This window comes from Leptopilina boulardi, unplaced genomic scaffold, assembly GCF_019393585.1.
Source record: "Leptopilina boulardi isolate dan_hultmark-lab unplaced genomic scaffold, ZJU_Lbou_2.1 LbouV2_144, whole genome shotgun sequence".
Taxonomy (NCBI): Eukaryota; Metazoa; Arthropoda; class Insecta; order Hymenoptera; family Figitidae; genus Leptopilina; species Leptopilina boulardi.
Window position 1 is genome coordinate 1,217,795 of NW_026137690.1, and position 259,889 is coordinate 1,477,683.

The window sequence follows — 259,889 nt, forward strand, 5'->3', positions numbered from 1 at the left end:
CAATTAATGTCAAAGATGATATTATAATGGATATTTTTTATGCAGGACCAACAAGTATTCGTTATAAAAGAAAAGTTGTCTTCAATAGACTCTATTTGTTAGGTAAGTAATTTATTAACTAAATCATTTAATTGTTTTATTTTTTTAATTATTATTATTATTATTCTTGTATATATTTCTATTTAATTTATATAATAAATAATAAATTCACTATTAATAATAATAATATTAATAATATATTAATAATAAATTAATTTTTATTTATTAATAATAAATTTTATAAATTGAAATTCGCTTTATTTTTAAAATTTGTAGGTTTTTGAAACAAAAATTTTTATTTACTCATAAACTTTTATTAATTTTTTTTTTAGTCTATATTGGTGGAATTTTTGGACTATTTGTCGGTGGTTCAATAATCAGCGTATTTGAATTAATATACATATTTATAATTAAAATGGTAAAAAAATATTATCAATTAAAAAATAAAAAAGCCAACGAAAAAAGAATAAGAAAATTGTCAAATTTAAAAAAATGTACAAAAATAAATCCATTGATAAAAGTTACTGTCAGTAAGATTCAAAAAAAATAAAAATAATTTATAATAATATTATAATAAAACCTATACAAAAAAAAATTTTTTTTATCTTTTAGACTAAATAATTTAGAAATTTTTAAAAAATTAAAAAAAATTTTTTTTTTGTAATTTAATTGTTGAAATATATTTTATCAAAATACTGAGTTATAAATAATAAAAATAATAATTATAATTGTATTATAAAATATGTTTTTAGAAATAAATAAATAAATAAATATTTATATATATATATATATATATATATATATATATATACATTTGAAATTGTGTGAAAAAATGGAAGTTATTTACCAAAACGAACAGTCGGTAACTGTTTCTTTTTTTCATTTAATTACCATTGGATACCATCCTTATCGACTGTTTACTCCCTCGATAAATAGTAGATAACTTATCATATATATGAGAACAAAAATATTTTACCAACAGTTTGAGAATTTAGTTTTTTATTCGAATCTTTCCTAAAATTGCCACTGCAAAAAAAAAAAAAAAAAAAATTCAAATATTTCACAAAACTTTATATTATATATTAACTATTTTTAATAAAGAAAAAAAATTATTTCCATTTTTAATTTCAAATTAAATTAATTCAAATAAAGTAGACGGATTAAAATTTTTTCAAAAAAAAAAATTTACTTTTTTTTCGTTTCCTTTTTTTAATTTTTAATTACCTTGCTCTTGAAATGTCCATATCACAGGTATAGGTATATATGGTTAATTTTATTTTTTATTTGCTTTTAGAAATACTAGAGGAAAACTGGTTTGTAACTTAACATTTGAGAGGCGAAACTCTTTATAAAAGAATCTTTATTTCTCACTATATACAACTCGACGATCTCGAAAGTTGTCGATGCGTTCTTGACATTTTTTTTCCTCATTTATTTGCAATATTTTTATGTTTTTAAAATTACAATTTTTTTGTTGATTAATAGTTTTTTTTTTTATTTTTTTTTCTATCGGAAATAATTAATATTTGTATTTTTAAAAAATTTATCAAATTAAAATTTAACAGTCAAAATCAAAATTTTCTTTGTGACAACTTACCCCAACGTAGTTAATTAATGTATAAAATTTCCCTTGAATTGAAATTTTTTCCAAGCACTACCCCATAGTAAATTCTTGTAAAACTTTTTTTAAAATAAACTCTTTTTGTAAAAATTTACCTCATTAAAATTGGGGTAAATTGTCATAAAGAAAAGTTTATTATCCCATAAAATTCGGGGTAACTTGGCATAAAGAAAAGCGAGTATTTGTACAAAGAATTTACTTTGGGGTAAGTTGTACCTAGGAAAATTTCATGTCGAGGTGAATTTACGAATGAATTAACTAAATTGGGGTAAGTTGTCACAAAAAAAAGAAAATTAATTTCATCTAGATTTTGTGTCAAAACGTAAGATTTTTTCCAAAAGAAAATTTTATTCAAAAGTTTGGGGTAATTTTGTACCTAGAATAGTCTCAAAAGAATAAACAAAATTATTCTGGGGTAAGTTGTCCCTAGGAGAAATTTTTTTTCTACCGTATTTTGGCAAAAATTAACTACTTTGCGATAAGTTATCTAAAAATATATAATAACGAAAAAATTTATTTAAATTCACAATTTTGGGGTAAGTTGTACAACGGAAAATTTGATTTTATGGCAATAATTTATGTAATAATTGCGACTTTGGTATAAGTTGCCTTAAAAATAATCTTATTAAGAGTAGATTTTATGAAAGAAATTAAATAGTTTTGGGGTAAGTTGTCACACAGGAAATTTTATTGCAAAAGGATTTTTGCAAAAAATGAACTTGTTATAAATTGCTTTTAAGAAAATCTTATTTAAATGAGATTTTATGCAAGGAATTAACATAGTTTGGGGTAAGTTGTACATAGGAAAATTTGATTTTATGGCAATTTTTGCAATAATTGACTTTTGTATAAAAAAAAAAATCTGTAAAAGATTTACAAAAAATCTTATTTAGAGTAGATTTTATGAAAGAATTAACTAGTTTGAGGTAAGTTGTCACACAGAAAATTATAATTGCGAAAGGAATTTTTGTAAGGAATAAACTTGTTATATAATTTGCTTTTAAGAAAATCATATTTAAAGGAGTTTTTGTGCACAAATTACTTAGTTTGGGGTAAGTTGTCATATATAGAATTTTTATCAATGGGGGTGTTTTTTGGAAAAATTGACTTTGTTATAATTTGCCCCATCGAGAATTTCAATTGAAGTGGATTTTAGGCAAATATTGGGGTAAATTTAACTTTGGGGTAAGTTGTCTCATTGGAAAATTTAATTACAAAAAGATTTTGTCCAATTATTACCCTACTATGGGGTAAGTTGTACAAAATATAAATTTATTTTTAGAGGATTTTTTTTTCAAAAATTTCCATTCTTTTGGGATCAGTTGTGACAAACAATTTTTTTCCATAATGAAAAAATTATTTCCGATATTTGAAAATAAGGATTTTTCGTGCGAATTGAAACTTTAATACTCTACTTGGCACATATTTTCAGTTCCCGCTATAACACTCTCTATTAATACTTCCGGTTGTCTACGATCAGTATATTGATATCCGTAACGTCAACGCTATAAGCGGGATATAGTAATTAGAGCTTTCATCGAAAGGGAAGGAGACAATTAATGAGAAATAATAATTAGCGTGACACACCTCATCCATATACCATATATATGTATATATACCGTTAACTAATTAACCTTTCCAATTAATAAACAGTAAGAAAATTTTATAATTTATAACATTAATATTCTGGTTCAATATTATATTAAGAACTCTTGTTTTAATTTTTAATTCTTTTTTTTTTTAAATTAACATCACTGGGGTAAGTTGTCCCAAAATGGATATATTTAGTTTTTAGAGAATTTTTCTGAAATTAATTTTTTTTTTTTAATCACTTGTTGGGAAGATTTTTCTTTCTGTCTGGGGAATTTTTGCAAAAAGATAACTTTATCTGGGGTAAGTTGTCACAAGGGAAAATTGGTTATATGGAACAATTTTTGGATACTCCAATTTTTTATGCCTCGTCATGGTAATTATTTATCCGCTGTAAATTACCTTAGAGAGAACTTTATTTTGAGGCAATTTTACCCTGAAATTTACCTAATCGGGGGTAAGTTGTCATATAACATTATGTTACGAGGTTATTTTTGACACAATATATTTTATTTAAGAGAAAGTTGTCGTAAAGAAAATTCTACTGTCGAGTAAAATTTATTTTTTGGAAAATATTTTCAAAAGTAATCCTCCTTCGGGGTATGTTGTCCCAAAAAAAAAAAAAAAATTCTCAGGAGTAATATGTCCCACATGTATTAGCTTTAAAAAAGAAAAAAATCATCATTTATTAAATTTTTGTTGCAAAAGAAAAAAAAGTACATACCTTTAAATTTACCTTCAAACTAATGTCAATATTACCCCAACATTGAATATTGTCATAGAAAAAATGGGGGGTAAAATGGCATATCGTAAATTATTTCATGTAGTATTTTTGTACATAGAATTTCGTCTCATGCAAATAAAAATGAAATCACACATGGCTTTTAATGATGTTTACTTTTTTTGGGGTAAATTGTCACACAATAATTTTTTCATATATTAACTTATATATAATTAGTATAATGAATTGGAAAATAATGTTTTTCCAACTATTTTGTTTTTATCAATTATTATTTTTCAATAAAAATCCAAATTTCAATATTACCCCATAATTGAACATTTTCATAGAAAAAATAGGGGTAAAATTGAGTGTCGTAACCTTTAATGCTCATTGAAGTAAAATATTTATTAATGATATTTTTGCAAAAAAAAAAAAATCTGAATGTCAATATTACCCCATCATTGAATATTGTTATATAAAAAATAGGGGTACAATTGAATACCCTAAAATTTGATATTTTTATGTAAATAAAAAGGCTCTTATTAATTATTGTTTTACAAATAGAAAACCAATGTCAATATTACCCCACCATTTAATATTGTATCATTAAAAATAGGGATAATATGGAATACAGTAATATTTGATGTAGTATTTTGTACATATAGAATTTCATCTTACAAGTTTTGAAAATAAAGTGTCATCATCAGTTATCATTTATTACTTTTTTGCCGAAAATAGTAGCGCCAAATTTATATTCAATACGATGTCAATATTACCCCAACATTGTATGCTATCATAGAAAAAATAGGAATAAAATTGCCTATCGTAATTTTTTGATTTTTTTCGAACTAAAATATCATTTATCAATGTTTATTTTGCAATAAAAATCCCAATGTTAACATTACCCCATGATTGAATATTGTTATAAAAAAAAATTAGAGGCACAATTGAATATCCTAAAATTTGATATTTTTATTAAAATAAGAAATCTCTTATTAATGTTTGTTCTGGAAATATAAAACCAATGTCAATGTTACCCCATCATTCAATACTGTCCCATTAAAAATAGGTGTAAAATTGTCTATCGTAATATTTGATATATAGTATTTTGTACGTAGAATATCGTCTTACAAGTTTTGAAAATAAAGTACGTGTTATCAGTTATTAATTATAATTTTTTTAAACAAAAAAATAGTAGCGCCAAACTTATATTCAGTACAATGTCAATATTACCCCACCATTGAATACCATCATTGAAAAAATAGGGGTAAAATTGCCCAATGTAATATTTGTTGTTTTTTGCGAAATTAAATATAATTTATCAATGATTATATTGCAAAAAAAAAAATTCGAATGTCAATATTACCCCAACATTGAATGTCATCATTGAAAAAATAGGAGTAAAATTGCCCAACGTAATATTTTTTTTTGCAAACTAAAATATAATTTATCAATGATTATATTGCAAAAAAAAAATTCGAATGTCAATATTACCCCAACATTGAATGCCATCATTGAAAAAATAGGGGTAAAATTGCCCAACGTAATATTTGTTGTTTTTTGCGAACTAAAATATAATATTTATCAATGATTAAATTGCAAAAAAAAATTCGAATGTCAATATTACCCCAACATTGAATGTCATCATTGAAAAAATAGGAGTAAAATTGCCCAACGTAATATTTTTTTTTGCAAACTAAAATATAATTTATCAATGATTATATTGCAAAAAAAAAATTCGAATGTCAATATTACCCCAACATTGAATGCCATCATTGAAAAAATAGGGGTAAAATTGCCCAACGTAATATTTGTTGTTTTTTGCGACCTAAAATATAATATTTATCAATGATTAAATTGCAAAAAAAAATTCGAATGTCAATATTACCCCAACGTTGAATACCTACGTTGAAAAAACAGGGGTAAAATTGACTATCGTAATATTTGTTGTTTTTTGCGAAATAAAATATAATTTATCAATGATTATATTGCAAAAAAAAAAATTCGAATGTCAATATTACCCCAACATTGAATGTCATCATTGAAAAAATAGGGGTAAAATTGCCCAACGTAATATTTGTTGTTTTTTGCGAACTAAAATATAATATATATCAATGATTAAATTGCAAAAAAAAAATTCGAATGTCAATATTACCCCAACATTGAATACCTACATTGAAAAAATAGGTGTAAAATTGCCTATCGTAATATTTGTTGTTTTTTGCGAACTAAAATATAATATTTATCAATGATTATTTTGCAAAAAAAAACAACCCAATGACAATATTACCCCATCAGCGAAGAATATCATAGAAAAATTAGGAGTAAAATTGAATATCGTAACATTTAATTTTTTAAAAAAAATATATTTATTAATTATTTTGTCAAAAAAAAAAAAAAAATCGAATGTCAATATTACCCCATCATTGAATATTGTTGTTGAAAAAAATTAGGGGGTAAAATGGAATATCGCATAATATTTATATGGAAAGTTTTTTTTTCTGCAAATAAAATTTCATGTGTATAACATTGGATCGAAATGACGTCATACTCAGTCACACACAGAGCGGCTTCTCGGCAACGATTTTTTTCACGACAGGTCTCGACTTGATTGAAAAGGGTAAGTGCAATCATTTGCCGTTCGGTGGCGCGCGGGTGAGAGTGGTGTGAGTTTTGTGTGCTGCAGCGACGACCGGCGGCTCCACCACAACTCCACTCTCTCGACGTTCTCTCTCTCTCTCTCTCTCTCTCTCTGGTTTCTGGTAGCGTTTCGTTTGGTTTTGTCGTGGACAGCGAGTGGGTGGGGGGGGGGGGCAAGGGACGTTCAAAAAACGTGTATCTGCGCGCGCAACCGCTTTGTCTGTGCGCGCGTGGTGGTGGGACAACGTTGAACCACGAGGGGGCCACCAGGGGTCCAGGAGAGCGAACCATGGCGGACAAACGGCAACTGCATCCTTTCAGTCGGCCGCTGAACCCGCGTGCCGTTCGGTCGGCTTTCTTCTTGCACGCGTTTTTTTTCTATTTTCATTAAGAGAGAGAGAGAGAAAACAAAAAAATTTTTTTTCAAAAAATTAATCTACTTCTGTGTGTTTGTGTTTTTGCAAAAATTACAGTGTAATTTTTTTTTTTTTTAATTAAATATTCATTCACTCATATTTTTTTTTTCATGTGCAAAAAAAAAAGGATTAGAGTGACAATTTTAATTAAATTTTCACGTGTTGTGTGAATTTTTTTTCTCTTTTATTACAATAATAATTCAAAAAAAACAAAAAGGATAACAAAAAAAAAAAAAAAAGTTTTTTTTCTTCTGAAAAAGAAAAAATTTCTTTTTGTTATTATTTGTTAATGTTGCTATTGTTTTAGTAGTAGAAGTTGTTGTGTTGTTACAAAAAAAAAAAAAAAAAATTTTAACCGGAGAGCTACCGGTTAAGACATCGTTTAACAAACCAGGATTTCTTTGGGAGTATTTGTTGTTTCTCGTGCATACAGTGAATCCGCGTGCGGGCGTCGCACACGAAACCCCTTCCTGCATGGTGAGTCTATTTTTAAACTTATTCCATTAATAATATTTTACTGCTTTTAAATAGAATTCTTCGGATTTTTTTTTTTTTTTTTTATTCATTAACGATTACATTCAAGATGAAGAAACAGAAATTATTTTTTCCAACAATGGAGAGATTTAAAAAAATAAGTGTGACAATTTACCCCGTATGGGGTAAAATTTTAACTTCTGACTGAGAAGACAATAGTCTACGGGGTAATATTGTCTCACTCTTTAGTGGAAAAATTTAGTGGCACTATATTATACCCATTAATTTTTAGTGTCAATATTACCCCAAACTTTTAGGGTAATAATAGATTAAAATCTACGAGGTTTACTTTTTGGAGTAGAATTATTTGGTTGTACTATATTACCCCTTAGTTTTACGTGTCTTAATAACTATATTATTACCCTTTAAGTTTACTTGTCAATATTACCCCAAACTTGCGGGGTAATAACAGATTAAAATCCACGAGGTTTACTTTTTGGAGTAGAATTATTTGGTTGTACTATATTACCCCTTAGTTTCACGTGTCTTAATAACTATATTATTACCCTTTAAGTTTACTTGTCAATATTACCCCGAACTTGTGGGTTAATTATGTAAGATTTAAAGTTTAAAGTCCCACAAGGTAATATTGCCTTACTTTTTGGAGTAGAACTAATTTTTTGTACAATATTACCCCGCGTCAATAATAGCTCCAAAACTCGCGGGGTAATTGTATAGAATAAGACAATTTAAAGTCCACGGGGTAATATTACCTCAATTTTTGAAGTAAAACTATTTTTGCCGTACCATATTACCCCATAAGTTTTCAGGTCAATAATATTCACAAATTAGCGGGGTAATTGTGTAGAATAAGACAATTTAAAATCCACGGGGTAATATTACCTCAATTTTTAAAGTAGAACTATTTTTGTTGTACTATTTTTGTACCATATTACCCCTTAAGTTTTCGTGTCAATATTACCCCGAACTTGTGGGTTAATTATGTAAGATTTAAAGTTTAAAGTCCTACAAGGTAATATTACCTTACTTTTTTGGAGTAGAACTAATTTTTCGTACCATATTACCCCGTGTCAATAGTAGCCCCAAAAACTTGCGGGGTAATTGTATAGAATAAGACAATTTAAAGTCCACGGTGTAATATTACCTCAATTTTTGAAGTAGAACTATTTTTGCCGTACTATTTTTCTACCATATTACCCCTTAAGTTTTCGTGTCAATAATACCCCCAAATTTGCGGGGTCATTGTATATATATAGGATAAGACAGATTAAAAGTCTGTGGGGTAATAATGCCTCAATTTTTAGAGAACAATTTAGTGGTACTATATTACCCCTTAAATTTACGTGTCAATAATACCCCAAACTTGCGGGGTAATTGTATTTTTTTTTACCTATTAATAGAATAAAGAATTATTTTCGTTATACATTTTTCATATACTTTTTATGATACGAATTTTACTGGTTTGTGACAACTTACCCCAATTTTCGGGGTAAATTCTTGAATTTTAATTTACCCAACTATGGGGGTAAAATATCGTATATTTCTGTTAGAAATTTTTTTTTTTAGAATTTATCATTTTTTTTCTTAAATGTAACAAATCTTTTGACAATTTTTTCTTCTGTAAATTTTACAAAAAAAAATTTTTTTTCATTAGTTTTTTTTAATTATATTAGAAAAAAAATTACAAAATTGAAAAAAATTTTAAATTAGAAAAAAAATTATTTTCAATTTAATTAAATAATAAAAATATTAAATGAATAAATATTTTTTTTAAAAAAATAAATTTTTCTCAACATTATTATTTTGATATAATAGTAGTAATAATGATAATAAATTGAGAATCGTTTAACAGAGAAATTTTCATGAGTCAATGATTCAAGGCTTCGAGGAAGTAAATCGTGCGAAAGTAAACTGTCCTCACGAAACTCGAGACTGACATCCGCAAAATTAGTGATGCAATGTAAATACTCTCTTTCTCTCTCTAAAAACCTGACAGAGAATTCCCTTGAATTATAAAAAAAAAAAATAAAATTAACATTATATCATTCATTTGTAGAATTTTAAATTGTTTACTTATTTTTCTCTATTATTTCATTTATGTGAATGGAATTATTTATTTAAATTAATTACTTTTTTTTTATTAATTCGATTTTCTAATAAAAGTTTGATCAAAAAAAAAATTAATTGAAATTTCAATTCAAAGTTGTTACGATATATCGATTAATGTAGTTCGATATATCGATTCAAAAAAAATCGATATGTCGACCGAAAATTCGATATATCGATTCCAAAATAAAAATCGATATGTCGATTAATATTTCGATATATCGATCAATGAAGTTTAATATATCGATGAATAATAAACGATACGATGTATCGATTAATATAGTTCGATATATCGATCCAAAACTTACGATGTATCGATCAATAAAGTACGATGTATCGATAAAAAATCTACCATGTAACGATCCATACTTTACAATATATCGATTAATAAAGAATGATCTAATAAATCGATCCATTTTTCGATATATCGATCAATAAAGCACGATATAACGATAAAAATTTTATGATATATCGATTGATAAAGTACAATATATAGAGTAATAAAGTATATATATACGATATATCGATCATTAAAGAACGTTTTAATAAATCGACGAGTCGATAAATTTTTCACTATATCGATCAATAACGTACGATGTATCGATCAATAAATTTCGACATATCGATTTATAACATACAATATGTCGATCGATAAAGTTCAATAAATCTATCAATAAATATCGATCTAATAAATCGATATATCGATCAATAAAGTTCGATATATCGATCAATAAATGGACGCTTTATTAAATCGACACGTCCATTAATTATTCGATGTATCGATCAATAAAATTCTATATATCGATCGATATACAGTTCGATATATCGATTTATAATCTACAATATATCGATCCATAAAGGTCGCTTTATCAAATCGATACATCGATCCATAAAGGTCGCTTTATCAAATCGATACATCGATCAATATTATTCGATGTATCGATCGATAAAGTGCGATATATCAATCAAGGAATATCGATACATCGATCAATATTATTCGATGTATCGATCGATAAAGTGCGATATATCAATCAAGGAATATCGATACATCGATCAATATTATTCGATGTATCGATCGATAAAGTGCGATATATCAATCAAGGAATATCGATACATCGATCAATTATTCGATGTATCGATCGATAAAGTGCGATATATCGATCAAAGAATATCGATATATCGATCCATAGATCGAAATAAATATTTTTAAAAATTTTTGAAATCATTTTTCTTGGAATAAATTTGACAATAAATTTAAAAAAAAAATTTTAAAAAACATTAATTTTCCCGAAATTTTTGTTTTTATGGAATTATAAAAAAAATCGATGTTATTTTGAGTTTGAGATTGTATAATAATAAATATATATATATATATATATATATATATATATATATATAATATATGGTATATCTGAAGAGTTAGCGCGATGCTTGGACTCATGCAGCCTCGGTTTGCAGTGAAGGCAACCGCTAGTCGGGGTGGTGTTTCTTATGACCTTTCTTTCTCGCCTTTTATTTTTATTTCAACCAGTGAATCCGATGCAGGAGAGATGATAATTGCCGGCCAACTGTATAGAAACTTTGCGGATCCATTCTCGCGACGAAAAGTCTTCTCTCTCTCTCTCTCTCTCTCTCTCTCTCTCTCTCTCGATTTCTGTCGACTTTAAACAACACCATAACCAAAAGAACGGATGTGTATCTCGAAAAATTGTATATGGCTTCGGAAAAGAATCGAATGACTTTAAACATTTTTTTTTCCATCATCCTTGCGGTTTCCTTTCATTCTATATAGACAATAGTTTTCATGCTTTTGAAGCACTCATTTCTCTTGATACGCAAGAACTTCCGATTTCTTTATTAAAAAAAAAAAAAAAAAATTCTGTTTTTCACTTTTTTTTTTGCTTCGATTATTTTCCCATATATTGTATATTTATATACATATATATACACTAATTTTTAACCGCAATTTCGATACCGTAATATTTGGCTTCTTTTTTTTTTTTTGCTCGATCGTTGAAGTCAATTTCCTTTTTTTTAAATAGGGTGTGACAAAAACTATATAAGATATAGATATAAGTGTAAATATATGTAGATTTTTATTTAAATTGTTAAAACTAAAATTATTCAGTTATTATTATTTTTTGTTTGAGCAATAATTATTAGTTTCTAAACAATATTTTAATAATAATAATAATAATAATAATAATAATAATAATAATAATAATAATAATAATAATATAACAATAATAATAATAATAATAATAATAATAATAATAATAATAACCAAAAAACAAACAAAAAATAATTTCTTAGTTTTTAAACAATTAATTCCAAACAATAATTATTAGTTTTAAAACAATTTGTTTAAACAACATTTTATAAATTTTGTTGATTTTTTTTTAGTTTTGCATTATTTTTAATTAATAATATATTTGGCAAAATTTATGGGGAAAAAAAAAAATAATATTTGTTTTGAATTGTTTTTTTTTACGAGGGGAAAAAAAAAGAAAAAAAAATTAATTTCAATTGTTTAAAAAAATAATTAATGTTTAATCAAATTTATTTTAAAACAATAAGAATTTAATTTTCAAAACAATAATAATAGTAATAATTATAATTTTTTTGTTTACTCCTTATATAAAGATTAAAAGTCTATGGGGTAATTATCATTACCCCATATAGTTGATTTATATATAATTTTTATAAAAATATGTTTATATTTTTATAAAAAAATTAATTGGAAATATAAATTTTGTTTCAATCTTATAACCAAATTATAATTGTTATTTGTTTATCTATTTTTTTTTTTTAATTTCTACAGATCAGTGTAATATTTTGTTTAAACAAAAATTTTTTAAATAATAATAGCACTAATATTATTATTGCTCGAATTTTTAAATTCATTAAAATACGACATTTAATAATGTTAATAATGATAACAATAATAATAATAATAATAATAATAATAATAATAATAATTATTATTATTATTATATTTCTCTTCTATATTTTTATTATTCTTTTCTTATATTTTTATGTAACTAGAATGTTGAAATTAATTAGATTACGATAATTAATAATAATAATAATAATTAATATTATTATATTTTTATTACTTGAATATTGAAATTCATTAGATTACAATATTTTTTGCTTCGATTCATTCAGATGGAATTTTTCTTATCGATTTATATTAACTATCGATTTCGTAAAAAATCGTTTATATTTAATTATTATTTTTTTTTCTGCAAATTGATTTTTCTATATATAAATGTAATGAACGATATATATATATATATATATATATATATATATATATATATATAAAATAGAATATTTTAATGAAGGAGAGAAGAGTTTTTATCTCGGAATTTACTTCGGGAGTATACATATATATATATATATATATAGATAATTTATAATTGAATCAAATTAATGTGAAAATGAGCGTAACTTGTGTGAGTGTACATATATATATATATATATATATATATATATATATATTTATTACACTTTTCTGTCCGTGAGAAACTTAAGATATATAAAGAAAACAAGGCAGCAGACTCACAGTATATATATGCATAATGGGAGGCTGGGCTCGAAGTTATGAAGTCGAGAATTATGATATGTACAAATTGTTCGCACAAATGCAGCATCCGCGCGCTGAGTTTCGAGTGCGACTTCACTTTTTCTTTCTTTCATATTATTTCTGTCTGTCTGTTTGTCTGTGGCGTTTTTTTCTCTCTCTTTCTTTTACTTTCCTACTCTCATTTCCTCTCTCTCTCTCTCTCTCTCTCTCTCTCTCTCTCTCTCTCTCTCTCTCTCTCTCTCTCTCTCTCTCTCTCTCTCTCTCTCTCTCTCTCTCTCTCTCTCTCTCTCTCTCTCTCTCTCTCTCTCTCTCTCTCTCTCTCTCTTTCTTTCTCTCTCTCTCTCTCTCTCTCATTTTTTTCTTTGTCTTCTTACAAGCTATTAATCCAGTAGCTGACAAAAATGAGAGAAATAAACGGCAACTGTAACGACCATATTTTGTAAAATGTAGATTGGAAAAAAATTTTTAATACTTTGACCCGGTCAATGGACAGTCATAATTCTCTCCTCTCTTTCTCTCTCTCTCTCTCTTTTCGCTTTCGAGATATTAGACTTCTTCTCTCTGCGTGACTAAATAAATACCTGAGCTCCTCACTCAAATCTTCTTCAACGCCAGAAGAGAGAGAGAGAGAGAGAGAGAGAGAGAGAATTTTCTACCTTCTGACTCATCCCAAAATTAGAGAGACAAGTTTATCTCTGCTCCTGATAATATTTTGCTCCCCATAAATTGTATATTCATGTGATTAGAAAAATTCCTTATTTTTCCCGCCCCCCCCAAAAAATAATAATAGACTAAAAATATTATAATAATTATTTAAATTTAGAATTTTCAAATTTTTTTTTTTTTCAAATAAATTTGATTATATAACCGTTATTTCTTTGTATCCAACCTATCCCCTTTTTTCCTAATAACGAAAAAAAGATTTTTTAATTTTTTTTCTATTTTGAAATTCCATTTGCCAAAAATCTTTCCACATAAGAAAATATTTTTAAAAAAGAATATCCGCCATTTTTCATTTTTTTCCGTCTTTTTTTTATTGTTAATAAAAAAGAAAACCGTTTTTTTATTTTCAGTAATAATAATAATAATAATAATAATAATAAAATAAAGAATCTTTTTTTTTATTTTCAATAATAATAATAATAATGAAATAAATTAAAAGAACCGTTTTTTTTAATTTTCAAAAAATAATAATCAAATTTCAAAAAAAAAATAAATTTTCATAAATTCTATTTCTTTACTTTTAAAAATTTGTAAATTTGAATTATTAATAAACGAACATTTTTTTTTTTATTAATTAAATAAACACCAACGTTTTGAAAGCGTAATATATTTTTTTGGCAAATATTTGCCAAACTCAATTTTTTTTCTATACCTACACATATATGTGTATAGGAAAATTGGATTTCATATGAAGTCTCTCAATTAAATTAAGAAACTCTCTCTATATATCTCTGCCAAAAGGGGACTATCTTAAAAATTATTTGTCGGAAGTTGAAAGGCAGTGGCTAAAAAGGAGGGGCACACCACCACCCCCTCAGAAAGTCAATTCAACATCCAACTTGCAATGTCGCAATACGACAATCGATATCGTTCGACTCATAAAAAGAAAATTGTTTTCCTGTTTTTTTTTGTATTTATTTTTACACCTTTCTTCGTTTATCAAAAAAAAATTTTTTTTTGTTTTACAAATTTTAATTTTTTTATTTTTAATTTATCCGTAAAGCAATTTTTACCTACTTTCCCTTAAAAATCGATATATAGATACAAAATTCGAGAAATCGATAAAATAAATTGAAATATCGATACACAATTCGATATATTGGTACAAAAATCGATATATCGGTACAAAAATCGATATATCGATCAAAAAATCAGTGTTAATTGATAATTCGATATGTCGATCAATAACGTACCATATATCGATTTACATTGCATGATATATCGATCTAATAAATCGATATTGCGATCTATATTTCGATATATCGGTCAAAAAATCAAAGTCTCAATCGATAATTCGATATATCAATTGAAATATTTCGATATATCGACCAATAATGTATGGTATAACGATCCATATCGTAATATATATTGATCAATATAAATATCTATCTAAAACTAGATTCGTCGATCAATAATTTGATATAGTGATCGAAAAAGTTCGATATATCGATCAAGAATTTACGATATTACAATATATATCGTAAGATATATCGATCATTAAAAATCGATACGTCGATCAAAAAATAGAAGTGTCAATCAATAATTCGATATATCGAGCGATAAAATTCGATATATTGATCAATAACGGACGATGTTGTTCGATATATCGATCAATAACGTACGATAAAGTTCGATATATCGAACAATAACGTACGATAAAGTTCGATATATCGAACAATAACGTACGATATAGTTCAATATATCGATCAATAACGTACGATATAGTTCGATATATCGATCAATAATATACGATAGAGTTCGATATATTGATCAATAACGTACGATATATCGATTTATATCGTACGATATATCGATCCAATAAATCAATATACCGATCAATACTTCGATATAGCGATATATATATCATTCGATGTATCGATCAAAAAAATTGATTTCTATATATCGATCAATTAAATTCCATATAACAATGAATAATAATTCTTATTTTTATATTTATTTATCGTTTTTTTTTTCAATTGAAAATCATTTAAAAATACAGAAACGTAAAATTTTCCAGGTTAAGCAAAACGATCAAAGTTACTTAAATGTTGGGTGTTCATGAAAGCGTTACCTAATTTTTTTTTCTTTTTTCTTTACTTTTCATCAATTTTCTAAATATATCTTTCATTTATTTAAAAAAAAAATTGTTTAAATTTACTTAGAAATATGATTGAAAGATTTTGTAATCATTTTCTTTTTTGTTTCTTATAAATATAGCTCACTCTTTCTAAAAATATAAGTTTTTAACTCTCTTGCATATATATATATATATATTGTGATTTAAATAAAACACATGGAACGTGCGCCTTAATTGACCTCCTTAAGATCCGTATGCACAATTTCCCTCCCCTCCTATCCCCCTGAACTCCCTCACCATGCTTGACTGTGAAAAGATAAGCGTTCCTTTTGCCATTCAGTTGCACTTAACTTTAACCCAGATCGGACACGCTCAAAATTAAACTCTCAACGCATAATCGAAGGAGAACTCTCACTTTCTGAAGCAAGAGAAACACACGTGGTTTTCATATGGCATCCGTTTTATATATTAAAATGTGTGTTTGTGTACTAATCGAGTTTTATATTTGCCAATATGCATATAGTATTATTATACCTATATATATATATATATATATTTATGCCTTGAGAAAACTCGAGAAAATTTATAATTTCTTTGTTTCATGTTCTTTTTAATTTAGCCTTGAAATTAAATTCAAGATATTTTCCATATTATTATTTCCACATAATAGCAAACAGAGAGAAAAAGAGAGAGAGAGAGAGAGAGAGAGAAAAAATTTTTTTTTCTAAATTTAATGTACTTTAATAATTTTACCCTACTTTTTGAAAAATCTCGATATCATTCTATTTTTTTTTGTTCTACAATTTATAATTATATTTGAAAATTGTGCCAACTTACCCCATAATCAAACAAATTGATTTTTTTCGGAGGAAAATAAATTCCAGTAGGGGACAACTTACCCCATTATTACAAAATAAAGACGTTTCAAAAGTGACAACTTACCCCATAGTTGAATTATATACGGTCAGAAATTAAACAATTTTTAATAATGTGACAACTTCTACCGATAGTAGAAATAGGAAAACGTACAAAAGGCAAATTTTTAAAAATGTGACAACTTACCCCATAATCAAATAAATTGATTATTTTAGAAAAAAAAAACTCCAGTAGGGGCCAACTTACCCCATTATTACAAAATAAAGACGTTTCAAAAGTGACAACTTACCCCATAGTTGAATTATATACGGTCAGAAATTAAACAATTTTTAATAATGTGACAACTTCTACCGATAGTATAGAAATAAGAAAACGTAAAAAAGGCAAATTTTTTAAAATGTGACAACTTACCCCATAATCAAATAAATTAATTATTTTAGAGAAAAATAAATTCCAGTAGGGGCCAACTTATCCTATTATTATAAAATAAAAGGGCCTTTTAAAAGTGCCAACTTACCCCATAATCAAAATAAACTGATTATTTCTGAGGAAAATAAATTTCATTACAGTGGCAACTTACCCCATAATCAAGTAATGTAATTATTTCTGAGAAAAATAAAATCCAGTAGGTGCAACTTACCCCATTTATTATAAAATAAAAAGGCTTCAAAAGTGAAGATGCTTAAAAAATGACAATTTACCCCGTAGTGAAAATACGATGAGAAATTACACACAATTTTTAATAATATATGACAACTTTTACCAGTAGTAGAAATAAAAAATTATAAAGATGATAAATCTTTGAAAATATGACAACTTACCCCATCATTGAAAATAAGCCCGTGGGGTAAGTTTTATTACAAAAAGAAATATATATTAATGTAACAATTTACCCCGTATTCAAAGTAAATTACATTTTCTAACTAAAAGAAAGATTTTGTAAATATGACAACTTACCCCTACGATAAAATAAATAAGAAAAAAATAAGTAAAATTTATCCAATAGTTGAAATAAGTCAAATAAATTTTGTCTTATTTTTAAAAATTTGGCAATTTTTCACAAAAATCAAAATTAGTTAGTCAAAAATGTGACAATTTACCCCATTGTCAAAAAAAAAATATCACAAAAGAATAATTTACATTGTTTTCAATGCAGAAAAATGACAGCGTCATTATGATTTGTCAATAAGGTTGATTTCAATAAATTAGATCACATGCAAGATGCAATCAAAGTCTTTTTCTCTCTCTCTTTCTCTAACGTTCTTTGTGCGACAAATACGCATATACACCACTTGTGTATCGGCCAATAATAATCCATTCCTCTGATGTAGGTTTAAGGGTCAATCGATAACTGACCTAAAGTATTTTCTATATATAATAAATAATTTTTTTTTATTTATTTATAAAAAAAAAATTGTTCCGTCACTCGCATTTTCAAATACTTTTCTGTTTCACTTCTTAGTTTCTTTCAACTGAGGCATGAAATATTTGGAAAGAAAATTTTTTTTACAAAAAAAAATATTGTACACAATTTTAAATACGGTATTCCTGTTTTAATTTATTTTCTGTTTTTTTAATTTAAATATACGTAATTTCGCCTCTAATTAACATATTATATTTCTATACAAAGAAAAAAAGGGAATCTTCTGTTAATTGTCTTCAAACATCTGTAAATGGTTGCGAAATTAATTGTTATTAGTTAGTTGAATTAGTTTTAGGCGAAATAAATAAATTTTCCTAAATTTATACTCCATATTGGATCCTACATTTTGAATTTTGAAAAAATAACTTCGGATTCGTGTTCAGCGACCCGAAAAACCCCCGAGTAGCAAAATTCAGGTGAATTTAGTGAATTTTAAATTTTTTCGTCCGCCATATTGAGTCCGCCATTTTGTATTTTTAAAATCTGATGCCAAATTCGTGTTCAGCGACCCCAAAAACCCCCAAGTAGTAAGATTCAGGCGAATTTAGTGAATTTTAACTTTTTCGCACCGCCATCTTGGATCCGCCATTTTGAATTTTAAAAATCTAACATCGGATTCGTGTTAAGTGACCACGAAAACCCCCGAGTGACAAGTTTCAAGTGATTTGATTAAAGTTTAAAAATCGGACGCCATTTTGATTTATGAAGATCCATCAATCGATAATTATATTCGTGTGTTTCCGGAATAGCCGAATACAAATCGATTAATAGATCTTTAAAATTTAAAAAGGCGAAAAACTTTTACAAACTTTATTCAATTCGCCTGAATCTTGTTACTCGGGGGTTTTTGGGGTCGCTGATTACGAATCTGACATCGGATTTTAAAAATTCAAAATGGCGGATCCAATATGGCCCTAGAAAAAATGTAGTATTCATTAAATTCGCTTAAAAATTGTCACTCGGGGGTTTTTGAGGTCGCTGATTACGAATCTGACATCGGATTTTCAAAATTCAAAATGCCGGATCCAATATGGCGGAAGAATTTTTTCAAAATTGATTAAATTCACCTAAAACTTACTACTCGGGGGTTTTTGTGGTCGCTGATTACGAATCTGACATTAAATTTCAATTTAACAAATATCTATTAATTTCTAAGTAAGAAGTTGTAAGCGAAATAAATAAATTTTTAAAGAATTTCTCGCAATTTTGAAATTAAAAAAAAAAATGAAAATCCCTCAATTCTTTTTTGGGGCGAAATAGATATACTTTTTAACAGCTCTTTAAAGAAAATATAAACGTGTGTATATACATATGTATATATAGTGACATGATGAGTGTCAAATTTTATTATTATTGTTATTATTTAAATCTAACTGTCTAGTGCTCATAAAAGACTAATTAATCTACCCTGGCAAGTGTATCGAACCGGTAACGATGTGGCAGCATTAACGTTATAATAATTGCTTAGACGAGAAAATGTATGTGTGTGATAAATGATCAAGAGGAGACGTTTTCAGTGTTATATTTATAAATATTTGTTTTTTTTCATTTCACGACAAAGTCATCACACTTCACGCAATATTTATATTGTTTTAATTATTATTATTATTATTATTATTATTATTATTTTATTATTATTTTATTATAATTATTACTATTATTATTATTATTATTATTATTATTATTATTATTATTATTATTATTATTATTATTATTATTATTATTATTATTATTATTATTATTATTATTATTATTATTATTATTATTATTATTATTATTATTATTATTATTATTATTATTATTATTATTATTATTATTATTATTATTATTATTATTATTATTATTATTATTATTATTATTATTATTATTATTATTATTATTATTATTATTATTATTATTATTATTATTATTATTATTATTATTATTATTATTATTATTATTATTATTATTATTATTATTATTATTATTATTATTATTATTATTATTATTATTATTATTATTATTATTATTATTATTATTATTATTATTATTATTATTATTATTATTATTATTATTATTATTATTATTATTATTATTATTATTATTATTATTATTATTATTATTATTATTATTATTATTATTATTATTATTATTATTATTATTAAGAATTTACCAAAAAAGCAATAAAATTGTGCAGGTTAAGCAAAAAATGATGAGTTAGTAAAATAGATGGGTGGCCATGAACGCGTCACATATTTTTTTTTCTTCTCAAAAAGAAAGTTATAATATTTTTCACATACTTTTCTTAAAAAAAAATTACTTTTTAATTGAATTAATTTTTTAAATTACTTTTTTTGCAGTAAATTATTATTTAAAAAAAAAAAAATACAAATCGCTGCTATATTAGAAAAATGAAACTATATAATTTGAATTATATAATTTTGAAAAAAAGTGAGAAAAAAAAGAAATATTGTCTCCAATAGAATTGGCGAGATCATATAATGAAAAAATAAAAAAAAAATTAACTTTTGGGTGCGGGTTTTAATTGACCATATTTTTTCCATGGAGCCTCCAACGTGGATCGATAAATTTTTCGACCCCATGACGCACGAAAGACTTGGTTCTCGAGTATATATATATATGTATATACCTGCTTCTCTACACCTTTACCTGTTTATTTATAAACGTACATAATACCTGCTCTGCTTGCGAGTCTGAACCTGTTGCACTTTTAATTTTTGAGAAATCCATTGGAGACTTTGATTATTATTATTATTATTATTATTATTTTCAAAAATAAATAAAATAAAAAAATATTTTCCTTTCAAGAAAATTCAGTGATTTATGAAACTGAGAAGTCTAATTAAAGGATTTGATCCTTATCTATCTTAAAAATCTGTTTCCAATATAATAATATAGAAAAAAAGAAAATAAAGATTCGAATCTCATTTTTTTTTTTTTTTGAGTTAATATATCTTATTTAGATTTATGAACATATAATTATTCATGTTCTATATAAAAATATGTTTTAATGACTTTTTTTCTTTCTTCTAAAAAATTGAAAATAAATTTTTCATTAAAAAAAAAACTATTCAAAGTCCAGAAAATATTAATTCCGGGGTAAGTTGTCATATTATTAATTCGGTTTCTTTTTGAATATTTTGGAATCTTGGGGCTAGTTATTCAATTATGACAAAAAACAATTATTGCAGTGTAATTATCTGATTATTCTTTTTTTGCGGGGTAAGTTGTCACATTATTCATTTTTTTTTTGGACGGGAAAAATTACAGAAAGAATAATTTCTCACTCTTCTATAATGTTGAAAATGGACAACGAATTTAAAAAAAAAAATTATACTAAGTAAAGAAATTACTAAATCTGGGGTAAATTGTCATATTATTAATTCGATTTCTTTTTATTGATAAATTTGGATCCTTGGGACTAGTTATTCAATTATGATAAGAAGCAATTTTATAGTAATGTAATTAATTATTATATGATTATTCTTTTTACGGGGTAAGTTGTCACATTATTTCCTCCCTTTTTGGCACGGGAATATAATAATAGAAATAATAATTTTTCACTTTTCTATAATATTGAAAACGAACAACGAATTTGAAAAAAAAATTATACAAAGTATAGAAAATATTAATTCTGGGGTAAGTTGTCATATTATTAATTCTTTTTTTTCAAGAAACTAATTTGAATTCATTGTGCTATAGTATAGGAGCTAATTGTTTAATTACAAGAAATAATTATTTTTAATATATATATATATTCATGTGATTATTTTTTTTGCGGGGTAAGTTGTCTCACTATTCCTTTTCTTCTCGATACAAAAAAATTGGATTTTTTTACAACCAAGTTGTCAAATTAATAACAAGATAAAAAATTCAAGAAAAAAAGAAAAATTCTAATATCAATTTGCATATTTAATATTTTTTGCGGGGTATATTGTCACAATTTTTTTTTTAAGTAAGCTTTCTAACACTATGGGGGCAAGTTGTCCCAATTAAAACAAGAAACCATTTGTAATGTCAATTTGTGTACTTATTCTTTTTATCGGGGCAATTTGACACATTAACACTTCATTGGGGTCAGTTGTCCGCTATTTGGGGCAAGTTGTACCACAATAATATTTCCCTTCAAAAATTGAATTTTCTTTTTTAATTAAAATTTTTTTTTTATATTAAATTTTTTTTTTTTGTATAATATTATGAAAAAATTATATATATATTTATATTAAATGAAGAATAATATTTTCACATTAAGAGAATTTTCTTTAAAAAAAAAAAAACAAAATTGAAATTTTAAAAAATTTATTATCATAATATTAACGATATTATGTATTACTGCGCGTGAAAAATAATAATATAATTGACAATGGTCTGTGATGTAATTGCTCTGAATCAATTCGATACACACTGACAGGTCTATGTTACAAAAGTCAGACCGAGAGAGAGAGAGAGAGAGAGAGAGAGAGAGAGAGAGAGAGAGAGAGAGAGAGAGAGAGAGAGAGAGAGAGACTCGAAGGAATATTATTACAGTGATTCTCGAACACTCTCAACAAATCCCGTATGAAGCGAAGATGGAGAAAGACGAGGGAGGCTGGAAAAAGGAGAGAAGGAGAAGAGATATTGTCGACATGGAGCAGATCTGAGTGAAAGTAGAGGCTATAACTGAAGTCCAAGTACATTTGGAAGCATCCAGAATTATAAAACTTGATTTTGATTCTTCTTGGCTCCCATTTTCATTGTTTTTGTTCGATTAGAATCAAAAATTAATTTTTTTTTTTATTTCAATTTTTATAGTTGCTCCAAACAATAGATGTTCCAGCCAAAAAAAAAATGTTTCCAACAATAATAACAGTAGTTTCAGTCAAAAACATGTTCCAAACAATAATAATAGTAGTTCCAGTCAAACAAATATTTAGTCAATAATGATAGTTGTTCCAGTCAATAGTTGCTCCAAACAATAGTTGTTCCAGTCGAAATCTTTTTCATACAATAAAATTTCTAATATAGTCAATAGTTTTGTTCCCGTAAATTGTTTTTCCTAGATTAATAGTTGTTCGAGTCGAAATCACTGGAAGTTAATAGTTGTTCTAGTCAGTAGTTGTTCAAATAAATAGTATTTCTAGATAATAGTTGTTTTAGTCAATAGAATTTGTAGTTAATAGTTGTTCCAATTAATAGCGTTTCTAGTTAATAGTTGCTCCAGACAATAGTGTTACTAGTTAATAGTTGCTCCACGCAATAGTGTTTCTATTTAACAGTTGCTCCTGTCAATAGTTGTTCAGTACAATAATTGTTTAAGACAATAGTTCTAAGAGTAAATAGTTAATAGTTGATTGAGACAATGTTTGACCCTGTGAATAGTTGCTCTAGTCAAAAATTGTTTCAGTCAATAGTTGCTCTAAACAATAGTTGTTTCAGTCAATAGTATTGCTAGTTAATAATTGTTCCAATCAATAGTGACTCTAAACAATAGTTGTTCTAGTCAGAGTAGTAGTTGATAGGTAATAGTTGTTTAAATCAATGGTATTACTAGTTAATAGTTGTTCCAGTCAATAGTATTTGCTAGTTAATAGTTGTTTCCGTCAACAGTTGCTCTAGACAATAGTTGTTCCAGTCAATATTATTCTTAGTTAATAGTTGTTTCCATCAATAATTGCTCTAAACAATAGTTGTTCCAAACAATAGTTGTTCCAAGCAGTAGTTGTTCCAAACAATAATTGTTCCAAGCAACAGTTGTTTCAATCAATAGTTGTTCCAAGCAGTAGTCGTTACAAACAATAATTGTTCCAAGTAATATTTTTGTTCCAAGCAATAGTCGTTTCAAACAATAATTGTTCCAATCAATAGTTGTTCGAAGCAATAGTTGTTCCAAACGAAAATTATTCCAATCAATAGTTGTTACAGTCGAAAATGTTCCAGTCAAAAATATTCCACTCAATAGCTAATTTGGTTGATAGTTTTCCAAATTAATAGTTTTTTCAGTCAAAACTGTTCCAGTCAAATATGTTCCAGTCAATAGCATTGAAAAAAAAATGAATTTTCTCAAATAACAATAGCTATATTTTTTTTCCCCTTTATGAAAGTGACAAAAAGAAGTTACTTTAGTGAAGAGTATTATGTACGACGTTAAGTGAAGAGATATCACAGGCATCAGGATTCGCGGACGAGTAAAAATAGACTTCGAAACACGAAGAAGCACCCTTTCGCCGATGGCCGAGCCAAGTACGTAAGTGGTCTTTGCGTTGAGTGGTTGACCAGCTGGTTGTAAGTGCTGCACGGCGCTCTCTTCTACTATATATACCTATATATATGCTATATACGATTCGTTCGAACGCTTCAAGAAACAGTCGAGAAACAGAAAGAATATCAACTCTTGAATAGAAGCTACAAGCTGCAACGGGTGTTCCCTTCGAAACCATGTTGATATAATAATATATATATTCGTCTTTGAACTTTTTATTTTTTCTCAAACAAAACAATCAATAAGTAAAATATATTTTTTTTTTCACACACAAAAGATATTAACAAGAAAAGGGGCAAAAAAAATAATTATAAAAAAAATATAACTGTCAATTAATATAGAGTAAATTTTGAATTATTAAATAGCTATATATTGTTATATTAATCCAAAAGTACCAACAGCTGTTGTACATATATATATATATATATATATATATATATATATATATATATATATATATATATACAATTTACCGTTTTAAAATGAAGCTTCACTTATAAGAGCCAACTAAACTGTTCTCAGGTACTGTTTAAAGTAAACTTTATGGAGCGAATGGTTGGTGCAGCGAAGAAATTAAAATTTTACTTGACCGAGACCTCTTCTTCTCTGTGTCTTTTTTCTCTCTCTCTCTCTCTCCCATGACGCTAATAACCGCGGAAGAAAACGCGTTTGAAAATTACAGTATTAGAAAATCTTACTCCTATTTTATTTTTGTTTTCATTTTATTTTCGTTCTTTTTATTTGAAAAAGGTTTCAATAATCACCAGGTTAAAGTATATATTTCTCGTATTAGTTTACATTCCTTGGAAAGATTTTCAATTTATTTCAATTATTAATAGTAACTATAAAAAATAGTTACAGAATTTATTATTATTATTATTATTATTATTATTATTATTATTATTATTATTATTATTATTATTATTATTATTATTATTATTATTATTGATTCGAATTAAAAGTGATTCTAAAATTAATTAATAGTACCATTTTTTTGAAATTCCAATTAATAGTGTTCCAAATAATAGTTGTTCCAGACAATATAGTTGTTCCAGTCTAAATTTATTTCCATCAATAATGTTAACAGTAGTTAATAGTTGTACCAGTAAACAGTAAACATACCAACTAAAAGTTTTTATAGGTCAATAGTTGCTCCAAACAATAATTTGTCCCCCTCAATAGTTGTTCCAGTCAATAGTATTGCTAGTACATAATTGTTCCAGTGAAGAGTAACGCTATAGGTAATAGTTGTTCCAGTCAATATTATTATTGGTTAATAGTTGTTTCCGTTAATAGTTGCTCGGTCAATAGTTGTTTTATAGACAATAGTTTTTCAAATCAATATTATTGCTCGTTAATAGTTTAACCGTCAATAGTTGTTCCCAGCAATAATCGTTCCAGTCAATAGTTGTTCCAAACAATAATTGTTCCAAGCAACAGTTGTTCCAATCAATAGTTGTTCCAAGCAATAGTCGTTTCAAACAATAATTGTTCCAATCAATATTTGTTCCAGGCAATAGTCGTTCCAAGTAATAGTTGTTCCAAGCAATAATTGTTTTCATCAATAATTGTTCGAAGCAATAGTTGTTCCAAGCAGTAATCGCTCCAAACAATAGTTGTTCCAATCAATAATCGTTTTTTATAAAAATTGTTCCAATCAATAGTTGTTCCAAGCAGTAATCGTTCCAAACAATAATTGTTTCAAGTAATAGTTGTTCCAATCATTAATCGTTTTTAATAAAAATTGTTCCAATCAATAGCTGTTCCCAGCAGTAATCGTTCCAAGCAATAGTTGTTTCAATCAAATAGTTCCAATCAAATAGTTGTTCCAATCAAATAGTTGTTCCAATCAATTAGTTGTTCCAATCAAATAGTTGTTTGAAGCAATAGTCGTTCTAAACAGAACTTATTCTAATCAAGAGTTGTTTCAGTCAAAATTGTTCCAATCAGTAGTTCTTCCAAATAAATAGTTGTTCCAATCAATAGTTGTTCTATGAAATTCCATTGAGTTATATAGAAACAAAATCTTCTGTTTTGTGTATAGAACAAAAACGACTGGTTTCTCTCTATTTCTCTCCTGGAATTATTGAAAACAATGCCCTTTGCTTCTAAGTCATGCGAATAAAGCGAGCAGCATAGAGAAACAATGACCGGTATTCTTCCTGTTGTTTGCATAAGTTGTCAAGTGCTAGAAGCAAGGCAAATATTTCAAAGTTCTCTCAGATGAGTGAAAACGGGCTACTTTTACATTCTTACCTAACGGATTGGAAAATCGGAAATAAATCTTATACTAAACATATTCTACATATATAATGCATAAATAATATTCATAAATAGTTAACATTTTTCTCTGTCTATTTCATTACAAATGTAAAATGTTTAAAACAATTTCAGTTTCCATTTTGGTTTTGCATTCTAAAATCCAGATTTAATTTAATTAAAATTCTACTGTATTAATAGAAGTTGCTCCAAGTAACTAGTTGATCCGAACAAAATTATTGTTTCAATTAACAATAGATCGCATAACAATAATAGTTGTTTCGAACCAAAAAAAAAAAATTCATTAGTTGTTTGAGTCTATAGTGTTTTTAGTTAATAGTTGATCCAGTTAATAGTTGCTCCAGTCAATAGTTGCTAATAAATAGTTGTTTCAGTCAATAGTTGTTCCAGTCAATAGTATTTCAAGTGCATACTTGTTTCAGTCAATAGTGTAAATAGTTGTAGTAAATAGTTGCTCCTGTTAATAATGTTTCAAGTAAATATTTGTTCCAGTCACGAATGTTTCAAGTCAGTATAGTTGATGGAGTCAATATTTTTCTAATCAATAGTTGTTCGAAATAATGTTTATATATTTTACCGTAGTTTGTTTCAAGCTATATAGTTGTTCCAGTCAATAGAGTTTCTAGTTGTCCCAGTCAATAGTTATACTCAAGGCAATAGTGTTTCTATATTTAATAGTTGTTCCAATCAATACTTGTAAGAGTCAATAGTGTTTCTAGTTAATATATAGCTGTTCGAATCAATAGTGTTTCAAGGTATTAATTGGTCGAATCAATAGTTTTTTAACTTATTAGTTGTTTCAGTCAATAGTATTTCTAGGTAATAGTTGTTCCAGACAATAATTCTTCGAAGTAATAGTGTTTTTAGTTACAAGTTGTTCCAATCAAATTTGTTTCTAAATAATAGTCGTTTGAATAATAGTGTTTCTATTTAATAGTTGTTCGAGTCAATAGTACTCCAGTTAGTAGTGGTTGAAGTCAATTGTTCTCTAATTAATAGTTGTTTCAGTCAATTGTTCTCTAATTAATAGTTGTTCCAGTCAATAGTGCCCTAGTTTATAGTTGTTCCAATCAATAGTTCTCCAGTTAATAGTTGTTCTAAACAATAGTTTTCAACTTAATAGTTACTCCAAAGAATAGTTTTCAACTTAATAGTTGTTCCAATCAATAGTTTTCCAGTTAATTGTTGTTCCAGTCAATAGTGCTCTAGTTAATATTTGTTCCAATAAATAGTTCTCCAGTTAATAGTTGTTCCAGTCAATAGTGTTCTAGTCAATAGTTGTTTAAGTCAATAGTTCTTTAATTAATAGTTGTTTCAGCCAATTGCGCTGTAGTTTATAGTTGTTCCAATCAATAGTGCTCTAGTTTATAGTTGTTCCAATCAATAGTTCTCCAGTAAATAGTTGTTACAATCAATAGTTTTTAACTTAATAGTTGCTTCAATCAATAGTTTTCCAGTTAATTGTTGTTCCAGTTAATAGTGCTCTAGTTAATAGTTGTTCGAATAAATAGTTGTTCCAGTCAATAGTGCTGTAGTCAATAGTTGTTTAAGTAAATAGTTCTCTAATTAATAGTTGTTTCAGCCAATTGCGCTGCAGTTAATAGTTGTTTCAGTCAATAGCGCTCTAGTCAATAGTTGTTCCAGTCAATAATGTTTCTACGCAATCTAATATAATATTTGCTCCAAGCAATAGTTATACCACTTAATAGTACTTTATTAATCACAAAAATTTTTTTCATAATTTATATTAGTTGTTTTAGTAAAAATAATTATTTTTTTTTTATTAAATGTGATAGTTAATAGTTGTTCCAGTCGAACAATATTTATTAGATTAAAACCCACATCTGTGAATTCTATTTTAAACTCTTTCTATCGTGTTTCTAATTTTTTATGCTCTTTTAATTTTAAGTCATGCAAGCGTATATTTTATATATACATATATATATAATCTCTTTCTCTCTCGCCCTATGCGAAACAAGTCAACTTGGTACTTTTGTTGCATACATTTATTTAAATCATGGAGAGTTGAATGTGTGTGGCTTGACTATATATCCATAGGAACTTCAAAAACAGCTCCGTTCAAGTTAAATTTATCCGAGTGAGAGTTACCCTCGCCACTTTTTGAATGCTTGAGCAATTCGACACAAATTTTGCTTATATTATATGTTGCCTTCAAAAAATTATTTAGAGAATTTTTATTTAGAAAAAAATTCAAATTCAAATTAAAAATAAAAAATTTGAAAATTTTTAATTAAAAAATATAATTGTAAAGTAATTGTAATTCTAATTTTGGCAAAGACTGTCTATAAATATCTTTCTTTCACTATCTTTCTCTCTCTCTCTATTTTTCTATCTCAAATAGAGAGATTAGTGAAAAGCTGATGAATGGAAGTGGAAAGTGGACAGCCAGTGGGTGTTCCGCAATATGTGGGAAGAAAGAAACCCAGCGGGAAAGTGTAAGGTGTTTGCGTAATTTAAAAGCCCAAGGCTACACCTTCATACTAATTTTTTTTTGTTTTTTTTTTTTTAATAAAATCATCAAAAAAAATGTTATTATGCTTTTTGTGCAAAAATTACAAAAAAAATTTTTTTTTTAAATTAATTTAGAAAAAAGAATCTAGTTAAAAATTAATTTATTTACCCAAAAAAAATATTGGTAAAATTTATCTATTTTTTTTAAATTTTAATATTTAATTAAAATTAAAAAAAAATATTTTTTTCTCGATAAAAAATAGTAAATTTTACCTCGAATTTTTTTCAAAAAAAAGAATACAAAAATTTTTTTTGAAGAAAAAAAGAAATTATTGCCAAGATCGTATCATATAAACACAAATTCACACACTCGCATATATCTTTCCGGGAAGCAAATTTATTCGACTTTAGTGATTTATAGTTTGCGGAACAGTGAGGCGTATCACGTGATATACTCGCCTTTTCGTTTCCATTTGGTATCACCCACTCAATAAATATATATGTATATAAAAGAACCATTTCTTTAGTCACTTTAAATAAATAAAAAAAGAAAAAAAAATTCCCTAATTTTCTTATTTTGAAAACAATTTATATATATTTTTTCTGCACAAAGTCAAAATATTACAAAATAAAAGATTAAATATTTAATGCAACATAATTTTATTGAAAAAACATGACAGGAATGATACAAAGACTCTTAATAAAATGTTATATATATTTTTTTGAGGGTTTTTTTTTTTTTTTTTTTTTTTATCCCAGAATGCTGTTTGCAATTGAGGTTTTGCACGAGAAAAGAGCGCAGATGTTCCACGTGTATTTCTTGGAATGGAAGCACGCGTGTGATATTGACGATAAATTTTTCCGAGCGCGCAGGAAATGAAAATGAAAAATTTCACTTACCAACGTGTGTGTGTGTGTGTGTGTCTGGTGTCACGCGATGGTAACCAAAAAAAAACTCACGACATAATTTTTACAGAAAAAAAAACTTGACCCGAAAAAAATTTAAACCAAAAAAAAAAAAAATTAGAAAACAAAAATTAAAACTAGTTTTACGTATACATGGAAAATTGCCACAGTTATAATTATATTTAATTGTATAATTATTTAAATATATAGATTGAATAGTAATGAAAATAATAACATATATAGTCAAAATACAGCTTCGCATGTGTAAAAATAATAATTTTTCATTTTTACGCATTGTGTAAATTGTTTTTTTACACTAAAAGTTGCTGAAAAAAATAGTGCGCATGTGAAAATTGTATTTCACACTACTGCGCAGCGAAAAAATACAGAATACACTACTGCGCATGCGTAACCTTCATTTCACACTACTGCGCAACTGAAACTTGCTGGAGAAACTACTGCGCAGCTGCAAGATACAAAATACACTACTGCGCATGCGTAAATTACAATCCACACTAATGCGCAGCTAAAAAAGAGAGAAAAAACTTGTGCGCATGTGAAATATGTATTTCAAACTACTGCGCAGATAAAAGTTGCAAAAATAAACTACTACGCATGTTTAAAGTGTATTACAAACTACTATGCAACCGGAAACCAACAAAATACTGTACTGCGCATGCATAAACTACATTTTGCACTACTGCGCAACTGAAACTTGCTGGAGAAACTACTGCGCATGCGTAAATTGCAATTCACACTACTGCGCATGTAAAAGTTCCGAAATAAACTATTGCGCAGATAAAACTAGTTATAAAAATTACTGCGCATTCGTAAATTGTAATCCGCACTACTGCGCAGCTGGAAATTACAAAAAAAATTTACTGCCCATCTTCTATAAACTATTATTAAATTTGAATTATTATTATTTTATTATTTTTATTATTACACAAAATTAAGCGCATATGTCCAATATTTATAAATATTTAAATAAAAAAAATTTTTTGAACAATTTAATATGAAACGTTTATAAAAAATTTAAAATTTAAATTGTCTCATAAATCAAATTTAATATGCGCGTTTCGAACAATTATGAGAAAACGATTGTTTACATTTAAAAAAAAAATAAAGAATGGGAAAGAAAAAAATTCGCAACATGTTTAGTTTTGGAACCTGCGCTTAATTTGGTCTTTTCCTGTCAGGTGCTTTTTAATTCCAGACAGGTTCTTTTTTTCTCTATCTCTCTTCATTTTATTTGAATAAATTGAATAAATTCGAAAACCTATATATATATATATATACTTGGTCTATTGTCAGAAAATATATATATTCCCAGAACCTGTGGGATTTATGAGTTCGCGTCCAAGACTTCTTCTTTAACTTCTTCTTTGTTGGCTCGGTCAAGGTCCTTTAAGTATTTATTATATATATATATCTAAAAGACAGATAGTCACAATAGCTCGGTATGAGAATTTCCTGTTTTAATTTATTTTCTGTTTTTTTAATTTAAATATACGTAATTTCGCCTCTAATTAACATATTATATTTCTATACAAAGAAAAAAAGGGAATCTTCTGTTAATTGTCTTCAAACATCTGTAAATGGTTGCGAAATTAATTGTTATTAGTTAGTTGAATTAGTTTTAGGCGAAATAAATAAATTTTCCTAAATTTATACTCCATATTGGATCCTACATTTTGAATTTTGAAAAAATAACTTCGGATTCGTGTTCAGCGACCCGAAAAACCCCCGAGTAGCAAAATTCAGGTGAATTTAGTGAATTTTAAATTTTTTCGTCCGCCATATTGAGTCCGCCATTTTGTATTTTTAAAATCTGATGCCAAATTCGTGTTCAGCGACCCCAAAAACCCCCAAGTAGTAAGATTCAGGCGAATTTAGTGAATTTTAACTTTTTCGCACCGCCATCTTGGATCCGCCATTTTGAATTTTAAAAATCTAACATCGGATTCGTGTTCAGCGACCTCGAAAACCCCCGAGTGACAAGTTTCAAGTGATTTGATTCAAGTTTAAAAATCGGACGCCATTTTGATTTATGAAGATCCATCAATCGATAATTATATTCGTGTGTTTCCGGAATAGCCGAATACAAATCGATTAATAGATCTTTAAAATTTAAAAAGGCGAAAAACTTTTACAAACTTTATTCAATTCGCCTGAATCTTGTTACTCGGGGGTTTTTGGGGTCGCTGAACACGAATTTGGTATTAGATTTTAAAAATACAAAATGGCAAACACAATATAGCAGACGAAGTAATTTAAAATTCACTAAATTTACCTGATTTATGTTACTCGGGGGGTTTTTGGAGTCGCTGAACACGAATTTAATGCTTGATTTTCAAAATTCATAATGGCGGATCCAATATGGCGGACGGAAAAATTTAAAATTCGCTAAATTCGACTGAATCTTGTTACTTGGGGGTTTTTCGATACGCTGAACACGAATTCGATGTTAGATTTTCAAAATTCAAAATGCCAGTCTCAATACAGCGAAAATTTTTCAAAAAATTTGCAAAATTGAAAATTGCTACTTGAATTTTGTTTTATTTATTTAATATAAATCGCATGGCATTGGATTTAAAATTACAATTTTATTCTTTCTTTTAGAAACAAGTTATCATCGTCTTTAATGATTCATCCCCCTTTGAAAAATTTTTACGTTAAATCGTGCGAGACAAGGATTAGTGTCCAATCTCTTGCTCCCCCATTTTTTTTTTTTTTTTTTTTGCTCTTTAAATCGCTTTTTCGGTGACTTACACTAATTGGCTTCCGTACTCTGGTTTCAGCTTATCCGCGCCTTTTTTTTCAACCCAGAAAAAAAACCACGTGCGTATATTAACGTCGAACAATTCGTTACGGACTGTGTTCATCATGAATTTACTTTTTTTTTTATCTTTCCTTCTCAAAGAGGATATCAATCAATGATTTTATCTTTTCTGGCAAGAATTTTTTGACGCTCTGTTTGGAATTTATTAACCCCTTTGGGAAATATTGTTTAATTATATATAGGTTTTGAAAGGGTCAAGAAACTTGATTAGAGGCGCCTCTTTAATATACATATGTACATACATGAGGGGAATCGATGCTTGAGGAATTACCAAAGGGGGACTTATTTAATGGAGACTATATCATCTGATGTCATCTCTCTCTCTCTCTCTCGTGGGAAATTAGGCGCATCTAATTATAGTTTGTCGACCATCGCAACACTGTTTAAAAAACACTATTACGTAACACGTGCCAGTATTTATTCGAAATTTCGAACAATTAGGATTGAATTCTAATCAGAAATTGATGGTATTTTGTTATCATAAGAATTGGAATTCTAATTTTAATAATTTTAGCAAGAAAATTAATTTTTTTGGATGAATTAGAATTCTTGGGTAATATAGACACTGCAAGGAAAGAAAAAAAAAACATTTGAAGAAGATGAAATGGAGGCTAAAAACATTGCTCCGAATTCCAGAGTGTCCCGGTTTTATCTTCTTGGTGGATTTATTTGTTGGCACGTGGTGGAGAACATGTATTGTACGCGACGAGGGAGTTTATGGATGCAATATGGTGTGTTAGTGCATCGGCCTGAGAATGAGAATATTTGACTTCTGCCCCCACAGGTATAGACGGACGGACGAACGAACAGACACATAATGATTGAGGGCATTACGTCAGCTCTCCTTTACTAACACATATGTCTAATAATTCCAAAACTGTGAGAGTTATTCCCAACTCATCTTGAGGTATATACGAATCTCTTTCTCGTTTTACGAATTTGTATGTGTGTGGGGGGGTTGACTTATGTGTGCAGCAGCTGCAACGCTGTAGTGTCATTGACATCCCGACACCAGTTCAGGACGTGCGCTCACTCACCACACCGAAACCAACTGAACCAACCAACCAACCACCGGCTCTCTTGGTGTACGCGTCCTCCTGCCGATCGCATATTACACGCGAGAACGATTATAGCACGCTCACTTCGCTTCACTTGAAGGCGACAGTGGCTTTTGATTATGCGCGAGGCTTACTCCACCCAGAATTCTCCGATTTTTCTAATTTGCATTTTTGCTGATCACCGAAATTTTCATCTATGTCCAGAAGTTTTATTCTATTTTTGCTGATCTCCGAATTTTTCATCTATGTCCAGAAGTTGTAATCCACGTTTTTTCTGATCACCGAAATTTTCATCTGTGTCCAGAAGTTCTAATCCGCCTTTTTGCTGATCACCGAAATTTTTATCTATGTCCGGAAGTCCTAATCTGCATTTTTGCTGATCTCCGAAATTTTCATCTAATATATGTCCGGAAATCCGCTAATATGCATTTTTGCTGATCTCCGAAAGTGTCAATTTCCATCTACGTCCGGAAGTACAAAATCCATTTATCATATTCTGATAACGATTACGATGATCTGTTTTACAAAACTAGCAAAATTATTTTTTGGGGTAAATTTAGTTAACGTGATAATTGATAATGACGAATTTGATACCAGGGAATACTATATATATATATATATATACAGATTTTGATGATAATCTTTGGTATTCTAATTCTTGTCAATTGCTCCGAAACCTATTGTTATTCTGTTCCCTTGCAATGAGAATTAATTTCCCTCTTCCTCAACTTGGGAATCTTCCAAATTCTTTGTCTTTTAGCTTCTGGAATTTCCTTTGTATCCAACTTGGTGTCTTCAGTATACCAAAAATTTAATTTCCTTTACCAAAATATTTATCATTGTTTCCTCTAATCTTTGGAACTAATAATTTTCGCTAAATTTCCCGTTCTGGAAATTAATTTCCTACCTGAAGGCTTTGTCTAAAATTAATACTAGCAATCTGTTAACAAATCTTTTTCTTCTTTTTTCTGCCTTGTAATTTCCTAAATCTTTCCGAATCGCGAAGAGAACGAATTCGGTATTACTTACTTTTTCCTTTCATCTATTTCCTAATTTCCTAAATATTTGTTAATTCTTGCTTCCTTTCCTCGAGTTTAAAATCATTCCCTACAATTCAATTTTTCTACTACTTGTAAAATTTTGTCCTTTTCTCCTCTTCCTTCTTTAAGTAATCATTGTTTCCTAACATATGGATGTTTAGAAATTAAATTCCTTCTCTTTAAATATATTTTTTTAAACTTTTTTTTCATCCTTTTCTTCATATCTTTAACTCCTTCCATACCACTATCCAGTTCTGGAAACCAAGTTTTTTTTTTTTTTAAAAAAAAGTACTCTTTCCCTTTTCACCACCTTCTGAATTCTCTAGAAATCTTACCTAAGTCTACTTTTGCTATCCAATTCTGGAAATTAATTTCCCACTCCCTGTAGTCTATTTCAAGACTTATCCACATTCTTCTGTACTTCCAACCTGCAACACTTTTTTTTCACCTTACTCCAATGCCAATTAACCAGTTTCTTCAAATTGATTTTCCTCTTCCTAGTCTTTTTCAAACTATATGTATTAATTCTTTCCTCTAATTTTTAATTTTCAAGGATATTTTTTTTCCTTCTTTTGATATTTTATCTATAATCCTTAAAGATTTATGAATCCTTCATAGCTCGCAGAAAATTCATTTTTCGTTTATTTCCTTCTAATTTTTTCTAATTCTTTCATATCCTTTCTATTTCATTCGAATTCCTTTTAATTTCTTTTAATTCCTTTTTAATTGCAATTAATTTCATATAATCGTTTCAATTCGAACTTATTCTTTTTTTATTCCTTCTGATTTCTTCTAATTTTCTCAAAATCCTCCTTATTCTAGTAGGATAATTCCTTCTAATTTTGTCCGCTTTTTTTATTTTCCTAATTTTTACTATAGTTCTTTCTAATTCCTACTAATACCTTCTAATTATTTCCATTTCCAACTAATTCCTACTACTTCTTCCCAATTCCACCCAACTCCTACTAACTACTTCTAATTCCTACTATTTCTTTTTAATTGCTACTAATTCATACTATTTCATCTAATTCCTACTAATTCATTCTAATTCTCCCCAATTTCATCTAATTCTTTCGAATTTAATTTAATTCCTTCTAATTTTTCGTATTCCTACTAATTCCTACTAATTCTTTCTAATTCCTACTAATTCTTTCATATTGTTACCAATTTTATTCAATTCCTACTAATTTCTTCTAATTCTTTTCAATTTTATCTAATTCTTTCGAATATCATCCAATTCCTGATAATTCTTTTTAATTGCTACTAATTTTTACTATTCCATATGATTTCTTCTAATTCGTCCCAATTCCCTCCAATTTCATCTAATTCTGTCGAATTCCTACTAATGTCTACTAATAGTTTCCAATTCTTTCTAATTTCTACTATTCCATTTAATTCCTACTAATTCGTTTTAATTCTCTCCAATTCCATCTAATTCCTACTATTTTTTTCTAATTCCTTCTAACTCCTCCTAATTCATACTAATTCCTTCTAATTTTTTTCCAATTTCATTCAATTCCTTATAATTCCGTCTAATTCCTTATAATTCCTTATAATTCCTTTTAATTCTTTCTAATTCCTCCTAGTTCTTTTTAATTTCTTCTATTTCCTATAGTAAAACTTTTTTATTCTTTCTAATTGCTTTTAAATGTAATGCCTAAAAAACTTTTCGAACTATATTCTGTTATTTCCGCACTTTTAAGTCACTAATTCTTATTCTAAACTCCAACTTCTAATTCTTATACTATATTAATTCCACAAAATTTGCCCAATTTTCCTCTTTAATTATTATTCAACTTATATCCTCTCAATATTCAATTTTGAATATTTATTTTTTCCTACCTATAGACTTAAAAATTTTTTTTCATTACTTTTCTAAAAATCTCTCTTATACTTATCTGCGTATTAGGAAAAAATTTTCTTTATCCTATAATCATCCTTTCCTTTAGTTTTTAAAGAGGAAAATATCTAAAATTCTTTGATGATTAGATTATGAATTAGAAAGTAAAAGAAGATAAGTATATTCTTGCAATATGATTTTGAAAAGAGGGTTTAAATTACTCTAATAGGTATATTTTTAAGGTTAAAAAATAGGAGCATCCACAGTACATATATGCGTATATATATATATATATATATATATATATATGTTTAGACCAATAGGAAATTTAATACAATCAGAAGACCTTTCCAAATATGGAAAATTAGATATATATCATCCAAAAGTTTTGCAAGATTCATATCTATTATATATAGCAAAAATCCCAGTATATATTCCATTATCTTTAATCTAATACAAAAACGATCAGCATAAAAATTTTATCTCCCGCGATTTTCTTGTCTTCTTCTTCTATATATATATATATATATATATATATATATTTTTTTTTTTTTTTTTGATTCCGTTAAACATTATTTTCAAGGAATTACTTTCTATATAGAGATGATTCCATGTGAAATTTATGTATGATATTTTAAATTTGGAAAACATTTTTTTTCTTTGCAATCTTTGCAGAAAAAAAATGTGACTTTTTAGATTATAATTAAAAATTTATAATTATAAATGTTTAAAGCTAATTTATTCTTTTGTATCGAATTAGTTGTATCAAAAAACTTAGAAAATTACTAAGAATATGTCAAACTAATATATATTAAAATATAAAAAATATTCAAATTCAATTAATTTGATCTCGAAAAAAATGCTCGGGTCTACTGGTCCCATGGTGCCAGTTAAGGGTTAAAAAAAATCTTAAAAAAAAATAATAAAAGCTAGTCTCAATATTAGTATACTAAAAGTAAAAAAAAAAGTTTCAAAAAAAATTGGAAATTGTAAATACAAAATAGTGTATAATTTGGCGTAGAATACATCATATATTGAGATGTTGCTGGCAAATAAAAAAAAAATCAGAAGAGAAGAGAAAGAGAAAAACGTTTCAAGAGAGTCTTGAGAAAGAATGGCAATAGTACAGTCATCCCTTACGTCAATCGATTTACAAAGAAGATCTCATGTGTCCGTTTCGTTATCTGATACAGCAAAGTTATTACTCTCTGTCTTTTCCGATGGCTATGATGTCATGCGAGATGAATATAAACCAGATGAACAAAAAAAAAAATTTTATAGTTGTTATGTATAGACATATAGAAGTGCTTTAGATTGAATATATATATATATATATATATATATATATATATATATATATGGCAATTTGCGAAAAACAGCTGCCTTCAAGGCAGGTGAAAGTCACCGCGCGCACTTATAGTTTTATATAGAACCAGCAATTCTTGATAGATTATCCAATAATGCAGGTGAAGTTATCCTCCATTTATATATATATATATATCGAACTCTTGATAGCCATCTGATTATTAGTAACATTAATCATTCTGTGATTCAAGACACACGATATCTCATGCGATTCTAAATTGATTGCAAACTTGAGACGTTTGGAACAATGGCAATGGGCATAAGAAACTTGAATAATTTTTTTTTCTTTTTATGAGCAATATTCCTCTTTTGTCCCTTAGAGTTTAGTTCATTTATCGATATACAATATACTTGCGGAGTCAATTGAGATATATTGACAAGAAGGAAACGTTGCATGCTTTTTCTTTTGTTCTCTCTTTCTTTATAAAGATAAATATTGTTGACTCTTCTTTTCAGTAGTCATAGATCGTGTCATATATTATTATGATTAATTTTTTTTGTAAAATTTTCGTCATAGTGAGACTGTAATTTTGTATTTTTTAAATCTGATGTTAAATTCGTGTTCAGCGACCCCGAAAACCCCCAAGTGACAAGATTCAGTCGAATTTAGAGAATTTTAAATTTTTCCGACCTTCATATTGGGTCCGCCATTTTGTATTTTTAAAATCCGATTGCATATTCGTGTTCGGCGACCCCGAAAACCCCCGAGTAGTAAGATTCAGGCAAATTTAGTAAATTTTAAATATTTCCGACCGCCATATTGGATCCGCCATTTTGAATTTTGAAAAACTAACATCGGATTCGTGTTCAGCGACCCCAAAAACCCCCGAGTGACAAGTTTCAAGTGAATTGGCTGCATTTTGTAAAAATTGTTCAACATTTTAATTTTTAATGATCCATCAATCGATATTGTCTTCGGGTGTTCTCGGAATCGCCGAATAGAAATCGATCGATCGATCATTAAAAATCAAAATGGCGTCCGATTTTTAAACTTCAATCAAATCACTTGAGACGTGTCACTCGGGGGTTTTCGAGGTCGCTGAACACGAATCAAATGTTAATTTTTCAAAATTCAAAATGGCGGATCCAATATGTCGGTCGGAAATATTTAAAATTTACTAAATTTGCCTGAATCTTATTACTCGAAGGTTTTTGGGGTCGCTGAACACGAATCCGATGTTAGTTTTTCAAAATTCAAAATGGCGGATCCAATATGGCGGTCGGAAATATTTAAAATTTACTAAATTTGCCTGAATCTTACCACTCGGGGGTTTTCGGGGTCGCTGAATACGAATTTACAATCGGATTTTAAAAATACAAAATGGTTGACCCAATATGGTTTGTCGGAAAATTTAAAATTCTCCATATTCGACTAAATCTTGTCATTCGGGGGTTTTCGGGGTTGCTGAATACGAATCCGATGTTAGATTTTCAAAATTCAAAATGGTGGATCCAATATGGCACTCAAAAATATTTTTAAAAAAATTTTCGCAATAAAGAAATAATTTTAAATTGACCAAATACATATATGTATATATTATATCGAGATATGTCATTTCATTAAAGACATTAATGAAAGTGTCATCTCTCTTTCTCTCTGGATCGTTTGGTCCTTGAGCAAGGTTTGGTGCTTAATGAGTGCAACCAATGTACATGCTCGCGTCATTCCAACTTTTATCTGTAGTGAAAATCAGTTGCACGTGTGCGCGTCTCTTTATTCATACAGCATCATCGCTCATTCTCTCGTGCAATATAAAACCGAGATTCGCCACCACTAATTGGTTATTGAATTATAATTTTTTTTCTTTATTTCCTAATATTTCACACAATTATATATATATGAGAGATTCTTTTTCAATCGCCCCAGCCCAAAAAGTCAATGTTCTGGGATTGGCTTCATACTTTGGTAAATTGTTGTCCTATATGATAGTAATAAATCCCTAAAATATAAACTCATTAAAAAAATATTTGTAGAAAGTAGAGGGGGTTGAAGTTTTGACGTTAAGGGTAACATTGTCATTTTCAAATCCGTATAACTATGACAAAAGTTAATGGATTTTAATTTATCTATAAAGAATTTTAATGCATTTTTCACGTACTTTTCAAAAATGTATATGAAATTTAAAAAAAAAAATTTTTGACCCCTTTTTTTTCAAAATCAACCCTTATTTTTCGATTTTCACCCCTTCGGGAATTTTTTTTTAAATTTTTTTTAGTTTCATTGGAAAGCTGAGGTTTTTTCCCATGAGCTATGTAAATACGAAAGTGGGACAACAATAATTTTGCGAGAAACATAATATTAAATTAGACGGTGCCTACCTTAATCCTCAAATATGGTCTCCAGGTACACCCCTTATCGGCACCGCCTACTTTAATATTCTGTTACTCACAAAATTATTGTTGTCCCATTTTCATATTTACATAGCTCATCGGAAAAAACCTCAGCTTTCCAATGAAAATAAAATAAAAAAAAAAAAAAATACCCGAAGGGGTGAAAATCGAAAAATAAGGGTTGATTTTGGAAAAAAAGGGGTCAAATTTTTTTTTTTTTAAATTTCATATACATTTTTGAAAAGTACGTGAAAAATGCATTAAAATTCTTTATAGATAAATTAAAATCCATTAACTTTTGTCATAGTTATACGGATTTGAAAATGACAATGTTACCCTTAACGTCAAAACTTCAACCCCCTCTACTTTCTACAAATATTTTTTTAATGAGTTTATATTTTAGGGATTTATTACTATCATATAGGACAACAATTTACCAAAGTATGAAGCCAATCCCAGAACATTGACTTTTTGGGCTGGGGCGATTGAAAAAGAATCTCTCATATATATATTCTTCTTTTCTTTTTATATATAATATTGTATTATAATATTATACATATATAATTATGTATTGTCGAGATTATAATTTTACAAAAAAAATTCTTTTTCCATATCTAATTTTGCCTAATCCTATAAAATCTATAAAATAAAATTGCAATTTTCTAAATGTCAAATTTGGAATTTTCAAACTTTTGATTTTAAAATTCGGTTTTCTGTGGGAAATTTTTATATATATATATATATATATATATATATATATATATATATATATATATATATATATATTGCTCTTCATTTAAGTGCAACAGTTTTTCCAGTTGACTTGGCATAGTATAATGTACATTCTTCTTCAAAAGGGAGATTTTATTGTTGTTTTTCATCTCTTTCTCCCTTCCTACCCTTTCTCTTTCCTTCTTGATTTATTCGATCGTGTTTCCAGGAAGAAAGCCTAGTATAGGGTTTTCCTTCGCAGAGTTCTTCGCATGAATTAGAGAACTGCTATACCAATTCATTTTAATTCGTCGGTTGAGAAAGAGAGAGATAAAGAAAAAAAGAACGTTTTCTATCTTTGCGTGGCCTCAAGTCACGTACGGTATATAGTGTATAGTTGAGGGGTTCAAAGACGGTGGTCCACCCGGTTTTCTTGTTCCTTTTCATCCACACATAACCCGGCTCCATCGTCAAGGAGTTAGTCACGTCTAGTCACCTTCATCTTGGCATAATGCACTCTTCTGATCTGGTTTTCTATTTTTCTTCCTCTCTTCTATATATATATATGCTTACGTTTTGCACCCTTTTCAAGAAAATATGATCAAAAAATTAAAAAAAAAATTTTTTTAAATATTGGCACTGTCTTTTTGTATTTTTCAAATCTAATAACAAATTCATTATCATCATACTCAAAAACCCCCGGGAGACAAGTTTCATGCGAATTTAAACGATTTTTCAAAATTTATCCTCCATATTGGGTCCGCCATTTTGAATTTTCTAAATCTAGTGTCAAATTCATATTCAGCAATTTCGAATACTTCCTAAGTAATTTAATTCTTTCTCAATGTTGTTAAATCCTTCTACTTGTTTTTTAATTATTTTTAATTGCTTCTAATGCCAACTAATTCCTTCTAATTCGTTCTAATTCCTCCTAATTTTTAACTAATTATTTATATTTTTTCCTAATTCCTTCTAATTTAATCTAATTATTTCTAATTATTTCTAATTCCTTCTAATTCCTACTATTTCGTAATAATTCCTACTAATTCTTTTTAATTTCTACTAATTTCAACTAAATATTTTTTATTTCTCCTAATTCCTTTTTCTAACTCCTTCCTTTTCCATCAAACTAATATTAATTACTTCTAATTCTTATTAATAGCTTCTAATTCCTACTAATTCCTTTTAATTCTTTCTAATTTCTACAATTTATTCTAATTATTTCTAATTCCTTTTATTTTCTTCTAAACTCTTTCGTTTTCCAACCAATTCCTATTGATTCTACCTAATTCTTTCTATTTTCAACTAAATATTTCTAATTTCTCCTAATTCCTTTTTTTCTAACTCTTTCCTTTTCCATCCAACTAATATTGATTACTTCTAATTCTTATTAATAGCTTCTACTTTCTACTAATTCCTTTTAATTCTTTCTAATTCCCACTAATTTGTATTCTTTCCTACTAATTCTTTCTAACTTTAACTAATTATTTAAATTTTTTTACTAATTCCTTTTAATTTCTTTTAATTCTTTCTAATTTCTACTTTTTACTTTAATTATTTCTAATTCCTTTTATTTTCCTTCAAACTCTTTCCTTTTCTAATCAATTCCTACTGATTCTACCTAATTCTTTCTATTTTCCAACTAATTTCAACTAAATATTTTGTATTTCTCCTAATTCCTTTTTTTCTAACTCTTTCTTTTTCCAACCAATTCCTACTGATTCCACCTAATTCTTTCTGTTTCCAATTAATTTAAACTGATTCTTTCTAATTCCTCCTAATTCTTTCACATTCCTCCTAATTCGTACTAATTCTTTCTAATTTCAATTAATTCTTTCTAATTCTTCTTAATTCCTCTTAATTTCTTCTAATTCTTAATAATTTTCTCTAATTATTACTCAATTCTACTAACTTCTCCTAATTCTTCTGAATTTCTTCTAATTCCCAGTTATTCTTTTCCTAATTTTTTGTTAACCCCTAAATTCCAGGTTTAATATGAATTTCCCTCCACACTCAATTTAATTTTGTTTTACCTAATCTGTGCCGGAATCGAATCTTTAACCCGGTCCTGTAAGCTGAAAACATAAACTCAGCTGCTGCTCCACGAGTAGACACTGTTGCCAGACACATATTTCTTTAGCAATGAAAGCGATATCCTTTTTTCAGTATTATTATTATTATTTTTTTTAATATTATTATTATTTTCATTATTATTTTTAATTTTTTTTTTTGTTTAGCGACTTTTGAGAAATCTGCATACAGATAAACCTTGGCTTCCGCATGTGGGGTTCATAAAGAAAAATAAAACAGATTTAAGTTCCTGAGAAAATTTGTTTAAAAAAAAAAAATTACATCAAAAAATTGATAACATTTTACAGTATGGAAAAAAATCTTTACCTGCGAAATAGAGATAAGTTTCATTGTAACAGCTATATGTTTCTCTATAGAATAGCGAAAACTTTCTTTGTTTTAATGAAACATATCGCTGTTCCAAAGATTTTTTTCCGTGAGCTATATATTGATTAACAAAGTGCAAGAGTTGTCAAAAAATTTTCACCAAATGATCTTGAAAAATACTGAACTACACGCAGTAAAATTTGTTGGTTTTTTTTTTCTTCTCAAAACTATATTGTATACTCCTGACAAAAATTAATGACTAATTAAAAAAATATTCCGAACTGTTATTTTTCTCTTAAGCTTCACTTTCGATTGACATGATTTTCATTTTTTTTTTTTTTTTTTTCATTTATCAATGTATACCATAGGTCATAAATGAAAACTTTTGAGGCGTAATGGTTCTTCTCCAAAGGAAAGTAATTCTCCGAGATGAGAAACTTATGTTGATCAGATTATATAAGTGCATTTTATATATATATATATATATATATATATATATATATATATATATATATATATATATATATATATATATATTGTATTTTACAACCGCACTTAACGCTTCTTCGGTTCTTTTTGAAAGAGTGCCTGGTGAGTCAATTGCCCGGGGAGTGAGCCACCATGAGGAGAAACTCGTTTCGAATATAACCAACACCGAAAAATCTGCGCCAGTCGACGGGGAGCAAGTTTTTAGCTTAATGGCGACATGGATATTTCACGGGGATATATATATATATATATATATATATATATACATACTCCAACGCTCTCTTTCTCTCTCTAAAAATTATGATACGCCAGTATTTTAACATTGATTAATAATAATCACTTATAACTGAAGTGTTCTTAAAAAAGGAGGGAAAAGTGTTTTTAAGCATTAAGACAATTTGATTTTTACAATGGTCGTGACGTCTCCGTGAGTGGCACTTGTTATTTTTTTTTTTAGAATAATTTTTGGTAAAATCCGTATTTAATTCAAATAGAAAACAATTTTCTGCCCCCCCCCCCTCTCTCTCTCTCTCTCTCTCTCTCTCTCTCTCTCTGCGGTTTTGAGTGGCTTTTGCGTCTTTGACGAGATCGGATCGAAGCGCGCTATCCCCACTACCAAACGGTTGCGCGCGCAGCGCACTGAGAGCACAAGGACCAATCGAAGCGTGTTATCTCCACTTTCACGGCGGTTGCGCGCGCGCTACATTGAAAACCTTTTCAATTTCAAAAATTAATTAAAATGGGATCATTTTTGCTCTCTTTACTATTTAGTCGTAATTTCTAAACTAATAATATCAAAAATTAGTTTTATTTTATTATTATATTCACAGAAAATTAAAAGGCATTAAAATATGCTGCAACGCTACTTATTTTAATCCAATTTTGCTTATTTTAATCCATTTTGGTATTAAAATAAGCAAAATGGGCTTAAAATAAGAAGCGTTGCAGCTTATTTTAATGCCTTTTAATTTTCTGTGTTATAATACTATTTCCCCTAATTATAAACAACAAATTTTCTATTAAGTTCTAATCAAATAATATATTGTTAGTACAGAAAAAAAAATTCATGAAATAAATAAAAATTCCATAAAATTAATTTTCTGCTTTTCAAGATTATTTTTAGCGAATTTGAACAGTTGAGTTTGTTTCGGATGTTAAAAAAAAAAAAAAATTTTAAACACGTACAGTATATATAATATATTTATATCGAGAAACGATTATTTAAATGATATATTAATGAGCTCCCAAGTATTTACTATCGGCTTCTTTTGAAGGATTTTGCGAATTAAAGAGAATATATATATATTGTTGGGCAAAAAAAAAATAGAATTTTTTTGCGTTAATTGATTTCTTCCGTTTGTTGGGGAATAGGCTCACTTTCCCTAGAATGAGTCTCGCCATGCGAAACAGGATTCTTGGGACGACCCTTTATATATATATATATATATTTATAAAACTTGTCTATAATGTATTAAGCTACGTGCGCGCCTTAACTAAAAACGACGCGACCTTCGTCAAAGAGAAAACCCCCACTAAAGGAGATGGTAACGTTTCAAGTTTCATCTCTCTCTTTGTCTTTAAAAAAAAATTAATAAGTAGAAAAAATAGTAATAAATAAATTTATCTGACTATTTTTTGTGTTTTTAACTCGATTTAGGAACATAATCTTAAAATTCAGAAGTCATTAGTCAAGAGGTCGATGGGTTTTGAGGTTAAATCTGGAAAACATAACCTTATAATACAAACATAACCTAAAAATTATGTTAAAATACGAATATTATCTCACAATTATGTCAAAATACGAATATAACCTAAAAATTATGATGCCATACGATAACATAACTTCACAATTATGCCAAAATACGAACGTAACCTAAAAATTATGTTGGCATACGATAATATAACCTAAAAATTATGCAAAAATACACATATAACCTAACAATTATATTGGAATACGATAACATAACTTTACAATTATGCCAAAATATGATCTGAACCTAAAAATTATGGCAAAATACGAACGTAACCTAAAAATTATGTTGGCTTACAATAACATAACCTAAAAATTATGCAAAAATACGAATATAACCTAAAAATTATGTTTGCATACAAAGGCAGTCTCATAATAATGCCAAAATATGAACCTAACTTAAAAATTATGCAAAAATACAAATATACCCTAAAAATTATGTTTGCATACAAACATAGCCTCATAATAATGTCAAAATATGAATTTAACCTCAAAATCAAGTCAAAATACATAACATAACCTTAAAATTGTTTCGAGATGCGAATATAACCTCAAAATTATTCTAAAATACAAACATAACCTTTAAAATTATGTCAAAATAAAAGCATAACTTAAAAATTCACAGTAATATATATTAAATATATTATTTTTATGGGAGAAAAATACAAAAGTGTAAAATAAATTCATAAAAGAGAAGTAAATTTTTTCTTTATTTTGTAAACAGTGTCTTGTTATTGTCTCTCAATTATTTTCGGTTTTTGCGAGAGAGAGAGAGAAAGAGAGAGAGAGAGAGAGAGAGAGAGAGAGAGAGAGAGAGAGAGAGAGAGAGAGAGAGAGAGAGAGAGAGAGAGAGAGAAGTAAACGAATCCTTTTGTTCACTACAAGTATATTGCATATATATATGTATATGGAAACGAAGAGAGCAATCTCACCTGAGGCAATATTGAAGCCAACCAGATTCACTGTTGTCCGTCTCGTAATTCTTGACCACCTGCTCCCGAAATTTGACCATATAGCAAACACACACGCTTTCTATGAAACCTCTTCTCACTCCCCCTTTACCTTCGACTCTTTTTTTTATTATTTTATTTTTTTTTGTTTCGTTTTCATGGGTCGTGTGCACCTGATGCAGGACGTGTGTATACCGTCGATGAAATGAGGTATATATATATATATATATATATATACTTTATACACACGAGACACAAATCTGGCACATTTTTGCGAAATCTGTGTCTCGTGAGAAAATCGAGCAGGTTGCAGACATGGTTCATCTCATATATATAAATGAGATACACTCACACAATTTATTTTTATATATAATGAATAGGCGACAAAATAAATCGTTGTCCAAAAATTTCCCCGTCTAATTATATTATATTTATTATAATTATAATTATATATTATTTTTTTTTTTATGTATATATTATAAATTTAATTGAGAAGGAATAGCTTATTTTTATCATTATACCATATTGTAACTCCATTTCCATTCCCAGTTCCATTCTCAGTTCCACTTCCATTTTTTTATTTTCATTCCTATTTCCACTTCCATTTTTTCTAATTTTCATTTCCACTTTCATTTACGCTTTTTCTAATTTTCATTTCCACTTTCATTTCAATTATTTTATTTTTATTCATATTTACTTCCACATTCTTTACTTTTCCCAATGGAAGTGGTAATGAAAATTAGAAAAAGTGGAAGTGGGAATGAAAATAAAAAAAGTGAAAATGGAAATGGAAAAGAGAATGAAAATTAAAACAGTGAAAGTGGAAATGGAAATAAGAATGAAAATTAAAAAAAGTGAAAATGGAAATGGAAATTAGGAAAAGTGGAAATGGAAATGCAAATGGAAATAAAAATTAGAAAAAGTCGAAATTGAAAATGAAAATTAGAAAAAGTGGAAGTGGAAATTAGAAAAAGTGAAAATGGAAATGGAAATGGAAGATAGAATGAAAATTAGAAAAATAGGAAATGAAAATGCAAATGGAAATGAAAATTAGAGAAAGTCGAAATAAAAATGTGAGTAAAAGTGAAAATTAGAAAAATAGAAAATGGAAATTAGAAAAAGTGGAAATGGAAATGGAATATAGAATGAAAATTAGAAAAATAGGAAATGGAAATGAAAATTGGAAAAAGTGGAAGTGGAAATGGAAATTAGAAAAAGTGGAAATCGAAATGCAAATGGAAATGGAAATTAGAAAAAGTCGAAATTGAAAATGCGAAAATTAGAAAAAGTGGAAGTGGAAATTAGAAAAAGTGAAAATGGAAATGGAAATGGAAATTATAAAAAGTGGAAATGGAAATGGAAGATATAATGAAAATTATAAAAATAGGAAATGGAAATGAAAATTGGAAAAAGTGGAAGTGGAAATCAGAAAAAGTGGAAATGGAAATGGAAGATAGTATGAAAATTAGAAAAATAGCAAATGGAAATGAAAATTAGAAAAAGTGGAAGTGGAAATGGAAATTAGAAAAAGTGGAAATGGAAATGCAAATGGAAATGGAAATTAGAAAAAGTGGAAATGGAGGATATAATGAAAATTAGAAAAATAGGAAATGGAAATGAAAATGAGAAAAATGTGAAAATGGAAATTAGAAAAAAAATGGAAATCTTTTAATTTAACTAATTAATCAATTAATTTAAAAAATATTTGGAACGTTCCAAAAAATGGAATGAAATATTCAAGAGAACTTTTTGCAAAACGTAATTCTTCTAACTAAAAACATTATTTCTACTGCCAGCAGATCTATATATATTTAAAATAAATTTTTAAAATAATTTAAGAAATTGATTCAAAAATCGGAAATAAAATTTTCTCTCTCTCTCTCTCTCTCTCTCTTTGTTTATCCGTGACCTTCCCCACAGATATATATAAAGTACGATTTGTGAGAATGAGACGAGTCTCGCGCGTGCACGTTTTTGATGAGGAATGGAAGAATCGCAGCAATAAGAAATCACATTTTATTACAAGCGCGTGTATCTTATATATGTTTCATTTTCGCTTGCTCGCACTTTAGGTATATATATATATATATATATATATATTTATAATGAAGGTGGCATTTCATTTTGTCACTTAAATTTACCTACACACACATATATATATGTATATATGGACCCACGCACATAGAATTGACTTAATTGACTACTTCGAGTTTGTACAATTAATAAAGTTGAAAATCTCGTCTTACACGAGCACATAGGCCGATAATCGGCGAATATGATCCAATGCTCAAGGACACATGATCACAAGAAAGAAAAAGAGAGAAGGACGATAATAATAATCGACTACCGCGATGTCTCATCCCTCGCGCTCTGAAAAACTCGTAAAATTGTCACTTTCAAATTATTTCATTCAAGAAATATTCGAAATATCCATTTACAAAGTGTTTCATAAATTTCTGATTATTATTTTTATTTTTCTTTTATTAATATTTTTTTTATTATATTATTATTATTATTATTATTATTATTATTATTATTATTATTATTATTATTATTATCACTATTATCAAAATTATTATTATTTTTAAATACTTCAATCTCTTTAAATTTCGATTATTAAAAATTTTAACTAATTTGAATTAGTGACTTATTTTTTGCTTTTGAACTAGTTAAATTTTATTAATTCGATAATGAAATTTTTTTTTTTTACTATTATGTTTGTTTGTGGGTGGAAGGTATTTCCTGACAAAATTTGAGCTAAGTTTGAGGTTATGTTCGTTTCTTGATTAGGGGGAATTTCCCGCCAAAATTTGAGCTAAGTTTGAGGTTATGTTTGTTTCTTGATTAGGGGGAATTTCCCGCTAAAATTTAAGCTAAGTTTGAGGTTATGTTCGTATTTTGGTTAGGTGGCATTGCCCGACAAAATTTGAGCTAAATTTGAGGTTATGTTCTTTTTTGGTTAGGAAGGAATTCCCGCCAAAATTTGACCTAAAAAGGTCTAAAAGGCCTAAAGGATTTTTCATGGTCATAGATCATACATAACCTCAAAATTTAAAAGCATATATAGGTTTTCAGGACTCAAGGCCTTAGTTCAAATATAACCTCAAAATTCAAGGTCATATGTCAAGAATATGTTCGACAAACATATATAATATCTTCAATTCCCTTAACCAAGAAATGAACAACAATTTCAAAATTTAGATAAAATTTGAATAATTTCAATATTTATAAGCCTTTAAAAATTTAAACCCTTAAAGTGGAAAATCATCAGGGGGACACGGTCCCCCTAGTATTATACAAAGTAAGTTTATATTATATATACATAATAATTAAATTATAATTAAATTAAAGCTTAGGGAATTTATTCTATATTTGTCTGATATAAAAAAAACCAAAGAAAACAAATATTTTTAGGTTATGTTTTTTTTATTATTGTGTGTCTAATTTTCGAACATAACCTCAAAAAAAAAAAATAATTAAATTATGTTATTAAAATAGAAGCAATTTTAAGTGGTAATATTTTTTTGTAATCTCAAAAGTTAATTTCAAAAATCTAACATAACCTCAAACGTGACGTTATATTAATCCTTCATTGGCATAGTTCGAACGTAAATGGCACAACGGGTCTGCTGGACCCCTAGGTGCCAATTAAGGATTAATTAGTTAGTTTTTATTAATATTCAAAAGCAAAAAATGAGTAATTAACTTAAAAATAGTAGTTAAAATTTTTACTATTTTAGATTTAAAAAGTTAGGTAATTACACACATTTGTAAAAAAAAAAAAAAATTATTTTATCTAAATAAACGGTTACTTGACTATTATCAAATAAATATTTATTTGTATGAAATAAATATTTTTCAGTGCGTGTATCTAATATAAGAAAATAAAATAAAGTAAAATAATTATAATAATAATATCAATAATCAGTTTAATAATAATAATAATAATAATAATAATAATAATAATAGTAATAATAATAATAATGATAATAATAGTAATAATAATAATAATAGTAATAATAATAATAATGATAATAATAGTAATATAATAATAATAATAATAATAATAATAATAATAATAATAAAACAATTTCAAGAAAATAAATTAATTACTTGCTTTAACAGTAGTGAAGGAATATTTGAATTTTTCATGTCTATTTTTTTATTCTATATATATATATAAACGATAAAAAATACACTTGTATACATTGATATTAATATCATAATATAAAGAAGAACGGAGGGCATTTGTGAATTGACTCTTGCGGAAATCGATAGAAACTTTTTTGAAGAAAAGAAATATATATATATATATATTAAAGAAAGAAGAAGAGAAGGAAGTCAGGTTTCATGGTTAATACATATCCGATACCATAAGTTTACGATCACTTAATGCTAAGCTATGCTAATAAAATGCAGCTTCGAGCTTCCTACACATTTTCTTCTATTGTGTATTATATATATATATACACGTCACAGAAACAATCGAGAGTAGCATTTCTTGGGACATTATAAGTGCAAGTTGAAATATCGCTGACGGGGGCGATACAATATTGAAGAAGCGCATAAATTATAAAAAAAAAAAAAAAAAAAAAGGAAAAAAAAGAAGCAGAATCGAAAAAGTCACCTCGACCTTTTCAAGGACAAAAGGAAGCATTTAATATATTTTCTCTATAATATCTATTATCAGCGTATTCAAATTTACAAATTTTTAATTGTTTAAAATTTTTCCTTTTTCTCTATTCACTCGACTTTTTTTTTGTTGTTGGCCTGTTTGTCTGTCTGTCTTTCTGTCTATACATATACGTCTCGTTTGAATTTTTGTTTGTAAATCTGTCTGTCTGACCGTACCATTTGGAAAGATTCCCCGGAAAGTGCCACCTAGAGGTTCTATCAGAATTCCGCCGGAACTTCCAACGTAATTCCGTCGGAATTCCATCTGGAGTTCCAAAGAATTTCCGATGGGATTCCGACGGAATTCCGACGGAATTCCGATTAATTTTTTTTTTCAAAAATTTTAGAGTCCTAATTCCGTCGGAATTCCGTCGAAATACCATTGGAAATTCTTTAAAACTCCGATGGAATTCTGACGGAATTACGTTAGGAATTTCCGGCGGAATTCTGATAGAACCTCCAGGGGGCACTTTCCGGGGAGTCTTTCAATGTGGGGTCTTCTATGTTTTATCAGAATTCCGCCGGAACTTCCAACGTAATTCCGTTGGAATTCCATCTGGAGTTCCAAAGAATTTCCGATGGCATTCCGATTAATTTTTTCCAGCATTTTTAGAGTCCTAATTCCGTCAGAATTCTGTCGGAATCCCATCGGAATTCCGTCGGAATCTCATCGGAAATTCTTTGGAACTCCGATGGAATTCCGACGGAATTACGTTGGAAGTTCCGGCGGAATTCTGATAGAACATAGAAGACCACACATAGAAAGATTCCCTGGAAAGTGCCCCCTGGAGGTTCTAACAGAATTCCGTCGGAACTTCCAACGTAATTCCGTCGGAATTCCATCGGAGTTCCAAAGAATTTCCGATGGGATTCCGACGGAATTCCGATTAATTTTTTTTTTCAAAAATTTTAGAGTCCTAATTCCGTCGGAATTCCGTCGAAATACCATTGGAAATTCTTTAAAACTCCGATGGAATTCTGACGGAATTACGTTAGGAATTTCCGGCGGAATTCTGATAGAACCTCCAGGGGACAATTACCGGGGATTGTTTCTAAGTGGGGTCTTTATTGTTAGTATTTCTGTTGCTATAAGTCTGTCTGTCTGTCGGTCTTATTCTTAAATAGTATTTCTTTCTTTATAAGTCTTTCTGTCTGTTTGTCGGTCTCTCTTATTATTTAAATTTTTGTCTGTCTTTCTGTTTGTCAGTTTCATTATTTCTATATATATATATATATATATATATATATATTTCTGTCGCCGGTTTATTTGGTTTTATATAGAAAATTATTATTATCTTAGATTTTTGACAAAATTTAATTTTGTTTTATTTTTATTTATTTATTTATTTTTTATTTTTTTACTAAATTCAACCTTAGACAATGAAATAAAAAGAAAAAAAATATTGCGCGCATGAAATGAAATTTTATATATTTATGTGTAAAAACGAAAACATGTATATATAGGTTTACAATATGTATAGTAAATTAGAATTGATCAACAAATTTTTTTTTTTTTTTTTAAGAATCGATTTAAATTTCGCTATGTTGACAAATTTCTTTATAATTATTTTATAATTTTACACGCTTCTTTTTTTCGTTCATTTGCTATTCAAATACAATTGGTATATCACCTTTCTTAAACTTGCACAATATATATATGTATATTGGGACATATATAATATATACTATATACAATATATTATAATGTATAAACTATAAATATAATTAAACCCAAGACTGCTAAGAAATATAGTTCCAAAGTAAATTTTTATATTTTATTCGCGAAAAATTTTTTAGAAACAGTTTCAAAAAAAAACATGATTATAGAAATAATTTCAAAATGATAATAATTTAGAAAAAGTATCAAAAACGCTTTAAGAAGTAGTTTCAAAAAAAAAAAAAAAAAAAATTTAAAGTAGTTCCAAAAAATAATTTTAAAAATAGTTCTAAAAAATATTTTTAGAACTAGTTCCAATAATAATAATAATAATAATAATGATAATAATAATAATAATAATAATAGTAAATTTCCGACCAGATTTCTGACCAAAAAAAAAAAATCTTTTGGAAAATGACAAACTTACACCCAGTATAAGTACTTGAACGATGTTACCAAGTACGAATATACTTTCTTGTGAATGTAGAAATATAAGTAAAACCCACACATATTTGGAAAAGCCGATACAAACGTAAACCATATGTGTGTATATATATATATACATACATATATATAAAAGAAGACTTGGAGAGTCTCGGATGACGGCAATGACCCACGCCTGGCCTTGCCTTTCTTTCTTTCACGCACATCTTTTGCCGCATATAGATTTTTTTTTAAATTCTAAATTTGCCAAAAAAAAAAAAAACTATTAAGTAAAAAAAAACGAAATTTTCCCTTTAAAAAGAATTTCATCCCTTATGGTAAATTTGTCTCATAAAATATTTCCAAATAATAAGAAACCAGTATAATATTAATTTTTTTTTTTTTGTAAATTCGTTTTCGTATTTATGAAATAAAAAATTTTTTTCTTCCAAAAAAAGATTCTCATCTAGTTTTTTTTTTTTTTTTTTATCTTCTTTCTTTTTTCTGCAAAAGCCGGAGGCGTGAAACGCGTCTGTCTTGATAGTATAAAAGGCAATAAACGAGCTCGTTTGAAGAGCTTGCAATTACACTCGAAATATATAGTAAAACTTTGCTCTTTGCGATTCATAGGTATATCTTTATAAACTGTGAATGAACCGTTAGGCGTGGGGTCGTTGGGTCGAGGAAATACCAATTGCATTTTGCCTATGGTTATATATATATATATATATATATATATATATATATATAAATATACTAAAAACAAAAATAAAATTAAATTTCCTTTTTTTGCCATTAATTATTATTTTCTGCCGCATATAAACATAGGGAAAATTTATTTTCAAAATTTTTCGTTGAAACAAAAATTGTTTACGGACAGAAAATTCTAATAGTTCCAAATTTTATCATGGCGCTAGTGGAAGAGGTGTAATTTTTTTAATTTCTGCATTGTCAATTCTATTTTTAATCAACAATGTTTGTTCAATTCGTTTTGAAACGCAGATAGACGGAAAGACAGAAAAATAGATGAAAAGACAGAAACATGGACGGAAAGACAGAAAAATAGAGGGACAGACTGACAAATATGGTTAGACACAATGCAAGGCACAGACAGATGGACAGATAAATAGACGGAAAACCAATCACAGAAAGACGGAAATACAGAAAGACGGAAATACAGACAGACGGACAGAAAGACGGAAATACAGGCAGACGGACAGAAAGACGGAAAAATAATTTGACAGAAAATCAAACACAGGCAGATGAATAGACAGAAAAACAGAAACAGATGGACGGACATACAGAAGGTTGAATAAAAAACAAATAAACAGAAAGACGATACAAATGGTTTGAAAGAGAACCATAAATATAGATAGACGATTAGACAAAAAAACAGAAATAGGCAGGATGACGGACAAATTGTTTGACATAAAATCAGACACAGACAGACGGACAGATAGTTGGACAGAAAAACAGAAACCGACAGATAGATAGACGAACGGACAGACGGATGTGCGGACGAATGATTAGACAGAAAACAACATATTGACAAACGGACAGACAGTTGGACAAATGGTTAGACAGAAAAATAGAAATAGACACGACAGACGAAAAAAATGGTTTGACAGAAAGTCAGACACAGACAGATGGTTGGGTATAGAAAAACAGAAATAGACGGACAGATAGACAGTTAGACAGAATAACAAAAGCAGACGGACGGACAGACAGACGTTTAGACCGAAAAACAGAAATAGAGACGACAGACCGAAAAATGGTTTGTCAGAAAGTGGTTGGTTATAGAAAACAGAAACAGACGGACAGACAGACAGTTAGACAGAATAACAAAAGCAGACGGACAGACAGACAGACGTTTAGAGAGAGAAACAGAAATAGACATGACAGACGGAAAAATAGTTTGACAGAAAACCACATATAGACATACAGACAGACAGACGGAAAATTGTAAACAACCGGACAAATAGACAGACGGATAAAAGATTTAACAGAAAGTCAGACGGACAGATGATTGGACAGAAAATCAGAAACAGACGGACGGACAGATATTGCATTATATATATATATGATAATAAAACGGTATTTGAAAAATTATTTTTATTTTTTAGTGCAAAATTTTTGAATGAAAATAAATTTCTTTATAATTATATTCTGTACGTTTAAAAAAGCAAAATATATTTTTTTTTTTTTGTTTAACTGATCGCGCAGAGATCTAGATTTCTGATGTTATCGCGATTAGAGAAAAAGGACAATTTATATATATTTACTTATTACGGAAATGCGGGTCTGTCCTGTGTGCGGGTTCATGTGTGACCCTCTCTGCGGTATATATACTGTTCTTTTAAATATATCGTTTGACAAACCCGCACCGATAAAATATCGATGTCAACACGTTTGCACTTTTTTTTTTGTGTGTGTGTATATTATACTAAAATCCATTAGAATTGTGTGCGTTTAATTTATGTAATCATGTTTCCCTTTTTTGTTAAAAAAAGGGATAAAAAGAAAAAAAAGTGAGACAGAATCGCCCTTTCGTTTATTATATAATATGATTCATGTGCTTTTATAGCCACAACATATGTTTTTTTAATTATACTTTGAAATTATATTTTTTTCTTCCTTTTTTGACGTATACTTTGAAAAATTATAATTTCTTTTTTCCTTCTTTTTGAAGCAAAAGCTATTTCCCTCTCTATATATATATATATATATGTATATACATACTTAGATGCGATATTACAGACGCGGAGACACGCACAATGCGTTTGCCGGATCTAACGAGCTCTAGGTTCTTATATATATATATATATATATATATATATATATATATACGAATCTCGTATCTGATCATTTCTATACGTGTGCCTTCTTGTCTCGTGTCTCTCGGACTTTATCCCCGTGGCACGAACAGAGCGCAAAATCATTCGACCAATCACTGCGTTCCGCATCGTGAATCGAAAATCTCCAATCTGCTTGCTTCACTGTAGAGGGGAACAGAAAGCAACACACAACAACGAAAAAAAAAAGAAAAAAAAACACATTCAGCACGTTCTTGTTTTATCAAAATTGCCCCGCTTTTGCTTTTCTAGATATTTGCGATTCGCACGCGCGTTAATTTATATTGTATATAAATATACATATATTGAACGCGTGTAAAGATGCAGCGCTCTCCAAAACTTTCCCTTATTTCCGCTTGAGAGAGAGAGAAATGAGATTATTAATTAATCTTGATCTTGAATCAATTTTACAAAAAAAAAAAAATAAAAAAATAAAGAAAAAGAACAAAAAATACAGTTTAACAGTGGAATTAGAAATCCCACACAGCGTGCAATATCTATAGAATAAGGATCGATTTACAGAAAGACATAGACAGAGAAACAGACGGTAGGTCCATTTTTTTGCATCTTGTTTTTCTGTCTAACCAGCTGTCCGTCTGTTTGTTTCTCGTTTTTTCAATCAAACTATTCTGTCTGTCTGTCTGTCCGTCTGTTTCTAATTTTCTGTCCTACTATCTGTCCGTCAGTCTGTGTTTGGTTTTCTGTCAAACTATTCGTTTGTCTGTCTGTCCGTCTATTTCTGTATTTCTGTTTAACCATCTGCCTGTCTTTATCTGTATCAGATTTTTCTGCGTCTTAATTTTTGTCTGTACCTGTTTTTCTGTCCAACCATTTGAGTGACTGTTTCTATTTTTCTGTCCCAACTATCCGTCTTTCTCTATTTTTCTGTCCAAATATCTGTCCGTCAGTCTATGTCTGATTATCTGTCAAACTATATTCATCCGTAAGTCTGTCCGTCTGTTTCTGTATTACCGTCTAATCATCTGCCTGTCTTTCTATATTTGCTTTTTCTGTCTATAACCTCTTCTGTCCTTCTGTCTGTACCTATTTTTCTGTCCAATCAACTGTCGGTATATTAATGTCTAGTTTTCTGTCACGTCTGTTTCTATTTTTCTGTCTAACCATATAAATCTGCGCCTATCTTTCTATTTTTGGTCTTTCTGTCTAACTATCTGTCCACCTGTCTGTGTCTATTTTTTGTCTAACCATACGTATGTCAACCTGTCTGCTCGTCTTTCTGTCTATAACCATCTGTCCGTCTGTCTATGTCTGGTTTTCTAACAAACCATATACGTCAGTGTGTCTGTCCGTCTGTTTTTCTGTCTAACTATCTGTACGTCCGTCTTTCTGTCTAACCAAATGTCTGTCTGTGTCTGTTTTTCTGTCGAACCATATATCTGTCTGTGTATTTTTTCTTTAACCATCTGTCTGTGATTGGTTTTCTGTCTAACAATTTGTTCGTCTGACTGTCCGTCTGTTTTTTTGTTTTTCTGTCTAACCGTCTGTCCGTCTGACTATGTGTCTGTTTTTCTGTCTAACCATATATCTGTCTGGCTGTGTTTATTTTTCTGTCTAACCACGTGTCTGTGTTAATTTTTTATCTCTAACCATCTGTCTGTCTGCCTGTCTGTCGTTTTTTCGTCTAACCATCTATCGGTTTGTCTGTGATTAATTTTCTGTCTTACAATTTGTCCCTCAATTTCTTTTTTCTGTTTTACCATCTGTCTGTCTTACTGTATCTGCTTTTCTGCCTAATCAAACTGTCCGTCTGTCAGTGTCTGTTTTTTCTGTCTAACCAACTGTCCGTCTGTCTGTGTCTGTTTTTCTGTCTCACCATCTGTCTGTCTGTCTCTTGTTTTTTGTCCAACAATTGTTTTCGGCTATCTGTCAGTCTGTTTTTCTGTCTAACCATGAACCTATTTTTGTCTCTTTATTTGTGTCAGTCTATAAGTCTCCATTAATCTTTCTATTTGCGTCTGTTCATCAACATTTTCGGCTGATTCTATTTAGAATAATTATAATTACGATTTATTTTCATAAAAATACACTTTTTTCCAATCGATGTCCATGAAGAAACTGCATCTGAAACAAAAAAGAAAAGAAGAAAATTAGTAAAACATTTATTAATTTTTTTGGGGGGGCTTTTCGTATTTTTTTTTTTTTTATAACGTTTTTATTGACTCTTATTGTTCTATAGAAATGAGTTATACATATATATATATGCCAATATAATGTGGCTTAATAATTGGTTGTTTTATATATGCTGTTCAATAATAATAATATTCCATGTAAAGTTTTTATAATTTGATTCCGATAAAATTTGTGGGAGTTGGCTTGAAGTTAGCTTCTCTCTCTCTCTCTGTTTCCCTCTTTTTCTTTCTTGAGAGTTGCTTCTCGAGCAGCCAGTAGTCATGGGTCAGTGAATCTTAGTTTCTTTTAGTCACGAATATCTGAATAGAACTCTGAACAGGTAGAAGCCGCGCAACACAACTATAAATATATAAATACATACATATCTGAAAATGTATTTACTTATATATATATATATATATACTTCAACTGACTTGCGTTTACATTAAGACTGTATGTGTATCCAAAGAGAGTGAATATATATATATATACAACAGAATGTTGCCAATGCAACAACAGCAACATTAATGGGGGTAAAGGTTTCATGTCGTTCTGACTTCTATATTCCCTTTTATCTTCTCTCGTTCAATAAGAGATTTATCGATAGCTCACTAGCTTTGACCTCCAAGGCGTGGTGGCGCGGTAGAGAGCAACTATACCAGTCACTCGATCTCGTTACCAACCCACAACACTTGGAGAAGTCAATTGTGTCTCTCTTTCTCTCTCTCTCTCTCTCTCTCTCTCTCACACTCTCGCTTTGACATTATATATACCAACCTGCTTCTGAAAATTATTACTCTACCTTTTCTTTATAGCAATTATTTGTCAAATGAATCTCTTATGCTAAAAACTAAATTTTTCTACTAAATGATATTGTAAATATATTCCAAAGATTTTTTTTTGAAATGCTTCCAGAAATGATTTTTAGAAGTTGCAGAACAGATTTTTAGAAGTTGTTTCAAAAAAAGCTTCTGTACAGACTTCAACAGCTTCTTTTATACAGGATGATTAGAAATAGTTCTCAATATATGTTTAGAATTAGTTCCAAACGGATGTTTGTAGAAATAGTTGAAAGGAAATATTTAGAAGACGTTGCAAGAATAATGATTGAAAGTAGTTCCAAAAAGAATTGTTGGAAGTGGTCCAAAAAAAGATTTTTAGAAGTGGTTCCAAGTAAGTTTTTTAGAAGTAGTTTTAAAAAGCTTTTGGAAACAGTTTCAAAGAACAAAACATCTTGTTTGGAACGTACTTAAGTATATATAGTTCCAAACAAGATTTTTTAATGTGGTTTCAAAAAGCTTTTAGAAACAGTTTTAAAAAAGGTATATGTATAGTAATAGTTGCAAATAGAATTTAGAACATAGTTCCAAAAAGCTTTTAGAAATATTTCCGTAACAGCTTTTAGAAGTAGTTCTATAACTTATTTTTGAACTAGTTCCATAACAGATTTTTGAAGTAGTTCCATAACAGATTTTAGAAACAGTTCCACAAAAGATTTTAGATCTATATAAAAGATTTTAGAAGCAATTTCATAATAGTTTTTGGAAACAGTTTCATAACAGATTTTAGAAGTAGTTCCAAAAGAAAGTTATTTATAAATAGTTGCAAAATTTATGTTTAGAAATAGTGTCCAAAAATTCTTCCAAAAGGTTTTAGAAACATTACCAAACATGCGCGCTTTTAGAAGCAATTCCAAAAAAGCAGATATTTGTTTCGAACATTTTAGAAAAGAAGATTATTAGAATTAGTACCAAATTCAGATTTTGAAAAGTAGTTTCAAAAGAAGATTGTTAGAATTAGTTCCAAAATCAGATTTTTAAAAGTAGTTCCAAAAGCAGCTTTTTTGTTGTACTTCCAAAAGAATTTTGTTAGAATAAGTTCCAAAAGAAGATTTTGTTAGAATTGGCTCTAAAAAAAGATTTTTCAGAACTAGTTCCAAAAGAAGATTATTAGAACAACTTTCAAAACAAAAATTTTTACAAGTACTTCCAAAAAACGTTATTTCTGTAAGTACAATTCCAAAAAGTACTTAAGAAGCATCTCCTAAAAAACACATATATTTAAAAATACTTTCAAAAAACAAGAATTCGATAACAATATATTTAGAATTTAGAATAATCCTAAAAATAAAAAATGTCATCCTTTTTAGTGAAACATCCTTCTGAGTGAATCAGCAATAATTTTCAAAAATCAACTATATTTACCACTGTCAAGAAAATTTTATGGCAAATTTTACCAGACCTTGTTGTTCTTAAAACCCCCGTGACGATGAGATGTTATAGGCATTAAAACTTGATGGGATTTCATTGGTGAATGTGACATAATTGCCCCCCTTAAACGACGAGGATGTATTACACTTGGTTGTGTTGTAGATATCCTCTTCATGAGGTTGTTTCAACTCACGCATATATATATATATATATATATATATATATATACGCATATAACCCTCTCCCCCATATATTCTTCAATTAAGGGCAATCTTTCTAGGCTCTCACAACTACCGTCGTTTATGACGTGACGCCACTCTCTTGAATTCTGACACGGAAAAGATACAAAAGAAAGAAAAAGAGAGAGAGAGAGAGAGAGAGAGAGAGAGAATATTCCCGGAGCGTCATCAAAAGACAAATACTGATTAGCTTTCTTTAAAAAAAGAGTCTATATATTAAAAAAAAAAGAAAAAATAATTTTCACGTTGAGAGAGTTGGCGGATGATAGAGTGGACAAGCACCTGTTTTAATTTCATGCGAGTATAATACCAACTTGTTCCTAGAGACTATACATATACATATATATATACACACACATACATTATATAATATACAAACTTGAATCCTGTCCAAAGTGTATAGTGTGGTCTCACAACGATTCTGTAATAGCGGTTTTGTATATATGGTGAGGTCTTGTCTTATAGCTATATAATTCCAACAGAGTCCAGCCAGATGGCCTCGCTAGTCGAGCGTGAGGATATAACGTATATAAAGGATGAAATTTTTTTTTCTTCCTGTGGCTATAATAGTATAATCTATAATACTTTTAAAAATTTGTGATTGCAGAGTGTGTGGTTTCGTCAAATATACAAAAAAAAAAAAATGTTTTCTTTCATTTTTCCATATATATTGGATAACATACCATTTTTTTTTTGTCAAGATACAGATTCTTTGTTTACAATTCACTTTATAAGTTTTTTTTTTCAATTTTTTTTTTGATTTTTATTATATTTGGTTAAAAATTTTTTGTTTGAATTTTTTGATACTTATTTGCATTAGTGAAAAGTTGTGCGCATCAATAGAGGCTATTTATTGGTACTGCGCATATGTAGACTATAATAAACCATACAGCGCATTTTTAGATTATGATAAACGCTACTGCGCATGCGTAAATGCTCAAAAAAATACTACTGCGCATACGCAGAAGTTCATAAGTCCTACTGCGCATACGTAGAAGCTCAAAAAATACTACAGCGCATACGCAGAGGATCATAAGTCTTACTGCGCATGCGTAAATGTTCTTAAAACACTACTGCGCAGGTACAAATGGTAATTGTATGTATTCAGAAGGTCATAAGCCTTACTGCGCATGAGTAAATGCTCATAAGCACTACTGCGCATGCGCAGAAGATCATAGGCCTTAGTGCGTATGTGTATATGATCATAATTACTACTGCGCATATGTGGAAGATCACAAGCCATAGTGCGCATGCGTAAATGCTCAAAAAATACTACTGCGCATACGCAGAAGTTTATAAGTCCTACTGCGCATGCGTATAAGCTCAAAAAATACTACTGCGCATACGCAGAAGATCATAAGTCTTACTGCGCATGCGTAAATGTTCTTAAAACGCTACTGTGCAGGTACAAATATTAATCGTATGTATTCAGAAGATCATAAGCCTTACTGCGCATGAGTAAATGCTTATAAGCACTACTGCGCATGCTCAGAAGATCATAGGCCTTAGTGCGCATGCGTAAATGTTCATAAATGCTACTGCGCAGGTTTAAATTCTAAAGATTCGTTCTGCGCAGATCTATTGCGCATTTAGTGATTTTTATCACAAAACACTACTGCGCATACCCAGAAGGTCATAAGCCATACTGCGCAGGCGTAAATGTTCATAAACGCTACTGCGCAGGTTTAAATGCTAAAGACTCGTTCTGCGCAGATCTATTGCGCATTTAGTGATTTTTATCCCATTTTCCCACAAAAAATGATTATTTTAACAGTTTTTTCAAACGATTTCTTTATTTTTTCTCTGATTTTAAATTATTTTTTTCTAATTTAGAAAACGTTAAATTTTTTTTTCTACTGCAAACTAATAATTATGATTGAATTTTTAAACATGACTAATATATGTTTTGTGGAAACGTATATATAATATGTCTCTCACGCAAAAGACGTAAAGTGAAAAAAATTTGTTATTTTTTTTTTTAATTTCTTTCTTTTTTAACTGCTTGTGGTCTTTGCCAAAAATATTATTTGAAGCAAAAAAAAAAAAAGAAATCATCCGTTGAAGCTCTCTTAAGGAGTTTTACGAAGTGTTTTATAGTTTCCAGCTCGTGCGGATAATGGCGCGCACATATGGACATGCGGATACAAACTATATAAATACATTTTTTTTTTTTTTTTTTGCGCCTTCAGAAAAGTTTGCGCACGGCATGGGGGCCCACCACCGCGAAAGTGGCAGCGTGAAAGAATTATGGACGAATAAATTTTCGGCCAAAGATCGAGACCTAGACACTTTCTTGTGTGTAAATAGAAAAAACATGTTTGTCCTTCTTTTTTTTCATTTTAAAGCACAAATGAGTGTGTCGCAACTTTATTTGTTGAGGAAATGAGAAAAAAAAAAGAAATGCAGCGTGAAGTGCATATACTGCATCTGTCATTAAAACCAACCCAAGACCATACACACGGTGCAACATGTCCATTTTTCAAAACATCACATCCTACCAAGAAACAAAGTATCTTGGGCCATTAAACACTTTTCTGGTATTCTTGAAGAATTACCTTCTTTTATGTCTCTGTGTGTGTGTATATATATATATAAGTAAACGTATAACCTTTCTTCTCTCTCACTCGATCCCATGGGATTAGATCTTGAAAGCGACGTAATTTTTTTTTTTTTTTTTAGAAACATCCTAACGGGTTCTAATTTATGTTCTAGTTTATCCTGCCTTGAATTAATACCACTCGATTTAAAGTTAATTGACTTTTATTTCAATTTCAGATGTTACATTAAAAGAGGGAATCGTTGAAAAGAGAGAGAGAGAGAAAGAGTGGCGCGTTCCGGAAGAAATGTGTGATTCTGATAGAGAATCATGTTTCAATTCCTTCTGAAACGAGTTGCAAACCAGATTTCTTAAAAATAAAAAGATAAGACCCGAGGGCCTTGCCCTTTGCTACGACACTGTGAGCACTGTATATGCAGAGCTTCGCACTTCCACACACACTCAAAAATGGTAGTTATTCACTACACTGACAAGATTCAGAAATATATATATAGAAACACACACACAGAGACATCGTATATGGAAACATGACTTTGAAGAAACTTTGTTGTCGAATATGCATCTGCATTTCTATTTTTGACACTAAAATTTAAATTAATCTTGTTTTACCAAAAAAAAAGAACGCCGATGTTTATCTTTTGCCACAAAAAAGTTTACTAACTTTTTGAAAAATTATGTAATTGTTAAGAAAATTGATAAAAACGACTTTAGAACGTTAATTAAAGAGTCTAAATCGTTGTGCACATCCACAAAATGCTTTAGAATACTTCTGCGCATTCGCAGAAGCTATAAATATCTTCTGCGCAACGATAAAATGGGGAAAAATACTTTTGCGCAGCTTTAAGATTCTAAAATTTGTTCTGCGCATCGATAAAAAGTAGAAAAATAATTCTGCGCATATTTAATATTCCGAAATTTGTTCTGCGCATCTTTAAAGGTTAAAAAACTGTTCTGCGCCTACCTGAAGGGTGGAAGTAACTTTTGCGCATTTGTAAAAGTGGTATAAATAGTTCTTAGTATTCGCAAAATGCTGTAAAACACTTCTGCGCATTCGTAGAAGGTGTAAATATCTTCTGCGCATCGATAGAAAGTGAAAAATACTTTTGCGCAGCTTTTAGATTCTAAAATTTGTTCTGCGCATCGATATAAAGTAGAAAAATAATTCTGCGCATATTTAATATTCTGAAATCTGTTCTGCGCAACGATAAAAGGTAGAAAAAGTGTTCTCCGCCTACCTAAAGGGTGAAAATAATTTTTGCGCATTCGTACAATTGGTATAAATAGTTTTTAGTATTCGCAAAATGCTGTAAAACACTTCTGCGCATTCGTAGAAGGTGTAAATATCTTCTGCGCATCGATAAAAAGTGAAAAAAGACTTTTGCGCAGCTTTAAGATTCTAAAATCTGTTCTGCGCATCGATAAAAAGTAGAAAAATAATTCTGCGCATATTTAAGATTCTGAAATCTGTTCTGCGCATCGATAAAAGGTAGAAAAATACTTCTGCGCATATTTAAGATTCTGAAATCTGTTCTGCGCCTACCTAAAGGGTGTAAATAACTTTTGCGCATTCTTAAAATTGGTATAAATAATTCTTAGTATTCGTAAAATACTGTAAAACACTTCTGCGCATTTGCAGAGGCTGTAAATATTTTCTGCGCATCGACAAATAGTTGTAAAATACTTTTGCGCATTTCTAACAGTTATAAAAAAGACTTTTGTGCGTTAATAAAATTTAAAAGAGGTAAAAAAAATATTTCAGTACATTTCTAAAAATCATTCTCAACTTGTTAGACAAAAAACAAACATTTTTCTGCGCATTCACAAGTATTGAAAAAATCTCATTACACAGTAGAAGACGCTGAAAAACACATTTGCATTTTTAAAAGAATTTATTCCATTTTAAATCAATGGGCAGCACTATTTTTCTAATTAATTCGATGCGCAATAGTGTTTTTTATAAACTTTAGACAATGCGCAGTTGATCTTTTTAGCCTGTATCAATGCGCAGTACTATTTGCAAGCTTTTTTATATGCGCAGTACTGTTTTTTCAGCCTTGGTCAATACGCAGAAGTATTTTTAATCTTCTACAAATGCGCAGAACTATTTTTCAGTATTAAATCATGCGCAGTAGTGTTTTTCGGCCTCTATAAATGCGCAGAACTACTTTTCAGCATCAAATCATGCGCAGTAGTGTTTTTCAACTTTATTCGATTCGCAATACTGTATTTTAGCCTTGAACAATGCGCAGTAGAACTGAGTGGTACTTACTATTGCGCAGTAGCACCAAATAGATCTAAAAGCTGCGCAGTAGTACATAGTGGTACTTACGCATGCGCAATATCTAAAAATGAACGTAAAACCTGCGCAGTAATGTTAAGTGGTTCCTAAACATGCGCAGTAGTACTAAACGGACCTAAAAGCTGCGCAGTAGTACTAATTGCAACTTACACATGCGCAATTGTACAAACTGACTAATTTACATGCGCACTAGTACTAAACGTACCTAAAAGCTGCGCAGTAGTTCTAATTGCAACTTACACATGCGCAATTGTACAAACTTACTAATATACGTGCGCAGTAGCTTTCAGCAACAAATTAAAGATGCGCAAAGAAATTTTCTCCTAAAAATAATTATTTTAAAACACAATTTTGAATTTTTACAATTGTATTTAATAATATTTCATGACTAAAATTAATAGTAAATATTCTTTGGCATAATTAGATGACCGAATTTTGTATACACACTGTAGAAAAAAAGTTGTTTGGCAAAAAAAAAAAAATTTCATGTGAATGATGATCGCAAGAGGATATATTGTATTGCTGCATAAGGCTCGCGGTGACTGAACCAAAGCGTGGGTGTTTAAAAGCGCTGTTTCGAACTCACCGCTATATCCTAAATACAACCTGTGATGTAGTTGTATATATATATATATATATATGAAAATGTCCAGCGCATTATCTACCTCGAAAGGTGCGATGTATAAACATTGTGAATCCTTCTCTTGTCCACAAGATGTCGCGTGGGTGGCTTTAATTTCGCCGGCATCCGGTAGGACGCGCGTGCGTTCATCGATATTTTATTTCTATTATTTTTATTATTATTATTATTATTGTTATTGCTTTTTTTATTTTTATTGTTATTATTATTAGTTTTTATTATTATTAATATTTATATACCAGTAAATATAAAAATTAATAAAAAAAATTCAATAATAATTTAAAATGTTAATTAATTAATTAAATAGTAATTAAATAAATAATTAATAAACTAAATTATAATTAGCAAAGAAAAACAAATATATCTATATATAATATAATAAAACATATAGACTATTATCAATTTAATGGTATATAATTAACGTTTCTTTATTCGCATTTGAAATGATCATAATAATTTCCTGTTTCGTGTGACGCAGTCGTTAGGGAAGGTATGGCAAAACTTTTATGAAAAATCAGTAGTAAATTAAAAAGAGAAACTGACAATTTCACTTCTATATGCGAGTATATAGAATTTTAATTGACAATATATGAAATCGTCTCTATTATGACATATATATATATATATAAAGCCATGGTCTTCAAGCACGAAGAGTATAGTATATATATATATTGATATAATTGCATTATCTTTGGAAAATAATTATATAATTACTTAGCCGCGCGTGCGGCTTTTTGGTATGTGTGTGCGAGAATTAATCCTTCAATTGGAACAAGTTTTAAATCTATATATAATTATATTTGATAATTGCAATTTTGATAATGATTGAAAACTGATTAATGAAATTATATATTCTATATATATGTAAAAGAAACACTAATGACCGAAACGAAATTTCGCCGATGCGTTATAGTAAATAACCATGAATAATGACTCTAATTTATAAAGTCACTAACAACTATTTATATATATATAACTATACGTAAAATCGTTAAAGTTCACGCTTTCTTTACGTCTGGCACGCGTATTCTATCGCCCACTCATTTGCCGTATTCGTGTGTACAGGTTCCTTCTAATTAGCCGCACAACACTCGTCTCTTTCTGAGCGTTAAAAAAAAATTTAATTAAATACAATTTCAGCGTGATTGAAATTGAGCGAGGATATATCTTTTTTTCAATTTAGTCGAGAACCTTTCAGAAGCCGTGTGAGTGTGTGTGTGAGAGAGAGAGAAATACAAAAAGAGACGAGAACTTTAGGGTGGAGAAGAAAATTTTTTTTTTACAGTGAAAAACCTTTGGCGTATTCGTAAAAGCTGTAGAAAATATTGGGAGATCATTAGAAAACGAGTAAAAATTTCGTGCATACCCAATAGATGAAAAAAAAATTTTTGCGCATTCGTAGAAGACGAAAAAAGCTTCTGCGCATTCATTGAAAGTGAAAAATAACTTTTGCGCATTCGTAAAAGGCGAAAAAAGGCTTCTGCGCATCTATAGCAAGTGAAAAATAACTTTTGCGCATTAGTAGAAGGAAGAAAACAACTTTTGCGTATTCGTAGAAGGCGAAAGAAGCTTCTGCGCATTCGTAGAGGGCGCAAAAAACTTCTGCGCATTGTTAAAATACGTGAAGAACGTTTGCGCATCCATACAAGGCAAAAAAAAACTTTTGCGCATTTGCAGAAGGCAAAGAAAGCTTCTGCGCATTCATAGAAGGCGAAAATAGGCTTCTGCGCATCTATAGCAAGTGAAAAATAACTTTTGCGCATTCGTAGAAGTCGAAAGAAGATTCTGCGCATTCGAAAAAGGCAAAGAAAGCTTCTGCGCATACACAGAAATTGAAAATTAACTTGTGCGCATTGTTAGAAGACATTAAAAATTTCTGCGCATCTACAGAAAGTGAAAAAAAACTTTTTCTCATTCGTAGAGGGATAAAAAAAAATTCTGCGCTTCCATAGAAGATGAAAAACTACTTTTGCGCATTCGTCGAAGGCGAAAGAAGTTTCTGCGCATCCATAGAAGGTAGAAAACAACTTTTGCGCATCCATAAAATGCGGCAAAAAACTTCTGCGCATTGTTAGAAGACATGAATAACTTTTGCGCCTCTATAGAAGGTGTTCCACAGCTATTAGGCATGCGCAGATGTATTCTACAACTGCTAAGCATGCGCAGTAGTGTCTAACAACTTTTAAAGATGCGCAAAAGTATTGTAGACCTACTAGGCATGCGCAGTAGTGTCTGACAACTCTGAGACATGCGTTGATGTATTCTACAGCTTCTAGGCATGCGCCATAGTGTCGAAAACAACGCTTTTATTACCTAAAATAGTGTTATAACAAATTTTTTATTAATTTTTTAATCGAAAAAAAAAATTGAAAACCACATTTTATTTTTTTCTATAAACTCCTAAAATCGAGGTATTGTGACTTGAATAAATTATCCAGTAAAACAAAAAAAACCAGCTAAATTTTTTTGTCAAACCACGCAAAGTCATTAAAAAAAAATTTTTTTTATTAAAAAGAAAACAGAAATTTAGAAAAACATGATGTAAAAAACCGTTGACGATTTAAAAAAGAAAACTCGAAAATCTTTAGTTGCACAAACTCATTAGTGTTAAGTGTGTCAAGCACTGAGTTCTAGTGTCATTCAGAGCGAAATTAAATGAGAATAGAACTTCTCCCAAGACTATATATATATATTTTTTTTCCGGAACAAAAATCATATTAGAATAAAACGATTGTGGATATAAAAAAATACTATTTTCTCAACAAAAAAAAAAAAAACATTACCAAATTGATCGAAAATTTCATCAATATTTTGGAAATGGAACACTATAAGCGCAATTATTTTTCTTTGTTCTCTTCTTTTTTTTTTTGTCGCATTGGAAAAAGGGATAATGAGAAAAATTCACACAGTATAGAATTATACGCGGATGTGAATAAGAAGAAGGTGTGAAGATGAAGAGAAACGATGGCGTAACGCGGTCCAGGAGTTTTTTTTTTTTTTCTTCAACCCGCTTACATGGGCGTGTTTCATAACTTGCGTTTGTCTTTTGTAACCAAACACCGTGCCTAACAAACCGCATTATATTATAATATATAAACTTGCCTCACAAGTATATATAAATATATATATATATATATATATATATATATATTGCACACGTGGATTTCTTGCACTGACATATTAATAACTGCGCCTCTAACAAAGCCAATAACATAATCTTTTTTTTCCCACTGAAATAGAGAAAAAAAATTTCAATCTGCAACAAGTTACCAAAAAAAAAAAATCGAAAAAATTGGTTTCACTACCGATAAGAATTCGATTTTTCATTATTATTAACCTAAAAGCTGCGCAGTAGTACTAAATGGACCTGAATACTGCGCAGTATTACTGAATGGTTCTTACGCATGCGCAAGATTACCAAATAGGCCAGAAAACTGCACAGTAGTACAGAGTGGTACTTACACATGCGCAGTAGCACTATTTATAACTTACACTTGCGCAGTAGTTTTTAGTGACATGTACGCATGCGCAGTAGTACTGAATGGTTCTTACGCATGCGCAAGAGTACCAAATAGGCCAAAAAACTGCGCAGTAGTACTGAGTGGTACTTACACATGCGCAGTAGCACTATTTATAACTTACACTTGCGCAGTAGCTTTTAGTAACATGTACGCATGCGCAGTAGCTCCAAATGGAAATTACAACTGCGCAGTAGTATTAAGTTGTACTTACGCATGCGCAGATGTGCTAAATTCTTCTTAAACATGCGCAGTAATACTCAGTGATTCTTAGCAATGCGCGCAGTAGTACCAAATAGAACTTAATGCTGCGTAATGACTCTGAGAGATATTTACGCATGCGCAGTAGTACTGAGTGGTACTTACTCTTGCGCAGTAGCAATAAATGAACCTGAAAGCTGCGCAGTAGTACTGAATAAAATTCATAGCTGCGCAATAGTACTGAGTAGTACTTACTCATGCGCAATAGCAATAAATAAACCAAAAAGCTGCGCAGTAATGTTTAGTGGTTTCTAAACATGCGCAGTAGTGTTAAATAGTACTTACGCATGCGCAGTCGTACAAAATAGACCTAAAAGCTGCGCAGTAGTACCAATTGCAACTTACACATGCGCAATTGTACGAAATGACGAATATACATGCGCAGTAATATTGTATATGATTTTTTCATGCGCAGTCATCTTCCAAATATCAAAAATGTTACAAATGAAAATAAATTTTCTCATTATCTATATAGAAAGAAATTTATTATTATTCAATAATTTTGAGACAATTTTACAGACTATCGTGTGAAATACAAATCAAAGCTATATATACATATTAACTTTAATTAAAAACTAAAATACGATGACCAAAATAAGAATAAGAACAAATTTATAGAACTGGTCTAATTGTATGCGCTCTGGATACTTAAGAGTCAGTCGGTTGATTTAATTAGCTTAAATTCTTGGCCGGAACTAATTACTCAACCCGATACGTTATAAACTATGACGGCATACAAAAAAAAAAAAAAAAAAAAACAACTAGTTTCATATCCCCCAAAATGAAGTTTGAAAGCTTCATTATACACATTGCGTGTTAGCAAAAACAACTTTTTGGCGAGAAATCAAAATTTGATTTGAAAAAAAAAATTTTTTTTTTCTTTTGCCACCTCCGATCACTGTCAACTTTTTTTTTCGTATCACAAAAGTTTCTTCAAGTCAATTAGAAATTTGTATATATATATGTTTCAAAAGGGGAATTACGTGCGTTGGAAAAGTGCAAGTAGAGCGAGACAATATTGCGAGAATCAATTTTTTTCTTTTAATATAGTTTGTGAAATAAACTTTAAATATAAGATAAACATTTGAAAAAAAAAAGTAATGGAAACAATATTTTTTATAAAGATTTGACAAAGTCACGTCAACTTTTAGAAATTCATAAGAATATTGTCAAATACGAAGGGGTAATTATATCCTTTTAGGAAGGGGCAATTATGAACGATAAAGATTCAACAAAAGATATAAATGTAGGTAGAAAAAAAGGTCAATTAGCAGAGCATGAAAAAAAAAAATTTTTTTCTTCTTCTTCTTCTATGTACGTATTTGAAATGTATAAAGAAAACTATGATTTGAAATATAAAAATCAAGTTAATGGCTAATTTTATTTAAGTTTCGAGTATTTTTTTTTTTTTAGAGTAGAAAATGGGAAGTATAAAATAAAAAAAAAAATTCATTGACGGAACAAGAACGACCATCGAGCGATGGGACCCGATATATTGTCTTCTTCTTCTTTTTTTCTTCAAAACGGTAGTCACGCAAACGTGAAATATTAAAATTTCGTGCCAGAGTGTGATATCGTTTGGTTTTGCGAAAGTATTTCAAAACTCGTACAAAATGCCATTCGTCTCATTGAAATCCGATATATACATTTAGGTCGTCATTTTCCTAATATTTATTACCACACAAAACTATGTTTTTCGTTTTTTTTTTAAATTCTATATAATAGAAGGTAAGAAAGTCAAAATTAAAAAAAAAAAATTAACGAATTTATAAAACTAAAAAATTAACCTAAAAAAAAAATTATAAAAAAAATTTAATATTAAAGTTAAAATTGAAATCAAAATTAAAATATAAAATTTAATTACTATAACAATAGAATTTATGTTAAAATAAGTAAAAAAATTGAAAAATAAAAATTATTTACTTCGAAAATAAAATTGTTTTAAATAAATAAATAATTAAATATATATATATATATTTATCGAGTGCAATAACCTTTTGATATCACGTGCAACCTCCCTTTCAATATGCAGGTAAACGTCCTCGACAAAAGAAGAAAAATAATTCGCATCGCTTGGGAATCGATATCGTCTCCATATATACATGTTTATCTATATACGATTCCAAAAAAAAGAGAGAGAGAGAGAGAGAAAAAAAAAGATCCTACACTCAATTCACGTTGAGAGAAGTTAGTTGTATATACAGTATTTTACAATTTTATTATATAAATTCTCGTATATCTGAAAATTATAAATCTCAACAGAGCAGAACTCCTTCGATTTATATATATATATATATATATATATATATATATTTTTTATACATTTTTTTAATACACAAATGAAACTTCTTTTTAATTAAAATTTTTTTTCTCTCTCTCTTCAACTAAGTACAAAATTCACTTTTAATTATTGCAAATCTAATTGCAGAAAATTTTTTTTTTCATTACATAAGTGTGCAAAAATTACGACAGACGAAAGTGAAAAAAAAAATTATATCGATGAATTTTCATTATAAAAACTTATGTAAAATAATTTCCCGTTAAAATTTTTTTTTAATCTCTTATATTGTATTTATATACAAATATTGCCAAATAGCTCATTAATCGAAAGAAAATTGTGCACAATTTCGAAAATTCCCTTCTTCTTTATGACGAACAATTTTAATCGCTCATAACTAACGCGCTTTCTCTAATAAATTAAAAAAAAAAAAAAAAAAAAAGATGTTAATACATCAGCCAATTAAAGCAGAACTGGCGCGAGCCGCGATTTAGAAATCCCCCGCTAAGCAGAGCGTATTAGCCGTTAGAAATTTTTTTTCCAGAGATACATATATATATATATTTATATATGTGTGCTGTGAGGAGGCAACCGTGAAAAAAAAGTATTCATGTGAGGCGCGCATACGAGAATCTAAATTTGTGAAAATAAATTATTTATGTGCTCGCAATTGATTGATAAAAAAAAATTGCTACATTTGTGTTTTATTTTTAAAATACATGTTTGGTGTTTTTTTTACTACTATTACGCATTAATAGCAGCTAAAAATCACTACTGCGCATAAAAGAAAGGGGGAAAATTCTACTGCGCACGTATAGAAGCTAAAAACCAATTATGCGCATTAGTAGAAGCTGTAAAACACTAGTGCGCATAAATAGAAGCTGAAAATTACTACTGCGCATCGATAGAAGCTAAAATAATCTACTGCGCATCGGTAGAAGGTGAAATAATCTACTGCTCATTGATAGAAGCTATAAAACACTAGTGCGCATAAATAACAGCTAAAAAGTATTTCTGCGCATCGATAAAAGATGAAAAATTCTACTGTGCATAGATATAAGCTAAAATAATCTACTGCGCATCGTTAGATGCTGTAAAAGACTAGTGCGCATAAATAGAAGTTACAAAAATCTATTGCGCAGCAGTAGAAGTAAAAAAGATCTACTGCACATAGGTAGAAGCTGTAAAACACTAGTGCGCATAAATAGCAGCTTCAAAAAATCTATTGCGCAACATTAGAAGTTAAAAAGATCTACTGCGCATTGGCAGAAACTGTAAAACACTAGTGTCTATAACTAGAAACTGAAAATAACTTTTGCGCATCAATTGAAGATAAATATTAGTAGAATATTTTTCGCATGCAAAAAATTGCAAAAATCATTGTTACATATATAATATTTTCGTTCTGCGCAGATCTATTGCGCATAATTAATTAAATAGTTTGATTTTTCGTTAATAATGAACACTCTATAAATACATAAATTCCGTAAACAATGCGTTTTATGTAGAAATACACTTATATAAAAACTATTTTCGCTCTTGCGCAGATCTACTGCGCATTGTTGATCTATTTTCGATTTTATTCCACATAATGTGACACAAAATTCTTAAATAATTAATTTTACACTTATTGCTCATAATTGAAAGCTGTAAAACACCATTACAAGCAGAAAATACACAATCTGCGCGATAGACCTGCGCAGAAGCTGTAAAAAGCAATTTTAGCTGCGCAGTACATTCTCTTAGCATAATAAAATGCGAAACAAGTCTCAAACAGTAAAAACACTCAATGAATTCGCTTTTTTCTTAAGAATTTCTTGCTGTCTGTGCGTTAGATCTGCGCAGAAGCACTCTAAAGCATTTTAAACTGCGTTGTAGCTCCTTTTAGCATAAATAAATTTTCTCTTAGCATAAATAAAATGCATATGAAGTCTCTAACAGTAAAAATATCTACTGAATTTGCTTTTTCCTAAGAATTTCTTGCTATCTGCGCAATAGATCTGCGTAGAAGTCGAAAAACTATTATCGCTGCGCAGTAGCTTTTCTTAGCATAAAAAAATGCGCAAAAAGTCTCTCGGTGTAAAATTACCTAATAAATTTGCTTTATCTTAAAAATGTCTTGCTATCTGCGCATTAGATCTGCGCAGAAGTACTATAAAGCAATTATAGCTGCGCAGTAGCTTCCATTAGCATAAAAAATGTCCAATAAATCTCTAACAGTATCATTAAACAATGCATTTGCTTTTTAATGAAAATTTCCTCTTATCTGCGCAATAGATCTGCGCAGAACTAGTCTAAAGAAATTATACCTGCGCAGTAGCTTCCTGTAGCATAAAAAAATGCGCAAAAAATCTCTAACAGTATAAAAATAAAAAAACGAAATTTAAATAAAATTGTCATATTTTTTTTCGTAGAGGGGAGTGAGTTAAGAAAAAATAATTGTGTTTTTCTTTTTTTTCTTACTTATATGAATGATATCGGATATAAAGAAGGCGTGGACACGGAACGTCGATGAATTTCACGTATATTATCATGATTGCCGGACACTTAACTGGTCTTTGAGGCATCGCACTTAAATACAGGGATTTTCGCCCCCGGCAGATTAGTACATATAGTCTCGATATCGGGCAGTATTTTTTTTTTTTTTTTTTTTTTTGAACCCTCACAACCATTCATCCAGAATATAATTATTTACGATTCCCAACCGATAAGGGTTATACTTATTATTTCCCTATATGTATAACCAAATGTAATTATCCCTCGCCTGCGCGAATAATTTCACGATTAATGCCTACGCCTCCCTTTGGAATTATTTCGCTACTTTTCGTTCCAAAAAGAAAAAAATTTTTTGAAAGAGACAAATTCTTTGATGGCGGAATGCGAAATTTTTTTTTTTTTTTTAATATTGAATAGGAATTGAATTTTTTGAGGTTGATTTGAAATCGTGATTGCTTTCTCATTTTATGGCAGCACCTGGTAAACCCGTCTAGTTCTTGTCTATATGTAGGTGCAAAATGGTAAAAGGTTTTCAAGGCAGATATAATACGTAAGTGACACCCACATACGTTATGTGTATACATATATATATATATATATATATATATATATATATATGTATATGCAAAAAGGCAAGGCCGTTCGCAGGCTTTAAAAGTTCACCTTATTATTGCGAAATCCATTGGGGCTTGTGCAACAATAACGACATGGTATATAATAATGAGGATAGGCCAATAAATTCGCCTTATAGGCAAATGGTTAATTTTTCAAAAACTCTGACCCGTTTATTCACATCTTTTTTTTTCATTCCATATTTCATTTTTAATTTTTAATAATGGAATTTAGAATTTTCGATACAGATTTAATTTTTCTCTAAAAGTGCTGGAGAACAAAAAAAAAAAATTTTTTTAACCTCATCGTGTCCCTCGTGTTCTGCACTGTTGACCTCCAGACAGTGCGGGCAGTTTGCTAATTTTAATTCATAATTAAAGTTAATTAGCGTCTAGACTCGGCCAATTAGAAAAGTGGATTTAAGCCGAGGTAAGTGTTTCGTGATATATATATTATTTCAAACAGTAGAACAACCTGTTTCTCATTTTGGTAGAAATATTTTTTTTTTTCAGTTTTAGCAAAACTCGTGCTTTTTTATCGTTAATTTTCTTTAGTTCATTATTTATCGATAGGCTTTTTTAATGTAGAAACGGAAAATTGCTTTTGCGCATCGATACAAGCTGATGTACGGTATTGCGCATGAGGTGCGCGATAGATCTGCGCAGAAATTGAAAACTATTATTGCTGCGCAGTAGGGCTCTTTAGGCTTTAAAGCTGCGCAGTAAAGTTTTTTCTCATCACTTACAATCTATAAACCAGCACTGTTTACCTTGGAGCCGTTTGGTTTCGTGTTTTTCAAAAAAGAAGGAACTAGTCCGATTTTATTTCGATTAATTTTGTTTTAAATCCCTCCCAAGCTTTTTAGGTAACTGCACTGATTCTCCGGGAGCTTTATCACAAAACTATCACAAGTATTTATCGTTGGGCTAAGTTTTCAGTATGCAAAAAAATTTTTTAAATTAGAACAGTATGTACGAAAGGGCTTATTTTATTTTTCTGCTCATTTGTCATAAAATAAATAAAGGCTACGTTTTTAGTATTCGAAAAGTACTGAAAGTAGAAAAAATTTATTTATTCAAACAGTAGAATACTTCTGTTTTTTGGTAGAACTATTTTTTTTCTTTAATAAAATTTCTCGTGTTTTTTTTGGTAATTTTCTTCAGTTCTTTATTTATCGAAAGGCATTTTCACTGTAGAAATTTAAAATCGCTTTTGCGCATCGTTACAAGCTGATCTACGGTACTGCGCATAAGATGCGCGATAGATCTGCGTAGAAGTCGAAAAACTATTATCGCTGCGCAGTAGCACTCTTTAGGCTTTAATGCTGCGCAGTTAATTTTTTTCATCACCACTCTCGATATATGAACCAGCACTGTTTAACCTTGAACCCGTTTAGTTTCGTGGTTTTCATAAAAAAAACACCAGAATTCTTTACTTTTTTTTCAATAAATTTTGTTTTAAATCCCTCCCAAGCTTTTTACGTAAATAATTTTTCAAGCGCTTTATCACAAGACTACCACAAAACTATCACAAGTATATATATATATATATATATTTATCATTATAGGCTAAGTTTTCAGCATTAAATTAATTTTTCTTAATGAATTTTTGATTTTTAAATTTTATTTTTAAGTCATTGTTTTTTATTTTTACGTTGCTAAGTCCCTATCCTTGTCCTTTCTTTATGTTACAGATCTTAGAGGCAGTTCTGAAGCTCTTAAAAAAATGTCTAGCAGAACAAGTTCAAAAGACGTACCGTTAAAGACTGAAGAGTCATTGCTATTTTGAATTTTAAAAAGAAGATTTTTAAAGAAGTAGATACATAAAAAAAGGAGACTTAAAAAGGTGAAAAATTTTCATCCTTTCAAAATGTTGGGTGTTAGTCAACCTAGTAATCCACCATCGAGCCTACGTCATTCGGCGAGTTTTTCCTGTTTACAAAGAGGTTCAAGTGAAAATCATCATCGTAATCGAACATCAACACTACCACAGCAACCATGTTTACAATTAAGTACACATCAATACAGTGGTTTGAGTTCATTACCTCATCATCAAACACAAATCACCTATTCCAATGATTCAAGAAATAATAGAGACGTCACCAATCATGTTAACGAACATCCCTATATTGATTCAAATGATTATGGATTTGTACGAATTAGGCCAAGATTACATAGTACAAATGCAATTCTTCTTCATGATGACGATCATAATCATCATCATCACCATCATCATCATCATCGTGATCGTGATCGACAAATTTCACCAAGTGAACGTGATTTAATCAATTCCGAAAGTTATCGTGATGAAAAAAATCGTGAATCATTATCATCATCGTCATCATCAAAAAATCATCAAAATCCATTGAAAGGTGCACTCGTTCTATTTACAGCGTCAACATCATCATGGTGGAAGACAAAACAACGTGAGGAACCAAATTTAACATCATCATCATCATCATCAGAAAGAAAATGGTCACAAAATAAAGAACGTAAATGGTCAGTGAATTCAGCAATAAATTCACCAGAGGCAAAATGGAATAATGGTTGTTCAAATCAAGATCGTAAATGGCGATCACTTGGCGCATTATTAAGAACACCAGCTGGTAATAATGATTCACAATCGCGTTCAAGTCAAACATTTTTCTATCACAATGCAAGTGCATCAATGATTGAGAATGGTGATTTAAATCGTGATTCATTAATGAGTACATCAACAATTGAAACTAATTCACGTTCAACTAGTAATAATAATCATAATCAACCAACATGTTATTCAGCGAGAGTTATTTCAAAATCACAATATCGTGAAAAAGGTGAATTTGCCCTATCAAATAATAGAAAATTAAAAGTTGGACGACGTTTATTTCAAGATGAAAAACGTAGTGGTGGTGGTGGTGATGATGATGATTGGATGATACGTCATCTTGATACAGAAACAAAAAATGATGGAATTTTAGAAACACGAACAAATAGTACACGTTCAAATAGAGCACAAAGTTTTTATCTTTTGGATGATTTTTTAAAACCACAACCACAACCAACATTAACCAAATGTTCATTAAATAATTGTCTTACATCGCCTTATTCACGAAATGATCAAACAACAACGAGATCAAGTGATAATGTTAAACAAACATCAACCAATAATAATAATAATAATAGTAATAATAATAGTAATAGTAGTAGTGGTAGTAATAATAATAATAATTCAAGTCAACGTAATCATACAAATATAACACCGCCAAGGAGGCATAATTCAAGTTCTGATAGTCTTGAAGTTGCAACAAGTCCACTACCACCACCAGTGCCACCACCACCACCGCCACAATTGACAAGTCGCGATAAAGAACGTGATAAGGATAAACATGAAAAAGAAGTTTGTCATTGTCGAAGATGTTGGGCTATACTACAGCAGAGATGGTATCACGAAGAGGTGAGTAAGAAAAAACAAAAATTATTTTTTTGATCATTGAGTAGAAATTTTAATATTATTAACTGTAATCCGTAAATCTAAAACACAGATAAGAAACTGAAAAAAGAATTTGAGAATTATTTATTAAATTACTTGTACCATTTAGAATTTTGTTAATCAAACCTCAAATTCGTGTTCAGCGACCCCAAAATACACCGAGTAACAAGTTCCAAACGAATTCGAGCAAGTTTTTACTTTTTTTATCCGCCATATTGGATCCGCCATTTTGAATTTTGAAATAAACATCAGATTCGTGTTCAGTGACCCCAAAAACCCATAAGTAACGAGTTCCAAACCAATCTGATCAATCAAAAATTTGTTTTCATCCGCCACATTGGATCCGCCATTTTGAATTTTTAAATAAGCATTAAATTCGTATTCAGCGACCGCAAAAACCCCGAGTAACGAGTTCCAAACGATTTCGAGCAATTTTTTTACTTTTTTTTATCCGCCATATTGGATCCGCCATTTTGAACTTTTTAAATAAACATTAAATTCGTATTCAGCGACCGCAAAAACCCCCAAGTAACGAGTTCCAAACGAATCCGAGTAATTTTTTACTTTTTTTTATCCGCCATATTGGAGCCGCCATTTTGAATTTTGAAATAAACATCAGATTCGTGTCCACCGACCCCAAAAACCCCTGAGTAACGAGTTCCAAACCAATCTGATCAATCAAAATTTTTTTTTCATTCGCCACATTGGATCTGCCATTTTGAACTTTTTTTAATAAGCAATGAATTCGTATTCCGCGACCGCAAAAACCCCCAAGTAACGAGTTCCAAACGAATCCGAGCAATTTTTTACTTTTTTTATCCGCCATATTGGATCCGCCATTTTGAATTTTGAAATAATCATCAGATTCGTATTCAGCGACCCCAAAAACCCCCGAGTAACAATTTTCAAACGATTCTAATGAATTTTTTTAGAAATTTGTCCCCCATATTGAATCCGCCATTTTGAATTTTTGAAAACAGATTTCAAATTCGTAATCAGCTACCCCAAAAACCCCCGAGTAACAAGTTTCAGGCGAATTTGGTTAATTCTAAATTTTTTCCTTCCGCCATATTGCATCCGCCATATTGAATTTTGAAAATCTAACATCGGATTCGTGTTCAGCGACTCCGAAAACCCCCGAGTAAAAAAATTCAGACGAATTGGATAAAGTTTGTAAAAGTTTTCGCCCCTTTTAATTTTTGAAGATCTATTTATCGATTTGTATTCGGGTAATTCCGGAAATACCCGAATACAATTATTATGAATTGATGGATCTTGAAAAATCAAAATGGCGACTGATTTTTACAAACTTCAGTCAATTTACTTGTAACTTGTCACTCGGGAGGTTTTTGGGGTCGCTGAATACGAATTTGACATCAGATTCTAATAATACAAAATGGCGGATACAATATGGCAGACGAAAAAATTTTAAATTCACCAGATTAACCTGAATTTTGCTACTCGGGGGTTTTCGGGGTCGCTGATTACGAATCTAATGGTAGATTTTCAAAATTCAAAATGGCGGATCCAATATGGCGACAAAAAATTTTTAAATTCACTACATTCACCTGAATTTTGTTACTCAGGGGTTTTTGGGGTTGCTGATTACGAATCCGATGTTAGATTTTCAAAAAACAAAATGGCGCATTCAATATGGCGGTCATAAATTTTAAAAATTCACAAAAATCACTTGAAACTTGTCACTCGGGGGTTTTTGGGGTCGCTAAATACGAATTTGGCATCAGATTTTAAAAATACAAAATGTCGAATTCAATATGGCGGTCGAAAATATTTAAAATTCACTAAATTTGGCTGAATCTTCTTACTCGGGGGTTTTTAGGGTCGCTAAATACGAATTTGGCATCAGATTTTAAAAATACAAAGTGGCGAACACAATATGGAGGAAAATTTTTCAAAAATTGATCGAATTCGCTTGAAAATTGTTACCCGGGAGTTTTTCAAGGTTGCTGATTACGAATTTAATATCAAATTCGTAGTTAGCAACTCTGAAAGGTCTCATATAAGTAAAAATTTCTTTCCAAATTGAATAATAATTTAAAACCGAAAATATGTATGTGTATTTTTAAATATTTGGAAAGTGAGTTTTAAAATTTTGTTTCTTTATACCTGCATCTCTGGAAATGTTTATTTACATATATACTTATACAAAGGATACCTTAGGTCGTCGAGGGTCATAAAAATAATTAGGGTTTTGTAAAATCTCAAAGATAATATCAAATCAGTTTTAAATTTGTGTATTGACCTGTTTAGACGTTTACCATGATGTGAGTGCAAAAATTTTAAAAATTGTTTTCTTTTTACAATAATTTTAGTAAATTTTTTTTTTATTCCGGAAAAGTTTGAATTTCTAAAAATCGCGCGAAGGATTAAATCTTCAGAAAGAAAATTATTTTGTTTCTTAATTTATTGATTTCCGGAGTGTTTGAATTTTTTTTTTTTTTTTTTTTTTTAACCGTCTGTGCTTCCGCTACATTTTTTGTGGTCCAAAATATGATTCATCGGTTGCAGACTAAGGTCAGAAATATAAATAATTTTTTTTTTTATTAACAGTAGTTACATGCACTTATTTTTCAAAAACATTTATTACTTTTATTTTTATTATTATTATTATTTTATTAATATTATTTTTTATTGTTTGCTATTATTATTGTTATTATTATATATTATTATTTTTATTTATTATTATTATTACCTATTATTATTATTATTTTCTTTTTTTTTTGAATTTAAATTTTTACATCGAGTGAAAGATACATGTACATCCAGAGAAATGATATATTTGTCTGAGAGACAAATAAATATTTATTTGATTTAAATAAATATTTATTTAATTTAATTAAAAAAAATATATTAACACCAAATAAATGGGCTAAAATTGGCTCTGAGAAAAATAGACGTTTATTTAACTCAAATATATATTATATTTAGTTCAATTGAACAATTTCTCTAGGTGTATAACGTAAAAATTTCCAGGTTAAGCAAAAATATTAAAGTTGGAGAATTGTTGGGTGTCCATGATAGCGTTACCTAAAATTTTTGCCCTTTTTTTTACTCTAAAATTGCATAATATAATTCTAAATTAAAAGAAAATTAAACACGCAACTTTCTTGTTAATACATATATATATATATATATAAAATATTAAATTGAATTTGCGGAAATTAATATGAGCAACTGTCTTTTTTTTTTAAGTTTTCGTTATTCGCGGATACCACACGATTTTATTTAGAACTATCAAATGCCGCCGTCGTTGTCCTCCTCGCACAGACAATGTCGTGCTAGGAAATAATTCGATTCGTTCTTTACGATCGTTGTTACTGTCGGCGACATTGCCGCGGCATAACGGGTTTTAGATTCACAGAAAGTGCGACAGTCAAAGTTGTCGGAAGTACGCTCAAAAATATCCGCGAGTATTTATGAAACGCGACAAGACATTTAAAGAAAAAAAAAAATTAGAAAGAATGAATGAAAAAAAAAACGAAACAGATTCTCCTATAACCACCCTTTCAAGGATTTCAACATTTCCGGTTATATCGTCATTTGCATATATTCATCAACTGTATATATATATATATTGAATTTCACGTCTTTTAAATTATATTTTATAATCTATTCTTCTCTAATTTTGGTGAATTTCAATTTATTTAAATTGTATACTAATTTTTTTTTTTTTTTTTTTTTTTTGAATTTAGACAATTCTAATATTTTCTAAATATTTTTCTTGTGTTTTAATATTCTGACAGTTATTTTTTTAATTTTTAAATTTTTGCCAATTAGCATATTTTTTTGAGTTAGATAAAATTTTTTTAAAAATTTTTTTGTTAAGACAAATTTTTTTTCTCATGGGAAGAAAATTGTGTATTCACATAAGTAATAGAATACAGCTATGAATTTATAAAATATTCTCAATATTGTCGTTTTAAAATAAAAAAAAAAAAAAACACTTTTGCGCATCCGTAGAAGTTGAAAAATACTATTGCGCATACGCAGAAATTAAAAAAAATATATTGCGCAGCCATATAAGTTAAAAAACACTAATGCGCATCCGTTGATCTTTAAAAAAAACACTATTGCGCAGACGCAGAAGTTGTAAAACATTATTGCTTAACCGTAGAAGTTGAAAAATACTATTGCGCAGTCGTAGAAATTAATAAACATTATTGCTCATTCGTACAATCCACTGATTACTTTTGCGCATAAATAAAAAGTTATTAGAAATTTTGCGCAGATCTATTGCGCACGTTTATCATTTTAAACAGATTTTCCTTCACAATTGACTAAAAATGTCAACTACTATTACTTCATTAAAAGAATTTTTAAATTATCCATTACGATTTTAAAATAACATCCATTTAAAGTACTCGATATGCGCAATAGATCTGCGCAGAAGCAGAAAAAACGATTTTTTTTGTCATTTTGCTTCCACAAGTGTTTCATAATATTACTGTTTCTTAATAAAAGTTTCGATACTCTATTGTACATGCGTAGAATTCACAAATGCCGTAGATCTGCGCGCAAAAAACAGAAGCATTCTGCGCAGATCTATTGCGCATGTTAGTGATTTTATTTCAATTTTCTGTAGAAAATAACTACTAAATACAATTTTTAAGTATTATTACAATTTTTCAACTTGGAAATTATGTTTAGAATGCAATATTCAGAAATATTCTATCTGTGCCGTAGATCTGCGCAGAAACTGTTTATAGTATTTTTACGTATTCTTTTGTTTTCGAAAGTGCTTAAAATCATTGATAAATAATTTTTTAAATTACATAGAAGCAAGTTTTGAACTAGTTTTTTCATTATATTTATAAGGCAAAAATTTAAAAAAAAACCTAATATGCGCAATAGATCTGCGCAGACGTTATTTTTTTGCAACCAGACGAGTTTTAGAATACAATTATGTATGCTAAGAAGCTATAAAAATAATGATTGTAATAAAATCTGTTTCGCATTTGTGAAATTATTTTTTGACAATTCTACGCAGATCTATTGCGCATCTGAATCAAGAATTTAAAATTTTATTTTCTATTATTTTTAATTTTTTAACTGAGCGTTATAATTTTTTTTTTTAATCTGACAATCATGGCTTTTACTTTAGAAGTCGGTGCACACGATCTTTATCAGTCGTGCATCGTACACTTTCGCTCTCTCCACCAGAGATCCAAAGGCGTGACGTAGATATATATATATAAACTTTAATATAATGTAACTCACTCAAATTACCAATTTAAAGAAGTGCATTTGACCAGTAGTGCGCAGTTAAAAGATTTTTCGCCATTTTTTTTTTTTTTTTTTTTTTTTTTTTTGCAAAAGACTCAATAGCTCTTGAGGGCGATTTTTATTCCTGACACATCCGTTTCTCGATATAAATAATTGCCCTTCTCCGCTTTTAGTTTCTTTTAATAATAATAAGAAGAAGGATGAGGAGGAAATTGCCAACAAAAAGAAAAGAAAAATGCTAATCCTTTCGAGAGATGTAGAAAAAAAATCCCACGATGTACTTTAACTCCATTTAACCATTAGGAGATTACTTTGTAAACTGTTTTATATATATATAGAGAGAGAGAGAACGCTATGGTAAAGTTTGAAAAACTCCCTATTACTTAAAAGTAATATATATATATATAATGCGAGAAGTTTAAAAAGATTTTTAACTATATTTTCATGTTTCCAATATTATTTAAAAGCTCATTAAAAATCAGTATCGAGTATATATTTATAGAAATTTTTTATTATTTTTATTATCTTTAATATAAAATTAGAAAAAAAAATTCAGCCATGAAAATCAGTGAAAAAATTTGAAAAGAAAATTAGTTTAAAGTCAAGGATGCGCAATCGATCTTACAATTTTCGAAAAAAAAGTTTCTGCACAGATCTACGGCGCAGATAGAATGTTTCTGAATATTGCATTCTAAATTTAATTTCCAAGTTGAAAAATCATAAAAATACTTTAAATTGTATTTAGTAGTTTTTTTTCTACAGAACATTGACATAAATCACTAACATGCGCAATAGATCTGCGCAAAATATTTCTTTTTTTTTACGCAAATCTATGACACTTATAAAATATTTTTTTGCATTATTTCCTTACAAATTTGACATTGAAGAAGCAGTTAAAAAATGCTTACAATTATATTTAATTATTGATTGTATCAGAAATTCTATTGGTTTCTACAGTCATGCGCAATAGATCTGCGTAGAACTATTTTAAATATTTCATGTAAACATATAAATGGAATTTCTGTGGATTTTATGTAGTGTAAAGAAATCTTTTTAAGTGATTTTGAACACTTTCGGAAACGAAAGAATACGAAAAAATACTTTAAACAGCTTCTGCGCAGATCTATGGCGCAGATAGAATGTTTCTGAGTATTGCATTCTAAACTCATTTTCCAAGTTGAATAGTAGTAAAAAAACTTAAAAATTGTATTTAGTAATTCTTTTCTACAGAAAATTGAAATAAAATCACAAACATGCGCAATAGATCTGCGCAGAATGTTTCTGATTTTTACGCAGATTTACGACGCATATCCAGTATTTCTTTGAATTAATACCTTACTAACATAAAAAAGTAGTTAAAAAATTATTACAGTTATATTTAATTATTCATTGTATCAGAAATTTCATTTGTTTCTACAATCATGCGCAACAGATCTGCGCAGAAGTATTGTAATCATTTCATACAAAACACAATAGAATTTAATAATTACCACACATTTGCAATCTTATCAAAACTTTTATTAAGACATAGTTCTATTATTTGAAACATTTGCGAATGCAAAATAACGGGAAAAAAAATCTTTTTATCTACTTCTGCGCAGATCTATGGCGCATATTGTGTACTTTAAAGGGGGTATGATTTTACAATCATAGTAGACAATTTAAAAATATTTTCGAAATTAATAATAGTTGATAATTATTTATCGCTTGTAAAAGTAAATTAACTTTTAAATGATTAACATGCACAATAGATCTGCGCAGAACCATTAAAAACGTTAAACATGTGCGCAGTAGTAATTAGTGGATTCTATTGATGCGCAATAGTAACTTATAGTTTTAAAAAGGTATTTTTCAGCCTTTACTCAATGCGCAGTAGCTTTTTTCAGTCTATGGTTATGCGCAACAGTATTTTACAACTTTTAACGATGCGCAGTAGTATTTTTTTAGCTTCGACTAATGAGCAATAGTATTTTTTTAGCTTCGATTTATGCGCAGTTGTAATTTTTTTCTTCGAATTATGCGCAGTAGTAATTTTCAGCTTCGATTAATGCGCAGTAGTACTTTCCAATGCGCAGTAGTATTTTTCAACATTTTTCGATGCAGATTTTTACCATTTTTAGCTTCGACTCATGCGCAGTAGGACTTTTTAGCTTCAACTTATGCGCAGTAGTGTTTTTTAGTTTCGACTCATGCGCAGTAGGACTTTTTAGCTTCAACTTATGCGCAGTAGTGTTTTTCAGCTTCTACTCATGCGCAATAGGACTTTTTAGCTTCAACTTATGCGCAGTGGTGTTTTTTAGCTTCTACTCATGCGCAGTAGTACTTTTTAGCTTTAACTATTGCGCACTGGTTTCCTTTTTACTCTCCTAATATTATTTTTCAAATATAAACCAAAAATCACCAAAAAAAAACCAGTGTAAAATAAATTTAATCACCATCTAACGTTACAAGGCAAAAAAAATAATTTTTTTTTAGAAAAACCTTCTTCGAAAAAAAAAATGATGTGAATGTGAGACACTTAGCGATCTGATAATATCGGGATCATCGACACATGAGAGAACATGAGGATTAGAGCGACAGGTGATTTGTTATATTATTATATATATAGAGAGAGAGGAACGATTTTTGTACTGTCATGCATACGTTGACAAAAGAATGATCCAGCATCCGTATCGTCGGAAGATCTGTACTTTACAGATTTATTATATCGTGACCGTTAGATTGCGGACCGCTTATTTCGTTCGGTCTTTGAAAACCATTGTATAATCATTTCTTCTTCTGGACAGCCCTTTTTTTCTTAATCCATTTTATCATCGCGTTGAAAGTGAGTAAGAGAGAGAGAGAGATGGAGAGAAAAAAAATCGAGAAGACCTCGATCTTATCTTAAACAACTGATACACACACACAATGCTTTCGTCAGCTTTTCTCAATGAGTCATTCTCAAGACAGTGGTAAATCTGGATAAAAGATAGATACATAATAATTTATTTCCCTAGAGGATTCCAATTTTTTTTCTCTCTTCTTCTTCTTTTTCTTCTTCTATCCTCTAGATCCTTTCAAATATATACTATTAATCTTTATCAATTCTGATATCACTATTAATCTTTATCTGATGTGGTGATCCATTTATCTAACCAATCTTCAAGTGTGTGATTTTTTCATTTTTTTTTTTAGTAATTTTATAAGAGACCTTGATTGTCATTTTTTTTAAAATTATTTTTCCCGATGTGTGATTAATGATTTTAGTTCTAATTAGACAGTACTTAATCAATGGAAAAAAAACTTAATCTTATTTAAATACATTTTTTTTTCTTAAGTAGGTTGAAACAATCTCATTTTCAAAAATGTTCTACCCTTCAGAAAAAGATGATGCATTTGACAAGGTGGAACCACGCCCACAATTGTCTTGACTCATAGATCCAGAAAATATGACAGAACGTAAAACAAGTTGCCTCTCCTTTATATCTATATGATTTTTTTTTCCTGTCATCGGCAATTTTACAAAACAATACAATTAACGTGAAATATCCACTCAAGCGAACAAATAAGAAAGTCCCTATAATAAAAATTATGAAAACTACTAAATTACTTGGAAGTCAAGGCTAATTTCTATTTGAGAGTTTTTAAAAAAGGATGTCCCATTGTCTTGGTAAAATATATTATACGTTCGTAGAAGATTGAGAAAAAAAAATGAAATTATATTGAATATTCGTGGAAGCTGCAAAACAAATTTGTATATATGCATTCGTAGAAGTTGGTAAAATTCCACTGAGCATTTTGTAGATACGAGAAAATATGATTTGCATTTTGTTTAGAATTTGTAAAATCACTTGTGCGCAGTCGAAAAAGCCGTAAAGTACTACTGCGCATGCTTAGAAACTGTGAAAAACTACTGCGCATGCTTAAAAGCTGTGAAAATACTTTTACGCATTCGAAAAAGTTGTAAAATGCTACTGCGCATGCTTAGAAGCTATGAAAAACTACTGCGCATTCACAAAACAAGCCGCGTAATTCTACTGCGAATGTTGAGAATTTGTAAAAACACTTTTACGCATTCGAAAAAGCTGTAAAGTGCTACTGCGCATGTTTAGAAGCTGTCAAATACTACTGCGCATACTTAGAAACTGTGAAATACTACTGCGCATGCTTAGAAACTATGAAAAAACTTGTGCGCATGTGAAAAAAAACCGAAACGCTACTGCGCATGCTTAAAAGCTGTAAAAAAAACTTGTGCGCTTTCCAAAAAGCTGTAAAAAAGCTCTTTGCGCACACGCAGATACTTACAGTGACGTTTTCCAAATAAACAATCGATATGCGCCATAGATCTGCGCCGAAACAATTTATAACTATTTTAGCAATTGTTTTATAAGTGTATTAAAGCTACGTTTAGAATATGTTTCAATGAAAATTGATCAATAATAATCCATAAAGATAGAAATAAATGCGCATAGTTTGTTTATGCGCAGATCTATGGCGCAGATTTAATATTTAATTAATATAATTTTCTTACAAAAAATAATTTACAAATAGCAATAAAAACACATACAATGGCAATAGTATCATATAAAAGTTGTGTTCCTTTTGGTTCTTAAGATTAGAAAATCATTATGAAATCGAAAATAAGCGCAGTAGATCTGCGCAGAAGTAATTTATGTTATACATGGGAAATGGTAATTCGAATATTCTACGTATGCGCAATAATATAATTAATTAGTATTAATTTTTTTCGAGAAAACTAATAAAAAAAACAAGTATAAGTATACGTTTTTCAAAGAAATTGAACATATGCGCAATAGATCTGCGCAGAATTAAATTATAGTGTTTCTTACTAAAATTTATCAATTTTTGCAAAAAAAAATATTAACTAATCAGCAAGGCAGGTTTTTTTCAAAAAAAATTTCTCCACGTTTCGAAGGTTATTAACGAATGAAATTATCAATCTGCGCTATAGATCTGCGCAGAACCAATTTTTTACATTTATCATTAAAATTATTAGAAAAAATATTGTACTTTACATTGTACTTTTTTAATACATTTAAAAAAATCTTTTTCAAATAGGTTTCTTGTTAAAATTATCAATCTGCGCTAAAGATTTGCGCATAACCGATTTTTTTATTCTTATTACTATAAAATCATCGTATTAGTTTAGTTCAATAAACTTTTTTTTTTAATCAAATATAGTATCTCTTAGTGAAGTTTTTCTTGTGTCTTTCGAGGAAATTATCCAACAAATATAACAGTAATAGATACGTTTTTTATAAAGAAATTGATAATATGCGCGGTAGATCTGCGCAGAAGCAAGTTTAATCGTTTATAGCTGCGCAGTAGCGTTGTACGGCATTTAAATATGCGCAGTATGATCCATGAAAATTAGTGACACCTCTACATTGAAAAAAAACAATGAAAAATGACATTAACAATTTGAAAAAATTCAAAATAACAAAATATTCTTCTTTTAACTAAATCTCTGGTATTCATTTTCAGATAAACGATCCCCTCCGTTTATTTTACTGATAAAAAAATCATTTTATCTAGATAATATATATATTTTTTTCAAAAATTCTCAAGTTTCAATGATTCCTTGGGGCCAAAATTATATTGTGTCTGTATGTATATATATATATATATGTTGAAAGGTTTTTTTGATTTGCATGCAGATGTGAGAGGCGCATCGATCGTGACTCCTTTAGGTTTGTTCTATGTTGGGATAAAAAAAGAGAGAGAGAGAGAGAAGGGGGAGAGCCGACGGTAGACTTTTGAAAAACGCAGAATAGAATCGTGAGGTGATGAGGCAGCAGAATAAAACCACAAAAAAGCTGTTTCTTTTTTAATCATCATGAAAAAAAAGTAAAAAAGAAAAATTGAAAAGAAACAAAGAAACTTCCCTAAAAATTACTTAATATTTTATTCAATTACCTTTTTCTATATTCTATCATAATTAATTAATTTCCCATACTATTAACAGTTATTAATGACAATGATTTTGCTATTTATTGTAATTAAATATTTCCTTAAAAGAGAAAAAAGAGAGACCTATAGGGAACTGATAGATATATATGTTCCTGAGCTTCAAGTAAATGTTTATTTGTTTTAAATAAATATTTATTTGTTTCAAGTAAATTTTTATTTGTTTCAAGTAAATTTTTTTATTTGTTTCAAGTAAATGTTTATTTGTTTCAAATAAATGTAAATTTGTTTCAAGTATATGATTATCAGTTTCAAATAAATATATTAATTCAAAACAAATAATTAAACATTAATTTGTTGCAAATAAATATCTACTTGTTACAAATAAATTTTTATTTAAGTAAGCTAACATTAATCTTAAAAAGTAGGCTCCAAATAGAGTTGAAGTAGGCTTAAAGTAGGCTTAAAGTAGTATCAAAAAAGGGTAACCTAGGCTAAAAAAGGTTCAAAGTAGGTTCAAAATAGGCTTAAAGTAGGCCTAAAGTCGTCTAAAAAAAGACTTTAAAGTAGGCTGAAAATAGGCTTAAAATAAGCTTAAAGTCTCAAAAAGGCTGGATGTAGGCTCAAAATAGGATTGAAGTAGGCTTAAAGTAGGCTCAAAGTAGACTCTAAATAGAGTTGAAGTAGGATTAAAGTAGGCTCAAAATAGGATTCAAGTAGGCTTAAACTAGGCTTAAAGTAGGCTCCAAATAGAATTGAAGTAGGCTTAAAGTAGGCTCAAAATAGAATTAAAGTAGGTTTAAAGTAGGCTCAAAGTAGACTCTAAAAGGAGTTGAAGTAGGCTTAAAGTAAGCTCAAAATAGGATTGAAGTAGGCTTAAACTAGGCTTAAAGTAGGCTCCAAATAGAAGTGAATTAGGCTTAAAGTAGGCTCAAAATAGAATTGAAGTAGGCTTAAAGTAGGCTCAAAATAGAATTGAAGTAGGCTTAAAGTAGGCTCAAAGTAGACTCTAAATAAGCTTAAAGTCTCAAAAAGGAGGAAGGAAGGCTCAAAATAGGATTGAAGTAGGCTTAAAATAGGCTTAAAGTAGTATGAAAAAGGGTTAAAGTAGGCTCAAAGTAGGCTAAAAAAAGGTTAAAAGTAGGCTTAAAGTAGACTGAAAATTTTTATTTTAAATAAATAAACATTTACTTAAAACAAATAAATATTTACCTGTTACAAATAAATTTTTACCATTATTTAAAAAAAAAAAAAAATTTACTTATTACAAATAAAATTTTTATTTACGCCAAATAAAAATCCAATAGTTAGTATCTGTGACAAATAAACGTTTATTCAATTCAAATATTTGATATATTTGATTCAAATAAAACATACATTTCTCTAAATGAAGAAGAAAGAGAAATGAATGATGCTTTTTACCGCATTGCTGCATATCGATTCTAATTTAATGCGTTCGACTTTGGTGAATAGTTTACAATTTCCAGCTGGCAAATGCAATTTTGCGAAATTGAAAACCGGAACAAGAATTTTACGACTTGTATATATATATATATATATATATATATGTCTGTGTATGTGTAAATTTTCACAAGATTGAAACGAATCATAACGATCGTAAGCATCTTCTAATTTGTATTCGAAGCATCATTTTCAAGTTCGTGCGGTTCCTGATTTTTTGAAGCAATGTTTGAATGTACATCTTGATGTACAGGGAAAAAAAGGAGAGAGAGAGAGAGAGAAGGAGGGAGGAAAAAAAGAGATGGAAGTTACGAGATAGACCTTCGACAATGATATCTCAAACTGAAATCTTCAGGATGGCCATGCCTGTCTCACAAGACGAAACAGAATGATTTATCGTTATTTAAGCACGGGCCGCATTTTAGCCCTTGTTACCAATTCTACACCACCAATACCATACCATCACTATATACTGCCAACATTCATCCATAACATGATCCAATATATATCATCATGCTGACCATCAAAAAATTCATTCATTGTGTCCAAATTCGTATAACAGAAGCTATTTTTGATTTAGTTTTATTAAATTTTTACGTTAAGAGGCAATAATAATAAAAAAAATAAATAAATAAATAAATAACAATCCAATAATGAAAATCCATCGTTCAAATTATGAATAAAGAAAAATTAAGGTGACTTGTTTTCTTTAGAGGATTTTGTGGCGCAGGGAAGAAAAAATTAGTATCAGATTTTGGAGACTATTTATCCATCCATCCGTATGTCCGTCCATAGCCGACTATTCCTAGGTCAAGATAAGGCTTAATGTAGGTTTAATATTATTGTAAATTTAAATTGTACGCTTGTTGTAAGCTCAAAACAAGTCGATTTAAAATCTACTGTTGGCTCAAAATAGGCTCAAAATAGGCTTCAAGAAGGGTAAATCGAGGGGTAAATATAGGCTTAATATTAGGCAAGGTAAGGCGAATTCAATTTAGGTTCAATGTAGGCTGAAAATAATCACGATATTGGCTCAAAGTAGGCTCAAAGTAGGTTCAATGTAGACCTACACTAGAATAAATATAGGCTTAGCCTATAGGACAATGTGTAGAATTTAATATAGACTCAATTTATGCTAACAGAAAGCTCAAAGTAGGCTTAAAGTAGTCTCAAAAAAAGCTTAAAGTAGGCTCAAAATAGGGTTAAATTAGGCTCAATAAAGGCCTAATGTAGGCTTAAGGTACGCTCAAAATAGGCTTAAGTAGCTTTAAGTATTAGGCGCAAAATAGGATTGACGTAGGCTTAAAGTAGACTTAAAAAAGTATCAAAAAAGGGTTAAAGTAGGCTTAAAATAGGATTAAAATAAGCATAAAGTAGCTTTAACTAGTCTCAAAAAGGCTTAAAGTAGGCTCAAAATAGGCATTAAGTAGCTTTAAGTAGGCTCAAAAAAGACCTAAAGTAGGCTTAAAGTACGCTCAAAATAGGCTTAAAACAGCTTTAAGTAGGCTCAAAAATAGAATTGAAGTAGGCTTAAAGTAGGCTTAAAGTATAGTATAAAAAAAGGGTAAAGTAGGCTTAAATTAGGGCTAAAGTAGGCTAACAAAAACTTAAAGTGTGCTTAAATTAGGCTTAAAGTAGGCTCAAAGTAGGATCAATATAGGGTTATAGTAGGCTTAAGGTATAGTATCAAAAAGGGTTAAAGTAGAATTAAAATAGGCTTTAAGTAGCTTTAAGTATGCTCAAAAAAGACCTAAAGTAGGCTCAAAGTACGCTCAAAATAGGCTTAAAACAGCTTTAAGTAGGCTCAAAAATAGAATTGAAGTAGGCTTAAAGTAGGCTTAAAGTATAGTATAAAAAAAGGGTAAAGTAGGCTTAAATTAGGGCTAAAGTAGGCTAACAAAAACTTAAAGTGTGCTTAAATTAGGCTTAAAGTAGGTTCAAAGTAGGCTCAATATAGGGTTATAGTAGGCTTAAGGTATAGTATCAAAAAGGGTTAAAGTAGAATTAAAATAGGCTTTAAGTAGCTTTAAGTATGCTCAAAAAAGACCTAAAGTAGGCTCAAAGTACGCTCAAAATAGGCTTAAAACAGCTTTAAGTAGGCTCAAAAATAGAATTGAAGTAGGCTTAAAGTAGGCTTAAAGTATAGTATAAAAAAAGGGTAAAGTAGGCTTAAATTAGGGCTAAAGTAGGCTAACAAAAACTTAAAGTGTGCTTAAATTAGGCTTAAAGTAGGCTCAAAGTAGGCTCAATATAGGGTTATAGTAGGCTTAAGGTATAGTATCAAAAAGGGTTAAAGTAGAATTAAAATAGGCTTTAAGTAGCTTTAAGTATGCTCAAAAAAGACCTAAAGTAGGCTCAAAGTACGCTCAAAATAGGCTTAAAACAGCTTTAAGTAGACTCAAAATAGAATTTAGTAGTCTCAAAGTAGGCTTAAAGCATAGTATCAAAAAAGGGTTAAAGTAGGCTTAAAATTGGCTTTAAGTAGCTTTAAATAGCTTTAAGCAGGCTCAAAATAGAATTGAAGTAGGCTTAAAGTAAGCTTAAAGTGAAGTATCAAAAAAGGATTAAAGTAGGCTTAAATTAGGCCTAAAGTAGTCTAACAATGACTTAAAGTAGGTTTAAATTAGGCTTAAAGTAGGCTCAATATAGGGTTATAGTAGGCTTAAAGTAATCTCAGAAAAGACATAAAGTAAGCTTAAAGTATAGGCTCAAAAAAGGCTTAAAGTAGGCTTAAAATAGAAGACAAGTATGCTTAAAGTAAGCTTAAAGTGAAGTATCAAAAAGGGTTAAAGTAGGCTTAATTTAGGCCTAAGGTAGTCTTACAAAGACTTAAAGTAGGTTTAAATTAGGCTTAAAGTAGGCTCAATATAGGGTTATAGTAGGCTTAAAGTAATCTCAGAAAAGACATAAAGTAAGCTTAAAGTATAGGCTCAAAAAAGGCTTAAAGTAGGCTTAAAATAGGGCTAAAGTAGGCTTTAAGTAGGTTTGAAAAAAGCATAAAGTAAACTTAAAGTAGGCTCTAAATGGTCTTTAAGTAGGCTCAAAGTAGGCTCAAATTATGCTTAATGGAGGCTAGAATATATCAATATCTTTAACTATCCCGAGGCGAAATTTTAATCGTCTTTAGCTTCCCTTAGAACCTAAATAGGCCCTCTTTACGATCTTGTAGACTCCCGTAGGCCCTCCTTTGAATCCAAACGTGGAAGAAAGGTAAATTTGCGACTGGTTGAGGAAGCTAAAGAGGGTCTACTTCGATTAAAGAAGTACAAAAAAATGCAAAAAAAAACTCTTTTAATTATTTTGATTAAAGCAAAATGAATTTTTTCTTCACACAATATTTCTTTAATTACCCTTTAAAAACTGGAATTAACATATTTTGAAGCGTTTTCAAAAAATTAATAGAATTAGAGCAATTTCAAAATTTTCAATATTTTAATCAATTTTTAGACCCTACTTTGAATCCAAACGTGGAAGAAAGGGAAATTTGCGACTAGTTGAGGAAGCTAAAGAGGGTCTGTTTAACTCTACTTTACTTCTTGTAAATTAGGGCTTAAATTTCGCCTCGGGATATAATTTTAATTGAATAATGTACAATAATATTTAAAAAAGAAAAAATAATTTTCTCTTATTTTTGACATATATTTGAAAAGGGGAGGAGATTTTTCTGTTTTTGAAAAAAAAAAAAAACATTCATATTGTTGTGACCTAGATGTCGAAACCTGTTAATTATAAAACAATTACGTTGTGAGTCCATTAGGATTTTTTTTCGGGATATTTTTTTTTCCTCTCTCTATCTCTTTCTCTCTCTCTCTCTCTCTACTCTGATTTTGTGAAGAAGAAAAAAGTCATTAGTCATCGTTAATAGTTTCCGATGCACTAAATTTTTTTTTGAAAATTCCTATTATATACATTTAGACACGGTTTTGAAAATATTTATTATCCTATATATTCAAAAATGGATTTAGATTTTAAAGGCAGCGCGCTCCACTCCCTTTACAATTTTATGGTACAAAGATAAACTGTGGACAAACAAACCATTTTGAATATATGTTATATTCACATTCCTTTGGCTTTGGGAAGATAAATATAGTTTTCTCGAGTGATTGTCTCACTTTGCACCCAAGAGAGAAGGAGAGAGAGAGAGAGAGAGAGAGAGAGAGAGAGAGAGAGAGAGAGAGAGAGAGAGAGAGAGAGAGAGAGAGAGTACTTTTATACTTAGGACCCTAGTAAATTTACATTTTTCGCGGTTAGTCCAAGTGATTTGTGTGCCAGAATCAAAATAAACCAACACAAGTTTTTTTTTTTTTTTTTTTTTTGCTATAGTTCAGTCATAGCATAAAGAGGGTCAAAGATCTTAAAAACAAATTTATTTTATTTTTTATTTTTAATCCCTTAATCCTTATTTAGTTGTGAGAATAGTAGATTTAAGTATTTTACATTTTTAAATATTGAATAATTGAAGAAAAAAAATTCATTTTTGAGGTTATGTTACGTAGAAAAAAATATGTATATTCTTGTTTTGAAAGAAAAATTCCTTTTCTCTAAATCCTTTTAAATTTTATAATTAAAACAAGAGTATATTATACTCTTGAACCTAAACTAACCAAACCTAACTTAACCTAACCTAACCTAACCTAACCTAACCTAACCTAACCTAACCTAACCTAACCTAACCTAACCTAACCTAACCTAACCTAACCTAACTAAACCTAACTTGACCTAACCTAACGTAACCTAACTTAACCTAACATAACCTAACATAACCTAACTTAACCTAACCTAACTAAACCTAACCTAACTTAACCTAATTTATCCTAATATAACCTAATCTAAGCTAACCTAACCTAATGTATCCTAACATAACCGAACCTAACATAATATAACCTAACTCAATATAACCTAACCAAATGTATCCTAACATACCCGAACCTAACCTAATATAACCTAAGGTATCCTAACATAACCAAAACTAACCTAACCTAATTTTTTACCTTAAACCTAATGTAACCTAACTTAACCTAACCTAACTTAACCTAATCTAACCTAATATAACCTAACATAATATAACCAAACCTAACCTAATATAATTAAACCTAACCTAATATAACATATCCTAACCTATGCGAACTTAACAATACCTAATATAACCTAATCAAACCTATCCTAACCTAACCTAATGAAACTTATCCTGACCTAACCTAATATAACCTAACTTAACTTAATATAATATAACTTACCTATCCTGACCTAACCTAATATATTCTAACCTAACTTTACCTAATATAACATAACCTAACCTATTCTAACCTAACCTTACCTAATGTAACTTAACCAAATCTATCCTAACCTAACCTTACCTAATATAACATAATCAAACCAAACCTAATCTAACCTAACCTTATGTAACCTAACCTAATATCAAAATGATAAAAGAATCCTCTAAAAACCAAATTTTTTTTCGGTGGTGTAGGATAACATTTTTTTTTAAATATTGTATAGTATTTAATTTTTTTTTTACTATTGAATAACTGAAAAAGAAATTTTGTTTTTGAGGTTATGTTATGTCGAAAAATATAAATTATATAATCCACAATGCTTGTCAACTTTCTTAGTTTGTGGAAATATTTTTTTTTAAAGCAATGAAATTGATTTTTTTTTCTTTCGTTTCGTTTTTTTTTTTTTTTTTTTTTTTTTTTTGAACAAAAACGTAACCTCAAAAACAAAATTCTTTCAATTTCCGTCCCTAAAACGTGTGTGCGTTGAATATAAATATACATATAGTTGTAAAAAAAAATAATAATAATAATAATAATAATTGAGGAATAAAAATATTTTATCTATGAAATTTTTCGAGTTTCAAAATAGAAATATAAAGAATGGAATATATTTTCCATTTTCCTATATATATATATATATATATATATATATATATATATATATATATATATATATATTTATACTTTGTAAGGCAATAGAGGGAGGAGGGTTAATGTATATATAAAAAATTTTAACATTTCTATAAAGATATTTTCAATAAACATATTCACACACAAAAATTTTACGATTCTATTGATGAATTTTTACGACTGCAATCGACAGAATATAACACCCGCACTATTGTCTGAAATTCTCACCTCGACCTTTTTTTTTTTTTTTTCTTTATTTTTTTTTCTCGCCCTTCCTTTTTTTTTGGTAAATCACAATGCCGTTATAGTAATGCTCATCAAATATTTGAAAAAAAAAAAAATTGTTACATATACCAAAAAATGAGAATAAAATAATTAAAAAAAAATAATAATAATAAAAATATTAATTAATAATAATAATAATATAATAATAATAATAATAATAATAATAATAATATTATTATTATTATTATAATATAATATAATTTTATTATAATTAGAAAAATATTATTATTAATAATAATAAATTTCTATTTTTGTAAATTATAGGAGAAATAAATAATAATTCAAAAAAAAATATATTTTTTTTCTCTCATAAAACTTTTGTTTCCTATGAAAAATGTAAAATAAATTTTATTTAAATTCATTTTTTTTTGGGGATGATTTATTAATTTTTCTTTTTTTTTGTGGTGGTAATAAGAAACTGAGATTCGCACGATTTAAGGCGCAACAGTTTCGCATTTGAAAACAGTAGTCCCACCAGATGTAATTGGCAAGTAATAAGAAGAGCCAGAAGCTTGAACTGTAAAACCGCAAAGGAGTTTTGTTTGAAGATCCAGTTCTCTACTCACACTAATAATACACACAGACACACACATACATAGAGAAAAAATAAAAGCATGCTCCCGTTCATTCTTTGTTGGCCATAAAATGTAGAGCCATCTCTCGGCAATAAAATAGAACAACTCAGGCAATTGTTGAAAAATTCCTCTCTCTCTCTTTATCTCTATTTCAAGCTGCTACCTACCTTACCAACACAATATTATCATTAGTCGAGGGTTTACATCGTGAAGATGACAGCACTGTTTGTATTTATTTTTGTATTTTTTTCTTCTTTTTTTATGTATTGAAATTTTTTTTTTTTTTAATTTTAATTTAAAAATCTACTTTTTTTTTATTTTTGAATTTGAAATTTCGGAAGTAGAAAAAAAAATTTTCTATTACAATTTTGAAAAAGGATTACTTTTTTCGAAATTAATTTTTTTTCAATTAATTTTTTTCAATTTAGTAATTATAATTTTTAATTAAACTAATAAAATTGATTATAAATTAAATTATTAACAAAATAATTAATTATATTAATTAAAAATATTATTTAAAAAATAATTAATTAACCAAATTAATAATTAAAGTAATTAACAATTAACTTATTAACGAAATAATTAAATACATTAATTTAAAAATAATTTATTAACCAAATTAATAATTAAAGTAATTAACAATTAAATTATTAACGAAATTAATAGGTAATTAAATTATTTTACAATTAAACTATTAATCTAAGTAATAATTAAATAAATTAACAGTAAATTTATTAACGAAATTAATAATTAAATTGATAATAAATTAAATTATCAACAAAATAGTTAATTACATATTAATTAAAAAATAATTTATTAACCAAATTAACAATTAAATTATTTTACAATTAAATTATTAATCTAAGTAATAATTAATTAAATTAACAGTTAATTTATTTAAAAAAAATTAATAATTAAATTGATAATAATAAATTAAATTATTAACGAAATAATTAATTACATTAATTAAAAAATAATTTATTAACCAAATTAATAATTAAATTAATTAAAAATTAACTTAATAATAAAATTAATTAAAAATTACCTTATTAATTTAATTAATTATTATATATATATATATATATTAAAAATTAACTTATTAATTAAATTACTTAAAAATTATATTAGTCACAAAATTTTTAATAACGCACTGTTACTTTCGAATCCGTATATAACTATATAAAAAAACTGTATTTTAATTTGTAATTTTTATTTTCAAAATTAACTCTTTTTGTTCATTTTTGACCCCATTGCAATACTTAAATTTTTTTTATTATTATTATTTTTATTAATAAGTTGAAACTTTTTTTTTTAACAAATTACGTAAATTCAAAAATGGGATAATAAAAAAAAAAAAGAAAATTTTGCCAGAAAATGTTAAAAACCGTACAATGGGATGAAAAAATGATGAATAAGGGTTAATTTTGAAAAAATGGGGTTAAAAATTTTTTTTTTTTTTGTAAAAACTATTGTTGAAATTGGAAGGTACACGAAAAATCCTTTAAAAAACCCTACTCATAAATAAAAAATTCATAAACTTATGTTAAAGATACATAGGTCGGAATATATGTAAATTGCATCTTAATTCGCTTTTATATTCTGACCTAGATATTTTGAACAAAAATATAGCGTTTTTAATTTATTAATAGGTTTTTTTAAAGGGTTTTATCATGTACTTTTCAACCCTATCGTTAAAATTTTAAAAAATTAGTGTTTTCCTCCAAAAAAAAAAAAAAAATAAAAAAAAGTATAATAAAACTATTTTTAAATTCGCTATATATCTTATTCCGACCTGTATATCTTTAACACAACTTTATGGATTTTTATTTACAAATAGTTTTTTTAAAGGGTTTTTCACGTACTTTTCAATGCATTTTGGTTAAAAATAAAAAAAAAAAATAAATGTTAATTTTAAATAAAAATGAGGTTAGAATTTTTTTTTTTTTTTCAAAAAAACATTTTTTCAGACATTGAAAACAACATGAAAATTGCTTCAATAAATAAACAAATTAAAATCAATTAAAATTTTATCAATATTTATATATAATAAAAGTAACAGTATAATTACATATATCGAAAAAAACACTTTATCTATAACAACGATATGTTTGACTAAAACAACAAAAGTTTTTCCCTATTCTAGAGAAACATATCGTTGTTCCAGATTAATTTTTTTTTTTTCCATTTACTTAAAATAAAATAATAACTATAAATATTACTACTAAAATAATAATAATAATAATAATAATAATAATAATAATAATAATAATAATATTTCTTTTCAAATAACCCAATATTTTTATAAATTTTTTTTGTACTCAATTAAAACAAGAATTTATCAAAGTATTTTAAGCCAATTTAATATAACTTTAAATATTTCGGGTAACCTTTTATCTCATATATTATATCAAATTGCCTCATATATTTCAATATATATATATATATATATATATATATATATATATATATACGTTGTCCCAGGTCAGAAATGGAGAACGACCTATTACACATGGATTAAAATTAAATATTCCTTGTGTATTTCCCCCCCCCTCCCCCTTTAATATATTTGATATCGAACGGCAAATCTGATGTCGAAATTTCTACATAAGGCAGAGAAAGACGTTTATACACATGTTGTTTATACTTTCTTGGGGGGGGGGTACACCTTCTTTTGGTTACAAAGAGAGAGAGAGAGAGGAGATAAGTCAACTGATTACCAGTCGGGTATGAAATTACAACGTAGAATATTCTATGCAACATGTGACATGTGGATTTATGTGGCATGCGTCTTGCTTTAGCTGTTTATATAGAAAGCATTCGAGGCAGTATATATATATACATATATATATTGCTGTATATATATATATATATATGCGGACAGTAAAAGCGTGTCTCCTTTGGATACAAAGGAAAATCCGCGAGCGTTTTGTTATTACGTAAGAATATATGTACTACCGGTTGGCCAAAGACCTGCCGCAATAATAAAAAATTTTTTTTTAAAAAACCCACATGCTAACGACAACTTTTCATATTCCCCCCCCCCCCTTCTCTTCTTCTATCTATAAATAAAGAGAGAGAGAGAGAGAGAGAGAGAGAGAGAGAGAGAGAGAGAGAGAGAGAGAGAGAGAGAGAGAGAGAGAGAGAGAGAGAGAGAGAGAGAGAGAGAGAGAGAGATATTTTATATTTGTACATAGAGAGAAAGAAAGAGATAAATAGATAGACAAATGTAAAGAGAAAGAAAGAGAGAGAGAGAGAGAGAGAGAGATTTTATATTTGTACAGAGAGAAAGAAAGAGGTAAATAGATAGACAAATGTAAAGAGAAAGAAAGAGAGAGAGAGAGAGAGAGAGAGAGAGAGAGAGAGAGAGAGAGAGAGAGAGAGAGAGAGAGAGAGAGAGAGAGAGAGAGAGAGAGAGAGAGAGAGAGAGAGAGAGAGAGAGAGAGAGAGAGAGAAACTCCTGAGGCATCTGGTGTCATTGCCGACACCATACAGTCCGTATGGTAATCATTAGAAAATACATCAAGGGATTTGTCGAAATTCTAATCTCACGTTTATAAACGTCCTGCGCGAAACGATCAAATTTTATATATATACACACGCACATGGTTTATCTCTTATTTCACAATTTTTCATTTTTTTTTCTTTTAATTTCTTCTTATCTAACGTAATTTTTTTTTTTTTTTTTTAAACAAAATACAAGGCGAGCAAACCGGATTTACTCTTAAAAATCAATAATACAATTTGAATTTGTAATAAAGTTCAACTACCGTTTGCAGCAGCAGCAGCAGCTGCTACTGCTTGTTTTTCTATTTAAGTCAATTCGTGTTATCTCGATCTTTGTTAAAGCGGTACTTGAGTTTCTCTATACAAGTTGGTGGACTCCTCTCTTAATTGATGATAGAAATTTTTTTTTTTGCCCCACCCTGTATTCTTTTTCTATTTTTATGAAAACCATCTTCTTTTTTTGAAAATGATTGACACGCCCATTTTTAATAACCACACCTTATTTTAATATATTTGATTAAAAACCAAATCCTTTGCAATCTCTAAATATGCCTATTTTAAAAAACCACGCCCACTAATTTTTTTTTAAAACCACGCCCTTTTTTTGTGTTAACAAATATCATTGGATTCAAAGTCTCATATTAAATGTCGTGTTTTTTTTGTATAAACTACGCCTATTTTCTAAAACCACGTTCATTTCTGTTTAAAAACGCCTACTCGTTAAAAAAACCACACCTACTTCTTCGATAACTCCGTTCACTACTATTGCTAAACGCTATTTGTCACGCCCCCTTTAAGCCTTGGTCTTTTAAATGTGTGTTCATTAATAGAAGCTGCGGTAGTAGGTGGAGAATTCAATACCTCGTGCTTACAATTTTTCAAAGGCGGATCATAAAAAGGGGGTGGTTAATTAAATTTAAGTCCCTACAACTGAGCGTGACAATTAGGGGCGAAATTATTCGAAGGCAGACTATGGAAATAGGCGGTACTATTAGGGGCGTGGTTAACCGAGGGCGGAGCTTGGAAATGAGCGGGACAATTAGGGGCGTGGTTAATCAAAGGCAGACTTTATACTAGGCGGGGCAAATAGGGGCGTTGTTAATCGAAGGCAAATCTTAAAACTGGTCAGGGCAATTAGAAACATGGTTAACCAAGGGCAGACTTTGAAAGTAGGCGGTACTATTAGTAGCGTGTTTAATCGAGGGCGGATCTTAAAAATGGGCGTTACAATTAGGGGCGTGGTTAATCAATGACGGACCTTTGAAATAGTCAGAACAATTAGGGGCGTTCTTAATTGAAGATGGGACAATTATGGACGTAATTAACATAAACTAAATCTTAAAAATGGGCGTTACAAAATTGTGGGCGTAGATAACCGAAGGTGGACCTTGAAAATAGGCGGGACAATTAGGGGCGTGATTAATCAAAGGCGGACCATGGAAGTAGACAATACAATTAGGGACGTGGGTAAGTGAACGCGGTTATTAAAAATGGGCGGAGCAATTAGGGGCGTAGGTAACCGAAGTTGGATCTTGAAAATAGGCGGGGCAATTAGGGGCGTGATTAATCAAAGACGGACCATGGAAATAGACTGTACAATTAGGGGCGTGGTTAATTGAACGCGGGTTATTAAAAATGGGCGGACCAATTAGGGGCGTGGTTAATTGAAGGAAAAATTTGGAAATGGGCGAGACATTTGGAGGCGTGGTTAATCAAAGGCGGCTACTAAAAATGGGCGGAGCAATTAAGGGCGTGGTTAATTGAAGACTGAGCTTAAAAATAAAAATTATACATATAAAATACATGGAGAATGTATCGCTCGAAAATGTGGAAAAAACATTTTTTTTTTAAATAAAACATTAATTTTTCTATCAATAAAACTTTACATTGATCTTTGTGAAAAAATTTACCTTTCATTGAACTAAAAAGTAAAAATACTATTCTATTACATTGAATTATTCATTTTTTTTTCTCCCAATTTTATCATCCAAATCAATGGATAAATTTTGTGTGTGATTCACTTGAGCGCTTCTCTTTCCTTTCTATATATTGATTCACTTGGTGAAAATAAATTTGCCCTTGGCATTGAATATATAAGGGTGAATCGTTCCAATAATGGATTTTTTCTTTTTTTTATCTTTCTCTCTCTCTCTCTCGCTCTATTTATACATATATATTTTTTCCATTTTGACAGATGTTATTGGACGATAGACTCCTATTCTGATAGTTTAGTATATATATATAGTATAAACTCTTTGAAAGCGGAAGTTGCCGATATATATATATATATATATAAGTCAGTTGACGAGCAATTATCGCTGGATCGTTATCTACAGGAAAAAGGAAAGGAAGGCTCTCGATATTGTGCAATAATAATTGATCAATAAAAGTGAAATGTTTAAAATGTTCAGCCCATATTTTTTTTTTTTTTGAGGGCCAATTTTTTTAGAGTGTGAATTGAATATTATAAATGAATTCTTGAAAGATATTTTTTTTTTACTAGCTTTCAATTACCAAAAAAAAAAAATTGTTCATTTGAAGAAAAAAAAGTCGAGAATTTGAAAATTGGATAATTTTTTTTATCTCAGACTTGCGGACAATTGGGCGCCATTTAGATTGAAATCATAAGAAAAAAAATATCAGTAAAGTAAAAAAAAAAGAAAATTGTATTTTCACGAGAAAAATAAATTTTTGAGATAGAATACAATTTTTTTTTGGGATAAAATTGAGAACATAATTTTATCTGGGAAATGGTTTTAATATACATATATATATATATATATATATATATATATATATATATATATATATATATATATATATATATATATATTTGTATGAGTTCAGTTATACCATAACTTTATTTCGCATCTCGTATTTCGTCCTCTTTCAATCAATACTGAGGGCCCGAGGGCAAAAAAAAGAAAGAAATCCGCAAAGTTGAATTTTTTCCTAATAACTCTAAACTCACTCTACCAAAATGGCAAGATTAAATTTATTACCTCGTAAGTTCAACTTGCGCGTCTCTGAAGAGAACCTTTTACATAACGTGCAGTCTACTTCAATTTTCTAGATTTCACATTAAAAAAAAAAAAAAAAAAAAAATTGAAATCAATTTTTTTCCCTCGCAAGCATAAATTATAAAATCTTTTTCCACAAATTCAAAATTAAATTCATTACCTTAATGTCAAAAAAAAATATATATATATATATGGAATTCACTGCAAAAAATCATTAATAAATTCCAAGAGTAATGTCTCAAGAGAAAAATTTTTCTCTTAAGTGATTACTATACGATCATCAAAGTTAATGAAATATACATCATTTTATATGATCAAGCATCGACCAGTTTGTGATTTTAAATTAGCCGCACTGTGAAAACTGGGCTGTCAGGTTTCCACTGTGTACTCGACAGAGAGAGAGAGAGAGAGAGAGAGACTCAATAAAGTTTCAGAGTACAGTAGAAGCACACTAGGCCGGAGACACTAGGTCAGGCGATCAAGTGCCAGACAGCTTATCACTCTTGATGAAGGAGCAAATCGATTGGGAGCGTTTCATAAGTATGTAACTAAATTTTGTCGAGAAAGAAAATTGACAAGTGGTTTGTCCTCAATCATAATCTATTTGAATTAGCTGTAGTTTAAAAATTATAAATTCTAACACAATATTATTAAATCAGATAGGAGAAATGATGTACAAAAAAAAGAAACATTTGCGACTTTATGTGATTAAAAATTCTCTAAATTAAGTTTTTTTTAAGTTTCTACTTCAAAAAACACATTATAATCATTTTCATCTTGTTCATTCTACCCTTTTTGGGCGTGTCTCAAAAACCCCGCCCACTTTATAAGAACTGCCCCTTTCCGTTGCCCCGCCCTCTTTTCCGTTGATTCGCCCTTGGTTAACGTAGTATTTCCGGCCTTTATTTACCCCGCCCACTTTATAAGAACCGCCCCCCTTTACGTTGCCCCGTCTTTTATTAAACTACTCTTTCCCGCCTTCTTTATTCACTCCGCCCATTTTATAAGAACCGCCCCCCTTTTTTTGCTTTGAAATAGGCAAAGCAATTGAGGGCGTGGTTAGTCAAAGGTTGATACTAAAAAAGTGGAATCAGTAAAGGGCGTGGATAATTGAAAGCAGTCTATAAAAATAGGCGTGGTTATCGAAAAGTGATACAAAAATGGGTGGAACAATTTGGGGCGTGGTTAATCGAAGGCAGACTTTATACTAGGCGGGGCAAATAGGGGCGTATTAATCTAAGGTAGACCGGTGGAAATAGGTGAGACAATTAGGGGTGTGTTTAATCGAAGGCGGGACACTATTAGGGGCGTTGTTAATCGAAGGAAAATCTTAAAACTGGTCAGGGCAATTAGAGACGTGGTTAACCAAAGGTGGACTTTAAAAAAAGGCAAACCTTAGAAATAGGCGGGGAAATTAGAGGCGCGTATAATTAAAGGTGGGCCTTTGAAGTAGGCGGGACCATTGAGGGTGTGGTTGATTAAAGGCGAAACTTGAAAATAGGCGGGGCAATAGGAGGCGTGTTTAATTGAAGGCGGACCGTAGAAGTTGGCGGGACAATTGGAGGCGTGTTTAATTAAAGGCGGACCGTAGAAGTAGACGTGACAATTGGAGGTGTGATTAATTAAAAGCAGTTAGTAAAAATGGGCGGAATAATTCTGGGCGTGATTAGTCAAAGGCGAACCACGGAAGTAGGCGGGACAATTATGGGCGTGGTTATTTAAAGGTGGTTTCTAAAAGCGGGCGTAACAATTCAGAGCGTGGATAACCGAAGGCAAACCTCGGAAATAGGAGGGGTAATTGGAAGCGTGATTAATAAAACGTGGGGCCTAAAAATGGTCGTGACCATTCAAGACATAGTTAAGCCAGGGGCGTATCAAAAAAATTATGTTTATCAAGGGGCGGATCTTAAAAATGGGCGGTACTTATCAAAGGTGGAGCTAAAAAATGGGCATGTGAATTAAAAAATAGTTAATCGAGGGGCGGATCTTAAAAATGGGCGGTACTAATCAAAGGTGGAGTCTAAAAAATGGGCGTGGTTTAAAAATAATTAAAAATACAACAAAATATAGATAATTTTTTTTCAAAAAGTCTGTTTTAAAAAGATGGCAAAGGAGTCAAAAGATTTGAAACACCCCTGTTTTTTGTAGATCTAGAGAAAAAAATTGCAGAAAAATTCCAAAATTAGAATGCGACCTTGCTATGTGAAATGGACCATATAAATAGATGATATTTCAAACATGACTTCACAGTTTTACTTGTTGCAATGTGCATACCAGAAAAAAGATGAAAACAGAATGGAAGAAAAAGAAAAAAATTTGTATTTGTATACGTATTTGTGGGTTTACTTTTTTTTCTTAGGGGGGTCTCGTTCGTAAGTGGAAAACGTGCTTCATTCTCAACACAGGGTGCGGAAACAGAGAGCCACTATATATATATATATATATATATATATATAAGAACAAGATTCAAAAAGGAGGGGCAAAAAGAATGTCAACCTTAGGGAAAAGGGAAAGGAGGTAAAGAGGAAAGGTGGTACAGTGTTGGAATTTGGTATCATAGTAGGAGGATAAGATGTGTTTACGTGTGTGTACATCTCATATGTATGTGAGAGGAGGGGGAGAATAATATGTTGAAGCGAGAAGAAGATAGATCAAGTTAGGGGTTGGAAGAAAGAGGAGAACAAAATCTCTCTCTTTTCTTCCTCTCTCTCTCCCTTATTTTTATCTCTCTCTCTCTCTCTCTCTCTCTCTCTCTCTCTCTCTCTCTCTCTCTCTCTCTCTCTCTCTCTCTCTCTCTCTCTCTCTCTCTCTCTCTCTCTTTCTCTCTGATAGTATAAGGAGGACCTGCGCGCGAATTTCCCGCGTTCAACCCAACCTCATATTGATCCCACCCCAGTGAGAGCAGAAACGGAACGAAACACCCCCCCCTCCACCCCCGTAACGGGTTCATCGTTGTCGCGGTGAATTTTCACAGAATCGCGGCGTCCGGGTGGTCCAGCGTGTGTTTCTGAAACAAGACGACGACGACGTGCTTTTAAAAATCTTGATAAAAAAAAAAATTTTTTTTGCCTCTTTCTAGAATTCAGAAAAAAAAATTTTGAAAAAAATAATTTCGTATTAATTATTAAAAAAATTTGGTTTTTTTTGGCAACAGTTGATATCAGCTGCAATTGTGTTTGTGTTTATTTACCTGTGTTTTATTTCTCTCTGTGTGTGTGTGTCTGTGTGAATGTGATATTCTCATAGCGCAAAATTGTCTCAAGATGCCAAAGGTTTGAGTTGGTCAATAGCTTTAAAAAATTTTTTGGCTCTTGACACGTGAAGAGGAAAAAAAAAGAAGAATAAAATTAGAAGAAGAAGAAGAAAAAAGAAAGAAGATTGATTAAAAAATGTGAAAAGGAGAGAAAATATTTCCTAAATTATAACAACGAGAAGAAAAAAAATTTTTTTTTTTTTTCCCAACGAAATTTATCAGGTGCGCTTTGAGGGGAAGAAAGTTGATGGTTTTAAGCCTTGGGAATTTTTTTTTTTTTGATCAATAAAAGAAAACATATTTTTAGGATAAATATATAAGTAAATTGAATAATTGTTCCTCACGGTTTTTTCCCCTCGTTTATTATTATAAATTTCGAGAATTTTTTTGGATGAATATACACAGAAAAAAATCTTTACCTGGAACAACGATAATTTCCTCTGGAATAGTGATATTTTTCTCTAGAATAGCGAAAATTTTTGCTGTTTTAGTGAAATATATCGCTGTTCCAGGTGAAGATTTATAAATAAAAACATATTTGAAAGTAAAATTACCCTTTTTGCAAACGAAAATTTATTTGAAAGAAAAATTGTCCTTTTCATAAACTAAAAACATATCTGTAGGAAAATTTAACATTTTTTTTTTCAAAAGCAAGTGAAAAACATAGGAAAAATCAAATTTCTTTTTTTTTTAGAAAATGAAAAACTTTTTTTGAAGGGAAAATTAACTTTCTTTGGAAAATTATTTTGTCATTATAAGGTTTGCGCACACAAAAGGCATTCATTACATATATTTGTAATAATAATTCACCCACATCTTGTAATCCCACTTAGGATTACAACCCATTTTTTTTATCTTGTGTGTATGCGTGTATTTGTGTTTATATATATATATATATAATCCCAAAGTGGAGGGTTCATTACTTCCATGAGAATTCTATTTACACACACATAAACACACACACACACACACACACACACACACACACACACACACACACACACATAGAGTAGCGCCAAGGATCTTTTCTCGCACAAAGAATGAAAAGTGCCTCGCCCCAATGAGAGGCCACGTTACGCAGGAATCGTATATATATATATATGCGATGCTGCACAAACTAGTTCCTTGAAAATATTGTTAATTTAAACGCTCTTCTCTTCTGTTTTACAATCACCTTGATAATTTTAAATACTTCCGCAAAATGTTACTGACCATACTCTTCATTTTCTTCTTCTTTTTTTTTACAAAATAGTATACAATTTACGTTTTGAAAATGATTTTGAGCTTTTTTTTTTTTGGTTTATTATCCTCTTCTTCCTAACACGATATAATTTATAATAATTATACATTTGAACACTGTACGTTTTTGATTTTTGTAAATATTTTCAATACGAAAGATTTTATGATTCAATTTTGATCAACAAGTTTTCAAAAGAGTTTGACCTCCAAACGTTTTTTTTTTTTTTGTATAAACTCTGTGAGCTAAAACAAAATTGAACTGGTTAACGATTCGGGAATTAGTAATTATGAATTATTTTTGAAATTTTGTTTATTCCCTGTGTTAGGTCTAACAAGTTCCGGTTTCCTCTAAATTTTCATTTATATAATATTTTTCCTAATTATTTATTATATGATTTTTTAAAATAATTTTTCAAACAGTTTTAAAAAAAATTTTCAATAATTTTTAAATATTTAAACACTTATAATAATAAATAATACCTTTTTAGCTCCCGCTTACTGTATACCACGCCTATTACTATGATCCGCCCTCTATAAACCACGCCTTATAGGTCCCACCTCTAATATATCACGCCTATAGTAGTACCGCCTTTTTAGGCTCCGCCCACTAAAAATCACGCCTTTTAGTTGCCGCCTGAAATAGTCCCGCCTCTTTTAGGCTATATTCCACGCCTACTATAGTCTCGCCTCATTTAAGGTTCCGCCCGCTATAAACCACGCCTCTTAGGACTCGCCTACTGTATGTCACGCCTGCCATAGAATCGCTTTTTTAGGCTCCGTCCACTAATAACCACGCCTTATTATGTTCCGCTTGCTATAGTCATTCCTCTTTTTAAACTCCGCCCTCTAATAACCACGCCTTTTTAGGTCCCGCCTACTGTATGTCACGCCTGTAATTGTTCTGCTTCTTTTTAGACTCCGCCCTCTATTAGTCCCGCCTACTGTAAGCCAGGCCTACAATAGTCTCTCTTCTTTTAAGTTCCTCCCTCTATAAACCACGCCTCTTAGGGTACGCCTATTACATGTCACGCCTTAAATAACTCTGCCCTCTTTAAACCACGCCTATTTTTCTCGTCTACTATATTATATTCCTACAATAGTCCCGCCTATTTTTAGGCTCCACCTTCTAAAAGCCACGCCCTGTAGGCACTGACTATTATATACCACGCCTACTATGGTCCCGCCTATTTTTAGACTACGCTCTCTATAAACCACGCCTATTTTAGGTCCCGCCTACTGTTGTTTATGCCTGCGTTATTTCTACCAGGTTTTTAGCTCCGCCTTCGAAAAACTAAGCTATTTTAGGTTTTTGCTGTTTATATATTTGGCTTTTAATTGTCACGCCTTTTTTTACAAACCGTCCTCTAATTTCAGTAAATTGAATAATTTTTAAATAAGAATTTTTAATGAATTAATTCTTATTGAATATTCTATCATTATTTAAATGAATGCAATATTTTTTTATTGTCAAAAATTTTTTCATTGCATATTGAGAAAAAAATAATTATTTTCGAAACTAGATGAGAGAAATTTTTTTTGAAATATTGGCAAACATTCAATGCCCGGAGCATGTTTATATATATATATGAGAGACAAAGGACGTTATCTCTTAAGGTGCATCGACACCTTCTTGGTTTTAAACGTCAACAAGGAATCCCTCTTCGCCCCAGTGTTGGATGGTTGAATTCTCAGAATTCCGTCTCCGGATTCTGTAGCGCTGTCAGGCAATGATTTTAATTTCAAACAAGATCTCTCTCAAGTCCTTTTCTTGAAATCGCTCAACAACAACAACAACAACAACAACGTATATGTACATACGTTTATATATCAATTTCTAGGTAGTGTGGGAGATTTATTTTTATATATCTAAAACTCAAAGGAATAAAAAATAAAATAATAAAAATGTATAAAAAATATTACCGATCAAAATTTTTAATACCAGACATGATTTTTTACTCTTTATAATAATTTTTATAATTTTTTTTTTGTAAATTTAGATTTTATTTTCTCACAAGAAAAAAAAAGGATAATAAATGCCAAAGAGTTAAATATTTATCTTCTTTTTGAATTTCTCGAGATGGAAAGTTAGGAGAGCAAGTCATTCGTAAATCCTGATTTCTGATTCGCAAGTAAGAGTAATGCTTTTCTAAATTAGTGGGTATCTCTCTCTCTCTCTCTCTCTCTCTCTCTCTCTCTCTCTCTCTCTCTCTCTCTCTCTCTCTCTCTCTCTCTCTCTCTCTCTCTCTCTCTCTCTCTCTCTCTCTCTCTCTCTCTCTCTCTCTCTCTCTCTCTCTCTCTCTCTCTCTCTCTCTCTCTCTCTTTTCTCTCTCTTGAGAGGAGAGAGAGAAAAGTTTCACTCTCGCGAGATATACGCAATTTACAATTATTATTTTTTTTTATTTTCCTCTTCTTAGAAAGAAGAGTTTTATATTAAAACAAGAACGTAATTAAATTTTTTTTTCCTTCTCAATATCTTATACATCTAATAATAATTAGTCATTTTTGCAATTAATCATCTATTTTAATTTTAAATTCCAAAAATTTAGAAGTTGAAGTTTTAATATTATTTTATTTTTATTATATCTATTATTAATTCTATATAATTTTATTATATATAATAAAAATAAAATTATATATATATATATATATATATACAGATATATAAATAAAACATTCATCAATTGGCACGTATAAATTGTGAAAGTGTCGCTACAATCGAGCACCGGAAACATATCTTTAACAAGATGAAAATTGCGTTACAATGGTCCTGGACGCGTGTAACTTGTGTCCAGAATGGCCTCGGTTAAATGGAGTGTTGCAATGATAAAAATCACCAGACTCAAGTCACGCAAAGACGTATTTCTTTCCGCGCTCATAATACTCGCAATTGCTCTCTTTAAACACACAATTATCCCCTCCGACTTCCCCTATCAAAAAAAAAAAAATAAAAACACAAAAAACCTTCCAGATAATTACACTATACTTCTCCCACCCCTTAAAAAAAACCTTCAAACACTTTTTAATCATCCACAAAATTTCTCGAAATTCAAAAAAAACAAAAAAAAACCCTGAGACTTAAAACCATCACTAACAAAAGAAAAATAAAAAAAAATAAAATGTTTTTTTTTTATTTTAAAATTAAAATAATCAATAATATACAGCCTAACAAGAAAGGAAGACAAAGAGAAAAAAAAATTTGTTTCAACCAACAAGACTTAAAACATGGATGCATTGGAGTTGCAAGCAGCCCTCGTGAAATTGGATCCAGCAACGACCGTGACCCCCATTGGATCAAGTGTAAAATTAATGGTACCCCATCCTAGAATTGCATTTACACGTGATATTGATGAAAGTGATCTCTCAACAATTTCACAAAATCAAATCACTACTAATACAACCAATATCATCGCCACTACTACCACCAGCAGCAGCAGCAACAACGTTAGCAGCATTTGCAATGAAAGAAAATCAACTATAGATACAATGAATTTGCGAAAATTAACAAATCAAAATCATCAAAATTCACAGAATCCGCAAATCACCAAGTGCAACGTGATTGAGGTCAGGTGACGCCAAGCATCGATCGGAGTAAATATGCTGTACCACACATACCCACCGCACAGGGGCGGCAAACATCATGGCAAGCATCACACCAAAGAAAAACGTCACCATCATCATCATACAATTCATCATCAACATCATAAAACGCATGTGGTGAGTATAGGAAGGACGATTAAAAAAAACACCCAACCCAATTTATGCTATTCTTTCTTTAATTTATTAAACAAAAATTCGCTCCGCCCATTGAAAACTACGCCCTTAATTGCTCCGCCCCTTTTTTCTACAGATTTTTCAAGAAACCACACCCCTATGTTATGTTAAAACCACGCCTTTTTAGGTCCCGCCTCTTTTTAGGCTCCGCCTTCTATAAACCACGCCTTTCAGGCCCCGCCTCTTTTTAGACTCCGCTCTTTTATAAGACACACCTTTTAGGTCCCGCTTACTATATAACACGCCTACAATAGTGTCGCCTTTTCAAGTTCCGCCCACTAATAACCGCGTATTCTTAGGTCCCGCCTGCAGTAGTTCCGCCTCTTTTCAGGCTTCGCTTTTTATAAGTCACGCCTTTTAATGTCCCGCCTATTATGTCACGCCTCTTTTAAGGCTCCGCCCAGTAAAAACCACGCCTCTTAAGGCTCGCCTACAATAGTACCGCCTTTTCAGGCTCCGCCCATTAATAACCTCGCCTTTTTGAGATCCCGCCTGCAGTAGTTCCGCCTCTTTTTAGGCTCCTCCCTCTATAATATACGCCTTTTAGTTCCCTTCCATTTTATGCTACGCCTATTATAGTCTCGCCTTAGAGTACCGCCTTTTCTAGGTTCCACTCTTTATAAGCTAAGCCTCATGGTACCCGCCTACTATAGTCTCGCCTCTTTTAGACTCCGCCATGTAATTGCGCCTCTTAGGGCCCTCCTACTGTATGTCACGTCTACAATAGTGCTGCCTTTTTAGGTTCCACCCTCTATAAGCCACGCCTCTTAGTACCCGCTCATTGTATACCACGCCTAGTATAGTCCCGCCTTTTTAGGCTCTACCCTATTAAACCACACTTCTTAGGGCTTGTCTACAATATGTCACGCCTAATATATTGCCGCCTTTTTTAGGATCCGCCCTCTATGAGCCACGCCTTTTGGTACCCGCGTATTTTATGCCACGCCTACAACAATTTTGGCTCTTTTTAGGCTCCGCCCTCTAAAACCACGCCTCTTAGGGCTCGCCTACAATAGTCTGTGTTTAAGCTCCGCCCTATATAAACCACGCCTATTTTTAAGATCCTCCATGATTTTGTGGTAGTATTATGTACTAAAAATTTTCAATATGACTATCAAATAAAAAGAAGCTAGTTAAATATAATGAAACAAATTACAAAAGCTGAAGTATATAAATTATACTAAATAACACATTAGAGAAGTTTATAACAACATTTTCAAATTGGAGTTTGCTATTAGCGATGATAATTAAAATCCATTAACAAGTTTTAGATGCATTAAATTTTGAAGTTTTGGAATTTGAAATATTTGCTCGCTATACACATACACACACATACACAGGTATATATGTATACCGAGACGGTTTATAATTCTCCATGTCTATTTATCTCGTTAAATCTTGTCTTTTTTACGTTGGAAATATATATAGTACTATACGTAAAACTTGGTAAGAACGTGACGCGAGGGAAATGCTGGCATTAAAGCCTCGTTGACACGATGACAGTTTTATACTTAGGAGTCACATCTCTCATGAAAGTGTTGCCTGAGGACACCAAGTGTATAAAAGAGAAAAGTGTATATGTGTATGTTTGATACAGAGAGAAAAAAAAAGAAAAAGCGAAAACCCAACTGCCGTTTGTCGACTCCTTTTGATCATTAAATTCCTATTTTTCCACTTTTATATATATATATATATATATATATATAAGAAAAAAGAAAATAATAATGATAATAAACTAATTTTTCATTCGATACAATCAGTCACACCATTGGGGACAAAGGTATCTTAAAAAGGATATTGAGACACAATGCCACCAAGCGTTTGGCTGGTTTTATATTTTTTCAATGTCATTTTCACGATCAACATGATTCATCGTTTATTATAAAATTGCTTTTGTTTTTTTTTATTACTCACTTTTTTGCAAAAAATTTTCAATTTTAATTTAAGAAAAAATTTTATTTTCTAATATTAGTATTGTTTCGAAAAAAAAAATTTTCAGAAATGTTTTTAATTTTTTTTCTAAAAAAAAAAAAATGTTCCAAAAAATCCTCTTTGAGAAAAAAAGGAATTTTTTGATTTTTTTTTTCAAACAATAACTAACCTAACAATACATTTGTTTGTTGTGTTAGCACGATATCCGTAAAAATTGCGAATTTCATTTGCCCTCACCTCCTCCCCTCAACCACGCTCTTTTTTTTTTTTTTACTTTTCGCGGTAATCATTATAATTAACCATAAACTCTTACAAAATCACGGTAACAATCATCATCCTTAAAAAAAAAAAAAAAATGCGGCAAAAACAAAAAAAAAAGCGTTGAAAATTGCTGTGCATTGAGAAAGAAGTATCTTGCCTCAGGTGATTTTAATCTCATTTGGAACGCCAGTTCTTATTGCTTCTTGCAATTTGAAATTAGTTATCATATTTCTCTTCCCAACAAACATTTTATAATAGACTTCCCGCGAGTTAAATAAGACTTTAAAAAGATATATATGAAGAAATTTTTTTTTCTTTAACCACCTGACTGTTTGTTTTTTCGGTACTCAATCATTTCTTCATCAAGTATAAAGAAAATGTGTATACATACATGTTCATTAATGACAAGTGGTATATATATCAATTACATTTTTCTATTTCTATATTTCAAATTTTTTTCGCTCATTTTCTCAGTAACATGACATATTTATTTGCTATATTCATTTATAATTTGAATTTATAAATACATTGCCAATATTTTTGTGAATAATTCTCATATTCTTAAAAATGGGCGGAACAATTAAGGGCGTGGTTAATCGAAGGCGGATCTTAAAAATGGGCGTAGCAATTAAGGGCGTGGTTACTTAAAGTGGTATCCTTAAACTGGGCGTGACAATTAGGGGCGCGGTTAATCGAAGGTGAAACTTGAAACTGGGCAGGGCAATTAGAGGCGTTATTAACCGTGGGTTGCCTTTGAAAATAGGCGGTACTATTAGGGGCGTTGTTATCCGAGGGTAAACTTTGGAAATAGGTGGGGAAAATAGGGGCATGGTTAACCCAAGGCAGAACTTGAAAATGGGCGGTACTATTAGGGGCGTGATTGCCAGAGGGCGGAACTTGGAAATGGGAGGTTATTATGGGCGTGGTTAACAGAGGTCGAACTTTTATAATAGGCGGGGCAAATAGGGGCGTGGTTAACCTAAGATTGACCGTTGAAAATAGATGAGACAATTAGGGGCGTGGTTAATTGAAGGCGAACTTTAAAATAGGCGGGACTATTAGGGGCGTGGTTAATCGAAGGCGAATCTTAAAACTGGGTAAGGCAATTAGAGTTGTTGTTAACCAAGGGCGGACTTTGGAAATAGGCGGAACTATTAGGGGCGTGGTTAACCAAGGGTGGATTTTGGAAATGAGTGGGACAATTAGGGGAGTGGTTTTATTTAAAGGCGGGTATTAAAATATAAGTAATGCAATTAAAGCCGTGGTTAATCGAAGGGGAATCTTAAAACTGGGCGTGTCAATTAGGGGAGTGGTTTAAAGAAGGCGAATCCTAAAACTAGGCGGAACAATTATGGGCGTGGTTAACAGAAGGTCAATCTTAAAAATGGGCGGGGAAAGTAGGGGCGTGTATAAGTGAAGGTGGACTTTTAAAATAAGCGGTACTATTTGGGGGCGTGATTAATCAAAAGCGGATCTAGGAAATGGGCGGGATAATTCGAGGCGTGGTTAATAAAAGGCGTGTTCTAAAATCTGTCTAAAAACGGGGAGTGGTCACCAAGGGGGAGGGATTAGAAAAATGTAAATATATTGAAAATTGTTAATAATGAAATGGAAGTGTAAAAAAGTGCAGTTATTTAAAAAAGAAAAATGTGCTTCTAGAACAATTATAAATTCATTTTTCTTTTTTTTTGCATGTAACTCACGTAATATGAAAACTGTAAATTTTATGAATGTCATTTTAAAAAAAATAAATTGTTTGAATTTTAATATTTGTTGTGAATCTCTAATGAGAATACAATTGCGTTCAAATTATTATTATTATTATTATTTATCATGTTCTCTAATAAAATTTTCAGAATACAATTCGCATTTTCATGAAAGTAACACTAATTAAATTGTGAATGTCAATCAAAATGGCGCCGTGGGCGAAAATTCGAAAATCGATGATAAAATATAATTGCATCTAGATTCATGTTGAAAATACAAATACAGGGTGATATATTGAGAGGTGGATGCTGGAGGAAGGCAACGACCGAGTTATACAGTTGTGATCGATCCGGTCACCTCGTGCTTGTATTGTATATATATATATATATATATATATATATGTGTGTGTTAGCGATATATACCTATGCAATCAACTCTACGTCGTTTGTCTCTCTGAAATACACGTTTTAGTTCTACATTCATTTCTCTCAGTCAATACACGTGCACCACAGGCTTTTTCATCGAATTTTATGCGCACATTTTGTGTGTATATATAAATGTATGTGTGAGTGCTTTTTTTTTGCCTGGGAAATGTTATAACTTTATCGTCATAATTTTTTTTTTTTTTTTTAATTATACAATTAATGTTTTAATTTTTTAAAAAAATATCTAATAAAAGCAGTTTTTAAATTGTCAAAAATTTAATTAAAAATTTTTTTTTTTTATTCTACTTTTTAAAGATGATGAATATAATAAAATTAAAAAAAAAAAAAAAAAAAATTAATATGTAAATTTTTTTTAATTTTGATGTTAATTTTTGCTTTCTTTTTTTTTTGTTTTAGGTAAGTGACTGACCAGCTGTTTTGCTATTAGTGTGGTAAGAGTTTGAAATTATTTTTTTTTCTCCTCTCTTTCATCCTCTTTTCGAGTCATTTTTTTCTATCGGCTTTTATCAACAAAATTTTAAAGTCTCTTCCTCTCTCTCTCTTTCCCTCTCACTTATAGTGACCTAGTGACCTGAAAATGCAACATTGGCAGAAACAGTGAAATTGAAATGTGTACCTCACGTTGCTCGAAATTATTATCGTCGTTCTAATATGGAGAAAGGGGAATTATTGCCTATATATATCGTACAAATTAATATTATCGATAAAATATTTTTCATTTTTTTTTTTAATTGTTTTTAATTTTATAAATAACAAAATTTAATTTTTTAGAATTATTATTATTTTTATTATTATTATTATTTTTATTATTATTTTTATTATTATTTTTATTATTATTTTTATTATTATTTTTATTATTATTTTTATTATTATTTTTATTATTATTTTTATTATTATTATTATTATTATTATTATTATTCTGAGTTTTAGGTCTTAAATTTTAGGGGGGAAAAATTGTAAAATAATTAACAAAAAAAAATTAATTAAAAAAATTTTATTTTGTTGATAAAATTCAATAGAAACAAATTATTATTGATATTATTTGTTTCGTTTTCGTTTTACGTCAATTTTATGATAAACAGGTGTTTCCAGTGGAATGGTCAGTTTTCAGCTTCTTAATTTAACATACGTAGTTTACGCACGTTGCTTTTCAGGATGTTCGTGATCATACTCCCCCCTCTCTGTTCTTTTTTTTGCTCTCTCTCTCTCTCTCTCTCTTGAATTTTGCAGCTACTCGTAAGGTCTCTCTCTCTCTCTTTTCTCCTTTAGATACAAAAACACGTTTAAGACGATGCAGTATTTATTGCGTCTGCCTGACATCCTCGACACGAGAAAATAGTCTTTTCAAAAGCCTCGAAGCTATTAAAGATTGTTATTTGGCCGCAACACCACTGAAATAGTTTACGATATCGTTAGTTATTAATCATTCTTCTATAATTTTAGATATTTCCAAAAAAAAATTTTTTTTTTTTTTACTAATTTAATTTCTTTTTTTCTTATTTTTCTACTACTTCAATCCTTGGTCTCTATTTCCTTTTTATTTTTCTCTAACCCACTTTCTTGCCTATCTTCTTTATTGACCTTCTCCTTTTTTTTCTTTTTCCTTCTTTTATACTTATTTACTCACCCTTTTATGTCCTCTCATCCTTTTTTAATACTGTCACTTCTTTTCTCCACAAGATGAAAAAAGGCGGATCTTAAAAGTAGGCGGCAAAAATTGAGGACGTGGTCAATTTAATCCGGATCCTAAAAGTAGGCGGGAAAATTAAAGGCATGGCATTAAAATAGACGAAACAAAACAGGGCGTGGTGAATTGAATGCAAATCTTTCAAATAGGCGGGGCAATTAGGGGCGTGGGTAATCAATGACTGGTGTTGGAAATGGGTGCGACATTTAGGGGCGTGGTTAACCGAGGGCGGATTTTAAAAATAGGAGGAACTATTAGGGGCGTGGTTAAATAAAGTCAAACTTTAGAAATAGGCGGGACTGTTAGGAGTATGGTTAACCGAAGGCGAATCTTGGAAATGGGCAAGGAAGTTATGAGCGTTGTTAATCAAAAGCGGATCTTGGAAATGGGTGTAACATTTAGGGGTGTGGTTGACCGAGGGCGGACTTTAAAAATAGGAGGGACTATTAGGGGCGTGGTTAACTAAAGTCGAACTTTAGAAATAGGCGGGACTGTTAGGAGCGTGGTTAACCGAAGGCGAATCTTGGAAATGGGCGGGGAAATTATGAGCGTTGTTAATTAAAGGCGGATCTTGAAAAGAGGCGTGGGTAACCTAGGGCGGACTGTAAAAATAGGAGGGACTATTGGAGGCGTGGTTAATTGAAGACAAATCTTAAAATTACGCGTATTAATTTTTTTCTGTTTTTCTTCAATTTCTTTCGCTTTAATAATTATATATATATGTGAAAATTTGAAAAAAAAGAATATGGTGAAGAAATTTTTATTTTTTATGAATGAAATTATCATAATGAAAATAAATGTAATTTTTCATTAAGAAATGAATATATACATATATATATATTTGTTAAGGTGATAAAATTAGCTAAAATGTAGTCTTTAATTGTTTTTGGCAATTTGTGACACCTGGTGCGTCACAGGCCAATGTGCCCGAGTTGGCCAAGTATCAATTTGACACTCGTCTTGATTCTATTTTTATAATAGCATCGCTCAATTTAGCAACGATTACAGAATTAAAAAAGAAAAAAAGTTATGTCACAAGATTATATATCTATATATACAAAAGATATGTGACACACACGTTGTGTCTCTCTAATTAAAATCCTCTCTCTATATATGCATATACGTACGGTATAATGACAAACAAAATGCATCTAAGAATAAATTTTTCCAAAAAAAAAAAAATTTTTTTTTTTTTTGCAATCCAAAAATAGTACATTATATTTCTTCAATAAATATCAAAACCCGTATCATTGTATCGTATATATGAGTGTATGTACGTATATAAAGGACAGAGAATTGAAATTTTTCGTCTTTAAACTACCCACGCGTAAATGTGTAAGTGACATTTCAGGGACGTTTCGAATGGTGTGTCGTCCTATAATGACCTTAAGCTAACCCTGAAGTAATTCAAAAGCGGTTTTTCAAAAAGAAAAAAAAAATTTGCAAAATTCAAGTTATTATCGACTTTAAATTGATAATAATACTGAGGTTGCAAATATTCAATTCAAGAAATTTTTTTTTTTTCAAAGTCAACACACAAAAGATTCTAAAAGTATAAAATTGGAAATAAATTTTTCATTCACAAAAAACGATAACGAAATTATTTATATTATTTGGAAAAGGGTAAGGGTAAAAAATAGAAGACGAGTAACCAAAATAAAGAAAATGATACAAGAATTTCAAAACTATTCTTCTTATACAGAAGAACGACAGACAAGAGAATACAATAAAAAAAAGAAAAATGTCAACAAAAAAAAATTGAGAACAGACAGTATACAAAAGAAGAAAATCAATAAAGAGGACAAGAGGAAAAAGAATGAAAAAAAAATGATGAAAAGAAAAGAAAAATGGTAGAAAAAATTTGCTACACAACTAATAAAGGAAGGATTAAAAAAAATTATATAAAAAAAACTGTCAAAATAGTGTTTACTTAAAGGAGGATCTTAAAAAAAATCGGTTAGCCAATTTAGGGCGTTTCTAATGAAAGGCGTGATAATTTAGAACGTAGTTAATTCAAAACAGGTTTTAAAAATAGTCGGCTTCTAAAATTGGGCGGAATAATTAAAGGCGGATCTTAAACATGGGAGGAGCAATTAGGGGCGTGGTTAATCTAAGGCGGATCTTGGAAATGGGCGGAACAATTAGGGGCGTGGTTAATTAAAACGGGTCTTAAAATAAGTAAGGCATTAAAAGGCGTGGGCAATTGAAAGCAAATCCTAATAATGGGCGTGGCAATTAGGGGAGTGGTTAATCGAAGGCAATCCTAAAACTAAGCAAAGCAATTAGGGCCGTGATTAATCAAAAGGAGGATCGTAGAAATAGGCGGGGCAATTAGGGGCGTGTCTAAAAGGCTGATCTTAATAGTGGGTCTTACAAATTAGGGCGTGGTTTATATAGGGTAGATCTAGAGGTAGGCGGAGAAATTATGGACGTGTTTAAACAAAGGCGATTCCTAATAGAAGGCGGGTCAATTATGGGTGTGTCTAATTAAAGGCGGTTCTTAACAGTGGGCGTGTTTGAACAAAGGCGGTTCCTAATAGTGGTCGTGTCTAATCAAATGCGGTTCTTAACTGTGGGCGTGGCAATTATGGGCGTGATTGAACAGAGGTGGATCTTAATAGTAGGCGGGAAAATTATAGGCGTGTCTAACCAAAGGAGGTTATTTAATATTGGGCATGGCAATTATGGGCGTGTTTAAACAGGAGCGGATCCTAATAGTAGGCGGGACAATTATGGGCGTGTCTAACCAAAGGAGGTTTTTAATAATTATGGGCGCGGCAATTATGTTTAATCAAAGGCGGATCTAAAAAATGGGCGGGAAAATTAAATTTTACAATAGAAAAGGAATAGATGAAGGAGGAGGAAAATAAATTTTATAATTAAAAAAAAAGAAGTGATAGAAATATAGAGGTAAATAAATATGAAAATTAAAAAAAATTAGTGAAAGGGAAAAATGAGAGCAATGATGCTGGGGAATTAAAAGGATAAATATATGATGAAAAAAAGAGAACTGAAAGGATCGGGTGTTATGAGAGAGAGATGCATGATTCTGGAATAATCTTGTAAAATGACCAACTTGTGGTTTAACGTTACTGTAAAGCAAGTTTATCATTACAAGATTTAATATCATCTACTACTGACCACCTCAGCAAGTCAACTTGATAATCGATTATACCACTCAATTGGATTTTCAGGTGCACTTACAAGAGCTACTTTACCGGCAATATTGTTTAAACGTTCTCTCCCTCTCTCTCTCTCTCCCTAATTAATTTATTTTATATTTTCAATTTAATTTAAATAAATTTAATTAAATCGATGCGTATAAAAAAAATTTCAATTCTGTTAGGAATAAAATAAAGAAATAAATTTAAAATAACATGGAAAAAAGGGATTTACTTGAAACAGCGAAAGATTTCACTAAAATAGCGAAATATATAACTGAAACAAGTAAAAAATTTTGCTTGCTTTTGCGAAACGTTTCGCTATTCCAGGTAAATTTTTTTTTCGTATAAATTTAAAAATATAATTTATCTAATTTTCGATTGAAATAATTTGTTGTAAAATTTTAATATTTAAAATTTGAAAAAAAATCTTGAAAAAAAAATGAAAAAATTTTATTTTATAATTAAATAATTGTAGAAAAAAAATTTTATTTTAACGAAGTTCATTGGCATTTGGACAATGGAAAAAAAAGAAAAGAATTCCAAAATGCGGAACAATAAAAACATGACCGTGGATTCAAACTATTTATTTACTATATAGTTGATGGAAGTCTCGAGCTTATATATATATATATATATAAATGAGTGAATATTTTTGTCCACGTGTGTCACACGGAAAATTCAAACACAGAAATACTTTTGTCAAAGAAGAAACATATATATAAATACACATATGCACTTACGAATTCGCGCACCGCGAAACCAAGACTGTGTATGAGAAAGTTCGAGCTTATATTAGCGCACACGCATCGCAATCAGTGACTGTCCAACCATCCTTGCTGTCGGACCTTCTCACAAAAAGGTGGTTTTTTTTCTTTTTTTTTTTTTTGATTCACTGTCAAGCCGCGGGTGTGTTATAAAATAGAAAAATTATTTTTAAGTACAGTGAATTTTTTTCTTTTGTTTCGCATTTTCCGTGTTTCACTGCGGATAGGCAATCAATATTTGTAATATTTAATTAAATTTTTTTCACATTATCAACGTGAGAAATGGGTAAATATTTCTTTTAAAACACCATTTTACCCCTATCCAATATGATCTATTTCTTGTTGTGGGTCACAAAAATTATTTTTTTTTTTTTTTATAAATAGGAAAAAAATTTATTTTATTTTATTTTTTTTTTTGAGTTTTATAAGTGGAAAATTGGTGAAAATTTTTTAAATTGGGGCCTAAGCAGAATTTCTATCCAGTGCCTGATTGGGCCCCGATGAGGATTTTTAAGATTATGTGGTGGAAATTTTTTTTTTTTTTTGTACATCAGCTTAATGTTTGTAAAATAGTTATTTTCTTACAAGAAATTAATTACTGATTTTTTTTTTTGCTATTCGTACATGGGCCAGGTTAGAGCCTAGATAGCGCCAGTTTTCGATTTTTAGTTTCTATTACCATACTGAAAAGAAATTTTCATTGTCAATTAATATTCCCGATGTTTTTTGAAAGAGATATGAAAATAGTGCCAAATCGGGGCCTAATGGGGGCCAGAATAGAATTCTTATCCAGCGCCTCATTAGCGCCAGTTTATTCGGTATTTCGATTAATTTTTCATTTTAAAAATTTAATAATAATATTAAATAAATAATAATCGTGAGAAAAATAATAATAATAATAATAATAATAATAATAGTAATAATAATAATAAAAAGAGAAAATCCTTTTTTGAAATTAAAAAAAAAAAATTTTTTCTAAATATTGGATTTTTTTTTTGAAATATGTAAAATAAAGTAATTATATTATGTTTGATGATCCGTCTCAATGAATTTCTATTTTTTTTTTTTTGTCACTTCCGGCAGTGACGACAGGATGAAATTATTGTCCGTGCCTGGCCCCCCTTCCCTTAGGCCATAGTGTCAAATTACCACTAAAGTGGCAAAAAGGGTCTTTTTACCCCCCAAAACATATGTGAAGCTCCACTCCATTTACCGTGAAACCGTGAGAATATAATCGGAAATATAATCATGTTGTGCTCACTTTCAAAAAAAAAAAAAAGAAAGAAAACACTAAACACACTTTTAACACATTCTTTTTTTTATAGTTTTCTAAAAATGAAACTCAATTTATTTTTTTTCTTGAAATCGAAATTTTTTTTCACAAAAATTGTCGTCAATTTTTTTTTTTTTTGTAAATTATATTTTTAAATAAAAAAATTATATTTCAAAAAAAAAACCTTAAAACCTGTTTTTTGAAAAAAAAATAATTTTTTAATTATTAAAATTTTTTAAAAATATTTTGAGGGTCAAATAATTAATTTTTTTTTCCCGGAAGGGAACAAGTTGAATGAAACACGATTTTGCCAATTGTTTCGTACAAAAATGATTCGCCTTGAATGTATTTTTTCTCAATACCTGTTTTTAATCTCCCAAGACGGTGGCAAATTAATGATACCTCAATGTCGTTGAGACAACTTTTATATTCCATTTCAAAGATAAAAAAAAAAGTTACGCTTTTTTTGTAATTTAAATCGAGAAGGCAAAATTTTGGAAGCAATTTTCTAGTTTCTTTGTTAAATACTTTGAAAATTTGAAAAAAAAATTCTCAATTGTCCTTTTCTGAGGTAGTTTTTTGTTTGCCTAACCAGAGCCCTGTTTGAGCCAGTTTAGACATTTCTAGCTAGAGGTTTTTTGAAGCTTTTCTAATTTTCCTAGACAGAGCCCTGATGACACCCTGATGGTGCCTAGACAGATTCTATATTAAAATAGAACTATCAAGGTTGCCTAGATAGAGCCTAGATAGAACCTGTCAAAATTTTCTAGATAAAGCTATTTTAAAGCTTGTTTAATTTACTTTTTTAAAAAACTATTTTTGACTGCCCAGAAAGAAACTAGTTAGAACCTAGTTGGAACCCGGTTAAAACCTAGTTATAACCTAGTTGAAACCCGGTTAAAACCTAGTTAGAACCTAGTTCGAATCTAGTTCTAACTTAGTTAGAACCTAGTTAGCACCTACTTAGAACCAACTTAGAACCTAGATAGAACCTAGTTAGAACCTAGTTAAAACCAAGATATCACCTAGTTAGAACCTAGTTAGCACCTACTTGGAACCTAGTTAGAACCCAGTTAGCACCTACTTAGAACCTAGTTAGAACCTACTTGGAACCTAGTTGTACCTACTTAGAACCTAGTTAGAACCTAAATAGAACCTAGTTAGAAACTTGTTAGAACCTAGTTAAAACCTAGTTAGAACCTAGTTAGAACCTAGTTAGAACCTAGTTAGAACCTAGTTAGAACCTAGTTAGAACCTAGTTAGAACCTAGTTAGAACCTAGTAAGAACCTAGTTAGAACCTAGTTAGAACCTAGTTAGCACCTACTTAGAACCTACTAGGCACCTACTTGGAACCTACTTGGAACCTAATTGGAACCTAGTTAGAACCTAGTTCGAACCTAGTTAGCACCTTCTTAGAACCTAGTTAGAACCTAGTTAGCACCTACTTCGAACCTAGTTAGCACCTTCTTAGAACCTAGTCCGCACCAGTTAAAGTTTCCAAGATAAAGCTACTTTACAGCTTGCTTAATTTGCCTAGCCAGAGCCTTCATAACGAATTTTTAGCCCCTGGGCAGATACTTAAAAAACCATTCTAGACTGTCTGGGTAGAGCCTAAGTGTAGCCTATCTACATTTCAACCAGTAATTAAATTGCTGAGACGAACCATATTAGATGGTATTGTGCTCTTTTGACAAAAATCTTATAAATCTAGTCTGACTAACCCCAGAGCCCTATTAAGATTAGTCTACGTTGCCTAGCTAGAACCTTATTAGAGCCTGATTTGCTGTTTCCTTTACCCTTAGTTTAACTGCTGGCATAAATGATTGAAAACAATAAGTTGAGTTTTGTTCTAAAAAACAAACTTCGCCTAAAGTGGGTTTCAGTCTAGTTTAGCCTAGCCAGGGCCCTGTCAAGTATTTACACTTTAAAAATTTTATAATTACTTTGAGTCCGGTTTTCGATTTATAAAGAAGTGTAACGGGAAAATTATGTTTCTAAACCCGTTTTTAAAGGAAGTTTCCGTCTTGGCGCAAACTAGGCTCAAACTAGTTCCGCTCCTGTAGACAAATATTTTCAATATTTGAGACCTATAATAAATAATTTGATATTGCATACCTCTTTTTGATAATTTGTTCAGTGTCTTAAAAAACCAAACCGGGCTCTAACTAGGCTCCGCCTAGTTTTTTTCATAAATCGACGAAAAAAAATTATTTTTCCACTATTTCTCTTTCGTTTAATTTCAGTAAATATTTTTTCTCTCTCTCTCTCTTTATTTCAAAACTAAAGATGTTAACAATACTTTTTTTATTAATTGGATTCGAGAAGGGCGGACACTCGTTAGAAAACTAATTTAATTTAACGAACCAACGGCTTTCCTAGAATAGGGACAACAGTCTTGATTTACACTGTCGGTTGTTAGCATTTCTTTTTTTAAATTGTAAATATTGTTTTCTCAAAAAAAAAAAAAAAAAATTGTGGTTAGTAAAAATTTATTTTTCTTTTTAAAAAAGAAAACAAATTTTACCTTAAATTAAAAATTTTAATTCTTTTTTTTTAATATTTTTGAAAATATATTTTATAATTTTATTTTTTGTGTACCCACAACAAGAAACGGATTTAAAAAAATTTTGATAGTGACAAACCTGAGTGATATGTGCTTTTTTTGAAAAAAAAAATTACAAAATAGAAAACAAAGGATCCCTGTGATTTTTTTCCTGTTGCTCATTGAGATTTGCAAACCTGTCCAAAAAAAAAAAAATTTTCGACGATCCAAGGAATGTCTACATGTTATTCCCTGATGCCGGTTTCCTTGCAAGATATTCTGGTAAATAATTTTATCAAAAAAAAAAAAAAAAAAAAAAATTTTTAAATTAACAACAAAAAACACTACTAACATTCGGAAAGAAAAAATATTTTCCCTTTTTTATTGCTTGTTATTTATTTTTAAAAATGAAAATTTTTATTTTTGTATTTTTGCGTTATTTGTGTGAAATCATATCATTTTATTTATTATCCTTGAAGATGGATATTCAGGACAAAAGAGACGTTTTTTTTTTTATGAAAAAAAGAGTTAAAAAAATACCTGGTAAAAATGTCTCTTGAAGGAGTAAACCTGCTAGGTACCCCGTTTATAGTACTTTCAATGATCCCGGTTACAAAACCGGTTTTCAACAGCAAAAAAAAAAAAAAAAAAAAAAAATGACAAAAAAAACGAAGAAGAAACATGAAGCCCAACTTTAGTGCGTGCTGCGAAAAATACTGTTTCCAATAATACAAAGAAACTGAAATTAGAGACTTTATTGTCCCGTTGTGAGGATATTTAATATTTTTGGCCATGTTTGAAATTTTACGAACAAAAATTGTAGGAAAGAAAAATAATTTTTTTTCTCTGAAAATTTGGAAAAAATGTTTTTTTCCTTTTTTGTAAAAATTCGAAATTTAAAAAAAAGATAGGAAATTTTGATTTTAAGGGAAAAATTGGCTCCCGACAGGGCGCCAGTAAGGAACTAGCCAGAGCCTAATTTGCTTATATTCCAGTAGTGGACAGTAAAAAATGATTTCTTTTTTAGGAATTCAAATTTTAATAAAACAAATCGAAAAATTAGTTCCAGGGAAGAAATAGGCTCTGTCAGGGCGCTAATAGGGAACTAGCCAGGGCCTAGTTTGATTATAAACTAGTAATGGAAGCCTAAAATCTAATTTCTTCTTCAGAAATTCGAATTTTAATTTTAAAAAATTTAATCTTGGGGGAAAATAGGCTCTAACTGGGCGCTAACAGGGAACTAGATAGAGCCAAGTTTGCTTATATTTCAATACTGGTAGGTAAAAATTTCTATTTTAGTAATTCGAATATTAATAAATGAAGGTAAAAATGTAATTCGGAGAGAAAAAGGCCCTGACAGGGCGCTATAAGGGAACTAGCCAGGGCCTAGTTTGATTATAAACCAGTAGTGGAAGCCTAAAATCTAATTTCTTTTTCAGAAATTCGAATTTTAATTTAAAAAATTAATTCCTGGGAGAAAATAGGCTCTAACAGGGCGCTAACAGGGAACTAGCCAGGGCCAAGTTTGATTATATTTCAATAATCGTAGGTGAAAATTTCTATTTTAGTAATTCGAATATTAATAAATGAAGGTAAAAATGTAATTCGGAGAGAAAAAAGGCTCTGACAGGGCGCTATAAGGGAATTAGCCAGGGCCTAGTTTGCTTAAATTCCTGGCGAGGAGGATCAAAATTATTTTCTTTTTTATTCGATAAATAATTCGAATTTTAGTAGAAGAAAGAAAAATGTAATTCAAGTGAAAATTCGGCTTTGACAGGGGTCTAGTAAGTGCCAGCTCAGGGCCTAGTTTGGTAATATTTCAAGAGAGAAAAATGCTAATTAATTTCTATTTAATTCTTAAAATTCTATTAAAAACGGTATAATTAAAAATAACAGATAAAATGGAGTATAACAGAGCCTAGTTTCAGCCAGGGTCGAGCCCAGTTTTGTAATGTTTCGGTAGTGGAAGATACTAATTAGTCATAAAAGCTAAAAAGTGTTAAAATAAATGCTAACGATGATCATTCCCAGCCCCAGTTGAAGCCTATTCCGGCCCTAGATTAAGCCCGGTCTAAACCAGGTCAGCACCTCTTTTACATTTTTTTCTATTAAAATAATTATTTTCTGATTTCTTTCGAAGAAAAAAAAACTAATATAATTAATTTTCAACTTCTTTACACATTCCCAAAAAAAAAAAAATGCAAAACTGGCTTAAACCTGGCAAGGTCATTTTCTCGTTAATTTTTGCTTAAATTTGAAAAAATCATAAAATGACGAATTGTGACGCAAATAATTGATATAACAATTTTACTATCTGTGGAAACGTGTTCTTTTCTTCTTTGCAATTTTTTTTTTTTTTTTTCTTTTTATTAAAAATAATCAGTTTTTACGTTTTCATCGTTCATACACGTGTTTTGACACGTACGGTTTCACAGTTTAAAACTATATGTGTCAAATCTGATATTTTGTTGAATTGGCGACCTCAACAAGGCGGAATTTTATATTCGGCGTAAAAAAAAAATACACGTGTGTTGGCTCAACGTCTCACCCTAATGCAATTATTAAAACTCCTACCATTGTCTATATACTTTTCTGAATTCGTACGGGTTCTTTTATTTATATACATTGGCAAAACAAACAAAAAAAATGCGACAATCCAATTTAATTGTCTGATAAAATATATATAGTTATTTGAATTAAAAAAAAAAAAGCTAAAATGCAATTGTCATTGTAAATCCAATTCGACAAAATTTAATAATCGCTAATTTAATTTTTTATGAAAATTTTTTTTTTTCAAATTAAAAATTTAATTTGAAATTTTTTTTTTTTTTTTTTGATAAATTAAAAATTTAATTTTAATTTCACACTTTTCTCGTAAATTAAAAATAGGTTTTGTAAATAATTTTCTTTTTTTATAAATCGAAATATATTAAATTTTTTTTTAAATTATAATTTTCTTTTTTGAAAAATTAAAATAATTTTTATTTATTTTATTTTTTTTTTAATTTTAGAAAAAGGAGAAAAAAAAATTTGTAAAAAAATTTCAACGAAACAAATATGGACATTTTTGATGATTTAATTGAAATTTTGGTCTGCTCGCGTCTATAAGCGAGCAAAATAAATTCCCCAATGGGATTGAGGATTGGGACAACGTTCATCGCTCTGGCAGTTTAGTTGGATATTTTGGTTTCTGGCACGTAGCTCGGACCTATATATTATGCTGGGTTGCATTTCTCATGTTCAGGTGTTATGCAACACTGTATGTATACACGCATCTCTCTCTCTCTCTACTCTATTGACACCGTCTAAAGCGATAAGGGCTCACATAGTATATATCGTTGCCATGACCTCAATTTTCACGTAAATATCACCGATTTTTCAAGATACCAAAATGGTACTTTGCTTTTTTTTTCCCCCGACTTTTTCTTTCTCTTTTTGTCAAAAATAATTTTTTTTTTTTTTGACGCAGGTATTAATAAATTTAAATAAGAAATTTAGGTTGTAAAAATACTAAAAAAAAATTTATAGCTTAGGGGAAAAAAATTAAATATTAATTAATTAATGATTAATTATTTTAAAAATTAATTTATTACTTATTATCCTTATATTTATCCTTATCGTTAATTGTAACTTTTCCCTTAATTCTAAATTATCCTTATCCATCCTCTAAAATTATCTTTATAACCTTATCCTTATATCCTCAAATCCTTATCCTCATCCTTATATTCCTATCATTATCCTCATCATTATATCCTTATATTTTTATCATTATTCTCATCCTTAAATCCTTATATTCTTATTGTTATCCTTGTATTATTATCCTTAAAATTTTATTCTTATACCAACATCCTTAAATCCTTATATCATTATATTCTTATCATTATCCTTATATACTAATCCTCACATTATTATCCTTAAATCCTCATATCCTTAGATCCTTATTATCTCTGCACCCTCACCCTTATACATTTATATCCTTAAATTCTTATATATTTATATCCTTATTCTTATATACTTATATCCTTAAATCTTCATATCCTTACACTTCTACCCTTATCATTATCCTTATATCCGTATCCTTAAATCCTTATATTCTTATTATTATCCCTGCATCCTTATACCTTTATATTCTTATATCCTTAAATTCTCCAATGTTTATATCATTATCCTTAGGTAATTAATCCTTATATCCTCATTACTATACTTGTATCCTTATTTGTCTATCCTTATATTCTTATATCCTTATATCCTTATATCCTTACATTCTTATATCCTTATATACCCATATACGAATATCCTTACATCCTTATATCCTTATATACCCATATACGAATATCCTTAAAAGATTTATTCTTTATATCCTTATCCGTATATTAGTATCCTTATATCCTCATATTCTTATCATTGAATCCTTACCCTTATATCCTTATATATACCTTTATGATTATTCTTATACCCTTAAATCTTTTTCCTTATCCTTATACCCTTACTCTTTACTTATTATTCTTTTCCTCCACCATATTTATCCTTATCCTTATCCTTAATATATCCTTTTTTTAATATTTTTTCCCATAATTATCAAACATAAAAATTTTTTGTGATCAATTTTGAAATTAGAAAAACAAAAAAAAAATTTTCTCAAAATTAATCAACAATTTCGATATATATTTTATGAAACAATGAAGGTTATAATATAGCAATCATTAAAATTTGTCATTATCGTTGTGGTCCTCGATTACTCTTCCTAGAAAGGCAATTGACACTTGAGACTCCCAGACGATTAAAGGGACGTGCCATGACTCGCATTTGGCCATGAACTCTTTTTTTTCTTTCCCTCCCAATAATAATTGCGATTAGAAAGAAAAAAAGAAATAACAATGGACACTTTTTTTATAAACCGTTTTTTTACAAATTTCAAATATATATATCCAGAGTTTAATTTATATATTGATACATCGATAATTGCGATTATCCGATATATTGACAGTTCGATGTATCGAGAGTTCAATATATCGATATATTGATAGTTCGATATATTAATAGTTCGAAATATTAATAGTTCGATATATCGATATGTTGATAGTTCGATATATTGATAGTTCAATATAGTTTGATTTACGATAGTTCGATACATCGATAGTTAGATACATCGATAGTTAGATATATCGATAGTTTGATACATTGATAGTTAGTTATATCGATAGGTCGATATATCAATATTTTAATAGTTCGATATGTTGATAGTTCGATATATTGATAGTTCAATATATCGATAGTTTGATTTATCGATAGTTCGATACATCGATAGTTCGATACATCGATAGTTAGATATATTGATAGTTCTATATATTGTTTGATTTATCGATAGTTCGATATATTGATAGTTCGATATATCCATAGTTCGATATATCAATATTTTGATATTTCGATTGTTCTATATATCGATAGTTAGATATATCGATATTTTGATATATCGATTGTTAGATATCCCAAAAGTTACATTTATCGATTACTTTATCAATCGAGAGTTTTAATATATCGATTGTTCGATAGTATCAATATATCGATAGTATCGATAAATCGATAGTTCGATTTGACGAATAATTAGTTTTTGTCATCATAAAACAGATTTTTGTTTTTTGTTAAACGTATACTCATTTCGCGAAAGTTTTTTTTTCTCTATATCAATATATATCGAAGATTATTATTTTTTTTTCTTTTTTTTGAAATTGCAATATCGCAAGAAAGATGCGCTCTTATCTTGATTTTTAATTGAGGTCAGAGGCATTGAATGTCTATTCTAAATCCATCGTAAACAATTTTTTTTTACACGAGACATTTAATAGGCTTTTGTTGTCGTGACCTAGTGACAAACTAGGAAAAAGGTGTCAACAGTCTTGACGATGGTGCTATTCCCGTGTATGTAACCTTTAGAAACATTTTCACAGAGAGAGAGAGAGAGAGAGAGAGAGAGAGAGAGAGAGAGAGAAAGAGAGACTGTTTGAAGAACAATTAAGTTGTCGACAAAAATTTACGATCTCTTTGGTAAAATATCGTAGATAGAAAAGCGACAAAGGGTGGGGTAGGGGGGGGGTAGTGGTGGTGACTAAAATTACTTGTCGTAAATTAAATTGTCCATGTAAAAATTAAATTTTTTTCACAAGATAGATTAGCAAAAAAAAAAAAGTTAATTGTCAAGGGTTTTTTTTTTTTTTGGTTTTGAAAGTGCAAATGTAAATGGCGCTGGTAATAACTTCTTTTTTTTGCTTCTTGTATAAACATAACCTCTAAATTTGTTTTAATTCAATTTTTACTTTAAAGCTCAGATATAAATTACGCTAGTAATAACCTTCTTTATTTCTTCATCTATAAACATAAGCTCTAAATTTGTTTTGGATGAGTTTTTAGTTTTGAAGGTGCAAATGTAGATGGCACTAGCAATAACTTCTCTTTTTCTTCTTCTATATAAACATAACCTCAAAATTTCTTTTCATTTAGTTTCTTAAAACTGTAATATTTAGACTAAGAAAATAATTGTTAAAATTATTTAATATATTATTATTATTATTATTATTATTATTATACAAAAATTTATTGAAAAATGAGAAAAAAAAAATTTATTTTATTTATTACAAAAAAAATTTATAATTTGAGAAAAACTGGTAATAATTTTCGATATTTAAAAAAAAATGATTAAATTAATTATAAAAAAAAGTAATTAAAAATTCTCGATAATGACGGTGAATGAATTCATATATAGTTTTAGTTGATGATTGCTGGCTATAGGTATTGGAATGTGGAACACTAGAATGCGTTCAACTATTATATAGACTTTACAAACATCGTCTTGATATTCTTGATTATAACATTATTATTCATACATAAATGTTGCGTTTACACACACTATATATATATAATGTTATTTGATGCCTCGAGCAACTCGGAAATTTATTATATTATTATTTATTTTCATTTTATTTATTTATTTTTTTTTTTTCTAACAAAACTGTTTGCGTAATCAACAATATTGCCTATTTAGCGCGAATCAAAATGTCTTAACTATTGTATAATCATTTTACTCGTGCACTGTTATAAATAGAATAATAAAAAAAATGTCATTGCTTTTAACCCTTTCCCAAAAAAAAAACGATTCATCATTTATTTTTTCATCTTAATTACCGCGAGAATGGGAATTAATTCGAATATCAAACACGCTTCTAATTGAAAATAATATCATATATATATATATATATATATATATATATATATATATATATATATATATATATAAGTTAATATTTTAATAGTAAATTTTCTTAATGAACAATTTTCAATATTTACATTATAATTTATTTTTTATTAAAAAAAATTTTTTTTTTATTTTTTAAATTATTTATTATTAGAAAAATTACAATCTGAGCCTAGTAGAAAATTTTTTAATTTGATCGCATTTGCTTGAAAATTGTATTCTGTGGTAATTAAGGGTTACTGATTTTGAATATAAAGTCAAATTTTCAAAATTCAAAAAAAACGAACTAAAAACTAATTTTTTTTCTTAATTTTCCTGATGAATTGAAAAAAAAATCCACCATATTGAATCTGATTTTTTTTGAATTTTGAAAATCCGATGTCAAATTCGTAATCAGCGACGTGGAAAACCCCCGAGTAGTGAGTTTCAATCCAATTCTATGGATTTTGAAAAATTCTTTTAACATACTGGAGCCGCCATTTTAAATTTTGAAAATCCGATGTCAAATTCGTAATCAGCGACCCCAAAAACCCCCGAGTAACAAGAATCAAGCGATTTTAATAAATTTTAAATTTTTTCTTGCGCCATATTGGATCCGCCATTTTGAATTTTGAAAATCCGATGCCAAATTCGTAATCAGCAACCCCAAAAAACCCCGAGTAACAAGTTTTAGGGAATTTAATGAATAAAAATTTTTTTCTTCCGCCATATTGGAGCCGCTATTTTGAATTTTGAAAATCTGATGCCAAATTCGTAATCAGCGACCCGGAAAACCCCCGAGTAACAAGAATCAAGCGAATTTAGTGATTTTTAAATATTTCCAACCGCCATATTGGGTCCGCCATTTTGTATTTTGAAAATCTGATGCCAAATTCGGAATCAGCGACCCCGAAAACCCACGAGTGATAAGTTTCAATAGAATTGACTCAAGTTTGTAAAAATCGATCGCCATTTTGATTTTTAAAGATCAATCAATCGATATTGTATTCGGGTGTTCTCGGAATCGCCGAATAGAAATCGTTAAAAATCAAAATGTCGGACAATTTTTACAAAGTTTAGTAAATTCACTTGAAACTTGTCACTCAGGGGGTTTTCGAGGTCGCTGAATACGAATTCGATGTTGGATTTTCAAAATTCAAAATGGTGGATTCAATATGGCGGTCGGAAATATTTAAAATTCGCTAAATTCGCCTGAAACATGTCACTCGGGGGTTTTTGGGGTCGCTGATTACGAATTTGGCAATGGATTTTTAAAATTCAAGATAGCGGATACAATATGGTGAACGAAAAAGTTTAAAATTCACTAAATTCGCCTAAAACTTATCACTCGGGGGTTTTTGGGGTCGCTGATTACGAATTTGACAATGGATTTTTAAAATTCAAGATGGCGGATACAATATGGTGGACGAAAAAGTTTAAAATTCACTAAATTCGCCTAAAACTTGTCACTCAAGGATTTTTGGGGTCGCTGATTACGAATTTGGTGTCGGATTTTAAAAATTAAAAATGGCGGATGCAATATGGCGGTGCTGAAAATTGAAAATTCATTAAATTCGCCTGAAACTTGTCACTCGGGGGTTTTTGAGGTCGCTGAATACGAATTTGACATCAGATTTAAAAAATACAAAATGGCGGCTCTAGTATGGCGGTCTAAAATTAAATTTTTTTTTAAATCTTTTAAAACTTGTTACTCGGGGGGTTTTTAAGATCGCTGATTACAAATTTGATATCAGATTTCAAAAATTCAAAAAACCTGAGCCAATACAATGAAATTTTTTTTTTTAAATTAATTTCTTCTAACTCGAACCTCGTTACTTGGAGTTTTTCTTATAAATTTGATTAATTGTATAATGTCGTACGTACTGTTGAATTAAAACACTTTTTTTTTATTCCAAATAATTTAAAAATATATGAAATTCATTAATGAAAAAAGAAAAAAAAATAATTGAATGATTCTCATGAAATTTTTCTTTTTTTTTGACATGTCTATTATAAATTATGCAATTAATCAGTTCCTAATCAATTGAATTGCATTGGATATATGACTTCTTGTTATGTTAAACTCGACACGTTGATTGGCATCGGAAGTTTAATATATATATATATATATATACATACACGAAGGAGAAATTTGAATCAAGGACGCAAAACGTAATGAAATTTCTGGTGTCGAACACATCGATCTCCTTGATGTCAAATTCAGTTTCAGTAAGAATATTATATATTATTATATCTGAAATTGATTCAGAGAAAAATACAATTAATTTTCATTTCATAAAAAGTCATTTTTTTGTTGTTGTTACTTTCTTTCTCTCTCTCTCTCTCTCTCTCTCTCTGTCGCGAGTTTTCGGTGAAAGAAAAATAAGTTGAAGTTTATTTTGAACTATTATTTGAGGCAATTATGTAATACATTATATATCCTCAAGGTTCGAACAAAAGGCTTCTTTGTCAGACGTGACATATTAAAAGTGAAATGAATCCATGTTTTATGTGATAATACCATATATATAATGTTTATGAAATAGAAATTTAGTTTTCCAATTCTTTTCGTTCTTAAAGTTTCCGGCTATCAAAATACATAATAAGTTATGAATTTTTTTTTCTTTTCATTTCTTTTCTTGAATGAAGATAAAATTGTTGAAATTTTATTTTAAAAAATTTAATTCAATTTTGTTAATTTTTTTTTTTAATTAAATAAAATAAAATTGTTTTACAATTAAATATTAAATTATTATTGTTAATAAAAGATTTTCTTTTCAATTTTAATAATTTTAACTGTAAATGTAAATAAATAAATTAGAATTTATTGTATTTTTAGTGGAAAAAAATTATTATTATTATTATTATTATTATTATTATTATGCATTTATTTATTTACATATATTCGGGCGTATAAAAAATTAATAATAATAATATAATATTATAATTAACTAACAATTATTATTTAATTATTAATTAAAAACTATTTATTAATTTTTTTAAAAATAAATATTAATTAATTAATTAATTAATCAACTTTTGATGAATAAATAAAATTTTTACTTTTATTTTATTGATATTTTATTTATTTAACAATAAAAATAATGGACAAAAATAGTTTTAAAAAAAAATTATTTTTTTTTTGTTTAAACTGAATATAAAAAAAAATAACTCGATAAATTTAAACAAAGATTCAATTTGAAATAATACATATATGTGTATATATATATATATATATATATATACATATATTGTACAAATATATGTAACGTCTTATCATATATATGGGAAAAAAAAGAGAGTGGAGAGAGAGAGAGAGAGTGGAGAGAGAGAGAAAGAGAGGGAGAGAGAGAGAGAGAGAGATATGAGAAAATGCATCGACCCTTTCACTGATAAAGTAACTTTGAAAGAACGTCATTATGTATTTCCCCCTTTCAAAAGTGTGAGAATCCCAATCTTATTTTATTTACAACCTCATAAATGTTACTGAGAATTCAGTTTTTATCGCAAACTTCATCCCTCCCTCCCTCCCTTCCTTACACTTTATTCCACCACTGTGTTAAGAAAATCGCATCTCTTTGGCATATTTGTAAATGAAGATGCGATGCTCTTAATTTATATAAGTTTTTCGATTAAAACCAACAGACACAGACACATAGAAAGAGAGAGAGAGAGAGAGAGAAAGCAATAAATCATAAATTTTCAAACAAGTTAATTTATATTGTCCGATTTTTTTCAAATAATTCAGATATATATTTTTTTTACCATAATTGAAAATTTTAAACAAAATTATTTATTTAATAATTTATTTAATTATTTATCTTTATTTATTTATTTAGTAATTTGTTTTTTTTTTCATTAATATTTATTTAATCAGTAATTTATTTACTTTTATATTTATTTATAATTTTTTTTTTTACACATAGATACAGAAAAAAAAGAAAAAAGTAAATAAATAAAAGAAAAATAACTCATAAATGATAATAAAAAAAAAAAAAAAGAAAAAAAAAAGTGAAATACGTTAAAAAAGACGAAGGCGATTATTTTGTATTTGTTGTGAAGGACAAGATTATTATACATAGTTTTTTCTTTGCGCCATATTGTAATATAAATGATAAAACAATAAAACTGTGAAATCAGTTTTGAAATTGAGTCGTAGACAGCGTGACTATGTCGTTGTCATCGTCGTCGTTGCATTCGGTTTCAATTTCCTTCGAGCATTATTGGAAATAAAAAAAATATCGTAACAATAAAAACAAGTGCTTATCGTGACCGAGAATTAGAAACATATAAAGAAAGTGGAAAAATGAGCCAGAATTTTTTTTTTTTTTATTAAAATTAATAGTTCCAATCTAGTTATATTCTAGTTACAATCTAATTATTTTATAGTTACATTCTAGTTTCCTTTTAGTTACATTATAGTTACCTTCTAGTTACAGTCAAGTTACATTCTAGTTACATTGTAGTTATATTTCAGTTACAATTAAGTTACAATTTAGTTACATTCTAGTAACATTATAATTACATTATAGTTACTTACAGTCTAGTTACATTATAGATACCTTCTAGTTACATTATAGTTATCTTCTAGTTACATTATAGTTACCTTCTAGTTACATTATAGTTACATTATAGTTACATTCTAGTTTCATTATAGTTACCTTTTAGTTACAATCTAGTTACATTATAGTTACCTTTTAGTTCTCTTATAGTTATATTCTAGTTACATTATAGTTATATTGTAGTTACCTTCTAGTTGCATTCTAGTTACATTATAGTTTCTTTCTAGATACAGTCTACTTACAGTCTAGTTACATTATAATTACCTTCTAGTTACATTGTAGTTATATTGTAGTTATGTTCTAGTTATATTTCAGGTACAATATAGTTACAATCTAGTTATATTCTAGTAACATTATAATTACATTATAGTTTTCCTTCTAGTTACTTTATAGTTACCTTCTAGTTACATTATAGTTATATTGCAGTTACCTTCTAGTTGCATTCTAGTTACATTGTAGTTACTTTCTAGATACAGTCTACTTACAGTCTAGTTACATTATAGTTACCTTCTAGTTACATTATAGTTACTTTTAGTTAAATTAAAAGTTACCGCCTAGTTACATTATAGTTAAATTCTAGTTTTGTTCTAGTTATATTTTACTTGTAATCTAGTTACATTCTAGTTATATGCAGTTATAATTTAGTTACATCTAGGTACATTCTAGTAACATTATAGAAACCTTCGTTACATTATAGTTATATTGTAGTTACGTTCTAATTACATTCTAGTTACATTATAGTTACCTTCTAGTTACAATCTAGTTACCTTCTAATTACATTCTAGTTACATTATAGTGACCTTCTAGTTACAAATTAGTTACAATCTAGTTAAAATCTAGTTACAATCTAGTTACAATCTAGTTACAATCTGGTTACAATCTGGTTACAATCTAGTTACAATCTGGTTACAATCTGGTTACAATCTAGTTACAATCTAGTTACAATCTAGTTACAATCTAGTTACAATCTAGTTACATTCAACATACATTATAATTACATTACAGTTACTTAACTGTAACATTGTGAAGTATATTTTTTCCCTTTTGTTCAAATAAATTTTCTTACAAAAAAATATAAACATGAGCAATTTAAACTTAAAGTGGCCATGAATATAAAGCATATAAATTCTATAGTGATTAAAGTCACAAAGATATGACATCAAAAAAAATTTTTCTTTTTTTAAAAAAATAATTAAGATAATTAAAGAAAAAAGAAAAAAAAATTTCTATTAAAAAAAACTACAAAAAAAAACTTGAAAACAAGCCAAAAATTTAAACGTCGAGACAAATAAATATAATAATAAGAATAATAATAACAATACTGACCTTTCGTAATGGAAAAATTGTTGTCAAAGAAAGAAAGTGACAGAGAGAGAGAGAGAAAGAGTTTGAAAATATATATATATATATATATATATATATATATATATAAAGACAAAATGCGACTCACGCGTTTTAAACAAAGAACGAACGCTGCAAACTAGTCGTAGAATGCCCTCCAGGGTCATTGTCGATGACTTGTATACTCGAATCGCGGATATAAAGTTCTTTCTTTCATGGGTTTCTCTCTCTCTCTCTTCCTCTTATTTTCGCCACAACGCGGAAGCAAGTCTCTCTCTCTCTCTCTCTCTCTCTCTCTCTCTCTCTCTCTCTCTCTCTCTCTCTATCTATCTCTCCCGGGGTCAATTGTCCATTTACTTTAAAACTCGTCGACAATCATTATTATATCGTTTCATTAATCCCAACACATGTATGTATATATGTATACCTACCCTTTAACAATAATTATATTTCAATGTATATTATACATGTAACAATAGGGAAAGTTAAATGCGAAAGTGAAACGAATTAAATTATAATTACCGGGTATATATATATATATTTTTTTTATTTCTTAATTGTAAAAATAGATGTAATTGTTGAAAAATGAAATATTTTTTTATATAATTATGTGGAATTCCAGAAGGAAAAATGAAAAAAAAAATTTCATTGCAAAATTAAAAGGAAAAAAAAAATTTTTCTATTTACAAAAATTCCTCTCAATTTTAGAGGAATTTATCGTAATTTAAGATGATTTACTCTTGCAGTTTGTTAACACTAAATTTTCTCATATATTTGAAAAAAAATCCTCTTAATTTGAGAGGATTTCTCTTCGTTTAAATGAATTTCCTCTCAATTTAAGAGTATCTTTATTTTCAATTTATACAAAAAATAATTTTTTTGTTAATAATTTTTTCTTTCATAATTTCATAAATAATTCCTCCTAGTTTAAATGACAATTACACTCAATTTAAGAGGATTTTGTCATTAATTTAAGATGATTTCCGCTCATTTTTAGAGGAATTTATCATAGTTTAAATTGTATTTACTCTCAGTTTATTGGAAAAAAAAATGTCATACTTTGCCAAAAAAAAAAATTCACGTAGTTTAAGAGAATTCCTCTCACTTTAAGTTATTTCCTCTCAATTTAAGAGGATCTTCTCTCAATTTGTAAACAAAAATTTCCTTATAATTTGACCAAAAAAAAAGAAAAGAAATCCTCTTAGTTTGAAACGATAACTCTCACTTTAAGTTATTTCCTCTCAATTTAAGAGGATTTTCTTTTAACTTAAATAGGATATTTTCTCAATTTAAGAGGATCTTCTCTCAATTTGTAAACAAAAATTTCCTTATAATTTGACCAAAAAAAAAAAAGAAAATAAATCCTCTTAGTTTGAAACGATAACTCTCACTTTAAGTTATTTCCTCTCAATTTAAGAGGATTTTCTTTTAACTTAAATAGGATATTTTCTCAATTTAAGAGGATTTTCTCTCAATTTGTAAACAAAAATTTCCTTGTAATTTGACCAAAACAAAAAAAATACATCCTCTTAGTTTGAAACGATAACTCTCACTTTAAGTTATTTCCTCTCAATTTAAGAGGAAATCCTCTTAATTTAAAAGATATTTTCTCAATTTAAGAGGATCTTTTCTCAATTTATACACAACAATTACCTTATAATTTAACAAAAAAAATCCTCTTAGTTTAAAACAACGAGTACTCTCACTTTTGAATTACTTCCTCTTAATTTAAGAGGATTTTATTTCAATTTAAGAATATTTTCTCTCAATTAAAGGGAATCCTCTATTCTTATTGGTACACACAAAAAATTTTCATTTAATTTGACAGAAAATCCTCTCAGTTTAAAGACGATTACTCTCGCTTTAAGAGGATTTCGTATTAATTTAAGACAATTTCCTCTCATTTAAAGAGGATATTTTCTTAATTTGTACATAAAAAAAATTCCTTTTAATTTGACAGAAAATCCTCTAAGTTTAAAACCATTACTCTCGCTTTAAGAGGATTTCGTATTAATTTAAGACAATTTCCTCTCAATTGAAGAGTATATTTTGTAGAGTAAGGATTTTCCCTTCCGGAATGTTTAATAAAAAGTTGAGAAAAATTAATTAATTTGTACATAAAAAAAATTCCTTTTAATTTGACAGAAAATCCTCTCAGTTTAAAACGTATACTCTTATTTTAAGAGAATTTTTATGTCAAACAAAGATGATTTTGCGCATAATTTAAGAGGATTTCTTTTTTCAATTTTTTGTACAATTTAGAGAAAAAATTTCCTCATAATTTTACGAATAAAATTCCTTTTACAATTATTATTAGTTTAAGAGAAAATTCTCTTTAGTTAAGAGGATTTTCTCTCGAGAGTTATATAAAGAGATTTCCTCTTTCTTTTGGATGAAAATTTTTCTCATACATGTTTATCATAAAAAATTCTCTCAATTTAAGAAGATTTTTTCTCTCATGTATAAAATGGGATTTCCTCTTCGTTTGTATGATAATAATTTTCCTCTTAATATGTGAAAAAATCCTCTCGGTTTGAGAGGAAAACTTTTTTTTTTTTTTCTGTAAAAATGTGTAAAAGAAAATTTTTTAAACTATAATTTCTGAATTGTGTTAAAAATAATAATTTTCATGTGTTCATTGACATTATCCAATTATAGATTCATGTATATATATATATGTATATATGTTTATTTATGCGGAATTTATTGAACGTTCGATTGGAGTAGATTTCTCGTAAATATAATATGTATATATATATATATATATATGTATACGATTAGTAATAATTGAGTAATTTTCAACAAACAGGGTTTCTAATAGAACGATGTAACTATTGTTTTTCAAACGCTTTCACTGTAACCTCAACTTTCGCATATGTCATATATATACGACTGACATTCTTTCCTAATCCCGTCACGATTTTAAATCACCTGATGTTTTTCTTCTCCCATATTCATCTTATAAAACATTATAACTGTGAATATCCTTTAAATAATTCAAAGATAAAAGAAAAAAAAATTTTTTTTTCTTAATTGCGCATTTTGTTTTTATTATCACGTTTATATACAGTATTACCCCGCGATACAACACGTTTTATTTCTCATTCTTAAAATAAGAAATTTTTATTTTCGCTTTTAATTTTTTAGCTTGTAAATATTTTTGGTTAATATTATATAAAATATTATGGGATTATAATTATGACAGTGAAATATTGGGGTAATATGGTAATTAATTAATTAATATGGCAATTAATTATTGGAGTAAATTTACACTAAAATATTGGGACAAATTGTACAATTTTTTTTAACTTTTAAAAATTGGGGTAATATTATGCACAATATTTTGGGGTAATATGACATTAAAATATTGGGGTAATTAGGTAATTAATTATATTGTAGTAGTCAATTTATACTAAAATATTGGGACGAATTGTACATTTTTTTAGCTACTAAAAATTAGGGCAATATCTAAAATTTGATAAATATATATAATTCACAATATTTTGGGGTAATATGACATTAAAATATTGGGGTAATTAGGTAATTAATTATATTGTAGTAGTCAATTTATACTAAAATATTGGGACGAATTGTACATTTTTTTAGCTACTAAAAATTAGGGCAATATCTAAAATTTGATAAATATATATAATTCACAATATTTTGGGGTAATATGACATTAAAATATTGGGGTAATTATAGGTAATTAATTATATTGTAGTAGTAAATTTATACTAAAATATTGGGACGAATTGTACATTTTTTTAGCTACTAAAAATTAGGGCAATATATTAGGGCAATATCTAAAATTTGATAAATATATATAATTCACAATATTTTGGGGTAATATGACATTAAAATATTAAGGTAATATGAAAATTAATTATTGCGGAGTAAATTTATACCCTAAAATATTGTGGTGAATTGCATAATTTTTTAAGTTCTAAAAATTGGCTCAATATTACACAATATTGTGGGGTAATATGACATTAGAATATTGGGGTAAAATTACATTGACATATTGAAATTAAGTTACAATTAATTTAATTTAAAGTAAAGTTACATTAAAATATTTAGGTAAAATTACTGTAAAGTCTAGGGGTAAAATTACATTAGAATATTTGGGATAATTTTGCACAACAGATTGGGGTAATAGTGATAATTAATAATAATAATAATAATAATAATAATGATATTTTTTCGTAATTTGTATAATTTATATTTTTTTATTAGAAAATTATTATTATTATTTTTATTATTCATTAAATTATAATAGGGGTAAAGTGGCATTTATATATTGGGGTAAAGTTACATTAGAATATTGGGGTAATATTATATTGATATATTTAAAAGTAAAGTTACATTAAAATATTTGGGTAAAATTACAGTATAGTCTGGGGGTAAAATTACAATAGATTATTTGGGGTAATTTTGCACATCTATTTCGGGTAATAGTGAAAATTATATTTTTTTACAATTTTTTTTTTTATTTTTATTATTTTTTCCCTTTCAATCTAATGAAATTTTTGATTAAGTAAATTTAATTTTGAGGTCTAAAATTTTTCAGTGTAAATAAAAAGCTGATTTTAATTTGCCTCCTTTACCCATGTTACACATACACACGTGGGATTTTCTCTCTCTCTCTCTCTCTCTCTCTCTCTCTCTCTCTCTCTCTCTCTCTCTCTCTCTCTCGCAGGGCTTTAATCCCTTTGACAGTGGTGAATATTTTTTTTTCGGCTTGGTAATTTCGTGTAACAATGTGACAAAGGGTAATATATATATATATATATAGTCAAGAAGCCCACAAAGGTCCAATGAACTTTACAAACCACAGGCCAAGGATATAAATGCATCTCGTTGCATGAATCGTTTGCGCCTCTGAACTGATTTAATTTCTTCAAAGAGAAGAAGAGATCGATGAAATGCAATGTGAATGGAACACACAAATGAATTAATGTCACTGACTCTGACGCTTGCATCTTTTCTTTTTTTTTTTTTTTATTCATTCAATTTCTCACTTGCATCTCATTTAACAATAAATATATATATATATGACAATGGAGAATGAGAGTTTTTATTTAATTTAATATAAGTTTAACTTCCTGTAAGTGTTCTTTTTTTTAAAGAGTCTAATATTTCTTCCAATGTATTATTGGCGTTAATATTGTTTTTTGTAATATTGGGGTAATGTTGACATGATATTGGGGTAATATTGTATATACCAAAAATTAAACGATCCACGATATTGGGGTAATATTTTGATATTAGAGGATAATATTGTCTTGATATTGGGGAAATATTGTAATAAAGGGATAATATTGTCTTAATATTGGGGTAATATTGTAATAAAAGGGATAATATTGTCTTAATATTGTGATAATATTGACATAATATTGGGGTAATATTGTATATACTAAAAATTAAAAGATTCACAATATATTGGGCTAATATTTTAAAACAGAGATAATGTTTTCTTAATACTGGGGTAATATTGTAATACCAGAATAGTGCTGTCTTAATATTGGGGTAATATTGTAATACCGGGATAATGTTACCTTAATATTGGAGAAGTATTGTATACTAATCAATTAGACATTGTCATGTTAACGGGGTAATGTTGTAATATTGAGGTAATATCGACCCATTTTAACGGGGTAATATTGTAACATTGTATGCTAAAAATTAAATGATCCACAATATATTGGGATAATATTGCTTCATGATAATGGGGGTAATATTGTATAATATTGGGGTAATTTTGCACCAAAATTACAGTCAATTAACTATTATTATTAATTTTCCATTTTTCTATTTTTGTTTCAGGTGAGTAGACGTATAAAAAAGCATCAAGCATCTTTCTACAAAGAAGTTCAATGGGTGATATTTTTTTTAAATTCCGTATATTTTTATTATTATTATTATTATTATTATTATTATTATTATTATTATTATTATTATTATGGAAAATCATTTATAGAAACAATCCCCATAAAGAAAGTCAAGTAATTTAGATCAATTTGTCGTTTTAAAAGATATGAAAATAATGATTGTCATAAAAAAAGGCCAGTGGTATAGTTGGTACCGATAGGATAATAAATTCTTGAAGACCATGGTAGAAAGTGCTTTATAATTTTTAGTACCTATTGCTTATTAGCATCATTTTTCAAATATTTTCTATGAATTACATTTGCAAAATAAAAAAAAGAGAGATAAAAATCAAATTTTTATATATCGTCAATTTTTTTTAATAATATATAATAATAATAATAATAATAATAATAATAATAATATATTACAGTAAATATATATTATAAATTATAATAATGTTTCAATATCAAAATTATGTGAAAAAATATAAATCTTACATTTATCCAATATACTACGTAACTTACGTAACTGTTACGCAAATTACGTAAATCATCCGTAAATAACGTAACTTGTAAATAAATTACTATACGAAATTTTCGAAAGTATTCTAAAAGTTACGTAATTTACACTACTATTACGTAACTTACGCTTCTATTATTAACTTACGTGACTATTACGTAACTTTCGTCACTATTACGTAGTTTACTTTCATATTTCGTAGTTTACGTTACTATTACGTAACTTACGTTTTTATTACTAACTACTACTAACTTACGTAATTATTACTAACAATTATTAACTAATGCAATTATTACGTAACTTACGTCATTATTACGTAATTTGCGTTATCATTACGTAACTACCGTTATCATTACGTAATTTACGTAATTATTTCGTATTTTACGTCACTATTACGTAATTTACGCTACTTTGGCATAACTTACGTTTTTACTTCGTATTTTACGTCACTATTACGTAATTTACGCTACTATGATATAACTTAAGTAATGTAACATTCGATATAATTTCGTAATTTTCTAGTATTATTTACTTGCTTTACCATTACAGTAATAAGGTTACTATTACATTATTTACGTAATTTGCGTTATCATTACGTAATTACCGTTATCATTACGTAATTTACGTAATTATTTCGTATTTTACGTCACTATTACGTAATTTACGCTACTTTGGCATAACTTACGTTTTTACTTCGTATTTTACGTCACTATTACGTATTTTAAGCTACAATGTCATAAGTTACGTTTCTACTTCGTATTTTACGTCACTATTACGTAATTTACGCTACTATTACGGAACTTACGTTATGCAACATTCGATATAATTTCGTAATTTTCTAGTATTATTTACGTACTTTACCATTACAGTAATAAGGTTACTATTACATTATTTACGTAACTTACGTTAGTGTTACGTAACTCACGTTAGTGTTACGTAACTCACGTTAGTATTAAGTAACTTTAGTTACTATTGATTAACTTACCTTACTATTAAGTAACATTCGTTACTTTAATGTAACTTACGTTACGTAACATACCATACAATTTCGTAATTTTTTAGTATTACGTTACGTACGTTTGTATAACGTTCCCTGTAAAAGAAATTCGTAACTTACATTACTACTAAAAAAGCTACGATTTAATTTGGTAACTTACGTTATAATTGCGTAACTTACGTTATAAATACGTTAGTTACGTTATAATTACGTAATTTTTGACATAATTTCGTAACTTATATAACTATTAAGTAACTTACGTTACTATTTTGTAAATTACATAAATAAAAAAATGAAAGTGAAAGAAAAATTGTAATACGTTACTTACGTTAGTATTACGTGACCTGTAAATGAAATTCGTAACTTACATTACTACTAATAAAACCTACGATATAATTTCGTAACTTACGTTATAATTGCGGAACTTACGTTTTAAATACGTAAGTTACGTTAAAATTACGTAATTTTTGATACAATTTCGTAATTTATATAACTATTAAGTAACTTACGTTACTATTTTGTAAATGACATAAATAAAAAAATGAAAGTGAATGAAAAATTGAATAAAATAGAAATTAGTTTTTTTTTTTTCTTTTGACGCATTCAAAATGATAAAATGATAATATACGTATATGTATATGTATATATGTACAGACATAAAATGCTTTTAATATATTTTCTGAGAACGATGGCAAGGAGAAATCATGAAATGATTCACGCGGAACATGAAACCATATTTTTTTAATAATCATTTTACAAAATGGGATGCTCTTTCCTGATAATATAAATATGTATATATATAGAGATGCATCTGGGTCTTTTTCTTCATTTTTTTTTCTATTCTCTCTTTTTTTTTTTTTTTTTGTTGATAAGACTGAATACATAAAATTTATCTCTTCCTCGCTTATTTCTTAATCTTTTCTAAATAGATAAACAAAGTAGATAACAATTATAAACATAGAGGAAGTCTAAACAAAATACTCTGTTTTGTAAACAAATAAAGAAATTTGGAAATTGTGTAAAAAATTTTTTTTTTTTTTTTTTTTTTTGAAAAAATAATGATAATTTTTAATATTTTTGAAAAAAAAACCTTTTTTTTTAATTTTGAAAATTTAATTTATTAATTTAAAAAGTCAAAAAGACTTAAAAATTAAATTTTAAAAGACTTAATTTTTTACTTATTGTTTGCTAAAAAAAAATTATTCTAAGCAATTTTTCAATTTTTTTTATTTTTTATTATTTTTTTTTTTTTTTTTTAATGAAATATAATGACACACTTAGTGACAAAACAAAATATAGAAAGAGAAATACATATACCTTAGTATATGTGTATGTATAACAAGAAAATTTCTTCTTTTCTATTTTTACGAGCTTTCCGAGTATAACGTAAAATATATACAATTTTGTTTTTACCAATGTATATATATATGTATATACAATTTACAACTAAATTGACTTTTTCCGTTCTTTGAAAAATTTTTTAACAGTCAAAAGCTGGAGCACGAAAAAAAATGAAATATTCCAATTTTTTTCTTTTGTTTTAGTTTTTTTTTTTTTTAAGAAATTTTTTTTATAAAAACAATTAACAAACGAAAAATAAATTAAAAATAGAATTATTATAGAAAATATATATTTTTTTATTAAAAAAAAAAAAAATTGTGAAATTATTATTATTATTTTTATTTGCAATGAATATATTATAAATTATTATGATGGTAATTTTAAATGGAAAACCAGATGCCAGTTGTTAAATCACGCATATAACACTATAAAACAAAATGCAGAGAGAATTTAACGTGAGGCAAACTTAGATTCCAACATCTCTCTCTCTCTCTCTCTCTCTCTCTCTCTCACTCTATTTCTTATACTCTCATGCATTTCAATGAGAATTCTTCAGCTAAGCACTGTACTTACTTTAATTACTCGAAAAACATTCAACTTAATGAATCAACTATTTTATTGCGACGTTTTTACTGCACACGAATTTTATTCGAACTTTGTATAATAATTACTAATTAATGTAAATTGTTTAATATTTATAATTACATATTAATATATATATATATATATTTATAATAAGCGTCAACTATTTTCTTCATTTAAATTCTGATTTATGAATTCTAAACGAAAAGTAAATTTCTTAATTTTTAATTTTCTATAAAAAAAAGAAATTAGAATTTTAGAAAAAAAAAATTTTTTTTTTTAATAAAAAACATTCATAATTTTTTAAAAATTTCTAAACTTCATACAATATTCAAAAAATGTTCTGAAACAAGTTTAAACTAGTTCAAAACAGATTTGAAACTTTCAACATGTTTTGAACCGAATCGAAACCGATTTTAAACTCACAACTAATTTTGAACAAGTTCTAACAAGTTTGAAATCGATTTTAATTGAACACATTAAGTATCTATAGTTAAAACCGATTTTGAACAATAAAATGCATTTGAATAAGTTTTAAATCAAGTTCGAACAGGTTTGAAGACGATTTTAAATTTAAAACTTATTCAAAACAAGTTCTGAAACGAATTAAAATCAATTTGAAACCAAATTTAATTGGACTAGTTTAAAAATTATTCAAAATTAATTTTGAACTCCAAACTGATTCGAAACTAGTTCTAAAATAAGTTCAAACAGGTTTGAAACCAAATTTAATTGGGCTAGTTTAAAAATTATTTAAAATTAATTTTGAACTCCAAAATGATTCCAAACTAGTTCCAAAATAAGTTCAAACAGTTTTGAAATTGATTTTAAACTTAAAACTTATTCAAAACAAGTTCTGAAACAAGTTTGAAACCAAATTTCATTGGGCTAGTTTAAAAATTAATCAAAATTAATTTTCAACTCCAAACTGATTCCAAAGTAGTACTAAAATAAGTTCGAACAGGTTTGAAACTGATTTTAAAGTTAAAACTTATTCAAAACAAGTTCTGAAACGAATTAGAACAAATTTGAAACCAATTTTAATTGGGCTAGTTTAAAAATTAATCAAAATTAATTTTGAACTCCAAACTGATTCCAAACTAGTTCTAAAATAAGTTCAAACAGGTTTGAAACCAAATTTAATTGGGCTAGTTTAAAAATTATTTAAAATTAATTTTGAACTTCAAAATGATTCCAAACTAGTTCCAAAATAAGTTCAAACAGTTTTGAAATTGATTTTAAACTTAAAACTTATTCAAAACAAGTTCTGAAACAAGTTTGAAACCAAATTTCATTGGGCTAGTTTAAAAATTAATCAAAATTAATTTTCAACTCCAAACTGATTCCAAAGTAGTACTAAAATAAGTTCGAACAGGTTTGAAACTGATTTTAAAGTTAAAACTTATTCAAAACAAGTTCTGAAACGAATTAGAACAAATTTGAAACCAATTTTAATTGGGCTAGTTTAAAAATTAATCAAAATTAATTTTGAACTCCAAACTGATTCCAAACTAGTTCTAAAATAAGTTCAAACAGGTTTGAAACCAAATTTAATTGGGCTAGTTTAAAAATTATTTAAAATTAATTTTGAACTTCAAAATGATTCCAAACTAGTTCCAAAATAAGTTCAAACAGGTTTGAAATTGTTGAAAAACTTAAAACTTATTCAAAACAAGTTCTGAAACGAATTAAAACAAATTTGAAACCAATTTTAATTGGACTAGTTTAAAAATTATTCAAAATTAATTGTGAACTCCAAACTGATTCCAAACTAGTTTTAAAATAAGTTCAAACAGGTTTGAAACCAAATTTAATTGGGCTAGTTTAAAAATCATTTAAAATTAATTTTGAACTTTAAAATGATTCCAAACTAGTTCCAAAATAAGTTTAAACAGGTTTGAAATTGTTGAAAAACTTAAAACTTATTCAAAACAAGTTCTGAAACGAATTAAAACAAATTTGAAACCAATTTTAATTGGACTAGTTTAAAAATTATTGAAAATTAATTTTGAACTCCAAACTGATTCCAAACTAGTTCTAAAATAAGTTCAAACAGGTTTGAAATTGATTTTAAAGTTAAAACTTATTCAAAACAAGTTCTGAAACAAGTTTGAAACCAAATTTAATTGGGCATGTTGAAAAATTAGGTAAAAATCAAACTTATTCAATGTAAAATTTCCGACGACTCCAAACAGGTTTGGAATTGATTTTGAACATAAAAATTTTTGAAAACAAGTTCAAATTGGTTTGACACCGTTTTAAATCGTTGTAACATGTTTGGAACTCCAATGAACAAGTTCTGAAACAAGTTCGAATTTGTTTGTAATTTTATGGACATGTCCCTTTTACTAATTTGAAACCAGTTTTTAATCTTAAAACTATAGTTCTGAACTAAACGTAACATGTCCAAAGTGGTTCTAAACAGGTTTTAAAGTAAAGAAACAAAAAAAAATCAATTTATTTTCACTTTAAAAATATATAATAAATTGTAAACAGTTAGAATCAGATATATTTAGAAATTTTATTCTCTGCAAATCTATCTCATTTGAATAATTCTATCTCTATTTATTAAAAAAAATAGAAAAAAAACCTTGATCATATATATATGTTCGTGACTATGTGGAGAGAGAGAGAGAGAGAGAGAGAGAGAGAGAGAGAGAGAGAGAGAGAGAGAGAGAGAGAGAGAGAGAGAGAGAGAGAGAGAGTTTGGATTTTGATAAGCAAAATTTTTTTTCCTTGAAGATTTAAACAATCTTAATTCTTTTATAAAGAAGCGCATAATCCCAGAGTTCATCTTATCTTTTCATAATAATACATATATAAGGTGGCTTACATAGAGGACACACCAAATATACTTTTAAAAACTTAAAAAATACCTTCTTTTCTTGACACTTCATTTTTTTTTTAATTTATTAAAAACAATTCGAATTTTAAATTTCAATGGAATTTTATTTTAATTCTTACGTAACTGACGTAAATTACGTAAATAAGTAAATATTTTGTTTCCAAACGTAACACATTAAACTAAAACCTGGTCAACACATTAGAAATAAATACGTTACGTATGTGTTACGTAACTTACATATATTACGTAAATTACGTTTCTACTACGTAACTAAAGTATATGTACCTTACAAAAATTACGTAACTCACAAACTTATTACTTAATTTACATTTTTCCTTCAAACCTTACATAAATATTACGTAAGTTACATTTCTTTACCGTAACTTACGTCAATAATTAAATAATAACTATTACATATCCTACATTTATACTACGTAACTCAAATATATATTACGTAAGTTACGTTTGTACTACGTAATTTACATATTTATATATTACGTAAGTTACATTTATACTACGTAACTTACCTATTTATATATTACGTAAGTTACGTATGTGCAACGTAACTTACACACATTTTACGTATGTTACGTTCGTACTAATAAAATTGCGTACCTATTACGTAATTTACGTTAGTACTACCTAACTTACATACATATTACGTAAGTTACGTGTGTACTACGTAACTTACTTAAATATTAATCATCCTACATTTTTACAACGTATTTTACGTAAATATTACAGAACTTACATAAATTTTACGTAACTAACATGTATGTTAGAATTTTATGTATATTTATTTGCAATAAAATATGTGCTAATTACAAAAAAATTGAACATTGTTGAAATTTTTTTTGAAAATTCTAATTTTAAAAACTCACCTTCTTTTATTATTGTAATTAAAGTAATTCAATGAACTATCTCAATTATGTTAATATATACATTTTGGAATAATTACTTTTTCATTAAAAAAAAAAAAAAGATAAAACTTTTCTCTTTTTAATTTAATTAAACACAGCTATTTTTTTCACTTTAATAAGAAATTTAATTATCTCATTTGTCTTTCATTATTGTATTTTAAATTTGAATATAAAATTTGGAATTTTTATTATTTATTAGGTACTAAAGAATAAAGAAATATTATGTTTTGAGTTGGAAAATTTTTTTTTTTTTAATTTATTCAATCGGAAAATTTTTTATAATAATAATTAATAACATATTTAAATATTAATTTAAATTATTATTATTATTTATTATTGTTATTATTATTATTTAAATTTATTATTAAAAGCTGTAATTTTTTTTCCCATTAATATTAACAAGAAAAATTTTCATTTTAGAATATATATATATATATATATATATAAAAAGAAAAAAAATTAAAATCAAATTTTTTTTTATTACAATTTTTTTAATTGACTCTTAATCAGTTTCTCAATACTTTTCTTTTTTTGACTTACAAAATTATTCTCTCCATCTATGGATTAAAATTAAAAAAAAAAAAAATTAAAAAAAAAAAAATTAAAAAAAAAAAATTATTACTTTGCGGAAATGAAATGCTGTTATGGTAATTTTGCGCTAGTCATACGATACTACGAATTGATTATAAAATAATATTTGTCGATAGTATATCGTAACGGTATGACTTATCAATGACTCTGACGTGTTTCAGATTCTCATTCACGATCATCAAATGATCAGTGAGATGATGCATCTTGACAATATAAACTTTTTTTTTCTTTTGAAAAAAATTAAAAAAATTTTTTATTCCACGAATTTTATGACTTTCAATTATTTTCTCCCAAAAATATTATATAATTAATAATTTATTATTATTATTATTATTATTATTATTATTATTAATATTATTATTTTTATTATTATTATTATTATTATTATTTTTATTATTATTATTATTACTATTATTATTATTATTATTATTATTATTATTATTTCTTTTATTAGTATTATTATTGTTATTTTTATTATTATTACTATTATTATTCAATATTTAAAAAAAATATTATTTTAAACAGAATATTTTTTAACACCCAATATTATGTGTTCCATAAACTTTGAGACCCTAAAACAATGAATTTCTCCACGCCTTATTTTATGCTCTAATAAAATAACGAGAGCCTTGCGTGAGAGTTAAAGACATATATACATATACCCAATATATATATATATTGTGGTGTGGATACTTAACGAAAATTTAAAGTACCCCCAAATGCCTCATGTATCGCGAGGTGTAAAAAACATATAATTCACACTTGTGTTGTTTATATATATATATTTAACGTTTAAATTTTTTTATAACTGTTTAGTATTGTTATTTTCTGTCTTCTTCGTTTGAGGTTATGTTTGCCTATATTTATCATTCAATTTTTCTCCAAACACTTTTAAGGTTATGTTTGCCCTTCTATTTTTTCTTAATTTTGTGGTTATAGTCTCCCCCTTGGGTCTATATTAACTTTGACCTTGAATTTTGAGTTTATGTGAGATAACATAAAAATTCTTTTTTTTTTTTAATTCTCTTGATTTGGACTTTTGAGGTTAAGTTTGGCAATTTTAATCATAAAACCTAGCGTCTTTTTAGATTATTTTTAGGTTATATTTGCTTTTGACCTATATAATATCGATATTTACCTTTGAATTTTGAAGTTATATTCTCTTTTCTATGGTATTGTGAATTTTGAGGTTATGTTCGTTTTTTTAACCAAACTTTTAACCTAATATTAAGATTATATTTATTGGCTATAAATTCAAACGAAGTTGCCTTTTAACTTAAATTGACGAATAAATTAATTAAATTTCATTTTATTTTAAGGTTATGTTTGTCTCTTTACACGCAGACATTAATGACTTAATTTTAAGATTATGTTTGCCGTTTTTAACTTAAAACCCAGCGGCAAATTAATCTCATAAGTTTTCTCCTAATTTTTGAGGTTATGTCTATCTATTGCCATTGACATTTAACCGAATTTGAAGGTTATGTTTGCTGGTCTTAACTTCAAAAGAATATTCAAAATATTCAAAATTAATTTAATTTAATTTTGAGGTTATGTTCGAAAATATTTCTATCTCAGTGGTGGCGACATCTTTTTATAACATATGTATTTATAAATAAAAAAAATTTATATATTCATAAATATCAGTTTACAATGATTTGGGTCACGTGTGCGCAAAGATGCACGGTTTCTGCTTATATATATATGCAGACGATCTCTTCTTCCTTGTTCTCGATTTTTTATGAAAGTCCTAACAAAGGACGTCTCGCGACACACTCGCAACCTTTTCCACTTGATGCGCGCGCCCGTTACACACCCACATCATATATATATATATATATATAATAACACAGTTTTTGCATCGACGTTCTTCCTTTCTTCAAATAAAATATTATATATTATTCTAAATGCTTTTTTGTGAATTATATATTTCAAAATTTAGTTACATTTGTTACCAAAAAACAAGTTTGAATTTGTTTGAAACTGATTTTAATTCTTTGGAAGCGAGTCCAAAACAATTTTTTAAAGTCCATAGGAATTAAAATCTCATTCTGAAACTAGTTCGAACAAGTTTGAAACATATTTTTAAACTTCAAACAAGTTCAAACAAGTTTGAAACATATTTTTAAACTTTAAACAAGTTCGAACAAGTTTGAAACCTATTTTTAAACTTCAAACAAGTTCGAACAAGTTTGAAACCTATTTTTAAACTTCAATCAAGTTCGAACAAGTTTGAAACCTATTTTTAAACTTCAAACAAGTTCAAACAAGTTTGAAACCGATTCTAATTGGACAAGTTCGACCTTAACTTAAAACCGAATTTGAATGACAAAAATACTCTTGAATAAGTTTTAAAACAAGTACGATCAGGTTTTGAATCGATTTTTAAAACATAAAAACTTATTCTAAACAAGTTATGAAACGAATCCAAAACAGGTTTGGAACTAATTTTAATTGAACAAGTTAAAAAAAAACTAGTCGCATAACTTATTTGGAACTTCAAAATGATTCCGAACAAGTTTTTTGAAACAAGTACGAAGTGGTTCGGAATCTTAAAACATGTCCAGTACTAATTTCAAACCGTTTTCTAAATCCAAATTCATTCCAAACAAGTTCTAAAACAAGTTTTAATTGGTTTAAAGCTAATTTTAATTCTCAGATCTGTTCGAAGCATAGTGTCGAAATCAATTTTTAAATCCAAACGTATTGAAATCAAGTTTAGAAACTTGAAACCTGTCTGAGACTAGTTCGAACAGGTTCTAAATCAGTTTTGAAACAAATTCAAACAGGTTTGAAACCAATTTAAATGGGCAAATTAAAAAAAAATGAACCAAAATTAATTTCAAACTCCAAACTCATTCCGAACAAGTTCTAAAACAAGTCCAAACAAGTCTGGAATCGATTTTGAATTGGAAACTTATTCCAAACAAGTGCTGAAACGAATTGAAACAAGTTTGAAACGAAATTTAAATGGACAAGTTCAAAAATTAATCAAAATCTATTTTGTACGCCATAAACTATGATTCTAAATAAGTTTTAAAACGAGGCCAAACTGGTTTGAAATCGATTTTAATTTTTAAAAAAACTTATTTTAAATAAGTTCTGAAACGAATTCAAACAGGTTTGAAACCGCAATTACGAACTAGTTCTGTAATAAGTTTAGAAATGGTTTTTTGTAATCTTTGGACATGTTCCGTAATAATTTTGAAGCTAGTAGCTATATATATATATATATATATATATATATATATATATATATATATATATATATATATATATATATATATATATATATATTGATAATTTGTGGCTTTTTACATTATTATTTGTTGTTATAATTTTGTGTCTATAGACAGAAATAAGAGATAATTTGTATACATAATTATCGGTATATAGATAATTTGTAATTATGCAGATAATTTGTTGGCATTTGGAAATATAGAATTAGTTTTTGTAACTTTATAGAAACAGTTTTTTCAGAATGTTTAGAAATACGGAAACAAGTTTTTGGAATGTTTAGAAATATGGAAACAATTTTTTGTAATGTTTAGAAATATGGAAACAATTTTTTGTAATGTTTAGAAATATGGAAATAGTTTTTGAAAATCAAAAACGATGATAATTAAGATAGGGGCTAGGGGAATTTGATGATAGGGGTGCGCCTTTAGATACTTTAAGAGGGGGTTTACTGCTAAGTTTTGTGTACCTTTCGAAAAGTGGAACAATATTTGATAAAGCATGTTTGATGTTCTTTATGGTTGTAATGACAATATTGGAATTAATGATGATGGATAGAAACAGTATATTGTATGAAATTTTAAGGATTGTGCAATATATATATGGTAGTTACGTTACATGAAATTTTAATGATGATGTATTCGGTTCGAATAATAGTGGTAATAGGGATTATGATATACGAAGCTTTAAGAATGCTGTAGAATGCATAAATTCCAAATTACTGTATGAATTTTTAATAAAGCTAAACAAATTTCTAAAAATGCTACTACATAAATTCCAAATTATATGTTACTGTAATTTCTAATAAAGCTATAAGCAAATTCCTAAAGAAGCTACTACACAAATTCCAAATAATATGCTCTTATAAAAATTTATAACAAAGCTAAACAAATTCCAAATGATGCTACTAGAGAAATTTTTAATAAAGCTTAAAAATTTTCTAATTCTGTAAAACATTCTAATTATCCTATACAAAAATTCTTAAAGATGCTGCAGAAAATTCTAATAATTCTTATGGCTTTTTAAATAAAAGTTTCTGCAATTCCTATAATTATGTTGCAAATTCTAAAAATTCTATATAAATTTTTAATAATAATGCTGTATAAGATCTTATTGATGGTGCTCAAAATTTTAATGATGCTGCATATCCTATAATGATGCTGTACAACATCTTATTAATGCTGTAAAAGATCTTATTGATGCTATACAACTATACAACTAGATCTTAGTGATGCTGTATATAAGATCCTAATGATGTTGTACAAAATTTTGATAATGCTGCACATCCTAATAATGCTGTAAAAAATTTAATGATGCTTTACAAAAATGCTAATGATGTTGTACATCCTAATGATGCTGTACAAAATTCTAATGATACTGAACAAAATCTTATAATAATACTGTGTACAACATTATATAATCATGCTATACAAATTCTTATAGTAATTCCAAGAAATTCAAATCAAATTTGAAATTTCACTGATACTAAACAAAATTCTAATAATTCTATTAGTTCTATAATCGACGTTCCAAAAATTCTTAATAATGCTACAAAAATTTCTAATGATGCCACAAATCCAACACAATATTCAAAATTAATAATAATTTGATCCAATCTAATTTTTAATCATCAAAAAATTCTTCAATAAAAGTTCTAATTCTTATATAATTTGAAATTAATTTTTTTTTTTTATTAATTTTTTTAAAAGTTTTTTTTTTAAGATTCTTTACATATTTTTCAAAGTTTTTGCATAGAAAAATTCCTAAATTCATAAAAAATAAAGCATTGTAAATATTCTCTTACAGATTTTCGAACATACGTATATATAACGTTATAGGTAACATATTCAAATATATATATGTGTTTCCTTTGAACTTAACAAATACAAAAATCCCCTAACCGCACCACTATATTATTTTCGAACTTAATATTTTTATTCTATATAATTTCTTATCTGGGCTTAAAATCTTCTGAACCCTCATCTCAATATCTTGTGTTAGTCATCATATAATATTTGAAAATTTTTTTCATCTGTCATCTATATATGTTTGAATTGACCAGCATCTTTTAAATTTTCTATTCATCACCTTTTTTTTTTAAAAAAAAAAAAACATTTATCGTCACCATCATCAAAAGCTTTATATATTAATACCCCTATTTTTAAAAACTCTTTTTCCTTTAATAATTGAAATCCAATTTTTTTCTTTTTTATTCTAAACTAAATCTTTAACATATAAATTCATTTCCGGGATTTTAATTATTATCACATGCGCGCACATAGTGAATTATTGTTAAACGACATCTGGAAATATTTTCATTCGCATTCTTGAATCGTTTTATTTATTTTTTTTTTTAGAAATTATCCAGATAATAAAATTTCAGGGAGTTAAAAAAATTTTAATTCTTTTCTTTCTGGTAAACAATGTACGAAATTATTTTTAAATATAATCAGACATTTCGCCAAGGTTCATAAACAGTTTCGAAACAGTTTGGACATGTTTCGAAATTTGTTTGGAATTCGAAGTTCAAACCCTAATAACAAAAGATATCTTGGGATATATTGATAATATCCCGCAGATATCCTAGGGATGTCCTATGGATATCAAAAGGATCTCTTAAGGATATCCAAAAAATCGGCGGTTTGGATATCTCATGGATATCCACAGGATATCTTCTGGATATCTCTATAGACTTTCATAAATGTTCTCCAGATATCCCATAGATATCGTCAGGATATCCCACAGATATCATCAGGATATCCCATAGATATCGTCAGGATATCCCAGAGATATTTTCAGGATATTCTCAGTATATCTTCTGGATGTCAAGAAGATATTCTCAGGATACTGTTTTTAAAGTCATTATGAGACTATACGAGTGAGAATATTCTGTGAATTAAATTTTACATAAATAAAATAAAATGCAACTTATTTTTCGAGAAAGTTGTTTAATTTGAAAAATTATTAACTAATTTTTTTCTCATTCGTGATTCATTCCTTTATTCATATATGCTTAATATTGTCAGAAAATAAATTGACTTTAAACAAATATAAATTCTTCCCCGCCAATAACGAATAACTATTAATATTAATTATACATTAAGTGCATGAGTTTATTTAAAATCATTGAAAAATGCGTTTCAAATCTTCATTTAAAATAAATTAGAAGCTCAAAAGATTTTTTGTTTTTATTATATTATTATTCATTATATTAGCATAACAATTTTAACCTTTAAAAATATATGTTGAGATATTAAATATCCCGTGAATATCCTAAGAATATCCCACGGACATCCATAGGATATCCCATGGATATCCTGCGATATAATATCCATTAGATATTTTCTGGATGTCTTAGGGATATCCTATGGATATCCTATGGATGTCCTGTTGATGTACCACAGACCGGCGGTTTTGATATCCTATGGATATCCTATGGATATACTATGGGTATCCTATGGATATCCTATGGATATACTATGGGTATCCTAGAGATATCCATAGGATATCCCAAGATATCCTGGGGACCATTCTAAGATATCGACCATTGACCATTGATACTAGCTTCAAAATTATTACGGAACATGTCCAAAGATTACAAAAAACCATTTCTAACTTATTACAGAACTAGTTCGTAATTGGTTTCAAAACTGTTTGAATTCGTTTCAGAACTTGTTTAAAATAAGTTTTTTAAGCTTAAAATCGATTCCAAACTATAGTTTGGACTCGTTTTAAAACTTATTTAGAATCATAGTTTATGGCGTACAAAATCGATTTTGATTAATTTTTGAACTTGTTCATTTAAATTTGATTTCAAACTTGTTTTAATTCGTTTCAGTACTTGATTGGAATAAGTTTCCAATTTTAAAATCGATTTCAGACTTGTTTTGACTTGTTTTAAAACTTGTTCCGGAATCAGTTTAGTGTTCAAAATTATAATTTTGGATCATTTTTTAACTTTTTCTAATTAAAATTGATTCCCAAACCTGTTTGAATTTATTTCAGAATTTTTTTTATGTTCAAAATCAATTCCAAAATCTGTTTGGACTTGTTTTAGAACTTGTTCGAAATGAGTTTGGAATTTGAAATTAATTTTGGATTCATTTTTTTTAATTTGCTTATTTAAATTGGTTATTCAAACCTGTTTGAATTTGTTTCAAAACTGATTTAGAACCTGTTCGAACTAGTTTCAGACAGGTTTCAAGTTTCTAAACTTGATTTCAATACGTTTGGATTTAAAAATTAATTTCGACACTATGCTTCAAACAGTTCTAAGAATTAAAATTAGCTTTAAACCAATTTAAACTTGTTTTAGAACTTGTTTGGAATCAATTTGGGATTTAGAAACCGGTTTCAAATTAGTACTGAACATGTTTTAAGATTCCGAACCATTTCGTACTTGTTTCAAAAAACTTGTTCAGAATCATTTTGAAGTTCCAAATAAGTTATGTGACTAGTTTTTTTTAACTTGTCCAAATAAAATTAGTTCCAAACCTGTTTTGGATTCTTTTTTATAACTTGTTTAGAATAAGTTTTTATGTTTTATAAATCGATTCGAAACCTGATCGTACTCATTTTAAAACTTATTCAAGAGCATTTTTGTCATTCAAATTCGGTTTTAACTTAAGGCTGAACTTGTCCAATTAGAATCGGTTTCAAACTTGTTCGAACTAGTTTAAGAATGAGATTTTAATTCCTATGGACTTTAAAAAATTGTTTTTGACTCGCTTCCAAAAAATTAATTATATTAATTATATATATATATATATATATGAAAAGCGCGTTTTGATTTCAATAGATTTTTCGTGGCCAAGTTTTATGATCTGGTGACTGTGGTAGACATGTAATTGCTACCTAGTAGTACACATACACAAATACACAAATGGAAGTAGTCAGCCAGACGCGTCGTCCCTTTGAGTGCACGTGTACTCATTCCTTTGTGTTGAACGCTACAGCTGTCTCTAATACACTTTTAGGGATTTGTGTGTGTATGTTTAGTTTTCAGATGCACTTCTCCAAGATACACGTTTGTGTGTGATCCTGTTGAACCACCACCACCACCAGAGGGAAAGGGGCTTGAATCAGTAAGAGAGAGAGAGAGAGAGACAGCTCTCCCCCTCTCCCAATCCTCTCTACTTCACAACAATTCCAACTCGGTTTCAAAGTGACTGCTACGAGTGAAAACCAGTCAGTCAGTCATTCGTTTCAAGTCGGGTACGACGAGGGCATTACGCTCTGCCAATCGTCACTCCACCTTGTGTATTTCTACTCTGTGTGTTTACATTTTGTGTGTTTTTTTTTTTTTTTTTTTTGTTTTCCGTTATGGAACTTTAATAATCCGTAATTTTTTTATTTTGGGGTCTCCCAAAAAAGAATTTTTTTTTACACGGAAGAATTAATTTTTATCTGTTCATACACTGCCAAACGTGAGACTGATTATTTTTTGTTATTTGCCTTTTTTGTGAGTGAAATTAACAAAAATCCAATGCTGTTCTGATTTGGAGATTTAATTTTTTTGCAAATATTAATTTTTTTTTTTTTCAATCATGCCAAGTCAGACGACAACTATTCTTTTGAAGTGTTCCATGGTTGATGTTCCTGCTCTCAATCATGTGAAACTGAAATCACTCTATGCGGTAAGTAGAGTTTTTTTTTTTTTTTTGTTCTTAATTACCCCATACAGTGGGGTAATACTGTTTATTTACAAAAATTACCCCTTTTTTCAATAATTGCACTAGGGGGGTATTAATTTTTCTTCAATAATTGCCACCGGGGTTGCATTTTTTTTACCCCATAGTGGGGTAATACTGTTTATACCTTCAATAATTACCCCTGGAGTATTAAAGGTTTTTTTTTTTTTTCTTTCAATAATTGCCCCCGGGGGATATTATAATTTTTCATCAATAATTGCCATCGGAGTAGCATTTTTTGTCCTTAATTACCCCATACTGTGGGGTATTACTGTTAATTTTCAATATTAATGTTTTTTGTTTAATAATTGCCCCCGGGGGTATTAATTTTTCATTAATAATTGCCCTCGGGGTAGAATTTTTCCTAATAATTGCCCCAGGAGTAGTATTTTTTCCCCCTAATTACCCCATACAGTGGGGTAATACTGTTTATACTTTCAATAATTATCCCTGGGCTATTAATTTTTTGCCTAATAATTGCCCCTGTGGTATTAATGATTTTTCTCAATAATTCCACTTGGGGTATTAAAATTTTTCTTCGATAATTACCCCATACACTGGGATATCAAGGTTATTTCCACAATTACCCCTTATAGTGGGGTATTAATGTTGTTTTTTGCCACAATTACCCCATACTGAGGGGATATAAATGTCTTTTTTTGGTCACAATTACCCCATACAAAGGGTTAAATTTCTCCAAAAGTAATTTTTGTATTCGATGTCAAATGATAATTTCCATTTGGCTTGAGGGAATTGATTCTGCGAAAAGGAGAGGAGAGGATTGAAGCAGATGATTCCGTCCAAGTGGGTCAAGCAAAACGACGCAACATGTGTTGGGTGGTAGAGAGAAAAAGAGATAAAGCTCCTTCAACTTCCGGAGATTCCATATCGGGCGATATTCCCGTCTTGTATATATATATATATCTGTTGTGTAGATTGTACAAATGTTTCTGGAACCCCCAGCGTCGGACAAAGAATAAAACCTTAAGATACCTGCTATGCTCTTTCTCTCTCTCTGTGTGTGTGTGTGAATATGAAGACCTTCATCACTAAAACTGGTATTTTTTATTCCAAGAAGTCCGAAGAAGAAGTGTCTCCCCAAAAAAAAATTGATACATACCTCTTGAATAGAATTTATTAAAAAAAAGGGGGATTGGTGTTCAAAATTCTTGTCATTGTTATTTTAATGTATTTTACGGATGGATTAGGGTAATTTTATAACTGTTGTGGTGGTGGTCATTTGGATTAGGGTCAATTCTGTCAATGGTCATTAGGATTAGGGTTTTATTATTTTTGTTGACGATCATTTGGATTATAGGAATGGATTTTAGTGGTGCTCGTTAGGATTTGGCTGGTGCTGTTGTTATACGAGGGGATTTGTTGGTTTGAAATAAGTATGGGTTTGTTTTGTGGATTTTTTGTTTTACGGATTTTTTGTTTTTATTGATGATGCTATTTATTTAATTATGTATGCTACAAAAAAATCATAGTAATTATATTCTAAACAATATTGTAATTATGCAACGGATCATAGTGATGCTGAAAAATAATTCTAATGTTGCTGGAAATAATGCTAATGTTGGTAGAAATAATTATGTTGCTATAAATTTTCTTAATGATTCTGATTAATATTCTATTTATGCAACACTTCTAAAAGGCTGCTGAAAAACTATAATTCTAATGTTGCTGAAAATTATACTATACTGATGCTGTACAATAGAAAAAAAAAACCATAGGGATGCTTACAAATAATTTTAGTAGTGCTACAAATGATTCTAGTGATGCTACAAATGATTTTAGTGCTACTGCCAAATCCTAGTAATGCTAAAAATAATTCTAGTAATGCTGCAAATAATTCTAGTAATGCTGCAAATAATTCTATAGTAACAAATAATTCTAGTGATGCTACAAATTATCCTAATACTTCTGCCCAACATTGTAATTCAGCAACACTTTCTGTTGATATTACAAATTATTCTAAGTACTGCTAAAAATAATCCTAGCTGTACAAAATTTTAATTCATAAACACTTTCTGGATCGATTCTAAAAATGATTTTATACTAATGCTACAAATGATTCTAGTGATGCTACAAATAATTTTGGACAACATTATCTAATTTGAACAACACTTTCTAATAATTCTGAAAATCGTTCTAATATGTTGTTAGAAATTATTCTAATTATTCTCTATAATATTCTGATTGTTCAACATATTCTAATAATACCACAAATCATTCTAGTGATTCTAGAAATTATGCTAATGATTCTGCTTTATTTCTTAATTCAGCAACACTTTTTTGTGATACACTACAAATGGTTTAAAACGATGCTACAAATGTTTCTAATGATGCTTAAAATCATTTTAATCTGCCCTGGATTCTAATTCAACATCACTTTCTGTTGATGCTACAAATGATTCTATAGTGATTCTAGAAATTATGCTAATGATTCTGCTTTACTTCTCAATGCAGCATCAAATTTTCTGTGACACCACAAATGTTTCTAACGATGCTACAAATGTTTCTATAATGATGCCAAAAACAATCCTAATGATTCTGTACAAGATTTTACTTTTGCAATATGTACTTTCAGTTGATGCTAAAAATGGTTCCAGTGATGCTACAAATCATCTCGATCATTTTATAATGATTCTGTTGCAAAATTTTAATTCATGAACAGTTTTCACTAATTCCAAAAATTGTTCCACTAATTCTATACAAGCATTCAAATATTTCGGTAACAAAATTTTAATTATCTAACACTTTCTAATGACAAAAAAATTCCACTGCACTTTCGGTATAACAAAAAAAAATCGTGCTAAACATATACACAGTACAAAAAAATAATTCTAATGATTCCATACATAATTAATTTCAGAATTATGAAATTGTTTCGGTTTATAGAACACGAGTATATTACATATATATATTATACATATATATATTGTATTTATATTGTTTCTCATTAAATGGTTTTGTTTCTGGTTTCGTCATAAGCTTTACATAACTATGGATGATGCTTAGCCAATGTGAACTTTCATGGTCTTCATTTTCCGATGGTTATATAGAAAAAGAGATAGAGATAGAGAGAGAGAGAGAGAGAGAGTGAAAAAGGAGCACGTAATCCAGTTACCAGTACATCATCTGACAAACATCTGCATAGTCAGACCTTTTCTCCCAGTGGCACTTCCGATGATGCGAGGGATATATAACCAAACTATTCCATCAAAACGCCCTTTATGTTTGTGTGGGATGATTCTATACATAATCAATAACAATGGATTCGTATCTTATATATATATATATATACCAGTTGCATTCATTCGAAAGCATATGTTCTGAAACTTGAAGCTTATAAAAATAGAATAATTTTTTTCCAATTTAGAAATCTTTTATAAATTGTAAAAAAAAAAAACGAATCGAGATAAAATTCTAAAGCCAACCTCTAAAAATGGTACAAAGAAAATATTGATTTTTGCGCGTACTAAAATTTTTACTTTCATAAAACGGGGAAAAAAAATTTATTTAAGTCAAATAATCTCGACTATTTCTACTTTGGTTACTTTAACGATTAGCAAATAAATATTTACTTGGGTTAAGTAAATTTTACTTTAAATTTAATAAGCTTTATTTGAAACAATAATTTTTGTATTTTATTTATTATTATTATTATTACTATTATTTATTATTATTATTTTCTGTATTTTATGTGATTCGAATTTTTTTAATTAAGAAATGCCAATTCACCGAATATCAAATTTGTCCGAAGTTTTAGTTGTCCAAAGTTATATTTTTTCAAAGTTATATTTATTCGAAGTTATATTTGTCCAAAGCTATATTTGTCCAAAATTTCATTTCTCCGAAGTTTTATTTGTCTAAAGTTTCATTTGTTCAAAGTTATATTTATCCGAAGTGTTATTTGTCCGAAAGTTACATTTATCCGAATTTTTATTTGTCCTAAATTATATTTGTCCGAAATTTTATTTGCCGAAAGTTATATTTGTCCGAAGTTATATTGTTACGAATTTTCATTTGTACGAATTTTTATTTGTCCTAAGTTTCATCTGTCCGAAGTTATATTTGTTCGATGTTTTATTTGTCCGAAGTTATAGTTGTCCGAAGTTTTAGTTATCCGAAGTTATATTTTTACGAATTTTTATTTATCCAGAGTTTCATTTGTCCGAAGTTATATTTGTTCGATGTTTCATTTGTCCGAAGTTATATTTCTCCGAATTTTTATTTGGCCGAAATTTTATATGCCCAAAGTTATATTTGTCCGAAGTTATATTGTTACGAATTTTCATTTGTACGAATTTTTATTTGTCCCAAGTTTCATTTGTCCAAAGTAATATTTGTTCGATGTTTTATTTGTCCGATGTTTTAGTTGTCCGAAGTTATATTTTTACGAATTTTTATTTGTCCAGAGTGTCATTTGTCCGAAGTTATATTTGTTCGATGTTTTATTTGTCCGAAGTTTTAGTTGTCCGAATTTATATTTGTTCAAAGTTATATTTATCCCAAGTATTATTTGTCCGAAGTTATATTTATCCGAATTTTTATTTGTCCTAAATTATAATTGTCCGAAATTTTATTTGTCCGAAGTTATATTTGTACGAATTTTTATTTGTTCGAATTTATATTTGTCCAAATTTTTATTTATACAATGTTTTTGAATTATTTAAATTTTTTAAAACGCCGAATTTTCATTTGTCCGAAATTACAAATAATCAAACAGTAAATTAAATTTCTCGGGAGGAGAAGAAGCAAAATACGTGGGAAAAAAAAATTTTTTTTTTGAGATTGAAAAGGAATATTGAAAAAAAAATTTTTTTTTTTTTTTTTGAAAAAATTATTAAGTTCTTGAGATTTTATTTCGTTTTAGAATGTAATAAAAAAAAAAAGAAGTCTGACAAGAAAGTGGTTTACGTTTCGTGAAGGAAAAGGAGATTTTAAAACTCCCCCGGGGGGGCAAGTCCGGGAGTCTGGGGCAAAACTTTCAAGTCGTAAATGAAAGTTTTTTAAATTCAGATTCGAACATTTCCAAAGAGAGGGATACTTTCAAGTAATAAAGACTTTCGTCTCTTTAATTTATATACATATATATATATATATAAATATATGTATATATTATATGCTTAATTCAAGAGTGTGTGATAAATAGCTGACAAACTGTCCAGTATAAACCGATAAGCGTGTCAGATGGTCAATGACCTCAATTCAATGATTTATCATTTGTCTAATATACGAGAAATCTTGCAAAATTATTTATTAATGAAAAATCCATTACTGCACGCCTACGTCTAAAGTGTATTTTAATAAATTAGAAATTTTTTTCCTAACTTTTACTCTTTAAATTTGAATTATATAGTTAAAAAAGTAACTAATTATTATTGTTTTAGCATAAAATCATGGCTCATTTTTTGCTTAAGGAATTAGTAAAAAATTACTAATTAATAATAAAAGAAAAACAACTAATTATTAGTAAAAATTAAATATTTATTAGTAAAAGATAACTAGTTATTAGTAAAAAAAAATAACTAGTTATTAGTACAAAAGTAACTAATTAATAGTACAATGATAACTAATTATTAGTAAAAAATAACTGATTATTAGTAAAAGATAACTAGTTTTTAGTACAAAAATAACTAATAATTAGTATAATAGTAACTAATTATTAGTAAAAAATAACTAGGTTTTAGTACAAAAATAACTAATTATTAGTATAATAGTAACTAATTATTAGTAAAAAATAACTAATTATTAGTAAAAAATAACTGATTATTAGTAAAAGATAACTAGTTTTTAGTACAAAAATAACTAATAATTAGTATAATAGTAACTAATTATTAGTAAAAAATAACTAGGTTTTAGTACAAAAATAACTAATTATTAGTATAATAGTAACTAATTATTAGTAAAAAATAACTAGGTTTTAGTACAAAAATAACTAATTATTAGTATAATAGTAACTAATTATTAGTAAAAAATAACTAATTATTAGTAAAAAATAACTGATTATTAGTAAAAGATAACTAGTTTTTAGTACAAAAATAACTAATAATTAGTATAATAGTAACTAATTATTAGTAAAAAATAACTAGGTTTTAGTACAAAAATAACTGATTATTAGTAAAAGATAACTAGTTTTTAGTACAAAAATAACTAATTATTAGTATAATAGTAACTCATTTTCAGTAAAAAATAACTGATTATTAGTAAAAAAAACTAGTTATTCTACAAGAACAACTAATTATTAGTGCAAAAGTAACTACTTATTAGTAAAAGATAACTACTTATTAGTAAAAAATAACTAGGTTTTAGTATAAAAATAACTAATAATTAGTACAATAGTACTAAGTTTTTATTTTTTTACTAAGTTTTTTAATAATAGTTTTATTAATACTAATAATTATTTATAATTTTATTAAAGTTTTTAGTACAAGAATAACTAATTATTAGTAAAGGAATAACTATCTAATTATTAGTAAAAAAAAAACTAATTATTAGTCAAAAAATAACTGAAAAATATATAATTAAATATCACTAATTGAATTAATTATATAATCAAAGTTTGACTAAAAATTTTATAGTTATATTTTTACATAACCTAAAAATGAATTTAACTAATAATTACTAGTTTTGTTTTAATTATAAATTATTTTTTTCTAGAAATACATTACTATTTGAATCAGTGACTATTTGCTTTTGAATTCGTTATTTTTTTTACTGATTCAAATTTAGTGGAAACAAATTTATATATATACATATATATATATAAATATAATATTAAAAACATTTATGTAAAATAATTCTAAAATTTTGTAGCAAAGAAATAATTTTTTTTTCTCACTTAGAATTTCTCATTTTATACATCTCGCATATGTGTTTTTTTTACATTTATAGAGAGAGAGAGAGAGAGAGAGAGAGAGAGAGAGAGAGAGAGAGAGAGAGAGAGAGAGAGAGAGAGAGAGAGAGAGAGAGAGAGAGAGAGAGAGAGAGAGAGAGAGAGAGAGAGAGAGAGAGAGAGAGAGAGAGAGAGAGAGAGAGAGAGAGAGAGAGAGAGAGAGAGAGAGAGAGAGAGAGAGAGAGAGAGAGAGAGAGAGAGAGAGAGAGAGAGAGAGAGAGAGAGAGAGAGAGAGAGAGAGAGAGAGAGAGAGAGAGAGAGAGAGAGAGAGAGAGAGAGAGAGAGAGAGAGAGAGAGAGAGAGAGAGAGAGAGAGAGAGAGAGAGAGAGAGAGAGAGAGAGAGAGAGAGAGAGAGAGAGAGAGAGAGAGAGAGAGAGAGAGAGAGAGAGAGAGAGAGAGAGAGAGAGAGAGAGAGAGAGAGAGAGAGGGGGGAAATCACCCTCTTAATGAGAACGTATTGATTAATAAAGAAAAAGGCAAGTGGAAATTTTCTCGGGTTATTCATATATATATATATATATATATATATATATGACAATAGATGAAACACGTGTATTGGATGGTACTTGAAATTGACAAACAGACAATGGACTTGGTTCGCATACACAGTAATTTATATATATATATATATGCAATTCGAATACATATATATGTACTATATATCCGACCCACGTTCCAGCTAAATATAAGCTTGTCGCGCGCGAAAATAGTGAGACGCACTCTCGTATCCATAGAAGAAAAAAACGAGAGAAAGAAAGAGAGAAACAGAGAGTAAAGAATAGAAATAAATGCAAAAAAAAAGAAAAAGAAATTCAACTCCAAGAGGGGTTGTTAATGCAGTGCAGTGTGTGGCACTTTAAAACTTTATAACGTCGACAAAATTTATATTTGGGGAGAATATAAAAATTTGTACGTTTGGAATTATAATTATACACTTGAATTTAAAAATTGTCAAATAATGTTTAAAAAAAAGTAAACTCATTTATGATCCAATTTTTTAACATTATGAACTGTTTTAAAATTTTTTTTTAAAAAAAAAATTCTTATATCACTCAACTTGTTCTAAACTGTTTTGAAAAAAAATTTCATCCGATTCCCACTTGGAAAAATTCCCTAGAAAGTGCCCCCTGGAGGTTCTATCAGAATTCCGCAGGAATTTCCAATGTAATTCCGTTGCAATTCCATCGGAGTTCCAAAGAATTTCCAATGGGATTCCGACGGAGTTCTGACGGAATTAGGACACTAAAAATTTCGAAAAAAAATTAATCGGAATTGCGTTGGAATTCCATCGGAGTTCCAAAGAATTTCCAATGGGATTCCGACGGAGTTCTGACGGAATTCCGACGGAATTAGGACTCTAAAATTTTTGAAAAAAATTAATCGGAATTCCATCGGAGTTTCAAAGAATTTCCGATGGGATTCCGATTAATTTTTTTTTCAAAATTTTTAGAGTCCTAATTCCGTTGGAATTCCGTCAGAACTCCGTCGGAATCCCATCGGAAATTCTTTGAAACTCCGATGGAATTCCGACGGAATTAGGTTGGAAGTTCTGGCGGAATTCTGATAGAACCTCCAGTTGGCACTTTCCGGGAAATCATTCCAAGTGGGTTTTGACTATTAAACCAGTTCGAAACTAATTTTGAACTGGTTTTAATAATATTAAACCAGTTTTAAACAGGTTTGAAACTGATTTTGTATGTATTTAATCGGTTTTAAATAGGTTTTGCAACGATTTTTAAAAATCATGTAACAGTTTTGAACAAGACGTTAAGTACAAAACTTCATTATCATAACTGGTTTCTTTTTTTTTTACAAGTTTCAAAAGTGTTTTGAACCGGTTCAGAACCGATTTTGAATAGTAAACTGGTTATGAACAAGTTTTGGACAAGTTTAAAACACATTTTGAACCCCAAACTGGTTTTGCACTGATTTGGAACTAGTTTGAAATCAGTTTTGTACCGGTTTACAAGAAATTGTAAATATAAAAATTGTTTTGGACCAGTTTTTGACTGGTGTTGAAATCGGATTTTAATATAAAACAGGTTTTCCACTTGTTTGAAATCAGTTTCGAACTGGTTCAGAACCAATTCAAACAAGTTGTGGATAAATTTAGAACCTATTTTAAAAATCAAAACAGTTATCAACAAGTTTAAAATTTGTTTCGGCACGTTTTATAACTAATTTTGAACATAAAACCTATTTTGGACAAGTTTGGAACCGATTATAAACATTCAATCAGTTATGAACAAGTTGGAAACAGTTTTTGAGCATAAAACCAGTTTATTTGGACAAATTCGAAATCAATTTTGAATTTCATACCTGTTCTAGACAAGTTTTGAACCAAAGATCAAACCTGTTTTGGAAAAGTTTGAAACTTATTATGGAAAACAATGAAACCAATTTTGAACATCATATAACTGTTTTGGACAAGTTTGAAACTCGTTTCGAATTGGTTTCTAACCAATTTTGAACATCAAACCGGTTTTTGGACACGTTGGAAGTGGTTTTGAACAGATTTGTAACTGATTTTTGAACGACAAATCTATTTTAGACTATAGTACAAAATCCGTTTTGAATGGGTTTTTTGCATTTTTGAAATCAATTTTGAACATTAAAACCTATTGTGGACAAGTTTGCAATTTGTTTTGAACCATTTTCTAACCAATTTTAAACATTCGACCATTTATGGACAAGTTGTAAACCGTTTTTTGAGCATAAAACCAGTTTTGGAAAAAATTTGTAACAAATTTTGAATATCATACCAATTCTAAACAGGTTTGAGACCAAAGATCAAACCTGTTCTGGACAAGTTTGAAATTTATTATTGACAAAATTGAAACCGATTTTTAGCATAAAAATCGTTATGGACAAGTTTAAAACTTGTTTAGGACCGATTTCTAACGAATTTTGAACATCAAATCAGTTTTGGACACGTTTGAACTGGTTATGGACAGTTTTTAATACCTATTACGGAATATTAGAAATTAATTTTTAGCTCAAAAATAAATTCTAAACACATTAAGAATCTGTTAAATATTAAACGTCAAAAAATAAGATTTAAAAATAAAAAAATCTCTCTCTCTCTCTGTACATATTCAAAACTGTAAATGGAGCATTGTATACAATATATATATATATATATATATATATATATATATATATATATATATATATATATAAATATATAAATATAGTGAAACTAAAAATGAGGATAAAGAAACTTTGACAAAGTATTCCAATTCCATAAGATTACCGTGGTTCATGCTCCAGTAACCGGATGCAGTAATTTACAGTTTACCATTGGATAATCAGCGAAAGTGACTCTCTTTTCCAAGTCTCGACTGGGAGATGAGATCAATTTATTCCTGTCGTCTTTGTCGTCATTGTTGAGATTCCGTGTTTATTTTTGTTTTACTTTTACCTCGACAAAATATATATTTTTTTTTATTTCTTATTCATAGGATAATTTAGTTTTAAAAAAATAATTTTTTTTTTCTTTGAAAAAATAAATCATCATCTACTTGAGATGAATTTTCAATTGAAACAGAAAAGAAAAAGAAGAGAGAAAAAAAAACAGAAAAAAGAGAGAGAGAGAGAGAGAGAGAGAGAGACTATGGTCGACGTCCTCGAAGAATAGAAGCGGGAGCAATGATCTACACGCACACGAAGAGAACGACCCTCGCATCGTTTGCCCCTGAACGCACAAGTGAAACACAACTTTCACGGCCACGGGCCCCCGACCTGGTCACCACTTGGTTTGCTCAGGTATATATATATATATATATATATATATAGAAGGAGGAATCGCCTATATAAGAAATGAAACGAGAGAAAAAAAAATTCAGAAAAAGAGATTCTGCACAGCCTCCGCGAGAGTGCGCCGCGGATCCATATACTCATAAAAAGGAAAACAGGTTATCGAATTAAACCGATTCTTTCCAACCTTTATATATATATATATACACTTGAAGCGTGTAATTTCTATCTATTTTATGTTGTTGATTTTTTTTCTCCATTTTCTCCTAAAACTATTTGCAACGTTGAGGTGATTACTATATCCAATATATAGTAAATTTAGTTTCTTTGTCTGAAAATTATATTTCCACGTGGAATCTTTCAATTTATATATATATGGGTTATGAATCAAGAATTTAATTTACTGTATATTTTTTTATGGGGAAAAAGGATATAAACATTTATTAATGTCTATAGAGATCTATATAGATAAGTATGTATATAAAATTTTATAAATGTCTATAAAGGTGGATCAAAGTTTGTATTTGTGTGTTGAAGAAGGTATCGAATTTTTCAAATTATTCTATTCAAGTTTCTATTTAACCCTTTAAATAGCACCGTGGGTCCAGTAGACCTGAGCATTTTTGCTCACTCAAATTAATTGAATGTGTAGGGTTAATTTTATACGTTTCTATTTTTAATTAATGCTTTTTCATTCAAGTCTATACGTTTTTATTCAAGTTTATACGATTCTATACGATTCTATTCAATTCTATTCAATTTTATACAAAACTATTCCATTCTATACGTTTCTATCCAATTCCATATGCTACTTTTCAATTCTATACAATTCTATCCAATTCTATAGGTTTCTATTCAATTCTATATGTTTCTATTCCATTTTAAACGTTTCTTTTTAATTCTACAAGTTTCAATTCAATTCTGTACGTCTCTAATTAAGTCTATACGTACCTATCAAAGTCTATACGTTTCTATCCAATTCTATAGGTTTCTTTTCAAGTCTTTTTCGTTTCTATTGAATTCTATATGTTTTGTTTTTAATTTTAAACGTTTCTATTCAATTCTATAAGTTTAAATTCAATTTTGTACGTTCCTATTTAAGTCTATAGGTTCCAATCCAAGTTTATACGTTTCTATTCAATTCAATGCAATTTTATACAGAACTATCCGATTCTATACGTTTTTATCAAATTCTATACGAAACTATTCCATTTTATACGTTTCTATCCAATCCCATACGTTACATTTCAATTATATACGATTTTATTTGTTTCTATTCAATTCTATATGTTTCTATTCACTTTTAAACGTTTCTATTTAATTCTATAAATTTCAATTCAATTCTGTACGTTCCTATTTAAGTCTATACGTTCCTATTTATGTCTATACGTTCCCATCCAAGTCTTTTTGTTTCTATTCAATTATATGTGTCTTTATTCAATTTTAAACGTTTCTATTCAATTCTATAAGTTTTAATTCAATTCTGTACGTTCCTAATTAAGTCTATATGCTCCTATTCAAGTCTATCCGATTTTATTCAAATGTTTACGTTCCTATTCCATTAAATACGAAACTATTTTAATACATGGCTATACGATCTTATCTAAGTCTATACGTTTCTATTAAAGTCTATATGTTTGCATTCGATTCTATACATTTCTATTCAATTCTATATGATTCTATCCAATTCTATATGTTCGTACTTAATTCTTTACATTCCTATTTAATTTTTTACCTTCTTATTAAGGCTTATATGATCCTATTCGAATTTATACGTTTCTATCCAAGTCTATTGGTGCCTATCCGCGTCTATACGTGTCTATCCAAATCTATACGTACCTATCGAAGTCTAAAAAATCCACTAGAAAGTTCTATACGTATCTATCCGAGTCTATTTGTGTCTATTGAAGTCTATATGTGTGTATCCAAGCCTATACGTTCCTATCAAAGTCTATACGTTTGTATTCGATTCTATACATTTCTATTCAATTCTATATGATGCTATCCAATTCTATATGTTTGTATTTAATTTTTTACATTCTTATTTAAATGTTTACGTTTTTATTAAGGTCTATACGATCCTATTCGAATTTATACGTTTTTATCCAAGTCTATTGGTGCCTATCCGCGTCTATACGTGTCTATCCAAATCTATACGTACCTATCGAAGTCTAAAAAATCCACTAGAAAGTTCTATACGTATCTATCCGAGTCTATTTGTGTCTATTGAAGTCTATATGTGTGTATCCAAGTCTATACGTTCCTCTCGAAGTCTATAAGTATCTATCCATGTTTATAAGTATCTTATACTACTATATACTTAAAGTATATATACTTAAAGTATCCAAGTTCATATTTGTCTATCTAAGTGTATACGTGTCTATTGAAGTCTATACGTACTTATAAATGTCAAAACAAGTCTATCGAAGTTTTTTAGGTGTTTTTAGGGGGTCTGGAACATAAAAATCACCTCCCGTATGTGTGTAAAGTATAAATTTAAGTTTTTTTTTCTGTCTGTTTTCCTTCAAGATAAATATAAATCTTACAACCGTGAAACATGGAACAAACTGTAAAAACCATTTTTTGACAGAGACACCAAATTACTGAACACTCTCAGGGAAAATAGGAGAAAAAAAAAATAACTCCAAACGAATATTCTCGTCATTTGTACTCGAGGATTAGACGCGGTTGGATTTTAAAATGAGGGGCGTGGATGAGTTACACGAGTGTGAAGAATCAGCTGCTTTAACTTTTCCGAGGACCCCCTAAGGGCTCCCCTTTCTCTGACTTTCCACCCCCCCCTCTCTCTCTCTCTCTCTCTCTCTCTCTCTCTCTCTCTCTCTCTCTCTCTCTCTCTATAGTTTCTGTTTCTCTCATCTCTCTTTCTGCACCTGTGATGACATTTTCTAAAAGTGAATTTAAAGACCTTTGAAACTCCATTTAATAATAAAAATAGAGAAATTCCTTTGTCACGATCTGTTAATGATCTCTCCTACCAGTACTACTACTACTATGGCAGTAGTACTCTATTAATTTTAATTCTTTTGTCTTTCAAAACATGATTCAAACTTGACTTTTCTATAGCAAATATATATATATATATATATATATATATATATATATATATATATATATATTGGAAAATTGGCGAATATCTCTTTTGTCTTGGACAAAATGAATCATAAATACAATCATTCTCCTGTCATGTCGACATTATATGTACTTTGTCATGAATCAAAAGTGAACAATTCTCTATAGTATAAATAAATATTTATATTGTAGATACAATATATTTGATCGCAATATCAATTTAGTTAATCTCACACATTCCACAAGTATGTGGAAATTTTCACTTTTATTTTGTCTCGCTCTTTCTATATATATTTATATATATTTAACGCACTTTCTATGCCAACTACTTTTACTCATCCAATGACTTTCCATATAGTAGTCGCAATTTAAAATCTATATATTTGAGAATGGAAGAAAAAAGGAATTTTCTATCATTTTTTTTTTTTTTTTTGTATGTGGCATACGGTATGTATGTATTTGATTAAATGGATATTGGCCTGAGCAAATGAAATCCTGACGGATATAATCATTGGCATACACTTTTTCGAAATAAAAAAAAAAAAAAAAAAAAAAAAAAATTTTTCATTGTATATTTCTAATATGCCTTATGTGAGGAGTTTGAAGGGAAAAAACAATGGTTATAGTTTGGAGAGAATAAAAGTAAGAGGGATAGAATATAAATTTCAAGTACCTTTGATTTGGATGCACTCTCATCGTGACTTTATATTATGTATACTGAGAAAACATCTGTTGTGTTTGCAGTAAGAATAAATTGAAAAATTTTAATGTAAAATTGTTGGCTAACAATTATAGTTATTTGTTACATTAAAGTAACGTTGCAGTTAAAAAAATTAGCTTAAAGTTACCTCAAATTAACTGAAGCTACATCAAAGTTACTAAAGTTATATTAAAGTTACTTTATAGTTTCTAAAGTTACCTAAATGTTATTTGTAAGGTACTAAAGTTACATTAAACTTATTTTACAGTTACTTTAAAATTACATCATATATACTAAAGTTAGTTTCAAGTCACTAAAGTTACTTTGCAGTTACTAGAGTTAGTTTAAAGTCACTAAAGTTACTTTAAAATTACTGCAGTTAGTTTAAAGTAGCTAAAGTTACTTTGCAGTAACTAAAGTTACTATAAAGTTACTTTTCAGTATCTAAAATTACTATGAAGTTACTTTATACCTTTATAGTTACTAAAGTTACTTTGTAGTTTCTAAAGTTACTTTATAGTTACTTTAAAGTTACATTATAGTTACTTTAAAGTTACTTTACCGTTACTACAGTTACTACTAAAGTTACATTGTAGTTACTAAAATGAATTTGTAGTTACTAAAGTTACTTTATAGTGACTTTAAAGTTACTTTACAGTCACTACAGTCACTTTAAAGTTACTGTGTAGTTACTAAAGTTGCTTTGAAGTTACTAAATTTACTTTATAGTTACTTTAAAGTTACTTTACAGTTACTGCAGTCACTTTAAAGTTACTGTGTAATTACTAAAGTTGCTTTGAAGTTACTAAAGTTACTTTAGAGTTACTACAGTCACTTTAAAGTTACTGTGTAGTTACTAAAGTGAATTTGTATTTAACAAAGTTATTTTAAAGTTACTTTAAAGTTACTTTAAATTTACTTACAGTTCTTACAGTCACTTTAAAGTTACTGTGTAGTTACTAAAGTGAATTTGTATTTACTAAAGTTACTTTATAGTTACATTAAAGTTACTTTACAGTTCATACAGTCACTTTAAAGTTACTGTGTAGTTACTAAAGTGAATTTGTATTTACTAAAGTTACTTTATATTTACTTTAAAGTTTCTTTACAGTTCATACAGTCACTTTAAAGTTACTGTGTAGTTACTAAAGTGAATTTGTATTTACTAAAGTTACTTTATAGTTACTTTAAAGTTACTACAGTCACTTTAAAATTACTTTGTAGTTACTAAATTTAATTTGTAATTACTAAAGTTACTTTAAACTCACTAGAGTTACTCTATAATTACTAAAGTTACGTTGAAATTACTTAAGTTAGTTTAAAGTCGCTAAAGTTACTTAGCAGTAACTAAAGTTACTATAAAGTTACTTTTCAGTCACTAAAGTTACTATGAAGTCACTAAAGTTACTATGAAGTTACTCTATAGTTACTAAAGTTACTTTGTAGTCACTAAAGTTACTTTACACTTACTACAGTTACTTTAAAGTTACTTTGTAGTTACTAAAATGAATTTGTTGTTACTAAAGTTACTTTAAAGTTACTACAGTCACTTTAAAATTACTTTGTATTTACTAAATTTAATTTGTAATTACTAAAGTTACTTTGTAGTTGATTTATAGTTACTACAGTCACTTTAAAGTTACTTTGAAATTACTAAAGTTACTTTGTAGTTACTAAAGTTGCTTTGTAATTACTAAAGTTACTTTGTTGTTACTTTAAAGTTACTAAAGTGGCTTTGAAGTTACTAAAGTTGCTGTGAAGTTACTAAAGTTACTTTATAGTTACTTTAAAGTTACTTTATAGTTACTTTAAAGTTACTTTATAGTTACTTTAATGTTACTTACTAATTTATACATTATATACATTTACGTGTGTATAACTTTAAAGTAACGTCTGAATTAATTTTCTGTAACTTTTCAAATAACTTGAAGCAACCCATAAGTAACTCATTATTTAATTTTTATGTAACTTGTGAGTAACATTTTTGTAACATATGTAAGTAATTTTTATATAACATTAAACCAAAAAAAAAAAGTAATTTTTCACCTACAAAGATTCAAAAAGAGAACAAAAATAAATTTTTTTTTTCTTACTTTCTGCAAAGTAAAATACTTTCGCATTGTTATATTATTGCAGCAAATGGATCACTCTGATTATTATTATTATTATTATTATTAATGTTGATTTTTTTCAACTGGAATGCGCACGCGTCTCAAGTAGGTTTATGATTTTGCCACAACTGAAATTGTAGAAAAGACAATTAACCAATGGCCTAGATCTCATAGACCATTACATTTTCTAAGACTTGTATTTTATAATATCCTTTAATTGTCATAAATAGTACACATATATATATATATATATATATTATATGTAATATTTAGAAAAATTTATGATAGATTTTGTTAAATCTCAAATATAAATATATATATATTTTTTTGTTTATTTCATCCGTTCCTCTGACCTTGTGTTAAAAAAAAAGAAGAAAAAAAATTATTTGCCCTCGTCTTTCTACTAAATATATTAGAGAGAAGTCTCACTCATTTTTTCACCTGCTCTTCTTTAGCCTTCTATCCAATTTTTTTTTTCGCTCCATGTGTATCCTAATCGCCTAAAATAAACCTGCCTTTTATAAAAAACTATTCACTGGATAAAAATTTATCTCTCTCTATTTCTCTTTCTCTCTCTCTCTCTCTCTCCTTATTTCTCTCCCTCTTACTCTCTAAATATTTGTATAAATATTATTATTCATTGTCTTTTTTTTACTATTATTATTATTATTATTTTATAATTTTTATTTATTTATACTCCAACGGGCCAAAATTGTATTATTTTATTAAAAAATATTATTAATAACTTAATTAATAGATTAATGTTTATTATTTTTAAAATTTTACTTTATAAATAATTATATAAAATCCAAAAGTAGAAAACATGATTCTTATGTAGCCCACCAGTATAATTATCAAAAAAAAAAAAAAGAAGAAGAAGAAAAAGAAGTCGTTTTTTGTATAAAAATATATATATATACTTCTTTGTATCAGAATTTTTTCGCGAAAACGCAGCTGCCGAGCTTGAAAATCTTTTGTATCGCGAAGTGAAGAGAAGCGAGAAGTGGGTTGGCAGGTGTCCGGGACCAGGTTTGTGAAGATGCATCTGGCAACCTGCACGCGTTCGAATCACATATATATATATATATATATAAAACAAGGAATCAGTGCTTGAAGCATCTCGAAGCACCTGGAATCGAAAAATTAAAGGGTATACATATATATATATATACTTAGGTAAAATATAATAGTATAGGTGAACTTTTGTCCTGTCTGCCTTTCGTGAAAGCGAGTGCAAATCCGATCACCTTGCAATGTGTCCAAGCTCGAACTCTTCAGAGAAAGAGAGAGAGAGAAGGAGAGAAAGAAAAAAATCGAGATAAACAAAATTACCGCCACTTTAATGATGGAAGATTTTTTTTTCTTTTTCTTAAAAGAGGCATATTGGATTGTTCAATTTTTTTACCTGAAGCAGCTGTTTCACCTCTACTGTTACCATCTGTCAAAAAAAAGAAGAAAAAGAATTAAAAAAATTTACGCAAATCAAGTTAACATAGAAACCTATACGTTTCTATTCATTTTACACGTTTCTATCTCACTCTATACTATACGCTTATTGCAGTTACTTTACAGTTACTAAAGTTACTTTACAATTACTTTAATGTTACTTTAATGTTACTTTAATGTTACTAAAGTTACTTCAATGTTACTTTACAGTTACTAAAGTTACTTCAATGTTACTTTACAGTTACTAAAGTTACTTCAACGTTACTTTACAGTTACTAAAGTTACTTCAATGTTACTTTACAGTTACTAAAGTTACTTCAATGTTACTTTACAGTTACTAAAGTTACTTCAATGTTACTTTACTGTTACTAAAGTTACTTGAATGTTATTTTACAGTTACTAAAGTTACTTCAACGTTACTTTACAGTTACTAAAGTTACTTCAATGTTACTTTACAGTTACTAAAGTTACTTCAATGTTACTTTACAGTTACTAAAGTTACTTCAATGTTACTTTACTGTTACTAAAGTTACTTAAATGTTATTTTACAGTTACTAAAGTTACTTTAATGTTACTTTACAGTTATTTTCAGTTACTAAAGTTACTTAAAAATTTTCAAAAGTTACTAAAGTTACTTTAATGTTAGTATAAAGATATTAAAGTTACTTTACAGTTTCTAAAACTAATTTATAACTGTAAAGTAACTTTACTAACTATAGAGCAACTTTAAATTAACTCTAGTAACTCTAAAGTAACTTTTGAAATTTTTTAACTAACTTTAGTAACTGAAAATAACTGTAAAGTAACATTAAATTAACTTTAGTAACTGTAAACTAACATTAAACTACCTTTAGTATCTATTAAGTAACTTTAAACTTTATTTATTAACTGCAAAGTAACGTAAAGTAAATTCAAAAGTATTTTTTGAAAATGTAAAGTAACTTTAGTACCATTATACTAAAATTAAAATAACTTTAGTACATTTATACTAACATTAAAGTAACTATAAAGTAACTGAAGTTACTTTAAAATGACTTAAGTTACTTCATAGTTACTTTAAAGTTACTAAAGTCACTTTGAAGTTACTTTAAAGTTACTGAAGTTACTTTGAAGTTACTTTAAAATTACTGAAGTTACATTAAACTTACTTAAGTTACTTCATAGTTACTTTAAAGTTACTAAAGTTACTTTAATAATAATTTACAGTTACTGATGTTAGTTTAAAGTCACTAAAGTTACTTTATCGTTACTATAAAGTTACTTTGCATTCACTAAAGTTACTATAAAGTTACTCTATAGTTACTGAAGTTACTTTTATTTCACTTTACAAGTACTGAAGTTAGTTTTATGTTATTTTACAGTTACTACAGTAACTTTAAAGTTACTTTAAAGTTACTAAATTCACTTTGTATTTACTTTAAAGTTACTGAAGTTACTTTGAAGTTACTTTAAAATTACTGAAGTTACATTGAAGTTACTTTAAAATTACTGAAGTTACATTAAACTTACTTAAGTTACTTCATAGTTACTTTAAAGTTACTAAAGTTACTTTAATAATAATTTACAGTTACTGATGTTAGTTTAAAGTCACTAAAGTTACTTTATCTTTACTATAAAGTTACTTTGCATTCACTAAAGTTACTATAAAGTTACTCTATAGTTACTGAAGTTACTTTTATTTCACTTTACAAGTACTGAAGTTAGTTTTATGTTATTTTACAGTTACTACAGTAACTTTAAAGTTACTTTAAAGTTACTAAATTCACTTTGTATTTACTTTAAAGTTACTGAAGTTACTTTGAAGTTACTTTAAAATTACTGAAGTTACATTGAAGTTACTTTAAAATTACTGAAGTTACATTAAACTTACTTAAGTTACTTCATAGTTACTTTAAAGTTACTAAAGTTACTTTAATAATAATTTACAGTTACTGATGTTAGTTTAAAGTCACTAAAGTTACTTTATCTTTACTATAAAGTTACTTTGCATTCACTAAAGTTACTATAAAGTTACTATAAAGTTACTATAAAGTTAACTTAAGTTACTTTAAAGATACTTAAGTTACTTTAAAGATACTTAAGTTACTTTAAAGATACTTAAGTTACTTTAAACTTACTTAAGTTACTTTATAGTTACTATAAAGTTACTAAAGTTACTTCGAAGTTACCTACGTTACTCTATAGTTATTTTACAGTTACAATATTATTAACTTTAATTTACTATAAAGTTATTTTACACTTAATCTAATCGTGCGTCTATATTTAAATGTATACGTCTCTCTAGTATAGAAGTTAATTCCAGTCTATTCGTACTTATCGCGAAGCCAATACCGTTTCTATCGGTGTCTAAGCGTTGCTATAGAAACCTATATAAGTATCTATTGAAGCGTTGTTTAAAAGTTTAATAAAAAAAAATATTTGTTTCCACTTTTTTTATGACTTTATTTAACTTCACTTAACCATTAAGATAACTTGTATCGTGTTCGAAGAAATAGACAAGGAATCAAAAAAAAAAAAAAAAAAAATAGAAGACTAGGAAATAATTATAATAGGGGGGTCCACAGAGTGAGTTGGTTAGTTTATAATAACGATTCTTAGTATATATATCTCTCTCTCTCTTTGTCAGTATTGGTATATATACAATAAATCTGTCGCTGTGTACCATTAATTTTATTATACCAGTAGGGAAGAGTACCGTTATCGGGAAGTAGACGCAAAAACCGATAAGCCAAAGCTACTTTAGAGAAATCAGTCTTTATCAAAATTTATATATATATATATATTTATATATTTATATAAAAGTGTATGAGATAATACTCTTTTAAACATCAATATTAACAATATATCACTTTAACTACCGTGTATTTAAAAAAAAAAAAAAAAAAAAAAAACCAAGGTAATTTTAATTCTAATCGAAAAAAAATGTTCAAAGCTGATTTACTAGGAAATTTTTTTTTCTCCCTCGAAAACGCGAAACTAATTCGACCCCTCTCTCTCTCTCTCTTTCTGTCGCTTCTCGTTGATATAGTTGAAGTGTCTCTTAAACACGCGCGCAAGTCACAGAAACTACTTATTGAGGTGTCGTTGAATAATGAAGAACTTGCTTCTACTACTATATATACCTTCCGTCAATTACTATTCGACTGTTTTCGAATTTAATGTCGTCAATTTATCTAGAGTAATTTATTTGTAAATTGTACATCTAAACATATATATATATATATAATTAATTGTCTCAATTTATACAATTTGTCGAATTTGTTTTGGAAAATAATTTTATAACATTCTTTCAAAATATATATATTTATCTAATCTTAATTATTATTTCTGATACAGTGTGTTTCTTGAATCTAAACATATATTTGTTTTTTTTTGATAAGATCAAATCAATTGCTTACTGTATGCAATTATTTTTTTATATTTAATTGTATATAATAATATTCTATTTTTGGTTTATTGTAAATTTATGTGTTATGTTTCTGTTACTTAAATTTTTTAACGGTTTAGACCAATGTTATTGTTGGGTTACTTTAAAGTTACTATTGTGTTACATTAGTGTTACCTTTTGTTACTTGAGAGTTACCTTTGTATTAATTTCGAGTAACATAAAGTAACATAACTTTAAGTAACATAAATGTAACTTTTAAGAAACTTTTAAGAAACTTTTAAGAAACTTTTAAGTAACATGTATGTAACATGCAAGTAACATTATGTAACCGTTAAGTAACGTATATGTAACTTTTAAGTAAAATGGATGTAACTAATAAGTAACTTTCAAGTAACATGTATGTAACTTTTAAAAAACTTGTAAGTAACATGTATGTAACTTTTAAGTAACATTATATAACATTAACGTAATATTACGTATTCTTTAAGTAAGATAAATGTAATATTACAGTAACATGTTTGTAAATTTTAAGTAACTTATAAGTAACTTTTTAGTAACTTTTAAATAACATGTATGTAACTTCTAAGTAGCTTTTAAGTAACATAAATGTAACTTTTAAATAACTTAAAAAAATAAATGTAACTTTTAAGTAACATATACGTAACAAGAATGTAAGTTGTACGTAACATTATGTTACCTGTAATTAACATAACTTTTATGTAACAAGTACGTAACAGTAATGTAACTTTTAAGTAAGATGTATGTAAGTTTTATGCAACTTTTAGGCAACAAGTATATAACAGAAATGTAACTTTTAAGTAACATAATTGTAATTCTAAATAATGTTTCTATTCCATTCTATACACACCTCTTCCATTCTATACGATCCTGTTCCATTCTATACAATTCTATCCAATTCTATAATATACAATAATTGATATTACTTTACAATTATTAAAGTTACTTTAATATTACATTACAGTTAGTAAAGGTAGTTTAGAATTACTTTAATATTACTTTACAGTTACTAAAGGTAGTTTAAAGTTACTAAAGTTACTTTAATATTACTTTACAGTTACTAAAGGTAGTTTAAAGTTACTTTAGTGTTACTTTACAAGTATTTACAGTTACTAAAGTTACTGTAACGTTACTAAAGTTACTTTACAGTTACTAAAGTTACTTTAACGTTACTAAAGTTACTTTACAGTTACTAAAGTTACTTTAACGTTACTAAAGTTACTTTACAATTACTAAAGTTACTTTAACGCTACTAAAGTTACTTTACAATTACTTTAATGTTACTGTACAGATACTTTAGTGTTACTTTACACTTACATTAATGTTACTTTACAGTTACTAAAGTTACTTTAATATTACTTTACAGTTACTAAAGGTAGTTTAAAGTTACTTTAATATTACTTTACAGTTAATAAAGGTAGTCTAAAGTTACTAAAGTTACTTTAATATTACTTTACAGTTACTAAAGGTAGTTTAAAGTTACTTTAGTGTTACTTTACAAGTATTTACAGTTACTAAAGTTACTTTAACGTTACCAAAGTTACTTTACAGTTACTAAAGTTACTTTAACGTTACTAAAGTTACTTTACAGTGACTTTAATGTTACTTTAATGTTACTTTACAGTTATTAAAGTTACTTTACAGTTACTTTAATGTTACTTTAATGTTACATCACAGTTACTTTAATGTTACTTTACAGTTACTAAAGTTACTTTAATGTTACTTTACAGTTCCTAAAGTTACTTTAATGTTACTTTACAGTTGCTAAATTTACGTTAATGTTACTTTAATAATACTTTACAATTATTTACAGTTACCAAAGGTAGTTTAAAGGTACTAAAGTTACTTTACAGTTAACAAAGTTACTTTAACGTTACTTTACAGTAACTAGTTATTTTACAGTTAATAATGACAACTTTTAAGCAACATGAACATAACAGAAATGTAACTTTTAACTTTTAAGTAACATATATGTAACTTTTGAGCACCGAATATCTTTTTTCCTCTTTTTTTCTCATTTTCCACTATTTTTTGTCTGGTTGTTTTTTTTTTTTTTTTTGTATTTTCCAACTTAACTTCATTGAGAGATTTATTCGGATTAAACACTAACAGTTTGTGTTTAGCTTTCTAGTGCAAGGGAAAGGGGGGAAATAAAAAAAAAATTTTATTGCGCAAGTCGTGTTCCGCACCAGATAGCAACGAGCCTCGCCATTCTATATGTATATGTATATAATACTGAACACAATGGCACATCTCTTGCGAGCAGAAAATTCATTCGATTTTCCATAATATTATATATATATATATATATATACTAATGCTAAATGAGACAATTTCTTCATCGAGAAATATATAAAGACGCAGTATAATGGTAATTTCAAAGATGCATTTTGTTTCGTTATAAAGTGAATAAAAAAATAAAAAATAAGCACATTCACACAATGGTTCTTGCGATATGTATTTGTGAACACGTGCAGACCTGTTTGATATATATTATTATAAGAAGGATCTTGTTCTTTGTACAGCATCAAAATCCACCCACGAAACAACGTCATCTCTTTATGTTTTCAATTTGGGAAATTCAATTATTAAAAATAAAATGAATTTTTCTTATTTTCACTATGTCATGATGAGTTTTCTTATTGTATATATTTATATACCTATATATATATATATATATATATATATATCAATTATTACATGATACTTTTGGTTGCGTCTAAAAGAAAAAGTGAAATTGTATTATTCTTTATTGAAACATAGATTTGTTAATGGCGCAGCATCCTTAAATTATTTATTATATTTTCTAAAACGATTTCTTTATGCAATCGATTACATATTTTTCTTTTTTTTTTTTTTTTTTTTTTGTTGTATTATTAATATATTAGAAAATCAATTATGATAATAAATTGTATATTATCAAATTTTCTAACCGAATTTACAAATTGGATAGCCGTAATTGAAACATTTTTAAAATTTCCATTGGCTTCAATTACGGTGGTTAAAGTATCTTCAAAATACACGTATAATTTTGGTCACCGTAATTGATACATCGAAACTGATACAAACGCACCGTAATAGAAAATTATGGTATTAGTTTTAATTTCTCATATTTGTTTAAATTAATTGATTTTCATCAAGTTAAATTTTTTTTTAATATCTAAATAACATAAGTTTTTAGTTTAATAAGTCTTAAATTGACTTTATATACAATTTAGAAATGTCGAATTTTCTATATTTCAAAGGTGTTTTAACTTGAATCGCGCCATAATTAGTGTATTTACCCTAGAAATTAATATTATATATTTTTTAATAATTATTATTAATTGGTTTTTGGGTAAATTTATTTTACAGAAATATTATGTAGATACCACATAAAGACCATATTTGTAGAATTTACAAACACAGCATATTTTTGATTCTTAAATTTTAGTACTAAGATATATTGTTGAACTATTTACACTTTTCCGTCGGAATTTCATCGGAGTTCCAAAGAATTTCCGATGGTATTCCGACGGAATTCCGATTAATTTTTTCAAAATTTTTAGACTCCTAATTCCGTTGGAATCCCATCGGAAATTCTTTGGAACGTCGGTGGAATTCCGATTAATTTTTTTCAAAATTTTTAGAGTCCTAATTCTGTCGGAAATTTGTCGGAATCCCATCGGAAATTCTTTGCAACTCCGGTGGAATTCCGACGGAATTCCGATTAATTTTTTCAAAATTTTTAGAGTCCTAATTCCGTTGGAATCCCATCGGAAATTCTTTGGAACGTCGGTGGAATTCCGATTAATTTTTTTCAAAATTTTGAGAGTACTAATTCTGTCGGAACTTTGTTGGAATCCCATCGGAAATTCTTTGGAACTCCGGTGGAATTCCAACGGAATTCCGATTAATTTTTTCAAAATTTTTAGAGTCCTAATTCCGTCGGAACTCCGTCGGAATCCCATTGGAAATTCTTTGGAACTCCGGTGGAATTCCGACGGAATTCCGATTAATTTTTTCAAAATTTTTAGAGTCCTAATTCCGTCGGAATCCCATCGGAAATTCTTTGGAACGTCGGTGGAATTCCGATTAATTTTTTCAAAATTTTTAGAGTCCTAATTCTGTCGGAACTTTGTTGGAATCCCATCGGTAATTCTTTGGAACTCCGGTGGAATTCCAACGGAATTCCGATTAATTTTTTCAAAATTTTTAGAGTCCTAATTCCGTCGGAACTCCGTCGGAATCCCATCAGAAATTCTTTGGAACTCCGGTGGAATTCCAACGGAATTCCGATCAATTTTTTCAAAATTTTTAGAGTCCTAATTCCGTCGGAATCCCATCGGAAATTCTTTGGAACGTCGGTGGAATTCCGATTAATTTTTTCAAAATTTTGAGAGTACTAATTCTGTCGGAACTTTGTTGGAATCCCATCGGAAATTCTTTGGAACTCCGGTGGAATTCCGACGGAATTCCGATTAATTTTTTCAAAATTTTTAGAGTCCTAATTCCAGCGGAATTTCATCAGAATTCCGTCGGAACTCCGTCGGAAATTCTTCGGAATTCCGATTAATTTTTTCAAAATTTTTAGAGTCCTAATTCCGTCGGATTTCCATCAGAATTCCGTCGGAACTCCGTTGGAATCCCATTGGAAATTCATTGGAACTCCGATGGAATTCCGACGGAATTACGTTGAAAGTTCCGGCGGAATTCTGATAGAACCTCCAAGGGATTAGAAAAATAGAGAAGTTCGCAATTCACTTGATGAAGAGAGGCAAAAGTTAAAGGTGGTTAATTCTTAGAGACGGGATAACTAACGGAACATATTTTATCATTCGCCAAATCGGGTATCGCGAGAGCCTTTGAGAAATGGGTAACGCGTGGCTGGCTAGAGGCTCATATATATATATATATATATATATACACATACAGTGAGAGTTACGTGATTGCGTGGGATCTCTTATGTCGGTGTCTCGACCTCGTTACAAAATCGTCGTATCCTGTTGTAATACACTAAATTGTTCACTCCCCTTATATATATATATATATATACATATATTATGTACATATATATATATATATTTTTTTCCTTTCTTTATCAATATTTTGAACCCACCTGGTCTATTAAATTTATAATTAATACAAATTTTTACTGGTTGTTTTTTTTTTGGGGAATTTTATATCACTTATATTCTGACAATATTTAACCCAAATTTTTTTTTTTTAAATTAAATTATAGTTAATAAAAATTTTTAAGAATTATTTTGTTTATAAATTTTGTGTCACTTGTTTTGAAAATATTTTAAGGAAAAATTATTGTTTATGTAATATTAATTATGTTATTTTTTTTTGTTTTTGTTTTTAGAGTCCTGCGACGCTGCACAAAAATGTCGGCGGTGGAGGGACGAAAGTTAGTGGCAAAGCTGTTGATGCTGTTGGCTCGGCGACACTCAGCTCACTGTCGTCGATTAACAATTCCACTAATACAAGCCGGAATAAGAACAATCCAGTGTCACATGAGGTAGGAATGAGAATTTTTTTCATTTTGTATATTGTTACTTAAAAGTTACTTATTTGTTACCAAAAAAAAAACTTACACAACAGTTACTTAAAACTGTTATGTAACTTTTAAGTAACAGTTATGTAACTTTTAAGTAACAGTTATGTTATTTTTAAGTAACAGTTATGTTACTTTTAAGTAACAGTTATGTTACTTTTAAGTAACAGTTATGTTACTTTTAAGTAACAGTTATGTTACTCTGTTGTAACGCACCTGTTACCTAAAAGTTACTTAAAAGTTACATATTTGTTACTTCAAAGTTACATAACTGTTACCCAAGAGTTACGTTACTGTTATCTTAATGTAACGTTGTAGTTGGTAAAATGTAACATCTAAATAAAAGATGGTAACTTTTGTGTAATATACAAGTAACTTTTAGGAATTAGAAAAGTAACATTTAGGTACAAATTTGGATAACAAACATTTAACTTTTAAGTAACTGTTTAGTAATCAGTATGTAACTTTTAAGTAACAGAAAGTAATTTTTAAATAACAAACAGGTTATTTTTAAGTTACAGAAAAGTTACTCTTAAGATATTAAAGGGTATAACATTTTGTTAGGTAACTTTTAAGTAACAAAAAATAACTTTTGGGTAACAAACATTTAACTTTTAAGTTACTTTTCACTAATCTTTATGTTACTTTTCACTAATCTTTATGTAACTTTCAAGTAACTGGAAGTAAATTTTTATATAACAAACTGGTAAATTTTAAGTAAAAAACAGGAAATTTTTAAGTAACAGAAAGGTAACTTTCGAGAAATAGATATAGGTAACATTTTATTAAGAAATAGGTAACTTTTAGGTGAGAAACATGTATATTTTTTGAGTAACAGAAAAGTAATGTTTTAGAAATAGATGGATAACATTTGATTAAAAAATAGATAACTTTTAAGTAACATAATGTTAACTTTCAAGTAACACAAAGGCAACTTCTAGGTAACAAATCTGTTACTTTTACGTAACAAATTGGTGATTTTAAAGTAACTTAAAGATAATTTTAAAGTAACTTAAAGATAATTTTAAAGTAACTTAAAGATAATTTTAAAGTAACTTAAAGATAATTTTAAAGTAACCTAAAAGTAACATAAAAGTAACATAGAAGTTACATAAAAGTAACTTTAAAGTAACATAAAAGTAACATAAAAATAACATAGAAGTAACATAAAAGTAACTTTAAAGTAACATATTTAGAAAAGAAATAGGTAACTTTTAAACCAAAAATATAGGTAAATTTTAAGTAACAATGTAATATTTAAAGTAAAAAATTTCGTTATACATTTAACTAAGAAAATAAATTCCAAATTTTCTTCGATTTTAAATTCTTTTGATTCTTGTCAAAAAAAAAAAAAAAAAAAAAAAAAAAAAAAACCGTTAAATATCAAAAAATCTAAAAATGAAATTGAATTTAGGTAAAATTTTTAATCTTAACACAAATTGACACGTCCTGTCTAGTATATCTACATATACATATTGTATATTTTATATCTAGATATCGCACACATTAGGAAAAAATTTTAACATATATGACTCACATCATTTCTATATGTATCTCGAAATCTACAGTGAATTCGAAAGAGAACCGGATTTTTTTTTTTTTTTTTTTTTTGTCGACAAAGAAATTGAAGGTTAAACATAAAATAACAAATCAGGTATAAATATTTTTTTGGGGTGAAATTTTTTTGGTACAACAATTAAAGAATTAAAATTTTTGTATAATATATTTTATAATATATATAATATATATTTTTAAAAAAAAATTTTTAAATATATTTTATAATATATATAATATATTTTACCTATATGTGAATTGTAAATATATATATATGTATATATAAAATTCACATATAGGTTTAAATTTATTTATATTGCGCCTTTGTTCGAAAACTTCTATTTCTTAAGATTTTACGTAACCCATATAGCACCTTGATCTATCGATGTTGCTGCAGGGAAACAAAAGGCGAGTGCACGTCAGATCGACCTGACATTTCAAGGAGATGGATTTCCGATTACAATTCTCACAGTGTTGACATATATATATACACTTGACTTCTCTTCGGCAATAGTCAATTCCTTTTCAGGTTCTATTTTTTTCTTTCAATTTCTCTTTATAAATTATTGAAATTTTTCAATTTTTTGTGTCCCTTAAAAAAAAAAATTACAATAGCAATAAAATAATAATAATAATAATAAATAATAATGATCATAATAATAATAAAAATAATAATAATAATAAATATTAACAATAATAATAATTATAATAAAAAATATTAACAATAATAATAATAATAATTAAAAAAGAATAAAACAACCATCGTGTTAAAAAAAAAAACACCAAAACATTTCCGGTTTTCTCGCGTCGAAGCAGCAATAATAGCTGAGAGATGAATTACGTAAAAAAAAGGAGTCAACAATTAGACGCAATACTCCATAGAGGAAAACTTTCTAAATTCACCTATGAATTAGTCGTGCCTTAAAACAAGTCTTACTTAAGTGCATTGGTCGCGTGCACAATATTCTAAGTGAACGTATATATATATATATATATATACACGATGCCCGCTCATATACATATACATACAAATAATACATTTAAGAATACCGGATGTGATTCAATCAGAAATTGGTGATTCATAACCAAGTGAAAGGAATTGAAAAATTATTTGCAAAAATTCTTTTATAATTAAAATGATTTAATCTTCTCGTTTATTTATTTAAACTTGATTTGTGTAAAAAGAAAGTAAAAAAAAACGACACTGATTTTTTTTTTTCCTTTCAATTCTAATGTATTTCAATTTCGATATAATTATCGATTTATTTCGATATGTTTCGATGTTATTATCGATTTATTTCGATATATTTCGATGTAAATATCGATTTATTTCGATATATTTCGATATAATTATAGATTTATATCGATATATTTGGATGTATTTCGATTTAATTATCGATATATTTCGATATATTCATCCATTTTATTTCTCTAATTATCGATAAACGATTTAATTCGATATAATTATCGATTTATTTCGATAACCATCGATATAATAATCGATTTAGTTCGATAAATTTCGATAATGGATTTATTTGCGATTTAATAATCGATTTAGTTAGATGTATTTCGATACATTGCGATAATCTATTTATTTCGATAAATATCAATATAAAAGTCGCTTTCTTTTGATACATTTCGATATAATTATAGATTTATTTCGATATATTTTGGATGTATTTCGATTTAATTACTTTTCAGTAAAATTCGATTTAATTATCGATATATTTCTATATATTTATCCATTTATTTCTCTATTCATCGATAAGAATTAATATGATTAAATATATTGCGATAAACGATTTAATTCGATATAATTATCGATTTATTTTGATAACCATCGATATAATAATCGATTTAGTTCGATAAATTTCGATAATGGATTTATTTGCGATTTAATAATCGATTTAGTTAGATGTATTTCGATACATTGCGATAATTTATTTATTTCAATAAATATCGATATAATAGTCGATTTATTTCGATAATTATCGATATATTTAGATATTTATCGATAAGTATCGACTTTTTCGATTTATTTTGATATGTTTCGATACATTAAAGTAATGGATTTATTTCGATATACGTAGATAAAATTCGATAATCGATAATTCGATATTAATCGATAAGTATCGATATCAATCGATAAGTATCGTTAGTAATCGATAAGTATCGATTTTTTTTCGATACATTGGAATAATCGATTTAATTTTGATATAATAATCGATTTAGTTAGATATATTTCGATACATTGCGATAATTTATTTATTTCAATAAATATCGATATAATAGTCGATTTATTTCGATAATTATCGATATATTTAGATATTTATCGATAAGTATCGACTTTTTCGATTTATTTTGATATGTTTCGATACATTAAAGTAATGGATTTATTTCGATATACGTAGATAAAATTCGATAATCGATAATTCGATATTAATCGATAAGTATCGATATCAATCGATAAGTATCGATATCAATCGATAAGTATCGTTAGTAATCGATAAGTATCGATTTTTTTCGATACATTGGAATAATCGATTTAATTTCGATATAATAATCGATTAAGTTTTGATATATTTCGATATATTGCAATAATCGATTTAATTCGATATTTAAATATCGATTTTGGTTTCGATACAAGTAATTGATATATTTATCGATTTTGTTTCGATACTAAAATTCACTATTTCTATCGAGATTATTTCAATAAAAAAAAAATCGACTTACCTATCGATCTTCTTCGTTATAAAAATTCGATAAATTTTTTGGGATAAAAAATTTATAATTTTTTTTTTTTACACACAACCTTCATTATATGCGCAGCAGTTGGCTAATTGCCATACACGCACTATATATATATATGAAGTCAGAGAAGAAGAGACTTGAGGGTAAGGTGACTTTAGTATGGAGAGCATGAAACAAACATAAGAGGTAACCTGATCAGACAGTATTGTATCTCAGATTTCGCGATAACATAAATATTCCAGTCTGTTGCGAGAACAAAGTGAGAGAGAGAGAGAGAGAGTTTATACCATCAAACAGAAACCTAACTCCAGATAATCATGAACGCGACAATGCCGTAAAATCTCCTTGAGGGAAGAAGAATCTCTTCAATATATATATATATATATATATACCTATACGTATATATATAAATATGTTCACATATTGTCAACCAACACGAGAAATATCATTATACCTCATCCAATTGTTTATTCATGTAATAAGCTCATTTTGCAAAGAATCGTGAAACCTTCACTGATGCTCGTACACTTTTGAACCGGGAAGTTGAAATTTTATTTTTCTTCAAGATATTGCAATAAATTTATCGTTTTACTTTGAAATATCGAATGATTTATCGATAAGTGTCGATTTATTTCGATACATTTCAATGTAATAGTCGATTTAATTCGATATATTTCGACACATTCGGATAATCGATTTATTTCGATACATTTCAATGTAATAGTCGATTTAATTCGATATATTTCAATACATTCCGATAATCGATTTATTTCGATATAATTCAATATAATAGTCGATTTAATACGATATATAATTATTTCGATACATTTCGATAATCGATTTATTTCGATAAATATCGATGTAACAATCGATTTTGATTGATATAATTCAATATAATAATCGATTCAATTCAATATATTGCAATAATCGATTTATATCGATATAATAATCGATTCAGATCAATATATTGAAATAATGGATTTCTTTCGATAAATATCGATGTAACAATCGATTTAGATCGATATATTTCGATATAATAATCGATTTAGTTTAATATATTGCAATAAGGCATTTATTTCGATATAATAATCGATTTAGTTTGGTATATTTCGACAAATTATGATAATGGATTTATTTTGATGTAACAATCGATTTATTTCAATACATTGCGATAATGAATTGATTTGCGATTTAATAATCAATTAAATTTTATACATTTCGATACATTGCGATGATCGATTTATTACGATAAATATCGATATAATAATCGATTTAATTCGATATATTGCGATAATGGATTTCTTTCGATAAATATCGATTTAATAATCGATTTAATTCAGTATATTGCGATAATGAATTTCTTTCGATAAATATCGATTTAATAATCGATTTAATTCAATATATTGCGATAATGGATTTCTTTTGATAAATATCGATATAATAATCGATTAAGTTCGATATATTGCGATAATGGATTAATTTCGATATATTTCGATAAGTTTCGATTATTTTCATGTCTTTCGTTATAATTTTGAAACATTTTATTGATTTCTTTCTATAATTTATGTATTTTCTTCATGAAAAAAATAGAATTAATATTCTCTCTCTCTCTCCCCTCTCTCTTTCGCTATCGTCTTCGGAGAAAAGCTTTATAGAAACACGTTGAAAATACCTTCACAGATCGATCAACGTGGCACGAATACAATTGAAAACTCTCGGAAAAATTAGCTCTCGTTGTTGAATTGTAATGCGACGCTTCGTTGACATATGTGAATGGCAAGGTCATGAGTAGGTCAGTGACCAGGGACAATTTTTTTTTCTTTTTTTTTTACATATATATATACTGAATTCTATAAGGCGAGGGGATATAATATTATATTGACACAACAGCTGACACTGACAATATTCTATATATATGCGATTGAATTTCGCTATTTCCTGCTTATTTATAAATTTGCTTTGCTATGTATTTAAAGTAAAATATTTACATATTTTGTAATATATTAAAAATATAATATAATTATTTATAAGAAAAATGTGTATGTAAATAAATAAATAGGTAAAAAATAAGAAAAAATAAGTAAAAATTAGTAAAAATTAGTAAAATAAGTATAAAAAATTATTTAAAGAAAAATAAGTTTTCAAGTATTGAAAAAAGGACCCTTATGTTTATTAACCTAAAAATTAATGTTAAAGGCAACCTAACCTAAAAATTCACTACTAATCTAACCTTAAAACTTTTTTGTTCAACTATGAATGAAGTTTTTATTACTAACTCGATAGATAGAAAAACTTTAGCGTTTGCTAACAAAACTAGAGAGTTTCCTAACCTCAATAACTAAGCTAACCTCATATTTAACAACTAACCTAACCTTAAAACTTTTCCTTTATCTATATATGCAGAAACTTTTTTTTCACCACTATTTCAATCGAATAAAACCTAATATATATGCTTTAATTTAATATATTATATAGGGAAATTAAATTTAAACCTAACCTCAAAATTTGTATTTTTTTTTTTTTTTTTTTGAAAAATTTTAGAAAATTAGAAATCTAAAATTTTTTTAAATTGCTATATGACAATTTTCTATAATGTATTTTGTATAATGACATATTAAGGAACTATTTTTAAGAGAGAAAGATCTTGTAGAAAACAAAAAAAGAAAAAGAAATGTGAGAACTTGTGCGTCTTCCAAAGTGTGTGGAAAACTTTCGCAAAATCGAAATTACAGTCACTTGACATTGACCAGTCAAGGCGTCTCCTATGTAGTTTGCCGCAGGGTCAGGCGCAAAAGTCACTGACCGCGAGCATATAACGCGAGTCACGAATCTTAATCCCTACGCCTATAATAATAATAATAATAATAATAACAACAAAATAATAATAATTATTATTATTATTATTATTATTATTATTATTATTATTATTATTATTACCCTGTCAACAAAAGGATATCCTAAACTAATGTAGGATATCCTGAAAACGTCCATATGATATCCTAGGATATCCTGAGGATATCCTCAGAACATCCAAACCGCCGTTACGTAGGATATTTTTGGGATATCCTGGGGATATACTGAGGATATTCTGGGATATCCTGAGGATATTTTAGGGATATCCTGAGGATATTTTAGGGATATCCTTGTGATATTCTAGGGATATCCTTGTGATATCGTGGGGATATTCTTGGGATAAACTTGGTATATCGTTAAAATATTTTAGAAATATCGCTAAGATCTGCCTAGGATATCATTATGATTCAAATTTTGACTATTTGAGATAGCGATTTTTTGATACAAATAGTTAGCGCGCTTGAGTTGGTTTCAAGAGATTTTTTAAAGAAAAATTAGAAAAAAGAATTCTTATAGACAAGGTAAATCATTTTTAGATATCTTGGAAATACATTATAAATACATCAAAAAAATATGTTTTCCATTTTTATTTAATTAATTTGTATGTTAGGGTCGTTTTATGAATATCTTAGGGACATTTTTAGAACGACTCAAGGATATTCTAACCCTTAAGATAACATAGACATACTGTGGATATTCTTAGGACGTCCTAAGGACATCCCTAATTATTCCAGGGATATCCTTGGGATATTCTTAGGACGTCCTGAGGATATTCTAATAATATCCGGGGAAATGATTAGGATATCCCTGGGACGTCCTAGGGACATTCTTAGATATCCCTGGGATATCCCTAAGATATCCTAATCGCCGCTACTTTGGATATCCTTAAAGTATCCTCAGGATATCCCTCGGGTATCCCTAGGATATCCAAGGGATGTTTTTGGAATATCCTAGGATATCTGGTGCTGTGAGGGTATTATTATTAATATTATTATTATTATTATTGTATATAGTAATATTATAATTATATATATATATATATATATATATCAATACTATGTTAATAATAATTATTAATTAATGATTAATAATATAATGACCCGGTGAAATTTTTTGGAACTTTATAATTTTGTAGCTTTTTACCTCCTGAAGAAAAAAACGTTAATGGGCAAAATTCAACAAAAATGGACAGATTTTTTGTTTATTAAGATTTAAGTTTGAAAAACCAGTGATAAAAGCCGAAACACTGTTTTTCTTTTTTTTTTTGAAAAACTTAAATCTTAATTAACAAAAAAATTTGTCAATTTTTTTTTAATTTTACCATTAACATTTTTTGTTCAGTAGGTCAAAAGCTATAAAATTACAAAGTTAGAAGAAATTTCACCGTATTCCAATTTCAAATCGTCGAAAAAAAAAAATTTTTTTTTAATTAAATATTATTTGCAAAAATTATTATTTTATGTTTTCTTATATAGTCTCTTTTTAAGTAACTATTAACTTTATCTGTTTTTTTTTTTAAATATTTTTCCCTTACAAAAAAAATTTAAAAATATTTTCACCTAAAAATTGTCTTTCAATTATAAATTTTTCATTTTTTCAAAACAATATTTTTATAATTTAATTACACGCGCAAGATATAGAGTTAAGTACATTTTTTTTTTTTTTTTTTTTTTTTTTTTGTAATTTATGGAGAATAATAAATCGTACGGAACGTTTAATGTTATATATACAGTATATATAGAAGGGAGCAAAAAAAAAAAAAAAAATGACGATAAAGGCTTCTTTGTTGCATATATGAACTCTGTAATTCTTTGCAGTAACGCGCGCGTCTTAATTACGAGACACTAATGACAGATCAGACAGAAGGCTAAGTGGTTTTCTTATGGCAGTCGCAAGTCTCTAGTGTATATATATATATATATATACTTATTGAAAAAAAGTCAAACGACCGATTGAAATGGACAAATGAAAATGCGTCTTGAAAAGAAACTGGAGCAAACGGATCTTTTCAAATACAGCAGCCAGAACCTAATTTTCTTCTCTATTGATATAGATACTGAAAAATAGAAAAGAATTTATTTTCCCCGCCATTTTTGCACTGAAAGAAAAAAAAAATTTTTTTTTTTTATTTAAATCAAATAAAATACATATTTGAATTAAATAAGAAAAAAATTTTTCTTTGATATTTCTTTGATAACAAAAAAAATTTATTTGTATCAAACAAATTATCTTTGTTTCAAAGAAATTTTTTAATTATTATTATTATTATTTTTATTTATTAATTATTCTAAAAACATTTAAAAAGTAAAAAAAAATTGTTTAAAAAAGTTTACAAAAAATTTGTAATGTTTTTTTTTATTTATTTATTATTATTATTATTATTTTGAATGACACGCATGGAACAATTTCTCACGCATGAAAGTGAAACGGCATTTTTATAGAAGCGCGAACTTGCGCAGACATTGCTGTATATATATATATATATATTTATATATATATATATCGAGTATAGAGTGGAGCAAACAATTTATCCGTTTGAGGATCCAGGCTCGTGACAGTAGGAAGTGAAGCTAACAATAACGTAAATAACGGTTCAAGTTAAATGCAATTTAGAAAGTAGCCTTTTGCGACTTATCACTTTTATTTATTGATATGGGAAATTATTATTATTTTTTTTTTATTATTTTTTTTTTTTTTATTTGTTTTTTCCTCTTTATTGTTCCATTATTTTGAACCACGAATATTCAAATCGTTTGTGACCTTAATAGAGAAAAAAGTGATAGTTTTCCAACAAATATATATATATATACATATAGGTATAATAGTAACATTTGTATTTGTAACGTTAAGGTAATAATTCTGTTACGGTATTCCTTTTTGGTGTTACTTTTACGTAACGATAACCTAACTATTACGGTAACATTATTGTATTTTTTATTACAGTAATTCTTTTAGTGTTACTTCTACGTAACGGTAACGTAACAGTAACTTTATAGTTTTCTGCTAGAGTAACTCTTATGCTGTTACTTCTACATAACGATAACGTAACGGTAACAGTAACGTTATTATTTTCTATTACAGTATAACTCTTTTAGTGTTACTTCTACGTAACGGTAACGTAACAGTAACGTTATAGTTTTCTGTTAGAGTAACTCTTATGCTGTTACTTCTACATAACGATAACGTAACGGTAACAGAAACGTTATTATTTTCTATTAAAGTAACTCTTTTAGTGTTATTTCGACGTAACGGTATCGTAACGTTCTTGTTTTTGTTACAGTAACCCTTTTAATGTTACTTATACGTAACGGTAACGTAACAGTAACGTTAACATTAAATTTTTCTGTTACAGTAACTTTTCTAGTGTTACTTTTACGTAACAGTAACGAAGCAGCATTAATTCTATATAACGTTCACCGCAAAGGTGTAAAAAAAAAAATTTTTTTTTCCTTTCACTCAAGCCTAATAATTTTCTACACCTTTTTTTCCATCTACATTTAACGAATGGGACAAGCAATAATCTATATATATATATATATATATGTGTACCGACGAAGAAGCAAGCCACTATAGTCGGACAATGAACTATACTGCGATGTACGATTATTTTGCGTTTTGTGATAACCGGTTTCTTCCTGGAAAAAATATACACGTGTCACATATATATGACATTATGTTGCGAATGAACCTTTCAGTAAGGACCCACAAATTGTATTTTTTACATATGACGAGTATTTAAATGTTCTATTTTTTCTATTCGAATATTCATTTTTTTTTGTATAATTTGAAAATAATCTTACTTTAACGTAACTTACGTAACAATTACGTAAGTCACGTAATTTACGCAAATGAGACGTAAAATACGCAAGTGTTACGTATGTACCGTTAAATTACCGTAAATTTTTTGTAACTGTAACATAACTTGCGTTAGAAATATAAGGTATCTAACGCTAACGTGACGTATTTAATGTTAATGTAACGTAACTAACGTTATTACAACGTAACTCGCGTTAATAAAGCGTAAAGTACCTATATATTTAAAATTAAAACATAATTCCCGTTATCATAAGGTAAACTACGTAATTATAACGTATATTTCGCTAATGTAACGAGTCTTACGTTAATATAACGTAAAATTTGTTATTGTAACGTAACTTGCGTTAATTTTACGTTAATTATGTGAAATTAATGTTGTTAAGCTCTAAACTTTTTGGTTATATTGTAAATATAAATTTTTTAAATATAAAAATAAATTTTTTTCTATTGCAATAATTTTTGAAAATATTTTTTTTTTTCATAATGAAAATTAAAAAAAAATTTCTACTTTAGTGATATATTTTTTTAAAATAATATGATTTTCATTTCGTCGACAATATTATATATATACATATAATGACATTTTGACGTGTGTATATTGACACTATACTTCCGGCAGGCCGTGCAACCATACCACGTGACTTCCGCTTTGTCCACGAACACGTAAAAGGGAACAATGCATTTTCCTATATATATATATATATATATATATATATATATATATATATATACGTCCAACACACGCGTCTCGTTAAGGTTTTTTTTTCTTTCTTTTTTCAATAAAATTCATAATTTGTAACAAAAAAATTCAAAAAACCAAAAAAAAAAGTTACAAATTAAAAAAATCCATTTTTTCTATTTTATAATAAGTAAATTTAATTTTTTTTATTAAAAAAAAAAATTTATTTGATATTTAAAAAATTGTTGTAAATTATTATTTTTTAAATAAATTATTTAAAAGCCGTTTATGTTCAAATACAATTTTAAAAAAATATTGTAAACTATTATTAGATGTAAAAATAGGAAGGTAATCTATAGTTATTTTGTTATCATAAACTGAAGTAACGTAAATATTCAAAGTTAGGTAGAAAAAAATTTCTAAGTCAAAATAGCTGTGTGGTCAGAGAACGTGATTCGCGTCCCAAAGGTCCTGGGTTCGATTCCCCATGGGTGAGAGATTTTTCAAAACCCTAATAACACAAGATATCTTGGGATATATTGATAATATCCCGGAGATATTCTAGGGATGTCCTATGGATATCAAAAGGATCTCTTAAGGATATCCAAAAAAATCGGCGGTTTGGATAACCACAGGATATCTGAGGATATCCACAGGATATCTTCTGGATATCTCTATAAACTTTCATAAATGTCCTCCAGATATCCCATAGATATCGTCAGGATATCCCACAGATATCATCAGGATATCCCATCTTCATTTAAAATAAATTAGAAGCTCATAAGATTTTTGTTTTTATTATATTTATTATTCATTATATATTAGCTTAACAATTTTAGCCTTTAAAAATATATGTTGAGATATTAAATATCCCGTAAATATCCTAAGAATATCCCACGGACATCCTGAGGATATCCCATGGATATTCTGCGATATAATATCCAATAGATATTTTGTGGATGTCTTAGGGATATCCTGTGGATATCCTGTGGATGTCCTGTTGATATCCCACAGACTGGCGGTTTGGATATCCTAGGGATATCCCAAGATATCCTGGGGACCATTCTAGGATATCGACCATTGATATGGATATCCTATGGATATCCTAGGGATATCCTTTTGTTATGAGGGAATTATTATTCAGTTAATAGATAATAATTCAGCGTAGAAACTGGAATCTTAAATTTAAAAAAAAAAAACATTTAAAAAGGGTTTATTGAAATAAAACTAAAATATGAACTAGTTCGGTGAAATATTATTTCTCTTTTTTTTGTAATAATTCACTGACTCAACACGTTCACTTTATTCATTTGACTCTCTTTTTTTTCATATATAGAAAAGATAATAAATTTAATATTCAGTTCAGCTGAGCGCGCCTTTAAAAGAAATAGCGGGAAATATTTTCTGCGTGGGTCACAATCGTCCTTGACTGACTATATAAATAATAATTATCAAGTTCGTTACACCTAAGTATGTAATTAGTTCTTGGTTGTAATAGAGTATAAAACTTTTGACGTTCTCTTTATATTTCCTTTCAGTACATATATTGTCTCAACTCTTTTATATATATATATGTATATTTATTTTTACATATAAAGAGTTGACCTTAAAAACGATAAATGTCAATCTCAAGTGCTTGTTAATCATATATTTGAAAATTGTTTATAATTAACGAGATTTTATTTATTTTCTATTTGTTTTTCATTTTCTTCACTGAATATTTTTTTTGTCTCTCAAAAAGGCGCGCGTGTATATCGCTTTAATAAAACATTTATAAATACTATATATGTGATCTTTGAATTTATATACAAAGATCATTATATATCATTCACAAAAGTTTATGAATAAGATATAGAAAATTGCAAAATGAGGAATTTTTTTTTGCATATTTTAAATTAATAATTAAAATTTTTACTGGATAATTATAATAGATTTCAATTTTTTTTTTTTTAATTCTGTTTAAAAATTTATTTTTATTTTCAATTTTTAGTTCTATGTCAAAAAAAAATAATTAATTTTTAACCATTAACTGGCACAATTCGAAAGTAAATAGCACAATGGGGTCTGCTGGACCCGACGTATTTAAACGTGTATTATACTGCATAGGTATTGAATATTTTTGCATTATATTTTTTTAATATCGTTCTTTTCCTTTTTAACCGACAGTCGGTAATGTAGATTTCTATGTCGGTAATTTTTATATTATCATTTTTTGAATTACCGACATAGAAATCTACATTGCCGACAGATGGTAAAAGAGAAAAATGACGATATAAAAAATTACCGACATTGAAATCTACATTTCCTTAAATAATAATTTATAAAAAAAAAATTTTTTTTTTTTGAAGTTATCTGAATAATAAACATTCTTTATGAAATATCCTCCTTCTTCAATTTGTGCTCGAAAAAATGTTCGGGTCTACTCGATCCATGGTGCTCGTTAAGGGTTAATTTTTGGTTTTTTATTTATTTTTATTTATATTTATTTATTATAATACACGTCCTCTAATATCCCATTTGTATTTCTAAAAAATATTTTTAATTTTAATTTAATTTCAAATTTTTTAAATTTCATATTGGAAAAAAAATTGAATTTCCATTTATAAAACGGTAAATATTGAAAATCGATAAAAACACACATATACAATAATAATCAATTCATTGTTTCGCAAAGATATTTATAGTGATGATATACAATTATTATTATATGTATATTTCTATATAAAACGCTTAAAAATCAGTTAGGCCTTTATGTATATGTACAGCTAAGAAAATTATTATTTCATCAACGATTTTTTAATATTGATGATAGGCTATTACTTTATTTTTATGATCGACCTTAATTCCTTGAATTAAAAAGCGAGTTTGAATTGAATCTGCCGGATATGATTTTCACTTTTTTTAAACTTTCATCTTTTTCCTAAAATCATCATCATCATCATCATAATCATCATCTTCGGGTATTATTAATGATAATAATATAAGTGAATAATAAAAAAAATTGAAAGGAAAAATATGTAAATTTGTAAATTTTCTAAATCCTAATTTGGTTATAAATTTATTATATTAAATATTATTCAAAATAATAATAATAATAATAATAATAATAATAATAATAATAATAATAATAATTCTGTTTATTAATACTCAATTCTATTTTATCATTTATCGGTAAAACAGAACACTCAAATCTGTATTATCGTTAATCGGTAAAACAGAACATTCAATTCTGCCTTATTATTAATCGGTAAAACAGAACAGTCAAATCTGCCTTATCATTAATCGATAAAACAGTACACTCAATTATGTTTTATTCTTTATTGGTAAAAACAGAACAGTCAAATCTGTATTATCATTAATCGGTAAAACAGATTTGGACTGTTTTAAGCATTATACCAATTTTTCATTAATAATAATTAAAAAATAATAATTTCAATAATAATAATAATAATAATAATAATAATATTAATAATAATATCCGGTTTTTGCGAGTTTATAGAGTAAGTTGATTTTTATTTTCACTAATTATCTATTTTCTACTCGAAGAATTTGATTTTTTCTTTTTGCCAACGTTTATTGCAATTATTATATATTAAGAGCGATGTAATATTGCATTTGTAATCGATTTGCTAAAATATTCTCGACATTTTCGAGAGATAGATAGATAGATAGATAGATAGATGCGCAGTGAATTCGCATCAATTAATTTCAATTAAACGCGCCGTTGTCGAGTGCAAATAAATCAACGAGCAACCCGTCCGAATACATTTGATTTGAATCGTTCATCTGATGCGTGATGCTGGTTTCATCCTGATTGATTGGGCGAACAATCGATTTGATATATGAATCCTGATCATTAACTGACAATTATTAAAATATTAAAATATATATACTTCAAAAAATTAATGATAAATATTATATTAAATTATATATTATATTGTATTTCATTATATTATATTATATTATATTACATTGTATTATATTATATTATATTATATTATATTATATTATATTATATTATATTATATTATATTATATTATATTATATTATATTATATTATATTATATTATATTATATTATATTATATTATATTATATTATATTATATTATATTATATTATATTATATTATATTATATTATATTATATTATATTATATTATATTATATTATATTATATTATATTATATTATATTATATTATATTTTATATTATATTTTATATTATTACATACAAGGTATTTAGTACACTTGAGAATAATTTTAAAAAATCTCCCACGCATGGGGGATCGAACCCAGGACCCTTGGGACACGAACCACGTATAATAACCACATAGCTACGCTGACATTTACCTAACGCTTCTTCCTTAATATTTAAACTAAACTACATTTTCTGTTTGTAATAACAAAATAAGAAAACAAAATAATTCATTATCTTTACATTTTTATATCTAATAGTTTATAATCCTTTGAAAAATAAAAAAAAAATCATAAAAAAAATCATAAAAATAAAAATCATCAAATAAATTTTTTTCAAAATTGTTAATAAATTAATTAAATAATTTCAAACAGTAGTTTCTATTTCCTGATGGCTGAAGATATTTGTTTTCAAAAAATGTATATAAACAAATTTCGAAATCTCTTTCTCTGCAAATTGTTAATAATCGAGATAATATATATTTTAATTTAATCGAAGAAAGTTTTCATTATAAATTACAAATCAATTGCAATCGAGGGAAAATTTGTGCAATAACTATACATATATATATATATATATATATATATAGCTTCCGTTTTGTGAAGAGTCCGCAATATCATCTTGATCGTCCCACTTTAATCCAAACAATTTCAATCAAGCTTCAACATATTCAGCTATAAGATGTATTCACCACTAAACATAGTATTATAATCTATCATCTTGTTGATTCTAGTAAACTTATCAATTACTAAAATAACTATATGAAATTTCCTTTTTAATCAAGTATGAAATAGAAGAGAGAATTCAATATGTGAAAAGTATCATGTCATTTTAGTTAATTACATGATAGAGAATTTATAATTATTTCCTCACATACGTTTCGGTCGTAGTAAATTGGTTAGCGTTGTTAGTTTGTGTGCGTTAAACCCGGGTTCGATCCCCATATACTGGCAAATAATTTTTTCACTTAAAAATATTTAACAAAAATATAAAAATAAATTGAATAAAAATAAATACTATTAATAAATCAAATAAAATAAATAATTTAAGTAAAATAATTAATTTTCACCGAAAATTCACATTAGTATATGTATATATAGAGATATGAGAGAAAGACTAAAAAAAACAAGTTGACTCTGTTCCGGTTTTCAATGTTTTCCAAGATCAACAACCAGATCCCTTAAATAGTCAGATCGACCTCTTATAAGATGTCAGGACGAGGCTATACGTATACATATATATATATATATATATATATATATATATATAAATGTGTGTTTAAAACTACCATTGAATTCAGCGACCAGGCCAAGAATCCTGTACGAAATGGTGTCGAGAATCTGTAGAAAAAAGAAACCTTGACTTCTCCAACTGGCAAATAATGTAAACAATTTCATTGGTAAAGAATTTTTTTACCGATATAATGTTTATTGCGGTAATTACTTTTGCGAATTCGATGACTTTGGAGAAGAATTAGAAAGTGGTTTGGAATTATTAATTTTTGTATTTGGGATATATAGATATGGCTAATAATACTTTTGAAGGTTTAGGTATATATAAATTGAGTAAATACTTTAAAATTATATTGAACCTAAATTGAACCTATATTGAACCTACTTTGAAGCTGTATAAGTCCTATATTGAAACTACGTTAGACCTAAACTGACACTACGTTGGACCTAATTTGAACCTATATTGAACCTACTTTGAAGCTGTATAAGTCCTATATTGAAACTACGTTGGACCTAAACTGACACTACGTTGGACCTAATTTGAACCTATATTGAACCTACTTTGAAGCTGTATAAGTCCTATATTGAAACTACGTTACACCTAAACTGACACTACGTTGGACCTAATTTGAACCTATATTGGACCTTCTTTGAATCTGTATAAGTCCTATATTAAAACAATGTTAGACCCACTTTGAACCTACATTAGACCTACTTTGAACCTAAATTTAACCTATTCTATACCTTACATTGGATCTAAAATAAACCTACGTTAGACGTTCTTTGAACCTATTAAGAACCTAAATTTGACCTTATAAACCCTATATTAAACTTAAATTAAAACTGATTGTGAGTTTTACATAAACCATAAATATACGTATAATTCTATAATAATAATAATATTAATAATGATAATAATAATATTATAAATACACACCTCTCTCTATATGTTTTCATGCACGCGAAAATACTTTTTTTTGTTAAACACCGTGCGCGATTGTTTATTCCGGGATATATAAGAGTGAATTCTTAACAGTTCGTGGGTGTATATAGTTTGCGAGTCTAGGTCGCCACGTGCAGTCTCTCTCTCTCTCTCTCTCCCTTCATCTCTGCTATTTTGCTTTCTAGTAAAAAAAAAAAATGAAAACAAGCGAAAAAAAAAAATTGGTTAACTTTGTTACACAAACAAATCCAATTAAAATCACATGCATTTCTAATTTTGAAAATTTGTTCACGTAACATAACATATTCATCTTGATTGATAGCTTAATTATTTATATACTAAAACTGGTTAAAAATTTTCTAATAAATGAATTTAAAGAACAAAATTATTTTTTTTGATTATTATTATTATTATTTTTATAATTATTATTAATACTACTGTTATTATTATTACTATTGTTAATAATGCTATTTTTATTGTTAATAAAGCTATTGATTATTCCTAATTAAAGGAATTGAAATTTTTGAAGTTATCTGAATAATAAGAATCCTTTTCATAGTTATTCCTATTTTCTAATTATTATTATTATTTATTATCATTGTTATTATTATTATTATTTTTTTTCATTTTTATTGTATATGTAAATTTCTTATCATATGAATTTACAACAACTCGTAAAATTTAATCGACCATTCATTTTATAAACAGTCAAATGTTAACGATCATCGAATTTTTATCCTGCCGCCCACTGTGTTTATTATATATATATATATATATATATATATATATATATATATATATATATATATATATATATATATATATGAAATTAGTCAATTTTCTTCGCGCTTCCTGGATTTGCGATTTGTTTTCTCAAATTGTCATTAGTTATTTAAACAAGAGAGAGAGAGAGAGAGAGAGAGAGAGAATAACGGTTTTTCAAAGATAGAATTTCCATTCGGAGAATCGAGCTATATGAGTTTTTTTATGTTCGGGGGAGGAGAGGAGAGAGAGAGAGAGAATGACGCTATACAAGCAGGAGATTAACTGTAAAGCTGCAAACTGCAATGAGAGATGAAATGGAGAAAAAAAGAAGGAGTGAGAGAGAGACAGAGAGAGTGAATGATAAAGAGAGGAGACCATTCCCTATGTGCAAAGCTTGAGGCGAAAATACTCGAGAAATTCCATCGGCACTCTTTATCCTTAACCTCTTTATCTTATTGTTTAACAGTTCTTTACTCCCATCCTTTCGGTGCGTATGTTACTTTATTCGTTTCTAAGAATCGTGTTTAAGAAAAAAAGAATTACTTCCTCTTTACTATCTATTAAACAGGTTACGCTAAATGTCACTATTCTTATAATACAAAACGCAATGCAAAGAATCCCACCGCTGGCGCCTAACATTTTTTTTTTATTTCTTCTTTTATTGTTTTTACTATTTTTCTTGTTATTTAAGTTTAATATCTTTATTTACGAATTTACATTACTTTATTATTAATTATTTATTAATATTTTATTATTATTATTATTATTATTATTATTTATTAATATTGCTTTATTATTATTATTCCTAATTAAAGGAATTTAAATTTTTGAAGTTATCTGAATAATAAGAATCCTTTTCACAATTCCTATTTCCTGATTATTATTATTATTATGACAATTTATCAGGATTTGTCACATTTTCGATTATTTCTAATTAACGGACTTGAAATTTTTGAAGTTATCTGAATAATAAGAATCCTTTTCGCAGTTACTATTTCCTTATTATTATTATTATGACAATTTACTAGGATTTGTCACATTTTCAGTTATTTCTAATTAAAGGAATTTAATTTTTTGAAGTTATCTGAATAATAAGAATCCTATTCACAATTCTTATTTTTTGATTATTATTATGACAATTTATCAGGATTTGTCATATTTTCAATTATTCCTAATTATAGGAATATAAATTTTGAAGTTATCTGAATAATAAGAATCCTTTTCACATATTAGTTACCTTTACCTTGATTTTTTCGATTGACCCTAGGATTGACCAAATCCTTATGATTCTCCTTCTCCATCTGTAACAAAAATCAATTCTTAAAAATTAGTAATAATTTCTAAATTTAATTAATTTATCAAAATAACTTTTTTTATTTAGTTCAACAATTTTTATTATAATTAACATATTACACGGAAAAAAATTGTTAAAAATTTAAGAATACTAAAAATTAATAAAATAAATAAAAAAAATGTACTAACTCGTGCGCACTCATTTGACCTAATACTTTTAAACAATTGAAATATTTTTAAAAAATTTTTTAATTTTAATTATTCGCTAATTTGATTTTGTATTTGGACCGGAAAATTTGTCGTTGCGTAAAATATTCTCTATATACCCCCACCCCCTCCTCCTCTGCCCAGCCAAATGCCACCGAGAGAGCGTTTTGCTACTTTTTCAATTGAATCTCCACGAGTGCGTGTGAAATATTAGTGAAACGGAAATTGCTGCTGCAATGCGAATCAATGGACTCGAAGATGATAACAAAGGCAGTGACAAAAGCACTTGCGCACGATTACAAAATTGAATTTCAATACGCTCAGAAACCATTGGGACAATAGAAAAGACCTCTGGTATATAGAAACTTGCTGCTCGATTGTCATATATATATATATATTACTATCAGAATTTCTATTGTCTTTGTACATGAATGCTACGAGCGAAAACAGAAAAATACTAATCTTCAAAAAATTGACAAAAAAAAATTAGATTTTTGTCATTATTATAAAAATTTAAACAATTCGCAAAATCTCAATTAAAATGAAAAAATAAATTTTCTATAAAGACATCAAGAAATATTTATATCGTTAATAATTCTTAAGTAATGTGGTTTGCCTTGTGACATCTTTTTCATTCCTCTCACCCATAGTCAGCCTTTCTAAACTCCTGTCTTATCATCGACTTGGCATTAAAAAAAAAGAAAAGAAAAAAAAGGAATCCAGTAGGCGTCGTCAGCCTCTCTCAGAAATGTCTAAATCTTTCTTTTTTTTCAAGATAAGGAGAAATTTTTAAATTAAAAAAAAAAATACATATCTCTTTTGACATATACAATAGAATAACATTTTAAAAATGACTTTCATTGTTTTTTTTTCTTGTCTCGCATATAAATATTTCTCCACATTATAAAATACCTCGATATTGAAAATGGTACTTAAAAGGGTGTATAATATCGTATGCGAGTGAATTTATAAGAGAAAGTTTCTTAAAAAAAAAATGAAAAAAACTCTTGTCTACAGCCTCATGTGTCTCACACGAGTGCACACTTTGTTTCGACGTCAAGTCACCATTACGATATCGGAAGGTTTAAGGTGTCCCTGGTGGCCTCGCCTTCTGCTATTATCCTACTATTCCAAGTAAGGAGTGGATCACGCTTTTGTGTATAAGGTCGGATAAGATAATTTATAATAAAGAAAGAGAAAAAAAAATTCCCCAACAACTTTTTTTAAAAGAGCTAATTTCCTTCTTCTCGAGGTCACAATTTCTTATTAATATATATATATATATATATATGATATTAATAAAAGATCATATTTTTTACTATCTTAAAAAATTGCGAATATGAAACTTTTTTTTACAAAGTTGATTTACGATTCTATTTTGTTAATTCATTTACGAATTTAAAAAAAAATTGAATTACCCTGATTATTATTATTGTTAATTAGGGTTCGAGTATAATTAAAGGAATTTGAATTTTTGAAGTTATCTGAATAATAAGAATCCTTTTTATATTTTATTTGCTGATTATTTTTTATCAGGCTTTGTCACATTTTCGGTTATTTCTAATTAAAGAAATTGAAATTTTTGAAGTTATCTGAATAATAAGAATCCTTTTTCTAATTTTATTCACTAAAGGATTGACGATATTCCAGTGATTCTTCTTCGGCATCTGAAACAAAAAGCAAATCTTTAAAATTAGTAATAATTTTTTAATACCTTTAATTAGAAATTGTTAGAAATTTATCAATCCCAAAGAACTATTAAAATTCTCAAATGTTACTAATTCCCAAAGAAAATTGTTTTTTTACTATCTTTATTCAACTGAAAAATATTCTCCACCCTATCACCATTAAAGAATCTTGTTATTCCATTGCAGAAATACTTTCAAATAAAATCCATAATGGTTGTATATGTACCGTTAGACTTAACCTCTCCCATAGCATATATATATAGATTCCAATTTGAAAAATCCAAACATGAAATGAATTTCAATACAAAGAAAATTTATAATTCTAATAACGTTTAGAAAAACTAGCATTTAATTTGAATTTCTAAATTTTTTGTTATTCTAATTTTTCCGCTCCATGAACGATAATTCCTGGTGCAAAATTTGAATATAAGATGATCTTGAATTCGTGACACGATGGAAAATAATTCTTTTCTTTAGCGAACAAGAAAGAGAGAGAGAGAGAGAGATGAACGCATAAATTTTCCTACTCTGTAAATAACTCTTTGCGCATATAGTGTCCATACGTTCTTTTGTACGCGTCCTTGCATATACATATATTCTAACCTAATAAGTACCATTGCGCACGTAATCATTGGCTGTAATAAGAAAGGATCGTCAAACATCGTCGTCACTATATAGTGCCATTGTTTGCGAAACATAAGAATATGCGTAAAGGGGTGTATTTCTCATTCAAATTATCCTCAACTCGAATGATTAGTTATGAAACGGAAATTTTCATTACGACTCTAAATATACTTTTAAACTTCCAAGAAATTTATTTCAAAACGTTTCCATGTAAACATCATTTTTAATCCTAACATATTCTCAAAATATTCCTATTCCTAAAATCCTAAACATCCCAGTAGTCCTAAAATGATTCCTCAATTTTTAAATCATATTTTTAGAACAAAAACATACTTCTGGCACTAACCTACAAAGGATATAAAATTTTAACCATAAAAATGTTCATAGAACGTTTTATATATATAAATTGTGACAAGAAGTCTTAAATGTTATTTAAAAAAGAAAAATTTCTCGTCCATTAAAAAGTCGTAAATTATCATTTAAACAGACATGTGTAAATACATTCTGCGAGAAAGTTCTTTAAACGAACGCGACGATTTTCTTTTTTTTTACAGTACATTAAAATCAAAAGCATTTAAAGTGATTTTATCAAAAAAAAATGTTCATCCTTTTATATTTATTTGAATTTTTCAATAATAGAACATAACCTGACCTCATTATAGGAGGTTATGAATGACAAAAGTTGTATAATAATAATTTATGTTCATATATATATATATGACATATTATATTATAAGCTTGCAATGTGCCGGAATCACGTGCTATATTTCTTACCACTTGAAAGAGCATGACCCACGAATCGTACAATTGCAATTTATAACTGCCCGCTGTCCCTCTCGTTATATGTCTCATGATTATATATTCGTTCGAATTTTATTTATATTAATGCGCATCCCCTGTCACCATATATATATATGCAAAAAATTGTCTATCCCCCAAGTCACGAAAAAAGAATATTTTTTTTCATTCGAATCCATTCCACGATGAAACGAATTGCAAAAATAACTTTTTTAATACGTGCATAAAAAAAGTCTCACTTTTGAAGCGTGGAAAAAGTGTAAAAAAAATCATATTTTATGGGAGACGATGTTACAAATACAAATAACTTTTAGTACTTTTATGAAACGCTAGTTACTTTTAGTGTTCTAAAGACAGTAAATTACGTCAAGAAGAGAAAGAAGATTACGGTAATTTACCGGTAAATTACCGGATCGTTTTTTCTCTGAGAATTTACGAGAATTTTTACTTGTACTTTTATCCTTGTCTGACACGTGCGTTGTCATGACAACGTGTATGACGAGGATAAAAGTACATACATATGTTCCTGACTGTATAATTATTATTATAATGAAAAATATCTTTGTTACAATATATAATATATATATTAATATATTAATATTGATATAATATTACATTATTATATTGAATCAGGTACATTTATATGCCTGCACTTTTATCCTTGTCTAACACACATGTTGCCATGACGACGCACGTGTTAGACAATGATAAAAGTGCAGGCATATATACCCGACTGTCATCTTGTCAGTAAGAACACAGAGAAAATTAGGGTGCAGTCCCATGGAGCAGATTAGCAGATTAGACGTTGACCAATAAAAAAACAGTCTCTAACGGAAATGCAAAATTTGCCGCGAGAGACTAACTTTTGATTGGCTGAAATCTATTCTGCTAATCTGCTCCATGGGACTGCACCCTTACAGTTTATTATATTCATGGTTCAAATTATTCATTTAATAACATGTCGGTCGTTTATTTATAACTTACATACTATAAAAATACATATTTAAATTAAAAAAAGGCAATTATCAATCACTTAAATGAATATTCTCATAAATTCTCTTTTTTTCGGTAATTTACCGCAATTTTCTTTCTTACATTCTCAGGTTTCAATTTTACCGAGAATTTTAAAACACTAGTTACTTTACTTCATACTAGTTTCTTTTTTGATAGGGTTATTTGACTAACGTGTAGTTATACAGTGCATCTGACATCTGTTAAGAGGTTATGTTTTCCATGCATCAAAAATGAGACTTTTTATTAAAACTTATTATGTAAAGTATGAAATGATACAAGTCGTTGAAAGTTGAATTTATAGAAAAGAGACGTCATTACGCCACTCATCTGTAAAACCCCACTTTCTCGAACTTGTATCATAAATTACTAATTATTTTTTATTAAAATGATCTAAACATGCAAAAAACTAAATCTACAACTATTACATGCGTCATGCAAATTTCCCTAATTAAAGAGAATGAAGTTATCTGAATAAAAAAAAATATTTTCGTAGTTTCTGTTCCCTGATTAATTATTATTATTGCTCTTCAGGGTTTGGTATATTTTCAGTTATTCCTAATTAAAGAAATTGAAATTTTTTGAAGTTATCTGAATAATAAAAATCCTTTTTATATTTTGTTTCCTGATTATTGTTTATCAGGCTTTGTCACATTTTCGCTTCTTCCTTCATAGAGGAATTACAAAATTTTTGAAGTTATCTGAATAATAAGAATCCTTTTTCTAATTTCCTTCTCTAGTTTGCGATTGGCCAAATCCCAATGATTCTCCTCCGGCATCTGAAACAAATCAAATCTCTAAAATTAATAATTTTAATTTAAAATAACATCAAAATAGAGTTAAACTATTTTTTTTCCTCCATATTTTCCGTCCTTCCCAATTCAAGAAATAGATTTTTTTTAAAGTTATATCTGAATATTAAGAATCCTTTTTTCCTTTACTGCACGTCATTGTCTTAAAAAAACAATATATAATGCTCAGTCGACATTTATTAAAATATTCAACGCTTTCTGCCTTTGAAAATAATACCCGATATCTTATATATCAGACAATTAGCGAGATTGTAATCTAACAAAGCAAAATCTATATTCTAATCTTGTCTGACTCATTCTTTGAAATGTCGTTTCTTCTTCTTCTTTAAAAGAACATTTTTAAGAACTGGAGAAAAATGTTAAATTATAAAAAAAAACTTTAGTTGTCGACAAAACTTTCTCTCTTGAATGCAATTACTTTTTTTTTGCAGTACTAATATTCCATGAGTACAAAAATATTATTGTTTCACAAAGATAATTTTTTCGCTAGGAAATTTTTCAAAACTTTTCTAATTTACGAAATGTTCTTGAAATATTTTCAAAACTAATTTTAAAACTTATTAACTTTCAAATCTAAAAATTTTAGTCCGAAAAAAATGTTTGTGATGTAAAAAAAATTTTCAAAAATTAATAGAATTTAAAGGAATGATTATTAATGAAATTAATTATTATTTACGGAATTGATTAATTATATCAACGATGTAAATTGTGAGACTTAAAAATTATTTTCGTAATTTTTTTCAGCGTCCTTACATATGAGTGACACGTTGAATAACAATATAACGTAATACAAAAACCCTTTCTAATGTTCTAATAATTTCCAATAAGTACCACGCGTTTAGTTTCTATAAAGAAAGATTACAATATTTCTATTCATGTGTATTTTTATTTATTTTTTTTCGATTTTGATTTCCAAGGCTACTGCAAGTGTGGGCAAAGAAATATTTTTTGTCATGAAAAAAATGTCCATATTTCAAAATATATAGAATTTATATGAAAGCACCTGAAAAAAAATGTTCGAACCATTTATTTGAATGCATCAATTAAGTAATCGCGTGTCAACGAATTCTTTATTGCTTTATGAAACAGAAGGGGGAAATATTCCACCTGATTATATGTCGCGTGGTGGTTCCAGTTTAAATTAAGACCTTCAATGACCCCTTTTTTTTGTTTCGTTCTGTCGCGCACTGCGGTCGTTGACATTCAATTATTTCTTAACATCAATCAGGAGGACTAAAATTTCCCCCTAGAAGCTTTTCAGAATTTTTTTTCTATTAAAAAAAATTTACGTATTCCAAAAGAATTTAAGAATTAATTAATTAGAATTTAGAAAAAAAATTTAGCAAATTGCGTCTATTATTAGTACAACAAAAAATTAATTATTTGATTTTATTTTTCCAGAAGTTGCCGTCACCAAGTGAGAGAGAATTTTGGAACATTAAAACAACAAGATTGGATCGAACGGACAACAATAATGCCAACAACTCTAATGCCAATACCATTCACAATCTTCCACTTCACGACTCTCTCAATTCTAGTTCCAACGTCGACGGTTACTGTAAGTGAAGTTGTTTTCTATTTTTTTTTTTTTTGGGGAAACGAGTGTTTTTGATGTCTTATCGATTTCAATTAACTTCTATTTAAAAAGTTTTCTTTTGCAAAACATTTGAGAAATTAATTTTTTATTATTTAAGGCGGAAGATTGCCAATGACACCCTCAGAGGCAATGAAGTACTTTGGCTCAAAGCTCACCGAATTTGAGCGAGCCGAAATTGAAAAATATTCCGAAATCTGGTATTTGGGACTTTCGGCCTGTAAAATTCATGGCGAAGAAGGTGCATCACAAAATGGCGGCTACGATGATGACAATGGCAGTTACAATAAAGTTCTACATGACCACATTTCATACAGGTATGGAAAAAATATCCAATCCAGAATGAAATATCAAAAAAGAAATACAAATTCAATTTAAAAAATGTTTAAAACTTCAAAATTTATCCCAACAGGTACGAGATTCTAGAAGTGATTGGAAAAGGAAGTTTTGGCCAAGTAATTCGCGCCTTGGATCACAAAACTGGACAGCATATTGCCATCAAGATAATTAGAAACAAAAAGAGATTCCATCATCAGGCTTTGATTGAAGTGAGAATACTTGATCATTTAAGAAAGAAGGACGCTGAATCAAATTCGCAACACAACGTTATTCATATGTTAGAATATTTTTACTTCCGTAATCATCTTTGCATTAGTTTTGAATTAATGAGGTAAGGAAATAAAGACCTAAATATATACTACAAACTTAAATGTAAAATTCTAATCTGTATTTTTCAATTACAGTCTAAACTTGTACGAGTTAATTAAAAAGAACAATTATCAAGGATTCAGTTTGAGTCTAATTCGTAGATTCGCCAATTCATTGATTAATTGTCTAAGGCTGTTGCATCGTGAAAATATCATTCATTGCGATTTAAAGCCGGTAAGTAATTATAATTTAGAAACAATATGTTTAATTATTGACTTTTGATAAAAAACGGAAAATAATTTTATAATTTTAACAGGAAAATGTTCTTCTAAAACAACGTGGCAGTAGTTCAATAAAAGTTATTGATTTTGGATCATCATGCTATAGTCATCAACGTGTTTACACTTATATACAATCGCGATTCTATAGAAGTCCAGAGGTGATTCTTGGCCTTCCTTATGGAACGCCAATAGATATGTGGAGTTTGGGTTGTATTTTAGCTGAACTTTACACGGGATATCCACTATTTCCGGGTGAAAATGAAGTTGAACAACTCGCATGCATCATGGAAGTTTTGGGAAGGCCACCAGAGCAACTTATCAATCATGCATCACGTCGTAGACTTTTCTTTGGTGAGAATTATAATGTTAATTTATAAACTATATATACTTTTGAAACTATAGACTTGGAATTTAATATATTCTCTAATTGTTGAAATTTCATCTAATTAGGAAACATTTTTTTTTTGTTCTACAGACTCGAAAGGAAGTCCTCGTTGTTTGACAAATAGCAGAGGAAGAAAACGAAGACCAGGTGGCAAAAGTGTGGCCATTGCTCTTCGTTGTCATTACACATTGTTCGTTGACTTTGTTAGCAGATGTCTCGAGTGAGTAGATGATTTTTTTTTATTAAGGGAAAATTAAATTTGACTATCAATTCTAAGGGTAACTGGGATTTTGAAAAAAAGAATGACAAAAGCTATAAAAATCCTATTTTTACGAAAAGAATCAAACTAAATATAAAATCTTCCTAACCTTATCATTACAATGATCGCAAGAAAACTTTTGGAAATCAAAAAAAATTCCGCCTTCTTTTAGTTTATGAAATTAAAAAAATTCCATTTCCTAAATCAAGTGCTTTTTAAAATTACTTCGATCCAAAGCTTCTAACCCTTTAAAAACTACAGAATCACGTCCTAAATCTAAAGCTTGTCACTTTGATTTCAGGAATAAATTCTACGTAATCTAAGTTCCTGCCTCTATTGTGAAACAAAAATCTAAGACTAGCGTGCAGAATTTTTTTAATTCCAATCTGTTTTAGATGAAACGAATTGCAAAAATCCATTCTTATTAGAATTAACATGCAAAAAACTAAAGCTACAATTACTACATGCGTCATGCAAATTTGTCTAATTCAAGAAAATAAAATTATCTGAATAATAAAAAAAAATTTCATAGGTTCTGTTCCTTTTAGGGTTTGTCATATTTTCGATTATTCCTAATTAAAGGAATTGGAAATTTTTTGAAGTTATCTGAATAATAAGAATCCTTTACTTTCTGTTTCATGATTATTACTCCAAGTGGAATAATTTTTTTCGGAACAAGAAACGTTTTTCTTTTTTAGTTTCGATTCCCTGATTAGTATTATTGTTCATCAGGATTTGTAGATTTTTTGGGTTTTTCCTAATTAAAGGAATTGAAATTTTTGAAGTTTTCTGAATAATAAGAATTCTTTTCATAATTTTCTTGACTGAATGTTTGCGATTGACCTAATTGCCAGTGATTATCCTCTCCTGCATCTGATACAAAGAAAATCTTTAAAATTAGTAATAATTTTAATTAATTTAATGTTGTTCATTAGGTTTTGTCATATTTCATGTTATTCGTAATTAAAAGAATTAAATTTTTTTGAAGTTATCTGAATAATAAAAATCCTTTGCGATGTTTTCTGTTCATAGAGATAGTGTAGAGTAGGCAAAGTATATGCGGTAGCCATAATGATTCTCCTTCTGCATTTGTAACATAAAAAAGCAAATCCTTATTAATACCAATGTTAATTTTTATATAACATGAAAAATAGAATTAGACTAATTTTCCCAAAACAAATTTAAATATTTCCCTTTTGTTCAATGAATTACATTTATTTTCAGATGGGACGCAAAGAAACGAATGACACCCGACGAGGCAATGAAACATGAATGGTTAAATTCCTCATCATCATCATCATCACATTTAAGTTCATCGAGCTCGACAATGACGTCTTCAGTTAGCGGCACAACAGCTGTGAGCGCTGTTGTTGATTCATCACAACAAAGTCATGCGCAAACTGTAACAGTGCAAAATGCGCCAAGACAACGTGCAACAACAATGGAAGATCCACAACAACTTTATTCACTCTATAGGCTTTATCGTGGACGTAAATGTGTTTCTAAAATAACAACACTTGACAATGCAGATTCTGGCAGCGGCGGAGGTGGTTTAGTAGTTAAAAGTAAACTCAATGGTAGCGCCAGCAGTCATGCACTCGCCGTTGGTACACAACCGGCAACATCAAGACACGCATCAACCGGTGACATTGTTTCCAGTCTCGATCCCAATCTAGATGATTCCGGCACTTTTTTACCTCCAATCTTATGAAGTCGGGTCTGCGCTAGCCACTTCTAAATATACAAAAAAAAGTATAATCTCGTTCTAAACTCGCTTTTGAATCATTTTTCGATAAAATCGAAAATTTCCCTGGAGGTAAAAAAAATATTCTAATGAAAAATCAATTTCCAAATTTTGCAACAAATCCAATTTACAAAAAAAAGCGAGTTTCGATCATTGAGATAAGAAAAAATCCCGAAGTGGTTAGAGCTATAGATGAATTTTATTATTCTCAAGCTGTTAGGCCAAAATCGACCTAAAGGAGACGCTAGACTGATATCGTGACTGGAACACTTTTAGACGATGAATATTTATAATAGACAAAAAAAAAAGCGGTATGATCTGATCTTGTTCCGTAATTCGTAAAAATATATATAAATGTGTTATTTCAACGCGACACTCTTTTGACGACGACTTTCACTAAACTTCAAAGAAATCAAAAACGCAATCTTCTCATCGAAATCAAAATCATTAGATTAATTAAAATCCGATGGAAAAAATTCAATCAAATCGGATCAAAAAAAAAATTAAGAAAGCGTTTTGTTTCACGAATAAAATTCGGTGAATATCGTCAAGAACAAAAAATTGAACGTAAAATGCTTTCCCTGTCATCGTGTAAGTGTATTTTTTTTGTTTTTGGTAAAAAAAAAAGCTACAAGCTGCCCTTGACTGAGTGCGCGTTTAATTTTAATTTTTCGATTCGATGTCCTGTGAACGATAATAATAATAATTAATAATAATAATAATAATAAATAGTCACAAGATATCGAAAGGAAATTTTTTGGAAGAGAATTCTCTTTGAATATGTGTGGGCAAGCCTTTGCCTCCCCTCCCTCTAATTTTTGAGGGCTGAGTAGTCTTATTGTGATATTAAACTACCACTGTCTTACTTAGATCTCTGATATAAATTAGGATTACTAATTAATAATTTCGTTACTATTAATTATTTTCTTATCTTATAAATATTTCTTAAATATATATATATATATAAATATACATAATATGTATATGCTTACAATAATGGCTACTGCCATTTTAATATCGATTGAGATCAATATAGCCGATAACACGGCATTAATTTGCAATTAATTAATCGATTGTGTACAGAATTTTTAATTAGACATCGAGATTTTTATCCCCCTTCTTTTTTTTCTCGTCTCGTGTCATGAGTTTTTTAGCTTGTAAAAAATATATAGAGAATATATACAATGTATTTTAAATTTGTTAATTTTAATTTTTAAATGTCCCGTTTGCAAAAAAAAAAAAATTATTAATCACTTTTTTTAAATTTGTTCCTCTTAAAATTATTTCTTAAACAGCAAAACAATTTTGCTAAGTTATTTTGTTATTAAAATTGAGAATAAAAAGAGATGAGGAATAAGCGCATCAATGTGAAATCATCGATTTCCGATTATGAATTTAAAGGAAGTTTTTGATATTCATTTGGAAAAATTGTTAAAAATCCAGTGGAGAAATTTTTGTTTTTTAAATTCTTCATTGGCTCAGTTGGTAAAGGCTCACGATTTTCTGAGTTTTTGTGCCGATGGTTCGATTCTTCGTAAAGGTAATTTTTTTTTTTCTATCGAATTCGACGATTTCACATTGCGCGCTAGATTATAAATGCAATTTTTAGGGAAAAAAAAGAAACGAAAGAAAACTGCTAAAATGTAAAAGAATAAGATTAAGTATTACAGTAGGCTAGCAATTTGGCGTGTTTTTTTTTAACCAATTTTTTTTTCCATGGGAACAAAAAAAAACTGGAGCAAAATTTGTCTTAACTATAAAAAAAACCTCAATAATTCCCCCCTAAAAAAGAAATTCAAAACAAAAAAATCAAAAATTTTTTTCGTTGATTCTCCGAATCGTGATTTCTTCTAAAAAGGGAAGAAAAGACAGTGGACTAGTCCTTATTTAGAAATGTATTTTACAGCAACTTAATCGTTTTCAAAAAAGGCACCCTGACAAAAAAAAACGATTTTCGTGATTTCGCTGTTAATATACATTTTGTTTATTTACAATTTTAGTCGAATTATTACGAACAAAAACAAAACTGCTCCTAACCTCAGGATAGTAAAAACAAAAAAGAAAAATATTATCTAGACAAGTGTGTGTGTGAGTAGTCCTAAATCACTTTCTAGAAAAAAAAAATTGCTCCAAACATGACAAAGAGCTGACACGATACGATTAAAAGTTTATTTGCCAAAACTTAATTTTTCTCTTATTTTTTCATATTATAAAAGAAAAAGAAGGTTCAGCTCGAGATTTCATAATTTTAGCCAACTAGCCTAGTAGGACAATCAACTTTTTTTTTTTTTTTTTTTAATTAAGTCCAGATCTTCCTTATCCTAATTGGAGATCTTCGTTAATTTTAATTTAAGATCTTTGTTTGTAATTTGAGATCATTTTTTTTTTCAAATCGAAATCCTCGTTTATATAATGGAAAAAAATTGTTTCGTCTCTATATTGTTAATTTAAAAATCTACAATTGAGAAATTGTAAGCAATTTTATTGCAAAAATAAATAAATAAATGTGTATGAAATCATTGTTTTCGCAACTATTTTGAATTTTTGCATGTGACAAAATAGAACAAAAAGAAAAAACGAACCGAGTATTCAATGCACGCGAGCTATAATAATATAGTGAGAAAGAATATAATAATAATTAAACTAAATATGAGACTCGTGAGAATGAATTTTTTTTTTTGTGATTCGTATATAAAATAATGTTTAAATACCGTTTTCCCCCCTTCTCTTCTCACCCCCCTCCACGAAACCCGAGTTATTATATACATATATATATAAAAAATGACGTCACGAGGTCGTCATAAAATTTCTGCCTGACTTTTTAGTGTATTACTATATATATATATTTATATATATACATATATATATAATTATATATTTATTTATATATATAAATATATACGCAAATGAAGAATTGATAACAATAAATAATAAGGTAACGAAAACAAGAAAAAAAAACAAAAAAAAATATTAGTGTAAAGGTAATCGACATTATATATATATTGCGAGAAAAAAAAATAAAGCCCAACCTAAGCATCATCACCTTTTGTATCATTTGTTCGTTTGTTTTTATCTTATAAAAATGCGTTTTGTCTTTCATTCTTAATGTAATAACTATATATATAAATATATTTATATATATAGTAACCAAGATGAGACTATCACTCCCATGATGATTATCTTGTGTGTAAATAAAAAAAACAACTAATAAAGATTATACATAATACGAATGTGAAATTTGTTATTTTTTTAAATGACGATTTTTATCCTATAACCAAATTCCTAAATATATTTAACGGATTTTTTTTTGAGCCTAAATTTTTTAAGATGGAAATATTTTTTTGAGATGAATTTTAAAATTAATTAAAATTTTATTTGATAAATTTTGTAAAATAGATAAAAAAAAATTAATTAAGATAAAACGACATTATGGGAGTTGCCGCTAACCTTATAAAATTAAAAAAATATATTATTGCATCTCCGATTTTTTAAAACGGCTGACGGGGAATTGTTCCAAATTCCAAATTTTCAAGATTTAAAATCCTAGCTGCTCTTTTTGTTCTACCCTTTTCGAGATTATAACGTGGAAGTTAAATAGGGGCGGTTCAAATACTACACAATTAAATTCTACATCGTTAAAACCCTACACGTCAAACTCTACACAGTTAAATTGCACACCGTTAAACCTTATACAATTTATTTTTTAAATTCTACACACTTAATGTGTACAATGTTAAACTCTACACAAATTTATTTTGTAGTGAAAAATTAATTTCTTTAAATTCAACACGGTTAAATACTACAACGTTAAACTCTACATATATTTCTTTTGTAATAAAAAATTAATTTTCTTAAATTTAACACAGTTAAATTCCACATCGTTAAATTCTACACATATTTATTTTGTAATGAAAAATTAATTGCATAAAATTCTACACAGTTAAATTGTTCACCGTTAAACTCTCCATAAATTTATTTTGTATTATAAAATAAAATTTGTTTAACTCTACACAGTTAAGTTGCATATTGTTAAACTCTACAAAAACTAATATTATAATATAAAATTAATTTTAATAAATTCTACACCGTTAAATTGCACACCGCCAAACTCTTCATAAATTGATTTTATAATAGAAAATAAAATTGATTAAATTCTACACAGTTAAATTGCTCACTGTTAAATACTAAAGAATTTATTTTTTAAATTCTGCACAGTTAAATTCCACCTCGTTAAATTCTACACAGATTTATTCTCTAATGAAAAATTAATTGCATAAAATTCTACACAGTTAAATTGTTCACCGTTAAACTGTCCACAAATTTATTTAATAATAGAAAATAAAATTTGTTGAACTCTTCACAGTTAAATTAAACACACTTAAACTCTACACACACTAATCTTATAATATAAAATTAATTTTATTAAATTCTACACAATTAAATTACACACCGTTAAACTCTTCACAAAATTTAATTTAAAAAAAATAAAAATTTATTAAACTGTACCCCGTTAAATTGCACATTGCTAAACTCTAAACGATTTAGTTTTTAAATTCTAAACAATTAAATGCTACAATGTAAAATTCTACACAAATATATTTCGCAATTAAAAATTAATTTCGTTAAATTCTACATAGTTAATTTCCACACTGTTAAACCATACACAAATTATTTTTTAATTGTACACAATTAAATTGTACAATGTTAAACTCTACGCAAATTTATTTCATAACAAAAAATAAGTTTTGTTTAATTCTGCACAGTTAAATTGCACACCGTTAAACCATATACAATGTATTTTTTAAATTCTATACATTTCAATTGTACAATGTTAAACTCTGCACCAATTTATTCTTTAGTGAAAAATTAATTTTGTTAAATTCTACTCTGTTTAACTCTAAACTGTTAAATTCTACACAAATTTATTTTGTAAATGAAAAATTAATTTTGTTGAATTCTACACAGATAAATTCCACACCGTTAAACTCTTCACAAAATTTAATTTTAAAAAAATATAAAATTTATTGAACTTTACACAGCTAAATTGCACATTGTTAAACTCTAAACAATTTAGTTTTTAAATTCTACATAATTAAATGCTACAATGTAAAATTCTACACAAATTTATTTCGCAATTAAAAATTAATTTTGTTAAATTCTACATAGTTAATATCCACGCAACGTTAAACATCAGACAAATTATTTCTTAAATTGTACACAATTAAATTGTACAATGTTAAACTCTACGCAAATTTATTTAAAAAAAAAAAAAAAATCCGCCATTTCGAATTTTGAAAAACTAACATTAGATTCGTAATCAGCAACCCCGAAAACCTCCCAATAATCAGGTTGCAAGAAAATGCATCCAAATTTTTAAATAATCATCCGCCATATTGGATCCGCCATTTTAAATATTGAAAATCTGATATCAGATTCGTAATCAGCGACCCAAAAAACCCCCGAGTAACAATTTTCTTGAAATGGCGGATTTTTTTTTTTTTAAATAAATTTGCGTAGAGTTTAACATTGTACAATTTAATTGTGTACAATTTAAGAAATAATTTGTCTGATGTTTAACGTTGCGTGGATATTAACTATGTAGAATTTAACAAAATTAATTTTTAATTGCGAAATAAATTTGTGTAGAATTTTACATTGTAGCATTTAATTATGTAGAATTTAAAAACTAAATTGTTTAGAGTTTAACAATGTGCAATTTAGCTGTGTAGAGTTCAATAAATTTTATATTTTTTTAAAATTAAATTTTGTGAAGAGTTTAACGGTGTGGAATTTATCTGTGTAGAATTCAACAAAATTAATTTTTCATTTACAAAATAAATTTGTGTAGAATTTAACAGTTTAGAGTTAAACAGAGTAGAATTTAACAAAATTAATTTTTCACTAAAGAATAAATTGGTGCAGAGTTTAACATTGTACAATTGAAATGTATAGAATTTAAAAAATACATTGTATATGGTTTAACGGTGTGCAATTTAACTGTGCAGAATTAAACAAAACTTATTTTTTGTTATGAAATAAATTTGCGTAGAGTTTAACATTGTACAATTTAATTGTGTACAATTAAAAAATAATTTGTGTATGGTTTAACAGTGTGGAAATTAACTATGTAGAATTTAACGAAATTAATTTTTAATTGCGAAATATATTTGTGTAGAATTTTACATTGTAGCATTTAATTGTTTAGAATTTAAAAACTAAATCGTTTAGAGTTTAGCAATGTGCAATTTAACGGGGTACAGTTTAATAAATTTTTATTTTTTTTAAATTAAATTTTGTGAAGAGTTTAACGGTGTGTAATTTAATTGTGTAGAATTTAATAAAATTAATTTTATATTATAAGATTAGTGTGTGTAGAGTTTAAGTGTGTTTAATTTAACTGTGAAGAGTTCAACAAATTTTATTTTCTATTATTAAATAAATTTGTGGACAGTTTAACGGTGAACAATTTAACTGTGTAGAATTTTATGCAATTAATTTTTCATTAGAGAATAAATCTGTGTAGAATTTAACGAGGTGGAATTTAACTGTGCAGAATTTAAAAAATAAATTCTTTAGTATTTAACAGTGAGCAATTTAACTGTGTAGAATTTAATCAATTTTATTTTCTATTATAAAATCAATTTATGAAGAGTTTGGCGGTGTGCAATTTAACGGTGTAGAATTTATTAAAATTAATTTTATATTATAATATTAGTTTTTGTAGAGTTTAACAATATGCAACTTAACTGTGTAGAATTAAACAAATTTTATTTTATAATACAAAATAAATTTATGGAGAGTTTAACGGTGAACAATTTAACTGTGTAGAATTTTATGCAATTAATTTTTCATTACAAAATAAATATGTGTAGAATTTAACGATGTGGAATTTAACTGTGTTAAATTTAAGAAAATTAATTTTTTATTACAAAAGAAATATATGTAGAGTTTAACGTTGTGGTATTTAACCGTGTTGAATTTAAAGAAATTAATTTTTCACTACAAAATAAATTTGTGTAGAGTTTAACATTGTACACATTAAGTGTGTAGAATTTAAAAAATAAATTGTATAAGGTTTAACGGTGTGCAATTTAACTGTGTAGAGTTTGACGTGTAGGGTTTTAACGATGTAGAATTTAATTGTGTAGTATTTGAACCGCCCCGTTAAATATTTGCCACGAAAACACTTAAGAGGCAACGAACTCAAGAAAATATCTAAATAAGACGATTATTATAACTGTAAATGTCAATATACTCGACTTTGTCAAAGGGGAAATTCAAAATTTAATTAATTTAATTTTCAATTAAAATTTTTTGCTCCAAATTAATTATTATCATTGACAAAATTCTTCGAAAATTTAATTATTGGAAAAATTACATATTAAAATAAATTTTAATTCAAAATTAACCAAAACAAAATAATTGTTAATAAAAATAGTCAATAATCCTCATTAATTTATATAATATATTAAATTCATTTCACTAATTTTGTAATGAGAATAATTCTATAAAAATATTATCAAGAAAATTTAATTTTAAATATTTCAGAATCGAACTAATTGTAAGACATATTTTCAAAATTTTATTTCAAGTAAAACAAATTTCTAAAAAAAATTTTTGAGTTCCATTTTTATAATTTTTTCAAGTCTGATTTAAGCAATTTATTCGAATTAAAAATTTTGTCATAGTTTTTAGTTTTGATGATCAAAAAAATTTCAGGCAATAGTTAATCAAATTTTACAGATTTTTAAATATAAATTTTTTTAAAAAAATCAATTTAAAAGAATTATAGTTAAAATTTTTAGAAATAATTGAATTTCAAAAGATTTTGTTAATTTTTAGACAATAATTAAATTTTACAGAACTAAAAATTATTTATCACGTAATTTTAGATAAAATTTTTTAAAAGTAATTGAATTTTCAAAGATTTACAATTTAGATTTTTGAAATTAATTGAACTTTAAGTGATTTTTAATTAAAAATTTTTGATGATTTTAGTAAAAAAATTATTAGAAATTGCAGAAAAAATACAATAATTGAAAATTTTGCAAATATTTAAATTTCAAGTGATTTTGAATTAAAATTTTTTTAGTAATTTTATTTGATAATTTTTTTTTAAATTATAAACAATTATTAAATTTCATTACTTGGAACGCAGGATTATTTGCTGAGTATAGATTGGAACTTAATATTCGCAGAGTTTTTATGCAAATTCGTCTTTCAAGTTTGTACGCAAATTTGAAAATTAATGAACAATAAATTACTTAGGTTCCGCTTTTTGAGCCAAAAAAAAATTGCAAATTTTTGAAATATTGTCTTTTGATTACCCTAATTGTAAATAATACGTGAAAAATATTATTTTGTTGTTGTTACCTTTAAAAAAAAAAAAACCCCCGATTTCAGTATGCATAGAAAGTGCGTAAGCACGTTTTGTTGCCTCTATTCTTGTTTTCAACAAAGAATAGAAGTTTAATTCATAGCGTAGTTGTTTTTTTGATCTTTCGACGATGTGTAGCAAAAAGAAACTCCTCTTTTCTCCTCCTCTTTTGATAAAAAATTTAAAAAAATATTCTTTGCAAATATCTCAAGTCCAATGAATCCACTCTTTGAAATCCTGAAAACCACACAAAAATTCTCCAATTGAATTTTAATTCAACAAATTTTTCTTTTTTATTCTGTAATATAATCTTTATTTAATTTAGAGATGACAAAAAAAATATGGTAATCACAAAAATATGTCAATTACACTTACATTTAAATAAAAAAAAAAAACAAAGAAAAAACGGACTTTTAATTAATAAAAATGTTCATTTGTGTAAAAAAAAAGATGACTAAAAGATTCTTTTTTTTAAAGAGATAAAATTTATGGCACCTTAAAATTTCGCTTCTAAGAAGGAAAAACTACTATTATTATTATTTTTATTATTAATTAACTGCAATTATCTTCAACTACTTTTTTTTTCTCTCTCTATATATATATTGTAACAAGAGTATTTGAAAATTGTCATTAAATTGTAAATTAAATAAAAAAAAAAAACGTTAATATTGAAAAATTGTAAATAGAAAATAATAATAATAGATATCGAAATGTATCATCACATGAGGACAAAAAAGTTGTTCCATTTTGGTAAATAATACGATGAAAATTACTCTCTCTTTTTTTTCTCTCGTCAATAAAAATTTTTAATGCTACCTCCTTCGTTCACCCTTTTGTGTTTTGCGTTTCTCCTTTTTTTCCTCTTTCATCTGTTTTTGCTTCTCCCTGAAAATTTTTTTAAAAAATTACTTTTCATTTTTAGAAAATAGAAAAAAAAAATAATGCTCACCTATCCTCTTTGTCTTTCTCCTTCTTTTTTTGACTCTCAATTTTTGCTCTCTCACGTTTTTCACGTTCCAATTGAACGATACTTGCGGCATTTGTGTTTTTCTCAATTTTCACCTCAATACCGGATGTTGCCTCCTCAGTGTCTTCACAATCGCTTGTCTCTTGATCGGGCATCTCACTGTATTGTGCAAGAATTGCTTCGCGAATTCGCCTCTCCTCATCGGTATAACTTCTTTGCGTTGTTGTGGGAAGACTTTGTGATTCAAGAAGTCGTGCCAAACGTACATCAACATCTTCGCTTGGTACTGTGGCGTTATTTAATTCATCTGTCGATGGTAACCATTGTGACCATGCTTTTAAAATTTCAGCCACATGATTTTCAATATTCTCCTCCTTTTCAAAAGAAGAAGACAATAATTTTATTTTTTTCTTAAAATCGCCGTTTTTTAGAATAATTTTTTATAATAAAAAGACCTAAACGTTTTTTTTTTGGTTTTAAATATTCAAATTTATTTCCTCGGCGAGTTGAAAATTTTATAATTTTTTTCTTCTTTTTGTTTTAATTCGCTTAAAATCTTCATTTATTAAGGGGAGGGACCGGTGAAATTTCAGCCTACTGAAGTTATTATTGTTAAAGAGTGTCAATTTTTTTTCTGGCATAATTTAGGATCCAAAATTATTATAAATTATTAAAATTTAAAAAAAAAATTTTTTAGCCATTTTAGAAAATTTATTTTTTGGAAAAATTAAATTTTTTTAAATTCCATACGATTGATTGTTTAAAATCGTGAAAAAAGCGTAAAAAAAATTTGACAATAAAAAGTAATGAAAATTGTGGAAGTAGTTGAATTTTTTTCAAAATTACCACTAAAATTGAAAGCAATCAAAATTGATCTTGTTTAGGGGTAATAATTTTTTTCAACATTTTTTTTCAACCAAAAATCTTATTCTACTGAGAAAAACAACAAAAGGTAATTTTTAACAATTTTACAAATATTTTTATTTTTCAAAATTTTCATTTTTTGAAAAAATTGAAATTTTTCAAAATCCATACGCTTGATTGTTTAGAATCATGAAACAAGCGTATAAAAAAATCGGCAGTCAAAAATAATTAAAATTGTGAGAGAAGTTTAAATTTTAAATTTTCGAGAATTTTGAATTTGATTTTAAAAATTATTAACAAATTTATAGTTTTTCAATTTTTCATGATATATTATACATTTAAATAATTAATATTGTCAGAAAAAAAATTGACCACCCTTAAACAGCTTTAATTTTGATGTGTTAAAATTTCAGCGGTCCCTCCCCTTAATATAAATTTTTTTTGAAAGAAAATTAATTAATATATTAATCTTTTTGTTAAAAATTTAGAGGATATTTTAGTAAATTTTTGTTTAAATTTCGCGACATTTATTTATAATTATTATATTAGACTGAAAAAAAAAATTTATTTGATTCAAATAATCGGTTACTTGACTATTAGCAAATAAATATTTACTTGAACCAAATAATTTTTATTTGAATTAAATAAACTGTATTTGAACCAAAAATTTCTGTATTTCTGTAAATACCATTTAATTGAATGAAATAATAATTATTTGATACAAATAAATATTTCTTTGGTGCAAATAAATATTTCTTTGGTACAAATAAATATTTCTTTGATGCAAATAAATATTTCTTTGGTACAAATAAATATTTCTTAGATGGAAATAAATATTTCTTTGATACAAATAAATAATTCTTTGATAAAAGTAAATATTTAATTGATAATAGTCAAGTAACCGATTATTTGAATCAAATACATTTTTTTTCAATGTACTATTTTATTATTATTATTATTATTATTATTATTATACCTATATATTATTATTATTATTAGTGTTTACAATTTTTTTCAAATTTTTCGCCAATTTTAGATTCTGTCGATTATTATTAAAAAAAAAACAAAAAAATTATTTTGTGAAAATAATTATTTTTTATTTAAAAAATTTAAATTAGGGAAAAATTTGGAAAATATTTTAGTAAATTTTCTTTTTAATTTCAATTTTTCAAAATGTATTTATTTCTAATTATTATTTATTAAAAAATAAAAGTCGCAAATTTTTTTTCTTTTCGAATTTCGCGCCATTTTTAGGTTATGTTGATTGTTATTTCAAAAAAAAAAAATACAAAAATTTTATCACTTTCTATGAAAAATAAACAATAAACAACGATAATTTCCACGAAAAAACATAAAAATCGTTTCTAAATTCAATTCTAACCTCAAAAATTGCGTTTTTGAAAAAACTGAAAAATATCGATTTTCTATTTATTCAACTTGCGTCGAATACAAAACTAAAATTATCTAAATAATGTAAATATTTATTTGTAGAAAAAAAAGTAAAAAAATAAAGATCAGTAAAGAAATTTTCATGAAATTGGGCGGGTAAAAAATAATTACAAGGATTTTTATAACGCGTATAGGAACAAATCGAAAAATCTCTACGAGACTTGTTATTTTTTAATATATACAAATTATGGAGAATTTTACAAAAAAGGAAAAAAAGAATTTTGATTAAAAAAGAATTATTTATTCAAAATTTTTAATAATAGAAAATCAACGCCGTTTTTTAGATATTTCTAACCTCACAATCCAAACGGTCCTCACCGTTATGCCGGCGAGAATGCCTTCGAGAGCTTCCGTTTTCTCGTCATCAGTTTCATCGCCTTCCAAAATACCCTTGATGTACGATCCAAAAACACCCTCGTCAGTATTTAATGCCTGAAGCTTTTCACTTAGCCAAGAATCAAATGAATTCACTGCCACCGCCATGTTAATTAAATTAATTATTTATAACTTTATAACGAAAAAAAAAATATATCCCTTTTCCCTCTTGCGTGCGCGGCACAAAAAAAATTGCTACTGTAACTGCGCATGCTCTACTATTTCTCGAAAAAAGGGCGCCTATTTTTAAAATACTATCGTTTATCGTTAGTAATCAAAAATTACCTACCAAACCACATAATACCAAACACACCACCAAACGATTTCTTTCAATAAAATCTTTACATTTAATTATTAAAATAAATAAAAAAATCTGTTTGTCGTAACTTTTGTCGTTGCCAACTTCACGGTGCTTAAAGTAAAGGTCAACGCACAATAGTTTTCACGGAGATATGATAGAAAAGGACACAAAAGTCACTGTCCTTTTCTATTCTCGTTCCTGCGATTCTATTGTGCGTTGACCCTTAAAAAAAAAGAAAAAAGAAAATTGATCCCGAATTTAGGTTATGTGCAGTCAATTGCAATATAGTGCAATGACGTCACATGACGTGAAATATTTCACATTTTCATCGCTATAATAGAAAATTGGCGCTGCAGTCGCGTTCGCTGCCACGTAATGTTGTGTGTCGTTTGTGAATTTCTTTTTCCAAGATAAAATTATTCGATTTTTCAATTTATTTTTAACAGTGCAATGAGTGAATTTGTTACGCCCAAAATATAACGCTGAATTTTGATTTCAGCTCGAGATTCAGCAATAAAAAAAAGGGTAAGTAAGTTTAATAATAATAATAATTGTAAATGAAAAAAAAAAAGGAAACTGTTTTTGCAAATAAGTTCCCCGTCATCGTATTTGCTGTCGCGCTTTATAAGAATGACGTTTTAACCTTTACTCGTGCGTTCGAAATTTGTACAATCATATTGTTAGATATATGTATGCAATGTAATTTTTCATTAATTTTTTTTTTTACTTTTTAAGAGATTTTTAATTTGTCTTATTTTCTTTTCAAATCTTATTTTCTATTTGGTAAATTGGGTGAGGGGTTTTTAAAAGAGAGAAAGAGAGATGCTGAGATTTTTTTTTGACAAGTGTCAGGAAAGTCATAAAAATTTTTTTGGCATATTTTATTCGTTTTCTATTTTTCTTTTTGTTGAAAAATTAAATTTTGAAGGGATTTTTGGAGAGAATTATTATCGATGTGAATAGTTGGGGGTTTTTTTTTTTTGGAGGGATTTTTCTTAGAAGCATTTTTTACATTGTTGATTATAGTATTTTTTGCTCGTACTATTTATGTCGTATTTAAAAAAAAAAAGACAGTATCTACATGTGTAGATAAATTAATGTAGATTGTGTCTTTTTTTCTAAAGTACAACAAAATTTATTGTCATTGTAATTTTTTTTCTTTTTTTTTTCTTCTTTTTTTATTACAATAATTTGCATTTTTTTTTTTATTAAAAAGAAGTAGTAATTTTTCTAGGTGCTGGAATTATTTTTTTTTAATATAAAAATAATTTTAAAAATTATATTTAAATTATATTTATTTATTTTAATATTTTATTTATAATAATATTTATTTTTGATTACAATTTATTTATTTATATTTATTTTTTATTAAATTTATTTAATTATATTTATTTTTTATTAAATTTATTTAATTATTATTTATTTTTTATTAAATTTATTTATTTATTATTTATTTTTTATTAAATTTATTCAATTATTATTTAATTCTTGTTACAATGTAAAATTTTACGAAACAACTTATACCGTTTATTATTTTTATTAAATAAAATAAATTAAAATACATTTAAAAGAAAAAAAAACATTTTTCCAGATACTGGAATTATTTTTCTTATTTAAATGTAATTTTTAATTTTTTTTTTTTTTATTTAAAAATCATTTATGTAATATGGGCTTTGTCCGTATATATTTTTTTTTTCAATAAATCAATAAATAAATATATATATATATATATATATAAAAATAAAAGAAAAATGATATTTTTAAAGTTTCAGTTATCTCACACAACATAAAATGTCTCAATTAAGCAATCATCCTTATCCAAAGAACTCGGATTCGGATTCTGTTTTAAAAAGTGGACCACCACCACCTCCTGTTAATGGCATTGGTCAACCAAATAATATCCAGTATTCACAAAATGGCATTCAGTCTCCTCATTTAGCTGGTAAAAATATATTTATTTTAATTTTTACATTCTTCAAATATTTTACATTTTAATGGTTTTAAAAAAAAAAAAAAAATTATTTCAAAAATAAAATTTTCGTCAATTTCTCCAATTTTAATTAATTTGAAATATAATAATTGTAGAGATTATTTTGAATTATTATTTTGAAAAATAAATTTTTGATATTACAGGCCACGGATTCTACGACTTTTTCAAATTTTTGTTTTAAATTTAAAAAAAAAAGTAAATGAAATTAGTAAAAACTTCAATTCAAAAATCATTTGAAATTCAATTATTTTCAAAAATTTCAATTTAAAACATTCTGAAATTTTTATTATTTCTAAAATTTTCTAAAACTTTCTGAAATTTAATAATTTTAACTATAACTCTTCCAAAATTCAATTATTCTTTAACGATTTTTATTATATTCCTTCGAAAATTCAATTATTTGAAAGCATTTTTCAAATTAGAAATTTTTTAAAATTTCAATTTTTGTCTGTAATTTCTAATCAGTTCTTTCTCATCATAAATCAATAGAAATTACAATTCAAAAATTACTTGAAATTCAATTATTTTCAAAAATTTAAATTTTTATACTTTCTAAAATTGAATTATTTCTAAAAGTTTCTGAAATCTAAAACTTTTTGAAATTTTAATAATTTCAAATATATTTTTTTTTTTTATTTTTCTGACAATAATTTATATTTTAGAGTTTTTATTTGAAACTTTTTTAAATAATTGAATTTTTAAAAAATACTAAAATATAAATAATTTATTAAAATTATTATTAATTATTATTATTATTAATTATTAAAAAATTTATTAAGTTTAGTTATCCGTTTATAATCCTTAAAGGACTGCGGAGAAATGTATTAAATAAATAAATAAAAATAATTTCAATTATAACTCTTCAAAAATTCAATTATTTTTTAATGATTTTTATAAAAATTCTTCAAAAATTCAATTATCTGAAAAAAATTTTTTAATTAAAAACTTTTGAAAGTTCAATTTTTTTTTCTGTAATTTCTAATATATATCACCAAAAAAATTTCAATTAAAAAATACTTAAAGTTCAATTATTTTAAAAAAAAATCTGAATTATAAATCTTCGAAAATTCAATTATTTTGAAAAAAAGATTATCCTTATAAATTATTTAATAAATTATTTTTAATTTTGTAAAATTTAATATTATTATCTGAAATTTAAGAAAATATTTTGAAATTCAATTATTTTCAAAAATTTCAACTATAACTCTTCCAAAATTTAATTATCTTAAATTATTATTTTTCAATTACAAATTTTGTAAAATTCAATAATAATTGTTTAAAATTAAAAAAAAAAAACCAGCAAATAAAATTACTAAAAATTTCAATTTAAAATCACTTAAAATTCAATTATTTTAAAAAAAAATTTTAACTGTAACTCTTCAAAAATTCAACTATTTTTGAATAATTTTAGTATTTTTTAAAAATTCAATTATTTAAAAAAAGTTTCAAATAAAAACTCTAAAATATGAATTATTGTCAGAAAAATAAAAAAGAATTTACAGAAAATTTATTTGAAATTTAAAATATTTCCCAATTCAATTATTTAAAAAAAAAGTTTAATTTAAAAATCTGTAAAACTCAATTATTGTCCGAATTTTTGTTTAATAATCATAACTAAAAAAAAACTATACAAAAATTTTAAATTTGAATATATCGTTTAAATCATAGTTGAAAAAATTTTAAAAATAGAACTTTAGGAATTTTTTAGAAATTTGTCCCACTTATGTATAATTAAAATTTTGAAATATTGTCTCAGTTCGATTTTGAAATATTCGAAATAAATTTTCTTGATAATATTCTTATAGAATTATTCTTATTAAGAAATTAATAAACTAAATTAAATGAATTTAATATCTAATAACAATAATTATTTAAAGTAAATTATTTATTTACTAAATTAAATTTAATTAAAATATTAAAAAATCGAGTTTTTCGACTTTTTTTTCAAATATAAATTGACTTTTTTTTGTCCTTTAAAGTCGATCCGAGGGCTGAAGTAATTCAAAATAATTAATTAAAAAACAGTAATTGTAGATTATTTGAATAATTATTATGAAAAATAAATCGTAGATATTCAAAATATAGAAATACAAATTTTACAATTATATAATTTACTTAATAATATAAATAAATGTTTCTAAAAAAAAATTATCGAAATCAAAAAATATTAATAATTGAGGATCCCGATCAAAGAACCGGTTATAATTTTTTGAAACTCAAAATCGTTGGCCCTTGAATCAAAAAAAAAAAGTTTTGAATTTTAGTTTCCTGCAAGTATTTATTTTTATAAAATTATAATTTATAAAGTTATAAATTCAAATCTTTATTATTTAAAATTTACTGGCCAGTGATTTTTAGTTAAAAAAAAAAAAATTATAACCATTTCTTTGATCGGAACCCTCAATTTTATGTTCTCCAATAAAAAATTTCTTCAATTTTTTTTTTCTTTTCCACGTACTTAAAAATTAAATAATTCAAAAACAGGTACACCATCATCACAATCGTCTCGTGATCCATCGCGAGAAACATCAAGGGATCCGTCGCCAACGCAATATCTTCGTGGCGCAACTCATCAATCGCAATATCGACCCGAATGGAGACCTCAAATGCCACCAATAAACGGACGAGAAATAGCAAATTTTCCCACACCACAAAATACCGAAATTCGTGAAGCGAATCGCGTTTCTCCACTTCAAGGGCCGCGAAATTTACCCCCTCATCAAAGTACTGGAATTTCCAATGTTGCAGGAGGATCAGTTTTTAAATCGATGCCGAATCCCGTGAATTTAACGGAAAACAAAATACAACAACAAAAATTAGAACCAGCGTCATCGTTTTCACAAAAATCGTCATCACCATCGTCATTTAATTCGGCCTTCAATGATCTCAGGCTTAACGATAATTCCCCGAGTGAATCGAAACAAACTCAGGGACAAAGTCTAATTCCAAATAATCCGGGACAAGTTCCAATTTCAAATCCAACGCAGAGTCAAATTTTAAATAGTTCAGGACAGATTCCTATTTCGAATCCTCCACAAAGTCTAATTAATCCGGGACTGGTTCCAATTTCGAATCCGCCACAAAGTCAAGGGCCAAATAATCCGGGACTGATTCCAATTTCGAATCCGCCACAAAGTCAAGGGCCAAATAATCCGGGACTGATTCCAATTTCGAATTCGCCACAAAATCAGGTTCCAAATAATCCGGGACTGATTCCAATTTCAAATCCGCCACAAAGTCAAGGGCCAAATAATCCGGGACTGGTTCCAATTTCGAATTCGCCACAAAATCAGGTTCCAAATAATCCGGGACTGATTCCAATTTCGAATCCGACGCAGAGTCAAGTTCCAAATATTCCGGGAAAAATTCCAATTTCAAATCCGGCGCAAAGTCAAATTCCAAATCCAATGCAAAATCAAATTCCAAATTTGTTACAAAGTTCTTTGAATCGAACGCAAAGTCAAGTTTCACCTCAAAATTGGAATCAAGCCACGACACCTCGTCAAAATTTGTCAAATTTTCCAAATTCAAATTTACAAGGTCCAACTAATATTTTAAATCAATCGCGAAATATTCAAACGACACAAAATCAATCCCATTTTCAAACGCAATCAAATCTTCAAAGTCAAACGAATACTATTCAAAATCCAACAAATCTTCATCAAAGTCAAACAAATTTACAAAATCCACCAAATCTTCATCAAAGTCAAACAAATTATCCAAAGCAACAAAATTTATCATCATCAAATTTAGTAGGAAATTATAAATCCAATTTCGATAATCAACGAAATTTATCCAGCGGTCAACAAACCAATCCCCGTAATGTCGATAACACAAATAATCAATTTGATGGTAAAATAACGGCAAATTATTTTAATACAAGTCAAAGTGGAGGAGGACCAATGCAAAATTCACAAAAATTATCAAATCAAACAACAATTGATCAAAGTTTGAATCGATATCCAAGTGGTAGTCAATATGGAATTTTATCACAACCGCCAATTCAACAAAATATTCCAAAGATGACGAATTTTCCAACAAATGTACAAAATACAATTCCAACGGTGACGCAAAATATTCCAAATGCTCAACAAATTGTAGGAGGTGGTAATACAACAATGCCATCGAATTTTTATCCTCAACAATCATCAAATTTACCTAGTCAAAATAATAGTAAATATCCGCCATCGAATTATTCGTATGGTAATCAATTAACGAATGCCAATTTATCGGGACCACCGTTAATGAGTCAAAATGCTGCGACGGTTCCTGGGGTACAACAGACGACGAGAATGCCGTATCCGGGAATGCCGCCAACGGCTACGATGCCACAACAGGTGAGTTGAAAAAAAACAAAAAAAAATTAAATTAAGATAAAACACCAACAGAGCAATTAAACGAAAAAAGAAAAGACAAACAATTATCAAATTCCAAGGTTTTCATTGTAATAGTGTTTACATCGGAGAATCAAAACGATATATTTAAAAAGAAGAACGTATGAACATGCAAAAAAACGACAAGATCACAGATCGACATTAATAATACATAATACAATAATACATTAATAATTAAACATAATTTTGACTTCAATAGACAGGATGTCTAACGGTTAGGGAAAAGTCAGGGAATTTCTTTAATTTTTTTTATAAATAAATAAAAGTAACAATTAATTTTAATTGGTTATTACTCTTTGGCTCAAAAATCGTCATAAAATAAATAAAGGTATATATTCAAAGCACTCTGGTTATCTCTTTTTGGCTCAAAAATTGAGCTGTGCATGTCGAAATACTCAAAACTCGACAAAAGTAAAATAAGAGCTTTTGCTCTTATTTTAAAAATATATATATTCAGAGCACCCTGGTTATTACTTTTTGGCTCAAAAATCGACAAAAAAAATAAAAGCTTTTAGTCTGTAGGTATTTTTATAATACCTAAAGATATATATATATATTTAAAGCATCCTGGTTATTTCTTTTTGGCTCAAAAATTTTCCAAAATTTAATTTATCTAAGTTAAAAAATTATCCAAATTCTATATTATTTAAATTTCAAATAATGTGAATTTCAATTTGCCAGCAATTTTAATTGACCTAATTTTAAAAATATTCAAATTTTAATTTATTTAAGTTTCAAATTATCTTAATTTTTATTAACACTAATTTTAATTGATTATAGTTTCAGATTATTTGTTTTTTAATTTATGAAAATTTTATAAAATAAAATTTTTTTTTTTTATAACTAAATAAAAGTAACAATTAATTTTAATTGGTTATTACTCTTTGGCTCAAAAATCGACATAAAATAAAAAAGATATATATTCAAAGCACTCTGGTTATCTCTTTTTGGCTCAAAAATTGAGCTGTGCATGTCGAAATACTCAAAACTCGACAAAAAGTAAAATAAAAGCTCTTATTTTTAAAATATATCAGAGCACCATGGTTATTACTCTTTGGCTCAAAAATCGACAAAAAAATAAAAGCTTTTAGTCTGTAGGTATTTTTATAATACCTAAAGATATATATATATATATATATATATATATATTCAAAGCATCCTGGTTATTTCTTTTTGGCTCAAAAATTGTCCAAAATTTAATTTATCTAAGTTAAAAAATTATCCAAATTCTATATTATTTAAATTTCAAATAATGTGAATTTCAATTTGCCAGCAATTTTAATTGACCTAATTTTAAAAATATTCAAATTTTAATTTATTTAAGTTTCAAATTATCTTAATTTTTATTAACACTAATTTTAATTGATTATAGTTTCAGATTATTTGTTTTTTAATTTATGAAAATTTTATAAAATAAAATTTTTTTTTTTTTATAACTAAATAAAAGTAACAATTAATTTTAATTGGTTATTACTCTTTGGCTCAAAAATCGACATAAAATAAAAAAGATATATATTCAAAGCACTCTGGTTATCTCTTTTTGGCTCAAAAATTGAGCTGTGCATGTCGAAATACTCAAAACTCGACAAAAAGTAAAATAAAAGCTCTTATTTTTAAAATATATCAGAGCACCATGGTTATTACTCTTTGGCTCAAAAATCGACAAAAAAATAAAAGCTTTTAGTCTGTAGGTATTTTTATAATACCTAAAGATATATATATATATATATATATTCAAAGCATCCTGGTTATTTCTTTTTGGCTCAAAAATTGTCCAAAATTTAATTTATCTAAGTTAAAAAATTATCCAAATTCTATATTATTTAAAATTCAAATAATGTGAATTTCAATTTGTCACCAATTTTAATTGACCTAATTTTAAAAATATTCAAATTTTAATTTATTTAAGTTTCAAATTATCTTAATTTTTATTAACACTAATTTTAACTGATTATAGTTTCAGTTTATATGTTTTTTAATTTATGAAAATTTTAATTTCATTCAATTTTTAAATTATATCCGAAATTTAATTCGATACAAGTTTTAAATTATCCGGAATTTCTGTTTGTCGAAATTTTATTTGACCTAAATTTCAAATCATTTGAAGTTCAATTTGCCTAAAATTTTAATTAATCTAATTTTAATTTATCAAAATTTAAAATTATCCGAATTTAACTAACTATTAATTTGAAATTAATAAATTTCAATTATTTTTATGTTTTAAATTATCTGAATTTTAATTTATCAAAATTTTGATTGATTTAAATTTCTTCAATTTTATTCAAAATTTCAATTTAGTTCAACGTTAATTAATTTTTTACCAATCAGGTTTTTTTTATCATGTTCTTTTCCTCTATTTTCGGTAAATATTTCACTTATTTATCTATATTTTTTAAGGTAAAAGTAGGTCCCGACTTTGTTTTTAGTGAAATATTAAAATTATATATAAATAAAAACCGCATAATTTACCAATAACAGTTTTTGTAAATAAATTAAATAAACAGATGTTTCAACTTGATTAAACATTAATGTGATAAGAAACGATTTGGAAACTTTTTTTCTACGATATAACTAATTTTTTGTGGAAATTTTTTTTCTTTTTTTTTTTTGTGTATTAATTTAAATATTTCATTTTTTTTCCAATGCAATGAATTTATTATGGTTACAATATATTTTGATTTGCAATTTTTTGTATTTCATTTCACAAAATTTGTATCTATGTAAAATTTATTTTTGACAAATTTTAATATTTAAAAAAAATTTTAAATATATCAAATTGAAGTAAAAAATTGTAATTTTTATTTTTGCATTCGGTGATACAATTAGATGGGGTGGCATGGCACGAAAAAAATCCCACCGCTGCCACCATTTAATTGTACCTCCAAATGCAAAAATAAACTATAAATAAATTAAAATTCAGTTAATTAGATAATAAATTTGAAGAACATCTTTCTAAAATTACTTGATATAATAATTTTAAGTAATTAAATTAACCCTTAATTTTAAGGGTTGAATATTTTGCGTAACAGATTCTGACCCGAAAATTTTGGAACAACTGTTTTTTGGATTAGTTTTATTTATTATAGAATTTTTAACTTATTATTATTATTATTATTATTATTAAATTTTTCTTAACTATAATTATTTTTATAAAAAAAATAATTATTTTAATATATTGCTTTAAATTCTTAAAATTATACTTATGTGACGATTTCTGAAGCAAAGGATGCAGGTAAATGGAGCATTTATCTTAAATGTAAAAAAAAAATTTTCAGCAAAATCTACAAGACACGAGACCTCCATATCCACGGCCAATGTCCAATGTTCCTCTAGATAACATGGCAAAAAGATATCCAACTGCTTATCCAGATCAACTCAATCAACAAAATAGTCAAATTAGTGGATATGGCGTTACTCAAACTGGTTTTAATAAACTATGGGTACAATTTTTATTTATTATTATTATTATTATTATTATTATTATTATTACCTATTACTGTTAATATTAATAATAATTCAAGTTACAAATAATAATTTAATTATTTACAAATATTATTAAAATTTTAGGGAAATGATACTGTTGATCTTCTGCAGTGTAGAAATATTTTACCATCGGATAAAGTTGAACCTCCTAAAATAAAATTACATCAAGACTTTTTAGATCAAGTAAACTGTAGTCCAGAGTACGTATTATAGAATTTTATCAAAAATTTAAAAAATAAATTAATTAAAGTTCCTTTAAAAAAAAAAAATATTTAAACATGAAATTTTGAAACTTATCGATTGATACAATTTTTATTTCTTATTTTATTGTTTCAGTATTTTCCGATGTACACTCACGAAAATTCCAGAATCGAATTCCCTTTTACAAAAATCGAGATTACCATTGGGTGTTCTTATTCATCCGTTCAAAGATTTATACGTGAGTGTTTAAAAATAAATAGTAAAAAAAAAAAAAAAGACAAAAAGTTTCTTGTGGAATTTATTTTTATGGGGGAAATAAAATTTCTTTTCTTTTTTTTTTGTCTCTCTTAGCATTTAGCAGTGATACAATGCAGTACAATTGTTCGTTGTCGTGCTTGTCGAACTTATATTAATCCTTTCGTCTATTTTGTCGACTCGAAAAGATGGAAATGTAATTTATGTTACCGAGTTAACGAACGTAAGTATTTAATTTGTCATTAAATAAAAAAAAAATTTACTAAATTTAATATAATTAAATAAAGTCAGAATTTTTCAAATTTAATATATATAGTTCCAGATGAATTTCAATTTGATCCAGCTACAAAATCTTACGGTGATCCATCACGTAGACCGGAAGTTAAAACCAGCACAATTGAATTTATCGCACCCAGTGAATACATGGTAATCTTTTATTTATTTGCTTCTTCAATTGTATTTACTGTATTTTCTTTCAAATTTTTAATTTTTCCTTTTTATAATTCTTTTTCATGAAAAAAAGTAGTTCTAGCTTTCACGAAATTAAATTCTTTTTTGATCGTAATAATAATTAAACAAGTACGATCAAGAGAAAAAATTAAGATATATTATTGAAATTTGTTAAAATATTTTTTTGTTTTGATTAATTAATTTTATTTATTAAATTCTACAGCTCCGTCCACCGCAACCGGCGGTTTATCTTTTTGTTTTGGATGTCTCGCGACTCGCTGTTGAAAGTGGTTATTTAAATGTTGTTTGCAAAACAATTGAGGAAGAACTTACAAAAATGCCGGGCGACGGAAGAATGCAAATTGGATTCATTGCAATTGATTCGGCGATTCATTTCTTTAGTTTGGCGGACGGTGTTTCGCAGCCACACGAAATGATAATGCTCGATGTTGAAGGTATGTTAATTATTTTTTAAATTTAATTACATTTTTAATTTTGGCAAATAATTAACTTTTAATTATGTAATTTTACTTCTTAATTTTTTTTACTATTAACAAGCCTCAGATTATTATACGACTTTATTTGACTTTTTCTTCAGAACTTCTTTATTTCAATTATTTAAGAAAAAATTTTAACTAAAATTTATAACAATCTTAATTATTATTAATAACTTTTTATGAAAAATCTTTACAAATACAATTATATTTAACTATTTTTCAAATAAATAAACATTTTGTGAAAACAATAATTTAGTAAAAATACAGCAAAATTAGAAATTTATCACTTTTTAGTCCATTTTTCATTGTTCTCAACCCTTTAATTCCATAGAACAATGGAAAATGGAACATTTTACGTATTTTAACCCTTTTTGCTACAAATTCCATTGTTCTATGGGATTAAAGGGTTGAAAACAATGGAAAATGAAGCATTTTTCGAAATTTTGATTTTTGCTCCATTTTCCATTGTTCTCAACCCTTTAACCCCATAGAACAATGGAAAATGGATCATTTACGTATTTTAACCCTTTTTGCTTCAATTTCCATTGTTCTATGGGATTGAAGTGTTGAAAACAATGGAAAATGAAGCAATTTTCGAAATTTTGCTCCATTTTCCATTGTTCTCAACCCTTTAACCCCATAGAACTATGGAAAATGGATCATTTTCCGTATTTTAACACTTTTTGCTCCATTTTCCATTGTTGCAGAGGATTAAAGGGTCAAAAACAATGGAAAATAGAGCATTTTTCGAAAATTTTTGATTTTTGCTCTATTTTCCATTGTTCCCAACTATTTAATTCCATAGAACAATGGAAATTGGAGCAAAAGGGGTTAAAAAACGTAAAATGCTCCATTTTCCATTGTTGTAGAGGATTAAAGGGTCGAAAACAATGGAAAATGAAGCAAATTTTCGAAAATTTTGATTTTTGCTCTATTTTCCATTGTTCCTAATTATTTAATTCCATAGAACAATGGAAATTGGAGCAAAAGGGGTTAAAATACGTAAAATGCTCCATTTTCCATTGTTTTATGGAATTAAAGGGTTGAGAACAAGGGAAAATGGAGAAAAATTTCAAAATTTTCAACAAATGCTCCATTTTCCATTGTTTTCAACCCTTTAATTCCTTAGAACAATGGAAATTGGAGCAAAAAGGGTTAAAATACGTAAAATGCTCCATTTTCCATTGTTCTAGGGGATCAAAGACTAGAAAACAATGGAAAATAGAGCATTTTACGTATTTTAACCCTTTTTGTTCCAATTTCCATTGTTCAAAAATTCAAAATTTTCGAATAATGCTCCATTTTTCATTGTTTTCAAACCTTTAATCCCCTAGAACAATGGAAATTGGGGATCAAAGGGTTGAAAACAATGGAAAGTGGAGAAAAATCAAAATTTTCAAAATATTCTCTATTTTCCATTGTTTTTAACCCTTTAATCCCCTAGAAGAATGGAAATTGGAGCAAAAAGTGTTAAAATATGGAAAATGATCCATTTTCCATAGTTCTATGGGGTTAAAGAATTGAAAACAATGGAAAATGGAGCATTTTTTGAAAATTTTGAACATTGCTCCATTTTTCCTTGTTCTCAACCCTTTAATTCCATGGAACAATGGAAAATGGAGCATTTTACGTATTTTAACCCCTTTTGCTCCAATTTCCATTGTTCTAAGGAATTAAATGGTTGGGAACAATGGAAAATGGAGCAAAATTCAAAATTTTCGAAAAATGCCCCATTTTCCATTGTTTTCGACCCTTTAATTTCATAGAACAATGGAAAATGGAGCATTTTACGTATTTTAACCCCTTTTGCTCCAATTTCCATTGTTCTATGGAATTAAATGGTTGGAAACAATGGAAAATGGAGCAAAATTCAAAATTTTCGAAAAATGCTCCATTTTCCATTGTTTTTCGTCCTTTTAATCCTCTAGGACAATGAAAATGGAGCGTTTTACGTATTTTAAGCCCTTTTGATCCAATTTTTATTATTCTAGGGGATTAAATGGTTGAAAACAATGGAAAATGGAGCATTTTTCAAAAATTTTGAATTTTGCTCCATTTTCCATTGTTTTCAACCCTTTAATCCCCTAAAACAATGGAAAATAGAGCTTTTTTATAAATTTTAATTCTTTTTGCTCCCTTTCCCATTGTTTTAACTCTTTAATCTCCTAAAGCAGTAGAAAATGGTTCATTTTTTGAAATTTTTTCCCTTTTTACTGCATTTTCCATTATTTTTAGTTCTTTTTTTATTGATTTTTCGCAGAAGACAATGAAAAAACAAGCAAAGTCGATCTGTGACTCGTACCTATAACTATTTTATTTATTTATTTATACAATAATAAGAAAATGTAAAGAGGTGTAAATAAGAAATCAAATTAAATTCTATTTATTTATTTTTTTTAGATGTATTTTTACCCTGTCCGGAGAATTTGATAGTTAATTTGAAAGAAAGAGGTGCTTTGGTCGATATGCTGTTGAAGCAATTGCCCTCCAAGTTTGAGGGAACACATGATACACAATGTGCTTTAGGAGCCGGATTACAAGCCGCTTATAAACTCATGGTAATTAATCAATCAATTTATTTTAATGAAAGAAAAAAAAATTCATTAATATTTTTTTTATTATAAAACTATTTTTTCTTTTTGTTCTTTATGTTTTTTTTTAGTAGTTTACTATTAAAATAAAATATCCATAAAATCTTACACTTTTTTTTGTTTTTATAGAAACTAATTTTGTAGTAATATTTTTAGTTTAATGAATTAGGTAAAAGAATAAATAGGAAAATATTTCGAAAACATTTAATTAATAAGAATTATTATTTTGCGTGATTCGTAAAATTCTTCTCGGACGTAGAAGATTATTAGTTTAATTTAACTTTTTATTTGTGTTCTAAAAAAAATTTTAATATATTAAAAAAATATTCAAAATTCTTTTTTAATTATTTTGTTAAAAAAAATAATTGTCAATTTCAGTCATCGACTGGAGGTCGAGTTACGGTTTTCCAAACTTGCCTACCAAATGTCGGTCCAGGTGCTTTACAATCGCGTGAAGATCCGAGCACACGCGCCAACAAAGATGTTCCAAATTTAAATCCTGTTACCGATTTTTACAAACGTCTCGCACTCGACTGCAGCAGCCAACAAATTGCAATTGATCTGTTTCTTCTAAATTCTCAATACAGTGATTTAGCCACACTCTGTAAGTGTATTTATTTTCTAAAAATTACATCTATTTGTGTTTAAGATTTATTTAGAAAATAAGCAAAACATCAGAAAGTTCTAAAAATCATTTGTTAGAATTTTCTTTTATTAGAATTTTATAAGATATAATTTTAATTTAGCCGAATTTTATTTATTCGAACTAGCAAAATTAAACGGGCGCCAAATTGAGTATTTAATTGTTTGTTATAAAGAAATTAAAGATTAATATTATCAATAATAATTTAATTTATTAGAATATTATTACATATTAAATGATAATAATGAAAATTATATATGTTTACAGGCCTCGGATTATACGACTTTTTCCGACTTTTTTCAAAAATACGACTTTTATCGACTTATTTTAATAAAATGCGACATTTCTTTTTACATTTGAAAAAAAAATGTAAATAAAATACATTTTTTTAGTATAAAATGTAGATCTTCTTCAGATCTTCTTCAATTCAATTATTTAACAAATTTTGAACTAAAATGATTCTTCACTAAATTAATTATTTTTAATAATTTTAATGAAATACATCACAAATTCAATTATATCAAAATTATTTTTCAATTAAAATTTTGATGAAATTTAATAATTGTTTATAATTTAAAAAACAAAAAATATCACAATAAAATTTAATTATTTTTTAAAAATTTCAATTCAAAATAAACTAAAATTCAATTATTACCCGAAATTTTAATTCAAAATCAATTAAAAATCCAATAATTATCCACCAAATTTTCAATTTAAAATTTAATTATTTACCAAGTTTTCAATTTAAAATAAAATAAAATTCAATTATTTTCTAAAATTTCTATTCAAAATTAATTATCCAAATTTTCAATCAAAAATGAACTTAAATTAAATTATTATCCAAAATTTCAATTAAAATTCAATTATTTCCCAAAATATTCAATTCAAAATGAACTGAAATTAAATTATTTTTCAAATTTACAATTCAAAATCGACCAAAATTCAATTATTTTCCAAAATTTTAATTCAAAATTAACTAAAATTTAATTATGTAAAAAAATTTCAATTCAAACTCAACCAAAATTCAATTATTTTTCAAAATTTAAATTCAAAATCAAGTAAAATTGAATTATTTTTGAAAATTTCAATTGAAATTCAATTATTTTCAAAATTTTCAATTCAAAATTAACTAAAATTTCTATTATTACCCAAAATTTCAATTCAAAACCAATTAATTTCAAAATTTTCAATTCAAAATCAGCTAAAATTCAATTATTTTACAAAATTTACAATTCAAAATCAACTAAAATTAAATTGTTTTTAAAATTTCAATTTAAAATCAATTATTTTGAAAATTTTCAATTCAAAATCAACTAAAATTAAATTATTTTCAAAATTTTCATTCCAAAATCAACCAAAATTCAATTATTTTCTAAAATTTTAATTCAAAATTAACTAAAATTTAATTATTTAAAAAATTTTCAATTCATACTCAACCAAAATTCAATTATTTTTCAAAATTTAAATTCAAAATCAAATAAAATTGAATTATTTTCGAAAATTTCAATTGAAATGCAATTATTTTCAAAATTTTCAATTCAAAATCAACTAAAATTTCTATTATTACCAAAAATTTCAATTCAAAACCAATTAATTTCAAAATTTTCAATTCAAAATCAGCTAAAATTTAATTATTTTACAAAATTTACAATTCAAAATCAACTAAAATTAAATTGTTTTTAAAATTTCAATTTAAAATCAATTATTTTCAAAATTTTCAATTCAAAATCAACTAAAATTAAATTATTTTCAAAATTTTTATTCCAAAATCAACCAAAATTCAATTATTTTCTAAAATTTTAATTCAAAATTAACTAAAATTAAAATTCAATTATTTCCCAAAATTTTCAATTCAAAATGAACTGAAATTAAATTATTTTCCAAATTTACAATTCAAAATCAACCAAAATTCAATTATTTTCCAAAATTTTAATTTAAAATTAACTAAAATTTAATTATTTAAAAAAATTTCAATTCAAACTCAACCAAAATTCAATTATTTTCAAAATTTTCAATTCAAAATCAACTAAAATTCAATTCTTTTCAAAATTTTCAATTTAAAATCAAATAAAATTCAATTCTTACCCAAAATTTTCAATTCAAAATCAACTAAAATTCAATTATTTTCCAAATTTTCAATTTAAAATCAAATAAAATTCAGTTCTTACCCAAAATTTCAATTTAAAATCAATTAAAATCCAATAATTATCCAAAATTTTCAATTTAAAATTTAATTATTTACCAAGTTTTCAATTTAAAATGAAATAAAATTCAATTATTTTTTAAAATTTCTATTCAAAATTAATTATCCAAATTTTCAATCAAAAATGAACTTAAATTAAATTATTATCAAAAATTTCAATTAAAATTCAATTATTTCCCAAAATTTTCAATTCAAAATGAATTGAAATTCAATTATTTTCCAAATTTAAAATCAAATAAAATTTAATTATTCTCAAAAATTTTAATTTAAAATTAATTGAATTTTCAATAATTTGAATTTAAAAGCATCTAAAATGTAATTATTTCTAAAATTTTCCATCGAAAATTTTTTTTTTTTCGAAATTTAATAATTTCAATTATAACTCTAAGGAAATTCAATTATTTTTAACTATTTTAATAATATTCTTTGAAAATTCAACTATCTGAAACCATTTTTCAATTAACAATGATTTTCAAATTATTGTATTTTGTTCTCAATTTTCTAATAAATTTTTAGTGAAATCATCTAAAATTTTAATTACAAAACACTTAAAGTTTCAATTAATTTAAAAAATCTCAATTTTAAATCTTTGAAAATTCAATTAAATTTAAAAAATGTTTTCCAAAAATTATTTGATAAATTATTTTTAGTTCTGTAAAATTTAATAATTGTTTGAAAATTAACAATATCTTTTGAAATTTAATTATTTCTAAAAATTTCAACTTTAACCCTTCGAAAAGGATTATTATTAAAAAAAATTTTTTTATGTAAAAATCTATAAAATATTTTTGTTAAAATAAAAAACAAATCCACTTTTTTTTGGAATATAAATCGACTAAAACGACTTTTTGTGTCTTTAAGTTGATTCGAGGCCTGTGTTTTTTATAATTAATATTTAATAGATATTCGTTGGCCCCTGGTACCTTAAAAATTAATTTTGAAAAATAAATTTTTTTCAAATTACTATCTTGTACGAAATTTCCTGGCGTATCTTTTTTCTCATCATAAATTTTTTGTATTTATATACAATTTTTGAATCAATATACAACTTTAAAAAAAAATTTCGTTGATAAACGTTGTGTACTTCAGCTTCGTGAATTGAATTTTCAAATTTGGAATTTTAAAGAAACTTATTCCGAAATTTGAAAACACAATTATACAACTTTGGCAAAAATGAGAAAAAGAATTGTCAAAATTTGACACGTCATAAGATTACTATTCAAAAAAAAACACGTGAAATCAGAAAAGGTCAACTTCAAGTTAGGACAGAAGGACAGACCAAGCATTTTATTATTATATAATTATTATTTTGCAGAATTTTCACTTAAAGGAAAAATCATTTAACATAATTTCTAATTGATTCAATTTTAATTTATCCGAACAATCGATTTCGGCGCTTTTTTAAAAAATCAACCAATTAAAAATTATCCATTTTGTGATTGGTTGATATTAAAAATCGCGCCGAAAAGCGATTGTTCGGACATTTTCAAATTTCGGACAAATTGAAATTCTATTAATTAATAATTCTGTTAAATGATTTTTCGATTAAGTTTTTCGAAAATGCCGTAAAATGAAAAATCGATTATATGGGAAATTCTATTAATTTTGAAATAAATAAAAATTCAAAGGCAAAATATATAAATTTTTTTGTATTTTTTCCAGCTGGTATGTGTAAATTTTCGGGTGGCTGTATATATCATATTCCACTATTTCGAATATCAAAATCGCCAAGTGTTGAGACGCTCGATCGCACATTACGTCGTTATTTAACAAGAAAAATTGGACTCGAAGCAGTGATGAGAATTCGTTGCTCACGCGGTTTAAGCATTCATTCATTCCATGGTAATTTCTTCGTTAGATCGACCGATTTATTGAGTTTGCCAAACGTTAATCCCGACGCTGGATTTGGAATGCAAGTTTCAATTGATGAGAATTTATCCGATGTTCAAAATATCTCTTTTCAGGCTGCCTTACTTTATACATCAAGTAAAGGTAAATAATTGTCATTGTCCTTTTTTTTCAATATTGTAATTTTTCATTTTCTTTTCAATTTATTCTCTAAACCTTTTGGAATGTAATATTTATTTCTTTGTGATAGGAGAGAGAAGAATAAGGGTCCACACACTATGCCTACCAGTAACGAATAGTCTTACGGATATTTTACATTCGGCGGATTCACAATGTATAGTTGGACTTTTGTCAAAAATGGCAGTCGATAGATCATTACAATCATCTTTATCGGATGCAAGAGATGCTCTAATTAATGCCGCTGTTGATATGCTTTCCGCTTACAAAATATCGCAATCATCACCAACTGGAGGTCTCTTGGCACCCGATAATCTTAAACTATTACCTCTTTATATTATTGCCTTACTAAAATGCGTAAGTTCACTTTTTTTCCTATTATTATTATTACTAGCAATATTAAATGCGCGCCAAATTGAGTATTTAGATTTATTAGAATATTATTTCATATTAAATGATAATAATGAAAATTATTATTATATGTTATTAAATTATATATAAAATTGAATTATTTTCCAAATTTTCAATTTAAAATTCAATAATTTACCAAGTTTTCAATTTAAAATTAAATAAAATTCAAATATTACCCGAAATTTTAATTCAACATCAACTTAAATTAAATTATTATCCAAAATTTCAATTAAAATTCAATTATTTTCCAAAATTTCGAGTCAAAATTAATTATTATCAAAATTTTCAATCAACTAAGATTAAATTATTTTCCAAATTTTCAATTTAAAATTCAATTATTTACCAAGTTTTCAATTTAAAATGAAATAAAATTCAATTATTTTTTAAAATTTTTATTCAAAATTAATTATCGAAATTTTCAATTAAAAATGAACTTAAATTAAATTATTATCGAAAATTTCAATTAAAATTCAATTATTACCCGAAATTTTAATCCAAAATCAACTTAAATTAAATTATTATCCAAAATTTCAATTAAAATTTAATTATTTTTCAAAATTTCGAGTCAAAATTAATTATTATCAAAATTTTCAATCAGCAATCAACTAAAATTAATTATTTTCAAATTTTCAATCAACAATCAACTAAAATTAAATTATTTTCAAATTTTCAATTTAAAATTCAATTATTTACCAAGTTTTCAATTTAAAATGAAATAAAATTCAATTATTTTCCAAAATTTTAATTCAAAATTAACTAAAATTTAATTATTTAAAAAATTTTCAATTCATACTCAACCAAAATTCAATTATTTTTCAAAATTTAAATTCAAAATCAAATAAAATTGAATTATTTTCGAAAATTTCAATTGAAATTCAATTATTTTCAAAATTTTCAATTCAAAATCAACTAAAATTTCTATTATTACCCAAAATTTCAATTCAAAACCAATTAATTTCAAAATTTTCAATTCAAAATCAGCTAAAATTCAATTATTTTACAAAATTTACAATTCAAAATCAACTAAAATTACATTGTTTTTAAAATTTTCATTCCAAAATCAACCAAAATTCAATTATTTTCTAAAATTTCTATTCAAAATTAATTAACCAAATTTTCAATCAAAAATGAACTTAAATTAAATTATTATCGAAAATTTCAATTAAAATTCAATTATTACCCGAAATTTTAATCCAAAATGAACTTAAATTAAATTATTATCCAAAATTTCAATTAAAATTTAATTATTTTCCAAAATTTCGAGTCAAAATTAATTATTATCAAAATTTTCAATCAGCAATCAACTAAAATTAATTATTTTCAAATTTTCAATCAACAATCAACTAAAATTAAATTATTTTCAAATTTTCAATTTAAAATTCAATTATTTACCAAGTTTTCAATTTAAAATGAAATAAAATTCAATTATTTTCCAAAATTTTAATTCAAAATTAACTAAAATTTAATTATTTAAAAAATTTTCAATTCATACTCAACCAAAATTCAATTATTTTTCAAAATTTAAATTCAAAATCAAATAAAATTGAATTATTTTCGAAAATTTCAATTGAAATTCAATTATTTTCAAAATTTTCAATTCAAAATCAACTAAAATTTCTATTATTACCCAAAATTTCAATTCAAAACCAATTAATTTCAAAATTTTCAATTCAAAATCAGCTAAAATTCAATTATTTTACAAAATTTACAATTCAAAATCAACTAAAATTACATTGTTTTTAAAATTTTCATTCCAAAATCAACCAAAATTCAATTATTTTCTAAAATTTCTATTCAAAATTAATTAACCAAATTTTCAATCAAAAATGAACTTAAATTAAATTATTATCGAAAATTTCAATTAAAATTCAATTATTACCCGAAATTTTAATCCAAAATGAACTTAAATTAAATTATTATCCAAAATTTCAATTAAAATTTAATTATTTTCCAAAATTTCGAGTCAAAATTAATTATTATCAAAATTTTCAATCAGCAATCAACTAAAATTAATTATTTTCAAATTTTCAATCAACAATCAACTAAAATTAAATTATTTTCAAATTTTCAATTTAAAATTCAATTATTTACCAAGTTTTCAATTTAAAATAAAATAAAATTCAATTATTTTTTAAAATTTCGATTCAAAATTAATTATCGAAACAATGCCAAAAAAACATTGAAAAATTTTAACCAACACAAAATAATGTCAAACAATACATTTAAAAAAAACAAAAGACCTATAACAAATACTAACTTCAGGTGTGGACAGAATGAACGAAAGATATTCACGATTATTATTATTATTATTATTATTATTATTATTATTTACTATTTATTAAAACGAATGTAGTCATCAGTGGACTAAGTTTTCTTTTTCGTATCTAATTTGCATATTCTTTTAGTTCAGATTTTCACTAAAAAACAGTTTTGAGATCTATAAAAAATAATCAAAAAAGATTCCGTAAGCAGAATTTTACAGTTTTCATTTTGAAAATTAATTTTTTTTTTTTTTGCTAATTAACAGGTTGCATTCAGATCGGGAATGAATACACGTGTTGACGATCGAATTTTTGCCATGTGCCAATTAAAAACATTACCTCTTTCACAATTAATTCAAACTATTTATCCGGATCTTTATGCGGTTCATACATTGGATGATAAACAACGTGTGAAAGATATTGATGGTCGTATTTGTCCACAACCATCGAGGCTACATTTATCAGCTGAGAGACTTGATTCACGAGGTGTTTTTCTATTGGATACGGGCGACAAAATTCTCATCTATGTTGGTAAAAATATTAATCCAACATTCTGCTCCAATGTCTTTGGAGTTCCTGATTTTACATCGTTACCAGAAGAAATGGTAATTATAATTTTCGTTCGTAAATATTTAATTTTTTTTTTGGTTTTTAAAATGGCAAAATTTAACACTTTTTTTTGCTGTTTTTAATTCTATTTTAGTATGAATTACCCGAATTCTCAAATCCAGACTCGGAAAGGCTGAGTAGTTTTGTATTTAGTCTACAAGAGGAAAAACCATATTACGTGTCTCTTCAAATAATCAGGTAATGTGGAAAAGAATTATTTTAAATTTCAAATTGAAATTTTAATTATTTTAAACTATTTTTTAAGTAAAAATTTTATGAAATTCAATAATTGTTTAAAATTAGAAGAAAAAAAAATGATCAAATAAAATTACCAAAAATTTCATTGCAAAATCACTTGAAATTTAATTATTTTGTAAAAATTTTTCATCTAAAACTTTTTGAAATTTAATTATATCAACTGTAACTCTTCAAAAATTCAATTATTTTTAATAATTAATGTTATTAGATATTTAATTCATTTTTATTTTTATTCATTTCATTTATATTTATAATAATAATAATAATAATAATAATAATAATAATAATAATAATAATAATAATAATAATAATAATCATTCTATAAGAATATTATCAAAAAAATTTATTTCGAATATTTAAATTTTTAGAAATAATTGAATTTCAAAAGATTTTGTTAAAATTCAGTAAATAATTAAATTTTACCGAATTGAAAATAATTTATCAAATAATTATAGAAAACCTATTTATTAAATAAATTAATTTTTGATAATTCACAATGAAATTATTATTAATTATTAAATTATTAGCTTTAGATTTTTGTAAATAATTGAATTTCAAGTGATTTTGAATTTGAAATTTCTAAAAAAATTATTGAATTTCATAACAATTTTAATTGAAAAATAATTAAAATAATTGAATTTGTGAAGAATTTCGTTAACATAATTGAAAATAATTGAATTTTAAAAAAGTTACCAATTAAATTTTTAGAAATAATTGAATTTCAAAAGATTTTGTTAAAATTCAGTAAATAATTAAATTTTACCGAATTGAAAATAATTTATCAAATAATTATAGAAAACCTTTTTATAAAATAATTTAATTTTTGATAATTCACAATGAAATTATTATTAATTATTAAAATTATTAGCTTTAGATTTTTGTAAATAATTGAATTTCTAAGTGATTTTGAATTTGAAATTTCTAAAAAAATTATTGAATTTCATAAAAATTTTAATTGAAAAATAATTAAAATAATTGAATTTGTGAAGAATTTCGTTAACATAATTGAAAATAATTGAATTTTAAAAAAGTTACCAATTAAATTTTTAGAAATAATTGAATTTCAAAAGATTTTGTTAAAATTCAGTAAATAATTAACTTTTACCGAATTGAAAATAATTTATCAAATAATTATAGAAAACCTTTTTATAAAATAATTTAATTTTTGATAATTCACAATGAAATTATTATTAATTATTAAAATTATTAGCTTTAGATTTTTGTAAATAATTGAATTTCAAGTGATTTTGAATTTGAAATTTTTAAAAAATTATTGAATTTCAAGTGATTTTGAAATTTTTAAAAAATTATTGAATTTCATAAAAATTTTAATTGAAAAATAATTAAGATAATTGAATTTGTAAAGAATTTCGATAAAATAATTGAAAATAATTGAATTTGTGAAGAATTTCGTTAAAATAATTGAAAATAATTGAATTTTTTGAAGAATTTCGTTAAAATAATTGAAAATAATTGAATTTTAAAAAAAGTTCAATTTTTCAAAATAATTTAAAATGAATGAAAAATAATTTATGAAATAATTTTAGATAAAATTTTTTTTTTTTTAAATAATTGAATTTTCTAAAAATTTACAACTCATGTTTTACATTTTATTCATTACCAAATTTTTTATAATGAATAAAAATTTAATTAATTTTTATAGTTATTTATTTATTATTTTTTAGTTAATTAATTATTTTTTTTATTATTATTTACTTCCAAATATAAAATTTGTATACAAAAAAGGTATAATTTATAAATTAACAATAAACATTTACAGGGATGACAGTCACTTTAGAACACTATTCACTGAAAGATTAGTGGAGGATCGCTTTGAATCAGCATTAAGTTATTATGAATTCTTGCAGCATTTAAAGCCGCAAATAAAGTGAAAGACTGTAAAAAAAAAAAAAAAAAAAAATGAAAATAAGAGAGACAAAAGTGAATTTGAAATTCTACGAGTTAAGTTCGTCGAAAGACCAAAAATTTGTATTTGGTAATTATAAAAATTTAATTAAAATGAAATTATACATAAAAAAAAATGAATATATATATATAAATATAAAGAATTGAGAGGAAAAATGCCATAAAAAGATAACCGGTAAACGGTATACTTTAAAGCATTTAAAGTAATAGAATGTAATTATAAATATTATTATTATATTATTATTATAATTATTATTATTATTATTATTATTATTATTATTATCATTCAATCAACATTATATGCTCTGCGATCGTTATTTCCTTTTTTCTTTTGTTTTTGTAAATGTAGTGAAAAAGGAGAACTTTTGCAATAATGCACGCTTTATAAATGAATTTTTGTTTAAAAAAAAAAAAACAGTTTTTTTCCAACTTCCGAGTTTTATGGCAAATATATAAAGAAAAAAACAATGTTTTTAATAATTTTTCTTTTTTTTATAAATATATAAAAAATATCTAAATAGTTTTAAACTACAATATTAATAATAATGTATTAAACATAAAAATTCTTGAAATTTGTCATAAAAACTCGAGTAATATTGTTATATACATATATATATATAATTACAGTGCGATATTGATGAGTCGTTGTTATTAAAACAGAAAAAAAAACACAAAAAAAAAAATAAAATAAGAAAGAGTTATATTATTCGCAATTGTAATATATTAATCAAATAATCGAAAATAGTGAATAATAAATTAATAAAAACGATGAATAAGTGTCCTCTACATATTAAAATTGAAAAATGGGGAAAAAATATATGTATATCATAGACACAGAACGGTTTCTTTATAAAAAAAAAAATACATTAGTTTAATTTATTAAAAAAGAAAAATAGGAAACGATTTTTTAACAGAATAAATGTGAATATTTTAGTTAGATTTTAATTATAGTTTTAGAATATTTCGATTTTTATTTTTTAGTATAATAATTTTTTTGTTATTAAAATTAAAGTTATTAGTCTCAACATATATAGTTTCATGTCTTTTTATTGATGAAGAAAATATTTTTATGCCATTTTTAAATATTTATTCATGATTTTCAATTTTTTATAATTTTGCTCACATAACCTCGAAATTAGAAACTAAATTAAAAATCGCTTCTCTTACATTTGTTTGGAATTTAATGCAGAGTATTTAAAAAAAAAATTTCTAATCGGTTAAGAACTGTGAGCGCTATATTATAATATAAAGCTATAACAGATAAAATAAAATAAATGTTAAATTCGGTCTAATTAATGCTAAATAACATATTAATTTCGCTTTTTTGCTGAGATATTTCGAGTGAAAGAGTCTCCTTAATGTGAAAAAGGCATTTTTTTGCTTTTGTCAATTGTATATCGATGTAATAATTGTTGAATCTAATCTTTTCATCCAAATGGACCCCCCAGGTATTTCACTGTATTTCTATTTGGCAACGGTTCACCCCCCTCTTTCGGCGTTATTGAAAAATCTCTCCATACTTTTGTAAATTTAGCTTTAACTTTATTTGTATTTGGTCTAAACAAAATCGTCTCGCATTTATCCAAGTTTACTTTGAGTTTCCACGTTCCATAGAAATTTACAATTTTTCGAAATATATCTTAGAGGATTTCTTTCGTCCTATTTAAATCTCTATATTTCACATATAGTATCACGTCATCTGCGAATGCTATGCCCCTTTTTTTTGACTTTGAAAAATATATTTATTGTTCATAAAATACACAGTTAAGTTTACAAAAGAAACATTATAAAATATATAAGCTATCGTTTCGAGTACGCAGTTCTCTTAGGAACTTTATAACCTCAGTAAATAAAAATCTCTGATTTCTTATTTATATTTTTGATTTAGATCGGTTATGATCGTTAGTTAAAATAATATTTATTTAAGTAAAAATGTTAATAAAAAACTTATTAGAAAACTATGCTTATGCCCTTTAACCAAAGAAGAGCCATTTATTGCTAACTTAAAATGACCGTTAGTAGAAAATAAAGGCGCTCTCTCACCTTTTTGGCTGCCTGCAGGTTACCATGGCAACGCATGAGAGTGAGTGCGACAGAAAATTTAAAAATTTGAATTTACAAATTTTCTGTCTCACTCACACTCGTGCGTTGCCATGGTAACCTGCAGGCAGGCAGGCAGCCAAAAAAGGTGTGAGTGCGCCATAAGAATTTCTGATTCGTTGACTTTTTTAATTCATCAGGGTTGGATAGTTTATCCATAAAGGTGCGATCACACATTTCGATTGCGTGAAAAAAGATTTGTGAACGCGCACCCTATTGTAAGTTAAGGTGCTTTTATACTTTCTTGGTTTTTTTGTCGAGCGATGAATTTTCACTATCGAATCACTGAACTGTACTTAGCTTTTGCATCTATTCTGGAACTGCCTTGAAAATTCATCGCTCGCCAAAAACCAAATAGGTATAATAGCACCTTTAAAGAATATTAAAGTTGCTTACGTAAGGTTGGTTTCCATTGTCCCCACTCGCCATTTTGTCATAATTCTCGTCAACTACCGCTCCCTGCTCTAGTTAAAAAGTGACTTTATTGTTAAAAGTAAAAGTTACTACAAAGTTACTAAATTTTTACTAGAGCAGTGTGCGGTAGTTGACGAGAATTATGACAAATGGCGAGTGGGGACAATGGAAACCAACCCATAGCTTCTTCCTTTTCGGCAAGCAATGAATTTTCATGTAAAATCACTGAATTTTATTGGCTATGACAAATATTCCTTTTCCATGGAAAAAATGGTAATTCAATCTTAAAGGTGCTTTTATACCTTCGATTTTTTGGTCAAGCAATCGGCTGAATTCATGGCTCGCTCAAAAATAACGAAGGTATAAAAGCACCTTTATGGAGCGTGGCAACCGTGTAAGAGTAAGAGAGATAGAAGATTTTCCATCTCTCTTACTCTTACACGGTTGCCATTGGCAACTGCTCCTGCAGGCGAGGTGTGACCGCTCCATTAAGGCGCTTGTACACCTCACAAATTCTGAGTATCCTTGGAATTTGTCAGAAGTTTTACTAACTTTGATTGGCTTTGCTCATAGAGAATTTGAAAATTTTCCTATCTTTTCGAAATTCTCCATGAGCAAGGCCAATCAAAATTAGTATAACTTTTTGACAAATTCCGAGTATACTTAGAATTTGTGAGGTGTACAAGCGCCTTTATCTTGTATTAACAGAAGTCCATTGTGAACACAGCCTAAAAATTCTCGAACTCAATAGTCGATAAAGTAGAAATCGATATACTATTTTTTTAAAAAAAAGACG

The 259,889-nt window shown here is 27.6% G+C and overlaps 4 protein-coding genes and 1 long non-coding RNA gene across 7 annotated transcripts; 3 read left to right on the top strand and 2 right to left on the bottom strand.

The window, feature by feature from the left end:
• Positions 1-7,206: 7,206 nt before the first annotated feature.
• On the top strand, positions 7,207-223,279 carry LOC127291562 (dual specificity tyrosine-phosphorylation-regulated kinase 2-like). Of its 2 annotated transcripts, XM_051320755.1 has the most exons (11): positions 7,227-7,504; positions 77,525-77,776; positions 78,224-79,266; positions 189,726-189,881; positions 216,540-216,696; positions 216,833-217,049; positions 217,145-217,402; positions 217,476-217,614; positions 217,697-218,012; positions 218,137-218,266; positions 219,530-223,279. In XM_051320755.1, exons 2-11 carry the CDS (start codon positions 77,701-77,703, stop codon positions 220,014-220,016), a joined length of 2,979 nt encoding a protein of 992 aa, XP_051176712.1. In that variant the 5' UTR covers positions 7,227-7,504; positions 77,525-77,700; the 3' UTR covers positions 220,017-223,279. The 2 variants fall into 2 exon arrangements, with proteins under 2 accessions (XP_051176711.1, XP_051176712.1); XM_051320754.1 differs by having other exon boundaries at positions 7,207-7,504; positions 77,525-79,266.
• On the top strand, positions 108,174-113,404 carry LOC127291577 (uncharacterized). The gene is made up of 2 exons (XM_051320773.1): positions 108,174-108,679; positions 112,858-113,404. Exon 2 carries the CDS (start codon positions 112,919-112,921, stop codon positions 113,264-113,266), a length of 348 nt encoding a protein of 115 aa, XP_051176730.1. The 5' UTR covers positions 108,174-108,679; positions 112,858-112,918; the 3' UTR covers positions 113,267-113,404.
• On the bottom strand, positions 118,823-123,708 carry LOC127291578 (uncharacterized). The gene is made up of 3 exons (XR_007844614.1): positions 123,405-123,708; positions 119,441-119,559; positions 118,823-119,204 (listed from the first exon to the last, which is right to left on the bottom strand). It is a non-coding gene; the product is annotated as an uncharacterized LOC127291578 (long non-coding RNA).
• A 5,926-nt stretch (positions 223,280-229,205) lies between the features above and the next one.
• On the bottom strand, positions 229,206-232,248 carry LOC127291575 (coiled-coil domain-containing protein 43). The gene is made up of 3 exons (XM_051320771.1): positions 232,025-232,248; positions 229,376-229,767; positions 229,206-229,311 (listed from the first exon to the last, which is right to left on the bottom strand). Exons 1-3 carry the CDS (start codon positions 232,187-232,189, stop codon positions 229,239-229,241), a joined length of 630 nt encoding a protein of 209 aa, XP_051176728.1. The 5' UTR covers positions 232,190-232,248; the 3' UTR covers positions 229,206-229,238.
• Positions 232,249-232,720: 472 nt separating this feature from the next.
• On the top strand, positions 232,721-256,829 carry LOC127291560 (protein transport protein Sec24A). 2 transcript variants are annotated; one of them, XM_051320751.1, is made up of 17 exons: positions 232,721-232,907; positions 234,149-234,324; positions 236,857-237,563; positions 237,666-238,709; positions 242,042-242,206; positions 242,334-242,449; positions 242,586-242,688; positions 242,802-242,928; positions 243,022-243,131; positions 243,379-243,610; positions 246,053-246,210; positions 246,622-246,847; positions 250,752-251,081; positions 251,188-251,471; positions 254,053-254,391; positions 254,490-254,593; positions 256,434-256,829. In XM_051320751.1, the coding sequence occupies exons 2-17, from the start codon at positions 234,174-234,176 to the stop codon at positions 256,543-256,545; spliced, it is 4,308 nt and encodes a 1,435-aa protein (XP_051176708.1). In that variant the 5' UTR covers positions 232,721-232,907; positions 234,149-234,173; the 3' UTR covers positions 256,546-256,829. The 2 variants fall into 2 exon arrangements, with proteins under 2 accessions (XP_051176708.1, XP_051176707.1); XM_051320750.1 differs by having other exon boundaries at positions 236,857-238,709.
• The last annotated feature ends 3,060 nt before the right edge of the window (positions 256,830-259,889 follow it).

What these genes read in the sequence shown, in the direction of transcription:
- LOC127291562 (XM_051320754.1), top strand. Translation starts at nt 77,701, where the DNA reads ATGTTGGGTGTTAGTCAACCTAGTAATCCACCATCGAGCCTACGTCAT. An exon ending in CATGACCACATTTCATACAG is followed by an intron (nt 217,050 to 217,144) that starts GTATGGAAAAAA and finishes TTATCCCAACAG; the next exon opens with GTACGAGATTCTAGAAGTGA. An exon ending in TTCATTGCGATTTAAAGCCG is followed by an intron (nt 217,615 to 217,696) that starts GTAAGTAATTAT and finishes TAATTTTAACAG; the next exon opens with GAAAATGTTCTTCTAAAACA.
- LOC127291577 (XM_051320773.1), top strand. Translation starts at nt 112,919, where the DNA reads ATGGATGCATTGGAGTTGCAAGCAGCCCTCGTGAAATTGGATCCAGCA.
- LOC127291575 (XM_051320771.1), bottom strand. Translation starts at nt 232,189, where the DNA reads ATGGCGGTGGCAGTGAATTCATTTGATTCTTGGCTAAGTGAAAAGCTT. An exon ending in GCATTCTCGCCGGCATAACG is followed by an intron (nt 229,768 to 232,024) that starts GTGAGGACCGTT and finishes TCTTTTGAAAAG; the next exon opens with GAGGAGAATATTGAAAATCA. An exon ending in GAGAAAGACAAAGAGGATAG is followed by an intron (nt 229,312 to 229,375) that starts GTGAGCATTATT and finishes AAAAATTTTCAG; the next exon opens with GGAGAAGCAAAAACAGATGA.
- LOC127291560 (XM_051320750.1), top strand. Translation starts at nt 234,174, where the DNA reads ATGTCTCAATTAAGCAATCATCCTTATCCAAAGAACTCGGATTCGGAT. An exon ending in ACTTTATACATCAAGTAAAG is followed by an intron (nt 251,082 to 251,187) that starts GTAAATAATTGT and finishes TCTTTGTGATAG; the next exon opens with GAGAGAGAAGAATAAGGGTC. An exon ending in GTGTCTCTTCAAATAATCAG is followed by an intron (nt 254,594 to 256,433) that starts GTAATGTGGAAA and finishes AAACATTTACAG; the next exon opens with GGATGACAGTCACTTTAGAA.